General features: G+C 39.5%; 1 protein-coding gene across 6 annotated transcripts; it reads right to left on the bottom strand.

Moving 5' to 3' along the window:
* Positions 1-56,937: 56,937 nt before the first annotated feature.
* On the bottom strand, positions 56,938-195,341 carry Mtm1 (myotubularin 1). 6 transcript variants are annotated; one of them, XM_028856586.2, is made up of 15 exons: positions 195,250-195,341; positions 164,090-164,160; positions 153,661-153,733; positions 152,145-152,239; positions 131,514-131,624; positions 126,658-126,759; positions 100,108-100,191; positions 97,586-97,735; positions 94,416-94,604; positions 88,860-89,045; positions 83,162-83,368; positions 80,529-80,621; positions 79,730-79,843; positions 66,403-66,579; positions 56,938-58,624 (listed from the first exon to the last, which is right to left on the bottom strand). In XM_028856586.2, the coding sequence occupies exons 2-15, from the start codon at positions 164,150-164,152 to the stop codon at positions 58,457-58,459; spliced, it is 1,812 nt and encodes a 603-aa protein (XP_028712419.1). In that variant the 5' UTR covers positions 164,153-164,160; positions 195,250-195,341; the 3' UTR covers positions 56,938-58,456. The 6 variants fall into 6 exon arrangements, with proteins under 6 accessions (XP_028712419.1, XP_037055176.1, XP_028712422.1 ...); XM_037199281.1 differs by lacking the exon at positions 66,403-66,579; XM_028856589.2 differs by lacking the exon at positions 79,730-79,843.
* Positions 195,342-254,172: the final 58,831 nt, after the last annotated feature.

The following is a 254,172-nucleotide window of genomic DNA, read 5'->3' as shown; positions in this document are numbered from 1 at the left end:
GGTATTCTAATTGCACTGAAATGTGATTTTGATGGTATGTTAATAAAGTTTCCCGGGGGTCAGAGCATTAGAGCCATAGCAAATGTATGGCGGTGGTGGCACATGCCTTTAATCCCAGCACTTAGTAGAAGAGCTAGGTAGATCTCTATGTGTTCAGAGATACAGCCAGCATTGGAGACATATGCCTTTAAGACCTGGGGGTTGTACATACAGACAGTGATGAGGCAGTCATGTGTTTGAGTTTACAACCAATGAGAAGGCAGAACAAAAGACTATGAAAAGACATAAACACAGGAAATAGGTCTCTTTCAGGAAGCTAGGAACACCACAGGAGGAAGGGTGAGATTTTAGTTCTGAGCTCTGACCTCTTGGCTTTTTCTTTTACATTGGTTCTGTGTTTCTTATTTAATAAGACAGTTGGTTACATCAATAAGAATCCATTAAAAACTGCTTGGCTTGGCGGCAGGTCTGGTTTCCCGCAAGGGCCGCTCCATAGCCCAGGGCGGTTGGCTCCCTAGTCCGAGCGGCCAGCTTCCTAGCCCTGGCCCAAGTCTGCATGGCCTCAGGACAGAATAACTGTGAGGTGCTACAAACAACTCAGGCCTGCCCTGCCAAACAGGGCCCCTGCCTGTAAAGCCAACGCACGTGGTCAGAGATTAAGGAAGCCAGAGCCAAGCCTTGACTCAGTTCAAGAGGGAACATGTGGCTAGATTTAAGCTTTAGCCGGCTACTCTCTGTCTCTCTGTCTCTCTCTCTGTCTCTCTCTCTCTGTCTCTCTCTCTTCTCTCTCTCTCTCTGTCTCTCTCTCTCTCTCTCTTCCTCTCTCTCTCTCTCGATTTACACCTTGGACACTAGGTGGCTGTTTTGAAATTTCCTCGGATTTCTACTATTCTATGAAGATTTGATAAGTCATAACATATCAGATATTTTAAAGGAAACTATTTAAAAGAGAAATTTTTTCCACATTAAAAAAATGGGTTTTATGTGTACATTGGAAGAAAACTGGGTTTTGTTTGAAAATTTAGGCAGTCTGACAATGGAACAACTATATGAGAAGATTAGTATTGTTGGAATTATGCAGTTTATCACTATCCTTATCCTCATTTTACAATTTAAAAAAAAAAGTCAATTTTAGTGCCAGGATGACAGCTTTAGAAAAACTTGTTAAACCTGTAAAAATTCAGACAGAAGAAATTAACAGTGAAGTTATTTCAAGTTTGGATCATAAGGTTACAGAAACAAAGCCTGTTTTCACACAGTCACTCTTAATTTATCCTGTAACCATACAGCAGATGCCTGATCAAATGACTACACAAAATATTTGGGCTACAATTGAAATGTTGGATTTAAAAAGGTTTAAGGAGGCAATAGTATCTTATGGCATGCATTCCCCATATGTAAAGCAAATGTTAAACTCTTGGTCAACATATAATATGATTGTAACAGAGGACTGGCGGGACCTTGCACAAGCTGTTATGGAACCCAGCCAGAGGCTTCAATTTCTAACTTGGTTCAAGGATGAAGCGAAAAACATAGGAAAATAATGGAGGGATAAAGAAATGCAAGTTTGCCAGGATCAGCTTATTGGAGAACGCCAATATGCTTCAATACAAACAGAATGTTTACATGATGTCCAAACCCTAATTTTATGTCGAATGGCACTCTTGAATGTATGGGACAGAATTGAGGAACCAGGAAAAAAACCTGAGTCATTTACAAAGGTTATGCAAGGCCCAAAAGAATCTTTTACAGATTTTTTTACAAAGACTGGCTTCAGCAGTAAAGAGAATGGTCTTGGATTCAGAAGCTAGTAAGGTAATAATTGAATCTCTGGCCTTTGAGAATGCAAATGAAGCATGCAAAAGAATAATCAGGCCGTTAAAGGCAAGATCTGCACCTTTGGAAGATTGGATTAGAGACACAGTTAATGTTGAGGCTCATGAGCATGACAATATGTGGGTAGGAGAAGCAATTTCAAAAGGTTTGAGGAATGTTAGATGTTTTGGATGTGAAAAGCAAGGACATTTGAAAAGGGACTGTAAACAGGTCATTCCTAGAAACAATGTTTCTTCAAGGAACAATGGCAACAGAATGCCCTTCCTTCTGGAGTATGCAGAAGGTGTGGTAAGGTAAAACACTGGACCAATGAATGTAGATCAACACAGGACAGACAGGGTAATCCTTTGCCTCAGTCTTCGGGAAACTCCCAGAGGGGCCTCATGCAGGCCCCCATAGCAAATCCAGTTCAAACCTTTCCTGCAGCCACAGAGGAAATACCTGCTCAGAGAAATTAAATAACCAAATGCCTATTGGAATAAATCATGCTGATCAGGATGATGAAACAGAGAGAATAGAAAATTCAGGAGAAAACATAAAGAAAAAATTTTGGCAAACTTCTATTAATGAACAAAGACCAAAATTAACAATAAAAATAAATAGTGTTTTGTTGTCTGGTCTGGTAGACACAGGTGTGGACATTACCATAATTGCACTAGAATTTTGGCATCCAACTTGGCCTCTTTAGGAGTAAACATTCAACTGTTAGGAATTGGGACATTATCTCAGGTGAAACAGAGTGCAAGATGGCTCGAATGTATAGGCCCAGAAGGACAGAGAGGAAAATTAAAACCATATGTGGCTAACATAGCTATGAACCTGTGGGTTCAAGACTTGTTGCAACAATTGAATATTCAGGTTAACATTCCTCCAATCTCAGAAACAAATCAAAAACTAGTACATGTTACTGAGAGAAATATTAGAAGATATTGTTCTAACGAGTGGTCACCAGCCATCCATATTATACAAGAAAAGGGCACAACAACTGATGATCTTCCCAAGACACCAACAGCTCTACCTTTAAAATGATTAACATACAAGCCTGTTTGGGTTCAGCAATGGCCCTTAACAACAGAGAAACTCCAGGCTTTAAAAGAGCTGGTAGAAGAACAGTTAAATGCTCAGCATATTGAAGAATCAACCAGTCCTTGGAATTCTCCTGTATTTGTTATTAAAAAGAAATCTGGTAAATAGAGAATGGTAACAGACATTAGAGCAATTAACAAAGTAATTCAGCCAATGGGCTCTCTACAATCTGGAATTCCTTTGCCTACTCTGTTACCAAAAGGATGGCCTCTCATAGTTATTGATTTAAAAGACTGTTTCTTTTCAATACCCTTACAAGAAAAAGACAGAGAAAAATTTGCTTTCACAGTGCCTACTTATAATAATTCTCAACCGGTTAAAAGATTTCAATGGAGGGTCCTCTCACAGGGAATGTTGAATAGCCCAACTCTGTGGCAATATTTTGTACAATAGCCATTGGAAGTGATACGTAAAAAATTACCTAATATATAAATTATCATAATATGGATGATAATTTACTAGCTGACTCAAATGCAGATACTTTAGAAAGAATGTTTGAAGAAGTAAGAAAATTTTGCCTTGCTGGGGATTAAAAATTGCTCCTGAAAAGATACAAAGAGGAGATTCTATTAATTATTTAGTATAAAAATAGAGCTACAAAAATTAGACCCCAAAAGGTGCAAATTAGGAGAGATAGACTACAGAATCTTAATGACTTTCAAAGATTATTTGGAGATATTTCTCATCTATGAACTTTTGTTAGGATAAAAAATGATAAACTGACTAATTTGTTAAAAACCTTAGAAGGTGACAAGGACTTAAATAGTTCAAGAGGATTATCACCTGAAGCTGAGAAGGAATTGGCCTTGGTAGAAAAGAAAGTGCATGAAGGGCACGTGGATCGTATTGATCCAATGCTGGATTGCATTTTGTTTATTTTACCTTCTAGGCGTTCTCCTACTGGAATATTAATGCAGAGGGAGATATTATATTGGAATGGATATTTTTACCAAATAAACCAAATAAAAAATTAAAAAATTATGTGGAAAAAATCTCTGACTTAATTTGGAAAGGAAAATTGAGACTTTGTCAATTATCAGGAATAGATGCAGCAAAAAAATGTCTTACCTTTAAATAAGGAGGACATTGAAAAATTATGGACAGAAAGTGAACCTTGGCAAAGAGCTTGCAGTAATTTTTGGGAGAAATTATCAGCAAATATCCCAAAAGTGAAAGAATTGATCTTATAAAGAGAGCTGATTGGATCTTGCCTCCAATTGTACGGCAAAAACCCATATCTGGAGTTTGTACATTTTATACAGATGCCAACAAACAAGAAAAGGCAGGTTACAAATCAGAAAATTTAAGTAAAGTGGTTCAAAGTCTGTATAATTCAGTTCAAAAATAACAATTGTATGCTATTCTGTTGGTATTAATGGATTTTTCAGAACCTCTCAACATAGTAACTGACTCTCAGTATGCTGAAAGAGTGGTGTTACATATTGATACTGCAGAATTCATCCCTGATGCTTCAAAATTAACTTCACTATTTATTCAATTACAAGATACAATCAGGAAAAGGTGTTATCCTTTATATATAACTCACATTCGATCCCATACTTGTTTGCCAGGTCCTCTAGCACAAGGCAATGATGAGATTGATAAATTATTGATAGGAAATGTGCTGGAGGCCTCAGAATTTCATAAAAATACATCACGTCAATAGGAAAGGCTTAAAAAAGGATTTTTCCATAACCTGGCAACAAGCCAAAGAAATAGTAAAGAAATGTCCTTCTTGTTCCTTCTACAATCAAACGCCATTACCAGCAGGATGTAATCCAAAGGGTACTCAGAAGAATGAAATCTGGCAGATGGACGTGTTTCACTTTGCAGAATTTGGAAAATTGAAATATGTACACCACACCATCGACACTTATTTAGGATTTCAATGGGCAACTGCTTTGAGTTCTGAAAACTCTGATTCTGTAATCACTGATTTACTAGAAGTTATGGCCATATTGGGTATACCTGCACAAATCAAAACTGACAATGCTCTATCATGTGTCTCTGTTAAAATGAAACAAATTTTTGCTTATTGCAATATAAAGCATATTACAGGCATACCACATAATCCTACAGGTCAAGCAGTTATAGAAGGTCAAAAAGAACTCTAAAGGATATGCTAAATAAACAGAAAGGGGTAACAAATACCCCCAGAAATAGAGTGCATAATGCTCTATTAACTTTGAATTTTCTCAATGCCAATGAGAAAGGAACAACAGCTACAGAGAGACATTGGATAATAGAAAAAAACTACAGAATTAAATTAGCCTATATACTTTAAAGATGTGCCGACCTCAGAATGGAAACCAGGGTATGTATTACGTTGGGGATGAGGTTTTGCTTTTGTTTCTACAAGAGAAGATAAGCTGTGGGTATTATCAAAATTGAAAAAGGTTCGATTTGAAGAAGAGAGACCTCTTAATTAGAGGAGGTGATAGTTCATCAACCAGCATGAACATCCAATTTAAAGTAACTTGTAGCAGTAACACGTGCCTTTTCATTTAATCAGATATTAACTTGCCAAAAAGGAACATCCCCAAAATTAGTCTTGGGGAAAGGTTTTTGTTTTTGTCTTTTAGGAGAATGAAGGTTAAGGAATCTGAAGAACCCTGGACAAATGAGACAACTGAAGAAAAGGGACAAATCATTTATCCCAGGAAACAGAGTGAAACGGCGTGTGGGTATATATTATCTAAAAAAAAATTATGTCTTCCTAAATGTTTGTTTCTGCTTTTCTCTAAAGATTTAACACTATTGGTTTTCTAATAGTCCCAGTTCAATTAAAATTTAAAGCTGACTTTGGAGTTGGAGAATGGCTCTCTCCTTCTTTAAACTCAAGCATGTTGTTAAAAGGAAAATGCAAACTCCCTGTATCATGCCAGAATAAAAGAGCCATCTTCTGCTATGGGACAGGACAAAAGCCAAATTAATTAAGGGACTATTCTATTACTAATCTCAACTCTTTGATTCTACTCTGATTCTTTAAACTTTTCTTAAAGTATGAATTTTATATCAAAATTTACAAGATTAATATATATATATATATATACATTTTAAACTTTGTTAAGATATGAATGGTCATATAGAGTACTAACTAATTCTAGAAAAAAGGCTTCAATTAGCTGCATATATATGTCTTTGTGTTCCAGTCTCTTATCAGTTTTTCTGCAGGAAATCACGGCCAGGCCTAACATCAACTGAAGTCTCCAGAAAGAAGAGAGGGCCCCACAACAACAACAATTCCACACGGACAATAATAATATCACTAAGCTGATAAACGTCATCTACAGATCAACTTTGAACTACAAGGTGCTCAGAGCAATTTTGAGATGACTAGCTGAGATGATCCAGTCTCAAAGACTACTTGAATAAGGACTTGAGATAAACCCTGAATTTTGGCATTATACACAAACTGGATAATGAAGGATATAGTTACCTTTCTAGAATTTGACAATTAACCTAAATTTTTTTCATTAGGATAAAGATAACTTCACCCATACCCAGCAGGAATCAATTTTAAGAATACGATGCCCACATTCCCAAAAAGGTGGTGTGGGGCGGATGGGTTTTTGGTCTTTTTAATGAGTTTTGGGTCTGGGATAATGTTCACTGTTTAGGGGGGTTGGTTACAAGTTGTTGTCAAGGGTTAGGAAAAAGGCTAAGCAAAGGAGATTAGATTTAAGGTTCTTGTTTAGAAAGAAAGAAAGAAAGAAAGAAAGAAAGAAAGAAAGAAAGAAAGAAAGAAAGAAAGAAAGAAAGAAAGAAAGAAGAAAGGAAGGAAGGAAGGAAAGAGAGAGAAAGAAAGAAAGAAAAGAAAAGAAAAAGACAATTACTAGTTTTAAATACTTTACATTGTATTGTATTGTTTTATATTGTATACAAATTTGAAATTGATATTGTTAGAAAATGCTATCTATATATTTCTAAGTGTATTTATACCATTCATTTATCAATGTAATGCAATTTTCTGATCCTTGAATGTTATTATTACCAACTATTTGGATATAAAGAAATGAAAGTTAGTAGTTAGACATTACAATAGAACTTGTAGTCATATTAGATATGTTCTAAAAATTGAGCAGAGATGTTTTAGATAGGTCATCTTCAAACCCTTCAGAGATCTACAGAATATGGCATTTAAAATGTTTTAATAACTTAGAAATTTTTCTTTTTTGAGACATGTCGGCTCCTGGTAGTACCAATCTACTTCAGAGAAAATATGGGCATTGAAGAAACTGCATAAGGAGTCAACTTTCATTGTGGCAAAAGTTAGCCACTGGACAACAAAGTATCCTCGAATCAACAGGACAAAATGGACAGACAGAACATGAAACAAATACTACTGATTCTTGCCAAAACAAGAGTGGTTATGGCTTTATCAAAAGGCATCTTCTGAGGCCAGGACAATATGGCATCATCCCTTAAGTGGCCTTTGCAATCCGGAAAAGTACAGTGCCCTTTTCTTTGAAGGCATCTTAACAGGCAGAGGGCCGATGGCTTCTGTTGTGCGATGGAACAGCAGCTGTAAGCTCACACCTCTCGATAGTAGACTGGCATTTAATAGAGGGATGTGGAGAAGAACGGGATGCTGAGATGAAGCCATATATACACAGCCAAGAAGAATGAACAGCTGAATTCAAAAACCATCAAAAATTTCCAGAATTTAAGATCCTGAATCATGACATGACGCTAGTGGAATTCAGGTGTTTCTGGTATATGGACTGCTCTCACCCAATGTGAGGTTGAACTGTTGACCTTATGTATATCCTACTTCACAAATGAGTCTGTCAGATATGCTAAGCCTGTAGGCTGAAGATGATGCCCAAACATTGTAGGGAAACCTCAGGTGACTGTCCAGGCAGTTGACTGTTTCTGTCAACTCACAAATTTTTTGGAACTTCCTTGCATGCACTTCCTGTTTTTATTTTTGTTAGCTAATATTATTTCCTTCTTGGATCTCTGAGGGAGTTGAAGATTAGTTAGTTATGGTTGAAGATTAGTTAGTTATAGTTGGAAATTAATTAGGATAGAAAGTGCATTAGATACATCTTGGATTTACCAAAATAGGATAGATAATGGAATTATTTTCTCTGATTTGTCAAATACCTGTTTAGGTATTTATTACTTGTATATATTGTATGTAGTTATTGTACTTTTGTATATAGTTTTTCTTATGTTAGTTATAACCTTTTGCTTTTTTATTTTTATTAAAATAGAAAAAGGGAAATGTGGTGGTATTCTAATTGCACTGAAATGTGATTTTGATTGTATGTTAATAAATAAAGTTGCCCGGGGGTCAGAGCTATTAGAGCCATAGCAAGACTGTGGCGGTGGTGGCACATGCCTTTAATTCCAGCATTTGGTAGAAGAGCTAGGTAGATTTCTGTGTGTTCAGAGATACAGCCAGCATTGGAGACATATGCCTTTAAGACCTGGGGGGCTGTACATACAGACAGTGAAGAGGCAGTCATGTGTTTGGTTTTTACAACAAATGAGAAGGCAGAACAAAAGACTATGAAAAGACTTACACACAGGAAGTAGCTCTCTATCGGGAAGCTAGAACCACTGCAGGAGGAAGGGTGAGATTTTAGCTCTGAGCTCTGACTGCTTGGCTTTCTCTTTTACATTGGTTCTGTGTTTCTTATTTAATAAGACAGTTGGTTACATCTACAGTAGCAAGTCTTAGAGTAATGGGTAACATTGTCTGAAATTCTGGCAAGAAGTATAGTATGATGATGATTGCCATTGCATCATTCTGGATTGGGTAGAGTTGTTGTTGTTGGGGCCCCATCTTCCTTCTGGAGACTTCTGTGATTGCTATTAGAAAAACTTATTTGTTATCAAAATGGAAAGTTTGGATTTAAAGAGGACATAGCATGTAAGAAAGGATTTTGACAAATCAAGAGTAAGCATGGAGAGAATTAGAATCTTGAAGACAATGGTCCCCCCCCTTTTTTTGTTTCCTTCTGTCCCACCCCAGAGGTCCCTTCTGATATGGGACTGAAGAATCAACCATTTCTTTTAGCAATATGCTTGGGTTTAGAGAAGGAGTTAGCAAAATTCCATCTCCAAAGCCAGCTTGGCTTATAATTGAATTGGAACCACAACTTTTCTAGATTGATAGAGAGATAGATGTTAGACAGTGAGATTTTACCGTGTGTAGATTGGTACCAATAGATTCTTTCTTTCTGCTTTAAACATCCAGATATCCAAGGCCTTATGATTTTTGGAAGGTAGGCATTTCCATTATCCTGGAAAGACAAAAACAGAACCCTACCCCAACCTTTGATTGTTAAATTTTTTTACAATTTGTAGAGATGTCACATTGGTGGATGATCTTTTGCTTCTCCTCATCAAGGGGTTTTTCCTGTTCGAATCAAATTTTTATTAACTTTGTATCCATAGCTTTTCTTCTCCTGCAGAAACAAAAGCAAAACCTCTTCCCCAATGTAGATCATATCTAAGTTTCCATTCTGAGGTCAGCACATCCTTGAAATAAACCGGTTGGTTTAGCTCAGGAGTTTTGTCTGTCGTCCAATATCTCTCCACAGCTGTTGTTCCTTTCTCATCAGCATTGAGAAAATTCAAGGTTAATAAAGCACTATGCAATCTATTTGTAGGAGTCATTGTTACATATTGCTGTTCATTTAGCATATCCATTAAAGTTCAATTGGACTTTTCTATGTCTGCTTGGCCTGTGGGATTGTGTGTCATAACATGCTTTATATTGTAATAAGCAAAGAATTGTCTCATTTTATTGGAGACATATGCTGGGGCATTGTCTGTCTTAATTTGTACAGGTATTCCCATGATGGCCATAACTTCTAATAGGTGTGTAATCACAGAATCAGCCTTTTCAGAACTCATAGGAGTTGCCCATTGAAATCCTGAATAGGTGTCAATGGTATGATGTACATACTTTTATCTTCCAAATTCTTCAAAATGAAACACATTCATCTGTCAAATTTCATTTCTTTGTATACCTTTTGGATTGCTTCCTGCAGGTAATGGAGTTTGGTTATAGATGGAACAAGTAGGACATTTTTTTTTCACAATATCCTTAGCCTGTTGCCAAATGATGGAGAAATCCTTCTTCAAACCCTTGCTATTTACATGGTATTTCTTATGAAATTCTGAGGCTTCTAGCACATTACCTATTAGTAACTGATCAATCTCATCATTACCTTGTGCCAGAGGTCCTGGCAGACCTGTATGGGATCTGATATGTGTTTTATATATAGGATGTTCCCTTTTTCTGATGATTTCCTGCATTTGTATGAATAATGAAGTTAATTCTGTATTATCAGGAATGAATTCAGCAGTTTCAATATGTTAAACAACTCTCTCTGCACATTGAGAGCCAGTGACTATATTGAGGGGTTCTGTGAAGTCAGACCATCAGTACCATAAGAATGGCATACAGTTCTGCCTTTTGTACAGAGCTGTATGAATTTGTACCACTTTAATTAAGTCTCCTGATATATATCCTGCTTTCCCTGATTTATTTCCATCAGTATAGAATGTGAGGACTCCATAAATTGGCTTTTGTTGTACAATGTGAGGAAAGACCCATTCAGGCTTCTTTATGAATTCTATTCTCTTGCTTTTGGGATAGTGGTTGTTAATTTCTCCCAAAAAGTTACTGCAGGCTCTCTGCCAGTATTCATTATCTTTCCATAGTGATGAAATTTCCTCATTATTTAAAGGTACTACAAATTCTGCTGGGTCCATTCCTGTCAACTGGCAAAGTCTTAATTTACCTTTTTGAATCAAGTCAGAGATCTTTTCTATGTAAGTCTTTAATTTCTTATTTGGTTTATGTGGTAGGAATATCCATTCCAATATAATATCTTCCCTCTGCATCAAAATACCTGTTGGGGAATGTCTGGAAAGGAATATGACAAGAACGCATTTAAGTTCTGGATCCACATGTGCTTCTCGAATTGTCTCTTCTACTAGAGCCAATTCCTTCTCAGCTTTGGCTGATAATTCTTTTGGACTATTTAATTCTTTGTCCCCTTCTAGAGTATTAACCAAATTTTGTAGTCCATCTTTGGGTATTCCCATGATACTCAGTAAGTTGGAAATGCTTCCTAATAACTTTTGTGAATCATTAAGAGTCTTCAATCGATTTCTCCTTAGTTGTAGCTTTTGGTGTCTAATTTTTTTGTAGCTCTATCTTATATACTAAGTAATTAATAGAATCTCCTCTTTGTATTTTTTTCAGGAGCAATTTGCAGTACCCAGCGAGGCAAAACTTTTTTTTTTACTTCTTCAAACATGCTTTCTAATGTATCTAACTTTGGATCAGCTAATAGGATATCATCCATATAGTGATAAATTATGGATTGTGGAAACTTTACATGGACTGTCTCCAATGGTTTCTGCACAAAGTATTGGCACAAAGTAGGGCTGTTTAACATTTCCTGTGGGAGGACCTTCCATTGATATCTCTTGACTGGCTGAGAATTGTTATAATTAGGTACTGTGAAGGCAAATTTTTCTCTATCATTTTCTTGTAAGGGTATGGTAAAGAAACAGTCTTTTAAGCCAATAACTCTTATAGGCCATTCTTTGGGTAGCACAGAGGGCAAGGGCATCCCAGTCTGTATGGAGCCCATTTTTGAATTACTTTATTAATAGCTCTCAGATCTCTCAGCATTCTCCAATTACCAGACTTTTTTTTTAATAACAAATACTGGATAATTCCAAGGCCTGGTAGATTCTTTAATGTGTTGAGCATTTAACTGCTCTTGAATCAGCTGTTGTAAAGCTTGTAGCTTCTCTTTTGTCAAAGGCCATTGTCCAACCCAGACAGGTTTATTATTTAGCCATTTTAAAGGTAAGGCAGTTGGTACTTCTGAGAGTTCAGCAGCAGTTGTGCTCTGTTTGTATACAGCCTGAATGGTTGGTGACTGTTTTTTATAGCATGCTATGATATTATTCCTAGGAACATGCATTGGTCAGTATTCCTTTTCTGAGAGTTTTGGAATCTTAATCTGGGTATTCCACTGTTGTAATAGATCTCAGCCCCAAAGATTTAGTGCTGCATTTGCTACATATATCTTCAGTCTTCCTCTCTGTCCTTCTGGCCCTATGCATTCAACCCATCTCGAACTCTGTTTTATCTGAGATAGGGTGCCAATCCCTAAAAGTTGGACATCTACCTCTTGAAGAGGCCCATTCAGATGCCATAATTTTGGTGTAGTTATAGTCACATCTGCACCTCTGTCTACCAGGCACTCCAAAATCATGCCATTAATTCAATCTTGGTCTTATCAGCGCACTTGGTTCAGACAGAGCTGACAGGTTCAGGAAGACTCTCTCTCTTGTCCAGATGGGAGCTCTCTTTTCCAAATGGAAACTCCAGGGCAGGATGGAAGCTCTTATCTAGACGGGAAGTCTGGGGCAGGATGGGAGCTTTTGTCCAAACAGGAAGTCCAGGGTAGGATGGGCGCTCTTGTCCAGAAGGGAAGTCCGGGGCAGGATGGGCACTCTTGTCCAGAAGGGAAGTCCAGGGCAGGATTGGAGCTCTTGTCCAGAAGGGAAGTCCAGGGCAGGATGGGAGCCCAGTCTGGTTCAGAAGGGAAATCTGGGGCAGGATGGGAGCTGGGGGCCAGTCTCTAAGTCCCAGGAGGTGGCTGGGGTCTCTGGCGGATGGGCATGGGGGCAGGGTGTGGAGATTGCAGGGGCTGCCAGGGGGCTTGGAGAAGCAGATCCTTCCTGGTGGGGCTAGAAGGGGACCTGCCCCCATGGCCAGAACCTGGGGCCAAGTTGGGCAGGTCTTCCCTGGAGTGGCTGGTGCCCAGGGATGGGGTCCAGGCTGGGCCCGGATACTCACCTCTGGTCCAGAAGGGAACTTGGGGGCAGAATTCATTAATCTGAATTCTAAGCTTTGGTCTTTGTTCATTTATGGAAGTCTGTCAAAATATTTGTTTTATAGTATTCTTTGTAAACTGTGATCCATCTATCAGAGCTGTTTTATCATCCATTGTAGTATCATTTTTTACATTAGGCATTGGTTTATTCAGTTGTCCGGTGAGGAATTTCTTTCATAGTGGCTGGGAATGTTCATACTATGTTTGATTTGAGGGCCTGCAAGAGGCCCCCTGAGACGTTTCCCGCCAGGAAAGGGTTGCCTCATATATCTATTTTTGATCTGCACTCACTGGTCCAATGTCGGCCTTTGCCATACCTTCTACATAATCCAGGAGGTGGTTGGGGTCTCCAGTTTAGGCTATTCCTAAAAGGAGTATTACTTCTGGGAGTACCCCCACGTACAGTTTTTACTTATATGACCTGGTGCGCCACATTTAAAACATTTGGTACCACGGGGCCTTCTTTCACCTCTGGGATTTGTCTCTCCTATCCAAGCCTCATTACTATAGTTAAGAGACTCAACACCATTAGTATACTGAATACATTCTTCCAAAGGAGCTGATCTGATCTTTAATGGTGTAAGTATTCTTCTGCATTCTGCATTAGCATTGTTGAATGCCAAGGACTCAGGTAATACTTTTCTTAATTCTTTATCTGATACAGTTTTTGTTATAGCTGCATTCAGCCTTTGTAAAAAATTGGTGAAGGGTTCGTGTGGTCCCTGAAATATCTTTGTATATACCACAGTTGGTTTTCCAGGTTCTGGAATTTTTTCCTAAGCATTTAGAGCTGCTGTATGGCATAGAGATATTGTATGCTCATCATAAGTGGCTTGTACATTCCTGTCAGCGAAACATCCCTCATCAAGTATTTGATCTTGGGAGATCACAAAACATCTAAGTTTACCTTGTTGTTCTAAATTTTTTGCCTCTTCTCTCAACCAGCTTTTCCACTGTAACTGCTGGCTATATTCTAGAACAGCTGAAATTAACTGATGCCAGTCATCTGGAATGATTCTATGTGAGGTAGACCACGAGTTTAACATCTGTTTTACGTATGTGGTGTGTATCCCATACGTAACTACTGCTTCCTTTATATTTTTAAAGTCCCTTGTTGAAATTGGTTGTAATGTATATGTATTATATGGCTCGGGGTGTGTGTCATCTGCTGGCTTCTCATGGATGATAACAGGATAAGCCATTGTATGAGAGCCATTTGGAGATGTTACAACCTATAGGATCTTGCCCTTCTGCTTATTAGGTCCCTTGTCATGTTTATTGAGAGTTTCTTCTAGGACTTGTAAATGAGAATCTAGGGTCTTTTCTAGGGTGTGAACCTCCTCTCTTGCAAGGGACTCCAGATTTCTCATGGAATTATAGAAGTTTTTATGTTCCTCAGAAACACATGATTTCATGGACCTTACCTTATCAATTAATGATAATCTTTCTTCCTTATATAGTGTCTGAGTAGCCACAACTTCACTCTGGATAGTTAGTGTTCTATCCATTAGATATTCATATTTATTATCAATAAAAATCAATTTTGGGTACAAGCCTGTTTTGTAAATCCTGATTATTAGATTCCAGAGAAAGGATCTTTTTCTGTAAGCCTTCATTGCTGTCTTTGAAAGCAGATTCCAGAAAGAGATTTTTTTTTCTGTAAGCCTTCATTGCTATCTTTGAAAGCAGATTCCAGAAAGAGATTCTTTTCCTATAAGCCTTCATTGCTATCTTTTAAAGCAGATTCCAGAAAGAGAATCTTTCTCTATAAACCCTCATTGCTATCTTTTAAAGCCTGTATCAGTCCCAATAATGACTCATCTTTGTTCTTATTATTAAACCGGTGTTTGAACACTGTGTGAATTATTACAATGAATGCCAAAATGGTACAGGTCAAATATGCCTGAAGAAGGTCATATATTTTCAGGAGAAGGTCATTCATCATACAGGCAAAAAGGTTTTTAAATTCTTCTGAGGTAATGCTGGCCATATTACAAGAATTACTCAAAATTTGTTAGTCGAATTTAAAATATAAAATTATCAAGTACTTTTACTTTAAATAAGACACTGCTTTGCCTAGCTTACCTTTCCGCAGTTCTGGGGGTGTAGTAGGACTTTTCAGCCAGAAGGTGGCGTTGGTACAGCTCCAAAGCAGGTCCTGCTGGTGACCTTGGCTGATCATAGCTGCAGGCAGGAATCCAGATGGTGGGGAGCTGGAGCTGACACTCAGGGAGCAGGGGAATGCCTCACTCACAGTGGTTTTTCGCTGGTCTGGGGGCTAAGCTAAGGAACTGAGATTGGACTAGCTGCTCCCTTTTTCGGGAATGGAACCGTGTAGGCATTCCCTGGTTATATGGAACTTTGCAGGTAGGTTTAGGTACCTGCCAGCTGGGGAGGAGGCTGAGGGTGGGAGCCACCCAGACATTTAGAATTTGCTCCACATTGGGTGCCAGATATTGGTGAAAATATTAAGGCCACTCCACGTAGTTAAAACGAAGATTTATTTAGTGGGTAACTTACAAATGAAGGGAAAGGTAGGTCGCAGGGTCTGGGGAAGGCATATTGCAGTCCAGCGGTGTTCTCTGGAGCTCTGCTCGGTCAACCTCCACTGTCTATGGTTCAGGAACAGAGAGAGTGCTCACCCATCCAGATCTCAGGTCTCTTGGTGCCTCTCTTGGCCCTGCCTTGTAGGCGTGACAGTTGCCGAAGCCTCAATGGGGGTTGGAACTTCCAGATCAAAGCTGGAATGGATACCCACTACATCCCTTCCCAGAAGTCCCATCTATATCTCCTCCCTTGCTATTAGCTGTTCAGCTTTTTATTAGACCAATCGGGTGCCTTAGACAGGCAAGATAAGACAGCAACACATCTTTACATAGTTAAACAAATGCAACACATCTTTGCATAGTTTGAAAAATATTCTGCAACAAATTAGTGTCATTATGAAGAACACCACATGCTTAATCTTATATTTCTATCTGCATACACCAAGAAAACCAAAAGCCCTGCTAGGGGTGTCCTAGTTAAATTTAACTGTCAACTTCACACAGCCTGGAGTAACCTGAGAAGGGAGTCTAATTTGAGGGTTTTCCCCAGTCAGATTGGCCTGGGAGCATGTCTGTAGGGGACTGTCATAAATTGATATAGGAGAGCCCATCCCACTGTTGGCAGCACCATTCCCTAAGTAGGTGGGCCCGAGCTGTATAAAAATGCTAGCTAAGCATGAACCTATGAGCCAACTTCCAAATAGCATTCCTTCACAGATTCTGTTGTACTTCATTGACTTGGAGTGAGTTCCATGGGTATGGTGATATATTGTGTCCCTCAAAATATTGTGTAGCCTAATGAAACTTATCTGGGATCAGAGAACAGAACAGTCACTAGGGACACAGAGGCCAGATAGTGGTGGAACACACCTTTAACCCTAGAATTCTGAAGTCAGAGATCCATCTGGATCTCTGTGAGTTCAAGACCACCCTAGGAACAGAGCCAGGAGTGCTGGCACACCTCTTTAATCCCAGGAGTTGAGATCTCATGTATTGCTTAGAAAAGACATGTGCCTTTAATCCCTGGAAGTGATGGCAGGAAACAGAAAGGTATATAAGGAGTGAGGATCAGGAATTAGAAGGTTTTAAGCTTTTAGGTTTTTTAGCAGCAGTTTATCAGTTCAGCTGTTCAGAGGATACACTTTTGGGTAAAGACTCAGAGGCTTTCAGTTTGAGGAAACAAGATCAGTTAAGGAGTTGGCAAGGTGAGGTTGGCTATGGCTTGTTCAAATTCTCTGATCATTCAGCATACACCCCAATATTTGGCTGAGGATTTTTTTTATTAAAAGGACCATTTAAGATTCTTCTTATGTGTGAGTGTAGGTAATTCTGCATAAAATAGCAATTAGAACCAGGTGGTGGTGGTTCACGCCTTTAATCCCAGCACTTGGGAGGCAGAGGCAGGCAGATCTCTGTGAGTTCGAGGCCAGCCTGGTCTACAAATCAAGTTTCAGGAAAGGTGCAAAGCTACACAGAGAAACCCTGTCTCAAAAAAAATAGCAATTAGGCTTGCTTTTAAGGTTCTTACATTGATTTCCCTCCATGATAGACTGTACCTAGAAGTGTGAGACAAATAAAGCACTTTCCTCCCTGTCTTAGTTAGGGTTTCTATTACTGAGATGAAACACCATGACAAAAAGGCAAGTTGGGGAGGAAAAGGTTTATTTGGCTTACACTTCAGCATTGTTGTTGATCACTGAAGGAAATCAGGATAGGAACTCAAGCAGGGCAGGATCTTGGAGGTAGAAGCTGATTGATTCATAGGCCACGGAGAGGTGCTGTTTACTGGCTTGCTTTTCATGGCTTCTTCATCCCACCTTTTTATAGAACCCAGGACCACCAACCATGTGCTGGGCCCTCCCACATTGATCACTTGATGAGAAAATGCCTTACAGATGGATCTCAAGAAGGCGTTTCCTCAGCTGAGTCTCCATCCTCCAATTACTCTATCTTGTGTCAAGTTGACACAAAACCAACCTCTACAACTGATCCTTTGTCAACTTGACACACAAAGGCATCACTATTAAGCCACAACCCTTCCTTTCTTATTCATCCCCAAGATCTTAAATAACTTTAAAAGTCCCACAGTCTTAATAAATTTAAACACACTAAAATTTCAGTTACTTAAAAATAGTCAATTTTTTTAAACACCCAAAGTCTTTTAAAATTCAAAGTTGCTCAACTGTGGGCTCCAGTAAAATATGTTCTTACTACAAGAGGGAAGAATCAGGGCCCAGTCACAATCAAATAAAAGCAAAACAAAATTCCAACTGTCCAATATCTGGGACCTAGCCATGATCTTCTGGTCTCCTCCAGAGGGCTTAGGTCATTTCTCCAGCTCTGATCTCTGCAGCACACACAGTTTATATTCTAGGCTCCAGTTTGCTCTACTCCACTGCTACTACTATTCTTGGTGGTCATCCCATGGTACTGGCATCATCAAAATGCTGGGGTTCCTTGCTGCAACTGGGTTGTACTTTTACCAATAGCCTCTCCAAGGCTCTCTTTATGATGCCACATCTCAATTTCTTTGCATGGTCCCTTCAGTCCTGGGACTTCAACTGATATTGGGGCTACACCTTAAACTATTGCCTTTCCTGGCCTCTCATAGTGCCAAGCTTCAGCACCTCTCCATGACTCCTTCATGCCTTTAAACCAAAACCACTTGAGTGATTCTTACACATTACCAATTCCAGCTGACAATACAAAGATACAATTTTGGCCACTCCTGGAATGCAGATTCTCTGTGATCTTAGAAAACAGATTTCCCAGATTTCACCTCAGTGATGCTGGTCTCATTTTAATCACCACTAATTTTTTAGCTCCAGCTGACCAGCATCAAGTATCCTAGGAAAGAAAAATTTTGCTTTAATAGTTCTGGTATCTTACTAATTACAGCTGATTCTTCATCCACAGCTAACCAGAACTACAAGATCTTAATTCAAAATAGCAAATGGCCCCGATAGAGTTTTTAAACTTCCCTCTGAAACTTTACAAGCTAGGGCTCCATCCTCTGTACTTCTTTCAATATTCTAACATTCTTATCTTCCAAGTTCCCACAGAACATCCCACTGAGGTTTCAACACTCAATGACTTTTCTAGCCCATAGTTACAAACTTCTTCCACAATCCTCCCAAAAACATGGTCAAGTCTGTCACAGCAATATTCCAACATTTGTGGCAAGAATTCACTAAAAAAACTGCTTGTGGCCTTACAGGTCCCCAGCTCACGCCCAAGCTACATGCAGCCAGATCTCCATCTCACCTGGGCCGGAGTCTATTTGGCTTTTTCTCTCCTAGTGTGTGGTAGACTCTCTCTGGATTCTCATTTTGGACTACTAAAACAGCAGGTATCTGCTTCGAAATTCACTCAGACTTCTAATGTTCTATGTAGTTGGCAGAGTTGGTGAGTCAATTAAGATATCTTAAAGGGATAAATTAGTTAAAAGAGAATTTTTTCCCACATTAAAAAATGGGAAACATTTTTACAATGAAAGGAATTTGGTCTCTGTTTGATAACATATTAGGCACTCTGAAAATGGAACAAGTAAATAAGAGAATAATTAATGTTGGGGTAGATGTAACATCAATTATGAATATTATTTGTTTGATCATTTTTATTTTAGCATTAAAAAGGTTGGTCAATTTCAGTGCCAAGATAAATGCTTTAGACAAACCTGTCAAAATGTATCATAGAGAAATTCAGACCCAGACAGAAGAATTTAAAGGTGAATTTATCTCTACATTGAATTATACGGTTACAGAGAAACAGCCTCAGGTTATCAGACAGCAAACATTGATCTACCTGGTAACCTTACAGGAACTGCCAAATGCTCAAAGGTGTGTATGAGCTAACTGGACTCCAATGGAAATGCTATATTTGAGGAGATTCAAAAAAGCTATAGTATCATATGGTATGCATTCTCTATTGTAAAGCAGATGTTAAACTCATGGTTAACTCGTAATAGAATTGTCCCTCAGGACTGACTGGAAAGATTTGGTTACAGCAGTCCTAGAGGCTAGGCCACAGTTACAGTGGAGAACCTGGTGGAAGAGGGGGCTAAAACTATAGAACAGTGACGTAGGACTAGAGGTGTGGAAATTTCCCAGGATCAACTTCTTGTAGAAGGTAATTATGCTGATATACAAAGACAATGTTTATATGATAACAAAACCCTAATTCTATGCTGCATGGCAGCCATGAATGCATGGAACAGAATTGAGAAAGCATGGAAGAAATTTGAATCATTTACAAAAGTTATATAGGGCCAAAAAGAAAGCTTCACAGATTTCTTACAAAGGCTATCTTCAGCAGTAAATAAAATAATATCAAATGCAGAAGGTAGACAGGTAATAATTGAATCTTTGACTTTTGAGAATGCCAATATAGCATATAAAAGGGTAATCAGGACATTAAAGGTGATGTCAGCACTCTTAGAGGATTAGATCAGGGACATAATTAATATTGAATTTCATGACCATGATGATATATGGATAGGAGAGGTGATTTCAAGAGGTTTGAAGAAAAATAATAATGTCAGATGATTTAACTGTGGTAAACAAGGTCATCTAAAAGGGACTGTAAACAGGGCATTCCTAGAAAACAAAATGTTTCTTCAAGGAACAATGGTAGCAGAATGCACCTCCCTTCTAGAATATGTAGAAGGTGTGGGAAAGGTAAATATTGGACTAACAAATGTAGATCAATAAGGGAGAGACAAAGTAATCCTTTGTGTTTGCCTTTGGGAAACTCCCTGAGGAGCCTCTTGCAGGCTCCCATGGCAAATTCAGTTCAGTCTTTTCCTGCCCTCATAGAAGAAATCCCTTCTCATGGAAATTAAATAACCAAATGCCTATTGTAATAAACCATGATGCTTGGGGTGATAAAACAGCTATGGCAGAGAGAAAAAGAAATTCAGGAGAAATAGTAAGTGAGCTTTTTGTCAAACTTCTATAAATGAACAAAGACCAAATTTAAAATACGAATAAATGACATTCTCTTGGAGGGTGTTATAGACATAAGTGTGGGTGTGACAATAATTGCACCAGAATCTTGGCATCCAACTGGCCTCTTCAGGAGGTAAATGTTCAGCTGTTAGGTATTGGAACATTATCTCAAATGAAACAGAGTGCAAGATGGCTCAAATATATTGGAACAGAAAGACAGAGAATAAAATGAAAGCCATATGTGGCTAATATAGCTATGAATTTATGGGGCCATGACAACATTGGAATACCCAGATTAACATTCCTCCAACCTCAGAAACAAACCCTAAACTCACACATGTTTCTGAGGGAAATGATAGGAGTTATTATAAAGAACAGTCACCAGCCATCCAGATTGTACAAGACCAGGGCACAACCGATGATCTTCCAAAGACAACAACAGCTCTACCTTTAAAATGGTTAACAGACAAACCTGTATGGCCTTTTAACAACGGAGAAACTGCAGGCTTTAGAAGAGGTGGTATAAGAGCAGTTAAATGCTCTTGAAGAATCAAGCAGCCCTTGGAATTCTCCTGTATTTGTTATTAAAAAGAAATCTGGTAAATGGAGAATGGTAACAGACCTAAGAGCAATTAACAAAGTAATTCAGCCAATGAGCTTGCTACAGTCTGGAATTCCTTTACCTACTCTGTTACCTCTTATACTTACCAATTTAAAAGACTGTTTCTTTTCAATAACCTTATAAGAAAAGGCAGAGGAAGATTTGCCTTCACAGTGTCTACTTATAATAATTCTCAGTGGGTTAAGAGATATCAGTGGAGGGTTCTGACATAGGGAATGTTAAATAGCCCAACCCTGTGCCACTATTTTATATGATAGACTTTGGAAGTAATACATAAACAATTTTGTAAATATATAATTTATCATTACATGGATGATATTTTACTAGCTGATTCAAATGCAGATACTTTAGAAAGAATGTTTGGAGAAGTAAAGAAAATTTTACCTTGTTGGGGATTACAAATTACCCCTGAAAAGATATAAAAAGAGATTCTATTAATTATTTAGGAAATAAAATAGATCTACAAATAATTAGATTCCAAAAGGTGCAAATTAGGAGAGATGGATTGTGGACTCTTAATGACTTTCAAAGATTATTTGGAGACATTTCCTATCTACAGACTGTTGTTGGGATAAAAAATAATGACCTGAGTAATTTGATCAAAATCTTAGAAGGTGACAAGGACTTAAATAGTCCAAGAGAATTATCAGCTGAAGCCGAGAGAGAATTGATCTTGGTGGAAAAGAAAGTACAGGATGCACACGTAGAACGTGTGGATCAAAGGCTTGAATGCATTTTGGTTATTTTACCCTCTAAGCATTTTCCTACAGGAATTTTATAGGGAAGATATTATATTGGAATCGATATTTCTGCCAAATAAACAGAGTGAATAATTAAAAACTTATGCAGAAAAGATTTATGACTTGATTTTAAAGGGAAAATTGAGACTTCATCTATTAGCAGGAATAGACCCAGCAGAAAATGTAGTACCTTTAACTAAGGATGAAATTGACAAATTATGGGCAGAAAGTGAACCTTGGCAAAGAACTTCAGTAATTTTTGGGGAGAGATTAACAGCAAATATCCCAAAAGTGATAGAATTCAACTTAAAAGAGAGCTGATTGGATCCTGCCTTGCATTGTAAAGGAAACTGCAATATCTGGAGATCATACATTTTATACAGATGCAAACAAACAAGGAAAGGCAGGTTACAAATCAGAAAATTCAAGTAAAGTGGTTCAAAGTCCTTATAATTTGGTTCAAAAATCAGAATTGTATGCTATTCTGATGGTATTATTGGACTTTTCAGAACTTCTCAATATAGTTACTGACTCTCAGTGTGCTGAAAGAGTGGTCTTACATATTGAGACTGCAGAATTTATTCCTGATGAGTCAGAATTAACTTTGTTATTTATTCAGTTACAAAATATAATCAGGAATAGAAAGCCTCCCTTATATATAACTCACATCTGATTCCATATGGGTCTACTAGGACCTCTAGCACAAGTTAATGATGAGACAGATAAGCTATTGATAGGAAATGTGCTGGAGGCCTCAGAATTTCATTAAAAACATCATGTCAATAGTAACGGTTAAAAAAAAGGATTTTTCCTTAACCTGTCAATAAGTCAAGGAAATTGTAAGCAAATGTCCTACTTGTTCTTTTTACAACCAGACTCCATTACCAGCCAGATGTAACCCAAAGGGTACTCAGAAGAATGAAATCTGCCAGATGGATGTGTTTCACTTTGCAGAATTTGGAAAACTGAAATATGTACACCACACCATCGATACTTATTCAGGATTTCAATGGGCAACTGCTTTGAGTTCTTAAAAAGCTGATTCTGTAATCACTCATTTGCTAGAAGTTATGGCCATATTGGGTATACCTGCACAAATCAAAACTGACAATGATCCAGCATATGTCTCTGGTAAAATGAAACAGTTTTTGCTTATTACAATATAAAGCATATTACAGGTAAACCTCATAATCCTACAGGCCAAGCACTCATAGAAGGATCAAACAGAACTCCAAAGGATATGCTAAATAAACAGAAAGGGGTAACAAAAAACCCCAGAAATAGATTACATAATGCTTTATTTTTTTCCTGTTTATTTTACAATACTATTCAGTTCTATATAACAGCCACAGATTCCCTTGTTCTCCCACTTCCTACCCCCTCCCCTTCCCCCCAGCTCACCCCCCATTCCCACCACCTCCAAATCAAAGCTACCCCCGAGGACTGAGATCAACATAATGCTTTATTAACTTTGAATTTTCTCAGTGCTAATGAGAAAGGAACAGCAGCTGCAGAGAGACATTGGATAATAGAAAAAAAACTACAGAATTAAATCAACCTATATACTTTAAAGATGTGCTGACCTCAGAATGGAAACCAGGATATGTGTTACATTGGGACAAGTTTTTGCCTTTGTTTCTACAGGAGAAGATAAGCTGTAGATACTATGACAATTGATAGTTTCAGTTTGAACGAGAGAGACCTCTTAATTAGAAGAGGTGATAGATAGTTCATCAACCATTATGACCATCTCATTTAAATTAACTTTTACCACTAACAAATGCTTTTCACTTGGTTAGATATAACTTGCCAAAAGGGAACCTCCTCAAAGTTAGCGTTGGGGAAGGGTTTTTGTTTTTGTCTTTTAGGAGAATGAAGGCTAAGGAATCTGAAGGACACTGGACAAATGAGACATCCGAAGATAAATGACAAATGATTCAGAAAAAATGTTCCCCAAAAAAGAGTAAATTGACCTACTGGTATATCACATATAAAATTTCATAAGTCTTCCTAAATGTTTGTTCCTGCTCTTCTCTACAGACACAACACAAATCATCTTTATGTAATCCCTGTTTAATTAAAAATTAAAGCTGGCTTTGGAGTTGGAGCATGGCTCTCTCCTTTCTCTAAACCCAAGCATGTTTGTTAAAAGGAAAATGCAAAATCTCTGTATCATGTCAGAAAAGCCACCTGATATGGGACAGAAGATAAACAAAATTAAGGGACTATTTATTGTCACCAATCTCATAATTCTTTCATTCGATTTTGAGTCTTTAAAACTTTTCTTAATGTTAAAATTTTATATCAAAATTTATGAATTTATATATATGTCATATCATAATCTTTTGTTATGATATTAATGGTCATATTGAGTACTAATTAACTATAGAAAAAGTCTTCATCTAGCTGCCTGTACATGTTTTTGTGTCTTATCTCTATCAGTTTTCTGCAGGGAATCATGACCAGGACTAACAGCAAATTTGAAGTCTCCAAAAAGATGATGAGGACCCACAATGATGATTCCACCTGAACAATAATAATACCACTAAGCTAACAAACATCACCCAGGTTGTAGGGAGGAGGGGACTGGACCTGCCTCAGCTGAGTCTACCAGGCTGGGCTGACTTGCCAGGGGAGACCTTGCCTTGGAGGAGGTGGGAATAGGGGATGAATTGGGGGGGGTTTGAAGGGGTGGGAGGTGGGAAGATGGGGGAATCCATGGCTGATATGTGAAAGTAAGTTAATTATATATATATATTATAATTATATATATATATTATGACATTTAAGATGTTTTAATAACAGATTTTTTTTTCTTTTTTTATGACTATGAGACATGTCTGCTCCTGGCAGCACCAATCTAATTCAGAGAAAATAATGGGCATTGAAGAAAGTCCATATGGACTTTACTTTCACTGTGTCAAATTTAGCCACTGGGCAAGAAAGTGCCCTTGGCATCAACTGTTGACAGTATGCTGTCCAAAATGGACAAACAGGTCACAAAACAAAGGCCAGCCAATCCTTGCAAAGACAAGCTAAAAAGGCTCTTAAAAAAATCCTGCTTCACAAATGTGTCTGTCAGATATGCTAACCTGTAGGCTGAAGATGGATGCCCCAACATTGCAGAGAAACATCTGGTGACTGTTCAGGAGCCTGGCTCTTTCTGTTATAACTCACATTTTCTTTGGAAGTTGCTTGTTTGCAATTCCTGTTTTACTAGGTCATATTATTTCCTTCTCAGTTCTCTGAGGGAGTTGAAGATTGGATAGTTACAGTTACAGTTTTCCTCGTTAATAATTTTAGAAAAAAAACTTACTAAGAGGTGTAAAGTGTATAAGTTTGAAAGACATCATAAGATAGTTTTTGGTTGGTAATATAAGTTAGGATAGAAAGTGAATTAGGTACATTTTGGACTCATTAAAATAGGATAGATAATGTAATATTTTCTCTGAATTTGTCAAATGCAAATGGACTAGACATTGTTTAGGTATTTATTGCTTGTATATATTGTATATAGTTATTGTGCTTATTGTATGTAGTTTTTCTTACATTAGTTATAATTTTTTAAAATTTTTGACACGAAAAAATGGGAAATGTGGTGATCTTTTCCTTGTGCACCCCAATAAAGTTTATGTGAGGATCAGAGGAAAAAGCCAGCCACTGTATTAAACATAGAAGTCAGGCAATTATAGCATATGCTTTAATCCTACCATTCGGGAGGCAGAGTTCCATCGGATCTCTGTGAGTTCAAGGCCACAATGGGGAACAGAGCCAGGCATGGTGACACACACCTTTAATCCCAGCACTAACTATAAGGTCTGGAGGTCTGTACAGACAGACAGGAATTGACAGAGCTTGGCAGGAAGAGAAAGTGAAGTAGCTTGGCGGAGAGAGGAAATGAGATGGCAAAACAGAAAGGCATATAGGCATGGGTATGCAGGAAGACTGGTCTATTTGGAGACTGAGGTGTCGGTGAGGTGAGGTTATGTGGTGATATTTTATTTGTATGTTAATTTGCCTGGAGATCAGAGGTCATAGCCAGCCATAAACAGAAGTCAGGCAGTGGTAGCACATGCCCTTAATCTGATCACATGGCAGCCAAGGCATGGTGACACACACCTTTAATCCCAGTACCAACCATAGAGACTTGGAGGTCTGTATAGATAGGCAGTGACAAGGAAGTGATGTGGCTGGTCTTAGAGCCAATGAGAAGGCAAACAGGAAGGTAATAAAAGGACAGGTTAGACAGGAAGAAGCTCTCTCTTTGGAAGCTATGGCGAGGTGGTAAGATAAGGTTAGTCGGTGGCTATTTCTCTGATCTCTTTGGCTATTACCCCTGTGTTTGGTTCTATGTTTCTTATTTAATAAGACTGTTTAGAAATTCATCTGCAAGGTTGTCTGTGGCTTGTCCTATTTTTCTAATCTCACAGTTTTTTACTCCAATATCTGGCCCAGGTTTTTTATTAATAAGACCATTTAGCAATTTTTCTTACATAAAGGTCGAGTCACCAGGATGGAAAGGTGTGTGGACACCATCTGAGCATCTGTGGTTGGACCAACCAGGCCAACATTGATATTTCAGCCAAGTAAATTCAAAGACAAATTTACTTCCTTAGTAAAAATGCTTATTTTACCCTTATAAAAAAGCCCATCAGTAGTCATTCTCCTTTAGGGTCTTACTATTTCTAGCAACCTTCTCTTGGAGTCTGTCCTGCTATAAAGGAACCCTAACTGCTTTCTTTTTATAATGATACTTGTTTTAAAATATTTTCTTTTCTTTTCTTTCATTTTATACTTTTAAATTTTCATACAATATATTTTGATCATATTCTTTCCCCTCTTCAACTCCTCCCAGATCCCTTCCACTCACCTAACTTGTTCTTTTCTCTACCTTGAAAACAAAAAACAGGGGCAGGTGGATCTCTGTGAGTTTGAGGCCAACCTAGTTTCCAAAGTGAGTTCTAGGGCAGCCAGCGCTACACAGAGAAACCCTGCATCAAGAAACCAAACCCAACCAAACTTAAAAAAAAAACCTCACACACAAAATGCAGTCCATTTTGTGTTGCTGCATTTTGTGTTGGCCAATTATTCCTGTGCATGAAGATTGACTGACCTGCTGTGTGACTGATAATATCCAGTGTCACTCCATTGAAGAAAACTGATTTTCTTTCTCCCAGAAGCTATCAATTGCAAATGGCTTCTTGGTTAGGTATATTACTGTTTATTCCTCACCTTCTTGCTTGGGATTTTGTCTCATTTGAACTTAAGCAAGTCCTATGTGTGCTGTCCTAGTCTCTGCGAGTTCATCTGTGGATCAGTCCTGTTATGTCTGCAAAACGCTGTTTCCTTAAAATCATCTAAAATCTTTCTGCAGCATCTTCTACATACATCCCCAAACCTTGAGTAGAAGGGTATGATAAAGACATCTAATTCAAGACTGAGCAGTCCAAAGACTCATTGTTCAGTTGTGGGTCTCTGTGTTAATTCTCCCTGAGCAATGTCATGATCTATGGGTATATAAATGTGTCATTAGGAGTAATTTTATGACTGTTCTTTTGGCAGAATAATGGTAGTAAGTTTTCCCCTAGGTTCATGACCTATCTAGTCTCAGGTACTTGGCCTCATTAATAGTGTCAGTTGTGGGTTCTCTCTCATAAAGTAGGCCTTGAATCCAACTCCCCCCCCCAAAAAAAGTGGTTGGTTACTCCCATAATATTTGTTCCATTATTACACCACTGATTATATCTTGTCGGCAGGTTGCTATTGTAGCTTGCAGGGTTCATAGCTGGGTGAGATTGACAATTACTTTTCTTCTCCAGAACCATGTATACTACCTTCCAGAACTATGAATGCCAGCATTAGTTGGTAGGAGTAAAACTTCTTAGACACACTCTTCATGGTTTAAAAACCTTATTTGTTTGTTTGTTTGTTTGTTTTGAGACAAAGGACCAGGAGCCACTGACTCCATAAAAGTTGTAAACACTCAGAACACTAGTCTTTGGCTAAAGGCCGCCTGAGACAAGTAAATGTCCATCATTTTTAAGGATTCCAACTTTCAATCCCCATTTCAGTTTGGCACATTGGCTGAGAAAAGGAATACAAAAGGGCTAAATACAGAGACCACATATCCATTTTTTTCCTGCTTTAATTTTTTTACCTTATTTTCCACTTCCCTCCTAAGCTTTCACCCTCATTTTACTTTTGAACTGCTACGCCATAAACAAACAAGCTAAAAAAAAAAAAAAAGGAACATTTGTATACCAACTCCTTCTGGGTCTTTTTAGACATTTTTGTTTTCTGTGTCCTTGTATTTCTTGAAGGCTAAACTCAGTGACATGTTACATAATGAATTAGAATTGTTTGAATAGTTTTTATGCTGAAAATTTTCAGTTTTGGCTCAATGTGATATGGGAAGAAACCCCAAAGTATTTAAATTACAAACAAATACTGATGCTTCACTCATAAGCACTTTAAACCCCTGTGTTAAAGGCTTGTCTCCTGGACTGTGCGCTGTGGGACCAATGCACCTTTGTCCATTGTGCACTGTATGGCGTATCTACTTGCAAAAATACTTTTTTAAAATAATTTTTATTAAGAGATTTTCTATTCACTTTACATACCAACCACAGATTTCCTGGTCCTCCCTCCTCCCGCCCCCAGCCTTTCCCCTCAACCCACCCCCCATTCCCACCTCCTCCAAGGCAAGGCCTCCTATGGGGAGTCTGCAGAGCCTGGTAGATTCAGTTGAGGCAGGTCTAAGCCCCTCCTCCCTGCACCAAGGGTATGCAAAGTGTCTCAGCATAGGCACTAGGTTCCAAAAAGCTGGCTCATGCACTAGGAACAGGTCCTGGTTTCACTGCCTGGGGGCCTCCTATACAGTTCAAGGTAAACAACTGTCTCACTTATCCAGACGGCCAAGTCCAGTGCCATGGGGGCTCCTCAGCTATTGGTCCACAATTCATGTGTTTCCACTAGTTTGACTAGTTGTCTCTGTACTTTTTCCAGACATAGTCTCAATATCTCTTGCTCATAGAATTCCTCCTCTCTCTCATTGATTAGACTCCTAGAGGTCTGCCTGGGACATTGTTTTTAAAGTGGTTATAATTTTATCTTTCAGTTATCTTACCCACTGTGGTAATTTGGATCCCATTTATATGTTAATAAAACACTAGATGCTTACAGAACTGAAACTTCACATTGTCTTTGACTAGTTTGTGAAAGTACAGCAGGAAAACCTAGCAGATTGGATGAATATTATGTTATTCTTAGGATTTGAATCCCTTTAGGTAACCTCTTTAAAACATCTACTAAGATCTTTTATAAGAGAGATCAGGAGGACATTAAGGAAAAGGACAAAGAAATCAAGAGGGAAATTACAGTCCTTGTAGATACACTATGGTAAGTTAACCTGGGTTCAAGTCCTGAGGACAAAAGGAAAATGGCTTTTGCCTGTTTTAGCTGTGGGCGGAGGGGCCACCTGAAATGAGATGCCCCAAAGAGAAAAAAAATCCTTTAATCATGTTGCAGCTTTTGGGAAGATACTGAAGATCCAAATATTGTTATTATTAAGGCCTCTAAATGCTGAGGCCCTCCTTATTGTCCAAAAATAGAACAAATGAACTTAAATGGCCTAAGGTATGCCCTTAATGTCCATATCTTGGATAGTCATCTCTAGACACAAGCTTGAACACATAATTTTTGAAGGAAAATATGTGAAGTTCTTCCTAGATGGCAGTCCTTATGTCCAATCTTGGCCTCCCCTCCACTACACACCCCAAATTACCATAAAGTGGGATATCTGCAAAGTCCCTAGCCACAAATTTTTCTAACTGTGGTTAGTAGGAGAACTTTACTTCACCCATTCCCTTAGTCATGCCTGATAGCTCATCTTTCCATACAATTTGAAAATTTAAACTATCAGAGGCTGGGCTTTCAAAACCAAGCATTTTTTTTCTGGTAGCTTTGCCTTAAGAGGAATGATCACTTTAAGGGAAGAAATGACTGCTTTCTATCTGTTGTTGATCCATGTTCCTTCTGTATCTAAAAGTGTAATCACAGGGTTTGGTTAATCCTCTTCCTGCCCCACTTGTTTTCTTGTTTACAAAAGAGTATTCAGTGTTCAAAGTCATTGATGTCTTAGTTAATTCTTGCTGTAATGTACATTTTCTAACTATCAGATATGTGAGATCATGATGGGGGGATGAGTATAGAAGAGCCTTTTTATCTTTTTAGTTATTTATTTTATAAATTTTTAAATTAATACTTTATGAGTGTTTTCTCTGCATGTGTATCCGTGACCACAAGCATGCTTGAAGGTCAGAAAAGGGTTCAGATCTCCTAGAATTGGAGTCATGGGTTGTGAGCCACCATGTGGCACTGGGAACTAATCGCAGGCCTTAACCACTGTACTATCTTTCCAACTTCTAAAAGAGCCTTTAAAAACATCTAAGCCACAAAAAAGTAAATTTGTTTTTGTTGCTATATCTCATGATATTAAGAAAGGAAATGAAGTAAAAAAAAAGAAAGAGTAAGATATACAGAGAGATATTAAGAAGGATGTAAGTATGAGAATATGTTTTGGTTATAAAGAATTAAAAAGAAGACAGAATATTTTAGGTAAGGAAGGATTTTTATATGGCAAAGTAATATTTTATCCTAAGAATGAAAAAGGAAAAATGAGAACACAAACCAGAAAGGCTTAAGTACATCATAGAAGGTCAGAATAAGTCCTACAAGATTTTTGAAAGATGAAACTTAAAGACAATATATGTATGATAACCAAAGTTTATTAAAATCTCTAAGGTTATTTTGATCTTCTCAGAATGACATTTACAACAAGTGGATTTATAAAGAATTATGTTTAAGCAAGATAATTGTATTTCACTATTTGTGAAACTGATTCTTAACAAAATTGGGATTTATTCAAAAGTGTTTTGTTTGTATGGTTTGCTTGTTTGTTTGTCTGTTAAATGTTGCACAAAAAGTAAAAACTATAAGACTGATAAAAGTGTTCTTAGCATTCAACTATCAAATCTTGGAGTCCAAGGCCAATGAGGATATGGGGCTAAAAGGACAGCCAATATTTCAATGTCTGTCCCTAGGTGAACCAGGCCCTAGGAGATGATGTGACACTTCTCCAAGGGTCCTGTAGCTCTCCAGTAAGACATTGTCTTCTTGATGATAGAGGTTGTACTCTAATCAATGAGCATTTTATAAAGAGGAGGATCCACACAGAGGATGCTTTAGAGAAAAGCCACGTGATTGGAAAGCTACAGACCAATTCCAGTCGGTGGCAGAACTGATTAAAAGAAGTTCAAAATAACTTATTAATTAGGAATTAATTAATTAACTTATTAATTAGTAGTTAATTAAGAATTAACTCCTAAAAAAGTTCAAGTGGCCTTAACAGTAAAAAATTAAAATATTAAGTTTTTGACACTTTACCTGGTCTTAAACATTCCATAGGAAAGGATAGAGAAAGACTAAAATTATCAGTAAAATACAGAACAAAATGATTTAGATGAGACTACTAAAAGGGGACAACTGAAGGCTGGACAGATGACTTAGTAGCTACAAGTTAGACTTTTCTTACAGAGGACTAGAGTTCCATTCCTGCCACACAATGGTCATTTACAACCTTCTGTAACTCTAGTTCTAGAGGACCTGACACCTCTAGCCTCTACAGGCCCCTGCATTCATGTGCACATACCCCCACACAGACACACATACATATACACAACAAAAATAGTATATATATATATATATATATATATATATATATATATATATATATATATAAACTAGTAGTTTTTCATGTAGTTTTCTATGTTTTTTAAATAATCTAAAGAATCACATCCCTCTTCCCAGGCACTAAGTCTTTATGTGATGTTATATAGGCAACCATTTTTCACTAATGATTTTATTTTTGGTGGGGAAAATGCTGTGCAGATGGGACATCATGGCTTTGGCTCAGTTTTAACAAACATTGCAGCACTGATATATGACCCAAGGCTGACACAGGTCCACTATTGTTCCATCCTGGAGATGAGGGACTGGTCAACAACTGCTTACTGGTGCTGCTCTGGCAAGTTCTATCCTAGTTTGGAGAAATGAGCCGAAGACACTGGGTGTATATAACTTTAAACATTTGTTTTCTATCTATTTGCTTACATAGACAGGGGATTTTTCTTTTCTATGCAAACTAAAAGCTTATCTCTGTTTACACTCTAACTAGACAAGAACTTGTACCTGATTATTTAATCACTGTTGTTGATATTGCTCCTAACATTCTCCCTGCCAGCATGTCTAACAAGTCATATTAGACACAAGAGATTAGTCGCACTGATACACTTTTTGCTGGTCTAGGTATAGCAGTTGGAGCCAAAACTGGAATGGTTGGAGGACTAAAATATCTTACATATTGCCAAATGCTGAATCAAGACCTCTATGAAAGTTTAGATGAGATGCCTCAAGGCAGTGATATGGCTCACAAACTTCAGATTTCCAGTATCCAAAAATAGAGGTCAGAATCATGTGGTCATGAGGTAACTGGCTCAATTCACAATTATGGACCCCATGGCTGGTCTCCTCCTTAGCCCACTAACATCCTTTTCCTCTCCTAACCTGAGACATTCATTATCAAATTCATCTATTTTCATATAGAAGCCACCAAACTACAAGTGGTGTTACAAGTGGAACCATGGATGCTGGATTGAAGTAGCCTATATAGCCATGCTGGAGGGGTTCCCTAACTGCCACAAGCTTGAATTAGAATATGCATTGCCCATTTTGTTTAGCAGCAATTACCATTATTTCTTTAGAGGGTAGAATAATGATACTAAGATAAAGAAACGTGTCAGGCAGTTAGGCAGTGATCTCTGTCCTGGCTAGATGCTTGGGGTGTCTGGTTTTGTCCTGACTAGAAGCCAGAAATGCTTTGGCCAGAGGAAACAGTTTATGTCCTTAGTTGGTTTTTTGTTGCTCTTGTTGTTGTTAGTGTTTTTGTTATACTTTGTTTTGTTTTACGTTTTGAGATTATAATTTAATTATAACATTTCTCCCTTCCCTTTCCTCCCTTCAAACTTTCCCATATACCCCTCCCTACTATTCTTCAAATTCATGGCCTCTTTTTAAAAAATTATATACATGTATATGTATGCATATATGTATATGTATTCCTAAATATAACCAGTTCAATCCATATAATCCTACCTGTATGTGTGTTTTCATGGCTGATTGTTTGGCCTGTTAAGCACACTGCACAACTATTTCTCTCATTTTCTTTATTCTTCAGTTGCCTGTAATTGTTTGTATGTAGTTGAAGCCTCATGGACTTTTTCTCCATTCAGTTTGGCATGTTTGTTGGTGCTATCCTTGTTCAGCTAACATTTGTGTAGTCATATTAGTAAAACTTTATGGATATAACTTTTGATATTACTAGGAGACACAATCTCACATCAAACTCTCTGATCTCCTGGATTCTTATATCTTTCAACACCTTCTTCTGCAATATACCTGAGTCTTAGGTGTGGTGGTGGTTTATAAATATATCTATTGTGACGGTGTTCCATTGCTCTGCATTTTGATTGGTTGTGGTTTTTTACAATGGTCTCCATCTGTTTCAAATAAAATTTTCCTTGAGGAGGGGATCAGTGGATAGGACAAATGTTTAGATTATTGTTAGGGATTATGCTGGTTTAGTAAAGTAGTTGATGCAAGTTTTCCTCCAAGAGCCATGACTTCACTAGCACTGAGTAGCTAGCTAAGTTTCCAGCATCAGGTATAGTCTCCTTCTTGATGAGTGGGTCCAATCAGAGAGCCATTGGTTACCACCAACATAGTGTGCCACTACTGAACCATTAAAGTTAATGTGCCATGCTGGTTGTTGATTCGGTTCATAGGCATCATACCTGGGTAGGACTCTTTTATTGCCTCCCTATGGAAGCTTGCATGGAGCCTTCTGGTACCATGAAAGTTACTTATCAGGGATGTGTTGCTGGAGGGCTTCTCTCCAGGCTCCACCAAGCCCCGCAGTCCCACAATCCATGTATAAAATAATCACTCAGATGCTTATATCACTTATAAACTGTATGGCCATGGCAGGCTTCTTGATAACTGTTCTTATATCTTAAATTAACCTATTTCTATAAATTTATACCTTGCCACATGGCTGGTGGCTTACCGGCATCTTTACATGTTGCTTGTCCTGGCGGTGGCTGCAGTGTCTCTCCACTTCTTCCTGTTTCCCCAATTCTCCTCTCTCCTTGTCCCACCTGTACTTCCTGTCTGGTCACTGGCCATCAGTGTTTTATTTATATAGAATGATATCCACAGCAGGGATGGGCCTTTCATGTCAGTACCAGCTCAGGGGTCTCTGAGCTGTCTCTGAAGTGCATGGTGTCATTAGCAATATGGACTTACTTTCCATAAGTTGGGGAGGGGAGAGAAAAAACAAAAGGCAACAGCAATAGGCTGTTACATTTTGGGAGTCTGTTGGACAGCCCTGGACAACAACTCAAAAGAGGGCTTCTCATGTCTTTTATTGTTTTTTGTTTGTTTTTAAGGTCGGGGACCATCAGGCAATATGAGAAAGGTTTTGTTTTCTGTTTTCTTTTTCTTTTTTGTTAGTTTGTTTTTTATATTTCTCCTTTTGCACAGTAACCTAATGAGCACAGCTGCCTGAAAGCTATGTGTGGTTAGATACTTCGCTGGTCCTAGAAGATGTGTGCCAAAAACTAGAGCAGTGCATAGACATCTTCTGTGCATCTGTGGTTAGACCAGCTGGCCCAACCAGACCAACACTAAATTCCTCAGTGAAAAAAAGCCTATTTAGCTTACCCCCAATGACCCACAGAGTTACTTTCTACCAGGGACCCTACGGCTGCCAAACTTGGCTGTGACCCAGGAAGGATAACTTTGATCTCCTTCCTCTCCTTCATTCTGGTCTCTCTAGAGTGCTCTTAGACCTCCTACTGCTTTCCTGTGTCAGCCCTTCCTACTAGCCCACATTCACCTTCAGACTTACTGCCACCTATGGACAGAACCAGTATACTCCTAGTTCTCTCTCGGTTGCCTTTCAGGAACCAGACCTCATCTCCTGCTTAAGGGAACTCCATAGTGAGTTCCTTTCCTTCATCTGGGATAGCCTGGGCATGAATTCAGAGCTCCATCCAGAACTTCAGATCTAGGACTAGTCAGAGTCTGAACCCTAAAACTCAAAGTAACCCCAAGACTGAAAACCAAACATCATTCTTCTGATGTGCAATGTATCATATAGGAGCAAGAATAACCAAAGAACCAAACACTCACCCAACAAAGGTGAGACCAGATATCCATACCAAGAAACACCATAAACATAATAACTCCAGATACCTAAATCTCATCACAAAAACAGAAACAAGAACAACCAAGACAATATGCTCCCCCCAAAAGTCAAAGCATATTGTAACTGGTAAATAGCTTAAACATAAGAGGATGTAGCTAAAGGTTTTCTTCCGGTCCTACCTGGCCCTGCAGTCCACAGCTGCTTATAAAATAATCACTCAGAAGCTTATATTAATTATAACTGCTTGTCCATTAGCTCAGGCTAACTACTGACTAACTCTTACACTTAAACTCAGCCCATTTTGGTTGATCTACATGTTGCTACATGTTCTGTGGCTTTACCTATGTGCCCTTACATGCTGCTCCCTGGACCGTGGGCTGGCTTCTCCTCATTCATCCTTCCTCTTCCAAGAATCCTCCTTGTCTGCTTATCCTGCCTATACTTCCTGCCTGGCTACTGGCCAATCAGCATTTTATTTATCAATCAATCAGAGCAACACATTCACAGCATACAGAACATCCCAAAGCAAGAGGACTTCAGAATAGTAATTATGAGTATGTTCAAGAACATTAGAGTACATGAATAAATTTCTCAATGAAACCTATGAAAATACAATTGAATTAAATAAGGAAAACAAAAATATGAAAGTAGAACTTAACAAATAAATTGAATTTGTAAAGAAAAGTCAAACTGAAATAAAGCTTGAAAAACTCATAAAATAAAAAAAAATCTCAGAGATAAGCCTCACCAACAGATTAAAAGACATGGAAGAGAAGATCTCAGACATAGAAGACAACATAGAATAAATGTATGGCTCAGCCAAAGAAAATGTTAAATATTAAAAAAACAGGCAAAAACATGCAAGAAATCTGGGATACTATAGAATGACCAAACATATTAATAATAGGAATAGAGGAAGGAGAAGAAACCCAGCTCAAAGGCCCAGAAAATGTCTTTAACAAAATCATAGAAGAAAGTTTTCCTAACCTAAAGAAGCAATTGGCTATAAAGGTGTAAGAGACATTAAGGACACCAAATAGACAGGAACAGAAAAGAAACTCCCCACAACACATAATTATCAAACACTAAAAGTACAGAACAAAGAAAGGATATTAAAACCTGTAAGAAAAACAAAAATACAAAAATAAAATCAAAATTACATATTAAGGCAGGCCCATTAGAATAACACCTGACTTCTCAGTGGAGACTCTGAAAGTCAGAAGGGCCTGGAAGGATGTTTTACAAGCTCTGAAAGACCACAGAGCCAACTCAGACTACTATACCCAGCAAAAGTGTCAATTATAATCAATAGAGAGAGGAAAAAAATAATGATAAAAACAAATTTAAGCAATTTCTATCTACCAATCCAGCTCTATAGATGGCACTATGAGGAAAACTTTAGTCTGAAGAGAAGGTTAATTATATCCAAGAGATCAAAAGGTATAAATAATCTCAGAACAGTTAATCAAAAGAGAGGGGAAAATCTACAACAAAAATAATAGGAATTAATAAACATTGCTAAGTAATAACCCCTAATATGAAATGGTTTAAATCCCCCCATAAAAGACAAAGAGTAACAGACTGGATTAGAAATCAGGGTCCATCTTTTTGCTACATCCAAAAACACATGTTTTCATCAAGGACAGATATCAACATATGGAAAAGGTATGGAAAAGGTTATTCTAAGCAAATGAACCTAAGAGGCAAGCAGGTGTAGCCATTTTAAAATTTGACAAAATAGACTTGAAACTAAAACTAATCAGAAGAGATAGGGAAGGACTCTACATAAACATTAAAGGAAAAAAATCCATCAAGAGGATATTACATTTCTAAAAATTCATGCACCAAACACAAGGGCACCCAAGTTCATAAAAGAAACACTTCTACACCTAAAATTACATATTGACCCTCACACAGTGTGATAGTGGGTGACTTCAAAACCTCATTCTTGCCAATAGACATATCACTCAGACAAAAACTAACATAAAAAGGCTGGAGTTAAATAACCTCATAAATCAGATTGACTGAGCAGATATGCACAGACAATTTCACCTACACAATGAAGAATACATGTTTCTTCTTAGTAGCCCATAGACCTTTGACCACATATTGGGATCACAAAGCAAGTCTTAACAAACATAAGAAAATTGAAACAACACTCCACATCATATCTGACCACTATGGATTAATGCTGGATATCAACAATAATAGAAGCATCTGTTGCTGGAATCTTAAAGAGGCTTATTAATAAAAACAAATCTGGAGCAAGGTATTGGAGTGAATGCTGGAAGATCAGAGGTGAAGAACAAGCCACAGCTACCTCACCTTTCTAATTCCTCAGCTGATCCTGTTTCCTCACACTGGAAGCCTGTGGGTCCTCATTCAGAATGGATCTCAGCTGAACTGTGCTTCTCAAAGCCTAAAAGCTTAACCGGCTAAAAGCTTCTAGTTTCTGTTCCCCATGCCTTATATACCTTTCTGTTTTCTGCCATTACTTCCTTGGATTAAAGGCTCACTCTTTGGGATTAAAGGCATGAGTCACCTTTAATAGCTTGGCTGTATCCTTGAACACACAGAGATCCAGGTAGATCTCTGCCTCTGGAATGCTAGGATTAAAGGCGTGTGCTACCACTGCCTAACCTCTGTTTAATATTGTGGCTGTTCTGTTCTCTGACCCCAGATAAGTTTATTAGTGTGCACAATATTTCAGGGAACACAATACCACCACAAGCATCAGCAGAAATTATATAAACTCATGAAAGCAGGACAACTTACTACTGAATGTAAATTGGGTAAAGACAGCAGCCAAGAAGAAAAATGAAAAAAAATGAAAATAAATGGATGAATTTCTTGAAATATATGTCTATCAAAGTTAAATCAAGATGAAACTAGCAATTTAAATAGACCCATAACACCTAGTGAAATAGAATCAGTAATTAAAAATCTCCCAACCAACCAACCAAACAAACAACCTACAGCCAGATGAATCCTCAGTGAAGAATTCTACTTGACCTTCAAAGCATAACTAAAACCTAAAATTAATCTGCAAAATAGAATCTGAAGGAATACATCAAAATTTATTTTCTGAAGTCACTTTTATCCTAATATACAAAGCACAAAAAGATTCAACAAAAAAGAAAATTATAGACCAATACTCTTTATCAACATAGATGCAATAGTTCTCAAAAAACTTGCAAACCAAATCTAAGAACACATGAAAAAGATAATCCACCATGAACTATCTCTAGGATAAAGAGATGCAGAGATAGTTCAACATAAGTAAATCAATAAACACTTACAAACTGAATGTGAGAGCATATCAAAAGGATCATCTACCATAGAAAGAAGTAAAGGACAAAACTACATGATCATCTCATTAGATGCAGAATAGGCATCTTACAAACTCAAATCGTTTTATGAGATAACACCTGAAGAGACTAGGGATACAAGAGACATTTCTCAATATAATAAAAACAGCACATCCACAGGCAAGTTTCTAAAAAGAGATAAACTTGAAACATTTCCACTAAAATCAGTTCACTCTCTTTGTATCCATTCACTATAGTACTTGAAGTCTTAGCTTAGAGCAATAAGACAACAGAAGGAAATTAAGGAAGTTCAAACAGGAAAGAAAGAAGTCAAAGTATCTTCATTTGCAGATGATATGATTTTATACATAAAAGAGCCTAAAGACTCCATCAAGTGCCATCAACACTTTCAGCAAAGTAGACAGATACAAAATTGACACACAAAAATCAGCAACCTTCCTAGATACAAATGACAACTATGTCAAAAAAGAAATCAGTGAAATAGTACCTTTCACAATAGCTTCAAAAATAATAAAATGTCTTGTAATAACTCTAACCAAACATGTGACGTGTATAATAAAAACTTTTGAAGTTTTTAAAACTATTGAAGAAAAAAATTGAAGGAGACATCAGAAATATATTGCATGTTCATGGATCAGTAGGATTAATATTGTGAAAATGGCCATCCTACCAAAAGCAATCTACAGATTCATTGTAATCTTCAACATAATTCCAACATAATTTTTCACAGAAATTGATATTCATATGGAGACACACACACACACACACACACACACACACACACACACAAAACAGAATAGCTAAAACAATACTGAATAATAAAATTACTGCTAGAGGTATAACCACCGCAGATTTCAAGTTGTATTACAGACCTATAGTACTAAAAACATCATTGTATTGGCATAGAAACAGACATGTTAATCAATGGAATTGAACTAAAGACTCAGACATAAATCTACACACCTATGAAAACATGATTTTTGGTAAAGAAGCCAGAAATACACACTGGTGAACAAAACAAAACAGTGTCTTCAACAAATGGTGCTGGTCAAACTGGATGTCTGCATGTAGAAGAATGCAAATAGAGTCATCACAAAACTCAACTATAAATGGATCAAAAACCTCAATATAAAGCCAGATACAGTGAATCTGATTGAAGAGAAAGTAGGTAATAGGCTTGAACTCATTATACTGGAAAGGTTTGTCTGAACAAGATCCTGACAGTGCAAACATTAAGATAAAAAATTAAATAAATGGGGCTTCATAGAGCTAAAAGGTGTCTCTAATGATGGTATTTAAGGATACCGTCATTAAAATAAAGCAGCAGCAGCTTACATATTTTGAAAAATTTTGACTAATTATACATCTGGTAGAGGGTCAGTACCTATAAATAAAGAATTAAAAAACAAAAAAAAAACTGAGCATCAAGGAAACAACCCAATTAAAAATGGGATACAGTTCAAGAACCCTCTCCACCACTGCTATGAGTCTTAGCTGGGGACAATCTTGTGAGTTCCTGGGATTTTCCCTAGGTGCAGATTTCTCCCCATGCCTTAATAGTACACTCTGTCAAGATATCACTTTCATTGCTCTCCCTTCCTGTCTCTCCCCCGTGTTCTTACCTCCCATCCCTCCCCTTATTCCCTCCTCTCAGTTTGCCCAGGAGATCATAACCTTTTCTCCTTTCTGGGAGTGATCCATGTGTGTCCCTCTTGGTGTCCTCCTCTTTGTTTAGCTTCTCTGGGGTTATGGTCCTTTAATTATCCTTCCCCTGCACAATTGGTATCTACCCTAATTGTCATCATAGAACCCACATCCAGTGACAGATGGAAGCAGATGCAGAGACCTACAGCCAGCACTTGGCCAAGATACTAGAGTTCAGCTGAAGAGGAGAAAGGATGTAAGAGCAAGGGGGGGGGTCAGAATCATGATGGGAAAAACCACAGAGATTGCTGACCCAAGCTAGTGGGAGCTCATGGACTCTGGACTGACAACTGGGGAGCCTGCATGGGATTTTACTAAGTCCTCTGAATGTGGGTGATGTTGCGTGGCTTGACATGTTTGTGGGTCCCCTGGCAAGAGAAGCAGGACTTACCCCAGGTACACAAACTGGCTTTTTAGACCACATTCCATATGGTGCAATGCCTTACTCAGCCTTGATACAGGAGGGAGGGGCTAGGTCTAGCCCCAACATGGTGTAACAGCCAGTGTTAACTACCCAAGGGAGGCCTTACTCTCTATGAGGAGGGGCTGGGGGTGGGATGGAGGTAAGTGGGGGGAGCTGGAGAAGAGGAAGGAGGGGGAAACAGGTGGTATGTAAAAGGAAAGAAAATACTTTTTAAATAAAAAATTATAAATAAAAATTTAAAAAATGGGATACAAAACTAAGCAGAGAGTTCTTAAAACATGAAACAAATGGATGAAAAACACTTTAAAAATGTTCAACATTCTTAGCTATCAGGGAAATACAAATTAAAAATTCTTTGAGATTCCATCTTAAACTCTACCAAGATCAACAAAACAAGTTACAGCTCATTCTGGCAAGAATGCAGAGTAAGGGGGAACATTCATCTATTCTGGTAGGAGTGCAAATTGGTACAACTACTATGGAAGTCAGTGTGGAGGTTCTCCAGGAATTTGGGAATTGGCCTACTTCAAGATCCAGCTATACCACTCTTGGGCATATATCCAAAGGACTCTACATCCTACTATAGAGACAGTTGCTTGTCCATGTTCATTTCTGATCTATTCATAATAGCCAGAAATTGAAAACAGCCTAGTTGTCCATCAACTGATGAATAGAGAGTAAAGATGTGGTATATTTACACAAGGAAATATCATCCTGAGTGAGGTAACCTAGACCCAGAAAGACAAGAAAAAAGAAAAGCTATATGGATATCAACTACTGTAAAAGCTTCCTAAAATACATACATATATGAAAGGAATTTAAATGGAGTTACCACATAATGGGGGAGAAAATGCTCCAACTATACTTCTTATGCTACCAAGTAAAACTGTCAGTGCCAAGAATGGGTTGCATCTTGATGAGTTGTCAACTAAAGGGGTCAACATAGATCCCCCTTAAAACATCACAGGCTATGCCAGTGCTATTGGTTGCCCTTCACAACCTGACTGTAAGTCCCTATTGCTGAAGATACCACTTACTTACATCATTGAACATTGAGAAATCAAGCTGGTGTCTAACCAGAAACTTCACTCATACTGAATAGTGTTCATGGTCCTGTAATGTATTATGTGTGGTAACAGAAGGGAAAATAATTATCAGTATCACTCAGCTATAAATCCTGTGACATACAATAGTGACCTGGCTCCAAGACATACTGGTGAAATAGTGCCTCAGATATTATAATAGTAACCAACCATATTCTGATTGAATTTAGGACCCACTTCATAAGATGGACAGATATCTGACACTGCTAAAGTGGCCAAGAACCAGAGACTAGATAGATGATGAACCTAGGTTGAAACATACAATTATTATTTTGCTAAAGGAACATAGTAATAAAATGACTCCTAATGATGTATTGCCATACTTATACACATCAGAGCATCCCTCAACCCTGACTAGAGAAGCTTATTCTGGTACTATATAGGAATCAACAAAGAGATATACAACTGTACAACATACAGAGAGTGAAAGACATTGGAACATTCAGCTCTAAATGGGATATCTTTATTATACCCCTCTCCTCAAGGCTTAGGGATTTGTGTGGAATAGTCTGCAGAAAGATTGTATAAGCCAGAAGTGGTGGGCAATATTAAGGAAGCAGTATTTTCTAGACATAATAGGACTGATGTACATATGAATGCACAGGCTGTGACAGCATGTACAATGCCTGTGCAAGTTCAAGGCAGACAACATCCCAGCATAGGAAGTGGGCACAAAATCCATCACCTAACCTAAAAGCTCTTTGCTATCAGTTGCTTTTGGGAGAAGGAAAATCAGTTTTCTTCAATAGAATGACACTGTATATACCGATAACACTCCAGGATAGGCTCCATGCTCTGGAATAGTTAGCTGACACTAAGCATATTCCTTGTTTTTAGTTTGTGCATTCTGTTTTGTTTGTTGGTATTTTTTGTCTTTTTTCTATTTTCCTTTGTTGTTTTTTTTTTTTCCTGAGGGAGAGAAACAACTTGAAGTTGGATGGGTAGAGTGGTGGGGAGGATCTAGGAGGAGTTCGGGGAGAGGAAATATATCATGTGAAAAGAATGCCAATAAAAAGGGTTTTTAAAGAGCCTATATAACCCCATAGACAAAGCCTCTCAGGGCAATGCTCCTTTTGGAGCCTCCTCTCATTGTACTTTAGAGTCCTCACCTGCTATACTGGAGCCATGCTTACTTTCTGTCTATATTATTATAACTCACACTTCATCGTTATAAAATCCATTATTTGATTTCCAAAGAACCTGGAGTCACTGGCTCAGTGGAGATTGTGGTAACTTGTGAACATTCAGAACCTTATCCCTTAGTTTAAGCACATCTGAGAGGAGAAAGTCTTTTTCATTCTCAAGGACATCCCACATTTCAATAGCATGACCCAATATAGCTTGCAAAGACTTGTAACAATTGTTTCCTCAAAAGATCAACATTGGTTAGAGCAACATGAATATGAAATATTACCTTAATTAGTCCTCCACAATGTACAGTCATTTTTCATGACTCAACTTTGGTCCTTAATTTGGGGTGGTGCCACAGGCCTGTCATGCATCAACCCACCCCTGCAAGACTCACTTGGGCTTGACCTGACTCTCATTGCTTTGATCCCCTTTTGCTCTACCAGGCCTAGGGCTATGCGCTCACCTCCTGTGCCCTCACAGGTTCCCTGGGATCTGACATTCTCTGGGCTTGTGCTGCAGTGTGTTGTTCCCTCTCCACTAACCCCATCTGTCAATAATCTGATTACCTAGGTAAGTGATCAACTTTTACCCCAGTACACTTTTCTGCAAGAGAGAAATGTGTACAGATTGTTTTATGGGGAGAGTGAATATTCACCCCAGGGACAAACTTAAGTCTTTTCATCTACATTACTTTATTGTGAATGTTTTTATTAAACAATCACTTGGGTTTTTGAGACTCCTGGAGGCTCACAAGCACTGATTTTTGCCTTTCTGTAGAGTGCTTTCCCTTGGAACTCTGACAACACAAATTTTGACACATTTGCTCTCAAGTGACCTACACAGACCCTTTTGTATACTTTTTATTGTTCTCACCTGATCTTGATTGCTTTGGTACTTTACAAACTTGACTTCGGTGTCAGTCTAAATCACTCAGAGCTGCCATAGCCTCTCCCACCTTGTAAGGATCACACACCCCCATGGCACTTTTAGCAAAACCACTAAAGCCCTATTTCAATCCCAAGGTCCTTAGTGATTCTACCTCTATCTTACCTCTCCTGTGAACCATATGATCAGTGATCTGGGAATCAAACACTGCTTTTCCAGTTCCTCAGTAATAATGTCTGCCCTTCTATCATTCTTTAGTCCCTCATATCCATGGGGACTTTAGTTGGTGATAAGCAAGCATCCGTAATGGCTACTATGAGCCAGTGCATCAAGGATTGATTTTCTTCCCATAGCTTAAGATTATGCAGCCTTTGCCTTCTGGATTGATGGGTGGTTTGGTTACTCAGTTTCTCTGCTTCTAAGTGCTCAGACTGAACCCATCTGCCTCCATGTCCTACAGATTCATGAACTAGGCTGAGAGAGGGTATATTATTTTGTTGTTGCCACTGTTTAATAGTCTTTCCCAATTCAAGAAGCTCGGGTGCTGACTATACCATGATTATCATGCATCTGGCTGGACCATTATAAAGGCTTACTTGAATGCCAAATCATAGATTTTCTCTTCCTCTTTAAAAAGGATATATCTGAGGGCTATCTTCTATTACTTTTATCTTGCTCTCTTTCTTATTATTGGCCAATTCTTCTAAGGGTTCCAAGTTTTGGAATCCTAAGAGAGGCTTTTTGACACAGATCAAATTTGTACCCTTTTACCATTATGCTCTCCCAATCCCAGTTGCATGAAACAGCAATCCAGAAAGCATATCTCATTTTGTCTTTTTCCCTGACTTCTTCCAATTCAGAGGGTAGTGTGGAGAATAGCATCCACATGCCTTTTTTTTCTTGTAATTCCTCCTTTATGCAGCAAAGTTTTTTTCTGGGCAGACAGCTCAGCCTCACTTAGATGTTTTACTACCTACATGAAAGGGCATGGAACTGATGCCATAGCCTGCTTCAGGGATGTAATACATTCCCTGGCTTGTTAGCCATTTTGGGACAATTCCATACTTATATGGCAGAACTCGTTCATCAAGGAGGATTACCATTCCATACCACAAAGAGGATGACAGACATCCTGAAATTTTTCTGTAATTAGAGGTTTCTGTCCTGCAAGCACTCTCAAATACCCAGCATCCACTTCCCAAATTATCAACAGAGGCTTATATTAATTATAAATGCTCGGCCAGTAGCCCAGGCTTACACTTAACACATAATTCTTATTTAAGTTTATCCACATGGTTTGGTTTTGGCATTCTTATCTTGCTTCCTCTGTGTCTGGCTGGTGACTCCTGACTCTGCCCTTTCTCTTCCCAGATTCTTAGTTTGGTCACCCCATGTATACTCCTTGCCTGGCTACTGGCCAATCAGTGTTTTATTAAACCAATTCAATTGACAAATCACAGTGTACAAAAGGGTTATTACACAGCAGTTCTTCCTTTTCTAATTAAAGAAGGTTTTAACTTTAACATAGTAAGATTATATACAACAAAAACAGTTATTAAGGAAAAATTACGGTAACAATATCTAACCCATTTGCATTTGGCAAAATTAGAGAAATAATTATCTCTTATCTTGGTGAGTCTAAAGTTTTGTAACTAATTTTCTTTCTATAATAAGGAAGAAAAACTATAATTATAACTATTAAGTCTGATAAGAGACTCGAACACAAAGACATATATATGCAGCTAATTGAAGCCTTTTTTCTAGAATTAGTTAGTACTCTATATGACCATTCATATCTTAACAAAGTTTAAAATGTATATATATCTATATATATTAATCTTGTAAATTTTGATATAAAATTCATACTTTAAGAAAAGTTTAAAGAATCAGAATAGAATCAAAGAGTTGAGATTAGTAATAAAATAGTCCCTTAATTAATTTGGCTTTTGTCCTGTCCCATAGCAGAAGATGGCTCTTTTATTCTGGCATGATACAGGGAGTGTGTATTTTCCTTTTAACAACATGCTTAAGTTTAAAGAAGGAGAGAGCCATTCTCCAACTCCAAAGTCAGCTTTAAATTTTAATTGAACTGGGACTATTAGAAGACCAAAAGTGTTAAATCTTTAGAGAAAAGCAGAAACAAACATTTAGGAAGAGATAAAATATTTTAGATAATATATACCCATACACCGTTTCACTCTGTTTCCTAGGATAGATGATTTGTCCCTTTTCTTTAGTTGTCTCATTTGTTCAGTGTTCTTCAGATTCCTTAACCTTCATTCTCCTAAAAGAAAATAAAAATCCCCAATGTAATACATACCTTGGTTCCCATTCTGAGGTCAGCACATCCTTAATATATATTGGCTGATTTAATTCTGTAGTTTTTTCTATTATCCAATGTCTCTCTGCAGCTGTTGTTCCTTTCTCATTGGAATTGAGAAAATTCAAAGTTAATAGAGCATTATGCAGTCTATTTCTGGGGGGTTTTGTTACCCCTTTCTGTTTATTTAGCATATCCTTCAGAGTTCTGTTTGATCTTTCTATAACTGCTTGACCTGTATGATTATGTGTTATACCTATAATATGCTTTACATTATAATAAGCAGAAAACTGTTTCATTTTAACAAAGACATATGATGGAGCACTGTCAGGTTTGATTTGTGCTGGTATACCCATGATGGCCATAACTTTTAGCAAATGAGTGATTACAGAATTAGTTTTTCAGAACTCAAAGCAGTTGCCCATTGAAATCCTGAATAAGTATCGATGGTATGGTGTACATATTTCAATTTTCCAAATTCTGCAAAGTGAAACACGTCCATCTGCCAGATTTCATTCCTGTGAGTACCCTTTGGGTTACATCCTGCTGGTAATGACGATTGATTGTAGAAGGAACAAGAAGGACATTTCTTTACTATTTCTTTGGTTTTTTGAGACAGGGTTTCTCTGTGTAGCTTTGTGCCTTTCCTGGAACTCACTCAGTAGCCCAGGCTGGCCTTGAACTCACAGAGATCTGCCTGGCTCTGCCTCCCAAGTGCTGGGATTAAAGACGTGTGCTACCACCACCCAGCAATTTTAGGAAATTTTTTATGTACCACTTCTAATGGCTGTTGTACAAAATATTGGCACACAGTTGGGATATTCAACATTCCCTGTGGGAGGGCCCTCCATTGAAATCTTTTAACTGGTTGAAAATTATTATATGTAGGCACTGTAAAAGCAAATCTTTCTCTGTCTTTTTCTTGTAAGGGTATTGAAAAGAAACAATCTTTTAAATCAATAACTATGAGAGGCCATCCTTTTGGTAACTGAGTACGCAAAGTAATCCCAGATTGTAGAGAGCGCATAGGCTGAATTACTTTGTTAATTGCTCTAAGGTCTGTTATCATTCTCCATTTACCAGATTTCTTTTTAATAACAAATACAGGAGAATTCCAAGGGCTGGTAGATTCTTCAATATGCTGAGCATTTAACTGTTCTACCAGCTCTTCTATAGCCTGGAGTTTCTCTGTTTTTAAGGGCCCTTGCTGATCCCATACAGGCTTGTCTGTTAACCATTTTTTTTTTTTTTTTTGGTTTTTCGAGGCAGGATTTCTCTGTGTAGCTTTGCGCCTTTCCTGGAGCTCACTTGGTAGCCCAGGTTGGCCTCAAACTCACAGAGATCCGCCCGCCTCTGCCTCCTGAGTGCTGGGATTAAAGGCGTGTGCCACCACCGCCCCATCTGTTATCCATTTTAAAGGTAGAGCTGTTGGTGTCTTGGGAAGATCATCAGTTGTTGTGCCCTTTTCTTGTATAATATGGATGGCTGGTGACCACTCGTTAGAACAATATCTTCTAATATTTCTCTCAGAAACATGTGCTAGTTTATGATTTGTTTCTGAGATTGGAGGAATGTTAATCTGAGTATTCCATTGTTGCAACAAGTCTTGAACCCACAGGTTCATAGCTATGTTAGCCACATATGGTTTTAATTTTCCTCTCTGTCCTTCTAGACCTATACATTCGAGCCATCTTGCACTCTGTTACACCTGAGATAATGTCCCAATTCCTAACAGTTGAACGTTTACCTCCTGAAGAGGCCAAGTTGGATGCCAAAATTCTGGTGCAATTATAGTAATGTCTGCACCTGTGTCTACCAGACCAGACAACGAAACACCATTTATGTTTATTGTTAATTTTGGTCTTTGTTCATTAATAGAAGTTTGCCACAAAGTTTTCTTTATGTTTTCTCCTGAATTTTCTATTCTCTCTGTTTCATCATCCTGATCAGCATGATTTATTCCAATAGGCATTTGGTTATTTAATTTCTTTGAGCAGGTATTTCCTCTATGGCTGCAGGAAAGGTTTGAACTGGATTTGCTATGGGGACCTGCATGAGGCCCCTCTGGGAGTTTCCCAAAAACAGAGGCAAAGGATTACCCTGTCTGTCCTTTGTTGATCTACATTCATTGGTCCAGTGTTTTCCCTTACCACACCTTCTGCATACTCCAGAGCGAAGGCACATTCTGTTGCCATTGTTCCTTGAAGAAACATTGTTTCTAGGAATGACCTGTTTACAGTCCCCTTTCAAATGTCCTTGCTTTTCACGTCCAAAACATCTAACATTCCTCAAACCTTTTGAAATTGCTTCTCCTACCCACATAGCATCCTGCTCATGAGCCTCAACATTAACTGTGTCTTTAATCCAATCTTCCAAAGGTGCAGATCTTGCCTTTAATGGCCTGATTATTCTTTTGCATGCTGCATTCACATTCTCAAAGGCCAAAGATTCAATTATTATCTTACTAGCTTCTGAATCTGAGACCATTCTCTTTACTGCTGAAGCCAGTCTTTGTAAAAAATCTGTGAAAGATTCTTTTGGGCCTTGTATAACCTTTGTAAATGACTCAGTTTTTTTCCTGGTTCCTCAACTCTGTCCCATGTATTCAAGGCTGCCGTTCAACATAAAATTAGGGTTTGGACATCATATTAACAGTATGTTTGTACTGAAGCATATTGGCCTTCTCCAATAAGCTGATCCTGGCAAACTTGTATTCCTTTATCCCTCCATTGTTTTTCTATGTTTTTAGCTTCATCCTTAAACCAAGTTAAAAATTGAAGCCTCTGGCTAGGTTCAGAAAAGCTTGTGCCAGCTCCTGCCAGTCCTGTGGTACAATCCTATTATATTTTGACCAAGAGTTTAACATTTGCTTTCCATATGGGGAATGCATGCCATAAGATACTATTGCCTCCTTAAACCTTTTTAAATCCAACATTTCAATTGTAGCCCAAATATTTTGTGTAGTCATTTGATCAGGCAACTGCTGTACGGTTACAGGATAAATTAAGGGTGACTGTGTGAAAACAGGCTTTCTTTCTGTAATCTTATGATCCAAACTTGAAACAACTTCTCTGTTAATTTCTTCTGTCTGAATTTTTGCAGGTTTAACAAGTTTTTCTAAAGCTGTCATCCTGGCACTTAAATTGACTATCTTTTTATATTGTAAAATGAGGATAAGGATAGTGATAAACTGCATAATTTCAACAATACTAATCTTCTCATATAGTTATTCTATTGTCTGACTGCCTAAAATTTCAAACAAAACCTAGTTTTCTTCCAATGTACACATAAAACTCATTTTTTTTAATGTGGAAAAATTCTCTTTTAAATAGTTTCCTTTAAAATATCTGATATGTTATGACTTACCAAAGGTCCCATTTATTAATTTCTTCTCTCAGTGTCTGTGCTACTGGTGTTATATTTAGGAAGTGATCTCCAGTGCCAATGCATTCAAAACTACTTCCTACTTTCTCTTCTAGCAGGTTTAGAGTAACTGGATCTATGTTGAGGTCTTTGATCCACTTGGACTTAAGTTTTGTACACGGTGACAGATATGGATCTATTTGTAATCTTCTACATGTTGACATCCAGTTATGCCAGCACCACTTGTTTAAAATGCTTTCTTTTTTCCATTGTACAGTTTTGGCTTCTTTGTCGAAAATCATATGTTCATAGGTGTGCAGATTAATGTCAGGGTCTTCAGTTTGATTCCATTGGTCCACATGTCAGTTTTTATGCCAGTACCAAGCTACTTTTATTACTGTAGCTCTATAGTAGAGCTTGAAGTCAGGGATCATGGTGCCTCCAGAGGATGATTGATTGTACAGGATTCTTTCGGTTATCCTGAGTTTTTTGTTTTTCCATATGAAATTGAGTATTATTGTTTACAGGTCGGTGAAGAATTGTGTTGGGATTTTGATGAGGATTACATATATTCTGTAGATTGGTTTTGGTAAGATTGCCATTTTTACTATGTTATTCCCAGGTATCCATGAGCATGGGAGATCTTTCCATTTTTTGACATCTTCAATTTCTTTCTTCAGGGATTTAAAGTTCTTGTCATACAGGTCCTTCCCTTGTTTAGTTATAGTTTCCCCAAGGTATTTTATATCATTTGTAGCTATTGTAATGGGTGATGTATTTCTGATTTCTTTCTCAGCCCATTTGTCATTTGTATATAGTTGGGCTACTGATTTTTTTTTTTAGTTACTCTTGTATCCTGCTACATTGCTGAAGGTTTTTATAAGCTGTATGAGTTCCTTGGTCAAATGTTTGGGATCTCTTATATATACTATCATGTCATCTGCAAATAGTGAAAGCTTGACTCTTTTCTTTCCCATTTGTAACCCCTTGATCTCCTTATGTTGTCTTATTGCTCTGGCTAGAACTTCAAGTTATATATTGAATAAGTATTGGAAGAGCACACAGCCTTGTCTTGTTCCTGATTTTAATGGAATCGCTTTGAGTTTCTCTCCATTTACTTTGATGTTGGCTGTTGAGTTGCTGTAAATTGCCTTTATTATGTTTAGGTATGTTCCCTGTATTCCTTAGCTCTCCAAGACCTGTATCATGAAGGGGTGTTGGATTTTGTCAAAGGCCTTTTCTGCATCTAGTGAGATAATGATGTTTTTTTTTTTCTTTTAAATTGTTTATATGGTGTATTACATTGACAGACTTTGGTGTGTTGAACGCCCCTTGCATCCAAGAACACATCAAAACAATTATCCACCATGATCAAGTAGGCTTCATCCCAGGGATTCAAGGGTGGTTCAACATATGAATGAAACACACCTTCATGATAAAAGTATTGGAGAGGTCAGGAATACACGGAACATAGCTAAACATAATAAAAGCAATTTACAGCAAGACAACAGCCAACATTTAATTAAATTAAATGGAGAGAATCTCAAAGCAATTCCACTATTGTTCTGTTTTCATGATGACTGACAGTGTAAGGAAGACTGATACAGATGTCTATCTTTCCTGGACCATGTCAATGACACTTACCATGTATTCTGTTTCCACATCAGGGTTACTTGTCCCCAATGACCTTTTGACCCTTTCCATGCACATTTTGTTGTTGTGTGTGTGTTGCTGTTGCAGTATTCCCTTTTCATTGTATTGTTTTGACAACTGTAATTTGAATCAGATCTGAAAGAGGTCCAGAATAAAATATATTTTGGTATTTAAAAAATTTTAGCTATATTTTATTATTATGTATATATGAATGTTTTGCTTGCATATATTTATGTGCACCACATGTATGCACATGGAGGTCATAAGAGGCAATCACATCACTGGAGTTACAGACAGTTGTGAGCTGCTATATGCGTTCTGGGAATTGAATCCAGGTCCTCTGCAAGAGCAATGAGTGCTCTTAACCATTGAGAGAGTCTAGATTCATTTGACAGACAAAATTACTGGTGTACTTTTAGATTTATAGAAAACTGAATGCTCACCAGTTCCTCCATTTCTTTCCATGAGTTAGTAGCTTATTTTTTAATTAATATTTTATTGTATGGAAGTATTGCAGTTTGCAATTCCACTCATTCACTGAGGACCTCCTGCCTGCTTCTGTGTTCTGCCTCAGGTAGTAAAGAATCAGAATAGAGAAATTAAAAGACATAGTGTCCAGTCTTCTGAAAGCTGAAATGGGATGTTCTTGAGTTTGAGGCCAACCTGGGCTAAATAGTGAGACTTCTTAAAAGAAGTCCAGGAGGAGATGAAGGGGGAGAGGATTTTGTGCACTTAGACCAGCACTGAGTGTTTAGAAATGACAATGGTCAGGCAGAAATAAACACAAAGTCTTACCTCAGTGTTAAGAGAGCTCCTGAAGGAGGGTGAATTTGGAGAAGAGATGCCATGTAGTAATAAGTTGTGGAAACACTTGCCCACATAGAGGTTTTAGAAGTCACACTAAGATAATCACGTTTGATTTTCCAATCCATTTGATGGTTGACTTCCTTTTCTTGGGCACTGCCTCTACAAGTGTAGGGGCAAATAAAGTTCAATGCCTTGAACTCACAGAGATCCAGAGGGATTTCTGTCTCTGGAATGCTAGGATTAAAGGTGTGAGTGCCACCATTTTCTAGCCTTTGTATCTAGTGGCTGTCTGTTTTCTGACACCAGATAAATTTATTAGAGTACACAATATTTTGGGGAACACAATACCACCACATTTCCTCTCTTTTTGTCTAAAATTAAAAAAGCTTATAACTAATACAAGAAAAACTATCTTCAATAAGTATATGCAATAAACAGTCAAGATTACATTAACAATGTCTAGTCCATTAACATTTGACAGATCAAGACAAAAAACTCCATTATATATATTAACAATGTCCAGTCCACTAACATCTGATAAACTCAGACCAAAAAATTTTCATTACTTATCTTATTTAAAACAAGTAGTTCCTTTTTAAAAGTAGATTCCATAATCTCCCTTTTTATCTTAGTATATCCATATTCTCTTTTTTCTTTTCATAATACATTCAGTAGTCTACCTTTTGTCATTTTTATATCTTCCCCCTTTTCTTCAGTGTAGATTCAATGATCCATCTATTTATCCTATTATTTCTTTATCTTTTTTTCTCAGAGTAGATTCCATGATCTATCTCATATCTATATTCTCTTTTTCTTTTTGCTTTCTAGGGGTGAAGATATCTTTAGGGAATCTTGAAAAGAAAATTTTTGGGTTAATTTTCAAGTCCTGTATCATTTGTCCAGTCTCTGCATAAAAGGAAATTTCAGGGCTTGTTTCAAGTCCTTGTTTGAGTAGTCTGTCAGGCTGGATCATCTCAACTAGTGCTCTCGAAATTGTTCTGACCAGTTTGTAGTCCAAAGTCGATTTTTCCATGGTGTTAATCGGCTTAATGGCTTTATCATAGTCCATGTGGAATCATCTTTGTGGGATCCTGTCATCTTTTTGAAGATTTCAAAGTCACTATTAGGCATGGTCATGGTTTCCTGCAGACTTTTTTTTTTTTTTTTTTTTTTTTGCCTCCTCTGTGGTTTGGAGCAATCACAGTCTGATAAATGTCTGTCTCTCGGAACCATGAACATTCTTCCCTAGTACAGAAAATCTTCACAGCAATTTCTCCCCACCATTTTTCTTGCCAAACTTTTCCAAACTGACCTTTGCTGATGCTTTCTTGCAACACGATGGTCCTGGCAATTCTTCTCTGAATCAGCAGCAGTAAACCCTTTGTCCTAGGTAGCAGCATCACCGCAGTCACCAACACGATGAGAAGGAGCTGGCAACGTGGAGCAGCAGTAGCCACTGCTTCCATGGTCCCACCACTGTTTGTGGCTCAGTCTGAGCCAAAGCTTCTCCCAAACCTCCTAGGCCAGCCTCAAACTCGGGATCCTCCTGCGTCTGCCTCCTTCAGCAAATCCAACTGGCGTGGGCCGCCACCACCACCACCACTGGCTGAGTGTGGCTTGGGCCTGAGCTGGGGCTCACAAGGCCACAGGCAAACAGCTTTTTCATGAATTCGTAACACGAACGTTGGGCACCAGATGTAGCAGGATTCTTAACAGTTCTTATTAATAAAATCAAACCTGAGGCGAGTTATTGGGGTCCATGTTGGTTGATCAGAGAGACAGAACAAGCCACAGCTATCTCACCTCGCTGGATCCTCAGCTGGTCTTGTCTCCTCAGACTGGAGGCCTCTGAGTCCTCATCTGGAATGGGTCTCAGCTGAATTACTGCTCAAAAGCCTGAATGCTTAACCAGCCAAAATCTTCTAGTTTCTGGTCCTCACGCCTTATATATCTTTTTGCTTTCTACCACCACTCCCTGGGATTAAAGGCTGGCTTTCTGGGATTAAAGGCATGTGTCACCATGCTTGGCTATTTCCAATGTGGCCTTGAACTCACAGAGATCCAGAGGGATTTCTGTCTCTGGAATGCTAGGATTAAAGGTGTGAGTGCCACCATTTTCTAGCCTTTGTATCTAGTGGCTGTCTGTTCTCTGACCCCAGATAAATTTATTAGAGTACACAATATTTTGGGGAACACAATACCACCACACAGAATAATGTCATCTCAAGGTCAGTTGATTAGCTTTGGATAGTCAGTTTTTCATAGCTATGACGAAATGCTTGAGGCAAGTTAAAGGAGTAAGCATTTACTTAGGATCATCCTTTCATGTTTCAATCCATGTTTACTTGGCTCTGTTTTCTGGACTGTAATGAAGCAAAAAAATCACGTTACAGGGCAGCCAGAAAAGACAGAGGGAAAGAAGGAAGCAAGGGGGAATGAAGAGGAAAAAAAGAGAGCAAAGGAGGAAAAGAGACAAGGAAAAAAACGTAACTTTCAAAGGCACACCTGCAGTGGCTTTTTTCTACCAAGTAGGTGCCATCTTCTAAAGTTCCACAGCCTTCTGGTAGCTCTGTCAGCTATGAATGTGTGGATAGAGTAACTCCATTGATGAGGGCAGAAGCCTTATCATCTATTACCTTCCAATTCCCCAACTCTGAACACTGCTGCAATGAAGACCAAGCCTTTCACATATGAGCTGGGGTTGGGGGCAGTTTGGATCTGATTGAAACTGACTTTAATTCTGATTTCCTCACTTTTTTTTTACAAGTTCTGGAGACTAGGATCATGTACTTCTTTGAGGAGTCATTTTCAGCCTACCATGACCCTCCACAAATGTTTCTTCATCTGTTCCTATTTTCTAATGGCCAAGGAAAAGAAGTACCCATGATTCTTATAGGGGACAGAAGAGACAGAGGGGACACTTTGATATTCTGTATTATAAAGAAACTTGTACTCCATATTGTAAAAAATGAGTCAGCATATACATAATGTTAGTTCTAAATTAACCCCTTGCCCAACCCAGATGCCCCTGGAGGAGTAGGTTGATAATAGTAGAAGCTATGTCAACTCATCATTTTAAGAAGGGCTAGAGCCTAAACATACACAGAATGAGAAAAGTGTAAAGTGTGCAAGAAATGGCAACAAGAAGACATCACATTTAAGAACCCAGGATGTTGCCAAGACTATAAGTTGCTTTCCACAAATCGATAGCAAGGCCCTATTGCTGAAGACAACACCTATACAACTCACTGAACATGGAGAAGTCCATGGTGCCTACCTCGAGCCTTCACCATATAGGCTAGTGTTCTTGGTACCAGAAGGTACTGTGCATACAACCAAAGGAGAAATGCAAACACCAACCCAGCTACAAACTCTTCCATCTACGATGGTGTCCTGCATGCAAGAATATGCTAGAACAATGGTGGCAAAAAAGCTTGTGGAAGTACTCCCTCTCCAGGAGATAGAAGCCATACCTGATACTCCTTGGGTGACCAAGAGCCTGAGAATAGATAGGCCAGGGACACAGGGTCAAACCAAATACTGTTCTACTAAAGGAATGTAGCACTAAAATGAGTCCTAATGACATTCTGCTATACTCACAGATCCATGTCTTGCTCAGCCATCACCAGAGAAACTTTCTCCTGCAGCAGATGGGGAAAAATACAGAGACCAACTGACATTATGCACAAACACAGAGAGACCTTGGGACACTCAGCCCTTAATGGGATGTCTCCATCAAATCTCTCCCCTCAGGACTCAGAGAATCTTGAGGAAGAGGAGGCAGAAAGTGTAAGAGCCAGAGGGAATGGAAGACACTAAGGAAACAAGTCCTAATTACAGCAGGACAGGCACACATGAACTGAGTTCTAGAGCTGAAAGAAGTGGAAACATGCTCCCATTCCAAATGATAATCACTTGATCACTTGCAAATGTAAACTTAGTTCCCCCCCACCTCCCAGTCTCACTGGGGGAAACAAACTACTCCTAAGGGTACACTGCACGCCCACTAGTAGATGGTGCACCAGTAGATGGAGGTTCCTTGTTTCATAATGTTGTCAGGCCTTTTAAAAAAATCAATCTCTCTCTCTCTCTCTCTCTCTCTCTCTCTCTCTCTCTCTCTCTCTCTCTCACACACACACACACACACACACACACACCCTACAATCCTTTGTATATATATTAAGATTTCTGGTTTTGTGTTTTTATGGGATTCCTGAGTGTGAGAACGAATAGATCTGTTTCTGTATGTTTTTGTACCCTTTCTTGGGCTCTTTTTCTTCTGTTTGCTTGTTTTGTCCTATTTCAATGTGTTGGTTTTATCTTACTATGTTTTATTTTATTACCATCCCTTAGAAACATGCTTGTTTTCTAATGAGAGGGAGAAACAGAGTGGATCTGGATAGGAGAGGAGGTAGAGAAGTACTGGAGGGAGTGGAGAGAGGGGAAACTGCAACCAGGATATATTATATGAAAAAAAATCTATTTTCAATAAAAGAAAAATAATTTTAAAATATCCCTTTCCTGTCTCTGTCCACCAGCCTCTGTAGTGATGGCACAGGCCCTGCTATTCCAGTTACAGTTCCTCTTGGCCTGTGCTCACTCTGGAGCCTTGTCCTATTACTCAGTAGCACTCTTTCCTACTGTTGTTCTCCAGTGGCTTCTTTTCCCTCCCTAAAGCCCATTTTCCTGTCTAACCTCTCAGAAAGTATCCATTCTTTCTTCTGTCTTTATAAGAGCAGCCTACACTTACCTGCACTTCACTGATCATCCTCTCACCCATCCATGTATTCAAATGAATATATACTGTGTGCCAACTATATGCCAGAAACCCTGTTGGGCATTACAGTCATGAAGCAGAGGGAACGAGTATCTGACCTCACAATGAACTGACATCAGTGTGCATTTTCCTAAAGGTCTCCAGATGTGTCCATCAGTAGTAAATTCATTTAGCCACTTATCAGACAGAAACGGAAATAAGCTGTTTGTGACAGTGTATGACTGTGATAGAGGCAGGAGGATCAGGAGTTCAAGACCAGTTTTGGTGACACAGTAAGTTGGAGGCCAACCTGGGCTATATGAGACTTTAGGTCAAACAACAACCAAAAGAGAAAACAAATGTTGCTACTATGATTAAAAAAAAAAAAAACATGTGAAGTAGATCCAGAAAAAGAAAATAAGAAAATAAGATGGGCACCATGTACATCTTAAACACAATTATAGCCCTAGAAATTGTTAGGTTTTAGTTAATACATTTATTACAGCAGTTCTTTAATATTTTTGTCATAAAAATGTTTTCATGAAATTTCACAAAGTCCTTTGAACTATTAGTATTAGCATTCTTTTCTTTTTAGAGAGTGACACTTTTTTAATTTATGAAATATTTACAGCATTTACAAAAAGCAAAAGAATATCTAATACACTTTTTATACTTACAAAAGTTCATACATTACACTACTATATTTGAGATGTCTTATTTGGTAGACTGGTAAGCTATAACATAAAATAATTTACAATGATAAATTTAATCTCTCTTAATTCATTGAAAACAAAAACATATTAGCTATAAATAATCTTTATAAATTACTGTAAAACATTAATTGCTTTAGCTCTAGCTTTAGCTTTTACAAATATATTTACGAAATGAATTAGTTCAGATATCAAATAGAACTGTGCATTTAAAATTTCACTTCATACTATAAAACAAAATGAAAAAACCTGAAAAAGTAAACTACCCAGGATTTCAAGTAACAATGTGCAGAACCAGTTTTAATGCATGCACATGGAGGAGGAACCCAACACCATTTAAACAGAGATACATAAACAGAATACTGTCAAGAATACACTAAAAAATGTACACCTGTGACATTATTTTAAAGAAAGATGCTCTAGCCATAGCTCATCCATCCAAGACAGTGAAACCTACACTTTGGCAGATAAGCTGCACTGACTAGAGGTGTGTGCAAAAATATTTTCCTAAGCAGCAGAAGGCAGCTGACATCCTCACACAGTGCTATATTTGGGTTTTGACTCAACCTGAGCATGACTCAGTGTTAGACAAGCTCATGGGGGAATTTAGAAAGCAGAGCTGGCAAAGTTAAGGAGAGAAATCAAACCACATCACTTTTTTTAAAATATAAAAATATGCTTCTCTTGGAAAAATGATGGGAGAACCTTTTATTTTCAAAATTTCAAAATGACGAAATGCTCATCTTTTTTCTTACATTACCACTTATGGTGGTATAAAAATTAGCAATTATTTCAATGCCTTGCTCTTGGAATCTGCTGAGGAAGCAGAGTGCAATTTGGCTTTGGCACTAATACCCAACTTTCACATTTGGATTCATTTTAGATAATCCAGAGCAACTGTTGTAAGCAGATGTAGTAAAATCCATTTTACAAACACATTTCCCCCTTAGATTTAAAATAATGTTTCAATTAAGCCCACAAAATACATACTGTATATGTAGCATTTATATAGAGGTAAATTAAATTTAAATTTTTATTCTAGCAAAAGTGCTTTGTAAAAAATTGTGAGGATTTTCCAGAACCCTCTCTTTACTCCTTTCTTTAAATTGCCACACAGACACTGTAGATTTCTTGTAATATGTATTACAGAAGGCACATACTCAAGAGTCTAAGATGTTGGTTTAACTTCTAAGTGGAGGCAGATATTTTAAATCTACTTTGTACACATGCCCAAAATGAAAGTCAACTATTTCACTTATCTAGAGCTCAAGTACAGTGCCAGTGATCCCCTCAGAAGTGAGTTTTCACATGAGGCATCATCTGTGAGGAACTGGAAGGTGAAGCAGGGGCGTCAGAAGGCTTGGTAGAGTTGGCAAGCTGCAATTCCTCAAGCCTCTTTATATAATCATCACGCAAGGCCAAGAGCTCCATGTAACGCTGCTCCACTGGGTTGGGCTGCTACAAAAAAAAAAAAAATAGACACAAGTTATATTTCATGCCAGCCATGCCATCTGCCCACTGCCTTCATATTAACCCCCCTTTACTAAGGACTGACATACACACATACTTTCCTTGCACATTGCACCATGGACATATAGAGGAAAACAGCTAGGGTCCTAAAACACACAGCTAACTTTTCACCAATGGGAAACAGAGTGCACACACTTCTTCACACTTGTATGGCCACCTCTAAGCATTTATCAGACTAGACACAGCTTTAGATTTCTGTACTGTCCATTCCTAGATCGACTGCCCTTTTTATTCTGAAGGACAAATCTTCACAATTTGGTGTGAGGCTTTCCTTTCTATGTAGACTTGTGACACTTTCCCTAGAGGTGAGTATCCAGAAACAAATTACACTATTACTTTATATATATTTTTTTAATTTATGTAACTGATAGCAGCACTGTGTATTTGGTGAATGGCATTTGGCTCACTGTTGTGTTTTCTAAATTCTGTCACTGTTGAGTCCCACTTACAGAATAAACCAGTTAACACAGCCATGCCATGATGAGGGCTCTTCAATGGTTTACTGAGTGTCTTCCTACATATATACTCATGTACATATCTGATGGATCTTCCTAGGCCTGAAGTCTCTGAAGAGTAGAGTACAGTCTCTTTGACTTCAACACATGCTGCAGAATCATCCTTGATGTGTGGCCATGGCCCAGGGCTCCTGCCAGTGACACCTGGCATTTCCTGCTGCTCCACTTTCTCACCAGAAATTGGGAGCTTAAGGCTTTGTGCCAACTTGAGGGCTATCCTATTGTATGTCATGGAAGTCTGTGCCCATACTGCTCTGCAAGATCATCTTCCCATGAGCTTACTCTGAATACACAGCTGAACACAGCACCACACACAACCTCTGGCCTGGGGGTCAACTCCCACTTTGCCCCTTCCCAGCTGTGTAACAAGTTTCTGTATGCCTCTATCAACCTCTCTGTACAAATGAGCAAGACGCCAGCACAGCCCTTCTGGTATTGTTCTGAGGGTGCTATGAGTCTGTGTCACTGCAATTTCTTTTAGCAGTCAACAGGGGATTGATGTTGGCATAAAGGCACAACAGGACCTTTCCCAGCATATTCATTTCTGTAAACCTTTATTCTGGGATACAAATCACAGACTGCACATATCTTAAAATGTTCAGCTCAATGAATGTCTATGAAAGTAAATACTTAGGTAATGATCACCCAGGCCAAGATGTGTGAGAGAAGAGCTCTGCAGGAGATTCATGTTCCAAAGCCATCAGAAGTGACTTTCCAGAAATCTTGAGCAGCATATGAAACTGTAAGAAATAAAAGCTAAATCCTATAAAAATGCCTTCCTTTAGCACATATAGTAGCTCCCAGAACTGCCCTGCATTAGTCCATGGTAAACTGTCTAGCCAAGCTATGAGTGCCAACAAAGCTGTGAGACAGTGAGCAACACTGGCAAAGGCTGAGAAGAACGGTCCCTGCTAGCAAGAGACATGTGATACTACCAGGATTCTAGAGGAGCAACCCTGAGTCTTGAGGACTAAGACCATGTCTTAGCTTCTTGTGGCTGCCTTAATAAGTGAACACAAACTTTGGTGGCTTAAAACAAAAAGTTATCTACCTTGTTTCTGCAATGTGAAAGCCCTGTGGGCCAAGTGTCTGGAGGCATTAGGAGAGAATCCTTCCTTGCTCTAATCTTATTTCTGATGACTCCAGCTAACTTCTTAGCCCATGAAAATATCACCCTAGTATCTGGATCTGTCTTTATATGGCCTTTTCCTCTCCTCTGTACCTGTACTCCTCTTCTTTGCCTTTGTTTTAGGTAGGAGAATGGTTATCAGTAGATTTAGGGCCAATGTAAATTACAACTGCATATACCTATTATCTAAATAGGGTAACTGCAATGGTTGATCTTCATGTCAGTTTGACTGGATTTGGAATCACCTAGGAAACACACAGTATGTCTTTAGGGCACTCTAGAGAGCTTTAATTGAGGAGGAAGGATTCACGCTGAGAGTGGCAGCAGGCTATAGGATGGGTCCCCACATTGAATAAAAAGGAGAAAGAGCTGAGCATCAGTATTTATCTCTCTTTCCTGACTGTGGGCCCACTGTGATAAGCTGCCTTAAGCTCCTGCCACCATGCCTGTACTGCCATGATGGATGGTATTCTCAAACTGTGAACCTATGTCAGGTATTTTTGTCACAGCAACAAAAATTACTAATACAGTCACATTCATAGTGTTTAAGTATATGTATATGATGTATATGTGTGTGTATGTATGTATGTATGTATGTATGTATGATTTGGGGGAGAGAATAGGTGCCATTCAACCTACTTCAGGCTTCCAAAGAGTGAATCAGTTGAATACAGCTGCATATGTGTCTACCTCCACATTTCTATGGGGATTGCTACTTTAAATAGCACTTGGATTGTTCAGGGTCCACATCTTTACCAAACTGCCCTCTTCACTCTGTTTGTCCCCAGTACTGTTTTCAAAAAAGCATATGTGGTGTTAGGGGAAGAATGCTTGGTACAGCAGTTAATACCCACTCGGTGCTGCTCAGTAAAATCCTTTGCCTAGTTTTCTCTGTGTTCAGCTGTGGGCCAGGTGCCAGTCTAGTTGTTCAGTGATCAAGAAAGCCTGATTTCATGGTGTATATCTTCCAGCAGGGGGCGACAGATCAACAATAAACAACAATTCCATGATGTTATAGCCTGCTAGAGGATGATTGATACTAGAGAGTAGAACAAGATAGGAGAGTAGTGGACAGGTATGGTCTTACTGGGAGTATAATTTGGGTTTATGAAATGAGACACACTAAAGAAGGAAATGAGTTTAGGGGAAAGGCTTGAGAAGGATAAAGGAAGAACAGAGGCCAATGTGGCTAAAAAACTGTTTCACAAAGAGTTATTGAGACAGGAAAAAGAATAAAGGTACAGGGTCACATAAGGCATCAGAAGCCACTATAAAGACTTGATCCTCGAGTTTGGATGAGGTGAGTATCTCCCTAGCCAGAATGGAGAAGTGATGTATGCAGATGTCAATTTTACAAGGACTGCTTTGGCTGTCATGCTGAGGACAGATTCAGAGGAAGCAAGGGTGGCCCCAGGAGTCCATCTAGAAGTTTACTGCTATCACATAGCTCACCCTAAAGTGGTGGCAGAAGCATATTGAGTATTGCTGGGACTCTGTGTGTGTGTGTGTGTGTGTGTGTGTGTGTGTGTGTGTGTGTGTGTGTGTGTGAGAGAGAGAGAGAGAGAGAGAGAGAGAGAGAGAGAGAGAGAGAGAGAGATATTGATTTATTTTATGTGTATGGGTGTTTTTTCTGCATGTATGTATATGTACAATGTGCATGTCCGATTCCCACAGAGGGGTCAGAAGAGGGCTTCGCATACCCTAGGACTGGAATTACAGATAGTTGTAAGCTGCCATGTGGGTGCTGGGAATTGAACCCAGGTTCTCTGGAAGAGATCAACAAGTATTCTTAACCATTGAACCATCTCTCTAGCCCTCCTCTCTCTGACCTATATATTTTGATGACCAGATGGGTTCTCTTGGCACATTGACTGTGGGGTGAGAAAGAGAAACGCTTCAAAGATGACTCTAAGTTTCCTGATAGGGTGAGCAGAATGGTGATGCCCTGAAACTGAAATGAAATGAAGCAGAGAGAGGAGCTGGAGGGGAACCTTAGGTGTTCTGTTTGGATGTGTGACATTTAATTTGGAATCCCGCCATTATTTATTCAATAAATAATGCCATCTTCTTATAATAAATAATGTCAAGTCTCCACAGCCATGCTGGCCTGTTCTTAAGTCATATTAATTTTTGTTTTTATACGTTATCATGTACTAATTATACAAAGAGTTTCATTATAACATTTTTTTTGTTGTTTTTTTTTTGTTTTTTGAGACGGGGTTTCTCTGTGTAGCTTTGCACCTTTCCTGGAACTCACTTGGTAGCCCAGGTTGGCCTCGAACTCACAGAGATCCACTTGGCTCTGCCTCCCAAGTGCTGGGATTAAAGGCGTGCGCCACCACCGCCCGGCTCATTATAACATTTTTATACATATTATAATTATTTTGATCCTACTGTTGATCCCTTTTCTCTTCCTAACTAGTCTTCACTTCCTACTTTAATGCCTTTTTCCCCTGGTGACCCAGTGAATTTAATTAGGCTTGCTTATAGGAACACGGGTACCTTGTTAGTGGCTGATACACAGGAAGAAATATCTCCCCCTGTCCCAGCAACCACTAACTGAGAACAACTCCACAGGGGTGGGGGCAGGGGGCAAGGTCTCATAGGTTACTTCTCCCTAGCTACTGTTAGCTGCTTATAAATCCTTAAGGAGGGGGCTAGAGAGTCCTTCCTCTCAGTTATGGTTAACAGCCTATCAATTCTCAGGAAGGGGTGAAACCTCATGAGTTCCTCCCCTTAGCTTCTGTCAACTGCCTATTAATTCTCAGGGAGGGGCACAGCCTCATTAGTCCCTTCTCCTAGCTGTTCAGTACTTATAACTTCTTGGGGGTGGGAGATAAAGATTCAAGAGCCGCTGTCGTCTAGCTATTGTAGACTGCCTCTAAATCCATATTGGAGGTGGGCATGTGAGTACCCCCATGACAGGATTCAGACAAGCACAATCTTATACAGGTCTGGGTCATATAATTCTTGACATATAGGAGGGCAAGTTCTTCCTTGATATTCTCCCAAACAATTTTGGTTATCTAAAAAATAATCTTCCATATGAACATTAAATTTTAGAGTCAGTTTGAACACTAGAATAAGCACATATACTTAGACAAGAAAAAGAAATCAGATGTAACAAAATCATTTTGCTGTGGTATGTATGTATAATTAGAATGAGTTTTCTAAACTATTAGCAATAAGAGATTAAAAATTTACAAATGAAAATGATCAGTGATGAATATAAAATACACAGAAGTCATTAACCTATAGATAGAAAAAAACACTTAAACAATATTAACAGAGGAGTCCATTTCTGAGAGTATATAAACAAACAAGCAAACAAACAGTAAAATTTAAAGTCCAATGACTTCAAATGCTCTACCTGAACTTCTCAATTAGAAATGAGCTGTGAGTAAAGTGTGTGCCCAACTCAGAATGACATACAAACCACAGGATAGCTCATCAAAGAAGCATTTTATCCCTCAAATGATTTTCACATTCATATGCCTTTTAACTGTTCTACATGTCAGATGGTTTATATGTCACTGGGCCTGTTCTTAACTTTCAATTACCAAGTTTGATGTCACAGCAAGAACTGACAAAGTCTGCTTTTAAGAACAAGCTAACCTTGTCTTCATCAAGTTAAGAGCTCATTATGGAAAGGGGCTGCATATTCTTTTCTTTCAACATGGGCAGCATATCATTGCATTGTGAATACTGTAGGTGGCCATTAACTGAATGCTTTCTAGGTCATGCAAATGAATAATCACTTAACTTTTAAGTGGTTAAGTACATTCTTTCAGTTTTACATTATATAATTTATAGTCCTATGTGATTAGTTCTACATAAGCAGATCTCTAAAGACTTCTCACATACTTAATTCACACCTCTATTATCAGCTTCATCCCCATGCACTGCAATTATCAGCTTATATGCCCCTGCCAGCCTGGAGACTCTTGTCAGCAGAGATCATTTCTCCCTAACCCCTGTATTCTTCCAGTGCAGGACATACAGGAACACTTAGTATTTTATAGAAGAAAATATGAAGTGCCCAGGGATATCAATTTGCATAGGAATATTACAGTCAGAAAAATCTACACAGGGAAGGTAATGTTTTTGAATAGATGCCAACAGATCATGATATAGAGCAATTAATGTCTGAAAGTAAAAGGTTCCCTCAAAGAACGAACATTCCTGTTTATCCAGGTCCCATTTCGCTAAACCCTTGGAGAATATGGGGTGGGGGTACTTTATAGAATGTTCTGATGATGATGATGTCCCTTCAAACTAGCCTAATCAGCAAAATAAAACAAAACCAATCAAAAGGTCCCAAACCAAATGACTTGTCATATAATCATTGTTACTTTTTTATCGTAAGAAATTATTCAAAATCCCTTGTAATACACAAATTTTGACAAGTACAAGTAGAAAGGTAATTGTAGAATATGCAGACACTGTAAATAGTTCCTCATAGCCAATGGTTAAAAGAAAGCTATGACAAATACAAAAAGCGCTTATTTTAGAAGACAAACACTGTTCAGTATGAGTGAGTGTGTGTGTGCACGCGCATGCGCACACACTCTTATTTATCTATTTATTCATTCATTCATTCACTTATTTATTTATTTATTTATTTGTTTATTTGGAGACAGAGTCTCACTGTCTAGTTCTGGCTGGCCTGAGCTCACTATGTAGACTAAGCTGGAGTCAAAGTCACAGAAATCTGCCTGCCTCTGCCTTTAAAGTGCTGAAATGAAAGATGTGATCCATCATGCCCATCTTATATTTTTAATTGGAAAATAAATATGTGTTCTGTAATTGCAGTTAGAAAAGACCCTGTTTACTTGTTACCTGATATTCTAAATGCCAGAACTACTGTTCAGTAAATTCCCTCAAAGTACTTCTCAAATTCCAAACTAAATGGGCAAATGTTCTCAAGCTCTGGCACCTGTCACTTTCCAAAAAGAATGCACATTTCAAATAGGGCCACATTACAAAAGCCTTTCACAGAGACTTGGAAGTGAGGGTACCAGGTTTAAATGAGCAATTCCCCAGTGAGTATGAGGCACAGGATGGTGTGTGGAGAAGCCAATGAAGCCAGTGAAGCCAGTAAAATCAAGAGTGAAGCTCCCTGCCTTGTCACCCCAGCCTACCACTGATGGGATTACAACTGAGGTTCTTGCAAGGTGGAACTGTGAAGGGAGTCAATGCCCTACACCACAGGAAAATGAGCAAAACTACCAAGAGCCACTATAAACACCATAAGACTCAGAACAAAGCTGTCAGTGGAGGCACTTTTCTTTGAAGCCTTATAAATAGGCTGCTTTTTCTTCTGGTTTAAGATGAAGTTGTGAGAAGGGAAAGCCCACAGAAATGTCTTTATTTAAATGTGAAGTATTTCACTTCAAAAACTGCTTCCATTTTGACTGATAAGTAGGTAGCTAAATTTACTAACCATTGGTATATCGGTACCTTTATTTTAGATATAAAGATATCCAGTAAGAAGCATGCTGAGGCCAGCTTACTTCATATTTACATCTCAACTGGAGGGCAGAAAAATGTTTCCTCACTTTTAAATGATCACTTACGTCTAGTCAGTGCAGAGAACTTTTGAGACAAGGTCTCAAGTAACCCAGGCTTGTCTCAAATTCACTATGTAGCAGAGGTTGGCTTTGAACTTCTGAATAGCCTACCTTTTACCTCCTAAGTGCCAGAATTAAAAAAGTGCACACAATGTCAGGGAATTATGTACAGAGTTTTCTAATCATGTGTAAACATTTCAAGTGATTAAAGCAAACCCTTAGCTAGGAAAATTTAGCAACTTTATAGAGTTTTAAAATGGCTTACATTATGGTTAAAAAATTACAGCATTCATTTGGGCAGAGAAATATAAGTTTAATTTCAAAATTCATGGTTTAGTAATTCACAACAATTTTAAATTAGGGTTAGTTTAAAAGCAAGTATTTTATTTATTATGTTTGTTCTCAGAATGTGAACAAACCACCAGCACAGCAAACAGCATGATATTATCTGGGGTGAGCCATTCAGTCCAGCAAGGCTGTCTTTTCACTTACTTGTTGCTTGATTCTGGGATTCCATCGAATGTAGTAATTCACCCACAGTTCCAAGTGGCGCATACTGGCAACTGGATATAAAACCCGATTGATTTCTTTTGTATAGAAGGGGTTTTTGAATTTGTCTTTATTGCTATTAATTAGCGACCACACAGAAACTGTTCTTTCTGTAAGTTTCTACAGAGAGAGAAAGAAGAAAGATAAACACACTTACAAACCACCCTGCAGCCGGTGGTAATACAATTCGGGAATAGTACCAATGATAGGTATATATTATTCTCCATAATAGCTAAGAAAAAGAATCACTGAGTGCATACATCTACTTCCTGATATTTGCATAGATAACTGCCTAGCCACTGTTTCTTCTGGGAGACAGATGATAGATTCACAACATGCCCCACAGTTGGGCATGCCCAGCGGACCTAGACACTTCTGCCTAGCCAGTTCCGGGTCAAAATAGCCATTTCTGGGTCAAAATGTCTCACATGACCAGGACCCTGTGACTTTGCATGGTTGCATAAAGCGTGCAGTGCAGCCATGTGATCTACACACATGCGTGGAATAGCCACATGGGCCTGTGTGCACAGGAGCCCAGCCTTTATAAGCTGGCGCCATATTCCCAGCTTCCCTCCTTATGCATGTGTCTTTCTAACAGGCCTGAGCACACCTCTCTCTCTCTCCCTCTTATCTTAATAAAACTCTTGTTAGTGGATTCTGTCGTGTTTCGTGACATTTCCTTGCAGGGTAAGAGCGCCGCAAATAACCAACATCTGGTGTCATGAAGACATGGGTGCTTCCGGGCGCCCTGCACCTGGAAACTCATAAACTGGGGACTCTGCTCTATATGCGACAGACCACTGTCCATTTGCCTGGCCGCATGAATTCCATTCAACACCACTGCTCTGATTGGTGAGTCCCCTACTTTTCGGCCAGTGTAAACGGTTTCCTGAATCTGTGAGAACAACCATTGGGCATCCGTTGCCTCACTGAGTATTCTTGAAACTGGGGGACCCCCGGCCACGGTCTTTATTGGCTACAGTCGGCCCCTATCACAGGCCTAAATTTCTAGCCATCTACCATGTCTGCAGCTTGAGATATTCCTTGAGGTTGGACCACCACCATTGGGTGCGTCCTGAGGCTGTGTGGGAGCGACATGTTTTTCCGGCTTGACGAAGCGGTAGACACTGTTCCAGATTCCCAGGGAATCCTTGCTTCATGCAGGGGGGGGGGGGCTGCTTTTCGGCTGACAAGCCATCTAGCAGCCTGTGCCCAGTATCTGTCCTTGGCTTTAGGGATGCCTGGGGCCTTGGCTCCAGATCACGTTTTTTTTTTTTTTTTTTTTTTTTTTTTTTTTTTTTTTTTTAAATTTTTCTGCCTCTGCTGCAGACATGGGAAATAAGGCTTCCAACCTTATCAGTCCTACTTCTTCCTTAGGCTGTCTTCTTGAAGCTTTGAAACCTCTCAGCTTAATGCCTTACTTAAAGATTCCTAAGTTTATCCATCTCTGTACTAAGAGATGGCCCAAATATGCTTTAGAAAATAACAAAAAAATGGCCGCCGAGCCACTCCTTAGACCCTGATATTTTACGGGAACTATCTAATTTCTGCTAGCGAACAGGCAAATGGAAAGAGTTGCCCTATATCATAGCTTTCTTGTTTCTCAGTGCTAAACCATCTCTTCTGGATTCCTTCTCTCCTGCTCATATGCCCTTAGCTATGCCTAAACTAGAGGATTCTCTGACTACAGAATCTCTGACTCTAGATCCTGCTAATGAACCTCCACCTATCCGACCTCTGGTTCCCACCCCTACTCCTAGGGTGACTGTTCCTTCAGCTCCTCTTTCGGATTCTTCTTCCTCTAAAGCCAATTCTTCCTTGGCAGCAGCTGCTCCTCCCTCGGCAGTGGTTTTTTCCAAAGGCCCTGCCCTGGCTCCGACCTTTACTCCTCCTACTACCCACTCTCAAACTGCTAAAATGCCTGATTCCAGCCACCCAAACCCTTCCACTGTTCTCCCTTTGTGAGAGGTGGCTGGTGTGGATGGACTGATTAAGGTCCATGTTCCATTCTCTCTCGCAGAACTCTCTCAGATAGAAACTAAGCTGGGTTCTTATACTTCTAATTCCTACTTCTAAATCCTTTATTAAACAGTTTCAATATATAACTCAATCTTATAGTCTCACCTTTCATGATATATACATGATACTTTCTAATAATTTACTTCCTGAGGAGCACAGGCAGGTATGGGAACAGGCTAGGACCCATGCAGACGAAATTCTGCAGACTAATCCCTCATACCCCCCAGGAGCTGAGGCAGTTCCTGACCAAGAACCACACTGGGACTATAACACCCAGGGTGGCTCTCTAGCCAGAGATAGGTTTATTACCTGTCTCCTGACAGGCCTCCGTAAGGCTGCCCTAAAACCAGTAAACTATGAAAAACTAAAAATTGTAAATTCAAGATAAGGACCAAAATCATCTCATTTCTTGGAGCACCTTACCAGGGCTCTACTTCAGTTCACTAGCTTAGACCCAGAGAGCCCTGAGGGCAGGCAGCTCCTAATGACCCACTTTGTCTCACAGAGCTTCCCCAATATTAGGGCTAAACTTAAACATTTAGAGAATGGCCCTCTGACCTCACAGGTAGATGTGCTGGATATAGCATTTAAGGTGTACCATGGGAGAGATGAGAAGACCCAAAAAAGGAACTGCCAGATGCTGGCAAACACTATCTGACTGGCTCCCCGAAAGCCATCTGGTCCCTGTTTCAAGTGCGGGAAAGTAGGCCATTGGGCCCTGGCTTGCACCACCGCCCCACAAAGGGCACCAACAAGGCCTTGTCCAAAATGTTGCCAAAAGGGTCACTGGTCAGCTGATTGTCCTAATGTCCCAAGTGACATAGGAACACCAGACGAAGACGACCACAACCCTTCGGCTGACTTTCTAGGCTTGGCCTACAGCGAGGACTGATGATGCCCAGTTTTTGCCCTGGCCACTCCCATCTCACACAGGGAACCAAGGGTAGTAATAAAAGTAAATGGGTGCCCCATCTTGTTCCTTTTGGACACCGGAGCTACCTACTCTGTCCTAAGAGAGTTTTGGGGGCCTACCTCTCCTTCTCATCTCCCTATTGTCGGGGTTGGGGACAGCCTTACCTACCTCATCAGACACCACCACTTAATTGCATTTTCAGAGGCATCCCTTTCACATACACATTCTTAGTGGTGCCAAGCTGCCCTGTACCTTTAATGGGGAGGGATCTTCTAGCTAAGGTAGGAGCACCCATTTCATTTGCTCCCCACATTCACCTCACCCCAGACGTGCCAGCAGCTCCCCTCCTCCTTCTCCTAGCTACTCACTCTACAGACTCTAACAGTTTTTTTTCCCTTGCCAGCCTCTCAGGTAGACCAAAAAGTCTGGGATACACAAAACCCTTCTATCGCTAGACATCATCAGCCTATATAATTATCCAGCTACAAGATCCTGCCAGATATATCACCCAAGCTCAGTACCCTCTCTCACTCCAGAGCCTAAGAGGACTTAAGCCTATCATTTCTGACCTTCTCAGGAAAAAGCTGCTCCGCCTAATCTCTTCACTTTTTAACACCCCCATACTTGCAGTTTAAAAGTCTAATGGAGCCGGGCAGTGGTAGCACACGTCTTTAATCCCAGCACTCAGGAGGCAGAGCCAGGCGGATCTCTGTGAGTTCGAGGCCAGCCTGGTCTACAGAGCCTAGTCCAAGGACATGCTCCAAAGCTACAAAGAGAAACCCTGTCTCGAAAAAACAAAACAAAAAACACAAAAAACAAAAAACAAACAAACAAAAAAGTCTAATGGAACCTACCGCCTGGTTCAAGACCTCCGGCTCATTAACTCTGCAGTGGTCCCTCTCCATCCTGTAGTGCCTAACCCTTATACTCTCCTGTCCACTATCCCTTCAGGAGCGTCTCACTTGTCAGTTCTAAATCTCAAAGACGCCTTCTTTTCTATTCCTCTCAGTCCTCAGTCTCAAAATATTTTTGCTTTCACCTGGACTGACCCTGACACCCTCCTGTCCACAGAGTTGACGTGGACTATTCTGCCACAGGGATTCAGGGACAGTCCACACCTATTTGGTCAGGCTCTGGCCTCTGACCTGCTTTCTCTGTCTCTCCCTGGCTCTAAACTAATACAGTATGTAGATGATATTTTACTCTGTAGCCCATCCTTACAGGTTAGCCAAACTAACACCTCTGCTCTCCTAAATTTCTTATCCAGTTGAGGTTACAGGGTATCTCCTTCTAAAGTTCAGCTGTCCACTCCCCAGGTCACCTATTTGGGTCTATTACTCCAACCCATAAGACTATTACTGTAGACAGAAAGCGACTAATACAGCCTCTTACAGTCCCTTCTGTCTTTCCTAGGAATAGCTGGCTTCCTACGGTCTTGAGTTCCATCTTTTTCTCTCCTTGTTCACCCCTTATACGAGGCAGCTCAGGGCTCACCACATGAGCCCCTCCTCCATCCTGACACTAAACCTTTCCAAAGGCTCTTTCCAACAGGCTCTTCTTCAGGCCCCAGTGCTTCATCTTCCAGACTTAACCCGTCCCTTCTCCCTCTATGTAGCAGAGAAGGAAGGATTTGCCCTTGGGAACTCTAGGGCATCAGCTGGGACCCTCCTTTGCACCTATAGCCTATCTGTCAAAGAAGTTAGACTTTACCAGTCAGAGCTGGGCACCTTGCATCTGTGCCTTAGCAGCTGCAGAGTTCCTTATTCGGGAATCAAAGAAGCTAAGCTTTGGGTCACCCATAATTGTGTTTTCTCATCATAATCTGTCCCATCTATTAGCTTATAAAGGCTTACAAACTTTACCTTCTTCCCAGGTTCTTTCTCTTCAGGTGGCATTACTAGAGGATGCCACATTTACTTTCCAGACTTGTCCACCTCTTAATATTTCAAGCCTCCTCCCTCAACCTAATGCTGACTATTCTCCTTTTCATTCCAGCAATGAAACCTTAGAGGAGCTGTTACTACACCCTTCACACATACAGGAGGGCACACTGCCTCAGGCTACTTATACCTGGTACACAGATGGCAGCTCCTTTTTATATGAAGGGACCCATAAAGCAGGTTATGCCATAGTGTCAGATACTGAGATAATAGAGGCACAGGCATTACCCACACACACCAACCAATAGACTGAGCTGATAGCTCTCACCTGTGCCTTCCAATTGGTACAGGGACAATCTTTAAATGTTTACACAGACTCCAAATATGCTTTTTATATCCTCCTGTCCCATGCTGCTATTTGGAGGGAGCGTGGCCTTCTCACAGCAAAAGGGGGGTCCATATCTAACTCAGGTCAAATAATGGCCATGCTGGAGGCTTCCCACCTCCCCAAGGCTATAGGAATTGTCCACTGCCGGTCTCATCAGACCAAGCTCCATCATCTCTAAGGGAAACAACCAGGCTGATCAGGCAGCCAGGACAGCGGCCCTCCAGGGCCAAGTCTCACCTCACCCACCACAGGGAATCCATACAGTACAGCTCATATCCTCACAGGGAACCCCTGACACTAGGCAAATTCTTTCCTATCTACACCAGCTCTTTCATCCTAATAATCTTGCTCTGTCTCAATTCATAAAAGCTCACCTGCAGCCCAACTCTGAGGACTTACTTGTAAAATCTGCCAAAAAACAGATCCCAATACCAAGTACAGGAGTCAACCTTTTCCCACCCACCAGGCTAGAGGTTCCCTTCCAGGAACTGACTGGCATCTCGATTTTACTCACATGCCCACCGTCAGGAAAGTTAAATATCTCGTGATGGTGGACTGATTTTCAAATTCGGTGGAGGCATATCTGGTTTCTAATAAGCAGGCTCAGACAGTTGCAGACCTCCTTCGCCGAGAAATTATTCCTCGGTTTGGGGTTCCTGCTTCTCTTCAGTCTGACAATGGCCCGGAGTTCACCTCCCAGGTTTCCCAGACACTAGCTAAGGCTCTTAACATTCCTTGACATTTTCATAACCCATACCGTACTCAATCCTCAGGAAAGGTGGAGCATACCAACCAGTTTTTAAAAACTATTCTTACTAAGATGTTACAGGAACTTTACCTCGACTGGGTAAGATTATTGCTTCTAGCTCTTCTCAGACTCAGGGCTCTTCCTAAAAAGCCTCATTCAATTTCTCCATTTGAATTAATGTATGGAAGGCCGGTTCTAATACCAGGTCTTTTATCCAACCCTCCAACTGTTCCATATAGCCTGTTAACTCCTCTTTTATGTCACCTAAGGTCTATCCTATGGAGCTACACAGACTGTTCATTATCTCAGCCGTGTGACAATAATTGTCCAACTCCAATCCACATTGGGGATCAGGTTCTTCTCTTCCTTCCAGGCCAGCGCCCTTCACCCCTTTCCCTTAAGTGGCAGGGATCCTTCAAGGTAATTCTTGTGACTCCTACAGCTGCTAAACTCAAGGGCTTTCTTCATTGGGTCCACCTGTCTCATCTAAAACCTTTTATCTCACTTCCATCCCAGAAAAAAATCTCTCTTCATACACAGTGATACAGACAGGGCCTCTCACTCACAAGCTCCAGAGGACATCAGGATCCACTGCCTTGTCACCAATTCCAGAGGAATAAGGTATCACCCCTTCCTTTCCCAACTAGGGCCACACAGAGCCAGAGGCAAAAAGGACCATCAAAAACATCCAGGCGGTAAGGAAAATATAATACAACAGTCTATCATTGTTCAATACTCAACAACTGATCACCTACGTTTCCTAAATGCTAACCTAATAAGAGAAACAGGTGCCTTAAATAAACTACCTCTAATAAGGCTTGTCTCAGGTAAAAATTAAGCAGAGTACTAAGGCCAGCTCTACCTCAGATAAATGTCACATGTCTCCATCTGGGCAGGCCAGATCTACCTGAGGTAAATGTCAACTCCAAAAATAAAATAGTAATGATTCTTTTTTCTCTAAGCTTTTTCTGTGTCACCAGTATCTTGTCAGACAAAAGGTTCCCAGCCACACCACGAAGGATGGACAGCTGCAGAACAAGGGGATGGCAGAACATCATTTCTGGACCCCCCATTTTTCACCATAAACTATGGAAAAACCATCATCCCAGGACTTCACAAGCTACCCTCCGCATTTCCCCCAAGAGCCAACTGATGCCCACTATTCAACTGGAAGCAGTCTTTGAGAGAAAGGAAGCCCCATACCCACTCAACTGCCATGTTTTTCTTTTAAAAAACACACACACACAAGAGTCAGGGATGATAGATTCACAACATGCCCCCATGGTTGGGCATGCCCGGGGGACCTAGACACTTCTGCCTAACCAGTTCCGGGTCAAAATAGCCATTTGGGGTTCAAAATAGCCATTTCCGGGTCAAAACGTCTCGCGTGGTGACAAGGACCCTGTGACTTTGCATGGTTGTGTAAAGCGCACAGTGCAACCATGTGATCTATGCACATGCATGGAATAGCCACATGCGCCTGTGTGCGCAGGCGCAGCCCATCCTTTATAAGCCAGCGCCATATTCCTGGCTTCCCTCCTTATGCATGTGTCTTTCTCACAGGCCTGTCATGTCTGTCTGTCTGTCTCTCTCTTACCTTAATAAAACTCTTGTTAGTGGATTCTGTCGTGTTTCATGACATTTCCTCACAGGGTAAGAGCGCTGCCAAATAACTAACAACAGGGACTCAGAATGCTGCAGCACTGAATGTAACTCACTGACCTACAAAGACAATTCCTGGCTAGGCAAAACATTTATGAACAGATGGGCCACACTGTCTTTTTCATTCCCCTCAAAGGAAAATTAGGAAGTCCCCACTGAGTTCCCATTTTTTTCTACTTGTTAGAAATATAAAGTTTAAACTTGTGATTACTTAACAATAGGTATTTGGACAGTTACTTTAACCAACCATCCAGATATTTAATCTACATCAGAGCCACATACAGATATTTGAAAAAATATGGATAACTGACTACACCAAGTCTTCAGTTTTTAACTGATATCCATGTTCTCAAAAATCATTTACAAGTTTGTTTTTTATTACATTTTACCAAAATTTCACCATAAACTATGGAAAAACCAAAGCTGAGGAATAAAAAATATAAGAAATAAAATTACCAAAATTAGAATTTGACTCTTCCTAGTAATGTCTTTAATAAGACAAGGAAGACACTAACAGCTAAACAAAAATTCCTGTAATGCATGTAGTTCATTTATAGAAATGATAAATCATGAGAACTGTAAAGACTAGATTTGCACTTGTCATCAGGTCTGATGGTTGTTGAGAGAGTTGTTGCTTTTCCCTTAACTGTGAAACTGTTTGACTTTTAAAACCATATATAGTATATAATACAAAACAGAAAATGTGCAAAATAAGCATAATCCAGTACAGATTTTGGTATCAGAAAAGTACAAATGAACTTTCTGGGGTGGGTTCAAAGTGTACTATCATGATTTATCATTGAAGTCATTACTAGGAAGAGTCAAATTCTAACTTTGGTATTTTTATTTCTTGTATTTTTTTATTTCTCAGCTTTAATTTGGTAAAATGTGTATAATAAAAAACAATAAACTTAAGTGTTTTGTGAGAGCATGAACACCATGTGGTTAAAGGGACACAGTCCATTGTGTTGGGGAACACTCCATGGCAGCAGGAGTGTGGAGTGGCTGGTTACATCTTCTCAGCAGCTAGGAAAGCAGAAAGCATCAATGTCCACCCTGCAGTGAACCACTTCCTCCAGTAAGGTCCCACTTTTGAAAGGTTCCAACTTATGAACCCACGGGGGAACATTTCACACCCAAACAGTAACAGGTTTCTAGGACCTATTCATACTATAACCAAAGATGTGCATTTTTGTGCATTTTTTTAAACCACTATCCTACCCCCCCCCCCCCGTTAACTGTCCAACTTTCCATTACTATAGGTTCAACTCACATAGACTCTTACTGAATTGTTTCTGTGGTTACTAATGCTTTTATTCTACCCATGTTGCACAAAAGGCAGAATTTCATTTTTAAGGCTGAATTATATTCCATTTATACCATGGAACATATCACTTTTTATTTTTTATTCATCTGACCATGTGTATTTAAGGTGATTCCAGATTGTGACTCTTGCCTTTTGTGAGTAGTGTTTCTGTAAATAGGAGTGCACTTAGCTCTTCTACATAAAACTTGATTCCTTTGTTCCTTTTTGTGCTACTGGAGTTTGAACACAGGACCACTAAGGTCTATAACCAGACTATTTTAATAATATTTTATTTTTATTTAAGAAAAAGTATTTAGTGGAATGTGTGAGTGCAGGCACATGTATGCCATAGCCTGAATATAGAGTTCAGATAACTCTGTGGCATTGGTTCTCCCTTTCAAAGTTTACACTGATTTTAGGGATCTGTTCTGGCCAGTTTTATGTATACTTAACACATGTTAGGGTTATCAGAGAGGAGGTAACCCCATTTGGAAAAAAAAATGCCTCGGTGTAGACAAGCCTGTAGGGCGTTTTCTTAATTAGTGATTGATGGTGGCAGGGATAGGGTGTGTGTGTGTGTGGGGGGGGTCGCCTATGGTGGGTGGTTCTGTCCCTGGAACCTGAGTTCTATAAGAGATCAGGCTGAACAAGTCACGATGAGCAAGCCAGTAAGTAGCACCCCTCCATGACTTCTGTATCAGCTCCTGCCTCTAGAATCCTGCCCTGTGTTAGTTTCTGTCCTGACTTCCTTCTGATGAACTCCTGATGGACTATGTGGAAGTATAAGCCAAATAAATGCCCCACCCCCACCCCACGTGCGCTGCAACACATGCACACAAGTTGCTTTGGTAATGGTATTTAATCACAGCAATAGAAACTCTGACTATGACAGAATTGAACTCAGATCACCAGGCTTTTGAGGTAAGCACTTTTACCTACCCACTAAGTCATCTCACTACTTCCTATTTTTTAAAAAAAATGAGACAAGGTCTCACCAAGTCACCAGGTCAACCTTAATCTTGCTTTGTAGCCTAGACAATGTTTTAATTTATGATCCTCCTACCTCAGTTTCCATAGTAGCTGGGATCACAGGCCTGACACACCTGGCCTGGCTTTGATTTCTTTTGGATACACAACCAGTAGTATCAGGCTTGCTGGATAACAGAGTGGTTCTGGTTTTAATTTCCTGAAGAATCTTCATACTGTCTTCCATGAAGCTTGAGCCAACTTGTGTTTTTAATTGATTTATCTGGTACTTGTCTTCTTATCCTCCAAGTGCATGCCTTTATTGCTACCACATAGCTATCCAGTTGCAGGTGTTAACTACTGGCATGGTCACAATGTCTTTCTTTCCCCCATTCCTGCCCCACATACAAACTTTTTTCTGCCACACATCTCTATTACAGAGCACAGCTCTGACTAGCTCAGTGTTTAGTAGTTTCATTCTGATGACTAAGCACCTGCTGTTTGCAGCTGAGCTCTCCAGCTTCTGTCCTGTGATTGCTTTCCTTTTCCTGCACTCATTGATTTTCTCTTGATTTCACAACTGTTTTACTTTTCTTGGCATTTACAAACTCAACTCCAAGCTCTCCTTATTGTGTCACATTTCACCAAGGAATCTTAAGCATATCATATGACCCAAATGTCTCTGTCATAGTAGCTTCAACTTACACCAGTTGTTCCTTTGCCTTGTGGTCAGCTCTCATCAAGAACTTCTTTGCTGGAGCCCTCACTCTGGGAATTCTGTGCAGCCTTTTCTTTTCATGGAGTGCATATTTTGGCCAATTCCAAAGGAAGGCACATTTGAGGAAGTAGGTTTTTTTTTTTTTTTAAATGTGAGTTTGTGTATGTATGTGCACATGCACATGTATATTTGTGTGCAAACTAGTCACTAATCTAGGTGTCATCCTAAGAAATGTTCTCCATCTCTTTAAAGACAGGGCCTCTCATTGGCCTAGAGCTTATCAATTGGACTAGAATGCCTCGTTAGATCTAAGGATCCCCCTATCTCTACATGCACAGTGCTGGATTACTTAAATGCCCCCTTTGCTTAGGGTTTTATGTGGATTCTGGGCATTGAACTAAGGTCCTCACACTTGCAAGGTAAACACTTTACTAACGGAACTAACTTCACAGCCCATGAAGTAGATCATTCTTTTTTTTTTTTTTTCAAAGATTTATTTATTATGTATGCAGTGTTCTGTCTGCAGGCCAAAAGAGGGCGCCAGATCTCATTACAGATGGTTGTGAGCCACCATGTGGTTGCTGGGAATTGAACTCAGGACCTTTGGAAGATCAGCCAGTGCTCTTAACCTCTGAGCCATCTCTCCAGTCCGAAGTAGATCATTCCTGATGCTGTGTTGTCCGAGAGGATCTTTGTTCTCCTTTCATGCATAGATGGTAGTTTGGTAGCTGTAGAAAGCTGGCTTGAAGTGCTTTCCTTAAAAGTCATCTGTGCAATACTGTCACTGAAGAATTCCAAGTCGTTTTGATTTCTGTTTCTTTGCAAAGAGAGCATGAATATCTTATACCCCAAATTCTTGGGACCAGAAGTGCTTTGGCTTCAGAATTTTTGTTCTGATTTTGGAATAGTTGCATATACATAATGAGATATGCTAGGGATAGAATCCAATCAAAACATAAAATTCAATTATGTTTCATATATGCCTTATATACATATCCTGAATTTAATTTTATGTTATACATTGATATGACTGCATTTTTGTATTTATTTTGTTTGGATACAGGGTCTTATATGTAGGCCAGCCTATCCTGGAACTCAGTATATAACTCAACTGGCCTGAAACTTGTGATACCCCTGTCTTAACCTCCCAACTTCTGGGATTATGGGCTTGAGCTACCATGCCTAGCTCCCCCAATTCCAATTCTTTTAAAAATATAACCTAGAAGTGAAATTTCTGGGTTGTATGTTAATCCTACATTTCCCTTTTTAAGATGCACTGTTTCCCACTCACTTAAAAGTTTATGAGACTTCTATATCTCCCAGAGAGATATAGACTAAGTACCTGGTTCTAGAATACTTGGAGTGAATCATGATTGTTATCCTTTCCTCAGAGGGAACCTCTGCCAGGGTCCTTACCTCCATAGAGGGATGGAGGAAAGAATGGGTAGCTTATTCTAAACATTTCTTTATGTTACTCTCTCTTCCCACTTTGTCCCAGAAAACACACTGGTAGGGTTCAATCCTGGCCAGCTAGGTGTTCTGCAATGCAGAGTGAGCTGGTGCTTGGCTACTCTGCTATACCATTTAGATTTGGATTTCTCAAGCTACAATATTTGTTACTTATCTATTGGTTTTTCACCTAATTTTTTTTGTGAGTTTCTCCTTTTTCCTATTTTTATTTATTTATTTATTTATTTATTTTTTGGTTTTTCGAGACAGGGTTTCTCTGTGTAGCTTTGCGCCTTTCCTGGAACTCACTTGGTAGTCCAGGCTGGCCCTGAACTCACAGAGATCCACCTGCCTCTGCCTCCCGAGTGCTGGGATTAAAGGGTGCGCCACCACCGCCCGGCCATTTTTCCTATTTTTATAGGTTCATGCCCTTCCACTTTTTAATTGGATTTATGATCTACTTCCATGAGCTGGAATCCATAACTGAAATTTTTAATGAGTCCAAGAACCTAAGTCTACACAGGTCACGGGGCCAGGGGAAAACCTACTACTAATAGTCTCTTAAATAGCAATAAAATGATGTCTAATGACATACTGCTATATCTAAAGATCAGTGCACACTTAGTACACACCAGAGAAGCTGCTTCTTTGCAGTGGATGTTAATTAATGCAGAGACCCATAACTGGACAAGGTGTATAGAGTGAGAGACTTTCGAGTATTCAGCCCCAAATTGGATGTCTTTATCAAATCCCCCGACTTCAAGTTCAGGAATCTATGTGGAAGAGGAGGCAGAACGACTCTAAGAACCAGAGTTGGTGAGTGACTTCTGGGAAACAGCAAATTCCAGATACAGGAGCACAGATGCACATAAGAACTCAGAGACTGTGACATCATGGACAACTGCACAACCTCAAGCCAGACAAAATTACAGAAAGGAGAAGAAGTGGACACCAAGTCCCACCCCTCATCAAGAAGCTATGTAAAAAGGATAGCTGTTGGGAAAGGGAAAATCAGTTTTCATCAATGGAGTGTGACCCTACTCCAGGGCAAGCCCTGTGTTTTTAGTGGCCTTTTTCTCTCTTCCTCTCTCCCTCCCTACTTCCCTCCCTCCCTTACTCCTTCCTCCCTCCCTTCCTCATTTTTAAAAGAGAAAGACTATCAAGTGAGATGGATAAGGGGAGGGAGTAAGAACTGGAAGGATCTGGGGAGGATTTTCTCACCTGTCTTTCTCGAGCCGATTCACAATTAAATAAGAAAGTACCAAATCGACAGCTATACAGATGATCCAAGATCGTAATCAAAAAGCGTTCATTGAACTCAAAAGCTGTGGGGAACTAGATAAAAACAAACAAGCAAGCATACATGAAAAATCGTGTCTGTTCTCTAAAGGAAGAAGAGCATGGTTTCCACTAGACCAGAGTGTCAAAGTAAGAAATTATGGTGTATTATTGTTCACTTTGAATTAAAAGAAACACACAAATACATATACACACTGTGGCAAGAGAAGATGCATAGATGCATGGTAAGAGGGTAGGAGCGACTAAATGCTATCACACTGTAGAACTCTGGGAAGGCCTCACATACTCCATAGTTTTTTCCTTCCTTTCTTTTTTCTTTTCGTTTTTTTTGCACTTCATATAAGACTGACATACTTTAATATGTACCAAGTCAAGGATGAAAAAGGAAAAGGTGGTCAAAAGTATACTTTTTTAAGTATAATGAGTTAGCAGGCATACTTACACAGAAATGCCAAGACACTGTCATCCTGCTGGCCTTCCATCAGAACAGGTAATCCAGTTAAAAATTTAATTTTGTAAACTTTATATGGAGTATTATAGATATACATAATAGTAGTAATTAAAATAATGAATTCCTATGTCCCTCTTGCTGGGATTCAATCATTATTCACTCATACCTGTTTCATCTTTATTTCTGCCCTGCATTATTTTGTAGGCAAACTTCAGATGTTATAAGATACTATTTAAACATTGAGTGTATATTCATCCCACCCATTCTTACCTGTTTTGACATCTGCCACACACAGTCAATAAACTGGAGAAAGATAGGAGATCGGTCAGCATCAGCATGATTTTTATCACCATGACCTATTCTCTGAAATGAATTAATGAAAATGATTTAATTCATGGGTACAAAACAGAGAAAGCATATAACTTACAAAATGTCATATACAAGGACATACACCCACACAGCCATGTGCATTTACACACATATTAACACACACACTGCAAATCCACATAAAACAACAAAAAATGAGCAAAGCACCATCAACCTATGTAACTGTTACAATTATTTCACATGACTACAATGTTATACAGGTCACAGAGAGCTACAGATAGAGGTGACTGGAGTATCCTGCATGGTTTATTCTAACTTCCCTAGGTTTCTTGGGGAAGAAGAAGCCTGGATGTTTCAAGGCTTGAAATCATGCCCAAAGTATAGTTATTATTATTAAAATGCCTTCCTCTGCTAGAGCCCAAACAAAACTCTCACAATGTCTTTATTAAATAGTGACTACTTCTATGTGAAAATGTTACTCATACCATTTGTGAAATTTGGATGAAGGATAAAAGCTGATCAAACAGTATTTTTATTAGCATTATATATATATATATATATATAATTCATATATATATATATATATAATTATATATATATGAGAATCACCATAGATCCAGATAAAAGAGAGATGGCCCAAGAGTTAAGAGCACTTGCTGCTCTTGTAGACCACTTAGGTTCAATTCCCAGCACTTGACCTGCAGTATGGCGGTAATGAGACCTCTGCAAGTGGCACATTAAGCTGCGTGGTGGATTTAGTCTTTGCTAGTACAAAACAAAAAAAGAGGTTTCTGGGCTACATGCTGCTTGGATAAAAGCATAGACCCACGATAGCTCCCAGAGCAGGTGGTAAACGTACCAACACCATGTTGGGAAGCTGAGGTGGGCGGAGTCAGCAGCCACAGTGCCATTTCAGTCTTAGAATGCTGCAGTTTAAAGCAATAGGCTCAAGGTAATATAAAAAATAAGCCATGTAAAGATGGCTACCACACAGAGAATCTGGATTATGTTTTCTTTGATATTTGTAACTGAAGAAAAACATTTGATTGCAAAAGCTGTTGAGTTATGCCAAAATGTGTATTTTAAAGGTACCTTGACTTCAAAATTTGGATGTAAGGATATGTTGCTAACATAGGCCTGACCCTCATTGGGTAGCCTCAACTGAATGAAACACACTGGGTAGACTTTGCTGGAACTCACTGGAAAGCCGAGGCCTAGCCCTCACTGGGTAGTCTTGGCGGGAACTCACTAGGTAGTCTAGGCCTGGAAATCTCTGGGTAGCCTTCATTGAAACATACTGAGTAGCCTAGGCCTGGAACATACTGGGTAGACTTGGCTGGAACTCAATAGGTAGCCTTGGCTGGATCTCACTGGGCAGCCTTGGCTGGATCTCACTAGATAGCCTAGGCCTGTAACTCACTGAATAGCCTAGGCTTGGAACTCACTGGGTAGCCAAGGCCTAGAATTCACTTGGTAGTCTTTGCTGGAACTCACTGGTAGCCTAGTCCTGGAACTGACTATGTAGCCTAGGCCTGGAACTTACTAGGTAGCTTTGGCTGGAACTAACTTTGTAGCCTTTGCTGGAACTCATTGGGTAGCCTCTGTTGAAACTCATTGGGTAGCCTAGGCCTGAAACTCAGTAGGTAGCCTAGCCCTGGAAATCACTGGATAGACTAGGCCTGGAACTCACGTGTAGCCTTGTTGGAACTCACTGGGCAGGCTAGGCCTAGAAATCACTGGGTAGCCTCAGCTGGAACTCACTGGGTAGTCTAGGCCTAAAAATCATTAGGTAACCTTGGTTGGAACTCACTGGGTAGCCTCAGGTGAAACTCATTGGTTAGCCTAGGCCAGGAATTCACTAGGTAGGCTCAGCTGGAATTCTCTAGATAGTATAGGTTTGGAACTCACTGGGTAGCTTTGGCTGGAACTCACTGGGTAGCCTATGCTAGAACTCAGCCTAGAACTGCCAGCCTAGGCCTGGCAGTCACTAATAGCTTAGGCCTGTCCCTTACTGGGTAGTCTCAGCTTGAATTCACTGGGTAGCCTTGGTTGGAACTCACTGGATAGCCTTGGCTGGAACTGACTGAGTAGTCTAGGCATGGAAATCACTGGTAAGCCTTGGTTGGAAGTCACTGGGTAGGTTTGGCTGGAAATCACACCAACCTTCCTGTCTCAGCCTCCCAAGTCTCAATTTATACATTTCTTTTCAGACTTTATTACATTACTTTTGAATCTAACTAGAAATAGTAAAGACGTGTGAACCCTAAAAAGACTTCCATTATCCCAAGTTCTTACAGACTTTTCAAATTGTAAAGCGATCTTCGTTTACATTCTTCAGATTTTTTTCTTTGTTTGAGACAATGCCCATGTAACCCTGGCTATTCTAGAACTTGCCATGCAGATCAGGCTGGCCTAGAAAACTTTGAGATCTACCAGCCTCCTCAGTGCTGGGATTAAAGCAAGTGCCACTTTTCTTTGCAACTCCTCAGACTTTCATGTCAAAATTGAATAAACTACAGAAACCAGTTTCTTAAAATCCCAGCTGATTTTAAAGGACAGCTTTAGTGTTTACTTACAGATGCAAATTTATGTCCAAAACTTATCCACTCTTTTTGTACCAATATTTCAAAGCCTTCAATACTCCTGTAGAAACTGTCCAGCATCAGCATGGCCAGGGATGTCAGCTGAGCAGTCCTGTCCCATCCGTCACTGCAGTGCACAAGCACTGAGCTCTTCCCTGAAGAAACTTTGTCTGCAACTTGAATGGCTCCTGTCAGAACAAGCTGGCAGAGAAAAACATGCAAGTCAGCAGCAGGGAGAAGCCAGAAACACTGATAGCACTCTAATGTCAAAGTGCCATCCATCTTCACTCTAGCCTAAGTCCTGCTTTCAAATGTCAATGCACATCACAAACCAGAACATCAGGAACATCAGTATCCTGGGAAGCTCTCTTTGTAGAGATCACATTCAAATGCTCTGAGATTTTTTTTTTCAGTGTTTCAGTCCTTTGCATGAACAAGTGATATCCCATTGTATGAATAGTTATTTATCCATTCTTCAGATGATAGAAATTTGGTAGTTTTTAGCATTTGTATACTAGAAACAAGGCTACTGTGGACTTTTGCATTCTTAGTTTTTGATAGGACATACCATTTCTTTCTTAGGTAAACATCTATAAGTGCAACGACAGGGCCATATGGCACATATATGCTCATGGTAAAATTGTGTGCTTATTTAAAGAAACAAATTTTAAGGAAAATAGTTATACCACCTCACATTCCTTCCAGTATTGTTTGAGGGTTGTAACTTCCAAAGTGCTTAACAGTTACTTTGAGTTGATTTTAAAAACATATTATTGTGTGCATATTTGTGTATGACTTCATTCATGTATATGTAGGTAAGCATGCCATAGTGCATGTGTGGAGGTCAAAGGACAATTTTATGTAGAGTCTGTTATCTTCTTCAACCTATGTATGTGTTCTGGGGACTGAACTCTGATCACCAGGCTTGAATGGCACATATTTATCTGCTGAGCCATCTTGTTGGCCCTTGAGATGATTTTCTAAGGTTTATTCCATGGAGCACCTCAAATTCTAACACTAATTCAAAGAAACTGAAAAAAATTCACTGATATGTATTTAGGGAAAAGCTAGATTATGTGAACCATCTGACAAATAGAATATATGAAAGCTTATTATTTTCACATGAAGTCATGAGAGACAAGTGAGCAAGAAAAAAGTTAGGGGACCAAAGGATGGCAGATCATCAAAAGCACCTGTGCAGAACTCAGTGCTCCTGAAATGACTCCTGCAATTGTTTTTGCAGTTTTAACCTGAGGCACTTGTGCTGAAAGTGCTATTGAGAAACAGTGCTAACATTCTAGATTACTAGAGCCCAACTTAATGAAGTTGGGGTTCCAGCACACTGTAAAGGGCAGCTCTCCCTCAAGATGTAGTAGGAAGGTTTCTCCAGTCCCATGGCCCACTTATAAAATAATCACTCAGATGCTTATATTAATTATAACTGCTTGGCCCTTAGCTCAGGCTTATTATTAACTAGCTCTTACACTTAAATTAACCCATAATTCTTATCTATGTTTAGTCATCTGGCTTGTTACCTTTTCTCAGTTCTGCCTTGACATCTTGCTTCTTGTGTGTCTGGCTGGTGACTCCTGACTCAGCCCTTCTTCCTCTTCCCAGAATTCTCCTTGTCTGCTTGCCACACCTATGCTTCCTGCCTGGCTACTGGCCAATTAGCATTTTATTTGTCAACCAATCAAAGCAACACATATTCACAGCATACAGAATGACATAGTACAGTATCAAGATGTGTCTCTCATTTAGAATAAAAAGGCAATTATTTTAGAAAATTCTAGATGTTTTCTAATTATTAATCTCCACAGTCATTCTGACTTGGGGCAACTATAATTATCTAATAAAACAAAATCTGGTTTTCAAAACTAAATTGCTGTAAACAAATAATTCGGCATTCTTGTGACAGAGAAAGCAGCAGGTTCTAGCCAGTGGCTCTTGCTAATGAAGACAAGTGATAGTACCAAAAAATTCATTAAGCAGCCACAAGACGCTGAGATGAAACAAGCATAGATTTCCCTCAGCACTTAGAAATACAGCCCAAGTGTCTCACCTAGTCTGCAAGATCCAAGTTCAACACTACCTGCTCTACTGCCCTAAGCTGCTAGGATTTAACTGATGTGTGAGAAACTGAGGTGGATCCTGTTACTTGTGAATATGTGGGTTCCTCAGTGTTCTCACAACTAGAAAAAGAACAGTCACAATTTCTTTCATTAGTTTTGAATCTCCCTCACTAGGGACAAAATTATGAAGTCTGGTGGGGATCTTCTACATTTTCTACATTCCTTAAGTCCTAACTTCTATACATCATCTTTTTCACACAGCCTTGCCTCATGATTTCCCCAGGTACCCGAGACAATGAACCAGTTGTATTTTCAACCAGTTTTTCTTTCTTCTTTCTGCTGTAAGATAGGGGCTTTTCTCCACCTCCCTAAGGTCTCTAATACATGTCTGCATGCATACCTTTATTTTCTCTCCCTCTCGACCTTCCTCCCCCTCTCCTCCCTCCTGCCTTCCTCTATTTGTCTAAAAAAGAAAAAAGAAAATATTTCAACTTTGCTGAAAGAACAAAGAAAGCAAAAGTTGGGAAACATCTTTCTAAATTGTGCTGGATTCTTTAATTGGACTTTTGAGCACTTCTTCATATTATTAGCAACCATAATACATGATTTACTTCATGACTACACAGCATTTCATTATATAGATAGAACTCTTCTTCTATGGTCAGATTATTTCCAATGGTTTTCCACTAATATAAAAATTACCATATACTAAACTTCCAAACTGTGTTTCTTTCCTTAATAAAACATCCAAGTTCTCTGTCTGAAAACAGGTTGAAGCATCCCAAGACTTGAAAGCCTTTCTTATAATCACTAACTCTCCATTTCTTTCTCTTTTATCTAGCTTTTTTTGGCTGGCATACGTGCATGTGTGCTGTGTGCCGTGAGTGTGTGTGTGTGTGTGTGTGTGTGTGTGTGTGTGTGTGTGTGTGTGTGTTCAGGTGTATGTATAGGCCAAGGTTGACATTAGGGATCTTCCTCAATTCCTCTTTATTTATTCATTGAGGCAGGGACTTTCAATCTATCCCAGAGTTTATCAATATGGCTAGTCTGGCTAGCCAGCCTGTTCTGAAAAGTTCCTTTTTCACCTTTCAGAGAACTAGAGTTACAGGCAGGTAGGTTGCCACACCAACTTGGCATTTATGTGGTCCTGAGGATCAAAATTCCAGTCCTCACACTTGAGTGTCAAGTACTCTAGGCACTTATATATCTCCCCAGCCCTTATCTAGCTCTACAAAGGTATAATTTATGATATTGCCAACTACCCATAGATGTCTACCCTCTTGGGTTCTTTCTAGACATTCCAACATCTTTGGAGGTCTTGATGTCTCTCTTTAGGGATGATTTCACTGAATCCCGATTTTCTTCTGTGTTGATTTCAAACCTGACTAGGGCTCCATTCCAAGTCTTCTGATCTTCTTCTCATCTGAAGCATCTCTCAGGATACTCGATAAAGGGCTCAGCCGAAGTTTAGTGCTCAACCACTGACTCACAAGCTCACATGTCAGTTCCAAGTCTCTATCTTGAGTTCTACTTTACATGAGAACTTGCTTGACACATCACACCAGAGGATGGACTACCACTACCTCCAAAGCATAGTGTTTCTGTTAAGTCTAGTCAGAACTGCCCTTCAACTGAAAATGGAAATATAGTTTTCTCAAGCAAGTGGGTGCACCCTCCTTGTGGCAGTCTTCATTTCCAAAGCTCTTACATCAAGATAGTCACAACACACCACAGGCTCTGCATAAGAAGCAACTTGTATCTTATCTTTTAGTAGCCTCTGCAACCTTGTATTGACACTACTATTCTGAATCTTCTTTTTCTAACTTCACATTCTTTTCTCTTGTATCAATTGCATAATCAACCCCAAGAACAGTTCCCTACATTACCAAACTGTTACTTAAACCCTGAGATCTCTTGCCAGCATTTGATAGTCAAGGCCTTGGCTGCCTGGCTTCTCCCAGATCCCTTGCTAGACCAATCTCACTTAAAATGTTTCTTAGTTTTATAAACTTCATTATTTATTGCAAATAAATTAAAACATGCCATTCTTGTCAACCTGAATTCACCTACAACAGTTTCTGAGTGCTCACCTCAGCTGTCACATTTAAAATGGATTCCCCATCCCTCTGCTTTCTTGAAGGAGTAGGTCAAGCCTATTTTTTTCAGTTGACTTTGTTGAAACACAGTATCTTAGAATATGATGTTTCCTTTTACACCTAAGTTCTTTGACCATCTAGCTACATTCTTAAGGGCCCTTTTCTCCTTCACAAGTTCTACCATGATGATTTGCATTAAAACTGTGCTATTTAAAAATGTATTTTAAAGTTTAGCAATACAGGAAAGCTGTGATGGTACTGCAGCTGGTTCCCAGATATCTAACCAAGTTTCCCTTCTTAACTTCATTGCAAGGGATATTTGCCACAACTAAGAAACCTATATTGACATATCACTACTTACTAAAAAATTTATCTTTAAGTTTATTGCTTTAAAAGTTCATGCTTTATTCATATTTCCTTAGGGTTTTTAAAAATATTTATTTACTTTATGTGTGGGTATTTTGTTTGCATGTATATCTTTGTATTGTGTGTTTACCTGTGCATGCAGAGGCCAGAAGAGTTGTGAGCCACCATATGGGTGACTCTCTGGAAGGGCAGCTGTGCTCTTAATTGCTGAACCATCTCTCCAACCACACATTTCCTTAGTTCCTAACCTAATGCCCCTTTTCTTTTTTAGAGTCCCATTCAGGATACTCCACTATAGTTAGAGGCCACAATTAATTGTTTTGTAATTCATTTTCTGATGATAAATTAAGAGAAATAAAAATTAGACAGGAAAAATAAAAAATACAATTCCTGTCAAGTTGGAAAGCATAATTTTGCCAGAGAACAATATATCTTAATAATTTACCTGCTTAAAATATGCTTTCAGTTGGTTTGTTTATAAAACTATACAGTTTCCAAAAGTGCTAGTCTACTAACATAGTTCCTAATACTTGTACTTTGAAAGAGAGTTTTATGCTTCTATCAGGACAAACAATTGAATGTAATCAAAATGCAAAACCTATTCTTTAAAATTAGTCATTAGCCAGGTGGTGGTGGCACACACCTTAACCCCAGCACTCAGGAGGCAAATGCAGGTAGATTTCTGTGAGTTCAAGGCCAGCCTGGCCTACAGAGTGAGTTCCAGGACAGCCAAAGCTATACAGAGAAACCCTGTCTTGAACCGCTTGCCTCAAAATAAACCCAATAAAATAAGTCATTAATAAATTGTTAAAATAAAAGCAACAACAAAAAGGCACCTCTGTCTAGATCTATGAGTGATATACCCAATAACAGTTGGATAATAAATTGGCTATTCCCAAACAAACCTACATGAGACTATTTACTACTGACAAGACTAGAAGAGAAAGCTCTACAGTCTCTAAACATAAGACATATGATGTTGTGAAATCTTCAATTTAGCAATTTAGCAAATTATAAAGAAACATCAAGCTGCCAAATGTAGAATCTTCTACTATAGTTTCTTTTTCTATATGTAATTTTAAATATTAAAGGAACAATTTCATCTTCTTCAAAATAAGTATTCTTTTATACCTGCAAATATTTTTAGAGTATACTTGCCTTGATATGTTCTAACCAATGAGTAGCCTCCAAACTGGACAACCAATGAGATTCTTCAATGTTGGGATAAACAATGTCTTTCACTTTTTTTAAAGATTCACGCATAACATGAATATTATGAATGTCTAAGAAACAAAGTTCGGCGTTATGATATGCATCATCACTTTCATATCCTCCTCCTGTTGCCTAAGAAACAACAAGTTTACAATCAGTTAGGTTTTCTATTTTATCAGTACCTTAGCCAAAATACCTCATAGGCTATTTAAAAATTTCAACCCAAGCCCTTCTAATTTAAATAGTTAATGTGATTTCTGACTTCCTATGCAACACAAAGCCTCAACAACCTGAGTCATACTTTGAGCTAGAGAAAAATGCTGGCAATTTCCTGGGGTGTGGGGTGGGGTGGGGACAACTGAATTCATCAGACAGTATTCCCTTCAAAATGTTCTGTAATTACTGGCTCTTCTAGATCTGGAAAAGTAAGAACAGGTTCTGAAAAGTCCTCCTCCTCCATCAATTTTGTGGCTATTATTGTACTGTTTGGGGAAGGGGTAGTCACATTGATGCAGCAGCAGGCAACTCCAACATGGTAAGCATTCTCACAGGCTATAATGTGTTAGGTGAAAACAGCTTTTGTAGCTAGACAAAGGTCAACAGCTCAGCTTCAGCCTCTCCTTACCACATGATCTGGTGCCAAACACTAACCTTAAAGCACCAGTGTCCCATCCTGTAACACACGGTTTACTCATTAGGTATAACAGGATAAAAAGAGCCAGAATCCTTTACAATGGCTAACAGCAGTCACCTTCTGATGAGTCTCTATGATGCTGTGCTTTGTCATTTTACCTCTTACAGGAATGCTACAAGACAGATGTTAGTATCCACAATTTGCACATTGGAAAGTAGAAACTAAGAGGCTTACCCATTCCAAAGTCATGCAAGTATTAAATAGAATTTAAGTCTGCTTTGATTTCAGCATATAAACCTTTTCTACTGTATCCACAACCATTTTTCCACTATACAAACAGCAAGGACAGAGCTGCATGCAGTGTTTCCACAAGATTCTAAGAGGGACAAGATTGCCACCACCTACTGTATGAAGCACAAAGTTTTGTTGCTGTTGTCTTTGTGGTGCTACATATTGAACGCAAGGCCTTATACATGCTAGGCAATTGGTCTACTATGAAGTACTTAATAATATTCAGTTGTTAAGGTGGACTTTAGTTAACCACCACAACACTGTGAAAAGTATCCATTTCTACAATGATAAAAAGAAACATTATGAATTTGTTTAGGAACATGGCTGTACTTTGCTTAAAGGTTTTTGAAATGTCACAAGATAGGTAAATTTGGGCCCTTTAAGAAAAAGTGAAACAGTTCTGAGATTTTTAAGAGGTACTAACTTTAGACTGCCTGTAGGAGGAGCACAGGGAGGTGCCCACATGGGACTGAAGAGGAAAGTGTCATGCAAATGTGTCATCCACACAATAGCCCTCTTTTTCTTCATATCAGTGTTAGGAAGATAAGCCTGCATGGCCAGAGTTGGAACAGCAAAGCAAGCTGGGGGGCCCTGATGCCCTAGGGTTACTTATAGAGATTTCTTGCAGTAAAAGTAAGGATATCACCCGAACTTCACACCTGAAAATCTGTGTCAGGCCAAAGGCCTCAGTCTCCAAACACTCTAGAGGAGAAAACATTTAGGCATGAATACTTTTTTCAAGCTTCATTTACAGAGCATCACCAGTAAGTTAATGGGAAATGATCCCTTTGTTTTGTTGTTGTTGTTGTTGTTTCTGGTTTTTTGAGACAGGGTTTCTCTGTATAGCCTTAGCTATTTTGGAACTCACTCTACAGATCAGGCTGGCCTTGAACTCAGAGATCTGCCCGTCTCTGCTTCCCGAGTGCTGAGATTAAAGGCATGTGCCACCACTACCTGACTGATTTTTTTTAAGACAGCATCTCACTTTGTATGTACCACAAGTCTACCTAGAACTGACTATCTAGCATAGGCTGGTCTAAAACTCATGGCAATCCTCCTGCTTCAGCATTCCAAGTGCTGAGATAATAGATGTGAGCCACCACACATATTTTCTATTTTTAGTCATTGTTTTGTTTTTAATATGAGTGTCAGATCTCCTGGAACTGGAGTTGCAGGCTGTTGTGGCTGCTGGGACTCTAACTTAGTTTCTCTGGAAAAGCAGTAAGTGCTCCTAACCACTAAGCCATCTCTCCATCCCCTACTTGCCATTTAAAAAGAGATTTTTGCTAATAAATCAGCATACAAATGTATCGCCTTCCCCTCTTCCTGGCTGTCTACACTTGTGGAAGAAGGCCAGAACTACTGGCATCTGCCTGGTAGTCTCTTATGTAAACTGCAGGCACAGACCTGACAAGTAAGAGTTCGGTTATTTTAGCTAGCTCTGCAAGCATATATATAATGCAATGACATATCCATCCTCCCATAGACAGAGGGGCTGCTCCTCTGCATGTGTGGCTATTACATAATTATGGGGATTTTCAGAGATGCTTGACACTAGAGTTCCTTTCATAAGTAACTGAGCATGACATGTAAAAATAAAAGCAAAAGGAAAAATACATGTTTTAGTCATTGCCAAAGTTTCTGGCAAAACCAGACATTAACACAGCCCTACTTTAATTCAGCACAGTGCTCTGCCCCAAAATAGAAGCAGTGTGGTGCTAGATCTTACCAACCCTGGGTTTTGTTTAAATGAAAATGATGTGATATTGCTGATTACATCTAAATATGCGCAAGAGAGGAAAAATTATTAGGGGTCAAGAGAACAGAAGTCAGCAAGGGTAAAAATCAATTAGTCAAGCACAGACTGAGTTCCCCAAAGTTCAAATTCTCCATCTCTGGTTACCTTTGAAGTCTTCCCTTTGGTTTTTCTTTCTTCAACAAAAGTGAACAACCTAAATTACCTAGAATGTTATAAAGAGCCAAGGGCCTGTTGCTATGGATATAGACAAGTAATGGAGAGACAGAGCCTAGAGGAGAGGTTTTAAGAATGACCCAGAGTGTTTTAAGGCTTAGGTGTTCTGGGTTTTTTTCCCTTAATATTTTCCCTCTTTTCATTCCTAAAAGGACTAGAAACAAAGGCTTATTTTTCCCAACATTAAAAAGGCATTCAAGAATTCTGTTGCTATAATGAGCTTTAGAGTTTAATTAATTATAATTCAGGCATTCATTTTATATACTTTAATATTTTAAAATATTCTTTCTAAATACTTTATTTTAATGTTACATCATATCTATTTCACACTAAATAAGTACATGGAATTATTGTATTTTATACATGTGTTCACCCTGAGTTATATATGAAGGATAATTCAAGAAGATATTTAGATTTAATTTCCTAAATCCTTTACTTATAATTCCTAATTGACTTACCAATTCAACTTCATGACTATTTTACACAGAAGTTTGAAATTATTTCTACATAAACTCCAACTGTGTTAACAAATATTTCATCTAAAGCAAACATAAGGCCAGGGCAGGCAGCCCAGGATTAAACATGTAGGACAACTGAGCCACATACAAAGGGTGAAGAGCAGAGCCCACACACATTCACAGTCTAACACACCCTAGGGCAGACAGGCTTCACATGCATTCCATTTTGGAAATTGCTGGATCTATCTGGGCTGCTCAAGGACTTGCTTTACTTTCTTATGATGGGTTCTGAATAATTGAAGATGTCAGATAAATGACCTTGGGATGAGCAAAGCATTAAAGATGAAATTTAAGTCTACAGCTAAGAATAATAAATCTGAAAGACAGAATTTGGGAGTGAGCAACTTGGGGCAGGCTTACAACACAGGTAAAGATAGGAGAATCAAAAACATAAAACCAGAACTCAGGCAAGGTAGTTTAATCTCAATACTTGAGAGGCTGAGGCTGGAGGACTGCCATAAATTCCAAGCCAGCCTAGACTAAACAGTGAGACACTGTCTAAACCAAACTGTAGTAGAATATTATTTTAAAGTGTGTTACTTTTGTTTATGTTGCATTTGTTTAATTCTGTGAAGTTGTGTTATTGTGACTGTCTAAAACACCTGACTGGTCTAATAAAGACCTGAATGGCCAATAGCGAGGCAGGAGAAAGGATAGGTGGGACTGGCAGGCAGAGAGAAAATATATAGAAGGAGAAATCTGGGAGGAGAAGAGAATAGAGATGTAGGAGTGAAGAAAGAAGGATCTAGAGAAGAAGGTGGGCTCCAGGGACCAGCCACCCAGCTACACAGTAAGCCACAGAGTAAGAGTAAGATTTACAAAAATAAGTGAATGGGAAAAGTGCAGAGGTAAAAGGTAGTAGGGACAATTTAAGATAAGGAAAGCTAGCTAGAAACTAAGACAAGCTAAGGCCTGGCATTCATAACTAAGAATAAGCCTCCATGTGTGATTTGTTTGGTTGCTGGGTGGCAAGGCTCCTCAAAAGACCAAAGACCAACCAATACCACCAACCAACGAACCAAACAAAAACACAAATAAGCCATTGCAAGGCAAAAAACTCCTTTCCCCCAAACCCTAAAAGCAAGGTAGGACTGTCAATCTTAGGTTACTTATAAAGGGCAAATAAGCTTTTTACAGCCGCTTCTGGGGGCAACACCATACAGTCACTGATGTTTGCAGTGATGACCCTATTCCACTTGAAGTATATTTCACATATTCTGTTTCAAAAGGCAAAAAGCCAATTGATATTTGCTTTTTAAAAAAAGAAAAATTCAATTTCTGTTTGTGATTAAAAAATTCATACAGGGACCTACTCATTTCTTCAACTATCTTATATAAATGACAATTTATGGGTATAGATGGTATACATGAGGAAATCTTCAGGTAAAAGTATAAATTTCAGATTTTAATACTAGCAGCTTCCTACAATTCCTGAAGATAACCCACCAGTTCACACAATGAGAGTAATCAGAGCCACAAGGGATCCAAAGACTATCTTTTGCGAAAGGGTCTAGACAAAGCCCTCTTTCATTATAGTTCTAGACATGCCATTTAATGAAGTCTTGCTTTGGCTTGTATTAGCTTGTTTATTTTGTGTTTTTGTTTAGCTGTTTGCTTGTTTTAGACAGAGTCTTACCGTTTAGTCTTGGCTGGCTTCGAAATCATGGCAATCCTCCAGCCTCAGCCTCTCAAGTACTAAGATTATAGGCTTAAACTACCTTGGATTCTCCTGCCTATGTCTCCATGGTGCTTGGATTATGGCTGTTACCACTGTATATGACTAGGCTTAATGTTCTTAGTATTTCTTTTGTTATTGTTCACTCATTCACTTCTTTGGAGATAGGGTCTAATGTAAGTCAAGTTTGCCTAAAACTCATCATGTGGCTGAGGATGATCTTGAACTCATGTTCCTCCTGCCTCCACCTTCCCCATGCTAGAATTACAGGTATGCTCCCAGTGAGAGCCTGGCTTAAAAAATAATTACATAAAAATTCAAAATAAATTCACATATTGATATACTATGGAAAAACCATTCATGGAAAACACTGCAGTTCATGCTAAGTTAGGTTTCCATTGACTACACTCACCTTGTTGGCCACTGCATTTACACTGGGTCGTGCATCATAAATCGTGAGCTTAGAAATTTGTCTGTTAGTTTCCCTGATCACATCCAGATATTTCTCGTCATCTTTGTTTCTTTTACCACTCATACCGACAAGAGGCTGACTGCATCGCATAATTACCATCTTGTTTTCTGGATGAATCCATGACAGTACCTACGGTTAGTTCAGAAAGTTTAATCTAGCAAGTCTCCAGAAATCATTAAAACAGACAATCATGACAAAGTGAATCAGTGCTGAAAAAAAATTACTTGCTTACTAGTAATTTTTACTGTGTGTAGCACCAGAACACACACATTTAACACAACTGCTCAGATACAATCAGAACAGTCAGGTTTACCAGCCTTTCTTTTAAGATTGACACTATAAATTGATGCTTATAACAACAAAACTGAATTATTGAAAGAATGTAGAACGTGTTTGCTGTTACTAGAATTTGGTAGCTTGAACTGAACATGTTATTATATGAAAACAACTTGAACAATAAGAGATGGGCAAAAACAATCATTGCACTGCCCATGGTGGTAACTTATATCTACCAGTTCTTTCCCAACAGTCACAATTCTAGAATACAACATAAGAGGAAGAAAATACTAGGGAAGCAAAGAAAGATTTGGGTGGCCAAGAGAGCTACCACTATCCACTTTGAAGTCTAGATCCCCAAGGCCTAAAAGGGCATATGTGGCCCACCCTCAGTGTCAGTCTTCAACTGACTGGCAAGCCTGGCCCATGTGATGCTGGGCTTCTCAGCTCAAAGCACATGAAAAGCTGTGCACATAAACAGTAGTTGATAACATCCCAAAAAGTACTGAGCTATATACTGCTGGTGTTAGCATTTAGGCATCTGTACTGGCTGCTCTTAGGGTCTGACAGGATATATCCTCAGCTGCAGCCACTAAGAGCACCCCTTGTATGCATTTGCTATGTTTCCTTATTAAAGGGGGGCCTTGCCCACCTCCAGTCTCTTTCTCTTCCTTCACTTTCATCCCCAAGGACCCATCTGTGAACCGTTCTTCTCTTCCCTCCCCTCAATAAACCTCCCATGTGGGCCTGTTGTATGATGTGACTCCTTCCCACCATTTTAAAAATACAACAGCAGGTACTTCTGAAAATGTGGGAGAAGCTAAGTTTTTATTTTCCTTAGCCAAGTTGGATAACTGTAGTGGCCAGCAGTATTTAACTGATACTTCAAAATGGCTCCAGTGCTCCCAGTATAAAGTAATGATAACTATTGGAGGTGATGGATATGCTAGTATTGCACATCTAGATACTAATATATGAACTGGTCATGAAAAGTTAAGGTTAAGATATATTGCTAGGGAAGAAAAGTAGTCTGAGATCCAAATTAAAGGATAATTCAGTGCTGGTTCTCAATAGGTGGCAGGCTGGTTTTGCTTATCAGTGTTTTCTAAATATCTCAAATGAGTACATATCACTTATCCATTAACAGCTTCCATAAAATTAAGACAATCCTATTTGTTTGAGAAAAGGAATATGCATCTGTTAACAAAAACATAATGCAAGTGCATGAGTTCTCTAACCAGTGGTATTTTATTATAATGTGTACCTGATTTGTATTTAAATGAGATATTTCTCACAAACTATTTTTGTATTTTTATGTTTATTTTTAAAGGACTACATAATACTTATGTTTTTCCATAACTGGCATATCCATTTTCTGGACATATGTTCTGAGACCTATTGTCAACAGTAACACAATCAGAAGGTATGTTAGGAACAGTATATGATCAGGCTTATAATACATAATAGATCATTATAAAAATAAATATGACAGCTTAGCCTTAAAATTTTTTTAAAAAAAACAAGTTGGTAACCTCACAAACAGAAAAACAATAACATGCTAATTTTTCCCCTACACTCATGAAGAGCAACAGGAACTATAGGAACATGGTAGTAAACTGAGGTCAATGGCTTAGTCACAACTGTCTCATTTCTTCTCCTGTCCCATATGCCACAAAACATACATACATACATACATACATACACACACACACACACACAACACACACACAGTATTGTACAAAGCAGATGTTCAATGAAGACTGAGTAGATAGTGGACCAAACCCATACATACCACACTAGTGCAGTTCTCCCTTTCTGGTATAGGCAAGGCACATATGAAAAGACAAGTGTCTTGTGTCATAGTAGTACAGTCTGCTGCTCTAATACAGAAAAGCATGTCCAAGTGCAAGATAAGACCTATCTTCTAACTCTAGCTTCACATTCTACTAAAGAACATACTTTCAAGTACAATTTTATCAGGAGGATATGAACAGACACTAATCAGAGAAGCAAGTGAATTTAGCTGACAATATATGAAGTTTTCCCAAAAAATATCCTTTTAAGGACAAGAATGTCTACACATAGAAGTCAAAGACAAGGTGACATTAAATCTTAATTTCTTCAACCATTTTTTTAAAATCTACTAATTTCATACAAAACCCAATGTACTTATTATGACAGCTCTTGAAAATTAACAGGGGAAGAAAAAACAATCTCTAAATTTTTAGGCAAAAAAATTTATGTACCTAGTAGAAAGTATGACATGTCCATAAATATTTAAGGACTGCAAAAGAACTTTGTGAGCTAGGCTCAGTAACATGGTAGCATAATGTCTGGAATAATCTGTACTTGACTCCAGTTCATTAAGGGGATTGAGGCACCCTGCAAACAGGATGCAGATAAGCACATCCTAGGGTCAGCATAAAAGCCTGCACTAACACAACACGTTCTAATAGTCGAGTCCCTTCTTTGCAGCACAGTTTCACTAACATTTAGCAATTGCCTGCATCTTGTCAGGTATCATGCCATAATGAAGACAATAACCAATAGCCTGTCCTTTCTTTCCTACATCATTGAGTTGAGTTGTGCCACTCTCACTGGTACTCTCATTTAGAACTCCTTCCCTGCCTTCCTTCTGCAGCCTGGATTCAGAGCTCCTAGAAGGCAGGTGTTCATTCTTTTCCCATTTCACACAGTGCTACACTTGCAGTAGGCCCTTTGGTAATTACTCATCAGAATGAAACTCTAGAAAAAGAATGCTCCTCTGAATTATATGACTGCAGTTCTTATGAAAGAAAAGGCATTCTCTGGGAGAAATGTGACATGGTACTCACAGGAATCCGATTTCGGGATCTAAAAGTTGCAACTCTCCTGAGGTCATCATCTGAGGTCTGATAAGGAACCACCAAAAGAGCAGGGTATGTGTCACAGAGTTCATAGCATTTATTAATAAAAGTTATCCTCCAGTGGTGATTGGGTAGGCCCTGCAGGACAAAATGAAATGTAAGTCGGCATGAAATGACTTCATCTCTGCAATATCTGGGTTCTTTCTTCCTTCTAACATTATGTGCCCATCTCTCTTTAACCACAGAGTGATTGGCAGCCTACTTATTTACAATAAGGATGTCAAATCAATGATATAGACAACATGAGCACATGGACAAAACACTGGTGGTTTCCAGAACTAAACTATCTCTTGTAACTGTAGGTTCTATGGAATTTGAGATCTTCCTTTATTTCATGTAGACATATTCTATACTCTTTGTGCAATACAGATAAACCTAAATTCATTTCCTAGCCATGCACCCCTCCCCCTCCATTCCAAATCAAAGTGCCATGGGCAGTGTTAATCTTTGTCTCCTTAAGGGTAGCAACTTCCTCTCCCTGCTCCAAATAAGAGAGAGAGTGATGCAGTGTGCTCCCAAAGTGAAAAGAGGGTAAGCCCATGAGAAAAAGCACTGGGGGGAGGGAAAGGAAACCCCTCTGGGGAGGCTCATTTCGCCACCTCCAACAAGTTGTTTAAATCAAGAGACTAGATACCCAGGATCATTCTGTAACTTGTGTGGAGTGAAGTCATTTTAAGCAGACTGCTAGTATGATAGGGAGACACAGAAGCCACCCCCACATCCACTATGGACAATAACCAGAGGTGGTGGAATATTCTCTCCCCATACTCACAAATGCACAAATACACACATGAACGTGAGCTAGGTGGGTGTTTGCTTTGGGGACAGACATTGTACCTGTTCTTTAGGTCTGGCCCTATGTACCACGACCAAACAGATGTTGAGTCTGATGCTGAGTCCAATTAGAAAGTTTTAAGTCCCATCAGAAAGTTACAAGAAAAAAAAGATTGAATATAATGGCAGTCTATAACAAAATACGTTCAGAAGTTCATCTATGCATGCAATTCTTTAAAAAAAAAAACAGGAAATGTTTTGTTTCAAGCTAGAAGTTCAAACTAAAGAAAAGTCTTACTTTTGTCAACTAATGATAAATAAGGTAAAATACTTTCATACACAAAGTGAGAGAGGTTTGTTCCTAAATTGTAAACAAAATTCTAATGGTCTTTCTTCCATCTCAGTTGTCAGTATAGAACAGAGGACATTAAAATGAAAGGTATACACCCTTTGAGAAATCAGTAGTCTAAAGTTGATTCACAGGAACCCTCTTAATTGTGTTCTAGAGCAAAACCTCCCTTCATCTACCCCAGGTATAAAATCTGCTTATGAGTATGCAAACCACTGATCAAAACTGAAAATGGAAATCAAGCAGGGTCACAGTGATGAAGTGGTAGCTAGGAAGTTCTTCACAAGCTTAGGGTTCTGGAATAGTACTTTGTGTTCATACAAATCAACTGGCTCTAATTTGATTCTTGAAAGCTCATTTCATAACATTTCCAAATTATATTAGGTACCACAGAATTGGTTATATTAGAGGTCAAACTGTAGCTTTGTTACATAATATGCTTGTTTGTGACATTCTTCATAAAAGTTCTTATATTTTCCTATGTGTAGGGTGTGTGTGACATGTTCGAGCACATGATGCACATGCATACACAAGTGTTGATATTTGTAAGTACACATATGAAAGCCAAATGCTGATGTCAGCTCTCTTCCTGTATTGTTCTATACCTTATCATTAGAAACAAGGATCTCATTGAACTTGGAGCTCCATGATTGGCTAGACTGGCTGGCCAGAGAGCCTCTGGGATCTTCCTGTATCTCCTCCAGTGCTGGGATTACAGGTCTAGGCTGCCACATTTGACTTTTTACATGGGTTCTGTGAATGCAAGCTCAGGTCCTCAAGCTGCAAACACTTTACTTATTGAGTCATTTTCCTACCCCAAACCTCATGCTCTTATAACAAATGAATATTACACATAGATGACATTTATATAAGAGCATAATTAAGCTGTTTGTGGATACTATACATTAATTATAAGAATACATTCTAACTAAAGAATTCTAACTCATTTGAATCTGTAATTCAGAACATATATAAATTAAATAAAAAGATCAGCAATATTTAAGATCACACACACACACACATACACACACACACACACAAAGTAATGTACAGAGGTTTGACTTTTCTAGACCCTAAGTATTTGATTTATTTCATAAACACCACAAAATGGATGTTCCTCATCTAAGAACTTGAATATGGCTACAGAATGAGCTTGCTAGTTACAAAAGGAAAATAATGAACAATATTATATAAAATGTAGATGATACCTCAGTTGTGGACACATATTAGGTAAGGCTGTTATTTATTCTGAGATGATCAACAACAGAATGTCCCTATGCATGTCTGCAAATCAACACACAGCAGACAACATAATATATTGACTTACCTGCCTTCTGTATTCTTCAACTGGATTATAAACAGTCCATCCATCCACATTAAACTTCTCTTCATTTAAAAATGCAAATAATGGCTAGAAAGGGCCAGAAACAAAAGAATTTCAAGTTCAGTGTGAAGCAATAGTTTATTAATAGTTTGTTTTTCATAAAATAAATTTCACAGATTTGCTAACCATGAAATTTCAACCAAACTTGAGACTTACAACAAAGAAACAACTAGAAAATTCAGATCAGCCTTACACTAACTTACATTTTTCAGGAATAATTACTTTTGAAACCTCAATGTTCTATGGCTACAAATGCCACCTGTTTTTTAATGATGTTTTACACACACACACACACACACACACACACACACACACACACACACACACCACGTTTCCATACTAAAAAGCATCTATGAATATTAAATACTATTATCAACTGATCAGTTAAAAGCCACTACAAATAAAAGAAAAAATTCAGGAATAATTATTAAACAGTGCACCTGTCTCTTGAGAGTATCATGACATGTTTATCTATTTAAAGGGAGACAGAACATTAGGAAACATTTAATTAACTGCTCTCTATGAATTCTGAATCAATGTTCTGGCCTCTGAAGTGACAGGACTCTGACCTCTCAAGGCACTATTGATGAATTTCCCAGCTTCACATACCATCTGTCCCCCAGTGAACATTCCAGCCTTGTTCTGGAAGTGGCTATCTATGTGTCAACTCCACAACCTCCAGGCACCTCAAAGGTATGGAGTAGGAGTAGGGGTGACTCTAAGGCTAATACCACAAACCAAACCCCTGGCTCTACCTCAACAGTCCAGTTCTTCCCAGTCTCTTCAGTTTAGCCAATGAGAACCCCATCTTCCTAGGTTATTGAGCCAAGTACTGTACTACCAGTCTTGTCATCACCTGCCTACCTCTCTGATCTCTCACTTGACTTATCACAGTAACTCTGAATTATTACCATTTTCAACTGTATGTCTCTAAGATCAGAGCAACAATTCTATAACATTAAGTTAGACCAAGTTATTCCCCTGCCAAAATCATCCCATGGCTTCCTGTGGTGATATTGTGTCCCCCAATATATTGTGCACCCTGATAAACTTATCTGGGGTCAGAGAACAGAACAGCCACTAGATAGACATAGAGGCCAGAAAATAGTGGCACTCACACCTTTAATCCAATCATTTGGGAGGCTGAGTTTAAAGCCACACTTAAACAGCCAGGCATGTGGATCTCTGTGAGTTCAGGACAACACTTAGAACAGAGCCAGTCGTGGTGGTACACAACTTTAATCCCAGCACTAGTTAACCATAAAGGTCTGGAGGTCTATATAGACAGACAGGAAGTGACAGAGCTGGGATGGAAGAGGAAGTGATGTAGCTGGGAGGAGAGAAAATGAGTTGGTAGAACAGAAAGGCATATAGGCGTGGCTATATAGGAAGTAAGTCTCTTTGGAAGCTGCAGAGTTGGTGAGGTGAGGTTGACAGTGGCTTGTCCTATTCCTCTGATCTCTCAGGTTTTAACCCCAGTATCTGGCTCTGGGTTTTTTATTAATAAGACAATTTAGCACTTCATCTTACAGCTTCCCATTTGGCTCATGGAAAAGTTGGAGTCCTTCTAATGGCCCACATGGCTGTCTGCCACCTGGCCACTTCTGGATCCTGTATACATAGTTACTAAAACAGAGCTTAGTCTAGAACACATATTTTTTGTCTGAGTAGCACAGTGAATCCATGAAGCACCTGTAAATCCTAGAGATGCTGTGACTGGGTGCTTGTCCAATAAGTATCTATCTCTCTATCCATTTTCTTCTGTAAACTCCTCTGAATGTCAATGTCCCTTCCCCTGCATTACATGGAATTTCTGGAAAAGTCTTTGCAGCAAGTTTTCTTTTAGGGCAAAAACTAATCACCAACATTCTGGAACTCAATATCTTCTTGAATTTTCCTAAGCACGTGACACTCTTGGTGGCTCTCAAGTATAACGGTGTCAGACCTAAGTGCTATATTCCATAGTATATAGCATGCATCTCACATTTTAGCCATGGCATGGACCACTTAAGAAACTGACCAAGGCCCCAGCCTGACACTGATTTAATGCTTAATTTTTTGATGCTAGTGGAGAGAAGAAATGAAGTCTGTTAACAGATGTTTCACCTCGGACTTTGGTGAAAACAGCACTAATATGCATAGTGGACTTCTCTAATCATTAGCACAAAGTCTGGCACACAACTAAGCAGTTTATTGATGACATATCATCACTCTGAACACCTGATACCATCCTTGTCAGTACCTGGTATGGGTAAATACTCACTATCCCTGAATGCTATGCTCTGGGCAGAGTTGTAGATGGTAGATAATTTGAGAATTAAGGATGTGTGGCTATAGACTTTTGAAGAAAACAGTTTTTTTCTCTTCTTGAAATAAGTTCCTCACCTCTGCATGACTTTAGTAGCCTCAATTTACTTACTTCTTTGCATCTCTCTCATGAAGCATAAGTGAACATGGAAACACTTTCAAAATAAATGCTATTCCTGAACCAATGGCTTAGATAAAGTTTTTCTAGAGAAATAAAATGTAGGAATGTTCTTAATAGGTCGGTAGCACTTTCTAGGTACATTACTATTTCTTAATCTTTGATATTAACACTTACTTGTTGCCTTGGTCATTCCTTGATGTATGTTATATGAAAATTATTAGAAGACTAAAGCTATTTGGTTCAAATTGCCACCATCTCTGTATTATCCTCAATACCTTAGACTAAAGAGAAATCAACATACAGGCAATGCCATTTTTTTGTGATTAGTACAAAAACAAGACAAGGTCTCTATCAGCTATCTATCAGATGGCCTTTCTCAAGAAATTCCTTCTACAATGACACTTCACATTGTAAACTGGGTCACAGAAGTATCCAACCTGCAGCTAGTGCATGTGTCGCACAATAGCTATCAAAGTGGTTAACATATTTGTAGGTAACACCATGTTTCAGTGTGAATTCTCCCCCTTCTCTGTAGAAGGCAGCAAAGAACTGGTGACAGGAAGAGCTCCTCATTTACTCTTGAAGCTAAGGGCCAGACTAACAGCTCAAATATTTTGGGAAAAAATGTTTGAATCACATAATTGCTAAAATTTCTCTTCAGGAAATAATATAGCAACATGTGTGATGCTGTATCAGAGCCTGGGGTGGAAAGCACTATATTCAAAATTCCAACAAATTAGCTTTGAATTCTAGGGAAGTATGTTTTAAAAAGCATTCCATAAACCATTTGGCTCAAGTAAAGCAACCATTCTAGAACAATAGATGCTTATAACTTTCAAAGTAGAACATACTGGGATTTTTCTAGATGTTTCATTTTTTTCTTAAAGATTTAGATACGGGAAAGAAGCAAGAATTTTACAATGTAAACTCACTGTTGCATAACATGAAGTCAAATAATTACAGAAAATAAAACAAATATTAAGTGGGAAATCTAAGTTAATGGAATCCATACACCAGTATATCATTAGAAAGTACAAAGTCCCCCACAAATGGTAACTTATTACCAACCTAACCCAAGTCCCTCTTTGAAAAACGTTTTAACATGAAGTTAATGGGTTACCTGACTTGAGATTTTCAGCTAGCATTTTATTTTCTCTTCTAGACAATAACTTTAGAGTTTTGAGGTCCTTAGTATTTCATTAGTGAATTGTCATTCCCAAATATAACCTTGGGTGGGTCTGGTTTTGACTCTATCTGAGAAGTGAAGTCTCATTGAGAGAACATAACCAAGTCTAGAGCACTTTCTATTCCAAGCACCAAGCATGCAGTGCCATTTGCTTAGTAGGTGAGGATGCTATCTACTCTCTTGATTATTTAAGCACTGATTCAATTTCTTTGCCTATAGAAAACTCGAAAAGAATTCAGTCCTAACCTAGTAAACTCAGAAGAGTGACATGTTTTGCCAAGAATTGGTGACGTGTTGTTGGTCAGTGTGCTCTTTGTAGCTTCCTTCTGGGGTGTGGTCCTTCCCCAACCAGATTTCTTTCTTAGAACTGGGGTATGTTTGGCAGGTTACGTTTCAAGATACACATGTCCCACCTTACTTCTAGGGAACCAGAATCTCTAAGGTCTGTAAGAGCTAACTTCCCTCCTGCCCTGGTCCTAGAAGGGCAGGTAGCCTATGGAAGAATGCTTAATAATTTGTATGTAGTCAAGTTATTTGAGCAATGGCTCTTATTTCAAGTTAGAATCACAGAATTACATATTTACAGAGAATGTAAAGGGGGACTCCATGTACCCTTCAGCTAGTTTCTCTCAATTACATTTTATGTAAGAGAACAATGTCAAGACTGGGCCAGGATATTAGAAAAGCCAGGTGTAGCTAGAGTTTTCCTGCCTTGCCCACAGTCAGGACAAATCTCTGTCACCCGCCAGTCCCACAGCCACTCAGACCCAACCAAGTAAGCACAGAGACTTATATTGCTTACAAACTGTATGGCTGTGGCAGGCTTCTTGCTAACTGTTCTTATAGCTTAAATTAAGACATTTCCATAAATCTATACCTTGCCACATGGTTTGTGGCTTACTGGCGTCTTCACATGCTGCTTGTCATGGTGGTGGCTGGCATTGACTCCTTCTGCCTTCCTGTTCTTTCTTTTCTCCTCTCTGTTAGTCCTGCCTATACTTCCTGTCTAGCCACTGGTCAATCAGTGTTTTATTTATTGACCAATCAGAGTAATTTGACATACAGACCATCCCACAGCAGCCAGGCCTGGCCCAGGCTTCAGCAAGTGCACAGGTTTTTCCTTTGTTTTATCCTGTATAACAATATCAATTTGGGCATTCCATCACTTCCAATACCTACTAGTCAAGTTGTGGAGACTAACAAATAGAGCATGTGCATGTTTTTCCACATTAAAAACAGCACAATGTAACATTTGAAAAATGTTAAAGGACAAAGTTGAGATGAAAATCTCTGATTTTGCACAAGGGGAAAAACAGCTTGGACATAAAGAATATAACTTGTCATTTTCATTTAGCTACATTTAGCATTGTTGTGTCTTGGGGGGAAAACTCCAAAATAACAACAGATTCTGGCTTTTTGCTTAGCCATTATTTTAAAATGGCAGTTATATAAAGATTTGCTTAAACCATGCAGATAAGTTTTTTAAAAAAACACGTTTTAAGTTAGCATATAAAGTAATGGGTTTCATTATGGTATTTTACTACATGTATCTTAATTTTACACTGAGTGTTTCAAATTTTATTGAGATGTATAAATGTCTCCTCTGACTGACTAGGGTTCCTCTATCACATGAGACCTCTTCCTCATACAGACCTGTAGTGTCACCTCAGAACTGGATATTCAGAGCAGACTGATGAAGACTCAAGGTCATCTCAAATGGAAGACAGTTCCATGGAAATCATGTCTGTAGTATTTGAGGACCTGGGTATTGTGCAGTGTTGAGACTGATTGCCTAACATGCATAAGAACCTAGGTGTGAATCCTTAGTGCCAGAAGAACAAAGAAAAAACAGTATCCCAGGGGATATACTGAGGAGCTCTGTACACTTCTAAGTGCCTTCAAATGACATGACCATCCCACAGCAACACATAGATGTTTAAGAAGATCAACTCCTTTGAAAAAGTAAACAGAATTATTTCTCTGAATATCTAACCTCAAGATTCTAGGGGGCCACTTACTAAGTGGTTCTTTTCTGACATTTTTATTTCTGCTTTGGTGGGTTTGTTTGTTTTTAGACAAACATAGTCTCATTCTTGGCTTGCCTGGAATTCTCTATGCAGAGCAGGATGGTCTCAGTTCTTGGCAATCCTCCTTCTTCAGTCTCTCCAGTACTTAGATGATAGGTATGTGTCTCTATGCTTGAGTTTTACTTCATTTTAACAGAAATTTACAGGACCATTTTTTTCCAATATTAATTCCTGATATTCTTCTGAACTGATGACCTTTTTTAAAGCTACCATTCTACTATTTTAGGACATACAATGTCCTCATTTGTACCTTTTAGATTACACTTAAGAAACAATGTCTCTTCATTTCAGAAAATGGTTTTTTGAAAGTCTGAATAACCCTCACATTTAAAGAATCATAGAAGGTACTGCAGTCTAAGTAATGAAAATAATTTTATTAATACTTTGAGAATTTCATACAATATATTTTGAGCATCTTAATTCCCCTCTCCCAACTCCTTCCACATCCACCCCCATCTCCCTACCTCCCTAACTTATTTTTTAAAGTTATCACAACTAATATGTGTTGCTCAAATACTCTTGGGTGTGAGTCCTGCCCTGGAGCATGGGTTAACCTAGGAGTGGTCACACCCTAAAAGAAGAGAGACTCTTCCTCACTCAGCAGCTATCAAATGCCAAGATCTCCTCAGCTAGGAATAGGATGTGCAATGCCCACATCTCAGATTCCATTCTGGTATTTAGTATGCCTTAGGCTTGTGCAGGTTTTCTAAATGTCATCACAATCACAGAGTTCATAGGTGCAGTTGTCCTGTTATGTCTGGAAAACACAGTTTCCTTATAGTTATCTACCACCTCTGGTTCTTAAAATCTTCTCCTTTTTCTGTAAAGATTCTTGAGCCTTGGGGTAAGGGTACAGACATCCCATTTAGACTGAGCACATGACAGTGTTTTATTTTCTACACATTGGCCAGTTGTGTGTCCCTGTGTTAACTGGCATCTACTATAAGAGAAAGATGTTTCTCTGGTGAGGGTTGGAGGATGCACTAATCTATAGGTCTAGCAATAAATCATAAGGAGTTGTTTTGCTACTACTATGTTCATTTAGTAGAATATAGTATTAGTTTTTCCCCTACAGCCTATAACCTATTTAGTCACAGGTTTCTGGCCCATTAGCAGTACCAGGTATGGGTTCTACCTTGTGGAGTAGACACTGGATTCAATCACAAAGTGGCTGGTTAATCCCATCACATTTGCATCACTATTGTATCAATGGACAAGTCTTGACAGGCCAGTCATTACTGTAGCTCATAGGGTTCATAGCTGGGTAAGGTTGATGACTATCTTTCTCCTCCAGTAGTATGTATAGCATCTTCCAGTACTATGAAAACTAGGCTCGCTCTCTTCTCTCTCCTCCCTCTTTCTCTCTCTCAGACACACACACATACACACACACACACACAGACACACACACACACACACACAAAAGAACAACTTTTAAAAAGAAAAATGTTGAGACAGTTTCTTCAAGCTTTTGCTTGTCTTTTACCATAGTACTGTCGATTTCTAGCACCCTTATACATATACCATGGCCCTTGACAACAAACCCCTAGATTGCCAATCTGTCTGGTTTCTTCACATTGCACACCACTCATTCAGTTAGTCCTAACCTGGCTGCTACTCCTACTCATCTTCCAGTATTTGTCTCTTCTAGGAAACCCTTTTTTGAATGTTCTCATGTGCCACTGTACTATATGCATTTGCTTGTCTACAACATTCAAGTAATAGTGCTCCTTAGGGAGTGCCTAGAGACAGTGGAAATCAGTTCCAGGTCTGTAGGCCCTATCATGACAAAGGCATTGAATGCCCATGCAAAACTACAGGGAGAAGAGATAAAAAGAGAAGCGGAACAAAGGAAGGCTGGCCTTCTTGCTGTGGGATGTTCTGTATGTCCTGTGGGAGCCTGTTCTCAGGTTCCTCGTGGCTTTACCCAGCAGGTCTGCATAGAGGATGATTAGGACCACGGGCCTGAGTGCAGGTGTCTGAGATGGTCTGCACTTGGCTGTGCTGGGGGAGGAGGTCTTTTGCTCTGCCCCTTGGCGTCTCTATAAAAACCCTGGGGTAGAGACAGTTGGGGCCCATTGAAAAAGATTCCAGGCCCTCTCGAGAAAGTGCTGTGGGATGGTCTGTATGTCAAGTTGCTCTGATTGGTCAATAAATAAAACACTGATTGGCCTGTGGCTAGGCAGTTAATATAGGCAGGACTAACAGAGAGGAGAAATAAAAGAATAGGAAGGCAGAAGGAGTCACTGCCACCCTGACAAGCAGCATGAAAAGATGCCGATAAGCCACGAGCCACATGGCAGGGTATAGATTTTTGGAAATGGATTAATTTAAGATATAAGAACAGTAACCAAGAAGCCTGCCACGGCCATACAGTTTGTAACCAATATAAGTCTCTGTGTTTACTTGGTTGGGTCTGAGCGGCTGTGGGACTGGCAGGTGACAGAGATTTGTCCTGACTGTGGGCAAGGCAGGAAAACTCTAGCTACACCCTCTCAAACAGTGAAACATCTTACAAATCGTGAGCAGCTAAGAGCTAGATGTGGTAGCACATATCTCTAATCTTAACACTCAGGAGGTAGAGCTAAAAAAATCAGGAGAGGATTTCATGGACAGCCTCATCTATACAACATGTTCAAGGCTAGCCTGGGTTACAGGAGACCTTGCCCCCTCCTCTAATGGAAAAAAGCCCAAGTCTTCAACAATTAAAATAGCACTGGGCTGGTTTTATGGTTCAGTGGTAGAATACTTGGCCAGTATACACATGATCCTGGGTTACAAAAAAATAATTGGTACACCGTTAGAATGATTGGTGCAAGAAGAGAAATATGACTCTGCTGTGGGATGGTCTGTATGTCAAATTGCTGTGATTGGTCAATAAATAAAACACTGATTAGCCAGTGGCCAGGCAGGAAGTAGGTGGGACAACGAGAGAGGAGAATTCTGGGAAGCGGAAGGCTGAGGCAGAGAGACACTGCAGCCACCGCCATGACCAGCAGCATGCAAAGATGCCGGTAAGCCACCAGCCACGTGGCAAGGTATAGATTTATAGAAATGGGTTAATTTAAGCTATAAGAACAGTTAGCAAGAAGCCTGCCACGGCCATACAGTTTGTAAGCAATATAAGTCTCTGTGTTTACTTGGTTGGGTCTGAGCGACTATGGGACTGGCGGGTGACAAAGATTTGTCCTGACTGTGGGCAAGGCAGGAAAACTCTAGCTACATGACACATCATAGACTACCTATCTATCAGTGGACTAGTCAACAAATAGTATTTCAACAACAAGGGCCCTGCACAAATATATTCCTATTAAGTTTCAAATCTGGGACAAATGGCTGAGGTGCCTATTTAACATATCAAAGTGGACCTGGCTGTCAGGTTCTCCTAGCATCCCTCAGTCCCTACCTGTTACAAGGTATGGCTGGCATACCCTGCCCTCTATCCTAGTCTCCAGCCCAGGCCTGGTTGCCCTTTCCCCAAAGGCTCTTTCATATATAGTCCAGATATTTGGTTATCTGGCCCCCTTTCTCTTTTGCCCTCTTAGCTACAGCACCGGTTTCCCTTCTCTCCCCTCTCCCTCCTCCACCTTCTCTTCACATGGCTCAGCTAAACCTGGTCATGTCAGTCTGGACTCTCCCAGATGTCCCTGTCTCTTGCTATGCTCTTTATTTTATCTATAATTAATTTCTCCTCCACCATACCTAGGAGCAGTCATGTCCTTTCCTTTCCTTTCCTTTTATTTCTTTTTTCATCCAATTCCATTCCTAAAGAAATCAAACTCCTAGAAGAACATACAATAATGAATACTTTTGTAGTACTGATCAGGGGAGTATTTCCTAAGTAAGCTACACACCCCAGAAGTTATAAAGGCAAATTGTACAAAGAAAAGCTGCCTTCATGGGCCTCAGCTCTCTCTCCTTATGAAGGCCTGATTACCTTTGTTGTTACCTACAAATCTGGATTTTGGAGCATTCCCACCATTACCTAAGTCACTAAAGTGGTTTTCTATGCTGAAACTGTATTCTGTATAAATGACCTGGGTATTTCTACCCCTGACTTCTTTCTTGGAGTCTAGAATCTGGTATATGCTAGAGAGCAGGTACCTTAATGACCAACTCCTTCTAAAATAACTGGGCCCTAAGTCTTACATGCTCTCCCTTTTTAGCAACTCTATAATTTTGATAAACATTAGAGCATAGGTGCCTTTGTAAGCAACTTTTGATAAAAACCCAGAATGACCTTTCTTTGTTGGAAATATCACAAGGGCATCCTGTTCTCACCACTGGAAGAGAACTCTGGATGCTGTGGCTGGTTTCCTGAACTTTGTCCTGTGCAGCTTTCTCTTGGCTGGTTCTACTCTCTACCTTTTGACTGTAATAAATCATACCTGCACATACAAATAAATCATACAAATAAATGTTGAGCCTTGGAAGTTCTAGTGAAATCACTGCACCTGAAGATGGTCTTAGGGATCCCTACCACATGGTCAACAAATTCTACCAAATGAATATCCTAAAGTTTTCCATAGCAAAAGCACTATAAATACAGTCCAAAGTAATACTGAGGCAAGCATGAACAACTTATATTACAAGTCAATAGAGCTATTAAACAAGGAGTGCCTGCACTTAACAAGACCAAAAATGAAATGAGCAGAAGATAGAACATAATGGTGCAATATCAAAGAGCATTCAATTTCATGTGATACAAAGCAGAACTATGATTCTACATTTTTGCCTATCATGATGCAAAGATAAAAGAGTTAGAAGACACCCTGAGTTGATATGGTAGGTAGAATAGTGACCTCCCAAAATGGCTGTGATCTAATCTTTGGAGCCACTCAAATTAAGGTCCCAGAAGGAGTTATGATTGCTTATAGCTGGCCTTAAAACAGAAAGAAAGTAGCCTGGATTATCTGGGACTCCCTCATAATCCTAAGAGAACAATGAGTATAAGAGGGAGGTAAAGGAGGCAGTGAGAGAAGCAAAAGGGAAACAAGACAAGGAACACAGGTGGCATCTGGAAGGCCCAAAGGCAAGGAAATGGATTCCAACCTAGTGTCTCGAGAAGGAATGCAGCTCTGTATAGATACCTTGATTGTAGCCCAAAAATATTCATATATTCTCTCTCTCTCTCTCTCTCTCTCTCTCTCTCTCTCTCTCTCTCTCTCTCCCCCCCCTCTCTCCCTCCCTCCCTCCCTCTCCCCGCCTCTTTCACTCACTTCTGAGCTCTAAACTATAATATAATAAGCTTTTTTTATTCACTCAGTCCATCATAGCAGTAATGGGAAACTAACACATTGGAGAGGCTAAGACCAGGCATTCTAACCAAGAGTGTATACTGGTATATCTGCTATAAAGTGACATTTTACAAAAACAGTAATTCTACTTCAAACCAGTTAGCCTAAGAGGTATGTGAATATATACAAAATGACGAATATGCAAGGCCTTTCATTGAAGTATTTACATTGTGCCAAAATGGAATCATTTTAATATATATCTATCAAGAAAAGACTAATAATTTATAGCAAAGTCAAGAGAATACTGTTTAGTTTTAAACAGAGTGGAGAAGCCTATTCATTATGTAATTTCTATTGGTGAACAAAAAAGCAAGACACAGAGACTGTATATTGCATGCTACCATTAAGGTTAAATGGGGCAAAGGTTGCAAGTAACTTGTGCAGGTTGAGCATCCCTAATCTGAAAATCCAAAATTCCAGAGCTCCAAATATGAAAAATTTCAACTATAGCATATTTAGCAAATTTTGTGTTTTGGAGTATTTCTTATTATAAATGCTTAGCCTATAAAGCCTATGGAAATGTTCCACAATCCAGAAAACACCAACATTGGAAATATATTTTGTCCCAGCACTTTGGATAAGCGATACTCACAGTCTCCCCTAGCACTAGGTGGGCATGTGATTCATTGAATGAATACACTGGTTGTTTGTGGAGAAGGCATGGGATAATGTGGTAAAGTACACAGGAAGGGTATTACTTTTTAAAACTGTTTTGTTTTTGTTTAAATGACTTATTTATATACATTGGTGTTTTACCCACATGTATGTCTGTCTATGTGAGGGTGTTGGACCCCTGGAACTTGAGTAACAGACAGTTGTGAGCTGCCATGTAGGTGCTAGGAACTGAACTCTGGTCCCCTGGAACATTTGCCAGTGCTCTTAACCACTGAGCCATCTCACCAGCCTAGGTTTTCAATCAGGAATATACAACAGTTATTTAAAGATTAAATTGAGGGCTAGGTAGATGGCTCAGTGGGTAATCTGTAAGCACAGGAACCTGAGTTCACAACCCCAGAATGCATGTAAAAAGTCAGATGTGGAGGTATCTTTATCCCTAGCACTGGGAAAAGCAAAGACAAGAGAATCACTAGGGGCTTGTTGACAGCCAGCCTAGCTGAAAAACGGTGAGCTCCAGATTCATTGAGAGACCCTGTCTCAAAGAAATAAGGTGGAGAAATGGTTGAGGGAAACATAATACCAACCTCTGGCCTCCACACAGTGAGTAAACCTACCTGCACATACATGTACACTTACAAAATTAAAATATGTTGAATAAACACTTTGCCTACACAGATCATTCTAACAGACTGGTTGCTAAAGATTCATATTTATTCCATCCATTAACTTTAGTATATTTATTGGGTCAATATTTACTGAGGACCCACTATAAACAAGGTATTAAATGGAGAAAACAACAAGGAGGACAATATCACTGTAAGGAGTTAGAAATTTTCCACAGGAGATAGATGAAGAGGGTACAGTGTAGTGCGTACCTGTTCCACCTATGACCTTGAGATACCAACCCCTAGCCTTGGAGCTAGTTTAAGAGTTGAGGGATATGTATGGCTCACATGGTGTGGACTGACTCAGGTAGGAGCAGCATGAGACAGGACATCAGCTTTCCAGGATTCTGCGATGATTTTGCCTTATTCTGTCTAGTGAGTTGTTCTCCCCAATATAATTTCTGAATAAATAGTTCCATTATCAGTATCTGTGGATTATCTGCAATATTCTGGTGCCCAAGGCGTTTTAGCTTTCTTATAGGATCCCAATGAGCTACCATTGCCCCCTAGACAGCAGAAAGCGATTTTAAGAAAATGATGTCCCCTCTCCCAAAAGGTTTTATTTTCTCAGGGTTATGGATAATTGTCAGCTGTTAAGATTTGGTTATAAGTTGTAATAGGTTTGGAGGTGGAACAATAAGGTTTAGACTCAGGATTCACCTTTTGGAAAAGAAAAAAGGGAATAGATAGAAGGGGAATACATAGGATAGGATATTGAGGTAGATTATTGTATCTACTTGTAAACTAATTTATCTTATGAGTCTTAGATAACTTGCACTGGTATGGATTCTTATATATTGATACAAATGTAAACTATTTTTCTATTTCTGTTTAAGATAATTTGTATATGATACAAATTCAAAACTATATTTGTCATATTGTACATATGTTTTTACTCCTGTTTGAAATATTTTGTATATTGATATGAATGTAAAATTATATTTGTCATACTGTATTATGTTCTTCCTCTGTTTAGGATATTTTGTATACATGGCTATTAGCAAATACCTCAGTCTGACTGTAAGAGAATAGGAGAGTAAACAAAAATACAGAGATGGGACCATCCTGTGGAAGAGACAGAGGTTTGCAATAAAATTGATGAGACAATCAGAACTGCATCCAGGTAGCAGAATGGTGGAGAGGAAACCATACAGAGGTAGGAAAACTAGCCAAGCCTACTTCTGAACCAAGTCAGGCTGGGAACAAGAACCATTTAGATTTAGTAATCGCTAAGCAGCAAAGAAAATGCCTATGATCTTGAAGTTTGAATCAAGTAAGGCACATAGAGGATATATTTTGAGGGAATATGGGAGAGTCATTTTAAACAAGCACTTAAAGCTATGTAGCCACTAAGGAGAAATATGACACTGTAGATTTGTAAATCTTGCTTAGAAAGGCAATTCTGGTGGACATGAGAGAAAGTTTGCCCAGCAAGCAGAAGAAAACATACTTTTCTAGAAAACTCACATTTATACCAAAAAAGGCAGGAAGAAGAAAGAACAAGACACTTATACCTAACAAGCTAAAGGGAAAGTTAAATTTCAACCCAAGAGGGAGGATTATCTAGAAATGTGATACTCTGGTATGTCCAACCCTTTCACATTGCAAAACAATGTTGTCATTTACAAAGTTCACACCTGACAACTGTGTAAGTGAGTTGCCACAAACCCACAAATGATGGGGGAATGTCTTTTTGTATGCTGTGAAAATATGTTACTCTGATTGGTTGATAAACAAAGCCGTTTGGCCAATGGCGAGGCAGAATAGGGTTAGGTGGGACATTCGAACTAGAGAGGAGAAAGGAGAAAGGCAGAACAGAGAGGATGCTGCCAGCTGCCCATAAGAAGCAAGTTGTAAGCCACAAGCCACATGGCAAAGTATAGATTTATAGAAATGGGTTAATTTAAGATGTAAGATCTAGCTAGCAAGAAGCCTGGGCCAACAGGACATACAGTTCGTAATTAATATAAGACTGCAAGGACACGGGAGCCAGGTAGGCACAGGAAAACTTTAAGTTACACACAAAAGTCTCAGAATCAATTTCTCATAACACGTTTAAGTAAGCTTATGGTTTTGTGTTGGGCTACATTTACAGCTATTCTTGACCACATGCATTGCACAGGTCAAACAACCTTGGACAATTGTATCATGAAACTTTTGCTGAACACAACAAAGAGTACTCTATATAATAGAAAAAGTTTTTCGATGTATTAATGAACCTGTGAGAGAGGAATTAATGTAGAGAAGCCAAAAACTAGGCACAAACAGGAATAAAGACTTTAATGACTTAGTTTTCTTGGCCTCCTGGGGTTTGTGAGATGGAAAATCAAACTGTGGGTTCACCCAAGATGGAATTCATATTGGAAACCTCCTTCAAAGAAGCCTGGCCTTCAAAATTCAAAATGTTACCACATAAGCAGGGGATAAAATGGGAAATAACCTCTTTTGGGTTCCAAGAGAACCTGAGTCTGAATTACTGGTATTGAACAAAGAAGAAAACATATCTCTAACAACTGTCTACCGAGAGACTCCCCAGCCATAGGTCAGCCTAACATGTACCCTAAATCAGAAACTGAATTGTTCCCAACTGGAGAATGAATTTAAAACCTTCTCAAGCTGCCTGAGGGCCTTGGTAGAAGAAATTTATAACCCTTTCAATCCCAGGCTCAGACTATTTCCATAGATAATATTCCAAAGAACAGGAGCTTCCAGGTAGTATCAGAAATACAGCAGTAAACATACTCAAGCTTCTCCTTTTGTAGAAAAGCCACAAAGAGTTTGAATTATAGTAACTAGACACTACTATAAATGATAATGTGCTGAAATAAATAAAAAATCATATGGAAATTTTGAGTGAAGAGGAACAGATTATAATAAACATTGGTCAAACAAGTCTGAAACAGAATGAAAAACAACTTTCACACACAATGGAAAGAAAACCAGAGCAAATAAAACTTAGAGGTAGCTAAAGTAGAAGATAAAATGGAAGAAATTACCCAGCCTGAATCCTGGTAGTCAAAGGATGTACCCCTGCCTGAAATGGTTTATATTTTATATATATTTTCTATGTACTCTTTGAAAGGAAGGGGTGTGGAGTATAAGGGAAGGCTCAAGAGACTCATTGTGGGGGGGGGGAGTGTATATGTGAACGAAGTGCTCACAGAAGCCAGAAGGGGGCATCAGTGAGCCATCTGATGTGGAGGCTGAGGACTGAACTCAGGTCTAGAGCACTTAAACTATCTCTCAAATCTCAAATCCCACTCCCCTCCCCGTGTTTTTTTTTTTTTTTTTTTTTTTTGACAGTCACTCACTGACCTAGAGTTCACCAATTAGTCCAGGCTCCAGGGATCTTCTTACTAACCTCCTCAGCAATGGGATTATAACCACCTACCACCATGCTCAGTTTTCTAAATGTAGGTTCTGGGGATTGAACTCATATTTGTATGCTTTACTAACCAAGCCATCTCCTCAGCCCTGCTTTTATAATGTGTAAGGTCTAGTGCCATTTTTGGAATAGTTCTGAATGAATGGGAGTGGGGGCAGGTACATGGATGGTGTTAGTGAGTTCTGGAGTAGATATTCATAAGGCATAGGCAGGCAGGTAATTCAGTTCTTTTGAAGCAGACAGAAATTCTGAGGGGTATCTAGATGAGACCCTGAGTCCAGGAGCTAGGCAATGCTGAGAAGAACCAAACACAGTCAAAGGCTTTGAGGAAGCCAGCAGTGGAGGGGAGAGATCAAAGAGAAAGAGGTTAAGTCTCTCAGAAGGCAAGACAGGAGATTGAAAAATATGGCTAGGGTTTTTTTTTGAAGAATATTTATTTATTTTTCTGAAATAAACTAATGTATTTATGGAACTTCTTTGTAAGTTATGCAGATAATGAATGGTTCATCGTGGCCCAGGCCTTTGTTGTGAGGTAAAATCTCTGAATCTTTGCAGAAATGCTCCTCCATCAACATAGATTATGTACAGTAAAAAAGAGTAAAATGGTAGACATACATACATACATACACACACACAGTTTGGGGAGGGGAGGGAGGAAGAGAGAAAGAGAGCAGGTGGGAGAGAGAAAGAGAATGAGACTTACTATAGGCAAGGCTACATGCAAGGAGAATGGTGGCCATTTAGAACAATGATGAAGTTACTGCTGAATCTGAATCTGTGGCTTTCTTTCCTCCTTCATTCCATGCTCAAAGGTCTAACTGACTTTTGCTGGCATCTTCTGCCTTCTTTATGTCACACTGCCACAAAACCCATCTTCATCTCCAAGGTTCTTAGTGTTTTTTTTTTTTTACACTTTGGGGGCTCACCACCTAGCCCCAAAATTAGCTAATTTATTGCTTATTCAAGGGAAAACAGCCTGCACCAAAAATAAACAGAAAATTGAAGACATATTTTATAGTACTTAAGTCACATGTAGGCTGAACACGGGGAAATGTGTACAAGCACTTCTCATTTCAATTCTGATCTCAAAACGATATTTCCTTTTATCTGTTCATTCTGTAATCAACCTAAAAAGGAGGAGTCCACTAAATCTTTGTGTCATTTAAAATTTTAATATAATCTAGAAATATTTCTCCATTTCTGAGCTGAATAACAAAGGCAGAGAATAAAACTAACTCTCAAATGATCAAAAGTATATGTGCATAACTCACTTCACTAATTTTTATTTAATTTTACTTATAAGCCAGCACATTTAAAGTTGAGCAGGAGAGGACACAGGTAAAATGGTCCAGGGCTTAATTCACATGACAGGGTTTGATCTCATAAAAGCCAGACCCCCTCCAAAAAACCAATTGTACATATAAAATGAAATGTCACATTACTGCCTACAAGAATATACATTACTATGCATTAATAAAAAATAGAAACACATACTTAGAAAAATCTAGGCAAGAAGAAATAAGCAGCAGATACCATGAAAACTAAAGGTGACCAAGGAGACTAATGCCTGCCAATGTTCAGGAGGTGCAATTAAAGACACTGCTCCCATCTTTGGAGGCAACATGCCACCAGACACAGCGAAGGCTGAGCAAGCCAGTTAGTTGCTTTCCTCCTGAAATTTGAGACAGCCAGTGAAAGCCCCTTTACACTTGCCTACCTTAACAGATACAAGGTCAGATGTGTCATACTCCCAGATGAAAACAAAAGCTGCACTTTCACGACTGCTCATCAGCTCACAGAAGAATGAGGGGGAAATACTGTGGTTCTTAACCTTAATCTAGAATGTCATTAAGAAATGGGAAGTGCAAACACAAATCTGAAGTGAGTTATGCATGTTTCCCTAAAAGTAGTTAAGTCTGCATAGACTGAGGAAACAGAAAGAGAATGATGGAAAGTACTCTCTGAAGGGTTCCTTTCATTCCATAGCATCACTTCTATTCTGCACTACTGGTTCGGATGCTTTCTGGATTTAATACTCTGGTGACTTCTAGTCCTTTATCAATGTACAACCCATGGTTTGTTAATAATACCACTAATCTTTATATAGCATCTTTTTTTAAAGGGCTTAAAGTTTCCCACACACTATCACAATTCCTTTATTAATAGTCTGTGGGGAGTTGTAGTAGTCATTCTTATTTCTTATACCTGCTGGGAAAAATGGTGGGCTAATAACAGAACAGCTGGCATTTATTAGGCACTTACTGAGTGTCAGACAGTGTTATGGGCACTTTGAATCATCACAAAAAAATCTATGGGGTAAGAACTATTATTATTCACACTGCAGATGAGAACACTGAATCACATAAATACTACGTGACTTTCAAAGTCTCTATGCAGGAAATTCACTGAGCCTCACTCTGACAGAGGTCACTGAACCCATAACCTATGCTAGCTGTAGCACACTAGATGAGCTTTGCAATCAAGTCTCCTTATAGCTCTCCGTATCAGTAGCACATGTGAGGCTGGTATCTGAACCTTATGCTTTATATCTAAAGAGTGCCTTTCAAACTTTCTGGATCGTGATTATAAGTAAGGGATTAACTAACTCCATGACCTAGCATACTGCCCGACACATGCACACACCCTTAGAAGAAACATCTCAGCAAACTATACACCCCTATGCTGTTATGCTTTACATGTTTTCTATTCTATTGCATTAAGGAGACACAACGATTCATGAGTCACTAATAGGCTGGGGCTGATACTTTAAGAAACTTTCATCTAGCTGGACATCACCTTTAATCCCAGCACTTGGGAGGCAGAGGCAAGTGGATCTCTGTGAGTTTGAGGACAGCCTGGTCTATAGAATGAGTTCCAGGATGGTCAGAGCTACATACAAAAACCCTGTCTCAAAACAAAAGAAAACAAATAAAAAAACCAGAAAAAAATAAGAAATTTTGATTGCCCTATTTGAATAGAAAATGACCAAACAATCAAGCAAATCAACAACTGAACTTTGCCATATTTTGTTATGTTGACAAACTGTTTCTGTAGTCTTTCCATGCTTTGCACACAGGTACTTGACTCTGGTTTCTCCTTACAAAGCCATATCACTTCTCTAAAATTTATGCTGAGCTACACGTAATTTGTGATAACTTCTGATGTTTGAAAAGCAGACATCAAACAAGAAGTATTTCAGATGAAACATAAAATGCAACCTAAAAGCCATGCACACTGAGAGCTCTGTGCTGCTATAAAAGTTGCAGTTGAATTTCAAGTTTAAGTCCTGATTTGAACATGTTAAGTGGTGAAGATAGTAATGGTTCAGAAGGCAAGAGAGGGCCAAAGGGGCAGTCTCAATAAACATGAACTCAGCTCAGCTCTTGCCCTTCAGACACCATTTCTTGCATTCAACAGCAAGTTTATTTCAGACTTCAAATAATGACAACAATGACTGAGATGATCCATACTAGTTTAACAGTTTCAAATTTTTCATCAAGTGGTGCTATTCATGCAGCAGCCCTTTTATTGTTCAATGCAATCACACTTAGATTATGCTGCCAGGAAGTCTTCTTGGCATACATTTGAATCCCCACTGTAGCAGTTTGGAAACTTTTCTTCACCTCCTGTCTCATAGGAATAATTACCCTTTTTCCTTTCTAAACTCTGCCTCACAAATGGGGACTTGAGCCCTTAACCCTCTGCCTTCTCCAGGATCCAAGTCTAGAAAGGACCCCTCTTTCTGTTGTATTAAAGCAGGGGGAGGGGAAAGGAGCATTTTTACTTTCCTCTGTCCACAGATACATTCATTTGCCTTTCTCACACATTAAAGGGTAAAATTTTCTTCTCTAGATATGGTTGCTACTCCTACTTTCTGGGGATGCTGTGAATGTGTTGCTCTGATTGATTGATAAATAAAATGCTGATTGGTCAGTAGCCAAGCAGGAAGTATAGGTGGGACAAGCAGAGAGGAGGATTCTGGGAACAGGAAGGCCGAGTAAGCAGACGCTGCCAGCCGCCACGATGAGAAGCAACATGTAATATACTGGTAAGCCGCGAGCCATGTGGCAAGGTATATATTTATAGAAATGGGTTAATTTAAGATATAAGAACTAGATAGCAAGAAGCTTGAGCCATTAGGCCAAACAGTTTAAATAATATAAGTGTCTGTGTGTTTATTTGAGTCTGAGTGGCTGCTGGCCCAGGCGGGACTGGAGATAGCTCCAGCTACACCTACTTTCCTTTCTTTCTCTTTTTCCCCCTTGCTTCCTTTGCTTTCTCTCTCTTTTTCTTTCTTTACAAACTACTATCCACTAAACTGCTAATTGACTTATGTATCCTCATAAGCACTGGAGTAGACACTGGGCCTATGAAGATAAGGAGAGGCTTCTCCTCCCTGCCCTTCTCTTTCAACTATTTTCCCAAAGTAAATCCTTTTCTGACTTCCTTACTCTCTCAACAGAGGGCTACCCTTCCCATTACTTAAACTTGAGAACCAAAGTGAATGCATCCTTGTCCGTACCCTTTCTGACCACACTGCTGCCTAAGTCTGTGGAGTCTCTTGTCCCACTCCTTCCCACTCAAGTCCTTGTCTAGGGCCTGCAGTTCTCCTATTTGTTTTACCTGAAGATGTCTTCATTTTATCACCATTTCCTTGTGAACCTTAGCAGGTCTCTGTTACTTCCTGTGTCACAAGCTCTCCTTCCACCCTAGCATTAACCTTCACCAGATGATCCCAGATCTCATCCCTAGCTCCATCTCAAACACATTGAAATGTGAGCTTTTCCTCTTTCTGTATTGAGGGCCAGGTCTTGCCTATAGCCTGAAATCCCACTTCCTCCACTTTCTTGGCCCACTAGAAACTAAATTCATCCTTTAAGGTCCAATGCCTACTGGCTATGAAATCCATACAGGCTCTTCCAAACCCCTTCCTGAAAGACACCCCCCATGAATTTCCTTTGTATTCCTCTTACACAACTGAATGTAAACTACCCTATATTGGAACTACACATATTTGCCATGTCATTCCCACTAGACTACCTGTATCATTCATCCTGCACTATTTCTCAACTTCCTTGGTTGTTCTCTATGCTACCCTACACAGGAATCTGAAATGAACTCAATTTAGGAAAGCAGTATCAATAGTGGATTTGTTTATTACATTGCTTTAATGACTGATTTACATATTTTTAAGGATGAATTTTAGTAGTTAAATGTTGTAAATGAGAATGAAGTTTTCTAAAACCTTTGTATGAGCAATTCAGTTTATGTCTCCCCTCCCCCCGAGTATATAACATTACTGATATCCTAAGGAAAGAACCAAGAATTTCCAGAATAGACATAAAAAACAATCCATGTACCACAACCCTAAATATCAAATTCTCTGTGGATGCCTCCCTCCAATGATAGACATAGGATTCGAGGTCCTGACAGAAAGATCTATTCTACTCATTTCCATATAATCATTTTTCTATCACTTCTAATGAAACAGTTTAATTAAAATCCTGTCATTGTAACAGCCCATGTGTGGGCTTGGGATATAGCTCAGTGTAGACTGCCCGCCTAGCTGTTTTCCATCCTCAGCCAGCATTTCCCCAAATAAACAAAAGCATTCCTGTACAGAAGCCACTATACTGAGGCTAGAGAGATAAAGGGTGATGCCTGCCCTGATAAGCTCACAGAATAATGGACAGGAAGGGCTGGTAAAGAAAATTACGATGTAATTATCACACAAAGAAGCTATGTTATGTACTCCAAGAAAGGAACCTAACAATGAAACAGAAAATGATTTCTTGAGAGGACCACTCATAGCATGGGACAGCAACTCAGACTGAGTAAGACACTAAAGGATGACTGGAGGATAGGCATTAGAGAGACAAGTGGATTGTAAGTTAAGGTGACAAAAATACAATCTAAGAAAAAGGCAGTCTTGCACGGTTAAAGTATAGGGTATGAATCATGAAGAGTTTCTGAGGTTTTTGTGGGGGCAGTGGCATGATTGTCCTTTTTTTGAGATATGTAGACCAGGGTAACACTGAACCCACAGAAATACCTTGCTTCTGTCTCCTAAGTGTTGGTTTATAGGCATGTACCATCATGTCCCAAGGCACAATTGTATTTAAATTCAAAACAAAAAAAGTGCAAGGGATAACAGCACTATACTATACTGGAAAAAAAGGAAAAGGAGGGTAGTGAAAGAGGGGGAACCAATTTAGAAGTATGGTTTAAATGAAGAAGCACAAATAGAAATGGGGAAAAATAGTTGAGTAACAAGTAGGACCTACAGGAGCTGCAACTGATAAACTTATGAAAGGAAAGTCAGGAGAAAGATTTTTTTTTCAGGCTAACAGGTTGCTTCTTTATTTATACAGCATTTAGTAAGCATGGATACATTTCTGATTTTCCAAAACATAAATCATATCATTAATAAACAGTTATCATTCTTACTCATTAACCCTATAATCCAATTTTTAAGAATCTGGAGGTATATTACGGCCTGTTCTCAGGCTGGTAGCTTTGGTAGCTTCAAGGACACTAGACAAAAGCAAAATCTTCAAGCCACCCTGGGAATTTTGCCATGCCCCAAGCAGTGTATTATTAACTCTTAATGGTCAAAGTGACCAAGAAAAATCGTCAGGCAAAGCTGCTGTAGTTTTTATTAAAATTCTAGCATAATACAATGTTTATATTTTATATCTTTACAGAATTTGTCTATATGTCTAATGCTGGCATTCTGTTGTTCCTTGGTTATATGATACCACTGTGATTCTGCATGTGCTAACTTTTCTCAGAAAAGAAGGTCCTGACCTCTCATTCTTTTATCATCTTTCCACTCCATATGTTGCTCATCAGTGTGTCTCTGTGTAAGGCAGAGGTATATGCCATGTAATTGTCTGAGTGTACAGTGGGAAGAGGCTTATAATCTGAAATGTGGCCAACTCCTCTAGCCCACCCAATCTTGTTAACCTGTGGTGATATATTGTGTACCCTAAGAAAATTTGCCTCAAGATCAGAGAGACAAAGGGACAAGACACTGCCACGTCTCACCTCACCAATTCCACAAATCCTCTGACTGAAATGCTAAGTCCTCACCCGAAAAAGCCTCTAGTTGAAAGGGATGCTTCTGCTGAAAAGCCTTTAGTTCCTTCCTGTCTCCTCACGTCTTATATAGCTTCAGGAGAAAGATTCTTAAAGGTGACTTGAGATTACTGAACATGAGCAACTAAGGATCCTCAAGTTTGGAGGACACAGAGGACAAAAAAACAAAAACGATGCTGGGTAGTGGTAGTGCATGCCTTTAATCCCAGCACTTGGGAGACAGAGGCTCTCTGTGAATTTGAGGCCAGACTGGTCTACAGAGTGAGTTCCAGGAAAGGCGCAAAGCTACACAGAGAAACCCTATCTTGAAAAAACAAATCAAACAAACAAAACAAAACAACAACAAAACCCCCCACAAAACAGGTTTTATGATGTGTAGAGAGAAAGGGTCCCATTGAGCTTGTAAAGCACATGGACTTCTGGAAGGGAGTTATTCAGGATTAGAGAGGTTAGATTCACTCCAGGGCAATGTCAGGGATAGACTTAGAAGCCATGTACACAGTGATAACTCCATTATATGGGAATAAATGAAATCACCATAGCAAAGCTGGTAACATAATGGGAACTGAAAGCTGAGGGTGGAACACTGATAAGATTTTTACATTGAAGGAAAAAGCAAGGGCAATAAAGACTGAGGAGGAAAGGTCAAAATGGTGCTGGAACACAATAGCCAAGATACAAGAAGGAGTTCAATTTTGTTGAATTTGGGAAGAGATGAAATCAAATGCAGATGGAAATCATTTAGCCAACAAGAGGTCAAGAGCTCTGTATTACTTAGTGTTCTATCACTATGATAAAATATCCTGATAAAAGCAACTCAAGGGATAAAGGGTTTATTTTGGCTCACAGTTCAAAGGTACATTCCATCATTGCAGGGAACTCACAGCAGTAGGAGCTAGAGACAATTGATCACATCACATTCACAGTCAGAAAGCAAAGAACAACGAATACTTAAGCTTAACTAGCTTTTCCCTTTTTGTGCCCTATAGGACCAAAGTTTAGGGAAGGGTACTTCCCACTTTTAGAGTGGACCTTTCCACAATTAATCTGATCAAATTAATCCTCCACATGTGGAAACTTCCAATGAAGGAAAGCAAATAATAGTCTTAACAGTTATGATGTCTATAAACCAGAATAACCAACATGACATAAAAACCATAAGGGTGCAATAGTGGCACACATATCTTGGTGATAACCAAAAACCTTCTAGTTATATATAAGACCTGCTCAACAAAAGAGAAATTATGCCTTGTACTGGAAGCCTAAAACAATGCAAGGCAAGATAAGTCATGGATCTTGGAAGAGAACCTACAACTTCCACTTTCTAAATCAACATAATTCATAACTACATTCTCAATATTTATCCTTATTCCCACAGGTAAGTGTAGTTTTCACCCCTTATCAAAAAAACTTCTCTTTGTAACACATGGGGATCATTACAGAAAACTACAACTGATCAAAATGCAGAGAATAAGAGATTATGTGATGCCCAGTTCCAACTGATACATCTATAACACAATTCCTGCACCTAAAGCTCAGGGCTCATTTCAAAAGATGGAGAAGAAAGATTATAAGAGCCAGAGGAACAGAAAGCTGGCTGTTAAATAGTGTTTCCAACAAATGTCAGAGAATCTACACCTATAAAGTCTCCTCAACATGGATTCCCAAACAAGATACCTAACATGGAAATGAGAAAGCTTTAAAAGACACAAAGGATGCCAGAGAAAAGAGAAAGCTGATGGCTCAAGATTTTGAAGGAAGATGGAATAGGGCTTCAGCTTTCTCAAACCTGTTTGTGAGTCATTCCTTCAATTTCTAATAATACAGAAATAGATATACATAAATCAAAATACAACATGTTCCTTGACAAAAAAAAGATTTTAGATCTATTCCCATACAAATATTTATATAGAAATATTTTAAAAATCTTATTTGATCAGAAATATAGAAAACTTTGGTAGAATTATTGCCAAAGCACATCACATTTTCATTTGCCATTCATGTAAGAGCACTCATTAGATCCTCCTGATAGCTTCTCCCTTCTACCAGGTGAGCATTTCCTGTGACTCAAAAAACTGCTGGTGGTAAGATCCAGAGAGAGAAAAGTCTTGTATCATTAGGAGAAAAATATCTCACATCTTTGTTGTAAAAAAAAAAACCCACTTTAATCCCAGCACTCAGGAGGCAGAGCCAGGTGGATGAGTTTGAGGCCAGCCTGGGCTACCAAGTGAGTTCCAGGACAGGTGCACAGCTACACAGAGAAACCCTGTCTCAAAAAACCAAAAAAGAAAGAAAGAAAGAAAGAAAGAAAGGAAGGAAGGAAGGAAGGAAGGAAGGAAGGAAGGAAGGAAGGAAGGGAGGAAGGAAGGAAGGAAGGAAGGAAGGAAGAAAAAAACCCCAAAACCAAACCAAAACAAAACCTACTATGACAACAGATGAAATATCACAAAAAAAGAAATAGAGAAAAACAATATAAGACAGTTTTGTGATATGATCCCTCTTCCACGCACTCCATTCAGTCTGCTTCTCATGTATTTTCTACATATAACAAAGCTGTTTTGGGTTGGGGATGTAGCTCAATTTGGAGAGTACTACCCTAGCTTTCATGAAACCCTGGGTTTGATCCTCAATGCCTCATAAACCAGACAAGATAACACAAACACTGGGGAGGTAGACGAAAGAGGATTAGAAATTCAAAGTCATTCTCAGCTATATAGTGAGTTTTAGGCCAGCCTGGGCGACATAAGATCTCATTTTAAAATAATAGCTAATTAATAAAACTATTTATACATTTAAAAAGAATTATTTATTTTCCTTGTTCTCCCCTCAATGAGTGTTCACCTCTAAGTTTGTGGAGATTGAAGCAGAGGAAGACAGGGATAAGATGCCAGCAAGGTATGACAGTAAGAAAAAGAAGTTAAGCCTAGTAGCAGACACTTGTCATTCAAGCACTCAGGAGGATGAGGTAATATGACCATGAGTTTCAAGTTAGCCTAGGCAAATGTAGGTCAAGTCAGTAGAGTGCTCAGTTGGCATGCATAAGGCCCTAGGTCCCATCCAAGCATTACATAAACCAACCATGGTGGTACACGCTCGTAATTCCGGTTGAGGTAGAAACAGGAGTATCAGAAGTTCAAGGCAATCCTTGGCTGCATAGAGTTTGTGGCCAGCCTTAGATACATGACACTCTGTCTCATGGGAGAGAGAGAGAAAGGGATGGATGGGTGGAGGGAGGAACAGAGGCAGAGATAGAGAGACAGAGGGAGAGAGACAGAGAGGAAGAAGGAGAGAGAGGGAAAGAGAGAGGGAGGAAGAGCGAAGTGAGGAAAGAGGGAAGTATGGTTTTGTTTAATGGTCTTAGGATCAGTGGATCTGTTCCCATTTTGAACTGGTGCCACAAAAGTCTGCTTCACATAGCTTGTTAGCACCAATGTGAAGAGTGATGAATTCTTGGAAGAGACTTAACAATACTTTTCTAAGCCATTTTATTTTCTTACTATCACAGACTAGGTTTTAAAGGGCACACTCATGGCTGGAAAGCACAAGAAGATCCCAGGCTATTTTGTACTAGTAGGGAGGAGACCCTTCTGGAGCTGAGTAAATCATACTTAAAATGTGCCACACCAGAAAATACAAAGCAGTGAATCCAAGAAAGAGTAGCCAAATTCTCAAGCAGTTTTCACAGAGACTTCAAAACATGCTGATGCTTAGGGGAGCCCTGGACTTTACCAGACTGTGTGCCAGAGGAAAGGCATATCTTGTGAGGACCTCAAACATATCTCTTCTGCTGTGGCCTTCCTGCTTCAATGCGAACCTCAGGTTTCTCAAATCCTAGAAGCAAAGAGAAAGCACAGCTGAGTCTTCAAGGACATTTATAATTACCAAAAAGTCTCTTTAGTTAAGGGAGAAGATTCACTTATATATAAAGGCAATTTATCTAGACTAGTAAGAAAATTACATTTTTCTATGATATCTTGACTTAATTCAGTTTAAGAAGACCTGGAGATAGTCCCACTCTAGCCAAGAAAGTAAAGACTAACCACTTCACCAGAAACAAAAGTTTCCAAACCAAAGTGCTGAAGACAAGACAGTAGAAACACAGTCTAGAAAAAAAAATACCCAGCCATGCTTTGCTCTTCATCTGTTCACTTTCTACCCCTATGTTCACTGCTTTGAAAGGAACTTTAGTTATTAAACAGTATTTTAAGTCATATAAAGTTTCAAGGGTACCTGCTATCAAATATAATCTCAATATTGTTAAATGTGTCATTAAAATGCACACTTTTCCCTAGATGATTAGCATTTTATTTTCTCATACAAGTAATATAAGTAATAAACTTTTACTATTCAATTCTACTTTCACAGAGTTCTATATAAGCCACAGTAATGTACTCTACAGTAGATAGCACTTTACTCTCAGGAACTATAAATTAATGATCAATAGCAGATTTTAATGGCAGCTCTCCACACACATCTCTTTAATAAGCAAGAATGACTTTTAAATGGAATCTAAATAATATACGGTCCTTTAATAACTGTTTGTATTAAAGATAGTATTCTATCCTATTTTTAAGAATGAGTGTTTTATAGGTTATCTTTCAATCATTCATGGACTCTAGGACTATCTAAGGAATGAACCTCAGCCCCTGCCATCTTACATATTACAACATTCATATTTTGCAAAGGGATTTTTGTTTATCAATAATGCTTTTCAAACAGATTTATTCTACTTTTATTTATTTATTTATTTATTTATTTGTGTGTGTGTGTGTGTGTGTGTGTGTGTGTGGTGTGTGTGTGTGTGTGTGTGTGTGTGTGTGTGTGTGTGTGTATGCAGATACTTGCAAAGGCTAGAAGAGGGTATTAAATCTCCTGGAGTTAGAGGTGGTTGTAAGAAGCCCAGTGTGTGTGCTAAGAAGTGAAGTTATCCTCTATAAGAGCAGCAAAGCACTGATGACTGCTGTGCCATCTTTTCAACCCAGGAATAAATTTAAACTTCACAATTCTTCAGTCTGAAGGGCCAGTGAACGCTTTGCCATATACATCCCAGAAGGCAAGTAAAGTATGAATAAGACTCCAAACCCACCATTGAGTGACCTAAGATCAATCATTCTGAATGCAGATGGCAGCTACTGAGCCTTGACAGCTCCAGGATCTTATGCTTTCTTTTTTGTTTTTTTTTTTTTTAATTTTTATAGCACTGAGGATGGAATCCAGGGCTTCATGCATGCCAGGCAAACACTCTAACACCCAGCTACATTTCAGGCCCAAACTAAAAGTGTGTTACTGAAAAAAAGTCCAAAAACAAATTTATATCATTTTCCCAAAATCTTTGGGTATTAGTTGTTAGTTCATGATAATCATGTGAAAGGAAAAGTCATTTCAATAGATGAGATACATCCAACAGGTTTCCAAGAAGCCACAGGTATAGCACTGGATAGCTGCCAACTGTCAGGCCACAAGGACCTATAAGGAATTTTCCTTCTAACTGCCATAGGGCACTGGTAGCACTACAACATCATTCTCTTAACCACTTTGCTCCAATTTAGACTGTTTCCAAGTCAATATTTATTGTGATCCACCAGTGACTCAGAGGAATACTTTTCACATGTCGAAGCATGAATGACTCAAGTCACTTTCTGTCATCTGATTCAGATGCAATTACAGTAAAAAAAAATTCTTCCTTGCCAACAAGAAAACTAAAGTGAATAAGGCATATGATTCACAGGCAGCAGATTGCCTAGTCTGGAACATAAACAGGAGCATACACTAACTGTAAGTCATACCTGGTCTCTTCCAACTTGACTCATTAGGGAAGAGTAACTAGGAAAGAGCCTTATGGTGTAAGAGTCTCCCTGTTAGACTCAATATGCTTGCCAACTGGATCTTATGGTGACACCCAATGGCTTAATTATTATTAAAGAAAACATGACTGTCTACCTCAATATACTATACTGTCTTTAAACCAAGTAAGTAGAAATGGGAAAGAAGAGCAAGAAGAATGTCTGGCAGTATTGTTTGCCCTTCCTTTTTACAAAAAGACTTTAAATTTTTACTTAAAGTGGTACAGGTCCTGTAGGGTAATAATTCCCATATTCACAACTACCTTCTCTCCTGTGGCTTTATAACCAAGAGCCATTCTATGAATGTTGCTACTGATGAGTGAAACCCACATGTACACAGCTATAACAGCCTTATTTGGGGAGAGAAGTGCTGTGGTATCATTATTACTAACTACAGGTGCAAGGCGATATATGAAACAGGATGGCAAGTGCTTATCCCACTGCTGCAGACTTCTTTTATATCAATGTCAGGTCTGCTACTAAGAAAATGGAGTGTGCCTTTTATGACAGTGTTTCTTGGGAGGTAATTTTATTAAAAGGTTATGCTACAATTGGACTAAGTGGCATATGCCTATAAACTCAGCACCTTTGAGGAAGATCAAGAGTTCAAGGCTAGCCTTGGCTACACATGGGTTCCAAACCAGCTTGGATGACATAAGACCCTGCCTTAAAAAATGTTGCTTTATAACACTGCTCTAAGGCCCCATCTATTTGAAGTATAGGTCAATTTAAAAAAAAACTATTGTATGTAACACTGAGGTTTTTTTTTTCCTGGTAAGCTGTTCCTAAGCTGTACCCTTTTATTCATTTGGGAGGGTTAATATTTAAATATGAATTTTCTTATTGATGAGGCAACAAGTACTTTACTGGGATGACAGTCACTTCAATGTCACCAAATTATCAACCACACTGCCTTGAATGCTTAATATAATACCCCTTTCCATGAATCCTTTGAGACAAAATACAAAGACCCTTTTTCAAATTAAATCTCTATACTTCCAGGCCCCACACAGTAGCCAGTAGCTGGGATGGCAAAAAAATCATGAAAACAGTTCAGATTCCAATAGAAACAAAAGCATCTGAGGTGAGGCACAGTAGAGAATCTCAAGGCAAGAGTAATCCTTTGGATTCTGGTTGCTCATATTCATGTTGATCTTTTACAATCTGGAGAGGAAAATTGCATATTGAATTCCCAATGCAAACTAAGTTTAAGAACTTGGCCTTTTAGAAATTACAGCACCAGAGACTAGAAAATGACTTAGGTCTTAAAACAGGTTCTTTCATTAGTCCTCAGCAACACCAAGGCAAGTCATGTCACTTTGTGAATGCTTCACTTCTCTAACATACAGATAATGGGCTCATGGTGATCAAGGCTCAGCACCTTTAGCTAGGCCATTTTGTATAGTCCTTAAGACAAGAATATTATTTTACAAGATATACAGGAGAATATGCAACAGATATCTCATGTAACTCCACAACCTAAAATATTTGCTCTCTGGACCTTTTTCTTGAAGCATGATAATCTCTGTACTAGCAAGATGTCTGACAGTCACCTGGGACACTTTCTGAGTCTTGGTCTTTAAAGCATACCTTAGCGTCAGCTCTGGACTAGAACTCAAAGATCTACATTTCTCAAAAGCTTTCTGGATATCTTGATGCACACATTTAAGATCTACTGGGCAAATGACCACCAAACTCCTTCTAGCTCTTTCTAGAACTGAGCACAATGCTATAGACAGTGGTCTTCCCATACCCAGTACATGGAAATCACTTTTCCTTGCTAGAAAACATAACCATTGTTCACAAAAAGGTTACCGCCGCCTATCAGGAGTTCAGCTTTGCCACTCATTGGACCATAGCAGCAAAGCTCCCAATTCTTTTGAAATTCTCCATCTATACATCTGTCTGGGAGGCTTGTGATAAGGATAGAATGTCAAGTTCCTAGTATGCACTTGGGTGAACACAGATTTAGTAATATTTTTGCTGTAACAACTGGCTAAACCTTATCACAACTAATTTTCCCACTTACCACCCCCAAATAAAGTATTAGGCCACTGCCACCGAAAATGGTTGTTATAGTTAAGGAGGCATCCTGCTCACAAAGGACAAAATCTCTTGTATGCCTCCTTCCTTTCATAGTATGAAGGTGTCTAGGTAGTGATACATGGTGCCATAAAGAGCCATGAAAACACTCTTTAACTCAATCATATTACTCCTAAGAACTTACAACTGTCATTTAAAAGGAAGAAAAAATGATGAACATGAGGATGGTCGGTGGGGCCAGAAGTAGCTGGAAGGACTATCAGTCAACTCCATGGGACAGACATATGACTATGAAAACTATGGTGCTCCAACAACCTGCAGAGGAGTAGAGTCAAACTTAAGGCTTAAGAAATGTTATCTATAAATTTTCTTCTGTCCCATCAAGCAAATGAGCTAACCACTTCTTTGTGGAAGCCTCACTCTTGACTACAGGAGGCTCCTTGTGTGGGAACTCTTCCCCCAGGCGCTTTTAAAATCTCAACTCAGAAGGGAAACCTCAAGCCTAGAATTTGAGATTAACAAGATATTTTGATGATATTGAACTCAGAGATCCACCTGCCTCTGTTTCTGAATGCTGGGATTAAAGGTGTGTAATATCACCCAGGGAAATGATTTTTATTTTTTAAGCCCACATTAATTTTCTACTACTTAATACTAATTTGTCCTTTTCTTTGTATAAGAAAGTACCAATTCTCTTACTTTACAAGTAATATCTAGACCATAGGAATTTTCTCCTCTACTTGTCGCGCCTCCCATTTTTTCAATTCTTGATATCACACCCAGAGGAACATCAAGTATTAGAGCAGAATCCTGTAATGGACAAAATTACAAAAGTCAGTGTTTCTGTCAGTATAATGAAAATAGCAAAAATGTCAAAATAATCATAAGCTTTTGATTTTTTTAACCTTTGGTACATTAGCCACTTAAGAGTAAAACTATGATATAGATCACACATAAACAAGCAAACATTACAATAGGCAAGTATGCCACCAAAATGCATCCTCAACCACTTGCATTGCCTATAATTCCAGGGGTCTGGGAAGTCACTCACATTTATTCTCTCACAATTACACAGACAGGCACAGACACAGACATAGACAAAGACAGACAGACAGACAGACACACACACACACACACACACACACACACACACACACACACACACACACACCATATTCTCCTCTGCCCTTCTCTCCGCACACCAAACAACTACTTCTTTCCTACCTTAATGTCCTTTTTCGTGACCTCTAAATTTAGTTAGGGTTAATTACATGAGTATAAATGTGTGGTAATTTATGGGACCACGGGCAACTTATCAGTGACTGTACTATTGAGAAATATGACTTTTCCTCTACTAGCAACCATTAACTGTGTATAGTTCCTCTGGGAGGGATGGGGCCATATGAGTCCCTCCAACTTCCAATGTAATGTTGATGGGCTCAGTCTTGTGCAGGTAGCCTCTGCTGTTATGGTACCACAGTCATGTTATGTCCAGAAGACAGCATTTTATAGCATTCCTTCCTATCATCTGACTCATATTCTTTCTGCCTCTCTTCTGTGATGTTCTCTGAGCCTTGGAGCAGGTGATATAAATGCCCCATTTTGGGGGGCTGAGCATTCAACCAAAAATTTACTTTGATGGTGAGTTAAGTGACTGACAGTAAGGAAAAAAATTAAAGGTAGACAAACATTTATTCTTCGAAAATGCCCTTTGGGGACACAAAGAAAAATATTCCATTCATTTTTAAATCCTCTCCTAAAAAAAGAAAAGAAAAAAGAAAAAAATAAACTAGTATTTCTTCAAAATTATGTTTAGGTTATGAGTTTTCTATAAATTCAAATTATAAGTCTGTGGTTATATCTATATCATGGAAACAAATATATGTGTGTAACATGAATCTTAAAAGGTCTTATTAATAGAAAAACCTGGAGCCAGGTATTAGGGTAAATTCTGAAAGATTAGAGAGACAAAACAAACCACTTCGAACCTCGCCTTGGCAACTTCTCAGACTGAAAGCCTCTAAGTCCTTACTCGAATGAATCTCAGCTGAACTGCTGCTAAAAGCCTAAAAACTTAAAAAGCTCTAGTTCTTGGTTTTCATGCCTTATATACCTTTCTGTTTCCTGCCTTCACTTCCTGGGGTTAAAGGTATAAGCCACCATGCCTGGTTCAGCTTCCAGTATGGCTTTGAAATCACAGAGATCCATCCAGATGGATCTCTGCCTCCCAAGTGATATGATTAAAGGTGTGCATGCCACCATTTTCTGGCCTCTATGTCTAATCTAGTGGTTGTTCTGTTCTCTGACCCTCAGATAAGTTTATTAGTATACACAATGTGTCAACCATATATGTGTACCTAGAAAAAATTTAGGGATACCCTGCAGTATAAGTAAAGCCAATCTCAAGATACAATGCTTGTATGTGATTCTATTTATATACCATTCTTTTTGTTTGAAGTTTATTTGTAGTCCAGGTTGGCCTTGAATTTCTGATCCTTCTGCCTCATCCTCCCAGTGCTGAGGCTAGAGGCCTGTGCCACCATATCCAACTATGTAATAGTCTTGGAATGACAAGACAGGAATTGAGCACAGGGATTCAGTTGCCAGGAGATGAGAAGAGAGCATGAGTCTAAAGGATTCTTTTGTGGTACTCTAACAGTTTCATATCTTCATTATTGATGGTGGTTACTTGGTAGCAAATGCTACAGAATGTATGAAAAGACATTCACAAAACTGTTAACAATCAAATACTGCTAACTGTACTATTTGTAGTGTGCTGAGCACCTTTCCCTACTTTTCGTGTGTGTGTGTGTGTGTGTGTGTGTGTGTGTGTGTGTGTGTGTGTGTGTGTGTGTAGAGGCCACAGGAATACATTAAGTGTCCTGCACTATCATTCTTCACCTTATTCCTATGTGACAGGTTCTCTTACTGAACTGCATCTCTTCCCCTGCAGCGCTGGTGTTATAGGTGTATGCACAGCCACAACTTGGCTTTTTACATGGGTACTGGGGTGGGTGCTGGTATCCAAATTCAGGTTCTCATGCATGCACAGCAAGTGCTCTTACCCACTGAGGCATCTCTCTGGCCTCCTAACCTACTTTCTGATTGATCAAACAATATAGTTATTAGAGGCAGCTTGGAGATTAGTGCATGAGACCTCTCTTTACTATTTGTACATGATCATATGTGCTTGTGGTTATTTTGAAATAAAAAGTTAAAAAAAACAGAAAAAGAAAAAAGTTGTTATCATGTAGAGAAAAACAGGACAAGCTCTTAACATGGTCAAAAGTGGCTCAAATCCAGTTCTGACCTTTATTAGCTGGAGGACTTGGACAAGGTAGTGCTATCTCTATGTCATACTAATCTGTACAGTAGGGATGATTTGAGATAATAGATTTAAAGGACCTGGCTTGTGCCCACTGGTGGTAGCCAGAATACAATGGGAGTTCTTATTGCTATCATTTTGATGATGTTAAAGTGCAGTTTAGCACTTGGAAGACATGACTGTGCTTTGCACACATAGCAGATCAGTATGCTCTGGCAGAGCTTTGTCTTTGCACCTGTAAGGAGGCATGACTAGCTGTTGTATGCATTTCTATGAAATACTGTGTACTCTATAACATGAATGAAAGCAAAATGCCCAAAGAGAAAACTCTGACTTAGTAACATATAAATAGCTATACATTATAATGTGTTTACTTCTTACTACAGTCTATCTTAGCATTACCATGCAGTGTGGTATATTCTTGGACTATGCTGAAATTTATGAGTGTCTGTGAACTGCATTCTTAAGTGCGAAACTGACTCCTAATTATATGCACTACATGCTACATAAAAGCCTGATATTCTAATATCAACACAGAAGCAAGAAGTTTGCTTTCTTTGTTTTGAAGGCAGGAAGATTAAAAGTGAGGAAAAACCCAGGATGATATCTCAGTGGGTAAAGGCGCTTACTGACAAGCCTGAAGACCAGAGTTTCATCTCAGGAATCCACATGGTGGAAAGAGAGAACCTGACTCCTGCAAGTAGGCCACAGGTGCTCCCCAAACCCTGGAAATAAAGACTTACATTTTAAAACTGAGATGAGACATTTATTTGCTTGTTTAAAATAGGGTCTCACTGTACAGCCTAGGCTGGCCTGAAACCCACAATGCAGACCACAGATTGCCATCAAACTCTTGTGATCCTCTTGCCTCCACCTCCCAAGTGCTGGGATTATAGGTGTGAACCATCATGCCCAGATATGAGAGAACACTATTGTTCTCTAATTGCTATATAGAGAAAATTCTAGATCTCAGACTGCCCTGGTCCAACAGAAAGCAAAAAATGAAGCAATGAGGAGAAGCAGCCAGCTCCTCACCCAAAGCACCCACAGTCTAATGAAGCTATTTGCCATGTTCTTCCTGAATGACATGTTCTAGGTCTGATAACTCAGCAGGCTAAACAGGAAGATCCAGGAATAGGAAAATTAGTCTAACACTCAGGAAATCTGAGTCATCACTATCTAAATATCATTAAATATTGAGTTTCAAAGGTCCATTCTAACTAAAAACTATGTGCTTCTGTTCCTTGAAGTTTCTAAAATAGCTGAGAAGAAATATGATAACCCAGCAAAGATAATGCATTCATCCTCTCTCTTGAGAGGGAGAGCAAAAAACTGTCCTGGGCACTAGGGTCTGCAAAGCTAAGTTGCAGACTTGCCCTTCTAGATCTTAGGGCTCAGCTCTATCTGGGAAATAAGACACGGGTACCCAAACAGCAGGATACTAGGTTGCCAGTGTCAAGAGCAATTAGAAAAGTACACACAAAATGGAATGGGATGTCAGAGAAGGGCAAGCTGGTGCCTTACTCTTTGGATTCTGTCAAAGTTCTGTGGTGATGACTTCACTGGAATGAAATAACTATGATTGGAGATTGGCTGTCCAGAAATATCTCAGACTTGCAAACAGGTGCATAGGCCAGGCATTTTATAAACACACACATAGCCTTGATTTAAGAGGCAGCACCAGAATTCCCTGAGGAGTATTGGCAGGACTGGTTCACGTGAGAGGTAACCACAGAATGTTTTCTGAGAAGAGCACATGATTCAAAAGATTCAGGTGGCAGCACTGCACACCATGGACTAGCAAGGAGGGGCCACTCCCAACTCTTAGCATTATGGAAGCTAGTGCTTGCGTGCAAGTGGAGGACGAGGGAGATCTGAGAGTCAATGGAGATAGGGGGAAAAGCAGAGGAGATAGATGACCATCCTGAGGAGGGATCCAAGATGATTTGGAGTTAGGCAAAGATCTCAGATGGACAATAATGGTCTTGCCAAAAGATGTGAAGAACATGGGAGTGGGCAGAAAGTAGACTTTTGATATACTACTGGGCTTGACAATATGATAAATATTAACCAATATAGAGATATTTCACATTTAGAACACCCAGAATGAAACACCCTGAAATAGCAAATAATGTCCTCTTCACAAGCTTCCTATCTTGGTGGCCAGTATTGTCCAGCTAAATGTCTGTCTGTCTGTCATCTTTAACATTTTTTTTAACTATCCTTAACTCAGTCTTCCACATCTATCCCCTAAATCAATTTCAACTTGTCAACATCTTTCCAACTCTACCCAAAAGTCCTCTAGGCCACTCTAATAGCCACCGTTCTAGTTCCTTTGCATTCATGAGCTGCTGTAACAAAGCAGCCAGGGCCAACTTCTAGAGAAACACAGAGAAAACTGTCACATTTCTGCTTATCCTTTCAGAAACGTTTCAACACTGAATTCTAAAAACCCAAACCCCTGGAGGCATGCATAAGAAGCTACTGATCAAAGCATGCACAATTGCAGTCAGATGCAAAGAATATATTCACGATCCACTGTACTGCCTGGGGATTTGAGCTAGAATGAATATATTATACTCTGGAAAATTGCTGAGAGAATAGGCTAAGTGTTCTCATTCCAAGAAAAAAAAAAAGATTATGAGTTTGTAAGGCAATGCCTACGTTCCTTAATATGATGAAGCCATTCTACAATGTACACACGTTTGAAAACGTACTTTAAAACGATAATTAAAAATAATTAAAAGCAAAAACCCAGGCATGATGATGTATGCCTATAATTGTAGCAACTGGGAGGCTGAAGCACAAGGGCCATGCCAAGTTCAGGTCTTATTGCCCCATAAAACAAACATTCAAATCTTTAAGGGAATTGGTGAGACCTAAGTTACTCAGTTGTCTCATCCCTTGCCATACTCACTCCACTAATCTAACCACATTGTCACTTGCCTGTGTTCCTTTTGGTTCATAGTCTTCTCAGACATTGCTCTTTTAGCTCCTTCTGGCCTCCCTGGCCCTGCCTCACTTCCATGTAACTCATATTCAGTCTTCAGACCATGAGTCAAACACCCTTTTCTCTAGACAACTTCTCAGGGTCCTCCTACTCTTACACTTCCATGCAGCACTTTTCACAGCTTGTGAACAGGTATTGCTATGTTTCTGAGTAGAATGCCCATCTATCCCATTGTTACTATAAGGGCTACAAGGCGGGGACACTATATCTTCTATGCTCCCACTATATCCAGGCATGTGGCATTATGGTCAGCACACTATAGGCTTTCAAATCCTCTGAGTAAGGAAAGACTGGGTCTAAAGCAATTGACAGTTGAGAAAGAAGTCTAGAAAGCAGTTGGCAGTTGAGAAAGAAGTGAAGACTGAACTCCAAGGAAAATATAGATTGAGCGAGTAGGAAGGAAAAAGTGAACTGCATAGAAGGCAAAAGGCACATGTGGGTGGAGGGCCACAAAGGCATGGAGAAGAGGAAAGGAGGAATTATTATGAGACGTATTAGCCACTTTGGAGAAACTAGAAAACTGAGCACTTAGCCAGAGGCTTTGGAGTTAAACAGTGAATGCATTGTTTAAGTAGCAAACAGAAGTTAGACCTTGAGAGGCTAAGCAGTGAACTGTCACAAAGTAGAAGCAGCATTCCAAGAAGGGAAGAGAGTAGGAAGATGGTGTTTTAAGATGAAGGGTTCTGTGGGCCAGAGAGACAGCTCAGTGGTTAAGAGAACTGGCTGCCCTTCCAGAGGACTAAAGTTTGATTCCTAGCACCCACATGGCGGCTCACAACCATCTGTAACTCTACTTCCAGGGGATCTGCTGCCCTCTTCTCACTTCCATGGGCATTAGGCACACACATGGTGCATATGTCTACATGTAGGCAAAGTGCTCTTAAACACATACACACAAATAAGTGTATCTTTTTTAAAGAACTTTAAATGATTGAGTCTTGAGCAGTTATGCACAGTGGAGAGGGTACAAAAAGGATGAAAACCAAAACTGTAACATTCAAAGTGAGTGGTGCCTAAGGCCCCAAAGGACGTAGAAGGAGCAAGTAGGGAAATGTTGCAGGAGAGGTATATACTTTAGCAAAATGGACATCTAGTTCATTCCTCTCCCATGTGAAAGAAGGAAGAAAAGGCTGGCAATATTGGGTATCATCAGGTTGGGAGAGGAGAATATACGAAAGCTCAGAGAGGGTGACATCTTTTCAACAGAAGACTAAATTAGATACTAGAGTATGGAACATGACAGGTATGATGGCACACACCTGTAACCCCAGCACTTGGGATATAGAGGCAGAAGGATCAGGCATGGTGCTTTAATTTCAGCACTGATTTGAAATATGGAATTTATTGGTTCAATATCTATAACCTGAAAAGGTCCAAAATATGGACATCTTTGAGCATCATGTTGGATCTCAGAACATTTTACATCTTTGCATTTTATGCTCAACCTACAGCTAGCATCCTACATTATTAGACTATACATAGCATTATATAATTGCCTTGAAAATGAAAAAAATATAGTGGCTTACATGTATAATCTTAGTACTCAGGAAGCTGAGGCTGGAGAGTTGCTGCAAGTTTGAGGCCAGCCTAAGCTATATAGTGAGTTTCACACCAACCTGAACTACAATGTGAGACACTAGCTTTAAAAAATGTAAATAAAAATGAAATAGACAAGTAAATGGAGGGGGAGTAACAAGTTCATAGGATACAACTGTGAAAAGGATGGCTCTAAGCTTCCAATGCATTATTTGAAGAGAAAAATACTTAAAGAAGCATTTCTTTTGCTTCTGCTTATAATGAAGTAGTTTAGCTTTCTCTCTAGGCAACAGCATGGGTCTGGCTCTCAAATGGACAGAATGGACATCAAACAGTATCCTTGTTGCACCCAGAGCTTCCAGTTCCAATGGCAGCCAGTGACAGTGCTGAAGGAAGCAAAGTGCCTAGCTGGTAAGCAGCACGATTCCCAAGCCCTATCTGAAGATCATTTCATAGCTACATATCTGAGAGACAGCATGAAGGACATACATGTAGTTTACTCATCTTGCTTTTCTGCACTCCATCTCTGTACTGAAAGGAAACTCAGAAGGAAGATGAAGCAGACAGACTACATGTCTTAGGCCTGCACAAAAGTACCTTTACAGAGTAAAAGTCAATGTGTGCTCTGCTGTCACTGAAGCTCAACAAAAGACCCACTGAACAGAATAAGATTCAAGAATCTGTGGGTAATGCTACAAAAATAGATTTACTGCCAGGAATGGTGATGCACAATAACCATAATCCCAGTGTGCCAGGGAGGCAGGAGAACCACTGCTTGAAGGAAAACATGGGCTATGTGGCAAGACACCTTGTATTAAAACAAGATAGAATTGAATCACTATTTTACAATCTTTCAGAGAAAAGCCAAGCTAGGGATTTCTCCTTGAATTTAATAAAGGAAGAAACATGCTGTTTCTGGCTTATCAGAAAATGAAAACTTTCTAATCACCATATTTTTCATATCACCAGCAGTTGTAAACCCTGAGTTGAACTCTACTGTCAAGGGTAGTGATCAGCTCATTTGGAAGACTCCTTCAGCTTCTCACACATCTCTTATATTTTTTTCTGGTTTCCAACTAGATATGGGAATGACTTAAAGTGGGAAGCAGCACTTGAAGATGGCAATTATCCCTGATGTAATAGGAGCAGAGGATTGGATTTCTTCAGTTGGGTGATGGATCTTTTAAAAATGGTCTATCTTAAATATGCTAAAATCATTTTAAAGAAAAAGGTGTTGGTAGGGATATGTTGGGAATGAACATGTTTTAGTTGGAGGAAATGGCCTGAAGGAAAGCCCAGAGAAAAAGCACAGGGCTGGTTTAAGAACAGTGATGGTACTTTACAGGAGCCAGAGTATGGGATAGATAGACCACCGCAGTGGGAAGAAAGAGGCATGATAAGAAGACTAGTCTGGAGTAGCTTGTACTGGGCCCTACATATGCAGCTGATGTATCTGCAAAGACAGTCTCCAAGTTGAGGAATGAAACGATAGCAAATGAGTCCTGATGCAATGGGGAAGACTGGAAGCAAGGAAACTGGGATAGCCCAGGGACAAAGGCTAGCAAGAGATCTGCTATAAGGGTAGGACACCTAGAAAAGAAATAATGGGGATACTACTGAAAGGATTGTAAGGGCGAAAAGAAGACAAAGGTAGCTTCAGGATGATAGGATGACAAAATGGTACCTTTAAGAGAACCAAGGGCATGTAATGAAGGAACTGAGGAACAACCTGGCTAGGAGTCTGGGTTGCTAGGTACAAAGTCAAGGGATCTCCATCAGCAGTTAAAAAGTGAAAAACTAGGGCATAAAAGAAAAGTTATGGAGGGCAAACAAGATGGCTCAGTGAAAGCCTGATAAACTGAGTTTGATCCCCAGAACCCACAGTGGAAGAAGAGAACTGACTCCTGAAGGTTGTCTTCTGAACTCGACACACATGTGGGTACATACAACACATAAAAATAAGAGCAGCCTAGTAAACTCTAAGGAGCACTTTCAACATAAGACTTTAGCTGCAGAGACACAACTCTAGCTCAGTTGGTGGAGTATGAGACTCTTAATCTCAGGGTCGTGGGTTTGTGCCCCACGTTGGGCACCTCTTGTGATCAATCCATGTGAGTTTATTTAATGGGTAATAGAGATTTATTGAAATATAAATTGAGGAAATCCACTCATGAATACAAAACTGAGTAAACAAATGAAGTCATCCTCTGTTCTGTCCAGGAGTGAAAGCACCTGGCCATCCAATCATACCAAGAAGAATGTGACCCCTCTCCCTTTTCTTTTAAGAGGTCACTTATGAAGGTAAGAAGCACTGCCTCTTTTGAGCTGTATAGCCCAAGATCATGGGCAGAGCAAATACCACTACACTAGGAGGTGGATGGAACCATGGCAAGGATGGAAAAGATGAAGAAGTACTCACCAAGGCCTGGAAAGTCCAAACCTAACTTGTGTCCCCCCACTGGGCTTTACCTATATGATACTCCCTTCCCCAGTGAGCTCCATTTCAATGAATGATAGTGGCTCTGATCACTCAAGCAAAAAATTATGGGAGCCATTCTTGACTGGATGCTCCTCCAACTCCCTTCTCATAATGGCCCACCCAAATCCCCCCAAGTTTGTCCACAGTCTGTTCCCTCCATCCTATGTCCACCATAATTGCAATTAGGCTTGTCTTGCTTACCCAGAGAATAAAAGTAATCTTCTAGTGGGTCTTCCTACTTCCATCCCCACCTTTCTGTCCATGCTGCAGCTGGTATTCTCTTTCAACAATGTGCATCTGGTGTGTGGTCCTCCATGTAACACATATTCTATTGAACTATGACTTCTGATCCTGAGGCTACATCTTCTTCCAACCTTATCTCCTCCTAGCCCTTCTACTCCCTCTGTTGCTGGTGGCTCAATTCCCACAGATCACTCAATTGTATCCCCAGCACAGATGCCTGTATAGTCATATAGGAAAATGCAATATTTGGAAACTCTCTGCAGACTAGGCATCTCTTTTTCCCTTCCTCCTGTTCAAGTTTATAAACATATATGACTCATCACCCTCTCCCTTGTAACTTGAACATTACATGTGCTTCCATAGGCTGTGTCACGTTTCTCCCAGTCACTCCTCTAGAATCCCACCAGGAATGCGGTATTATCATTCATCCCACATGCTGTTAAGATACACCACAATGGTTCCAAGGCAGTAGATAAAGCCACAGAACCACTGTGGTGTATCTTAACACCATGTGGGATGAAGCCCCCAACTGGATCAGGCCCTCCGGATAAATAAGACAGTTGATTAGCTTGATCTGATTGGGAGGCATCCAGACAGTGGGACCGGGACCTGTCCTCAGTGCATGAACTGGCTGTTTGGAACCTGGGGCTTATGCAGGGACACTTGGCTCAGCCTGGGAGGAGGGGACTGGACCTGCCTGGACTGAATCTACCAGGTTGAACTCAATCCTGGGGGAGTCTCTGCCCTGGAGAAGATGGGAATGGGGGTCGGGCTGGGGGGAAGGTGGAGGTGGGGAGTAGGGGGTGGGAGGGGGGAGAACAAGGGAATCTGTGGCTGATATGTAAAATTAAATTTAATAAATAAATTTAAAAATTGAAAAAAAAAAGATACACCACAGTATACATAGAATGGCTCTAGGTCAAAGACCAGAACAAAGAACATGTTAAGCTGCCTCTCTCATTAAATAGCATCTGAATCCAGTGTGCTCCTGGTTGGGAATCTGGGATAAGTCTTCTTTGTGAGAGTCTACCGGCTTAAATGGAGTCACATGCTTACAGTTGCTCCTGCTGTGGTCACACTATTAACCAAAGTCAAGTTTCTTAGCACATTCAAGGTTATATAGGAGCTATGGGACTTCTGAACTCCAGAGGCAATGGTATTGAGGATACCACAATTTAGTAAGGTAAATACTGTAATCAAAGTACTGAGGCCTGTACAAGGCCTTTAACTTCCAAGAAGCACAAATAACTTATGAGTTTACTCACTGAATACACTTTTAGCAAAAGTGTGTCGCTCTGGCCACTGCACTAGTGAAGATTAAAAGGATTCAATGATTGTTAAAGTCACAGACATAGAAGTATGTAAATAAGACTGAATTCACCCATTCAATATTACTGATTGAGCATCTTCAATGCACTAGGATCCACCATGGCAGCTGAAAGACCGCCAGTGAACAAGCCAACAATAAACAAGATGAACCAGAGAAATGTAAGACAGGAGATAGTGACCAGTGCTCAACAGAAAAACTAACCATGGAAAAATGGTATGAAAAATGTAGCAAAGCTGGTTGTGGAAGGTTTCAGAATACTTAAATGTTAACTGAAAAGCATGGTGAAAGGACTGCTGGGAGGCAAAAATTACTTCAATGGAAGTTAGAGGGGGCTCCAAAAAGGTCGTGAGGGCTTTTTTTTGTTTTCTTTTGTTTTGCTTTCTGGTTTTTCGAGACAGGGTTTCTCTGTGTAGTTTTGTGCCTTTCCTGGATCTCGCTCTGTAGACCAAGCTGACCTCAAACTCACAGAGATCTGCCTGCCTCTGCCTCCCAAGTGCTGGGATTAAAGGTGTGGGTCATCACAGCCTGGCAAGGTCATGACTTTTGAGTCAGGTTCTGAAGGGGGGAAAAAAACAACTTTTGAAAGTGGCATCCAAGTATGGGGAGAAAGGCATTTACATGATGGCAAAAGGTCAGGGGTTTCAGAACAGAGTGGGATGTGAATCAAGCCTAGAGATATCAAAAGGATTTAATCTACATGAAGGAGAGTGAATACTATTCTCTGGGAAACAGGAAGCAAGTAGGAGTTATATAACTGAGAAGCTAGCTTTAACAGGGATCACTTTGGAGGCAGTAGGCAGGGCAAATGATGGGAAATAGACTACAAAAAAGGGGCCACAAAAAAAAATCAACCACTGAGACCATCATTTTGCATGCAACTTTTACATCTACAAAATAGGTAACCTGACTCCAAAATGAGACCACACACATCTGAATTCATCACTCCCTCTACAATATTTACATATCTGAAATAAACAGTTGCCCACTTCAAAATGCCAATGAGGTGGCAATTCTTTATTAAACACACAAAAAGGCTTTTCTGCTTTGCAACAGAAACCCACAATTACTAGTCTAGTTTAGGCCATTTAAGTGAGGAAACACTACAATGACTATTTTTCAGCTCCTGAATATAACCATTTTGGAGCATTCCTTCTATTTTCTGCTACCATAGCAGTTTCCTTTTGGACTTTCACTAACTGTTGTGTGGTCAATTGCTTTAAAAGTTTTTATATAATATACAAGAATAAAGAAAGCAGCAGTCATTGTCAGATGAGCACTTCACTTATGCATTCAATGCCAAACCCTATCTAATAGGGTACCATGTGTAAACAAAGGAAATCATGCCTGGTACCAGAAACTTAGCCAGCTTCAAGGGGCTAATGACGTCATGGACATTATTAGAAAAGTATCTACTGCCACCACTTTCCTAGACCAGCGTAATCCCTTACTATATACTAAATTTTATCCTCATACCCACAGATAAGTGTAGAGTTACCACCCCTCATCAAAGAAGCTTCTTTTTACAGAAAATGGAGACTATTATACAAAACCACAGATAGATACAATGCAGAGACCAATGGATCATGAGGTGTCCAGCCCAAAGGATATATATATACATCGTAAATACTGTGCCTGTGGCTCAGGGAACATCATGGAAGAAGGGGTAGACAGATTGTAAGAACCAGAATACCTGGAAGTCTTCTGTGAAACAGTCTCTGTAGAAATAGCTGCATGAACAAGACTGAAACAATAGAATATCAATGGATATATACATATATGTATGTTCAGCAAATATAATAAGACAAAAGAAGGCTATCAACTTGAGAGTGGGGAACATGAAAGAAATTTCAGGAAGAGTAACTGGGAAGGTCTGAAAAGAAGAAAATGAGGAAGGGATATAATTCTATTTTAATTAAAAATATTTCTATTTTAATTAAAAATAAATAGTATAAAGTCTACATAATAAGCTTGCTAAGTGTTTTTTTAATTATGAAAGTAATACATACTCATTTAGGTATTTTGAGAAGTGCCAACAAATGAGAAAAAAATATAGAGTATGTATATAATTCTGCTCTGGTTATCCAAAGAATTCAAGCTTTTCATATATATTCCCTATGGACTCTTCTCTAGAAATAATTTTATTGTTTTATGTAGTCAAAACCATACAATATAGACAGGCTTGTCATGTCACCACAATTTGAATAATTTCTCCAATTCATTATCAAGGGCAGCATTAAATGAAACAAAATATGCATGGCTAATCAACAAGCCAGGAGTCTCTAAGGTGAAAAGGCCTGTGACATAGCTTTAATTCTAATTTTTGATAATTCTTATATATTAGCAGCAAGCATCTCAATCTATACCTATAAGATTCCTGGAAACTGAACAAACCAAATATAAACATTTATCCACAGAAAGGCACTTCAATGTTCAAAGACAGCTCTGTCATGGGTTCTGTGAAAGTTTACTTTCTATTGTTGTGATAAACACAATGACTAAAAGTGACCTGGGGAGGCTTTATTTCACTTTGAAGATTACAGTCCATCATGAAGGGAAGTAAGAGAAGGAACTGGAGGCAGTAACTGAAGAAAAGACAGGAAAATGATGCTTACTAGTGTGCTGCCCCTGGCTTGCTTAGTTCTCTTATACAGGCCACAGTGGGCTGGACATCCCCACATCATCAGCAATCAAAAAAAAAAAAAAAAAAAAAAAAAAAAAAAAAAACACCCCATAGATTCACTTATTGGCCAATCTGTTGTAGGCAATTCCTCAACCAAAATTTCCTCTTTCCAAGTGACTCTAGCTTGCGTCACTCACTCACAGTGACAAAACAACAAACAAAAAACAGCAAAACCCCCTTTACAGTGTTCTGCAGAAAAAAGGACCAACATTTATTTTGGTCATTGCTGATACACTGGTCCCCTCATTAGCCTAGTTATCTATGATCTGTCTTTATCAATGTCTCTCTTAAAAGGTAGTATCAGGATTTTATATCATCACTACAAACAGGACTACTATCTCATTTTGTCTAGGCATTCATTATAGTATTTCTTTGTTAATTCACAATAGAGGTACATGATTTTTAAACAAGTAATAATTATTGGTTTCAAATGGTTAGATTCCTGTTAAGACAAACTTTCAGCCTTTAATGGTACAATTGATTTTTTACTAAGTAGATACTTTAATGTTGTGTCATTGGTTGTGCCCTATATGCTAGCCAATTACAATAATTTCAAACCCTGACTCTATCATCTAGCACATTGGCTAATCTGTTGCTTTTCACACCTCAGCCATGCACTGCATTATGGAGAAAGCACCCTATGTAGCAAGGTGTTAGTGATCACCCTTCCCAGCTGCCATTAAGCTTTTATTAGATAGTTTGTAACCATCTGAATATATTGCCACCATTTAGCCTGTCTTTCCCCAGAAACTGTGTTATTCCTTGATTCCATAAAAATATTGTCGATTAGAAACTAGAGATTCAGGATGGCGGAGACAAGCAGACGCAGGTAGGTCTGTGGCAGCGGCCCTCGAAGGTAGACGGGTCCGGCGGCAGTGGCCCACAGGGACATTCAGGCCCAGCGGCGGCCCACAGAGGTGGACAGGCCCTGCGGTGGAGATAAGCAGATGGAGGTGGACAGGACCTGCGGCGGCGGCTGACAGAGACATTCAGGCCTGGCGGCGGTCCACAGAGGTGGACAGGCCACGTGGTGGAGACAGACGGACGCAGGTCGGCGACTCGCGGAGGTGGACGGGCCGGTAGCAGCGGCTGACAGGGACATACAGGCCCAGCGGCAATCGGCAGAGACATACAGGCCTGGTGGCAGTTCACAGAGGTGGATGGGCAAGGCAGCAGTGACAAGCAGAGGTAGGTAGGCCTGCGGTGGCAGCCGGCAGAGACATACAGGCCCATTGGCCGCCCGCAGAGGCAGACAAACCCAGTGGCAGCTGACAGGGACATACAGGCACAGCTGCGGAGACAAGTGGACGCAGGTGGGCCTGTGGCGGCAGGCCACAGGGGTGGACGTAGCTTGGAGCGGGGACGCCTCTAGCCCCAACACCTGGGGAAGAGGCTGTCTCCGTGGGTCGGAACCAGGGCAAGTCTGGACACTCCGTCTGGGGACAACCCAGGGCCCAACTTCTGATCCTGTGAAACTCAACAACTTGGAGGTGTTGGTGAGACTACCCCGCTCAGCTGAAACCCATCTGAGAGAGGATTCAGATGCCTACAGTTTGAAGTCTGAAGAAACAAGATCAGCTGAGGAGTTGACGAATGAACAAAACATGAACTGGGAACACAGAAGAAGGCGCTACCCAGTCACCAAACCAGATCACCAGAATCATAAGTATATAATTCACAGACTGAAATCAGCTGTCCCTGAAGAAACAGCCCAATAGCACCAATTTAACCAAGAACCTCTACTAAAGCAAGACTAAAAATTAGAACAAGAGAGGCACTCTCAGACACAGACACCACCTGCACCGCACAGAGGAAAAGATGAGTAGACGCCAGTGCAAAAATACAGGCAAAAACATAGAGACCTATATGGCAATATCAGAACCTAGTGATTCTACACCTGCAAGACCTAAACATACCATGACAGAAGAAACAGAAGAGATCAACCTTAAAAATGACTTTAAGAAGATGACAGAGGCCCTTAAAGAAGAAATAAAACATTCCCTCAATGAGGAAATAAAAACTTTCCTTAAAGAGGAAATGAAAAACTACCTTAAAGAGGAAATAAAAACTTTCCTTAAAGAGGAAATGAAAAACTCTCTTAAAGAGGAAATAAAAACTTCCCTTAAAGAGGAAATGAAAAACTCCATTAAAGAGGAAATAAAAAAACTCCCTTAAAGAAATGGAAGAAAAAACGAACAAAAAATGGGAAGAAATCAAATCAAGCCAAGAAAAAGCAATTAAACAGATGAAAGAAACATTCCAAGATCTGAAAAATGAATTTGAGACAATAAAGAAAACACATGCTGAGGGAATACTGGAAATAGAAATCCTGACAAAACAAACAGGAACTATAGAAACAAGCATAACCAACCGATTGCAAGAGATGGAACAGAGAATCTCTGACACTGAAGACACAATAGAGAAAATAGATTCGTCAGTCAAAGAAAACACTAAAGACAAAAAAGTCATAACACAAAACGTCCAGGAAATTTGGGACACCATGAAAAGACCAAACCTAAGAATAGGGATAGAAGAAGGAGAAGAATACCAACTCAAAGGCACAGAAAATATATTCAACAAAATCATAGAAGAAAACTTTCCTAACCTAAAGAAAGAAATACATATGAAGATACAAGAAGTTTACAGAACACCGAATAGGCTGGATCCAAAAAAAAAGTCCCCTCGCCACATAATAATCAAAACACTAAACACAGAGAACAAAGAAAAAATATTAAGAGCCGCAAAGGAAAAAGACCAAGTAACATATAAAGGTAAACCCATCAGAATAACACCAGACTACTCAATAGAGACTATGAAAGCTAGAAGATAATGGACAAATCTCATGCAGACATTAAGAGACCAAGGATGCCAACCCAGACTATTATACCCAGCAAAACTCTTAATCACCATAGGCGGAGTAAACAAAATATTCCAGGATAAAACCAGATTTAATCAATACCTGTCTACAAACCCAGCCCTACAGAAAGCACTAGAAGGGAAAATTCAACCCAAAGAAGCTAAATACATCCATGAAAAATCAAGCAATATATAATCCCACACCAACATACACCACAGAAGAAACAAGCTGGTATAGCTATCCTAATATCTAGAGAAAAAGGATGTTTCAAAAGAGAAGAAGTCTTGTGGTAATGCCTCAGTGGTCCAGGTAACTACCAGAAATCGGAAAAGTTGGTTGAACTTGGGATTGACTGGGAGGCCAAAGATTTAAAAAGTAGAAGATTCTCTCAAGACACAAGTTGTGTGATAATAATGTATTTTGTGTGTGTGTGAATGAGAATTTGTAAATGTTGAATTCTAGGCTTCGACAATCATTGTCAGTGCAGATTAAGCTGCAAGTATTTATGCTTTAAAACTTAAATTATAAAGCTAGTTACATCTTTCTAACAACTAGTTTTAATGTTTATGAGCATATTTTACCTACATTACCTTTTCAGGATGTTAAGAAAGATGCATCACAAGCACAGGCTGGAGGCTGGGGGCTAGATGGTTTTGAGGAAGAGGTCTTGGTGGACTATTTCATAGAGCAAAGGGAAGCAATGCCTTCTGGGAAATGAGCTAAGTTTTAATCTAGTCTTTAAGATTAGAAGTCAAAAACAAAAATATTAAGGAAAGGAAAACCTAATTGATCTTTGAAGTATTGTTATGTGGAATTAAGTGGGACTTTTGAGGCCTTTCTTCCAGAAAACAAGGACTTGGTTGTCAGGCCTATATTAGGCCTAAACCTTGGTGCCATGTATTTGTACTTAAATCATTTCAATGGAAAGTGTCTTAGTGATTGGAACTTCTAGTGCAGTTTGGAGTTCTTCCATTTGAAAAATGTGATATTTGCATGGGATTGTTTGAATCTTGTTTTCTAGTCCCTCCCCATCACCACCCTCATAGTCTGAAGGTAGATTTTTCTCTTGATAAAGGAACAAAAAAGGTGAACATCTTGTTTGTAAATAGGTATCTAGTAACTAGTGGTAAACTTGAAATGGTAGAATTCTTTAAAGCCTAATTCTAGATAGCCTCAAGAAAATGTATCTTAATTACTTTTGAACCTGTATTTACCTTGTTTTTTTCAAATATCTTAAGTTATATTTTCTTTTTCAGAGCTGCTTCTTATTTGGGGCTACTTTTTTTTTTAATTGAGGCGTAATTCATAAAAGGGTATATTGTTTTGATGAGACTTTTTACAACTGTGGCTGGATGTCTTTCTTTAGTCTTCCAAGAAGGGCCATTTTAGTTTTTTAGAGTTACTTTTTAAAGTCATGAGGTCAACAACTTGGACTATTATGCATGTAAGTGTTAATGCAAATTAAAGCCCAAGTTGACCTCCAGCAGCAGTTCATTCTATGTTGACAGTGAGAGAACACTTTGCCTGTTAGGATACTGTTACTCGTGGACTGAAATGCTGAAGAAACCCCTCCCCCTATTTTTTTTTTTTTTTTTTTTGCAAAAATCAAGGTATATTCTAGGGTTTCCTGGTTGACCTCAACAGATAAACTGGGATGATAGTTTTAGTTCAGAAATGATCTGAATGTAGATTTACAGTCTACGTGTACAGCTGGCTAAGTGAGATCGCTTTCACAGTTCTGCATGTATCCCATCAGCTCCCCATTAGTCACTGAACTCTTAAAACTGGTATTGTAACATTATCACAATGTTTTGCGCCAATTTTATAAACTTTACAGTACAATATGTGTTCCTTTTCTGAGGCAAACCAAAGGTATATTTCTCAAGGTTCTGCTGCTATCAGCAGCGTTGATGGAGGATTTTTTATACATTTGTAATAGATAGAAATAAACCAGAAAAAAAGAAGAAAAAAAAAGTGGTGGAGGAAAAGGTGAACACTGCAAGAATATTCAAAAGGGCTGAGAGTTGCAAACGCCAAGAATGGCTTTGCATAGTAAATGGAATAGAACAGCTCTGAACTATAGCTTACTTTTCCTGGTTTGGTCTGACAGAATGATTGAATGCTTTTGTACAAAAATCAGAGCCTTAAAAACAAGGATTTGGTGAGATTGTAAAATGGTGTGCCACTTTGGCAAAACAGTTTGGTGGTTGGTCAAAATGCAAAACATTGTTACTCTGTTACTCAACAATTCTACCCTTAGGAATATATCCTCAAACTACTGAAAATGTACACCTATGAAACATGTACATGAAGGTTTACAGCAGTGTGTTGCTAATAGTACAAAAGTTAAATCAACTCAAATAGCTATCAAATACTGGAGAGAAATAAAATGTGGCTTATTCATACAATAGAATATTATTAAGACATAAAAATGAATGAGAAACTGACAGATTAAATGACTTTGGTGAACCTTCATAATTTCATTTGTAGATCTTTCCATTTCTAATTTATAAATACATTTGGGGTTATAAATTATAAATGTACTGCCTCCTGCCAACATTGTATACTTCTATTTGATGATTTCTGTGTCAAACATTATATGGAAATGTTTCCAAGTTAAAAAAATAAATAAATAAAAATAAAAAAAATATTGTCAATGGCACTCCTGATGGTTTCTTTATTTTCTTTATACTTAAACCATCAAACACTAAAATTATTAATTGCCAAAGACTAACACCCAGCTCACTGTAAATCATCCTTCCTATTCTGGAAAACTAGAACATTCACTTATGTCTATTCTTTAAGTTAGAATTGACTCACATAGGTAAAATGTCCAATGGTAGGCTATTGTAGCCTGCTCCTATTCTTACCCTATTAGAACTATGCTACAGGACTTACAAGAAGCCAAGGCAACAAGTATATTAAATAGCATTTTTGGAATTCAGACATAATAATGAACATAATAAAAGAAAAAGAGCAAATGAAACAAACTAATCAGAACTGTGCTAAAGAAATGGATAGCTAAAACCAAGAAAACAAAAGCTAGATTTTCCCCCAACAATCTCATAGTTGTCTATGTACAAGGCAATAACAGGTTAGTCTTCCATGTATTCTAAACTTAAATTTGCCAGGAGTACATGGAAACACACCTGCTCCTACATTCTGATGTGAGCCATGATACCCCATCCTATCGACCATAAGTTCTTCTGTGATAGTCATAATAGCTATACATTTTCTCTTGTCTTTTTAGGGTATTTATGTTTCATGTCACTGCTTCATCAATGAGAACGTCCCTTGAAATGTGGTGACAAACATTTTATGGCCATCAGTTGAAAAAGTAGGTAGCAGTAGGCCACAGCATACTCATCCCAGTTTTACCCTCCTACTTAATGCTTTGTAAAAGTACACTTTTAGATAGTTCTAGAGTGGTAGACTTTAACCAAGGATTCACATCAACATCTTCCTTTGTGATGTTTTAGAAAACTCATGTGGGCTTGGACCATGGGCCTGGACATTCTGATATAGCAAATCTGAAGCATCTGTATAGCTTGTTAAAAATGTATAAGTTGTTTATTCTCATCCATGCTGCTGGTTAAAAACTACTGTTCTATACCAGTTTACTCTAATCACCTCTCCTCTCTATTCTCAAGGATAAAATCTATTTGAATATTTTATTCTATGTCCTACAAAAAGAGATGTTAGTTTTTTGGTTGTTTTTTTTTTTTTTCAGAAGCAAAAAAATTAAGAATTGAGAAGCAAATATACCCTGTGTTAATCAGATCCACAGTCAGTCTTGCAAGGTAGAGGAGAAACAGTTTAGCATCATTTTTAACAGTTAGAGTCATCTTTATGGTCTCTTAATCTACTTACCGTTTCCAAACTTCTTAAATAAAGACGATAATTTGTGATGTAAACTCTTCCCTTAATGGGGCCATTGAAAGGACATATGTAAATAACTTCTTTGTCTAGTAAGATAAAAAAAAGTACCCTAAAATAATGGAAATATAAACCAAGATATACAACAAATGGTACTAACTTAATATAAACTACTTGGATATGTTTAACTACAATAAAAATGTTGAAAGCAACACTGGCAAAGTTTGCACATCTCTGTGCCAGGCTGAATCAGGGCAGTGGGGAACTACTAGACCCATGTCTCCTCTAAGCACTCATGGCACTTCTGAGTTTGCCCTAAATGTTGTCACTACGTGAGACAAGGTGACCAGAGCCAGAGCACAGAAGTGAATGAGGGTTTTGCTGTTATTAGTATCTCATGATTGTAAGAGAAACTACTTGAGCTATTTCTCTTTCAATGATATCCTTGAATATGTTAATGACTTTTAAATTTTTAAAATGACTTTGAAATCCCCTTCTCTTCAGGTAGTAAATGAAAACTATATACTGAGGTCACTTCATGCCAGTTCAATTAGTTACTACATCAGTTAAAGGTCCATCTGCTGATATTCAGCACTCAAATGTCATATATGAAGACCATCAAAAGCAAAATTTCTTTGCTCTTATCCAGAAACTGAGAAGGACATATTTTACTGGTTTCAGTTTCAAGACTAGAATTATGAGTGTGAGTCCATGGACACCAAATAGCTTCTTGTGTTTCTTGTGGTATATGGCTAATTCACAAAGACACTTTTCTAAAACCTTCATTTGTCATTTAAAATAAAAATCTGAATCTTAATAAATGGAATGGTTCCCTGAAACAATGCTGATTATTGGCCCCAAATATACTGACATGTGGCAGGAAGGACCAACCCTAACACAAAAATTGAATGTCCATATCATCCATCAGCACTTGTCTCAGAAGCTATTACATACTTCTGCATTCTTAAGTCAGAGTGACCTGGCCTTTCAAAGTCGATTTTCTTCCTTAGCATAGGTTTATCATGAAAGAAAAAACAAAAACAACAACAAAAAACCCCACTGTATGGGAATGTTACCACAACCTTACTTAATTTCCATTTTCTGGCAAAAGATCTCCTATTATATCAAAGAGAAGAATCTTTAAGCTGTTATCATTTTGAAACATACGTCACAGCTTGGAAGCCTTAATCTAAATGTTCTTTATAGCCTTAAATTACAAATAGTGTATACTATACCTCTAGTTAGAAACTTTCAAGACATAACGCATGTTGTTCCCCCTAAATCATTCTCTTTGGTACAGAGACAAGAATATTTCTAGCTTTGTGAGCACCAAGCTCTTGAAAGAATTCTTAGATCAGGAAAGGCATGCAGTGTTCACTATGTTGATATGCTTAAACAAAGCTAGCCTATTTGTTCTCTCTGCTTTGTACAGAGCAAGTGAAACTCAAGGCACCTGATTTTGCTGTTCTGTTCCTCCAGTTCTATACCCCCAGCCTCAAAAGCTCCTTACCGGTAATTAGTGTTTCCCCTGGGAGTTGAGGAACACTCTTATTGAGATCCTGACTGACTCCATCTTGAGATACCTGAAAGTGAAAGGGGAATCAGAAGTGTTGATGTTATTTTTGCACAGATGGTAGCAAACAGAAATTCACTTTTAAAGAAAAAATGGAAGTTTAGCATTTAAGAAAACTAGAACAGAAAATTCAAACTGGGAAAAGAGAATCTGGGATGAAAATATAGCTCACTGGTAATTTCCCAAATCACAAGACACCCTCTATTCAATCTCTAGCAACAAAAAATTAGAAAAATCAAAGACTGATGTAGCTGCAATATTTATTAGATGTGCGAATTCCTAGTTTGCATTTAAATAATGTTATCAAAGTTTTAAATACTTTTAAGTATTTTAAAGCTAACATATCTCAGTAAAATGATCAAACATGAATGAAGTTAGTGTGCTATATGGTCATAGCTTTTGTTCCTATGCAATTGCTGTAGAATTATATCACAGACACACTTTCTGACCTATTATTTTATTAGGAACCTTATTCTAGGTAAGAGAAAGAGCAGTCTGTCAAAGACTTGATCAAGTTCCTAGGAACCATTACGGCAAAGTCCCCATTGACTTTATTTTTCTGTAGGTCTTCTGTTTCAGAATGTCCTGAGGCATATGCCTCACCTTGTTGGAGAATGTTTTTTAAGGTGTGTTACTTTTGTTTATGTTGCATTGGTTTAACTCTGAACCTTTGTTAATGTGTCTGTCTAAAACACCTGATAGTCTAATAAAGAACTGGCCAATAGCTAGGCAGGAAAAAGGACAGGCAGGGCTGGCAGGCAGAGAGAATAAATGGAAGGAGAAATCTAGGAGAAGAGAGAGGTAGCCAGAGAAGGAGGTGGACTCCTGGGGCTAGCCACCCAGCTACACAGCAAGCCACAGAGTAAGAGTAAGATTTATAGAAGTAAGAGAATGGGAAATGCCCAGAGGCAATAGGAAGACAGAATAAGTTAAGAAAAGCCAGCAAGAAATAAGCAACCTAGGCTGAGCGTTCATAATTAAGAATAAGCTTCCGTGTGTGATTTATTTGAGAGGTGGGTGGCAGCCCCCCCTACAGAGTAAAAGAGTTAAAAACTAACAAACTTCTGGCATGCCAACTTGGGGCTCATATATCCATCTAGAGCCTGAGAAAGCTGAACAACAACAAAAAAAGGGATACGGATCCTTTAAGAGTTTTGGCCTGACAGTTTCTGCCAGTCACTGAGCTTTTGAGCAGCCAGTATGTGAAGAAGGAACAAAAAAACTAAGTAAAAACGCCTGCTACAAGGTAAGTATAAGCATTCTAGAGCTTTAGGAAGGTTTAATGCAGTTCCTGGTCAGACAAACCTCTGAACTGCCTCGAGTTTCATGCTTGGCTTTCATGACCCAAGAAGCAGGGTGAGCCAGCTGAGAGCCGCTCAGGTGGAGAATCCAGGCGTACCTTATCAGTTTGAAAGTTTGCTCATATAGTCAAAAAGGCTAAAAGATACACAGTAAAAGAAATCAAGATGGAAAAACCTCTAAACAGGTTCCAGTGTGTTTTACAATGTGCATAGTCTAAAAGAAAGAAAAAGGGTATGGACAAACATAGAAAGAAACAGTTTAAAAATAATAATATTCTTTAAAAGAGAGAGTAAAAGAAAAAAGCCACATAAGATGAGAAATACACAGGTAGTTTGGATCCCGTATGTTGTGTTTATTGTGAAAGTTTTGACTGTTGAGAAGCAAAAGACAGCTGCTAGGACACATGTGATTGTGAACTGGACTGCTAAATTGAACCAATCTAGATATTTTTAAAATGTCTTAACTTTAAAAAAGAAGTCAAAAAGTATATTTATCAAATGGAAATTAAAAAATCCGTTGGAATTTTGCTTCCATAGGAGGTGAGAGGTTGTGGATTCTTTCAGGGTTAATATGGATCAGGTTTGATCAGGCAAGACCTCCTGAAACATGATAGGTGGTATCTATCAGTAAAGGTTATTGCTGGTCTTCCCAGGACTTGGTCATTATCTCAATTTTCCCTCTGGGACTCTAAAAATACTTCCTCCACACACAGCAGGAAAAAGTATGGAGAAAACTATGCCCACATTCCCCAGAGGGGTGTGGGAGGCTTTCGGTTATTTAATAGGTTATGGGTGTTTGTTATCATTTAGGTAAACATAGAATATTGACACAAATTTAAAGCTATTTTTGTTACACTGTATATATGTTTCTATTCTTGTTTAAAGTATTCTTATATATGGATAAAAATTTAAGGTTATTTTTATTACAACATATTGTATGTATGTTTCTATTTCTGTTTGAGGTATTGTGCCTATGTAGTTCATTTGGAAATGTAGGGTGAAGTTTTAGTTTTTAAAAGCTATTGTTATAAACTATTTAGGATAATCAAGAAACATAGGTTAGTGATTAGTCACTTCTTTTTGTTTGTTTTTTGTTTTTTGAGACAGGGTTTCTCTGCGTAGCTTTGCGCCTTTCCTGGATCTCGCTCTGTAGACCAGGCTGGCCTCGAACTCACAAAGATCCACCTGCCTCTGCCTCCCGAGTGCTGGGATTAAAGGCGTGTGCCACCACTGCCCAGCTTGTCACTTTTAACAATTAAATTTGTAGGTATGCTTTCCAGATCATATAGAGATATATTTTAGATAGACAGATGTCTTCAAACCTTTCAAACACCTATAGAATATGGCATTTAAAATGTTCTGTTAACTTACAAGTTTTTCATGACAATGATACATATCTGTTCCTGACAGCACCAATTTACTTCAGAGAAAATGATGGGCACTGAAGAAACTCCTTATGGAGTTTGCTTTCATTGTGGCAAGGTTAGCCACTGGGCAAAGAATGTGTTTTTTGCCTTTGCTGACAATGTGCTGTGCAGACTGGACATGCAGAACCCACAGAAAAGTGACCACTGAACTTTGTCAAAACAAGGCAGGTCAGTCCTTCAAAATTTCTGCTTCACAGAAGAGGCTGTCAGACATTCTGCAGGACAAAGAGCAAAGTGACCGATGAACTTTGCCAAAATTCCTGCTTCATAGAAAAGTCTGCCAGATATTCTAGGCCTGTAGGCTGAATGGATGTCTCAACGTTGCAGAGGAACTTTGGGTAACTGTCCAGGCAGCCAAATGTCTCTGCTGTTAGATCATATTACATCCTTCTGGGTCTTTGATGGAGTTGAAGACTAAATAGTTATAGTTGCAGTTTTCCTTAGTTATGATAGAAAGTAAATTAGGTGTAAAATTTTGGATTCACTAAGATAGGATAGATAATACATTATATTCTCTGAATATACTAACTACAAATGGATATAATACTGTGATAAAATCTTTACTTGATAATTGTTATTGTATATAGTCTTACTATGTTTAAGTTAAAACTTTTTCATTTTTATTTAGACAAAAAGGGGAAAATGTTGGGGAATGTTATTTTAAGGTGTGTTACTTTTGTTTATGTTGCATTTGTTTGACTCTGTGAAGATGTGTTACTGTGCCTGTGTAAAACATCTGATGGTCTAATAAAGAACTAGCCAATAGTAAGGCAGGAGAAAGGAAAGGCAGGTCTCACAGGCAGAGAGAATATATAGAGGGAGAAATCTGGAAAGGGAGAAATCAAGGACCCAGACAAGGAGGAGGACTCCAGGGGCAGGCCACCCAGCTACACAGCAAGTCATGGAGTAAAAGTAAGATTAACAGAAGTAAGAGAATGGGAAAAGCCCAGAGGGAAATGGTACATGGGATAATTTAAGTTAAGGACAGCTGGCAAGAAACTAAGACAAGTTACGGCCGGGCATTCATAATTAAGAATAAGGCTTCATGTGTGACTTATTTGGGAGCTGGGTAGAGGCCCCCCCCAAAAAAAGAGCAAAACAAACAACATCATTTAATCACTTCAGCAGCTCTGACAGGCAGGAAAGTACTAATAATTCAACTCAGGCAAGCCAGGTATGGAGACATACACTTTTAATGGCAAGTTTTGGCAAGCTGTAGCAGAATGATTACAAGTTTGAGGTCAGCCTGTATCACATAGCATGACCCAGTCTCAAAAACCAACCAACCAACCATCTACAAGTTAAATATCAGTATTCAAAATCAAAACATAATCTATAATGGTAAAAGTCTGAAATAAATTGATTTGTACACTATAAAGAGTTATTACATTATGAGGAATACTTATTAAACCATTAAGAAAATAATCTACCCACCTCCCTCCCAGCAAACAGGCAAAGGACATGAATATTTCACTCAATCAACAGGAATGGACAATAACATAGCTTTAAAAATAAATAAAGGTCAACCTTGTCAGTAATCAAGAAATAAAAATTAAAAGATACCTGCCTTTCTGGTTGATTATCTTTATACATTATGAAGTGGGAGAATATAGTAACCTTTCTGGTGGATCATATTTTCATTTTTTTTCTTTATTAAGAAATTTTCTATTCACACTACATACCACCCACAGATCCCATTTTCTCCCTCCTCCCATCCCCCAGCCCTCCCTCCCAAGCCACCTCACATACCCACATCCCCCAAATCAAGGTCTCCCATGGGGAGTCAGCAGAGCCCAGCACACTGAGCCTAGGCAGGTACAAGCCCCTCGCCACTGCACCAAGGCTGTGCAAGGTGTCACACAACCGGCACTGGGCTCCCAAAAGCCTGCCCATGCACCAGGGATGATTTCCGATCCCCCTGTCTGGGTGCCCCCCAAACAGTTTGAGCCAATCAACTGTCTTCCATATCCAGAGGGCCTAGTCCTATGGGGGATCCACAGCCACTAGTCCACAGTTCATGGGCTTCCACTAGTGTGGCCAGTCATCTCTGCATGTCCTCCCATCATGATCTTGACGTCCCTCGCCTGCCGAATCCCTCCTCTCTCTCATTGGATTCCTGGAGCTCAGCCTGGCACCTGGCTGTGGATCTCTGCATCCACCTCCATCAGTCACTGGACAAAGGCTCTATGATGACAGCTAGGTTATTCACTAGACTGGTCACCAGAGTAGACCAGTCCAGGCACCCTCTAGACCACTGCCAGCACTCCAAGGTGGGGGTCATCCTTGTGGGTTCCTGAGAGCCTCCCCAGAATCCTGCCTCTTCCTATTCCCATGATGTCCTCATGTATCATGGTATCTCCCTCCTTGCCCTCCCACTCTGTCTCTGTTCCAGAAAGACCCTTCCATTTCCCCATGTTCTCATCCCCACACCTCGCTCTCTGCCACCACCATCCCACTTCCAGTCCGCTCATGTAGTTCTCATCCACTTCTCCTTCACTGGGCCATTCATGTGTCCCTCCTAGGGTCTTTCCCAGTTAGCTACCCTCGCTGGTGCTGTGGGTTGTAATCTGGCCATCCCTTCCCTCACATCTACTATCCACTTATGAGTGAGTACATACTATGTTTGTCCTTCTGAGTCTGGGTTACCTCACTCAGGATGATATTTTCTACTTCTGTCCATTTGCCTGCAAATTTCATGATATCATTGGGTTTTTGTTTGTTTGTTTGTTTGTTTTACTGTTGAGTAGTACTCCATTGTATATATGTGCCACATTTTCTTTATCCATTCTTCAGTTGAGGGGCATCTAGGTTGTTTACAGGTTCTTGCCATTACAAATAATGCTGATATAAACATAGTTGAGCACATGTCCTTGTGGTAAGAGTGAGCATTCCTTGGGTATATGCCCAAGAGTGGTATAGCTAGGTCTTGATGAAGACTTATTCTCAATTTTCTGAGAAACAGCCATACTGATTTCCAGAGGGCTGTACAAGTTTGCATTCCCACCAACAGTGTAGGAGTGTTCCCAATGCTACACATCCTCTCCAACATAAGCTGTCTTCAGTGTTTTTGATCTTAGCCTTTCTGATAGGTGTAAGACAGTATCTCAGAGTCGTTTTGATTTGAATTTCCCAAATGACGAAGGATGTTGAGTAATTCCTTAAATGTCTTTCAGCCATTTAAGTTTCTTCTGTTGAGAATTCTGTTAAGCTCTGTAGCCCATTTTTCAATTGGATTGTTCAGTATTTTGAAGTTTAGCCCTCTGTCAGATGTGGGGTTGGTGTGGATCTTTACCCATTCTATAGGCTGTCATTTTGTCTTATTGACCTTGTCCTTTGCTTTACAAAAGCTTCTCAGTTTCATGAGGTCCCATTTATTAATTGTTGCTCTCAGTGTCTGTGCTACTGGTGTTATATTTAAGAAGTGGTCTCCTGTGCCAATGCATTTAAGACTACTTCCTACTTTCTCTTCTATCAAGTTCAGGTGTAACTGGATTTATGTTGAGGTCTTTGATCCACTTGGACTTGAGTTTTGTGTATGGTGACAAATACAAATCTATTTGCAATGTTCTGCATATTGACATCCAGTTATGCCAGCACCATTTGTTGAAGATGCTTTCTTTTTTTCATTGTACAGTTTTGGCTTCTCTGTCAAAAATCATATGTTCATAGGTGTATGGATTAAGGTCAGGGTCTTCAATTCAATTCCATTGGTCCGTGTGTTGGTTTTTATGCCAATACCAAGCTGTTTTTATTACTATAGCTCCATAGTAGAGCTTGAGGTCAGGGATCGTGATGCCTCCAGAGGTTGCTTTAATATACAGGATTCTTTTAGCTATCCTAGGGTTTTTGTTTTTCCATATAAAGTTAAGCATTGTTCTTTCCATGTCTGTGAAAAATTGTGTTGGGATTTTGATGGGGATTGTGTTGAATGTGTAGATTGCTTTTTGGTTAAGATTGCCATTTTTACTATGTTAATTCTACCTATCCATGAGCATGGGATATCTTTCCATCTTCTGATGTCTTCTTTGATTTCTTTTTTCAGAGACTTAAATTTCTTATCATACAGGTCTTTCACTTGCTTAGTTAGGGTTACCCCAAGTAATTTTATATTATTTGTGGCTATTGCAAAGGGTGATGATTCTCTGATTTCTTTCTCAGCCCATTTATCATTTGTATATAGGAGGGCTACTAATTTTTTTGAGTTAATCATGTATCCTGCCACCTTACTGAAGGAGTTTATCTACTGTAGGAGTTCCCTGGTTGCATTTTTGGAGTCATTTATGTATACTATCATATCTGCAAATAGTAAAAGTTTGACTTCTTCCTTTCTAATTTGTATCCCCTTGATCTCCTTTTGTTGTCTTATTGTTCTAGCTAGAACTTCAAGTACTATGTTGAATAAGTATGAGGAGAGTGGACAGCCTTATCTTGTTCCTGATTTTAGTGGAATCGATTTTGAGTTTCTCTCCATTTAATTTGATGTTGGTTGTTGGCTTGCTGTAAATTGCCCTTATTATGTTTAGGTATGTTCCTTGTATTCCTGATCTCTCTAGAACCTTTATCATGAAGGGGTGTTGGATTTCTTAAAGGCTTTTTCAGCATCTAAATGAGATGACCATATATGGTGTATTACATTGACAGATTTTCATATGTTGAACCATCCTTGCATCCCTGGGATGAAGCCGACTTGATCATGGTGGATAATTTTTTTTGATGTGTTCCTGGATTCAGTTAGCCAGTATTTTATTGACTATTTTTGCATCAATGTTCATGACCGAGATTTGTCTGTAATTCTCTTTCTTTGTTGCATCTTTGTGTGGTTTGGGTATCAAGGTAACTGTGGCCTCATAAAAAGAGTTTAGTAATGTTCCTTCTGTTTCTATTCTGTGAAACAATTTGAAGAGTACTAGTATTAGCTCTTCTCTGAAAATCTGGTAGAATTCTGTGCTTAAACTATCTGGTCCTGAGCTTTTTTTTTTTTCTTTTGGTTGGGAGACTTTTAATGACCGTTTCTATTTCCTTAGGGGTTATTGATCTATTTAAATAGTTTATCTGGTCTTGATTTAACTTTGGTATGGGTTACCATTTCTTTCAGATTTTCCAATTTTGTGGAGTACAGATTTTTGAAGTATGACCTGTTGATTCTCTGGATTTCCTCAATGTCTGTTGTTATATCTTCCTTTTCATTTCTGATTTTGTTAATTTGGATGCTCTTTCTCTGCTTTTTTGGTTAATTTGGATAGGGGCTTGTCTATCTTGTTGATTTTCTCAAAGAACCAACTCTTTGTTTCATTGATTCTTTGTATTATTCTCTTTGTTTCTATTTTATTAATTTCAGCCCTCAATTTGATTATTTCCTGGTGTCTGTTTCTCCTGGGTGAGTTTACTTCTTCTTTTTCTAGAGCTTTCAGTTGGGCTGTTAAGTCACTAGTGTGAGATTTCTCCAACTTCTTTATGTGAGAATTTAGAGCTACGATTCTTTCTCTTAGCATTGCTTTCATAGTGTCCCATAAGTTTGGGTATGTTGTACATTCATTTTCATTGAATTCTAAGAAATCTTTAATTTCTTTATTTATTCCTTGACCCATTGGTGATTCAAGTGGGCATTATTCAGTTTCCATGAGATTGTAGGCTTTCTATAATTTTTGTTGTTGAAATATAACTTTAAGCCATGGTGGTCCAATAAGATACAGGAGGTTATTTCAATTTTTTTGTATCTGTTGAGATTTTCTTTGTGACCAAGCATGTGGTCGATTTTGGAGAAGGTTCCATGGGGTGCTGAGAAGAATGTATATTCTTTTGTTAGGGTGGAATATTATGCAGATATCTATCAAGTCCATTTGAGTCATAATGTCTGTTAGTTCCCTTATTTCTCTGTTAAGTTTCTGTCTGGAAGACCTGTCCATTGGTGAGAGTGGGGTGTTGAAGTCTCCCACTACTAGTGTATGGGGTTTGATGTGTGATTTAAGCTTTAGTAATGTTTCTTTTATGAATGTAGGTGCCCTTGTATTTGGGGCACAAATATTCAGAATTGAGACTTCATCTTGTCAGATTTTCCCTGTGATAAATATGTAATGACCTTCCCAATCTCTTTCAATTGATTTTAGTCTGAAGTCTATTTTATTAGATATTAGGATAGCTACACCAGCTTGCTTCTTAAATCCATTTGATTGGAAAGTCTTTTCCCAACCTTTTATTCTGAGATAATGTCTGTCTTTGAAGTTGATATGTGTTTCTTATATGCAGCAGAAGGATGGAAACTGTTTTCATATCCATTCTGTTAGCCTGTGTCTTTTTATAGGTGAATTGAGACCATTGATATTGATGGATATTAATGACCAGTGATTGTTAATTCCTGTTATTTTTTGGTGGTAGTGTTGCACATTGCCCTTCTTTGGTATTTGTTGGTGTGGGACTATCTATTGCCTGTGTTTTCATGAGTGTATCTAACTTCCTTAGGTTGGATTTTTCCTTCAAGTGCTTTCTGTCGGGCTGGATTCATGGAAAGATATTATTTAAATCTGATTTTATCATGGAACATTTTGTTTACTCTGTCTATGTTGATTGGGAGTTTTGCTGGGTATAATAGTCTGGGTTGGCATCCATGGTCTCTTAGTGTCTGCATAATGTCTGTCCAGGACCTTCTGGCTTTTAGAGTCTCCATTGAGAAGTCAGATGTTATTCTTATGGGTCTGCCTTTATATGTTACTTGGCCTTTTTCCTTTGTAGCTCTTAATATTTTTTTCTTTATTCTGTATGTTTAGTGGTTTGATTATGATGTGGCGAGGGGACTTTTTTTTGGATCCAGTCTATTTGGTGTTCTGTAACCTTCTTGTATCTTTATAGGCATTTCCTTCTTTAGGTTGGGAAAGTTTTCTTCTATGATTTTGTTGAATATATTTTCTGTGCCTTTGAGTTGGTATTCTTCTCCTTCTTCTATCCCTATTATTTTTAGGTTTGGTCTTTCCATGGTGTCCCAAATTTCCTGGATATTTTGGGTCATGACTTTATTAGCTTTAGTGTTTTCTTTGACTGATGAATCAATTTCCTCTATTGTATCTTCAGCGCCTGAGATCTGCTCTTCCATCTCTTGCATTCTGTTGGTTATACTTGCATCTGTAGTTCCTGTTCATTTACTCAGATTTTTCCACATCCAGCATTACCTCAGTTTATGTCTTCTTTATTGTCTCAATTTCAGTTTTCAAATCTTGAACTGTTTCCCTCACTTGTTTAATTGCTTTCTCTTTGGGTTTTGCACGTCTTATCATCATAGCCATCAAATAATGCCATAATTACAAAGGTATAGTAGCCTGCTTAGTCAGTCTTGGTTTTCCAACAGCTCCTTTAGGAAGCTCTCTGATATGGAGGACTGCTTCAGATCTGAATGCAAGATCTGATAGCAATTCTTGAATAATTCTTCAGCAAAGCATTTACAAAGCAAAAATCATTTAACACATATTCTATTTAAATCTTTCCTGACACAAGGTGGGATGATAAATAAAACTCTGTGTCTCCATTGCCTTATGCTATGTGAACACATAATGAAATTTATGATTCAATTAAGACCCAAATGATTGTCTAATACAAATTTGAAGAGAGAAATGCAGAGATACAGTTAAATATAAAAACTGAACTTACCATTTTAATGGATTCATCCTCCAAGGAGTGTGAATTATACTTAGATGTTGATGGAGAAGCCATCCTAGAAACTACCAAGGAAGACAAAAATTCTCTATTAATAGAACTATTTCAAACATGTGATTAAAGAGTTAAATATTTCAAGAGAACAATCAGTACTTAACTTTGTAGGCCCTATTTATATCTGAGGGCCCAATAGATAAAAAAATACAAAGAATTGCCAGAGCATGGACAGAAAATGTCCAAGGAAGAAACAAGTTCAATGCTATCTTTATTTTGTTCTTGGTTTTAGGTTTGGTAGGGAGAGGCTAGAGGTGTGCCATACATTTCCAAAGTTTCATTTAAACGTTAAGAAGGTGGTGTGCTAGGAAAACAGCTAGATGATAAATGATTATTAATGGCCATGTGTGATAACACAAATTTGGTCTCTAGACCTTGGGAAGCTGAAGTAGGAGGATCGTTAAGTACAAAGACTGCCTGCATTCTTGAGTGAAACTCTGTCCCAAATTTGAAAAAAAAAAAAAAAAAGAAAAAAAAAGAAAAGGTTTGGGGAACACAGAAGAGGAAACAAGAGCTAAATAGTAAAAGGGAAACCCCATAGAGTACATCATGCTTAATCTAGGAAATTTTATTCATAGTGTTCAAGTTGCCATGTTAAAATCAAGTGAACAAATATTTTAATGTTTACCAATATATGACAAGTGTGAAATTTCTATACCACTTAGTTTTTAAAGATAATTTACAAGCATTCAAGCAGAATTATGAAAGGGTGAATAATATCACTCATACAATTCCCCTTCAAGGACCATTTTCTCCATATTAAGGAGTTTAATTGAAATAGATTTGACTGAAATAAAACTCATAGGAATTATTTAGTTAAATATTTAGTTAAATAATTTTCTAGTGAAAGTATGTATTTCAGGCACATAATGCACATTCCTTAATTCAGCCATGGACAAAAGCATCATTTTCAGAACATACATGTGGTGGTTTGAAAGAAAATGGCCCCGAAAGGGAGTAGCATTATTAGGAGGTGTGGCCTTGTTGGAGGAAATATGTCACTGTGGAGGCAGGCTTTGAGGTCTCTTTTGCTCAAGTTTCCCTCAGTATGACAGTAAGTTGACTTCCTGTTGTCTGCAAGATGTAGCATTCTCAGTTCTAGCACCACATCTGCCTGCACACCACCATGGTCCTCATCATGATGATAATGGACTGAACCTCTGAAACTGTAAGCAAACCACACCAATTAAATGTTCTCCTTATAAGAGTTACCATGGTCACGTTGTCTCTTCACAGCAATAGAAAACCTTAAGACAACACATAAAACTATTTTTTAAATGTTTATTGTTATTTGTGTGCATAATGTGTATGTGTGGGCATGCATGCTGTAGTGCATGTGTAGAGGTCCAAGGACAATTCTATGGAGACAATTCTCTCCTTCCACCTTTACCTGAATTCCAAGAATTGAAACTCAGGTCATCTGGCTTGCAAGGCAAGTGCCTTTATCTGCTGGGCCATCTCACTGGTTGCACAAAACCATTCAAATGTAAGTATTTATTTAAACTCATGAAGATGTGAACAACAATGGAAAACAAGAAATGCTTTAGTTATTTTAGTTATCAATATTAATGAAAGGACAGGGATGAAGTCACTAGCAGGTAAGCCATATCTACCTTCAAGGTGACTGTGGATATCTATGAAACCTTTTGAACATATTACATTAAAACAACAGGCACAGGGCTGGGGAGACAGCTCACTCAGTAAAATGCTTGCCTTGAAATCATGAGGACCCACCTAGAACCCACATTTTAAAAAAGCAAGGTATGGTATATGCTTGTAAATCCCAATAGGGAGGATCCTGCCTTCCTAGCCTGCCTGCACAACTTACTTTCTGAGCTCCAGAACAGTGAGAGAATCTGTCTAAAAACACAAGGTAGACCACTTTGGAGGAATACCATCTTCACATACCACACACATATGTACTCACAACCCGCCAACCATGGTCTCTCTCTGTGTCTCTGTCTCTGTCTGTCTCTCTATCACACACACACACACACACACACACACACACACACACACACACACACACACAAGAGCAGTCATTCCCTGACAAAGCACAGCATGGAGCATACCAACTCACTCTGGCACACCTTCACAGTGCTGGCCAGTGTCCTTAAAAAAGCCTAAGAGAAGTAAACAAAAAGCATAGAAAGAAAAACATGAAGATGAAAAGGTGGAGAGATATAGAGGTGAGGGAATCTTACACTATTAGGGCTGTCAGGCGGCTCCCACAAGAGATCAGCTTGACAAGGGCAAAGCTTGTGTCCATTTGGTTCATGATGAATGGCATTATTAACACTCTAGTGAGTGTGTGGAAAATACACACTATCATGAGAGGAGGTTGACTTCAATACTGATTTATCAAATCCCACAACACTGGAACTATGAACTATTATTGAATCTTAAAGATGAACTATTAACCCAGATTAATGGCACACATCAAACTCCCAGCAACTAGGAAAACAGGTTGTAGGTTTATCCCAGTAGTTTGAGACCAGCTGGGCAATAAAGGAATAAAGGAGAGGTAAAGGAAAAAAAAGTGCTGGTAGAGAAAAGAGGGAAAAGAAAAAGTGAATTAGGTGGTAGCTTTATTTAAAAGGAATTAAACTTTAACTTTTGAAAAGATAATTAACTGCAAATGAATTAAATTCAGACAAAATATTACATTGTGCTTTGCAAGACTCCTCTAACCTTATGAATATGTGCCACAAAATATTATTCTTAGACATAATAGCAGAAGGGGAAGATGAACTCAAAAGGGCTGATCAGATGCACCTGCCTGTATGTTGCTGGAGAGTTTCTCTCCAGGTCCCACCAAGCCCCCACAGTCCCACAATCCATGTATAAAATAATCACTCAGATGCTTATATTACTTATAAACTGTATGGCCATGGCAGGCTTCTTGTTATCTACTTCTTTTATCTTAAATTAACCCATTGCTATTAATCTATAAGTTGCCACATGGCTTGTGGCTTACCAGTACCTTACATCTCGCTTGTCATGGCGGGGGCTGGCAGGTTTCTCCCTCGGCCTTCCTGTGACCCTCAATTCTCCTCTCTGTTAGTCCTGCCTATATTTCCTGCCTGGCTACTGGCCAATCAGTGTTTTATTTATTAACCAATCAGAGCAACACATTTGCCATACAGAACATCCTACAGCACCTGCCCTGAAATTATCTATCTGACTAAATAAGATTATATAAAAGGATAGAAGAGGTTCTTCAGTAAGACATAAAATAAGGTTTTAGTAATAAGATACTTGAATGTCTAATAGATCAGTGTTTTCAAACTAAAGTTATTATTGCTAAGTAAATGAAGATATTTAAAATCCAAGGCTATACAGTACACTTACTATCAACCTGTCTGCTCATACAATATTTGTTCACAAACCATGACAAATAAAGCCAAATGTGGTAATGCATTCCTGTAATCTCAGTACTTGGGAGGTAGAGGCAGGAGGATCGGGAGTTCAGGCCCAGCCCAGGCTACATCAGACTGAAAACACACACACACACACACACACACACACACACACACACACACACACACACACACACACACAATGGGGGGCAGCATGTAGGCAGACATACAGAGACAAAGAGTGTTAGGGAATATTACTTTAAGATGTGTTACTTTTGTTTATGATGCATATGTTTGTTTAACCTGTGAAGCTGTGTTATCATGCTGTCTAAAACACCTGATGTCTAATAAAGAGCTGAACAGCCACCGGCAAGGCAGGAGAAAGGAAAGGTGGGGCTGGTGGGCAGAAAGAATTAATAGAAGGAGAAATCTGGGAAGTGAAAAAAAAAAAGAAGTAGCCAGAGAAGGAGGAGGACATCAGGGGCCAGCCACCCAGCTACACAGCAAGCCATGGAATAAGAGTAAGACTTACAGAAGCAAGAGAATGGGAAAAGTCCAGAGGCAAAAAGTAGATGTGATAATTTAAAGTTCAGAAGAGCTGACTAGAAACAAGCCAAGCTAAGTTTGGGCATTTATAATTAAGAATAAGCCTCTGTGTGTGATTTATCTGGGAGCTGGGTGGTGGACCCCCTAAAAGACCAAAGACCAAGCAACAACAACAGACACAAACAGACACAGAGACCTACCTTCTTTAGTATCTGTGAAAAAATACAGTCTAAAATAAATATAGATGAAGAAAGCCATGTCTACCTCCCACGTTTGAGAAAAAAAAATCATTATATGATTTACTTTTTCCCACTGTGTCATTTGAAAGCTTTCATTAGCTAGGCATGGTAGTACACTCCTGTACTCCTAGCACTTGGACTGAGTCAGAAGAGCACATTCAAACTAGTCTGGGACACACACACACACACACACACACACACACACACACACACACACCTGTTTCATCTAACCAATGGTATTGTGTCACCCAGAATGCACGAGGATCTGCGTTCAATTCCCAGAGGCACACCAAAAACAAACCTCAAAGCAAAAAAAAAAAAACACCTAAAAGTTTTGATCCGAAATTGTGAAATTCATCACAATTTCTGAACATTTCCATCACTTCAAAGAGAGGCCTCATGCCTAGTCATCATCATTCTGTACTCCCAATGCTGAGGCCCTTCAGCAGACAGACAGATTGCTTTCTATCTCTACAGATCTGCCCACTCTGGGCCCTCATATACATAGCATCATATAACATGGTCTTTATGTCTAAAGCCCTTTCTAGGACTTATACCTGCCACTGTTACTGTTAAAAGCTGGATTAAGCACAATCCTCAGAGATTCAAGGGCCTGGGTGATGATAAGGGTCAGTTCCACAGTAAGTCTGGCTTTAAATTTTCATCAGTGAGCCTCTGTGTCAAATGTGGTGGCTGGTCCCCAAGTATGCAGAAGCTGCAACACTGAGACATTGAGAGCAAGATTTTGGAGCTGGTGCAATACAAATCCATCTCTGCAAGTGAGGAACTATTTGACTTGGGCAAGTTATTTAATTTCTCTGAGCTCCTGTCCTTACTTTATTTTCTCACTGTTGGGCAAAATGAGTTAATTTAAGAAAAGAACCACTCCATGTATCTGTTAATAATTATCAGCATTTTAATTATGAAAGGCTAATTATTCACTGTGGTCAACACAATCAATTCTACAAATAAGCCCTTGCCTTAGAAATACCAGGGAGAAAGCAAGCTACTATATGGACAGTGTTTGGCTACTGATGACTGAATTATAAATTTTAAAACTGCACGTGCCCACAATGACTGGAACAGGAAGCAATGTGCCACTGTAAAAGATGCCCTAAACAGATCAAGTACAGAAGCAGCTGCTCACTTGGTTTACAAAGCATTTTGCCCAAAGCCTCGAGCAATAAAATTTTAATCCTTTTAATTAAAAAAAAAAAGTTATTGAGGGGGCTGGGTTCAGTGGTTAAGAGCACTGACTACTCTTGCAAATGACCCAGGTTCTGGTCCCAATACCCACATGAGGCAGTTTACAACCAATTGCAGGGTTTCAGATGCCCTCTAGCCTCTGTGGGCACCTGTATATATATATATATATATATATGGTACACATAAACTCATGCAGCTTTACACATATACACATAAATAAAAATAGTAAATATTTATTTAAAGAATTCTCTAAAAATCAGTGCTTTGTATCTTGGCTTTGATACAAAAACTGAAAAATTCTATATACAAACATAGGATTTTTATCCCCCTCAAGACATTTTTGTGATGATTAAAGCCAAATATCCCCCTGTTACAGAGGCTACAGGGACTAGAGAGGGGTTATGAGTTCCTGGGGTGAGTCATTGGCTGGGCCAACTAGCCTATGTCTCCTAACATCACAGAGTACTTTTCATCTGGGGGAAAAGTCTTCGAATTAGTATCTCAAAGCAAACTAAATGGTGTGACTGCTTCTAATCTCAGTGAAAGAGGAGGTTTAGAAGACAAAACAAACAACAAAAACAGTTAAGAGAACTCAACTCACTCAGCTCACCAGTCTCTAAGGCCTGGAACCCCCTCAAATAAAAGTACATAAAGATGGCATTTACTGAATAAAACTTAGTTTTAAGCATAACATAACCTTCACCATCTCTCTTGAAATTCAAAACAACCTCAGTGGGTCTTCCACTCTCCCTGTTCCTGTTTCTCATTCCAGCACTTAGCACCTTTCAAATAGTCATTGTGGTTACTGCCCACCTCCTCAAAAGGATTAGAACCTTCCTGGCAAAAGGAGCCCTCATTTGCAGGCTAGAACATATCTATTTTATTTACTCCTGTATTTATAGCACCTACAACTGTGACTAGTACCTAATAGGTACTTAATAGGTTAAGTGTTAAATGAATTAATTGCTCAATAACGACTTGGACAAGGATCTTGACACAATTTCACTTAAGCCAGAAACCCATGCAAGCTTATTCAAATAAATAAAAAGGAACAACAAAGTCCCTGGCTCATCAGGATATTCCCTACATGATACTCTGGGCGGCAGAGCTGAAGTTTTAGCTTATACTACTCTGAAACAATTTTCACCAAAGAACTGACACAGTTTTATCCTCTTCTATAGGCTCTCTCATGAAACAGACAATTTAAGGCACCCAAACTCTTCTCCCACACATCTTTTGTTCCAGACCAAGAAATTATTTTAAAACCATACAGTGTATACACAATACCTGGACTATATAACAAACAATTTACAACAAGTGTGAGCCATCTTTATCCTTATTGAATGGGTCTCAAAGCAGCATGGTTACAAACACATTTTGCCTTGGACCTCACAAGGACTTTGCCAGCACAATCTAAACACCCAGGGGAGGGAGCTTCATCTCCAGGGTCACCTGATTTGTGATCCATAGCCCTTGCCGAGTTTGCCGAGTGCTAAATAGTGAAGGAGCATGATACTTTCTCCTTTGATCAGTTCTAATGTGATTTATTACTTTGCCTTGGCATTTGAATGAACTCAGAGGTGCTTTCCCCCACCACTCCAGATGGTTGTGCGGACCTATCCAGTCTCAGAATGACATTTCTAAAGCCTGCCAGCCAACAAGGAGTCATGAACAAGTAACCTGTTTAGAATTCCTGTCTTTTGAAGACCACTGTCTTTGTTTGGAAATCTATTTTGAAAACAAATGTCATGACGTTCAGGCAGGAGTGTACAATATTATTAGACCCAATACTCCCTTTGTTATAAAACAAACTCTGCAAAAATTCCTTTGCTAGCTTAAGAGGAGAATTGTAGATGGTATCAATCTAAAGACAATTTTTCCCCATCTCGTTGTGTGTCCCTGTGTATGAATGTGTGTGGACACCAGAAGACAACCTTAGGTGTCATCTCTCAGGAACCATTTACCTTGTTTTTCAAGACAGGATCTCTCACTGGCCTGGAGCTAGCCAAGTAGGCTAGGCAAGCCAAGGGAACCGTCTCTAACTCTGTGGTGCTGATATTACAAGTACATGCTAGGCCACCTGCCTTTTTAACATGTGGCTTGGGACTTGAACTCACACTTGCACAAGAAGCTTTGAGCCATTTCTATATCATTGCTTTAGATTGGCATATACAGCATTGGGTCTCATCATGGCATCTTCACATGTGTCATTATATACTTTGTTCTCATCTGTTCCCTGAAGGAACTATCCTCCCTCTCTCTGCTGGTTTCTTTCCTTCCCCTAGTCAGTACCCCTTTCTGAAATATCAACATACTGCCTTAACTGTAGGCTAAAATGAAATAAATAGGCCACCATGGAACCAGGAATCCTATTGTACACTCCTAATTACACCAAATAGTGAATTTTTCATTCAAACTCCTCCCCCTCATTTCAAACCTAGCCTCTTGGAAAATACCAAACCCAATGAAGACCACTCTTTAGTCAGTATCTGAGTGCTAATAAATGCACAATTTACGAGAGATCCAACTATTCACACTTCCCACATGTAAAGTACTTTGACCATGGGCCACTTAGGAGACAGGAAAATAAAAACAGACCTCATCATGCCTTCAATGAAACTACTATTGGAACACAAAAGACTGTTCAACATTTCAGCCATTTTGAGCCCATTGTGACTATCAATTTAGATTCTACATTTGCTTATTTGGGAGAAGAGCTACCCCAACCCATATAAAAATAAACTATAATGTGAAACAGTAGGGGTTTGTTTCATTTTATCCATTTTCCTTTGACCAGGGATGGTAAACTGTTCCTGTAAAGGGCCAGATAGTAATTATGCAGGGTCTGTGAGCCATACATCTCTCCTGCAAGCACCCAACTTGGCAATGTAGCACCAAAAGAGTGACACAAGAACTACATATTTCAATACAATTTCATTTACAGAAAAAGGCTGCTACCTCCTGCTTTAAACTATTAAGTTGTTCCCAAATGAACTTTCCTCAGCCAAAACAAATAATAACCATGTCCTTTTAAACTGCAAAATAAATTATTAATTCTGCCTTTCAGTTTGTCAAAGACAACACTATGCCCAGCTTCAAAACAGTGTGACACGGTTAAAAAGGAGAATTGATCTATGCCAGAAGCAGTTTCATGTAGGTTATTTTGATGGTGAGCATATGTGTAATTCTACAGCTCTCTGGGTTTGGTTTTTGCAGTAAGCCACTAGATCCCATATTGAACACAATTTAATCTCAGTATCAGCCATTAGAGTTTTTTTACTTTGCTGTTTTTCTAGCTTATTTCTTACAGAGTGAGAAGTCATTCTTTGAAGTTTCTTTTTTCAATATATGGTTGATGTTGGGATGGTTACTCAAATCAAGTGATGAGTGATGAACTCCAAGTCATCCTTGGAAATAGCAAATCTGTAGCCTAACATAATTATCCTTTAAACTAGAGAATATCACTTGTGAGAAAGCCATCATGGCCACATGGCTGATCTAGAGTGGAGTGCTGAGTTCTGGCAAAAAGCTGCATCTTTCTTCCAGTGAGTACCTGAAAAGGGCTGATGTGAATTATGTACAGTCCAGATTTTAAGAATCATACTTTCTCAGGGATCTCCACAAACTAGTGGGTGTCCTCGCTGCCCCTGTGATACAGCCTCTGTACGGGAAAGGCCTCACGTGACTTTGTCCCTGGTGTTCCTCTGGGGACACCTGTGTGAGAAACTGCATGCTCCAGAACCAGCTCTCGTGTTCTTTGGCCAATGCCGGAGTGTGAAATAGTCCAACGTGGGATTTTTCTTACTGGTAGTAAACAAAGGATGATCCCAATTGGGAATCGTGACTTTCTTTTTTTTTTTTTTTTTTTTTTTTTGATGGTCATGTTCTGTTTTGAAATAACCTCTGTGTATTTCATTTATTTTCTTTTACCTGGCGATCTCTGAGCAGGCTTCAGATTTTGACAGTTGATGAAAGATACGACAAGCATTAATGTGTGGGTGAAAAGTTTGGTGAAATTCTGAGTGAAGTTTTAGTTAAAGTTGGTTGAACTTGGGATTGACTGGGAGGCCAAAGATTTAAAAAGCAGAAGATTCTCTCAAGACACAAGTTGTGTGATAATAGTGTGTTTTGTGTGTGTGAATGAGAATTTGTAAATGTTGAATTCTAGGCTTTGACAATCATTGTCAGTGCAGATCAAGCTGCAAGTATTTATGTTTTAAAACTTAAATTATAAAGCTAGTTAAGTCTTTCTAACAACTAGTTTTAATGTTTATGAGCATATTTTACCTACATTACCTTTTCAGGATGTTGAGAAAGATGCATCACAAGCACAGGCTGGAGGCTGGGGGCTAGATGGTTTTGAGGAAGAGGTCTTGGTGGACTCTTTCATAGAGCAAAGGGAAGCAATGCCTTCTGGGAATTGAGCTAAGTTTTAATCTAGTCTTTAAGATTAGAAGTCAAAAACAAAAATATTAAGGAAAGGAAAACCTAATTGATCTTTGAAGCATTGTTATGTGGAATTGAGTGAGACTTTTGAGGCCTTTCTTCTAGAAAACAAGGACTTGGTTGTCAGGCCTATATTAGGCCTAAACCTTGGTGCCATGTATTTGTACTTAAATCATTTCAATGGAAATTGTCTTAGTGATTGGAACTTCTAGTGCAGTTTGGAGTTCTTCCATTTGAAAAATGTGATATTTGCATGGGATTGTTTGAATCTTGTTTTCTAGTCCCTCCCCATCACCACCCTCATAGTCTGAAGGTAGATTTTTCTCTTGATAAAGGAACAAAAAAAGTGAACATCTTGTTTGTAAATTGGTGTCTAGTAACTAGTGGTAAACTTGAAATGGTAGAATTCTTTAAAGCCTAATTCTAGGTAGCCTTAGGAAAATGTATCTTAATTATTTTTGAACCTGTATTCACTTTGTTTTTTTCAAATATTTTAAGTTATATTTTCTTTTTAAGAGCTGCTTCTTATTTGGGGCTACTTTTTTTTTTTAAATTGAGGCATAATTTATAAAAGGGTACATTGTTTTGATGAGACTTTTTACAACTGTGGCTGGATGTCTTTCTTTAGTCTTCCAAGAAGGGCCATTTTACTTTTTTAGAGTTACTTTTAAAAGTCATGAGGTCAACAACTTGGAACTACTATACATGTAAGTGCTAATGCAAATTAAAGCCCAAGTTGACCTCCAGCAGCAGTTCATTCTATGTTGACAGTGAGAGAACACTTTGCCTGTTAGGATACTGTTACTCGTGGACTGAAATGCTGAAGAAACCCCTCCCCCTATTTTGTTTTTTGCAAAAATCAAGGTATATTCTAGGGTTTCCTGGTTGACCTCAACAGATAAACTGAGCTGATAGTCTTAGTTCAGAAATGATCTGAATGTAGATTTACAGTCTACGCGTACAGCTGGCTAAGTGAGATCGCTTTCACAGTTCTGCATGTATCCCATCGGCTCCCCATTAGTTACTGAACTCTTAAAACTGGTACTGTAACATTAAAAAAAAATATATCTCTTACATTCTAAGAGACAAACTTTTGCTGAACCTCACAGCCAGAGTGAATCATATACCTTGAAGTTACTTAAGATTTAAGACTGCTAGCCATCTTTGTATTCAAACTGTTAGTTTAACCTGACTTTAAGAGAACAATGTAACAATATCAGTTGTCTTGGATATCCCATATGATCAACTTTTACAACTTAAGCTAATGCATAGCTGCAATCTTATGTACTCTTCCATGTCCCAGATCCCGTAATACATGTGTATCATTTGCTGAAAACAACTTCCTAGAATCATTTAGTGGTATTGGTTGATAAAAAATGATGCTTGCTATTAAAATCAACCATTTATGGATATTGGTTGATAAACAATGATGTTTACTATTTAAATCAACCATTTATAAGTATTGGTTGATAAGCAATGATGTTTGCTATTGAAATCAACCATTTATGGGTATTAATTTATAAACAATGATGTTTGCTATCTGGGTCATTTGGAATCCAATGGAGCCAGTGATTTAATCCCTTGTAAAACTCTGTTAAAGATTTCTGTAAAGTATCCCATTTCTTCCCCATGTTATATTTTCTGTTCTGTTCAATAAATGCAGAGTGAAAAAAAAAAGAATAAAATATGGATTAAGTCAAAAAAAGGAGAATTCTATACTCAAGAATTTGTATTTGCAATCCTAATTCTATCACTTAGTAATAATAGTCCTGCAATATTACATAGAGTGAAGTTCCCTGTCCATAAAACAGGCATCACACCACTTGCCCTAGCTGAAGGTGAGGAGGATCATGAAAATGATACCATAACAAATGACATAACATACCAGTTCCCTCCTCCAACTGAGGCATTCCATGAACTCTTAAGTCATTCCTCAACTAGGTATTGAGGGAAACTCTTTCCCTAGAAAGACTCAAATAATTGTCTACCCCCTCTTTATAGGGTACCACAAACAAGGCAAAGTACAATTTGATAAAAAGCTAACTTGTGGATTAGGCTTACTTATGGAGTATGGATGAGGAGTGATCCCAAAGCAATTGTGCAACCCAAAAGTCTCACCCTGACATAGGTGACAACTTCTTCACAGCTGCATGGATGCAACTTCATCCCTTCAGTTAACCTTCGGTCCTCTACATGCTCTATCTCCTGACCAGGAAGCCATTTGTAATTAGAACAGAATAGTATACAGCTAGAAGGGAATGGTTGAGATCAGGTGAGAGTCCAATGACTCTCCTCACATCCTTTAATGGGGGAATGTGAATAATCAATAAGCCCAATCTTGAGTAGTCATAGATGCAGTGATGAAGATGATATCTCACATGATAATCTAATCTCAGCAACGGGCTAAATGTCCAAATAGACATATGTAACTCATATGTGTTAGATCAATTTATCTTGGCTACTTCAAATCTCAGTACTAAAAGTTATCTGGTTTAATTAGAGCAATAGAAATTGTAAAGTGCTAAGTTTTTTTTTTTTACTTTGAAATTCATTCTTCTCATCATTTATAAGAAGTTAGCTCAAAGATGCATCTACTTTTATAGCTTTAAATGTTGCAAAGGTCTTTGGCTGAAACCAATTCAGAGGCAGCTAAATAGGCAGTCTGAATCATTTTTTTGTCCCCAACAGCCAGTGACGGACTTTGGATAGATCCATTTACTCTATTTCTTAATCTCCTCATGACAAATACCACATCTTCAGGATAGTTGACTGGCTTTAGTGGCATGAGCTGTTAGCCATGGAACAGGGTAACTTTAGCTATCATAAGCTGAAACTGGTATGGCAAATAATCTATTTAAAAGTCAAAAACTATCAGGTTACTTTTTTTAATGGACAAAGGCAACATAGTGATAGGGAAAGCATTTAAGTAGACCATTAGAATCACCAAGGGATCTTGTAACAGTCAAATATTTGACAGTAAACAAAGTTTTAAAATAGGAGTAAGATCAAGTTCCCATCCACCTGCCAATTCCAATACTCATGAACACAGCTAATCTGCTCTACGACAAAACAAAATCTTTTGTTGAATTAGTTTTTGCAGCGAGAATTATTCCCCAAAAGTACATGTTAAATTTATAAATAAAAGACATTTTTAAGCAAAATGTTCAAATGACAATTGCTAAGGAGTAAAAACAAGTAAAGAGTTATAACTACTACAGTAATGGAGAATGCCACTTTTCAACATTTACATTACATTTCACTACATTACCACAAACCTTCTCAGTTGCAGGCTAAGGGACCCTCAAAGAAAAGCCCAGAGATTAGGCAGTAATGGCAGTCTTACAACCAGAATTAGTGGTGTGGGGAAGGGCAGAACAGAAAGGTGCTTTAAAGCACATGTGCAATTTGTAGAAATAAATGAGAGGAAAGGACTTTGGGTGGAACCGGCCATTGAAACCAGTTTCTCCAGGTGCTTTCACTCAAAGGTAGAAGCAAGAGCTTTTCTCTGGTTCCTCTCACACATATGCACACTCCACTTCTTTCTATTCTGTATGTGTTTCTAATATTTCAAAGCTCATACGGTACTGGACCTCCCAGCGACCTTTTGGATCTCCTTCTGTTAGATTTCTAGAGCTTCCTAAAGTCAAGGGCTATGTTTTCTGTTGCTGGCACACTTTGGACACACAGCACCCAATAAAGAACATCGCCCTCGAAAATTTCCATGACTTTGGAGATGTTGGACTTCGGCCATTTAAAGGTACTTCCTGGGATGGATTTGTATGTTTCCAATTGCTATGCATAGCTTTATCATCTTGTACATATGCAATATATTGGCAAATACTATGTTAGTTTTAATGTGATTCTGAACTTTTATGGAAACAGAGTCCACAATCTTAATCTTCTGCTATTTGTTTTTCTCACACAGGTTGATGTGAGCATCAGAGACACAAATACATGACCCAGTGCTCTGATCATTTCTGATGCTGAATAGTAATAACAGGAGTTCTCTCCACAGACCTTTGATTAGTTTCTATGTTTCAATACTACAAATAGTGCTGTTCTAAGCATTCTTGGAATGTCTCCCATACCTGGTACATATGTGTAAGAACCACAATGGCATCCTGTAGCCAGGCTTTCCTATACTCTTTCTGGTCTAACAGCAAATTAGTTTAAAAAAATCAAATAATATTGAGAAAATAGGTAACAGATAATAATGTAGGCAAACCCACAAGTTTAATCATAAGCTCAAGCTTGTCAACACTAGTCCAAGCATTTGGACAACTGATTCCTTTTCTAGGGCTGCTATAACAAAGAACCACAAAATGGATGGCTTAGAATAACAGCTAGGAACTCTCTCCCAGTTCTGAGGGTGACAGCTAAGACATGAATGTAACACGAATCTTAAAAGGTCTTATTAATAAAAAAAAAAAAACAGAGCTAGATATTGGGGTGAAACCTGAAAGATCAGAAAAACAGAAAAAGCCAGCCACATTCTTACCTCTACGAAATCCTCAGCCTCAAGATCGTGAGTTCCTGTTTCCTCACGTCTTATATACCTTTCTGTGTTCTGCCATATAACTTCCTGGGATTAAAGGTGTGTGTCACCTTTAAAGACATGAGATCTCAAGTGCTGGGATTAAAGATGTGTGCCACCACACCTGGATCTGTTCCCAGTGTGGCCTTGAACTGTCACAAGGATCTCTGTCTCCCAAATGATAGGATTAAGGGTGTGTGCCACCACTGTCTGGCCTCTATGTCTAATCTAGTGGCTGGCTCTGTTCTCTGATCCCTAGATAAGTTTTATTGGGGTGTGCTGTGGATATTGTTCTATATAAATAAAACACTGATGGCCAATGACCAGGCAGGAGGTAGGTGGGACAAGGAGAGAGGAGAATTCTGGGAGGCGGAAGGCTGAAGGAGAGACACTGCAGCCACCGCCAGGAGAAGAGCATGTAGAGACGCCGGTAAGCCACCAGCCACGTGGCAAGGTATAGATTTATAAAAATGGGTTAATTTAAGATAAAAGAACAGTTAGCAAGAAGCCTGCCACAGCCATACAGTTTATAAGTGATATAAGCATCTGAGTGATTATTTTATAAGTGGATTGTGGGACTGCGGGGCTTGGGGAACCTGGAGAGAAGCCCTCCAGCTACAAATGGCGCCCAACGGCACGAGTTTCCACCTTAAACCTGAGAATATTTAATAACCAATTCTAAACAGAGCCAAAACCAGGTTCCTGCTTCTTGTCTCATACCGGCAGCTAGATGCGGCAAAACACAAGTTTAGACACTGGCGGTTCCTGGCGGGTGCGTTTGACCGGCAGTATGGCGGAAATGAGGCATCTGCCAGCGGCAAATTAAGCTGTGTGGTAGATTTAGTCTTTACTAGTATTTAAAAAAAAAAAAAAAAAAAAAGAGGTTTCTGGGCTACACGCTGCTTTGATAAAAGCTTAGACCCACTATTTCTGAGACTTGATGACTCCCAGAGCTGGCAGAAAACGTACCACTGCCATGTTGGGAAGCTGAAGTGGGCGGAGCCAGCAGCCACAGCTCCGTTTCAGGCTTACAATGGTACAGTTTAAAGCAATAGGCTCAAGGCTCAAGGTAATATAAAACATAAGCCACATAAAGATGGCTACCACACAGAGAATCTGGATTATGTTCTCTTTGATATTCATAATTAAAGAAAAACATTTGATTACAAAAGCTGTTGAGTTATGCCAAAATGTATATTTTAAAGATACCTTGACTTCAAAATTTGGATATAAGGATATATTACTTTGGAAAAGAGGTTCTGCTTTTGTTTCCACAGAAAGCCAGAGGCTGTGGACTTGTTCCAGATTAAGATACATCAGGTTTCACCAGCCAAGACCCCTGAAAGGTCTCCGATGACACCATGGCCCAGATGATCCAACATCCAGAGCGGTTTCAAGGCAACTGGTTCAAACAATACAGCCTCACGGACTACCCCATAGGTCTAAAATTTTCTTTGCATCCCCATAAGATACAGCGCCCCCCTCCAGCAGGAAGTAGTAAGACATGCTACGCCCAAATTCCCAAATATACCAAGCTGGCTTTAGAGGTGGAATTGGCTCACTCCCCTCTAAACCCAGACATATTGCTTTAAAAAAAAAATGGTAAAGAGATTCTTGTGTCCCAAATCAGAAGAGCCCTCTGGTGTGGGACAGAGAGAAACCAATATTTTTATTTAAAACAGGTTGATTATAAATGTGATCTCTTTCTAAAAAAGAAAAGGGGATATAATATAGATATATAGGAGGATATGGAGATGATAAGATAAAAGGGTAGATTAATGAACCTACTTTTAAAGAACAACTTGTTTAAAATGTTTTACATTGGTATAGATTTTAGTTTATGTTTAAAATGTTTTACATTGATATAAATTTTAGTTCATTGATACAAGCTTGGGGTTGGTTTTGCTATACTGTATATATATATATATATTTCTATTCTTGTTTGAGGTATTGTGTTTGTATAACTCATTTAAAATTGTAATGGATAATTTAAAATAGATTAATAATCAGTCATCTATGATAATCATATCTGTAGCCATGTTAGTTAAGTCTTCTAGGTATACATAGATATATTTCAGATAGATAGGTAATCTTCAAACACTTCATAGACCTAGAGAATATGGCATTTAAATAACTTAGAATTCTGTTGACATGAGACACAATTGCTCCTGGCTGCACCAATTGATCCCGAGAGAATGTTGGGCTTCTAAGACATTTCCATTTGGAAGTTTGTCTTTTGGCACAAAATGGCCTACTGGGCAAAGAACTGCCCTTGCCTTGATGGCTGACAGTACAAATGCAATGCTCTCCTTTCTGGACAAGCGGGACACAAGGAAAGCGACCACTGTACTCTGCCAAGACAGGGTAAGATGGTCTCTTAAAATTCCTGCTTCTAAAAGTGGTCTGTCAGATACTCTAGGCCTGTAGCCAATTTGAATGCACCAACAATGCTGAGAAACATTAGGTGACTGTCCAGGCTGCCAGCTGTCTTGGTCTACTCTTGCAAGATTCCCGAAAGTTGCTTGCATCCACCTACCATTTCTCAGGTACCATTATGTTCCTTCTCAGGTCTTTGATGTGGTTGAAAACTAGATAGTTGTAATTTCCTCAGTTATGATAAAAGATAAGTTAGATATAAAACCTTAAATTCACAAATATAAGATAGATAGGACATCTTCTTTAATATTGTAACTATAATTCTTGCTTGGTAATTGTTTTGTTATATGTAATTTTACCATGTTAAAGTTAAAACCTTCCTTTTTAAAAAAAAGAAAAAAGGGGAAGTGCTGTGGATATTGTTCTATATAAATAAAACACTGATGGCCAATGACCAGGCAGGAGGTAGGTGGGACAAGGAGAGAGGAGAATTCTGGGAGGCGGAAGGCTGAAGGAGAGACACTGCAGCCACCGCCAGGAGAAGAGCATGTAGAGACGCCGGTAAGCCACCAGCCACGTGGCAAGGTATAGATTTATAAAAATGGGTTAATTTAAGATAAAAGAACAGTTAGCAAGAAGCCTGCCACGGCCATACAGTTTATAAGTGATATAAGCGTCTGAGTGATTATTTTATAAGTGGATTGTGGGACTGCGGGGCTTGGGGAACCTGGAGAGAAGCCCTCCAGCTACAGGGGTGCACAATACATCACCACATATTAACCCTCTGAAACATCTAGCTAGCAGTCAGTGGTGACTACAATCCTTGCCATTCATTGGCTTGTGGAAGCATCATTTCAATTATAGTCTTCTACCTGTGTATCTCTGCTTTGTTATAGTGTTCTTCTGTATTGGCACCCTTTTTGCTAGATACTAGTACTTCCCTTCTAACATATCTTCATCTTTAACTACATCTTTAATGGCACTATTTACATGTAAAGTCACATTCTGAAGTACTAGGGGTTAAGACTTCTTTGGGGAGAGCATATGGAAATGAACAGTTTACAAAATGTTCATGTCAGCATATTGTTATATTCGTAAAAGTTTTCTCCCAACTATAATCATTCAGTAAAGAGTTATTAAATTAACTAGTACTGAAATATTGATATGGATACTTAGGATAATGAAGTGGTATTGGGGTGATTATTTCTGAGACCTTCTTTATTCAGCATATGTAATTACTTAATCTTGTTTTCAAAGAGTTGAAAAGAGCCAACAAATATATACCAGGCAGCTACTAGGCACCACAATGGGAGTTTCAAACTTGTGAGGCTGGAGAGATAGCTATCTGGTGTGTGTGTGTGTGTGTGTGTGTGTGTGTGTGTGTGTGTGTGTTATTACTCTCTGTTCAGGATCTGAGTTTGATTCTGGGCACACACATTGTGACTCACAACTATCTGTAACTCGAGTTTCAGGGTATCTGATGCCCTCTTCTGGCCTCTGTAGGTACCAGGCACATTATTGCCACTCAGACAGACAGGCAAGCAAGCAAAACATCCATAAAAATAAAATATCCTTAAAACGACAACAACAAAAATCTTGAGATAGGTCTTCAAGAAGTTAATTAGGAGACAGTGGGAAAATACAAATTGGATGGCGGCAAAGATAATGAGTAGGTATATGAGAAAATGAAAATCATTTGGAAAAAGAAACAATAACAAAGGTGATACAGTATGAGTGAAGCAAAAGCAATCCATCTACTTGTGGTCAATGATCATAGTTTCTATTTACTGACTGCCACCCTATCAGCCATTGTTCTAAGCATATTATAAGTCATTTAATTTCGACCAACAACCTCATTTAGCAAGTAATACTAGTAACTTCATGTGACAATTGACAAATATAAAGAACAACTTGTCCACAAAACATTGTATAGGTCAAATTGAGGAGCCTAGCCCTCTTAGTCACTAACCATTTTTCAGCAGATGATCAAATGAAAAGGATATAATGCTCTCTCCTTGAATAGGTAATAACACAGTATTAGAAGGGGATTCTATCCACATAAAGAATTTAAAAATCTGTCAGAAAGAAGCTTAGCCTTCATGTTAAAGGGGAATAAACAAATGGAGATTCCCTCTACCAAATCTATGTCCTTTGAAATTGCCTTTAGAGAGGCTGGAGTAGAAGGATAGTTGTGATTTCCAGGCCAGCCTTACCTACCCCGGCCAGCTAGGGCTATATGGTGTCACCCTGGCTCAAAACAAAATTGCCTTCAAAGATTAAAGCTACACAAGATGATATATTATAAAACTTAGCTGTATCTCAAATTTTAAGCCAGAAACAATGCTCCTACAACACCAGTGCCCACACTACTTAATACATATGCCTCACAGTGATTATGGTCTAGAGCCAAATGCTGAATTCTCAGTAAAATACAGACACCACTGACGATATTTTTTAAAATATCTAGTCTCTGAAGTTAATTCTAAAGAATAGTGCAGAATGAGCAGAAAAAGTGTGAAGTGGTGCTTTCTGGCCCTCCTGTATAGGAGCACAGGAAATGCAGCTTGGCATCTCTTAATTGCTCTAAATACTAGGCTTGATCCATCTTAAACAATCCTGATATATAAGAGCAAGCTGACCTTGGAGGCTAGCAAAAAGCAGAAGTAGGAATGGTCAATTGCCCAATAGGCAGCTTGCCACACTAAAAGAGTATTCAAAGGAATCCCCAAAGACTGGCTAAATTAAGATCTTCAAAAATGTATAAAGATAAAGACTTGGTGACCCAGAGAGTATGGACAACAGTCATTTCCGACTTGGGCAGTTACCTATCATTCCAGGCATAAATGCAGGCCACCATTAATTCCTGTCACAGAACAAATTGAAAGGGCTGAATATTTCTAGACCTTGACATCGTTGGAAGAGAAGTTCTCATGGATGTGAAAGAAATAACCCAAGTAAAGGCAATAAATAAAAAAAGGGAAGATAATGAAGAGGAACCAAAACCACTGTTAACAGAATGGAAATGACAGAATGAAGAAATTTCAGTTCAAAAACAAAGATATCTATTGAATCTGACAACTTCCATGCCTTTTGAACAAGCAATAAGGGCTGCTTGTCAGATGGATGAAAAGAATTCCCAGGTTCCAGATGCAAATTCTGATATTAACAATAAAAGTTGGGGTGTGATGATTGGTGAATGGGCACGTGTTGTAGAATATTATTTTAAGTTGTATTACTTTTGTTTATGTTGCATTTGTTTAACTCTGTGAAGCTGTGTTACTGTGCCTGTGTAAAATATCTGATGGTCTAATAAAGAACTGACCAATAGCAAGGCAGGAGAAAGGCTAAGCAGGGCTGGCAGGCAGAGAAATCTGGGAGGAGAGATCTGGCAGCCAGAGGAGGAGGAGAACTCTAGGGCCAGTTACCCAGCTACACAGCAAGCCACAGAATAAGAGTAAGATTTACAGAAGTAAGAGAATGGGAAAAGCCCAGAGGCAAAAGATAGACGGGATAATTTAAAGTTAAGTAAAGCTGGCTAGAAACTAAGGCAAGCTAAGGCTGGGCATTCATAATTAAGAATAAGCCTCCATGTATGATTTATTTGGGAGCTTAGTGGCAGGCATCCCCAAAAAGACCAAAAACAAACAACAACAGGCATGGGTGTTGTAATATAGTCAGTTAGGCTATCCCTTTTATCTTCTTGAAGACTGTATCTAAAACATGGCATCTATAAACGTAATTCATCAACAAATCATGATTTTTAAAAAGTGTCCAGCAAAGAAGGAATGCTGTCTCTGGAAACCTACAGCTGATACCAAAAGAGTGAAAAATGGAAAGCTTTGCAACAATTCAAATAAGGCAAGAACACATGCAGTGGGAATTTTTAGAAACTCTAACAAGTTCAATAAGACAAGAAAAATGGTAGGTATAACATAAAAGGAAGAAATAAAACTCTATTTGTAAGCTAGGCATAATGGAGTATACCTTTAATCCTAGAACTCAGGAGTCAGAGGCAGGTAGATCTCTGTGAGTTCAAGGGTGGCCTGATCTACAAAGTGAGTTTGAGGCCAGCCAGGGATACCTGTCTCAAAAATAAAAACAAAAAAAAAAAAAACCACACAAAAAAATTGAAACCTGTATTTATAGAAAACCTAACAATGTCTTGCAACAGTACAGTTTCCACAAAGCAAAAGAAAACATGAACCCACACAAAGTTGTGATGATTGATTGTAGTTCAGGCTCAAACTTAACAACCCAAATGGTTATCAATTAGTGAACTATGGAATACTACTCAATAATAAAAGGTAGGAGTTACTGACATTCACAACATAAAGATGAGTAAAAAAAGCAGAGCAAAGCAGTCAATCACCAAGACCAGATTAACCCAGCAAATATAAAAGAGCTACTAGCATTCACCCCACATTCTATAGTTATGAAGCTAGGAATTAGTATTAAAAACTGTTGGCAATCATTTTCAGACTTTAAAAATATACTTTTAGAAACCTCCCAGATGAGCAAATGAATTACAATGAAAAAGATAATATGCCAGAATGTTATACTAATGAAACTACATTTTGAAACACCCAACCAATGGATAAATACAAAGAGAGAAAATAAAGAAAGGAGAGATATCTGGACTAGATTTCAAGTGGAAAAAGTAAAGCCTGAATAGTGTGTGAAATAAACAGAGGGCTATCTATATCTGTTTGTGATTGCTCAAGCTTTCAAAAGAAAAGAACTAAGAAGACTGACTATCTGTGGTGGAAGTCCAGAGAAAGGGATAGAAGCAAGAGTTTTCTGAATGTATCTTCTATGAATATGATCTTAAAATAATTTAAAGTTTCAACCACTCAAATACTACTAAAAAAAACTTGAAAAATAACAAATTAAGTATATTCATATCAGACTGGTCCACAACTAATGAACTTGGTAAAATTAACCAAGAAAAAGGGAAAGGTTAGTGTGGTAGCATACACCTGTCATCTTAGCACTTGAAATGTGGAGGCAGCCTCTGCTACACAGTGAGTTTGAGACCTACCTGACCTAATGAGATGATGACATGGGGGGGGGCAGATGGGTAAACACTCAGATGGCTCTACCTCGAGTTCTATTAACATTCAAGAAAATGATTAAGTTCCAACCTTACACAGACTTCCAGGAAAGAGAGAAAGGGAACATCCCAATTCAATTTATAAGGCTATCATTGTTAATCACAGTATTAAACTAGATGAAAACTGAGGCCAAAACTCAGTGAAAAATATAGACACTAAAATACTACCAATCAAATGCAGCAATAGGCAAGAGCATGTGCACATTGGGTCTGTCCTAACAGCACGAATCAGCTAATACTGCAATTTGACTAGAAAATATCTTAAAATAGCCCACTACATCAACAAATTAAAGAAGGCATGTGAGTGTACGTGTCATTACCCTAAGCACAAAGGGAGTTGGTTAAAATTCAACTTCTGTTTATAACTCCCAAAATGTGTGTTAGCAGTAAATTTGCACAAAATTGAAGGTAAACTCAATCCTTGATGATGAAATAATGAAAACAACACAACTTCTCAAACATGGATCCTGGGCTCTGGCCCAGTCCTGCTGAATCAGAAGCTCCAGGCACAAAGACAGGGAACTTCTGCTGCTGCAAAAACCCCTCAGGTGATTTTGGTGCCGCTGGCTAATCAAAGTATAACATACACAGTAGCAGCCTGGGCATCGCCCAAGAGTTGGCTGCAAATGAGAAGACTGTACTATACTCTCTTGATGCATGCAACACCCACTGAGGCAGAACCTGTGCTGGCCCTTGAAGTCCCAGTGACTCTTGACAGTGTTGTTGGAGAAGTGATCCTAAAGCAGGTGCTCTCTCAGTGGAACTGCATAATCCTGCAACCACAAGACGACTTTTCAAAATTGCCCAAGCTGGTCTCACCCCAGATTAATTAAACCTGGAGGTCTGTGGGTGTGGTGTGGTGATATTGTGTTCCCCAAAATATTGTGCACCCTAATAAACTTATCTGGGGTCAGAGAACATAACAGTCACTAGATATAGAGGCTACAAAATGGTGGCACACATACCTTTAATCCTAGCATTCCTAAGGCAGAGATCCATCAGGATCTCTGTGAGTTCAAAGCCATACTGGAAACAGCCAGGTGTGGTAACAAGAGCCTTTAATCGCAGGAAGTGATGGTAGGAAGCAGAAAGGTATTTAAGGTGTGAGGACCAGGAACTAGAGCCTGGTTAAGCTTTTAGGCTTTTGAGCAGCAGTTCAGCTGAGATTGATTTGGATGAGAACTCAGAGGCTTCCAGTTTGAGGAAACAGGATGAGCTGAGAAACTGGCAAGGTGACGTGGCTGTGGCTTGTTCTGCTTCTCTGATCTTCCAGCATTCACCCCAATACCTGGCTCGAGGTTTGTTTTTATTAATAAGAACTTTTAAGATTCCTGCTACAGTGGGGCTCAGGCAGTGGGTATTTAAAATGCCCCAGGTAGCTCTAATGAGCATCCAGCCCAGTAAACCACCAGTCTGCAGTATTCCTAAGGTGAGGAAATTTCTATTTTGGGACTTAGCACCCTCTCTGAAGAGCCAGGGAAAATATACTTACACACACACACACACACACACACACACACACACACACACACACATTCCACAACAGCTCACTTTATTCTCCCCCGCCCGATCTCTTCCTTCCTTCCTTGATTTCTTTCTTGGAGACAGGATCTCACTATAAGGGGAAGGCTAGCCTAAACTCCTGCCTCAACCCCCTGAGCACTGAGATTACAGGTATGCACTACCACACCCATGTCCAGCACTGCCTTCTTAACACTGATACAAAGAGGCCCCATAGCCGGGTGAGCTCCACAGTTGTAAATCCTGAAGTCACAATCCCCTGGTTCAGATCCCAATGCTGCCACCTAAAAGCTGTAGACCTAACCTGAAAGAAACTTGGCACTTATATTAATTATTTCACCCTCAAGGGAGACATTATGTAAAAGCAATGGGCTAAAGGCTTGGCAAAGATTAAGGCTAACATTAACATAAGTTATTATTGGGCAGCTGGTTGGACACTAAAAGCCAACCTGATGAAATCATCAGCAAATCAAAGCCAAAAGGTATCTTTCAACACCCTACTGTCCCACACTGTAGCAACTGGCACAAGCAACTCTACAACATGCACCATGTAGCTAGTTGAAATGGAGGAAAATACACAAGTGATTTCCAAGTCTAGTACAAAGAAAGGGCAATGCTTTGTTAATTATTAAGGTAATTATATGTAAAAATGATGCTATTTTACATATACTCACTACACAAAATATGTTAAAATTTATTTTGCCTGTTTACTTTTTCAATATAGCACACTTAATTGGTTAGTGTTTCAAAGACTTGGGAAGCCAGGGTATGACCAGGTATTCTATCAAGTATCTCAGACTTCATTTACATAATATGCTGATGGGAATGTCTTTCTGTATGCTGTGAATGTGTTGCTCTGATTGATTGATAAATAAAACTCTGGCCAGTAGCCAGGCAGGAAGTACAGTATAGGTGGGATAAGCAGAGAGGAGAATTCTGGGAAGTGGAAGGCTGAGTAGAGAGATGCTCCCAGCCGCTGCCATGAGAAGTAAGATGTAAAGTACCAGTAAGCCACAAGCCACGTGGCAACTTACTGATTAATAGAAATGGGTTAAGATATAAGAACTAGATAGCAAGAAGCCTACATGGCCATACAGTTTTCATTAATATAAGCCTCTGTGTGCTTACTTGGGTCCAAACGGCTGCAGGACTGGTTGGTGAGAGAGATTTATCCTGACCACGGGCCAGGTGGGACACAGGAAAACTTCAACTATAATAGGTACTCAGGGGACACCTGAAAATGCAGATTCTGCAGGGGTTCTTACTGCATCTGTTACAAGATCTCAGGAGCAGCTGCTGAAAGTTGAGGGCATCCAGGCAATCTTTGTCAACAAAGGGAAATTGTTTGATGACACAGAAATGATTGGAATCTCTGGGAGGAATTATGGTGATATACTATGTTCCCCAAAATATTGTGCACCCTAATAAACTTATCTGGGGTCAGAGAACAGAACAGCCACAATATTAAACATAGAGGTTAGGCAGTGGTAGCAAATGTCTTTAATCCTAGCATTTCAGAGGCAGAAATCCATCCAGATCTCTGTGAGTTCAAGGCCACACTGGAAACAGGCAGGCATGGTGACTCACGCCTTAATCCCAGGAAGTGATGGCAGAAAGAAGAAAGGTATATAAGGCACGAGGACCAAGAACTAGAGCCTGGTTAAGCTTTTAGGCTTTTGAGCAGCACAGTTCAGCTGAGATTCATTCTGGATGAGGACTGAGAGGCTTCCAGTCTGAATAAACAGGATCAGCTGAGGAACTGGCAAGGTGAGATGGCTGTGGCTTGTTCTGCTTCTCTGATCTTCCAGCATTCACCCCAATACCTGGCTCTGGGTTTATTTTTATTAATAAGACCTTCTAAGATTTGTGCTACATCTGACACCCAACATTCGTAGTACAAATTCATGAAAAAGCCGCTTGCCTGTGGCCTTGTGGGTCCCAGCTCAGACTGAACTACACATTGCTGTTTGTGGTGGCACATGCTGGTTGGATTTACTGAAGGAGGCAGAAGCAGGAGGATCCTAAGTTTGAGGCCGGCCTAGAAGGCTTGCTACGGAGAAGCTTTGGTTGGGAAGGAGCCACGAATGGTGGCAGTGGGACCATGGAGACAGCAGCTGCTGCTCTGAGTTGCTGGCTCCTTATCATCGAGTTAGTGACTGCGGTGATGCTGCTACCTGAGACAAAGGGTTTACTGTTGCTTGTTCAGAGAAGAATTGCCAGGACCATCGTGTTACAAGAAAGCATCAGCAAAGGTCAGTTTGGAAAAGTTTGGCAAGACAAATGGTGAGGAGAAATTGCTGTGAAGATTTTCTCTTCTAGGGAAGAACATTCATGGTTATGAGAGACAGACATTTACCAGACTGTGCTTGCTCCAAACCACGGAGGAAGCACACACACACAAAAAAAATCTTCAGGGAACCATGACTATGCCTAACAGCAACTTTGAAATCTTCAAAAGGATGATGGGATGATTCCACATGGACTATGATAAAGCCATTAAGCTGATTAACACCATGGAAAGATTGACTTTGGACTACAAACTGTTCAGGTCAATTTCAAGATGGCTATCTGAACTGATTCAGATTCATAGACAACTCAAGCAAGGACTTGAGATAAGCCCTACATTTTCCCATTATGCAGATACTGAACAAATGATACAACTAACTCTCTCAGGACTTGACAATTAACCCAAAAATGTTCTTTTCAGGATTCCCCTAAAGATGTCTTCACCCCCAGAAAGCTGGAAGTAATATTAAGAAAACAATGCCCACATTCCCAAGAGGTGGGATGGGAGGTTTTTGATTGTTTAATGAGTTAGGGATATTGTCATTGTTTATGATGGTTGGTTACAAGTTGTTAGTTGTTAATGTCCTGCAGGGTTAGACTCAGTCTCCACTCTATACCGCCTAAGCAATCTCAGGGCCATAAAGAAATGTAAAGGTCAACAAAGGGAATTTAAAGCACCACCATCCAATGCTAGGAATGTCCCCATAACTCACCTCTGTCCCAGTCACTCCCACAAAGAGGAAGGGATGACGGACCAGTGTATTCCATTACAAGGCTCAGAAAACAAAGTGCTTCTGTCTCACCAAAATTTCAAGGATGTAACATCAAAATCTAACCAATTATCACATGCTAAAGAAAGGGCACCACTGTATGCTATGGAAGTATGTACAATGGGATAAGAGCTGAACATCTTTCAAGCAAGTTAATTTTATTTTCATTTTTAATTATTACCCTTCAACTTCCCTTAGCCCTTTCCTATCCCAAACAATTTGCAAACAAAGCAAAAATGAGCCTAAACTCATGACAGAGTCCAAATTTCAAGAAGCTGGGAAGAAAAGGATGGCAAAGCATGCATGAAATCTCTCCCAATGCTTAATTCAGACTTTTCTGATTGATCCACTATCAGAACCCAAGCAGAAGGGTTAGGCACAGGTTCCACTTCTTAACCTGGTTAAGGAACATGATCTGTGAGCATACAGTAGGCTGATTAAAATCAACATGCTCAAACAAATCTAAGTTGCCACTCCTCTGAGTAAAGTCAACAATATTTACAAAATACCTACTATGAGCTCTGGGCCAGGTTAAGTTTCATAGACTTTGTATAAACCATCTAGGACCTCAGCACTCCTTCTTACATAAAAAACAAAAACAACAACAAAGAAATTGAAACATGCAGGAGTTACCTGTCAAGTCCAGCCAAGAAACCACAATACTAAAAATACTGTAAGTATAAAAATATAGCAAAGTTCCTCGTGGAGTCATCTTGAGATACTGAGAAACCAAGCCAAGTGCCATGCAAAGGGAACTCCAACCCTATCAATCACAAATAGGGCCTGTCATTTACACATAGGGTGGGTGACAATGATCTAGGGAACAATCCCATCTTTGAATCTTTTCACAAGATCATAGTGACTTTTCATCTTCACATGGAATCATGGGCCTCCACTCTAGTCCTACTGAACAGCTGAGGCCTGGTCTTGACTGGGAAAAGGAAAGCCTTCTATGCCTATACACTTAAATTAGAGGTGAGTAAAACTCCATGACACAGGAGTCACTTTGGTACTGCTATTTAACTATTGGCTACACAGTGCTACTGTTTTAGGAATGAATGGAGTGGAAACTCAAAAGGGATACTAATGTTCCAGGTCTATTCGAGCATCAGAATAAAATACTGCATGCATCAAGGCTGACAAAAGAGGGAGCTGAGGCAAAGGCTACATCCACAGCTCTAAGTCAGGAGACAACCAAGAACAGGAAGGCAGACAGCCCTCTTAACACCAGTTATCCAAATATCAATGGCTAATGTAATACTTTAGTGCAATCATAATAATGCTGTATGGTTTACAAAAGGTTCTAATGCACGTTTGAGTCCCATTAGGTCTTTGGAAGTTTAGCAGGGCAGGTTTTATTACCTCCATCTTCCAAACAGAAGAGCCACCAGCAACAAGGTTAAAATAACTTATCCAGAGTCACACAGCTACAAGAAACTGGGACCTCAATTTGTGTCTAGAATCCAAATGCAAGTTCCTCTCCACTACCTCACATGGACCATAAGGCTCATTTAACATTCCTTGGTCCTCTGGAAGAAATAGCAAGAAAGCACTGTATACAATGCCAATTCTCTACAGAGATGCTTCCATATTCTTAAAAGGAATGAGACTGCTGTGGTATTCTGTGTGGAAAAGGTACTGACAGCTCTGCCAATGAAAGACCATCTCCTAACTACAAAGCATAGGAACTGGAAGGCCCTTCCTGTTGTTACTGTTTGTGGTAACAAGCAGAATATAACTCCAAGTTAACCTTCACTTCACATGGGAAAGGGAATTTAGTACCTCAAGACTTGCAGACACAGCTACCACTGCCATCTGCAATTAAAGGCTCACACCAATAATAGAAAGCAAAGCTTTGTCTAGAAAATTCAACTTACTGGATTTCCAAGGTTTATTAGAACATTGTTATTCTCATTTTTAACAAAAAGAAGTGTCCAAAGCTAGGTGTGATGGCCCATATATGTAATTCAAAAGAGGCTGAAGCAGGAAGATTGTCCTGAGTTTAAGGCCAGACTGGGCTATACTGTGAGGGCCTTTTTCAAAACAACAAAACAGAACATAACAGAAAGGGGTTCCAAGCAAGTCGACAACAGTTAACTTTCCTTGAATGCTTACTATATGCAAGACTCCTGTGAAGCACTAAATGTAGAGGAATCACTGAGCCCTCTCACCAATCCTTTGAGAAACTATTATTGTTTTCATTTCTTAGATACAGAGACAGAGTTAAGAAACTTGCTCACATTCACTATGGCTTCTAGACTTCTCAATCCTGAGTCCATACTCTCTAGGCAAATGACAGTCCTTGCCCCTCTGATATCTGCCAAAAAGGAATAAATGAACTAAAAACTAAGAAATAAGGAAATTAGAACTTCTAAGAGGTCATAAACAGAATGAAAAAATAAGGAATAATGAATGACACCATTATGCTATTGTAAAGTTGGATAATCTTTAGAAATAACTAGAAACTCTAGCCTTTGTAATCATCTGGCCACTGGTTAAAAATGTCACCTAGGGAGCCTTTAATAGTCTCTGCTTTTCTCTTTATTTTTGACCCTCTATAAATCTAGAACCATGTGTTTGCAATGGTTTCTAAAGCAACTACACTTTATTAATCATCTTCTCATTTTGAAACAGTATTACAGTATTTTTTATAACATTAGTTTTCAGGAATCACATTGTTTTGAAAACACTGAACATACTGAATATTAAAAGTGGTGGTACTGAATAGATGACTTTTACAGTGACTTTTTGTTAATATCATGTTATTAAGGAGTGCTCTTGTTCCTCAGGTCTTCAGTGCTTATTTATTCTGGAACTATTTCAAAGTAAACTAGCATCTCTACAAACCAGGCAACACACAGAAATGATCATTTCAGTTAATAGGTTCACAGTACAAGCCTGCACACAAGAATAGAAACCCTTGTAAAAGTCCAGCAGACAGTGGCAAGAAATTACTATGTAATCCTGACTTCACTAGAGACTTCTGTACTTAACAGTGATCTAACTAGGGAGACAGAAATTTACTTGAAAAACATCACTCTAAGTGTTTTAAATTACTATTTCAAAAGGGTAAATACAATGAAAAATGAAGCTGTGATAAACTTCTCTAAGAGGCACTCAGGGAGAAATGATCACTCCATAGAATGAATTTCTTGGATTCAGATATATTTCATCTTCAATATGTTTGTTTTACTGAAGTAACAACTATTAAAAACTAGAAATTCAAAGTGATGACAAAGGCACTCTCAATTGTGCCAGCTTGTTTTACTGCCATTGTACGCTTTCCAAGTTTATTTTTTTAAAACTTACCTCTGCTAATAAACATATCACTGCTTTTTTTCTTTGTCTGACACCCCTTTTCAACTCCATAAGACCTTAACTGTGTTTCCCTGTTGTCGTCCTTAGGTGCTTAGGCCAGACACTGCAGGTACACCATAGGTAAAGTTGAGAAATATAAGAACTTTAAGGAGACCAATCATTTAATGAGAGTACTAGAATCTATAATCCCACATAATTGTTAGCTACTTTTGAACACTTCACAAGCCTGCTATGGACAGGGCCACCAGTTTGAATCTCTTCCAATGCATGGGATCTCCTAAAAGCTAGATCTGATCCTGTAAAATGCCGAAAGTCCTTTGAAGTCAAATATGATAAATACACAGATCCTTCCAAGTATATGTGATGGATGAAAAGTAGGCTAGTAAACTGGTTTTAAAGAAAATTAAAAAGGGGTTGACCTGTTGTAAAACTTCAGTCTCAGTACTCTAAAGTGGATACTTCACAATGAACAGAACTGATAGGAGGAACCCAGACTAGACAGACACCAAGAAACCCCCCCAGAGACTTGGCTTGTCACATCAGTTTTGCCATCAGGTTGCCTAAAGCCCATGTCACATTAACCTCTTCTGGGCCTCAGTTCCCTCATTCAGGAAACAACTGAATGTCAGTTCTAAAATGCTCCGATTCCACTCTTTCAAAGATCTGGATCAGAAACCAGCTACAACCCATTTGTTTCATACCTCAAACGCGTCCATCAAGCCTGTAATACATTTTTCGCAGGAGATTCACTTAGGCAAATACTAAAATTAGTTTTCACTTCTTGAGCTCAAAAGACAGTTAATGGAGGCAACCAAGCCAAGAGCCCTTGCTAGTGACTGTTCACACTTCCGACTGCATATCGGGAACTAACCGTTCCTTCTTAGATATTCTCTCACTGTTGCAAAAACAGATAACCCCGTGTATGACACAAAAAACACTGGCCTAAAGCGATAAAGAAGGGTTTGTAGCCAGTGCCAGGATGCCACCACTTGGCAGTTCCAAGGGGAATGAGGCCGGTGTCCGCCCGGTACTCAGGGCCGGTCGCTAGGAAGGCAGGGCGGTTGTCCTGCAGGCTCGCCGCCCTGAGACAGGGAAGCAAAGTACAGGCAATAGTTTCGACGAACCTCAGCCCTCCTTGATTCCGTCCCAACCTTCACCAGCCGCTACCTGAGGACCTCGGGCAAGGAGAACTTGAAAGCCAGAGGAAGGCCCTACCTCGCTGAAATAGTCCAGGCACTCCAGAGTACCCCACCCCCACCCCCGTGGGGGCAGCCAGGCCCCTAGCGACTCGCCTGAGCAGGTAGTCCCTACTTCCTACTACAGACTCTCCCATCCTGGGTACCCGCAACGCCTGGCCCCTTGCCAGGCCAGCTGAGAACGCGCACCCACCTCAGGCTCAAGGAGCCACCGGAGTTACCAGGCTGCTAGGCTCTGAAGCCCCTCTCCGCCCCCTCCACGCTCGCCCCGCCCCCGAGCCCTGAAGTGTGTGGGGCGGGGGGAGACAGGCTGGTGTTGCCTTTCCTCCTCCCAGCTCTCATTGGCTGGGCCTGGACATGTGATATAGGGATGGGAGGAAGGTGCTGCGTGACCTTAGTAGCCTCTTCTAGCTTTTCACGGGTGAGGCTGCTGGGAAACCCTGTTTGACGGGTCCGGAGCGTAGAGGCATCTGGGAATTGTAGTTGGTAATTGGTGCTGGGAATGGGCAGGGCCAAGACACCAGGGTCCACCCCTATAGGAAAATTGGAGTTAGTGCCAGGCAGAAGACACTGGGAAGCTTAGTCCCAGTACTTTAATACTGGCTCTCACTACGTCTGTCAAAAAAAAAAAAAAAAAGTGGGAGGGATCTAGAGGGAAAATTGTTCTAGATTAAATTGTAGCATATGTCACAAAGTTGAATTATTATTGAGTGCATGAAGTAGAAACTTATCACTGATTCTGGAACAATAGCTGCAACTCATAAACCCACAGTATAGCTGGGGGTGTATCCCATGCTGTGCCAGCACCTTCCCAAGAACACTACTGAATCAGTAAAAGGAAACAGGTCAAAATTACTTCTGCTTTCTGAGGTTTTGGTCAGATGACCACTGAAACAGTAAACAGAATGTAAAAGCAGGGAGGGGTGCAAATTTAAGAAGACAGTTCAGTGCTTAATCAAATAAACACACTTAATCTGGCTCATAGAAGAATGTGCATAATGTCTCGGTTTTGTGTTGCATATTAATTTTACATGGGAACTTTAGGTAAACAGGGATTACTTCACCATGATCTTTTTTTCTTCTATTGATTGGTTCTCATTCATCTAAAAGCAATTCTTTAGCCTAATATCACTCAAATATGCACACATATTTTCAAATATCATATAGTACCCCACCCCATCTTTAGCTTCCCTTTCTATAGTTTCAGTTATTCACTGTTGAATTGTAGTCCAAAAGTATTAAATGGAAAATTCCAGAAATAAACAACTTATAAGTTTGAAATTTCACACTATTTTGAGGTGATGAATATTTCACTACCCAGCTCCATCCCAGCTGAGGTGTGAGTCGTCCCATTTTCAGGACATTCGTACTGTCTACATACTTCCTACGTATTAGTCACTAGGTTACTGTGTGGGAGCCCGTTTTCAGGTTCTTCGTGGCTTTACCGAGCATGTCCACATAGAGGATAATTAGGACCATGGGCCTGAGTGCAGGTGTCTGAGATGGTCTGCACTTGGCTGTGCTGAGGGAGGAGGTCTTTTGCTCCACCCCTTGGCATCTCTATAAAAAACCCTGGGGCAGAGACAGTCAGGGCCCGTTGGAATAGGTTCCAGGCCCTCTCGAGGATATCCTTTATTTTCTATCTGTTTATCTCCTCAATATAAATCTTTCTATCTAATATTTCCTGCTGCTCACACTCAAGAAAACTCTGAGGAGCTGTGGGTTTGGTGGGTAAACTCCCCACATTACTGTCTTATTCTTCAGATTGATTGTAGTGGTACTTCACAACATGTGTTCAAGTAACCCTTCTTCCATTTAGTAATGGCCTCAAAGCCCAAGAATATTATAATTTTATTCTATTTTATTGCTACCTGTTATTAACTTCTTCCTGTTCTTAGTTTATTAATTCTTTTTAATTGGTCTATATTAATATGTACTTGATACCATTTATGGTTTCAAGCTTCTACTGTGGGATCCTGGAAGCTATATTCCTCAAGCATTAAAGGGGAGTGTGTGTGTGTGTGTGTGTGTGTGTGTGTGTGTGTGTGTGTGTGTGCATGGTATGACAGAGAGAGAAAGAGGGAGAGAGAGAAAGAGACTTCTGAGATAATAAGACCTATGTGAATCCAAATCTTAGGAAAAGCAAGAATTTCAAGAAGCCAGGTTGGTGGTGGGGGCCACAGACAGAAGTACACTGGGTATAGGATGTGCAGCTCTAAAAGGTTTTTGGAGTCTGCTTCTTTCTCTGCCCTCCAAGTTGACAGGGATCTTTCTATTCTCTGGATATTCCAGGTTTTTTTTTCCTTCTATCCCTTTCCACTTTTTCCTTTCTTCAGGACTAGTCAAACTCCTGGACAGAGAGCAGAATAACATTTGTTTCTGGGCCAGGCAGACTTAGAAGCTTCTCCCAGAGTCCTTTTCATTGTACTGATGTCATCATTTGCTGAATGTCTGCTCTGCCAGCTCCCCTCCCCAGATTGTGAAGTTCTTTGAATTACATTCACATTTGTGCTGTATTTCAATTTAATTTGCATGCTGGAGAGGCTCCCTGGTGGCTATGGAATAAGTGGATTCTCAATGTCTGTCCATCTTGGGGACAGAAGGGGATAGGAAAATTAGGATGGGAGGAGGAAAAGCAGAAGCTTGCATGGGGGCTTGTATACATTACGCATGCTTTAAGTGTCCAAGAAAGAGGCTAAAGCCTTTTGCTCCAGCTGGAAGTCAGAGGTTACAGGTGGTCCTCATCCTAAGGAGGTCTTCACTGTCTGTCTGTGTCTGACCCCATCCCAGCCTCATCTGTGGAAGGATGTAGACCAACCAAAAGGGGGCAGTAGAGAAGACTTTCCTCTAGGCTAGAAAATAGACACAATGGCCCCTGCCATGCCTGCCTCACAGTGTGATGGAGAGCCTAGGAACACACAGATTTGACAAAAATTTGAAAGTTATAAGTGTTGTGTGTAACAGAGGAGTTGCCACTATCCCCTAGTGAAGCAAATGTATAATTCATCAAGTCCTACATTCGTTCAGGATAGGGTGTGTGTGTGTGTGTGTGTGTGTTGTGTGTGTGTGTCCGTCTGTGTGCTTCAACCATTCTTCAATTTTCCCTGCACTTTGCACACGGATATACACATATTTTCCCCCAGGTATGAGGTTTATGGGGAGATGGCTGGCCTGTCACTTTGGGGCATGTGGGCAATAGATGTGACATGATGCTAGCTCTCCAAAAACCTTTTAGAGCTGCACATCCTATACCCAGTGTACTTTTGTCTGTGTCTCCCACCACCAACCTGGCTTCCTGAAATTACTGCTTTTGCTAAGATTTGGGCTGAGTGACTCCTGCCTTCTGAAAGTTACTATGTTCACTGAAGTCGGTGGAGTGGGGTAGGCAGAGCCAAGAGGGACTTAAGAGAGAGCTTGAGCTTCCATCTCCCATTTCTCATTTCCTGACCTCTGTGGGCCAGGATGGGAAAAGGTGGAGAAAAGAACAGTGCATGCTTGTGAAGGAAGGAAAAGGCTGAAGAAAGACTAATCAAGAAAATCCCCATGAAGCACAGGACCCTATCAGGATGCACTTGGAATCAGAAAATGATTTGGATCCAGGCAATTTTATAGGCAAGCTGCTGGCTACAGGAAAGCCATTTCCCCTCACAAAACACTGCTTCCTCTGATAAAACAGTCCTAGAACATGTTTGGGGATTGTTACATTCTTGCATATCCAGGTTAAATAAAAAATATATCAAGGAGGCAGTATTTTAAGCCACCAGGATGGCCATGAAAGAGAGATGAGAGAGCAAGAGCTAGGCATCAAGGTGCCAGGGTTCAAATCCTAGTTCTTCTGTGCAAATACTGCTCTATAAACCTCCATTTATTAAAATCTATCAAATGAGGATATTGCTCAGCTGAGGTTACAGTCATGTGTCAACATACCAAGCATTCAGATTAGATCATTGGCTACGTAGGAAGTGTGAAGCCAGACTTAGCTATGTGAGACTTTGTCTCTCTCTCTCTCTCTCTCTCTCTCTCTCTCTCTCTCTCTATATATATATATATATATATATATATATATATATATCATTATTACACTAACTAAAAAATTAATAAAAACATAAATGTTCAAATTCCCATTGCTAGTAAATGGCTAAATCAATGATGATATATGAACATAGTGGAATATTACTTAACAATAGAGAGGAAGAAAGTTACATTGTGTAATATGAATAAATCACAAAAATACTATGTTAAGTGAAATAAACTCTGTACAAATTAGTAGATACTATGCTATTCCATTTATATTATAGTTTTATGGTACTCAGGATCAAATTCAGAGTCTCAGCATGCTAGACAAGTGCTCAGTCACTGAGCTATACTCCCAACCCCTTACTACAGCTTGGAAAAGATAAAACTATAGTGATTGAAGTCAGATTTGTACTTACTGGGGTCACCAGCCAACCAGAGGAATGGGAGAAAATTGTCTCCAAAGGTAGCAAAAGGGAAAAGTTTAGGGAATGATAGAAATGTACTGTGTCTTGATTGTGATGGTAATTATAAAATTGTGTACAGTTGCCCAAACTCCAACTTGGCATGATGTGTTTTTATTTTTATTTTTTAATTATGGAAGCTTTGTGGATAAAGTATGGAATAGGCTAAGGTGAACTTGTTTGTGAACAGTGGTGCCCTATTTACCAAGTTTTCTCAGATAAAACGTATCTGGAATTCCTCAGTTAGCAATTGGCCGGGCGGTGGTGGCACACGCCTTTAATCCCAGTACTCGGGAGGCAGAGCCAGGCGGATCTCTGTGAGTTCAAGGCCAGCCTGGGCTACCAAGTGAGTTCCAGGAAAAGGAGCAAAGCTACACAGAGAAACCCTGTCTCGAAAAACCAAAAAAAAAAAAAAAAAAAAAAAAAAAAAAAAAAAAAAAAAAAAGAAAGAAAAAGAAAAAGAAAAGAAAAGAAAAAAGAAAATTGAGTTTAACATGGTACGGGGTGAGGGAGCCTGGAAGAGCAAAGGATAGGGAAGGACTGTCCTACATGTCCTTAACAAGGATATGCTGTATCATAAGCACAATGAAGAGATGCAGGTATATCTCACATGTGAGTGCTGCTTCTGCTTGATGCTGTTTCTTTCATTCTTCTTGCTTTTCTCACAGAAGTCAAAGTTGAGATGGGGTCTCCTAGAGGGGGGTCTGACTGGTCAGTAAACTCTATTTTCCCAGGTGCTAAATGGGGGTTTAAAATAAGTAATGGGGTGTGAAAATATCATACAGAGACAAATCTAGGTTATTTGTTCTTACAGATCCTTGGACACATGGTTATGACATCACACTGTTTCCCAGGAAACATCACTAGGTAGGGTGTTCAGAGTGCAGGGTGGGAGGTGCAATGGGCAACATGACTCTGAGGTCCAATCCAGAAAGCAGCATGGTAAAAAAAAAAAATGCCCTGAAGTTCAGCTGTAAACCAAGGGCAAAGTCACAAGATTCTCCTACTCTCTGTACCTCCATTCCTAAGAGGTGTTTTGTTTTTCTTTTTGTCATCAGTGCTGTTGATCAAATACAATAGTAAAAACAACAGACAGCCGACAAAATGAATCACTAGGTGCTTACCACCAAGCTTGGCAGCCTGAGTTCAATCCCTAGGACCAACAAAGTAGAAAGAGAAGATCAATTCTGGAAAGTTGTTGTCTGACCTCCACACGAGTGCTATGGCATATGCATATGAAAGCATGCACACGCACACATAAATAGTTATAATAAATTTTAAATTAAAAAACATAAAAAGCAAGTGTCAATGAGGATGAGAAGACATTAGAACTCTCCTGTCCCACTGATGAGAATGCAAAGGGCCACTGCTGCTATGAAAGCACTGTACAGGTTAGTTACACAACAATGTGAGTGTGCTTAAGACTAGTAAATACTACACTTAAAATGGTTACAATGACCTGTTTTTATACTATGGATATTTTACCAGAATTAGAACAACAGGAGCAAGCCTTCCCAAGTAGGTGGAGCAGGCAGAACAAATATCAACCTCAATGACAGTGTTCTCTGTGCTTTGTCTCTAATGTGAAACTACTTTTCAAGTCTAGGACAGAGGTTTCATGTCTTACTTCAGAAACAAAGCCTTGAGGCTGGGGGTGTAGCTAGGTTGGTAGAGTGCTTGCCTAGCATTCACTAAGCCTAGATTTGATCCCCAGTACCTTATAAATTAGGCACGATGGTACATACTTATAATCCAAGAACTTGGAAGGTGAAGATATAAAGATCATAAATTCAAAATCATTCTTGGGTACATATCAAGTTTGAGATCTATTTGAGGTATACGAGACGTTGCTTCAAAAACCAAACAGGACTAGCAAGATGGCAGAGCCAATAAAAGTGCTAGCTGTAAAGCTTGACCACCAGAGTTTGATCCCCAGAACTCATATGGTAGAAGGAGGGAAATGGTCCCTGACTTCTATTCCTGTCATGCTCCTCCCTCCCTCCCAATGAAAAGTATAGAACAAGGTTAAAAAGAAAGCAGGCTTTATGGAAGGAACCGGGAACTAAGAGCAACTGGAAGCATGAGAGATTCAAGATCACATATTGTGATCATACACACCTGGAATCCCAGAACTTGGCAGGTTGAGACAGGAAGATGGCACATTTGAAGCCAGTCTAGGCTGGCTTCATATCAAGATCTTGTCTCACAAAAGAAAGCAAAACAAAGAGTCCATCCTTTCGAAAAGGAATGCTTCCCCACTGCTTCCTACCAGAAGTTCATGAGAACTGTGCAGCCAAAGATCCTTCCCTTCCCTGGGCCAGGTCTCCCCTCAAGTGAACAAGCCCTTCATGCAGCAGAACAACAAGATGAGATAGGACTGCTTTAGAAACCACTCTCCAGCTGAGGAGAGCCCATTAAGAGAGTACTCCAGACAGAGTGTGATGGAGATGTTCCTTTCCCACCTATACTCTCAGGGAATCTCTTCAAATAGACCATTGATGAATGGAGAACATATGCACCCCCAACAAAGAAGCCTGTCAACCCTACAAGTCTCCAAGTGAGACACTCCAAGAGTAGCTATTTGTGAACAACATAGAATCTTGGCTCCTTCCCAACTCCTTCCCCAGTTTCTGTTTGCCCTTAGGGAGCAACATATAAAGCCTCCAGCAGCAGCATTACCAATGACAGCTGTAGACCTCCCATTGCTAAGAGTGCCAGCAGAGACTGAGACATCTCAGGAATATACATGGAAAACTACTGGGGCCAAGCCCCCCAAGTCTCCACCCCTTTCCTTACCCCTCCCCCAATGCAGATCTTGAAGAAGCCCTGTCTTTCAACTGCCTTATTGTGACACTGTTTCTAAATTGGGGAATAGTGGCACACACCTGTGATTCCAGCCTTTAGGAGCTTGACATAGGAGGGTTGTTGTGAGATTGAGACCACCATGCACTATTATTAGCAAGTATCAGGCTAGAAAGTTCTACAAAATAAGACCCTTTTTTTTCTTTTTTGGTTTCTTTGAGACAGGGTTTCTTTGCTAGACCTTATCTCAATAATGATGAAGATGATGATGATGATGATGATGACCTACTAATTGAGTACTATGAAATTTACCCATGTTAATTATACAGTTTAATAGTATATTCACAGACCCATATAAACATCTATTTCCAGAATATTTCATTACCCTCTAACACAACCCCAGATCTACAATTCATTTCTCCCTTTTCACCCCCTGAAAGCACCTCTCTGTGGTTTTGACTATTCTCACATATGTGGAATTTTGTGTCTTCTTTATTTTAGTTAACATATTTTCTAGATTCATCTGTATTGTAACATGGATCAATGCTTCATTCCTTTTTCTGATTGACTAGCATTCCATCATATGTATATACTTACTACGTTTTTCTTATGCACTCATTTGTCTGTAGAAATTTGGATTGTTTGCACCATTTTATATTTCCATCAGCAATCTGTTGTTTCTGTGTGTTTGTCAACTCTTGTTATTGTTCAGATTTTTTTTTAAACTTAATTTTTTTTAAGATTTATTTATTTATTATGTATACAGTGTTCTGTCTGCACATACGCCTGCAGGCCAGAAGAGGGAACCAGATCTCATCACAGATGGTTGTGAGCCACCATGTGGTTGCTGGGAATTGAACTCAGGACCTCTGGAAGAGCTACCAATGCTCTTAACCTCTGAGCCATCTCTCCAGCCCTATTGTTCAGATTTTTAAATTATCTTTGAGATAGCATCTCATGTGTCTTAATGTAGACATAAACTTGCTATATGACTAAGAATGACCTTAAACTCCTGATGCTTCTGCCTCTGCCTCTGAAGTGCTGGGAACACAGCTGTGCTTCAATACACCTAGCCCTGATCTATGTGTGTGTGTGTATATGGGTTTGTCTCTGTGTGGGTATGTTTATGTATATGCAGATGCACATGGAGGGGGATAGGTGTACATACATGTGTGTACACAGGCCTGTGGAACTTAGAGGACTACCTTAGGTTTCATTCCTCAGAGGCATCCACATTGTTTATTTTCTTTAAATATTTCATTGACAGTTTTATACAACATGTTTTCATATGTCCCAGATCCAACCCTGCTCCCTGCCCACCCAACTTTGTGTCTTTTCAAGACCAGTTTGTGCTACTCAAAAATTCTTGGATGTGTGGTCTTCCACTGGAGAGTGGCCAACCTACCAGGTGTTACACTTTTAGAGGAAACTGTTCCTCTCTCTCTCCCAGCAGCTAGCAATTGCTAGTAGCTCCATATCTAGAGGTGGGATTGTGTGCCCAACTCCCCTCTTCATGCTGGAATTGGGTCTGGCTTGAGCTTGCACAGGTTTTGTGGCAACCATTGTGAGTTCATATGTACAGCTGCTTTGCTGTGTCCAGAAGATAATGTTTTCTTATAGTTATCCACTGCCTCTGGCTCTTACACTCTTTCCAAGCCTTCTTCCTCAATGATCCTTGAGCTTGGGGACAGGGGTGTGGGAGGATATATGTGGTATACAGGTTCCATTTAGGGCTGAGCATTCTGCATTCCTGTTTTTTGAGACAGGCTGGCTGGCAAGTGAGTCCCTGGGATCCACCTATCTCTCTGCCTTCTCAGAACTGGAATTAGAAGTATCTATTACCACACCTGGCAGTTTTGTTTGTTTGTTTGTTTGTTTTAATATGGGTTCTATACATTGAATTCTGTTCCTTTTAAAAATTCTGAAGAAGTTTTAAGAAGTACCTCTAGCACTTTACCAATTGAGCCATATCCGCACCTCCTTACTTTTTTTTTTATTATAGCAACTGGAATAGGTGAGAAATTGTGTTTTTGACTTGCATGTCCCAGAAGCTAATGAAGCTGAGCAAGTTTTTATTTGCTTATACCTATTTATATTGTATATTTGGAGAAAATCCTAGAAAAATAATTGCCCATTTTATTAATCTGGTTAGTTTTTCTTTCAATTATTAAATTGTAAGAATTATTTATATATCCAAGTCCATTATTAGATATATTATTTGTAAAATCTCCAACTCCATTCTGTGGTTGTATGTTCACTTTCTGGATGGTTTCTTTTTTTGTATTTATTTTACAATACTATTCAGTTCTACATAATAGCCACAGATTCCCTTCTTCTCTCCCTTCCTGCCTCCCTCCCCTTCCCCCCAGCCCACCCCCCATTCCTACCTCCTCCAGATCAAGGTCTCCCCTGAGGACTGGGATCGACCTGATAGACTCAGTCCAGGCAGGTCCAGTCCCCTCCTCCCAGATTGAGCCAAGCATCCCTGCATAAGTCCCAGGTTTCAAACATCTAATTCATGCAACGAGCCCAGGACCTGGTACCACTGCCTAGATGCCTCCCAAACAGATCAAGCCAATCGACTGTCTCACCTATTCAGAGGGCCTGATCCAGTTGGGGGCCCCTCAGCCTTTGGTTCATAGTTTATGTGTTTCTATTCATTTGGTTATTTGTTCCTGTGCTTTATCCAACCTTGGTTTCAACAATTCTCGCTCATATAAACCCTCCTCTTTCTCACTAATTAGACTCTCAGCGCTCCACCCGGGGCCTAACCGTGGATGTCTGCATCCAGATTCCTCAGTCCTTGAATGGGGTTTATGGCACAACTATTAGGGTGTTTGGCCATCCCATCACCAGAGTATGTCAGTCCCAGCTGTCTCTCGACCATTGCCAGCAGTCTTTTGTGGGGGGTATCTTTGTGGATTTCTGTGGGTCTCTTTAGCTCTTTGTTTCTTCCTTTTCTCATGTGGTCTTCATTTACCATGGTCTCCTATTCCTTGTTCTCCCTCTCTTTTCTTGATCCAGCTAGGATCTCCCTCTCTCTTTACCTCGACCCTCGCCCTTCATTGCTCCCACTCATGTCCAGGCTGTACATGTAGATCTCTTCCATTTCTCCGTGTCTTTCTTGGGGTCCCGTTTTCCAGGTAGCCTCAGAATCCTGTACAATAAAACAACCTCTGGAGGCATCACAATCCCTGACTTCAAGCTCTACTATAGAGCTACAGTAATAAAAACAGCTTGGTATTGGCATAAAAACCGACATGTGGACCAATGGAATCGAATTGAAGACCCTGACATTAACCCACACACCTATGAACACATAATTTTTGACAAAGAAGCCAAAAGTGTACAATGGAAAAAAGAAAGCATCTTCAATAAATGGTGCTGGCATAACTGGATATCAACGTGTAGAAGGCTGCAAATAGATCCATATCTGTCAACGTGCACAAAACTTAAGTCCAAGTGGATCAAGGACCTCAACATAAATCCAGCTACTCTGAACCTGCTAGAAGAGAAAGTAGGAAGTAGTCTTGAATGAATTGGCATAGGAGATCACTTCCTAAATATAACACCAGTAGCACAGACACTGAGACAAACAATCAATCAATGGGACCTCTTGAAACTGAGAAGCTTTTGTAGAGCAAAGGATACAGTCAACAAGGCAAAGCGACAGCCTACAGAATGGGATGGTTTCTATTGAATCACAATTTTCTCATTTTGCTGAAGTTCAATTTATCTATTTATTAGTATTATTTCTGTGTTTTAATGTCAAACTTAAAAAACCATCGTTAAATCCAAGGTCATGAATATTTTTTTCTCCTAGGAATTACATATTCTTAGCTCTTACATGTATATCTATAATCTACCATGAGTTCTTTTTGTGTCTTACATGAGAGAGGTAGGGGTTCTGTGGTGGTTTGAAAGAAAATGGCCCCCAAAGGGAGTGACACTATTAGGAGGTGTGGCCTTGTTGGAGTAGGTGTGGTCTTATTGGAGGAAGTGTTTCACTGTGGAGGTGGGCTTTTAGGTCTCATATATGCTCCATTCATGTCCAGTGTCTTAGTTTGCTTCCTGTTGCCTACATAAGATGTAGAACTCTCAGCTACCTCTCTAGCACCATGTCTGCCTGCATGCTGCCATGCCCCACCATGATGATAATGGACTAAATTTCTGAAACTGTAAGCCATCCAATTAAATGTTTTTCCTTTATAAGAGTTGCCATGGTCATGGTGTCCCTTCACAGCAATAGGAACCATTACTAACACAGAATCTAACTTCATATTTTGCATATGGATAGTTGATATGCCAGAATCATTTGATGAAAAATGATGTTTCTGTATTAAATCATATTTCACTTTTGTCAAAGAAAATTTTTTTTTTGGTTTTTCGAGACAGGGTTTCTCTGTGTAGCTTTGTGCCTTTCCTGGAACTCACTTGGTAGCCCAGGCTGGCCTTGAACTCACAAGAGATCCACCTGGCTCTGCCTCCCGAGTGCTGGGATTAAAGGCGTGCACCACCACTGCCTGTCTCACTTTTGTCAAAATTTGAATGATGATAAATATAGGGATTGATTTTTAGATTCTCAATCTTGTTCCATTGGTCTATATGACTATCCTTATGCCAGTACAACACTTACTTCTCTGAGTTTTTGAGACAACACACATATCCAATGTTTTAAACTTCACAAAGCAATTTAAAATTCTGCATGTCCCCCCCACATACACATCAACAGAGAAGAAACCTCATACATGCTAGGAAAGTGCTTTTCCATTTAATGGCACCCCTAGCCTTTCTTCCTACTCTTTCATTTTGAGAGAGTCCGACGTGGCTTTGAACCTGCTCTGTAGGCCAGGCAAGCCTTGAATTGTGTTCTTCCTGCCTCACCTTCATAAGTAGCTGAAATTATAGCCGGTGCTATCAGATGATATACTTTTGTTCTTTCTTATCTGTTCTATGTTCTATCCTTAAGGTAGTTTAGTAAAGTGATTGTTGTGGTTTAAATGAGAATATACAATATGGGTACAGATGTTTGAATGCTTGGTCCATGGTTGGTGATGATGTTTTGGGAGTGCCTAAGATGTGTGGCCTTGCTGGAGGAAGTATGTCAAGGAATTAATATTTCAAAAGCCATGCACCATTCCCATCTCACTCTTTCTGCTTTCTACTTCTGTTTCAAGATATGAGCCCTTGGTCTTCTGCACTAGCTTTCATTGATTCCTCACATGATAGACTTTTATCCTTCTGGAATTGGAAGCCAAATAAATCCTTCATTCTATAAATTATAATGATGATGTTTTATCAGAGCATTGGAAAAGTAGCTAATACAGTGGCCATACCTCTTTCATGGTGAGGAAAAGCAAACTCAGAGAAGCTGTGAGAGTCTTAAGGTAATTGTGTTGTGATAAGTGGCACTGAGACTAGAGCCATGGCTTCTCAGCTGTAGACCCAAGCTCCTTCCTAAATAGAACAGTTGTCTCTTTAAAAGAGACAATGATTATGAATGAGTCCTTGGACTGAATCCACAGTGAAGCAAACACTAGAAAAGAAACAAAACCCTCCAAGTATAACTTTCTATATACACTTAATAGATTATTGTTCAACCATAAAACCAAGTGTAATGTTGGCATTGTGGAAATATGGAGAGAACTGGAAGCCATCATGTCAAATGATATAAGCTACACACAGACAAATGCTGAATGATCTCACTCATCCATAGCATCTAAAAAAGGTGAGCTCAGAGAAGCAGAGAGTAGATTCTGTGACATGAAGGAAATACTAGTTTAAAAAAAACAGCATTCTAAAATCTGCAAAAAGGTTTGAGATGAAGACATGCTATTTGACCATTTTAGATAAAAGTGGCTACCAGCTTTGCCTATTGTAAAGAGTGCATAGAGGCTTGTGACACTCAACATAACTGATATAAATATAATCCTCTAACAAACCACTAGGGACTAAATCTGTCCAAGGAATTATTAGTCATGCATTTCTCTACCATCTATTGTCTGAACTTGGGTGGATCCTAAGTGGAAATGGGCCATTTCAAAATCTTCTCAATGCTACAGTTATTGTTGGACAACACACTACTATAATGACATGGCCTCTCCATCTGGGTAAAAAAAAGATACTCTGACAGCTGTTAATGTCCCAACTGTGTTTATTGTGCACAAAGACCCCACTATCACATAGTATCCCTTCAGGAGGGGAAGTAAATATAGTAATATTATTTTTACTTATAGTATTGTTTAGCCAGTGAGTTACATTTTTTGTTGTTGTTTGAGACAGAGTCTTGCCCAAGCTGGCTTCAAACTTTTGATCCTACTGCCTCAGACTCCAATGCTGTGATTATGAGTATGTGCCACATACACATCTTTTCATTCTTCAATTAAAGTAAATTAAAAACTCTCAACAATCAGTCATTGGTTACCCTTGATATTCTAGATACAATTTCTGGTGCTACAGGGACACAGGGTTAAGACACAGACAAGATAAGCAAGGCAGGACTGATTTACAAGGGCAATAAATGTTTAAACAAATTGACATGAAGTTTCTTCACATTTGTTTTTATTGAGTGAATAGACATCCACCCTAACCTGTACCACCTGTGGTAAGACACAAGTAATGAATGAACACAATGGATATAGACTTTGCCAAGTATCTCATTACAGCCCAGGCTCTAAGCCATAAAAGTAGGAGAACCCAGATGGTGATGACAAGTGATCATAACCCTGAGCTATGGAAGAAGTGAAGGGACATTCCTCAAAGCAGGAATAGTTGAGGTGATGAGACAAATGCTCTAGACTGGCAATGTACAAGTTCCTATGGAACACAGGATGCACTGATACAGTCCCTGGTATTGTAGGGATGATTTAATAGTAACAGTGATGCCTAAGATGGGCTTTCACTAACAAGAACATCAGCAAATAGAAAAGAAGGGTCACTCTAAACTGGAGCCAGCACAGACTAAATTTATGTTGACCACAAAATATGTCTACATCAGGATATTTTTATCAATACACCAGAGGAAAACTGATGCTGTCCCTCATCACTTGAACTTATGGTCTCATATAAAGTCTTGTAATGGTGTGTACAGGAAAGCATGTAGGGCACAGAGCAGTGAGGAAGTTGAGTTGAGATGGGAGGACTGATATAAGGGAGTAAAAGGTAGATGCTTGAATTTCCTGAGACTGCCATAACAAAGCACTCCAAGTTGTGTGGCTTAAGAAATAGAAATGAATCCTTTTGCAGTTGTAGAGTGTTGGAGTTGGAAGTGAGGGTATTAGTAGTGCAATTGTCCCTCCAAAGCTCCCTCTTGTAGTTGATGTGAGTTTTTTTTTATGTTATGATGGGCTGGACTCCAGCCTTCACACAGGAATGTCCTTGTGTGAATGTGTGATTCTGGGTTAAATTTCCACCTTCTTGTGAAAGCACCAACCACTTTGGATTATGACCTTACATTAATTTGGACACTAGGAAATAACCTATTTTCAAAGAAAGTCAAATTCACAGGTATTAGAGTTAAGAATTGTGTATATTTTGGTAGAATGCAATTCAACCTTTAACAATGACATAGAAGACAGTTATAGCAGGGAAAAAATGATACACTGAAGGTTTGGGGGAGCTACTACCAGCTGCTAAGCCAAAGTATAGCAAGACCTGCTTTGAAATGATAGCCCAGGCTTTCAATAGAGTACAGTTAGACACAGTGACTTTTTTCTTCTCACAGTTACACAAAACCTTTTTAAGAATTGTGTTAGACACAGTGACTTTTTTCTTCTCACAGTTACACAAAACCTTTTTAAGAATTGTGTTGTACTTGCCTTTTGCAAATCCAAGAAAATAAAATATGTATCCTGTAAACAATGAGATCCTGTGAATTGAGAGGTTATTTCCTCACTTTGAAGCCATTTTCCCAGACCCCATCTTGCAAGATAACTATTACTTTCTCTTTTAGAATCCATGTGTGGATTGACTTTTAGCAAGCACTTGTATGATAGAGTAAAACACTGTCTAATTGAATGAAGTCAATTCTAGGGGTGGCTGTCAATGCTTTGCTACTCTGTGTAATGTATCTCCAACACTTAGCAATCTCATTTGCCTTCAGTTCTGATACGCAACAAGGTTTTACATGTGGTTCCCTGGAATTCTATGGTACAATAGTATCTCCAGGAAGCATTCTGAGATTACCCAGGGCTGTGTGCCCATGGCCAGTTTCTTTCAGCTAAGTAAACCAAGTCTGTTTGACTGTTAGGTGGAGTTCATTGTACTCATTCTTGTAGCAGGAATCTTAAAAGTTTTTATTAATTAAATCAAACCCAAGGCCAGTTATTGGGGTGAATACTGGAAGGTCAGAGAGACAAAACAAGCCACAGCTATCTCACGTCACCAGTTCCTCAGCTGGTGCTGTTTCCTCAGACTGGAAGCCTCTGAATCCTCATCCAGAATGACTCTCAGCTGAACTGTGCTGCTTCAAGCCTGAAAGCTTAACCGGTCAAATGCTTAACCAGCCACATGCTTCTAGTTCCTGCTCCTCACGCCTTGTATACCTTTCTGCTTTCTACCACCACTCCCTGGGATTAAAGGCTCACTTTCTGGAATTAAAGGTGTGTGTCGCCATGCTTGGCTGTTTTCAATGTGGCCTTGAACTCACAGAGATCCAGAGAGATTCTACCTCTGAAATGCTAGGATTAAAGGAATGTGCCATCACCGCCTAACTAGTGGTTTTTCTGTTCTCTGACCCCAGATAAGTTTATTAAGGTACACAATATTTTGGGGAACACAATACCACCACATTTCCTCTCTTTATGTCTAAAATTAAAGAAAGCTTATAACTAATACAAGAAAAACTATCCAATAAGTATATACAATATATACAGCCAAAAATTGCATTAATGATGTCTAGTCCATTAACATTTGACAGATTCAGATAAAAACTCCATTATATATATTAACAATGTCCAGTCCAGTAACATCTGATAAACTCAGACCAAAAAATTTTCATTACTTATCTTATTTAAAACAAGTAGTTCTTTTATAGAAGTAGGTTCCATAATCTCCCTTTTTATCTTATCATATCCATATTCTCTCTTTTTTCTTTTCATAATACGTTCAGTAGTCTAACTTTTGTCATTTTTATATCTTCCCCTTTTTCTTCAGTGTAGATTCAATGATCTACCTATTTATCCTATTATTTCTTTATCTTTTTTCTCAGAGTAGATTCAATGATCTATCTCATATCTTATTCTCTTTTTCTTTTTTCTTTCTAGGGGTGAAGATATCTTTAGGGAATCTTGAAAACAAAATTTTGTGTTAATTGTCAAGTCCTGTATCATTTGTCCAGTCTCTGCATAAAAGGAAAGTTCAGGGCTTGTTTCAAGTCCTTGTTCAAGTAGTCTGTCAGGCTGGATCATCTCAGCTAGCCATCTCAAAATTGTCCTAAGCAGTTTGTAGTCCAAAGCAGATCTTTCCGTGGTGTTAATCAGCTCAAATGGCTTTACCATAGTACTTTTGAAGATTTCAAAGTTACTGTTAAGTGTGGTCATGGTTCCATACAGACTTTTTTTTGTGCCTCCTCTGTGGTTTGGAGCAATCACAGTCTGATAAATGTCTGTCTCTTGGAACCATGAACATTCTTCCCTAGAACAGAAAATCTTCACAACAATTTCTCCCGACCATTTGTCTTGCCAAACTTTTCCAAACTGACCTTTGCTGATGCCTTCTTGTACCATGATGGTCCTGGCAATTCTTCTCTGAACCAGCAGCAGTAAACCCTTCGTCCCAGGTAGCAGCATCACCGCAGTCACCAACATGATGAGAAGGAGCTGGCAACGTGGAGCAGTAGCCACTGCTTCCATGGTCCCACCACTGTTTGTGGTTCATTCCAGGCCAAAGGTTCTCCCAAGTTTCCTAGGCCGGCCTCAAACTCAGGATCCTACTGCCTCTGTCTCCTTCAGCAAATCCCACCGGCATGCACCACCACAACTGGCTGAGTGTAGCTTGGGCCTGAGCTGGGGCTCACAAGGCCACAGGCAAACAGTTTTTTCATGAATTCATAACACAAACGTTGGGCTCCAGATGTAGCAGGAATCTTAAAAGTTCTTATTAATAAAATCAAACCCAAGGCCAGTTATTGGGGTGAATACTGGAAGGGCAGAGAGACAAAACAAGCCACAGCTCATTCTTCCAGCAACTATTTAATCTACTATATACCTTGAACTTGAAAACAGCAGTGAGTGATAGCAATGGAAACCATTTTGAAGCTCATTCTTTTCAGCCAACACTGTCCTGATGAGTCACAACTGTACTAGTTCATTTTCAGTTGCTATAATAAAATACCTGAAGCTTATGTACTTTACAGAAGAAAGGATTGGTTATCCAGACATGGTGGTACACATCTGTAATCCCAGCACTCAGGAGGTAGAGTCAGGAGGATCAGTTGTCCAAGGCCAGCCAGTTCAAGGTTGGCTGTAAGCATGTTATCAGAAGACTGGGCAATGGAGGGGTAAGTTTCCTTTTTTCTCCTCTTCTTCATTTCTCAAGGCCACCGTGTTTCATCCACAAGGATTGCATCAGTAACTATGACCATTTGCCTATGCTAACCAAACCAAGCCAGGCTAGGCAGCACAGCTTTTGTGGACAAACATTAATAAAAGCAGCACCTCTCCATCTCCCTAATGTATATTCTGAACTCCTTAGGTCACCATCTCTAGAGGCCTATGGGACTGGAATATAGTCAAGAGTTGTGGTCATCCAAGGAAGGGAGCTGCTGTGGGGCTACAGAAACCCTTTTTTTTTTTTTTTTTTTTTTTTTTGGTTTTTCGAGACAGGGTTTCTCTGCGTAGCTTTGTGCCTTTCCTGGAACTCACTTGGTAGTCCAGGCTGGCCTCGAACTCACAGAGATCCGCCTGCCTCTGCCTCCCGAGTGCTGGGATTAAAGGCGTGCGCCACCACCGCCCGGCTCAGAAACCCTTTTGATAACTGTGTGGCAGTGAAGCATGAAGAAGGGTAATTGTGTGAACAAATGCCCTATCCCAAATTCTACTCCTGATTTTCTTGGAGCTATTTGTTGGCCCTTGCCAAAGCTGCCCACTTTCTGAACACTTTAGCTTAGCTAATCTTCCCACATATGATCTTATTGATTCCTTACAGTTGCCCTGAAAAGTTCAAACAACAATTGTGTTCATTTCAGAGATGAGGAAATGAAAATGCAGAGATGTGTGGAGACTTTCCCAACATCCCATGGCTTTCAAGTAGCTCAGAGATTTGAACCTAGGGCTGGCTATTGAACTACAAAGCCTTTCTGGTTGATCCTTGCCCAATATATCCCATTTGAAGATGTGTTTTGCAGACCCCGCATGACACCAGCCCACATCCAGCATATGCTTGTTCTTTGTCTGCATTCATTACTGCTTCTAAGACCAATGGACTGCTTCCAGGACTCCAACTCCTACAGGAAACTAAGACATTGAAAAGAAGCTACTGGTCCCACATTCCCTGGGGCTTCCTGTCATAGGAAGGCATTATACTATAACAAGATTTCCTTTAATGCTTCCAATTTTTATATGGATGTACCAATGTGCTGAGGATGTAGCTCAATTAGAAAAGTGCTTGCCTAACCCACACAAAGCCTTGGGAGCATGCTGGTACATGCTACTTGTAATTCCAGTGCTTGGGAGATGAAGACTGGAAGATAAAGGTTATCCTTGGCTACATAGCAAGTTCAAGACCAGCCTGGGCTACATGAGATATGGAGTGAAATTAACTTTGAAAAATAAATTCTGAGCAGGTAGCACTCACTTTTAATCCCAGCACTCAGAAGGCAGAGGCATATGGAGCTCTGTGAGTTTGAGGCCAGACTGGTCTACAGAACGAATTCCAGGACAACTAGGGCTGTACACAAAGAAAGGCTGTCTCAAAAAACCAAAGTAAGTGTATAAATAATAAATTCTGATCTGATGATTGTAGGTGTTAGAGTGCTATTAGATATGGAATGTGGAAGTTTAATTGTGGTGTACATATGTTCAGTCCTCAGTAAAGATGCTCTGGTGTGAGTGACTTTACAATGCTATCTATTCAGTTTATTTTTCTTAGGAAAGGTTGACAGAGTTTCTTCAAGACATGATGAGGTGTGGTAACTCAGACTGAGGCAGCTGTTCCTGAGGGCCATGCTTGCTTTTCTGGAGCCTTGAGTTTCTGTATCAACTGAGCTCCTTTAGGCTTTGTCCCTCTGTGGACCCCGGACCAGGCTTTAGATCCCGCCCCTCTCTGCTTTACCCTAGGAATCTTCAGTGCTTCATTTCTACTGGGAGGCACACAGGCAGCCATATCTTGCCTACACCATGATACATTCCACCACTTCTGAGAGTTCTCAGGTCGCTGCTCCTGAACACTAGCTCTTACACTCTTTCCATATAGATTCCAGAGCCTTGAGGGGAGGAATGTAATGTAGCTGTCCCATTTAGGGCTGAGAACTTCTCATTCTCTTATTCTCTGCATACTGACAAGTTGTGGGTTTCTGTATTAATTGCCATTTGCTGTAAAATTTAGGCTTCTTTGAGGAGGGTACAGCAATAAGTAATTAGGAGTTGTTTTAGTGATATATCTATTTAGCAGTGTAACAATATTAGGGTTTCCCTTAGACTGTGCATTCTCATAGAGCTGGCCTTAAAATAATTTTTTAAAAGTAGTTGGTAACTCCCATATCATTTGTACCACTCTTGTACCGATGGGCATATCTTGCCAGGCAAGTCCTTATTATAGCTAAAAGGTTTCATAGCTGAGTGAGATTGATGAATACTTTTCTCCTTTTGTAGCATGTGTAGCTTCTTTTAGCAATATGAACACTAGCCAGGAGGGATGAAGATTACAATTGAGTAACAGCAAATTACTTTCTCCATTTTTGAGACAGATTTTTCTGTGCAGCCTGGGCCAGCACCAACTCTCAACAATCCTCCCCCTCCTCCTGAGCTATGAAATTACAGGCATGCATTTCTACACCTGGCCTTGAGCCCTTTTGGGCTCCCTGCTTTTATCACACAGGTTTGCCCTTACATCAAGCCTGAGAAAAGAATAGGTTGGATACCAATTGCTAACTGAGGAATTCCAGATACCTTTTATCTGAGAAAACTTGGTAAATAGGGCACCACTGTTCACCTTAGCCTATTCCATACTTTATCCACAAAGCTTCCATAATTAAAAAATAAAAATAAAAACACATCATGCCAAGTTACATTTGAATACCATACAAACAAATACACTTTTAAGTATCAGTATATCCTATGCAGTGTTTGAACTGTACTTTTACTCAAGCTGATTACTGGTTGTAATTCATATGCAATTGGGCTTTACGTGTTTAATCTTGCACCTCTCTTCCCATACCCAGCTTAATGATTCCTGGGACAGACAGCAAGTTAAAGCCCTGCCGGGCAAAAGACCAATGAACTGACTGTGGTGGTGGCAGATTGGAGAAGGGATTAGCTTCTTCTTCAATCTTGTACTCTGTAGAATGCTTAGATAGTGTAGTCCTCCACATTCACACCCATGCTCAGGGCACAGCCTTTACTGGCTTCCACTGTAATTATGGGTTTTCATATCTCACTCCCCATGGAACTTTAAGCTGCTTGAGTGCTGGGGCTGAAACTGATAATAATAATCTTTACCATGTGCATGATTTGAGTGGGGAGAAGTTAGAAATGTTTTTTAATGTATATTTATTTATTTATTATTTATTTATTTCAGAATTTCATGGTCTTGAACTCACTATGTAGCCCAGGATGAACTTGAACTTCTGATACTCTTGCCCTCCTGGATGCAGGGATAATCAGATTTTATGCAGTGCTAGGGGTCAAACCCAGAGCTTCATTCATGTTAAGTAAACATTCTATTAACTGAGCTGCATACCCAGAAATTTCTTAGTGAACAAACACACATAAATAAATAAGTGAATACCTCAGATTATGTTAATTCGAAGGGAGCTGATTTGTGAAACAAAGGTCTGGCTGGAATTGTTTTATGCATTAAAAGGATGGGTCCCTACTGGTAGGGATCTTAACCTCTTTTGCTCCCTGCTCTCAGTGGACATGTGGGGGGCATAAACCAGCAGTTGTGTACACAGTTGACCAATAAACTATCATATTTCCCATAATAATCTCTTTTCCTATGTCTATTAGCATTTCAGAGGCTCCTAGTCCTCATCTCCCCCTGTAGTACCAGGCTGGGTGGACAGTGAGTAGGGGGAAGAATAAGACAGCCAAGCAGGTGAGAGTTTCATTCTCTGACAGAGGTGACTACAAGATTGGCTGAGGGAGAGGAGAAAAGGGTTCACATAAAAGGGAAGCAAGCTGTGACCTAGGCTTACAGTCAAATAGAGCAAGTGACTGGGTTGGGCAAGACTGGGAAGGTGTAACTATGAAGAAGTCTGGGACAGGGGCAGGGCCACTGAAATGGCTAGAGTCCAGGTTTCCCCTCTATCACTACCATATGGACAGGATGGGAGGGAGGGACACTGAACTGGATCTGGGGATGGGGAGGGCATAGAGACTGTGAGAATTTCAGTAACCCCAAACACATCAGTGGGGATGTGATCAGCTGGGGAAGTTGTGAGATACAGAATCAAGGGACAGAATGGTCTAGGAGTCTCCAGTGCCACTTAAATACTAAAGTATTTGAGAGCTACCTGATGACTCCTGGTAGTAAGGGAAAGGTCCAGGGTCTCTGCCCTGCCCCTGGAACTCATCTGGCACAAACCACAGCCTTGGAGGTCCTAGCTTTTGGTTGACTGCTGTATGGGAGCCCAAAGGTAATGACTTCAATGAACCTAGTTGGGTTGCCATTCTAGCTTGCATCTGGAAGTTCCAACCCCCATTGAGACTCTGGCAACTGTCACACCTACGAGGCCTCCAGGGGAGGCGCCTGGAGACCGGAGGTCTGGATGGGTGAGTGGGCGCTCTGTTCCGGGACCCTGAACGGTGGAGGTGGACCTAGCAAAGCTCCAGAGAACACCACTGGACTGTGATACACCTTCCCCAGACCCTGCGACCTACCTATCCCTTAATTTGTAAGTTACCCACTAAATAAATCTTCCTTTTAACTACATGGAGTGGCCTTAATAATTTCACCAAATAGTTGGGACTCCTTAGTACAGAGGAAACAGTACAACTAAGGTGACTTCTGGGATGGAAAACTGTTTTGCTTAGGTTGCCATTATCAAAAGCTTGTGTTTCTCTTTTTCCAGGATGACTGATGAACAGTCATCAGCCCCAAAGGCTACCCTTGTGTTGTGACAGGTACAAGCTTCCTCAAAACATGTCCTATCTCAGATGCCTGGAGCCAGAGAAGATGATTAGTGAGGGAACCCAGGGCCATTCACCATCCACACCTAAAGAAAAAGGATACAGATAAGTGGTAGATTATTGAATCTACTCTGAAAAAATAGAGAGAGATAGAAATGATAGAATAAAGGGTGGATTATTGAATTTACTCTTAAAAGAAAGAGAGGATCTAGATATGATATAGATTAAAAAGGTAGATTATTAGCCGGGCGTTGGTGGCGCACACCTTTAATCCCAGCACTCGGGAGGCAGAGCCAGGCGGATCTCTGTGAGTTCGAGGCCAGCCTGGGCTACCAAGTGAGCTCCAGGAAAGGCGCAAAGCTACACAGAGAAACCCTGTCTCGAAAAACCAAAAAAAAAAAAAAAAAAAAAGGTAGATTATTGAATCTACTTTTAAAAGACAACTACTAGTTTTAAATACTTTACATTCAATTGGATTTTTATATATTGTATACAAATTATATATATTGAGATTGAGTTTATTAGAAAATGTGGTACATATATTTCTATTCTTGTTCAGGATATTGTACCTATACAGTTCATTTAACAATGTAATGCAATTTGCTAATCCTTGAATGTTATTATTACCAGCTATTAGGATACAGAGAAATGAGAATTAGTAGTTAGTAATTACAATTGAACTTGTAGTCACATTAAGTGTTTTCAAGGTTAAACAGAGATATATTTTAGATAGACAGGTCATCTTCAAACTCTTCAGAGATCTACAGAATATTGCATTTAAAATGTTTTAATAACTTAGAATTTTTTTCTTTCTTTTTTTTAATGACTATGAGACATGTTGGCTCCTGGCAGCACCAATCTACTTCAAAGAAGATATGGGCATTGAAGAAAACTGCATATGGAGTTAACTTTCATTGTGGCAAAAGTTAGCCACTGGGCAACAAAGTGCCCTCGTATCGACTGCTGACAACAGGACAAAATGGACAGACAGGACACAAAACAAAGTACTACTGATCCTTGCCAAGACAAGTGTGGTTGCAGCATTGGCAACAGGCGTCCTCTGAGGCCAGGACAATATGGCACCATCGCTGATGTGGCTTTTCAATCCAGAAAAGTTACAGTGCCCCTTTCTTGAAAGGCAGCTGAACAGGCAGTGGACCAATGGCTTCTGGTGTCCAGTGAAACAGTAGCTGAAACAGTTATTCTTAAAGGAGTAACTAGGCTGATGGAGTCTAACCTCTCAGTGGTAGACTGGCATTTATTAAAAGAGATGAAGCCACCCACAAGCCATGAAGAATGGGTAGCCAAATTCCAAAAACACCAACAATTTCCAAAATTCAAAATCCTGAATCATGACAGGACACTGGTAGAATTCAGGTTTATCTGGTACATGGAATACTCAAACTGAATGTGCAGTCAAGCTATAGGCTTTGTTTACATCCTACTTCACAAATGAGTCTGTCAGATATGCTAAGCCTGTAGCCTGAAGATGATTTCCCAATGTACAGAGGAACTTCAGGTGACTGTCCAGACAGTTGGCTGTTTCTGTTAACTCACATTTTTTTTGGAAGTCACTTGTTTACACTTCCTGTTTTAATAGGTAATATTATTTCCTCCTTGGTTCTCTGAGGGAGTGGAAGATTAGATAGTTGTAGTTACAGTTTTCCTTGTTAAGAAATTTTAGAAAAAAACTCACTAAGGAAGTGTAAAGTATATAGATTTGAAAGACATTATAAGATAGTTTACTGTTGGCAATACAAGTTAGGATAGAAAGTAAATTAGGTATATTTTGGACTTACCAAAATAGAATAGATACTGGAATATTTTCTCTGAATTTGTCAATGCAAATGGACTAGACATTGTTGATGTATTTATTTATTTTTGTATATATTGTATATAGTTATTGTACTTATTGTATATAGTTTTTCTTATATTGATATAAATTTTTTATTATTTATTTTTATTAGACAAAAAAGGGGAAATGTAGTGATATTTTATTTGTATGTTAATAAATAAAGTTTGCCTGGAGAACAGAGGAAATACCAAGCCATTTTAAGTAAACACAAAAGTCAGACAAGGGTAGCACATGCCCTTAATCCAATCACTTGGCAGTCAGGGTCTGTGTGTGTTCAAGGCCACACTAGGGAACAGAGCCAAGCATGGTGACTCACGCCATTAATCCCAGTACCAACCATAGAGACATAGAGGCCTGTACAGACAGGCAGTCAGAAGGAAGTGAGGTAGCTGGGCTAAGAGCCAATGAGAGGGCAAAACAGCAAGGCAATGAAGGCATGGATAGACAGGAAGTAACTCACTTTTGGGAGCTGCAGAGCTGGTGAGGTAAGGTTGGTTGGTGGCTCTCACTATTTCCCTGATCTCTAAGGCTTTCACACCTATATTTGACTTTTTTTTATTTGATAAGACTGCTTAGAAATTTGCCTGCACACACCTGGTCATTTCATCACCCTTAGACTCATTCACACCCAACCCATGACCTCACTGATTGAAAATGCTAAGGAAGTATTTGTTGCTGAAGAAATGAATAGGTGAACAAATGAAGCCTAGCAATTGGTATTGGGTGATATCTGATTCTTTTAGGAACATCTCCTGATCATAGATCCCCAGTGCAGGGCCATACAAGAGGAAGCCTTTGTTTTCTACTGACAAAATGGGGTGATTTCAAGTCAAGGCACTACAGGGCCTACTTTGTGGTGATACCTGAACAATGTGATAAGACAAACCTCTTACTTGGCCAGATGTCCATTCCTTCTAGCATCACGGGACTGTGGCATGGCTGCTGTGCTGGCCAGAGAAGCAGCTAGCTCTATGCCATTCTTCCTTACCTAGCTGCCTCACAGCTTCTTCAGTTCTGCAAAGGTAGCTGTCTGGGTCTCCACATTTAGGGTGTTTCCTGCTTCCTTGCACCAATGACAGTGGACTACTTCCTTACCCAGATGTTCCCAGTGTCTTGGGCACTTCCTATTTCCTGGAGTCTAAGAAACCTGGTTGAAATCCTGTTGTCGAATACTCTCCTGCTCCCCCTGATCAGAATACCTGTGACTACTTGCGAGTGACCCTCCAGCTCCAGCTCATAGACTGGATTCCCCTATAGAAGGAGGGGTATGTTAAAAGGACCCTCACCTGAGAATGCAGTTATTCCCTTCTGCACCTGCTGATCAGGACATGCTAAAGTATATAGACTGGGAAAAGTTAACCAAAGGAAGAGACTCCATTTATGCAGCTATTAGGAAGTCATCATCCATGCTGGGGTAAGAGTTTCTGGAGGTGTGGCTACCTGCTTAGTGGTCACCCATGCTCTTATAAGTGACCCCTCATCCATACTCCATGAGTAAGCCCAATAAAGGAATTGGTCTCCCAAATTGGATTTTGGTGGAATTGGGCTTTGTTTGGGAGACACCATAAGGAGGTGGGATGCTTGTTTATATCTCCTCAGGTAAAGAGTTCTTAGAGCAAACTCACATGCCTTTCTAGCTTATTCTATTAATTACTTCTCTTTCACTGTGGTAGAGCACCATGACAAAAAGCACCTTAAGGAAGAGTTTCTTTGGCTTATGATTCCAGAGGGATAGAGTCCATTATGGTGGAAAAGGCATGACAACAGTTAGTGAAAAATGGAGACAGGAGCAGGAACCTTGATGATCACATTTTTATCCATACATTGGAAGCAGAGTGAAAACAGAAAGTTGGGCCAGCTTATAAATCCTTGAACATTGACCCTGGTGATGAACTTCCTCCAATAAGGTTCCACCTCCTAAAGATTCCATAATTTTCCCATACAGTACTACCAACTGAGGACTAAGTATTCCAATATATGAGCCTGTGAGGGACATTTCTTATTCAAACTACCACACTTTTATGTTATGTTTGTGCTCCTTTGTTGTCATCTGTAAAATAGGAAGATCTAAATGTTACTAGGGTAACTGAGGCCTGTGTACAATGACACATACTAAGTGTCTGGCATGAAAGTGATTCTTACTTAGCAAAGGCAGATTTCCCGTGCTGGGAAGATAATGGCTGCATCTTCTTTGCTCACTACTGTGTCTTTGCCTGGTGCTCTACAGCCTGGTGCGCAGTGGACAGTAGGAAAACCCTGTTAAGTGAGCTGCTGTTGTGGGGCTATGCTCGACTAGGAGTGTTCCCCAAACTTGTCAGGGCTGAGCTCAAAGGCTTCAAATGGTTCTGAGGGAGAGGTACAGGGGCTAATAAGCTGAGCAGTGGTTTGGAAAATACCCACCACCAAGACCAATTGCTTTCAGAACTAGTGTGGAGAGGCATCAATCCTTTCAGCTCCTTTCCTGGCCCAGCACTGGGAATATCCTATGTGCCTGGCTGCCTTCTTGTTTCAGCACTGTCCACCAAGTACAGAGCAGGGCTGAACTTAGGCAGGCTTTGCCCCCTCCCCTGTGATTTGTCTAGTAACCCACATTTGTGGTCAGACATTGGTCTAACTATCCCTGTATTGGCTGATGCTAGTGTTTCCAACGTTAGTAAATACAGATACAGGATACCAGTTCAATATGAATGTCAGCTAAACAACAAATAGGTTATTTTCAGTATAAGAATGCTTCATGAAATCTTTGGAACATACATATACTACAAGATTATCCATTGCTTATCTAAAAAAAATAAAAATATAACCAATCTCCTGCCTATTCTTTGGCAAGCCTAGCTGAAGCTGTCTATCTGCCAGATACTGAAAGGGAATAAACCCTGGTTGTAGAGTAGGAGAAACTGATGCCACCAAAACCATTTTAAATTGTCAAACAAGCATTCCATGTCACTCAAAAGAAAACTGAGAGGTGGATTTCAGCTCTCTGGCTTGCTTCATTAATATTGAGTCTGAGTATGCTTTGATTCTCTTCAGTGCCCCAGTGAGTACTTGATGCCTATTTGCATGAGATATGTAGTGGTCATTTGCCTCTCCAGAAGGTATTGTTTTGCTAGACAACTTGTATGCTCCCAGTTCAAAGGCTACTTAATTATGTCACCTGAGCTACAGAGCAAGGAAGGAAGAGCTAAGATAGCTAATATATAGTTAATACCTCTATTAGAATTTTCTGCATTACACTGCTTCTAATTTTCACAGTAACTCTGATAGACTACATTATTATTATTATTATCATTTTAAAGATGAAGACTGAAGCCCAGACAGAGAAAAATCTTGAAAAGTGAAGTTCATCTCCAAACTTTGTTTTCAAAAAATCCAGTGCTCAAACACCACCCCCACTCTGTTCTGTGAGTCTTGTACCAGAGGGGTTGCTTTCTTTCTGCTCTGAGCCTCAGTTTCCCCATTCATTCATTGAAGAGGATTGAAGAGGTGATCCCTAGGAATTATGCACTCATGCCCTCTCCTTTCCCTTTCTTCCCTCAGCTAATGCTGACCCATTCTTTATGACCCAGCTCAGGGATCACATGATCCTTCTTCCTTGCCTTTGGGCTCAGGGAAAATGCAGCACCTCCTTATGGGTTCCCTACCCTTCTTAGAGTGGTGTTTTTTCTGCTTTCAGTACATCTGTCTCTCCTACTTGGCTGGAAAAAATTTACATCCCACTCTGTTGCACCCCATCAGTGCACAATGCTCTTCTTCTACCTCTTTGCATTCCTCACTCATTACTTCCAAGCCTCCTCTTCAATGTCACTTCCTTGTAGAGGACTTTGTTGATCTCCCTGAGTTAAAACTGACCCATCAAGTGATGCATTTGCTTTGAATTAAAATGAAATTCACAGAATACTAAATCAGCTCTTTAAATATACAATGTGTTGGCATTTGGTACTTTTACAAAGCTGTGCAGGTATCACTTTGATCTAGTTCCAAAACATTTTTATCTTTTCAAAATGAGACCCACACCCATTGAGCAGGCACTCCATATTCCTTCCTACTCCAGTCTTTGGCACTCTCTAAGTTGCCCTCTGTTTCTATGGAAATTACACATAAATGAATTCATGTAATAGACTGTCTTCTGTCTGGCCTTTTCTGCTTAGCAAAATGTTTTAAAGGGCCAATCGAGTTGGATTATGCACCAATGCTTCATTTCTATTTCTAGCTGAATATTGTTCTGTTGTGTAGTGGGTAGCCATTCCAGCTTGGATCTGGAAGTTCCAACCCCCATTGAGACTCTGGCAACTGTCATGCCTATGAGGCGGGGCCAGGGGTGGCGCCTCGAGACCGGAGAGCTGGATGGGCCAGCGCTCTCTCAGTGCTGGGAAGCTGAACAGTGGAGGTGGACCAAGCAGAGCTCCAGAGAACACCGCTGGATTGCGATACACCTTCCCCAGACCCTGAGACCTACCTATCCCTTAACTTGTGAATTATGCCATTAAATAAATATCCTTTTAACTACGTGGAGTGGCCATAATAATTTCACCAATACTGTTGTATAGATAAACCACATTTTGTCCATTCACCAGTTGCTGGAGATTTGGATTTTTTTTTTTTTTGAGCTCTTGCCTGACTGACTACTATGAATGCTACTAATATGAACATGGGTGCAGAAGTTCTGGTGTGAACATAATTTTTCAGTTACTTTGGGTATATGCCGAGGAGATGAATGGTCGCATCAAATGATGACTCAATCTTCATCTTATTGAACAACCACCAAAACATTTTCTACTGTGGCTGCACATGTTTTCCTTCCTATCAGAAATTTACTGTTGTTCTAGTCACTATGCACTTTTCAATGTTATTTGACATTCTTATTACACACACAGTCAAGTAGTTGTACTGTGGCACTACACTGTGGCATTCTTTTTGGGAGAAAAGACTTCCTCCTTGAATGATGACTCATTTGAGTGCTCATGATGGCTCATGAGGTCAGAGATTTCATCTGGTTGTTCTGAGTTCTATCTTAAGTGTCTAGCTCTTCCTCACACTGAGACATAGCTGATGTCTGAGTAAACATATTCTCACTGAATGAATCCTTGCCTCCCAGGCTAGGGGTTCTTTGGCCCTAGAACACAGCCCAGACCCAAAGAGTGAAAGGCTATCAGGAGCATCCAAATGGTAGGACCCCAACCATTTGGGCTCACCCTCAGCATAGCAGACCATTTCCCAAGAGACTCAGGCAAGAGGTCTGCCAATGACAAGGGTACTTGTTCTCAGTGTCATTCAAGCACTATCTTCATCTATTTGGTTCTCCCTATAGAAGCCTGTTGGGAGGCTTCACCTAGTTAATGCCTATTGCATCTTTGGATCTAGAAACCAGACTCTGGAAACTAAATCTCTTCAGATGTAGCTTCTGGCAATTGGCATCTATTTCACACAGCCTCAGAGGTGAGGAAGTCCATCCACTGCCTGCTGGGGAAAGAGAAAGTGTGGTAGGAACATGTGGTACTTAGGTTTCTATCCTACCTTCTGTGGTTCTTGTAGGATGGGGCATTGTGGGACTTGAAGGCTGCAGATCCTGGGTCTCTGCTCCTTGACATCAGTTGCAGGTATTTGCACACATTCTACAGGTTTTTTTCCCCCAGGACAGCCCTCAGAAAATGTTAAGCATAGAAATACCATATGTCGTAGAAATTCCGCCACCCCCCTCCTCAGAATAAACTCCAAAGAATTGAAGCATGTGTTCAGTTCAAAACATCAATGTCCATAGCAACACTATTTACAACTACTAGAGGTAGAAACAACACAAATGACTAACAGATGAATGGAGAAAATATGCTATTGCCACACAGCAGACTATTATTCAGCAATAGAAAGGCTTGCTGTGATGATATATAGCTACAATATGGATCCTGTACTAGTTAGTTTTTGTTAAATTGACACAAGATACAATCACCTTGGAAGAGGGAATGTCAATGGGGAAATTGTTTCCATCACTTGACCTGTGGGAAAGTCTTTGGGGGTGGATTTTCCTGATTAACGATTGATATGGGAGAGCCCAGTACACTGTAGATGGTGTCACCCCTGGGCAGGTGATCCTAGATAGCATGAGAAAGAAAATTGAGCAAGTAAGTAAGCCATTGTGATCAAAACTTGGTAAAGCAGTGTTCCTTCACAGCTTCTGCTTTATTTCCTGTCTCCAGCTTCCTATTTTGAGTTCCTGCCTTGGTTTTCATCAGTCATGGGCCATGATGTGAAAGTGTAAGCTAAATAAACCTTTTTCTTCCTGAGTTGTTTTTGGTCAGTGTTTTATCACAGAAACAGAAAAGCAAATAAGGACAATGGATGACACTCAGAACAGTATTCTATCTAAGAAAATGTAGACACAAAAAGTCACATTCTAATTCCACTTACAGGAAATGTCAGAATGGGAAATCTATAGAAGTAGAAAGCAGATTAGTGGTTGCCAAAGTCTGGAGGGTGAGGTGCTAGGTAGATGCTAGATGGAAACATGGTGTCCTTTTGGGTGATGGAAATGTTTCAGAACCAAGTAGATATGTTTGTTGCACAGTGCTGTATTTGTACTAAATGGTACCAAATTACACACTTTAAATGATTACTTTTACACTATGTGAATTTAGTTCTCTTTTAAAAGGCAGTTCTGTGTATGTAATACCCATTTAGGCCTCAAGATTGAAATCATTCATTAGGGATCAGTTTCAGACAAAGTCAGAAAACAGTAGATAGGTTCATGTCAGGAATTACTGGGTTTTGGCACAAGTGTCCACTCAGTTCACATAAGGCCCCAATGCTCTGTTCCAGTACCTTCCATTAGCATTTTCCCCTTTGAGATGAGTAGCCAAAACAGTAGCATTGTTTGTATCCATCCTGAGCCAGTCTCCAGAAATTGATTTAATGAGACATTTCTATGTTCTTTCACATCTGGATGGCCCCTGAGAGACCTCTGGGGCTGCATTGAGCCAAAGTGTGGTGTGACTGACACCTACTCTGGCAGTGAAAAGCAACAATTGATAGCTCTTTTGGAAGATGGGCTTTGCCACTTCAGAAAGGACTCTCTTTTTGAGGAATGCAGTGTGGAGAGTTGTCCACAAACTTGGCCTGGTCTAGGAGGTGATATTCAGATGAGCCATGCTTCTACAATCAGTCTGGCTATTCGCTAAGGCTTCTGTAAACTGCTAAAGATCTGAAAAAGAGCAACTAGGCTTTAGGGGGCAAGCCTCATCCCAAAGAAAGTCTCAGAGTTTCACTCTGACCATGAAAACACCTTCATTATGATCCAGATCCCAGCAGAATCTTCAGGACAGCCTTGAAGCTAAAGTCTCACAGAGCTAGGCTGCTGCTTCTGCTCATAGTGACATGGGTTTCATCTTTCCAACAGTCATTTTGGAAGCACATAGAAACTAATTCATAATTCCCAGAGCCTTCACATATACCTCTTAATGTTAGAGAGGATTCTGTAATGTGCAGATCCAAATACAACTGGTTCTGCTTAAAGCCTGGCTTTCTGTATCAAACACAAGCATCTGAGCATTCTTTATAGAGCATTTGTGAATCTCTGCTCAGCTGTGGCTTGTTCTGCTTCTCTAATCCCCAGCATTCACCCCAATCCCTTACTCCAGGTTTGATTTTATTAGTAAGACCCTTTAAGATTTGTGCCACATCTGGCACCCAACGTTCGTGGTATGAATTCATGAAAAAGCTACTTGCCTGTGGCCATGTGGACCTAAGCTACCCTCAGCCTGTTGTGGTGGCACACACTGGTAGGATTTGCTGAAGGAGGGAGAGGCAGGAAGATCCGGAGTTTGAGGCTGGCCCTGGAGGCTTGCTAAGGAGAAGCATCAGCTGGGGACTAGCTACAAACAGTGGCAGTGGAACCATGGAGGCAGCAGCTGCTGCTCCATGGTTGCTGGCTACTTCTCATTGTGTTGGTAACTTAGGTGATGCTGCTACCTGGGAGGAAGGGTTTACTACTGTTTATTCAGAGAAGAATTGCCAGGACCATCATGTTACAAGAAAGCATCGACAAAGGTCAGTTTGGAAAAGTTTGGCAAGACAAATTGTGGGCAGAAATTGCTGTGAAGATTTTCTCTTCTGGGGAAGAACATTCATGGTTCCGAGAGACAGACATTTATCAGACTGTGATTGCTCCAAACCACAGAGGAGGCGTGCGCGCGCGCGCGCACACACACACACACACACACACAGTCTTCAGGGAACCAATGAACACACCTAACAGCGACTTTGAAATCTTCAAAAGGATGATGGGACCCCATAATGATTCCACAAGAACTTTGGTAAAGACATTAAGCTGATTAACACCACGGAAAGATTGACTTTGGACTACAAACTGTTCAGGACAATTTCGAGTTGGCTAGCTGAGATAATCCAGCCTGACAGACTACTTGAACAAGGACTTGAGACAAGCCCTGCACTTTCCCATTATGCAGAGGACAAATGATACAGCTAAATCCCTCAGGACTTGACATTTAACCAAAAATTTTCTTTTCAGGATTCCCTAAAGATGTCTTCACCCCCAGAAAGCAGGAAGTAATTTTAAGAAAACGATGGCCACATTCCCAAAAGGTGGGATGGATGGTTTTTGGGTCGTTTAATGAGTTAGCAATAGTCATTGTTTATGATGATTGGTTACAAGTTGTTAACTGTTAATGGTCAGGAAAAGGCTGAACAAGGAGATTATATTCAGAGGTTTTGTTTAAAAAAAAGGAAAAGAAAAAAAGAGAATATAGATATGAGGTAGATCATTGAATCTACCCTGAGAAAAAAGATAAAGAAATAATAGGATAAATGGGTGGATCATTGAATCTACTCTAAAAAGAAAAAGGGGGAGATATAAAAATGACAAAAGGTAGATTATTGAATCTATTATGAAAAGAAAAAAGAGAATATGGATATGATAAGATAAAAAGGGAGGTTATTGAATCTACTTTTAAAAAGGATCTACTTGTTTTACATAGGATAAGTAACGAAATTTTTTTGTCTGAGTTTATCAAATGTTACTGGACTGAACATTGTTAATATATATTAATGGAGTTTTTCATCTGAATTTGTCAAATGTTAATGGACTAGACATCGTTAATGTAATTCTTGACTGTTTATATTTTATACACTTATTGGATATAGTTTTTTTTGTATTAATTATAAGCTTTTTTAAATTTTAGACAAAAAAGGGGAAATGTGGTGGTATTGTGTTCCCCAAAATTTTGTGTACCCTAATAAACTTATCTGGGGTCAGAGAACAGAACAGCCACTAGATATAGAGGCCAGAAAATGGTGGTGCACACGCTTTTAATCCTATCACTTGGGAGGCAGAGATCCATTCGGATTTCTGTGAGTTCAAGGCCACACTGGAAACAGCCAGTCATGGTGACTCATGCCTTTAATCCCATGAAGTGATGGCAGAAAGTTATATAAGGCGTGAAAACCAGGAACTAGAGCTGGTTAAGCTTTTATGCTTTTAGCAGCAGTTCGGCTGAGATTCATTCTGGATGAGGACACAGAGGCTTCCAGTCTGAGGAAACAGGATCAGGTGAGGAACTGGCAAGGTGAGGTGGCTGTGGCTTGTTCCACTTCTCTAATCCCCAGCATTCACCCCAATACCTTGCTCCAGGTTTGATTTGATTAGTAAGAACATCTAAGATTCGTGCTACATTGTTCCTTCCTACTGGCTCCAGCATTGTTGACTTAAGGTCTCTCATCAAATAAAGCTGACAATGTTCCAATCAGGGCCTGCTTGGAGAAACAGGGACAGGCCTTGCTAAGCCAGACTCCAGATCCCAAAGGACAGGGAGGTGCAGGTTTCTGGGAAACACTATGATCTGTTCAGGGTTCCAGGCCTTGGAACATTGGGTCAGCATCCCAAACCCAGAGCAGGTATGCTATGGTTTTGTTCTTCACTGCCCATGGTAGGCTAGGGGGAAGACTTGCAACATCTTAGAATTGTACTCAGAGTCTGTCACATTACTGATGAGCCAATCTTGAGAAGCCTTGCCTTATCTTTAAAAACAGACAAACAAACAAACAAACAAACAAACAGTGTTTGTGTGTGTTGGGGGAGGGGGGTTGGGCTCTCTCTTTCTCTCTCTCCTCTCTCTCTCTCTCTCTCTCTCTCTCACACACACACACACACACACACACTCACACACGCACGCACACACGCACACACACATGCACGCACGCACGCATCTGTATATGTACACTTGTGGGCATGTGTGAACCATGGTGTGTATGTAGAATTGGTTCTCCTTCTACCATGTAGGTTCTAGGGATTGAATTCAGGTTGATTTTGCAACAAATACCTTTACCTGACAAGCCATTTCTCTGGCCCCCCTTTCCTGATCTTTGTCATGCTTTTCTGGCCTTTGTCAATCACCTAAGCTTACAATGCCTTTATGTAAGCCACCTAACCCCACTTTTAGAAAGAATAGGTAGCACAGTCTACCATCAAACTTGCCAGCAACCTTCCTGACTTACAGGTTATGTGCCAAGCCCAGAGCTTATATTTACTTAAAAATTGAATTTAATAATAAAAGTTATGGATGAATAACAGGAAATTCAATGATATGGTAGACCCAACTACTGCCTTACTGCCACCCACAGTGTTCATACAAATCTTGGTACCCACTGTGTCACTAATGTGGCTGCAGATAGCTATTGTGACTATATGATTTCTCATTTAATAACACTAGAGGAAAGAGCCAGGAAAGTGCTCAATGAAACTATTAATTTTACTTGCTCATTCTTGGATCAGTGACAGAAGGAAATGACACACATTGCTCAGCTTAAACCTAGGTTTCTGCATTTTATTAGGGCCTGTGTGTCATTAGTCAGTCCAGTTCCTACTTACACCCTCAGGCCAAGTCAGGCAGTTCCTTTTCAGGGCTTCTCCAGCCCCCATGCTTCCTCTGCCATAGCACTACTGTCAATATGTACTTAATGAAGATTCATTGCTGTCAGTTCTGGGAGGTCAGAGGATGCCTTGGGTCCTCTGCAGCATCAAAGACTGGACCAAAAGAACTGCTATGTATTATTTGTTGACTAGTGTGGAGAATGAGGGAATGAGTGGGTATAAATTGCCCTGAGTAGTATGGGCAAAGGGATAGGAATGGAGCTGGGAAAAGCCATTGGTAATAATTAAAATTTAAAGTTAACAAGGAAAGTTATGAGCTCCTCATATTATAATGAGACAATCAAACATACAGTAGATCCATCTATTATCAAATGCCCAAGATTTTTAGCAGCTTCTTACTTAGACCCATAGAATGAAACTGTTTTTCTTATGGCGCTTGGTGAACCTTTGTCTAGCCCAGCTCTTGTGATACTGAATAATTGTAACTGTCCCATGGGAGCAAAAACCTCAGTCATGGCCTCTGTTCTAAAATGTAGTACCTGCACATAGTAGGTGTCTAGCAGATGTTTTTCATGTGAATAAATGAATGGTTGGATGGGTAAATGGATGGATAGATGGATGGATGAATGGGGAGGGAATTGGGGCAATAGTGAGCAGGTTGGGAGATGGTGGAAAAAGTTGTAGCAGCAAGTCTTATGATAGGAAGGTATAGAGTCCTGCCTATAAAGGCCTGGTGGAAGCAGAGTGTACCCATGTGTGAACACCAAAGCAGCCCAAAGTCCCAGAACCTTTGTCCTAGTGGGCAGCCCTGACTAGCATTTGGAGGCCAGGCAATCTGGGCCCACAGCAGTCCTGAGCCATCTTCCCTCCCTCCCTCACCCTTCCGTGCCTGCCTGTCCTTGCCTCACCTTCTAGATTTGGCACACAATGGTGCCCTTAGTCTGTTTATTAATAATACTCAAGGATCATGCTAATTAGTGCTTGCTCCAGGAACTCTTTCTCAGTGCCAGGACCTGGATCTCATTTCAAACATAGCAACCTAGGAATTATACCCATGTCTAGAGGGGCTTTGGATGGGGGTACAGGCAGTGAGGTCTAGCCTAAGAGATATTGGTTCCCTTATTAAACCAAGAGGCACAGGATCTTAGCTGAAGCCTGAGGCAGGGTGCAGTCCTCTTTTAAAGGAAGACTTAGATGAGGTCTGCATAGATGAATTAATCACAATGGAACAATTCTGGCTGGGATCTGGGGGCTGGAACCTTACCTTTCTCACCTGTTCAGTAGACTTGGCAACCTGTACTTGAATTATAACTTTCTCACTTAGTAGCCTGGGCCCCAAGTAAGTCAGCTTGGCTCTCAAAGCCCCACTTGTCTCATCTATAATGTAAGTAAGGTTATGAGTGAGAGTCCTCAGCTATATATAAGGTGCTTGGGCATGAATGGCCCATGCACAGGAAGCTCTTGCCCTTTGTTTGGCACCTGACCACTGCTCAGGTATTCTGTTTCTTCCTAAGGACTCCTTTAGAATGTAAGCCTGTTCTTTCTGCATCTTTCCCCCACTCCCTGTCAACCTCTCCTTTATCCTTTATCGACCTAATTCTTCATCCATCCATCCATCCATCCATCCATCCATCCATCCATCCATCCTGAGGTCTTCGTCTCATCATGAGGCAGTTATGATCATTTAGTGTCAGAAGAGCTAGATTAGGTACCCCTCCCCAAGTGCCTAATCTATTCACATTTCGCTAGGAGCTATTCAACACAGAACTGGAATACAGTCCCCATACCCTCCTCATTTGTGTAGAGGAGGCTTCAGGGCAGTCCCAAGTACTTTTGGGAGAAGATGATCAATGTGATGCCAATTTCCTGCTCAATCCCCTTATCAGGCTCTTCTCTCAGGGCCACAATGGTTAGACTTCAGTCAACTGGATACCTTCCCTCTACCTTGAACCTAAAATGTCTAAAACCAATGTGACGAGAGTATGTGAGTTATAGAAACTACTTGTTAGGAACATGACCTGTAGCTTTTATTTTCTGAGTCACTCCTAGTTCACTAGCTTTCTCTGCCATAAGCGGAGAGGCACATCCCAACAAAGGGGTAGCTGTACTCCATCTTCTGCTTTAGATCCTTGAATCTGACCCAAGGGGCCCTGACTATGACAAATAAGGTTCATATGCTCACATGTGCTTACTCCAGGATGCTAGCCAGACCTGTCAGCTTTGTGGAGGTGCTTTTAGACCTCTATCTATAAGGAGCAGTGAATTCTCTAATAATCAAAACTTTAGCCAGTCATGGTGGTTCATATCTATAATCCCAGTTCCTCTGGAGGAGGAGGAAGGAAGTTTGAAAGTTCAAGGCCTGCCCGAGCAACTTAGTGAGATCTTGTCTCAAAGTAAAAAGAGGCTTGGAGCAGTACTTTAGTGGCAGAGCACTGATATGCACAAGATCCTAGGTTCCACCTTTATTACAACAATAAAAAAATAGGAAAAAGTAAGAAAGGAAAGAAAATTTACACCATCATCTGATATGTACCCCCCTCCCCAATTTGATTTCTTCAATTTCTCAGGCCTCATTACTTGCTAAAAGCAACATCTCCCAGTTCTATACTTTCCCCCCTTACTGGGTGTGCTCTCCTAATCTTGTTGCCTCATAGGTCCTTGAGTTTGCCGTGGCCATGACACTAACCATCCTGAAATATCTTTTCCCTCACAACCCAGAAATGACACAATCCTGTCATTTCTCAAAAGTCTTGGCTGCACATCAAATGTTTCATGGATTGAATGAGTTAGTAAACTTCCATTAAGACTATCAAAGTTATAGAAGCTGAGGAGATGGTTCAGAGGGTAAGAGTTCTTTCTGTATAAGCATGACCCAAGTTTGAATCCATAGCACTCATGTAAAAATCCAGGGAAGGTTGCTGGGCATGGTTGCACATATCTTTAATCCAAGGAGGCAGGAGTAGATGGATCTCTGTGATTTTAAGGCCAGCCTGGTCTATAAAGTGAGTTCCAGGACAGCCAGGGCTATTACATAGAGAAACCCTATCTCAAAATAAACAAAACAATCCAGGGAATGTTGTGAATGCCTGTGATTCCATTGGTGGACATAGACAGACAGACATGGGTGGATCCCTGGCCAGCCTAGCGGAAAAACAGCAAACTTTTGGTTCAATGGGAGACTGACTCTCTCTCTCTCTCTCTCTCTCTCTCTCTCTCTCTCTCTCTCTCTCTCTCTCTCTCTCTCAAAGATAATCTTTCTATTATTATTATTGTGTGTAAGTACAGAGCCCACATAACATGGTACGTATGTGGAGGTCAAAGGACAACATAGATGAGTTAGTTCTCTCCTTTGACTATGGGATTTGGGAATTGAACACAATTGTCAGACTTGCATAGCAAGTGCTTTTACTTGTTGAGCCATTTCACTGGCCCTAGACAATGTGTCTTATATGAATAAGACAGATGTACTTCTGTGGCTTCCATATGCACACACATGCAACAATGACAACAAAAATAGAACATCAAGGTCAGCATAGATAAGTCGTGCCAAAATTCTCAATGTTTCTAGTCCTCCAGGAACAGCCCTGATATCTCAAGTAGTGGTAGACAGGGCTCATTGTCAGATATTGGGAGAAATGCATACTGGGCTGCTATCTAGCAGAGGTTTGTAAGGCTTTGGGTCCTCTCATTGGCAGGAAGCACATGTAGGGCCTGCCAGTATTGGCATGGGACCAGTTGGAAGAAGAAGTGCCAGGTCTGAGGTGGGTGTTGGCATGAGGTGAAGAGTGGCTTGAGTCCTGGGGGCAGTGTGCTCCAGGCACCCCTTGTTCCCTAGGGCAGGGGAAGTGGTGAGCATGTGTTAGTGTTAAGTGGCATCCTGAAAGAGAACAAGGCCTCTGTAATCTGGAATCCATACAGCTTTTGACTCTTCTTCCTGAAGGGCCAATTTTGCTCTAAATTTTTGGGAAAGGCTAACGTGAAAATTATTTTATTATGTTTAAACAAATTTGGGTATATTGTATATTAGGATGAACATTTCAAATGGAGTTTTAAGCTAGAACAGTGATTCTCAACCTTCCTAATGCTATGACCCTTTAATACAGTCCCTTATGTTGTGGTGACCCTCAACCATAAAATTATTTTAGTTACTACTTCATAACTGTAATTTTACTATTGTTATGAATTGCAATATAAGTATTTTTGTTGATAAAGGTTTGCCAAAGGGGTTGTGACCCACAGGTCATGAACTTCTGAGCTAGAATATAAAGATTCAAAGGGCAATTTTGGTCATGGAGCTACATGGTAGCTCAGTGATATATGTTACTTGCATAGAGTGAACAAGGTGCTGGGCACAATTCCAGTACCAACAAATAAAGCAAAGGACAGAATCAAAAGAAGACAGAAGGATGGTCCTCTATAGCTGAAGTTTTCGTCTACAGTCCTTATGGTCTGCATCTCATTCTTCCCAGTTGCAAGAGGACCCTGCTGAAGAACTTGATTTGTTGTCTAGTGTATCATCAATATTTCCTAGTCTCCCTTATACCCTTCTTCTCACACAGAAAAAGGAGGTCAGCTCTTAAACTACATGAACCCAGCCATACACAATTTCCATCCAGTTACCTGTCAACTACAACAGAAATTCAGGAGCCTCTGGGTTTTCATGGAGGAGAGGCAGTAGAGGAGAGGCTCCAGGAGAACTGTGATGTGGACACTGTATGCTGATGTTGCCAGTCTCAGAGAAATACCTGTCTCCTCCCTCCATAGCCATCTCAACTTCTTGTTCAGCCTTCCCAGACTGGCTACTACATGACCTCAAGAGATGGGCTGACTGTAAGGGACATCCTGTCCCTCTGAGTTGGCCTAGCTCTGGAGTCTGGTGATCATCTTCTCTGGCTGCTGCAACCAAGTACCACAAACTGGGGGCTTAACTATAGACATGCATTGGCTCCCCAGTTCTGAAAGCCAGGGTTCTGAAATGAAGATGTTGGCAGGGTAGGTTCACTCCAAGGACTGGGCAGGAATCTGTTCTGTGCTTATGCTCTAGCTTTCTGGTAGTGTTTGCTGTTCTCCAGTTTGGACAGTATAACTGTAATCCACGCACGGTATTGTTCCTATGTCCCATACTGTTTAGAAGGACACCAGTCATTTCACATTTAGGACCCACCCTGTTCCACTTGACTTTGTTCTAACTTAACTGATTTTATCTAAAAGACCCCATTTCCAAATAAATTCATGTTCTGATATACTTGGAGGAGGGGTAGAACATTGTCATATATGTTTAGGGAGACAAAATTCAACTAATAAAAGAAATAGAAAGAAAGTTGACTCAAGTTTATGGAATGCCACAGGCAAATTTCTATTAAAATATGTTGGAGTTTTTCAAATTTTACCACTAGGCCTGCCTGGTTGAACACAGCCAGGTGCATGTAGACTCTTACTTTGCATTTCCGCAATGCCACAGGGAATGAAACCTTGAACAACTAACTGCCTTTGGTGCCACCTACCCAGGGCATCTTTGCTCAGGATCACTTACTACTGTTTCACGTGCCTCTATCTCATTTCCTGTAAGTTTCTTTCTCATAGTCTTGGTCAAGTCCAAAGTAGTTTTGAGCTATGAGTACTAACTTTAGTTCTATAGCCTTTCTCAAAGTAGGAAGCTTAAGAGTCCCCATGATTTTTTTTCTGAAGAAACCCAGTGTTCCCTTAATGACACTCGGAGTCTCTTCTCCATGGCACTTTTGCCACACTTCATTGTCCCACCCACTTGTAGCATTTTCTGAACTGAGAAACATTTCATTTTGGTCATGTGTCTGGATTTGTCAGCAGCCTCCAGATTGTGTCTTGAAGGAGGATTGCTTTGGGGACCACGTGGAGCCTCATTTGGCACAGTTGTGTCAGTCATAGCCGAGTTTCTATTATTGCCATTTCTGCATGCTAACCACATACTTATTTTAGACTCCTCTTAGGAAAGAGCGCTTCAATTTAATTCCTTTCAGCCCCATACTTACACCCACTAACCTATTTATATTTAACAGTTTGAGCACTGAAGTGCTTTGATTAGAATAGTCAATTCTGTATCAAGAAATAGCCTTCCCTGGAATACAGAATCTAGCCAAGTGTCTGGATGTCAAGAAAACAGCTAGACCTCTTATTACAGCCACATCCTCCTGGACCAGAGCACAGCTGTGAGTGGTGGGTGTGCTGATCCCTAGATCTTGCCATGGCAAAGAATGAAATTGCTTTTGGTCAGATTCTTTTTGAGGGTTTGTGATGAGAGGCATGGCAGCTCCAGGTACAAGTTTGTCCAAATTTGTAGTAATTTTTGTGGTATTAGGTACACTTAAGGACAATCAGGAGTATGTGATGATAAGATGCTAATGGCTGACACTCACTAAACATTAACCATGTGCCAGGCATAGTCCAGCTGCGTTCCATACAGTAGGAGATCTCACTTGATCCTTGACGCCACTCTCTGAGATCAGTCTTTTTTTAAAATTTATTTTTATACCCATAGGTGATCAAAATGCAGAGAATACGTGTCAGTGATGTCACACCCTTTTTCCAAGGCTCAGGGACTATTATAGAAGATGGGTAGAAAGGTAGCTAGCTATAGGTCAGGGAGGACTTGGGTGTAAGGAAAAGGGGCTGGCTAAAGAAACCCACCCTGACCCTGGAGCCCAGAACCAGGGAAAGATGGCTCAGATCAGGGCAGAAAGAAACACAGTTTGGCTCAGTCAGATCTGAGCCATTGCTGCCCCTGGTCAACTGACTTGTGAGATCAACCAATCACAGAGCAGGACAGTAGAACCCTGGGCCCCAAATCAACCCCTGGTTGACTCTACCCCCAAGACATCCTATGTAAACCCCCTCTGTCTGGTCAGTTAGAAAAAGGCTGTTCTCTCCACCCTGGTAGAGGCAGCTACTCTCCTGGACTCCTCCTTGCCAAATAAATCTCTTCCTAAAAAGAGTTTTGGGTGTGAAGATCTTCATTCACTGGCATAGAGAAGATCCTTGCTGAGACATCCCTCAATGGACAAAACAAAGGAGAGCTGAGAGAGCAGATCAAAGAGCAGCTGAACAGAAGATCTTTGCTGGTACATCCCTCAATGGGCAGAGCAAGAGAGAGCTGAAAAAGCAACACTTTTCTCTGGAGCTGGAGAAGATTGCTACATTTCTACAAGGGTTTCCCATTTTACAGAGTTAAGCAAAAGAAGCAACATCTTAAGGTGGAGAAGCAGAGCTCTGCTAGGAAGCCCCCTTAAGTGGGGGCTGAACAAAGCTCAGCTGTAGTGGCTCTCCAGGAGAAGAGCAGGATTTCTGTATCCTGTGGGGAGACTTTCCCAAACAGTCAGGATACCTTTCCCTGATGAAGCAGTTCCAGGCCTGACTTTCCCAAGAAGTCAGAAAAAATTCCCTTCCAGGGTTGGGCTGCTTCTTTGCAGCTCCAGCCATCAGAGCTGTGCTAAACAGCTCCAGGTGTCTGGGACACCTTCAGGGCAGAGCTGTTGTTCTGAGCAGCTCGAGGTGTCTGGGACACCTCAACCTCCAGGACTGAACTGTCTCCTTGCAGTTCCAGTCATCAGAGCTGTTCTAAGCAGCTCAAGGTGTTGCCTGACTCCCCAGGTAGTCAGGACACCATTCCCCAGAGTTGTTGCAACAAATTTACTTACATTGTTGCTGCAAAAACCCAGGACCAAACCCACAGAACTGCAACCAAATTACTTACATTGGGTGAATCTTGTTTGGCATGGCAGGAGCACTGTACTCATGAACTCACAACAGCTGGGTTGCCTGGACAAGAGCTGCACAGTATCAGCGTAGTCAACATTCTTGCATGGAGGGATGAGTAGCTCAGTATTCTCCACTCCTAACTTACAATTGATGTCTTCTGGTAGTGGGTAGTCAGTTTTCTTTAAGGATATGGCCCCTGGTAGGTTGACCATTTTCCAGTGGATAGTGGATGGCCCCATACCCAGGAGTATATGGGAAACACAAACTAGAGCTGATGATGAGATGCCAAATAACAGAAGACATGAAGTTAGCAGGGGGTTGGGAGGTGGGGTGGATCTGGAAGGAGTTAATGGGAGGAGTTGGGGGTGAATGCAATAAAAACACATTATATGAAATTTTCAGAGAGTTAAACATTTAAAAAGAAATATACAGTCTTAAAAGTTTAAAAGTGATTTGTCTATTTTTAAAACTTGTATGTCTTGTGGGGGTATGCACATGTGAGTGCAAGTATGAGGCTGGACTTATTAAGTTACTTTAGCCATCTGTAGATGGAGGGTGAGAGGAAGTAAGTGGCTCTGAGATGGGTTATTCAGTAAGTAGCATCAATGAGGTTTGAACCCAAGAAGTCTGACTCTAGAACCAGTTCAATACTTACAAGGCAAGTGGAAGTTAGGGAACTCAGATAGCAACTGACACAATTACATAGCCATCCCTTATTACAAATATATGGTACATCTATATATGCAAACACATACATGTGTTTCTTCATGTGCATGTGTGCATGTACGTTGAACTCTCAGCAGCTGTGAAATTGGTCTTTGTTTCTAAGTCTTTTTCCTTCAATGTTGGAGATCAAACTTAGGGTCTTATGTATTCTAGGAAAGCATTCTGCCACTGAGCTGCACCTGCATTTTCAGCCCTGGTCTTAAGTCCTCTCAACTGATGGCTGAGGCCCACATTCTTGATGATTAGTAACCTCTTTTACTTAAATGAACAGATTGTAGATCCCATCCATAGCAATAAACTACCTTCAAAATGCCCAGACTAGTGTTTGATGAAATGACTAGTGGCATGAACCTGTTCCAGGTGACACATAAAACTGATCATCACAATAATGAAAGGCTAATCTCATCTCAGTAGTTAAAGCATGACTTTCAAAGCTATTGTATTGCCACAGACAATATTAAAACATCAAAAGCTGTCTTTTTCCTTATATTCTTCCTGTGGTCATTTTAAACTTCAAGTTGTCTAAGTATGTTTTCAGAGACTAGTGCCTTGGAAATATTGTAGACAGACTATCACCGAAAAGGAAATGCAAGTGAGAAAAGCACATTAATACATTTTTTTACTGAGACATTTTTTTTTCTTTTTTGCTCAAGGGATCATGCCTTCCAAATTGTGAATCATCTCAGTGGAGAAGGAAGGGGCAACTGATGACAGCAGTAAGCTCCCCTTGGAAAGAGCACAAACAAAGAGTGAGGCATGAGAGTTTGATCTCTGGCATCATGGGCATAGACTGTTGGAAAACACCAGGAATGCTATGCCTAGAAGGCCAATACTGAGTAAAAGATGAGGATAAAACAAAGGCCATGCTCTCAGTACTGCTTGGCCCCACTTGAGTCTTGTAGGGAAAGACTGGTGACTTGAGGAGACAACTTTCAAATGAGTGTTATTCAAGGTAGGAGGGCTACCCAACTCCTCTTTTGCTATTTCTTCCAAATATAATCTTGATTTGTAAAGGATCTAAGTAGCATTTGAGAAAGATAATGTGGCATAAAGTACCTTAGCTTCCTTGTGTTTCTTCAAGGTTAAAAGGGGGTCTGTATGGTGATATTTTATTTGTACTGAAATGTGATTGTATTTGTATGTAAATAAATAAAGTTGCCTGGGGGTCAGAGCTAATAGCAAGCCATAGCAGAGCTGGGCGTTCGTGGTGCACACCTTTAATCCCAGTAATCGGTAGGCAGAGCTAGGTAGATCTCTGTGTGTTCAAGGATACAGCCAGCATTGGAGACACACGCCTTTAATCTTAATACCAACCATAGAAGACCTAGAAGTCTCTACAGACAGGCAGTGACGAGGCAGTCATGTATTTGGGTTTACAACCAATGAGAAGGCAGAACAGAAAGACTATATGTAAAGACAAACACACAGGAAGTAGCTCTTGACTGAAGAGGCTAGCTGCAGCAGGCAGTAACGCTCTTAGCTTTGATCTCTTGGCTTTCTTCTTTGCATTGGTTCTGTTTCTTATTTAACAAGACGGTTGGTTATATCTACAGGTCTGTGATACCACCTGTGCACAGAAAACTGGCTCCTCTTTCCAGCAATGGTGCAGAAATATTTTAAACCACATGTTCAGTGGCACCTTCCTTAACCCACAGTAGTCTCTCTTCTTTTATGGACCTTATCCTCGGCTCAATGTCCCCTGTAGACCAAGGCTCCATTCTGATGCTTTGGATCCTTACAGGCTAGTCACTGCCAGGCCATATCCAACATAAGGAGTCATGTGCTTGGACTCTAAAAATTGTCTCTGAAGTGGACTTTTTCTGTCTGCCCAACTCTTGGGGCAATAGTGAAGCTTATAGAACAGAACAAGGAGGATCACCAAGCAGACCTTGAATGTCCTGCCCCCAATTGCCCACTACTGAGACTTTAGGTAGGTGTCACTGTTGTACCATTTCTCTCCTAATTCTGGATGTAAACAACCTGACAGGTCATGGGGAGCCCAGACTGACAAGACTCACCAGGCCTCTCTAGAAATCTCTAGAAGTGGTGAACAATTGCTGAGAAAGGAGACTCTCCAACTTAACAAGCTGCCTACAAGTCATAAGAAGAGCTCTAGTGTTACAATTTTTTGAGCATTGGCACTGAGGCTGGAGTGGACATTTTGGAAATTCAGCTGCTACCAAGTAATCCATGCTCCTGGAAGTAACCCCCATAAACTCACTGCTTTACCAAGTTGAACAATGGTAGAGTTGGTATGTTGGTCTACTATTGGTTCCCTATCTGGCATAAATAGACTTTGTGACTGGTCTCCCCAGGAAAAGTCCCACACAATACTCAGTATGCCCAATTTATGCAGTGCCTAGGCTGGAACTCAGGGCTTTGTCCATGCTGGCCAAGCATTCTACCAACTGAACTAACTGTATCTTCAGCTCTCCTTTTTAAAGTTTTGTTTAAAAATTTCTGTTACTATGTCTCTGTCTCTGTCTCTATCTCTGTTTCTCTCTGTATACTACATGTGTCCATGTGTTCTGGTGCCCATGGATGTCAGAAGAAAGCATCAGAGCTGCATTCCCAGGAGATTATAAGCTACTACTACATATGATTGCTGAGAGCCAAACACTGGTTCCCTGGAACAGCAGCAAATTCTCTTAACTGCTGAGCCATCTCTCCCGTCCCCTGCCTAGCTCTCTTTAATTTTTAAGAATGTATTTGTTTTTTCATTTTTCACAAAAACTCTATAACATAATATTTTCGTTTTTTCCATTTGACAGATGAGTACACTGAGGCACTGACAGACTAAATGGTTTGCTGACCTGTACAAGGTCCCATAGCTAACAAGTAGTGGAGGCATGGGTTGAGCCCTGGGGCTTTGGGGCCAGAGATCCAATGCTTAATGACTGCCGTATGTTGACCCTTGGCTTATAGTCTGTCTCCAGGTCCCATGAGGCTCTGAGATAGCTGGGTCTTTTCCTTGTGGCCTAAATTCATGCTTGCTGTGTTGCCATACCAACTCCAGTGTCGTCTGTGTGACATAAACAATTATGTCTATAATAGCAGACAAAAGATACATGTCCCACAGAACTAAGCTCCCTAGAAGTCCCTGGCAGTGTGCCAGAGTTATGCTTCCTTCTCGAAGAAGATGTTCTTCACAGATCATGAGCTCCCTGGGCTATGGGTTCTGTATATCTGCTTTTCTGATAATGTTCTAATTAATCTATAAAACACAGCCATTGGCCGGGCGGTGGTGGCGCACGCCTTTAATCCCAGCACTTGGGAGGCAGAGGCAGGCAGATCTCTGTGAGTTCGAGGCCAGCCTGGGCTACCAAGTGAGTTCCTGGAAAGGCACAAAGCTACACAGAGAAACCCTGTCTCAAAAAACCAAAAAAAAAAAAAAAAAACACAGCCAAAAATTAATGAATGCTTGGGTTGTGAAATATGAAAAAAGGAAAAGCTAGACATGGATCTTAATCAGATATAACAAAATGAACTATTTTTTAAGACCCCAAGCCACTAGATAAAAAAAGTATAATAGTTCAGATACTTCTAGGAAATGAACACTCACCCACTAGAAATTCTTTAAGAATCCTAACTAAAGTGTTTTATGGTAAAAAAAAAAAGTTATCTCATAGGAGACAGATGGTGGGTCCCTCTGTTGAAGAAGTTCAACATGGGAAACTTAAGGACTACAACAAAACCCCTTCCCCTTACAGGCATAAAAGTATAAGAGTCCATATTCCAACAGATAAAAAAGTTTTATATTAAAAAAATGTGATAAAAAAACTAAAAAAGGACATAGGGAGGATCTACAACATCCAAATTGACTAAGTGGGTCATGAGAACCAAAAAAGTAAAAATACATAATAAACTAAAAAACGGCTAAGATAAAGATAAAAGACACAACTACAACCACAAAAAAGTCTACACAAGTCTAGGGACTATACCAAGTTTAAAAAACACAGACTACTCTTTGGGTCCTAAAGTTCTTATGGGTAAAGGGATATGTCTAGCGCCAATTAATAACTATGTGCTTGCTGTTTTTTTAAAGATGATGTGATTAAATTATTGCCAAGTTCTTGTTGTTCCTTGTATTATTTGATAGTTTTCTTTTCTATATATAGACTACTAATTTACAAAAATAAAATTACAACAGATTCAAACCACTTCTAAGTGTGTTGTCTGTCTGTCGTTCGCCAAATCCTTGCACTCCTGACTACCTAAGCCCTGGTTCCCTTACAGTTGTGGTACGCCCCCCATGGGCCAGTCCGTGGAAGGTGGTGCCCAAACAGGGACCCTTAGGACAGGTAATTCTTTCCCCCTTTTTCCTTTCTTTCAAGGCTTAGGATCGGCTCTTGCCGGGAAGCTACAATTCCGCCGATAAAAAAATCATTGGTTAAGGGCAAGTAATCTTGAGGTAACATGGGGCAACATGAGTCAAAACAGGAAAGGCTGTTTATGTCAGTGTTTAAGCATATGATGACAAGTAGGGGATTAAAAGTATTGGAACAATCACGGGGAGAGTTCTTTGCCTTTATTAAAAAGGTGAGTCCTTGATTCCCTGAGCTGGAACCAAGGGAACTGCTCTCTCAGGTATAAGACAATCCAATGAGGAGCCCTATCAAGACTTTGTCTCTAGACTAAAAGAAACAGTTAATTAAATGATACCTGCCTCAGAGGGGACTGACATGCTCCTTAAACAGTTGGCAAGGGAAAATGCCAACCCCCTGTGTCAAGATCTTATCAGACCTGTAAGAAAGACAGGTACTCTACAGGATTATATTAAGGCTTACATGGATGCCTCACCAACAGCTGTCCAAGGTATGGCATATGCTACAGCTATGAAAGGACAGAGATGTAAAGAAAACATATGGGAACAACAATATTCAATCCCCAAACCCCACCTGTTTCAAGTGTGGACAAACAGGCCACATACAAAAGACATGTACAGAACAAAACAACAAGGACCGTAAAAATATGGCTCCTAAATTATGTTCACGGTGTCAAAAAAAAAAGACATTAGAAAAATAAATACAAATCCAAGTTCCACAAATATGGAACTCCTTTAACAACGACAACAAAGGTGATAAAAACACTAACTCAAAAAACTAGAAGAGGGGCATCCTCTCAGCTCCAGTAATTCAAGGGAGGCTAATACAGACCTCGACCCTGAGGCTGAAGAATTTACTATCCATAACTAACCTAGAACAACACCTGGTAATACAGGACGAGATCTTACAAGTTCACAGAATGTCATCCTCTCCTCATGGGATGGAGAGACTACAATTCCCACTAAAGTGTTGGGTAAATTACCACAAGGTACAATGAGACTTATCTTTGGAAGGAGTTCAATTTTAAAAAACATTTCAAAGTCATATCAGGTGTGGTAGATTCAGATAGCCAAAGAAAGATTAAGATCTCTTTTAGCTGGCCTCAGAGAGTTAAATTCTACCCCCTCAGATAAAAAGTCTAATACTCGCCAATGCTGTGGATTCCTTTCATGCTCTGTGCTGCTGGAGGCTGGACCTCCAGGCAGCAATACCTGGCACGTCAAAAATGAGATATTAAAAAGGTAATCAAAAAGACTGTCAAGGACAGAACAACAGCTCGTCTCAGAGATTGTCCAAGATGGAGCCATCTCCTGGAGATTGTCCATATAAAAGAGACAACCCCCTAATCATCGCCATAGCTATGACCTCACTAAGGGTGCTGCAGACCCCCAGTATAAGAAAAGGCTGGGTAAAAAAAATGTAAGATAAAAAATATAAATATAAAGCAAAATAATTTCTCTAAAAGATAAATACATATTAATATCCTTATAATTTTCCCTTAAAAATAATAATGTACCAATACTTAGATTGTCTGTGTGTTATTTGTTTCTGTCTACTAACCTCCCATATTTTCCTAAAAGAAAGAAAAAAGACTTCAAGGTCTCTTCTGCCAGCCAACAACTTCTCTTGTTAACTCTTCTCTGTCCTGATATTACTTAAAAAAATGTTAAATTACTAGTTCAAGAAACTAAAAAACATTATGCTTTTGTTTCCACAAAAAAATTAAAAATTTACATGGGTTTTAGTCATTTGAGTTTCATGGGTTACAAATACTTGCCATCATTTAAAAAAAATTGGTTTCAAATTATTGTTGGTTAAGATAAAAGTGTAAATAAATGATTTTTTGGTTTAAAATACAAGTTATTAAAATTTATAAAATCAAATTATAAAAGACTAAAAATAAAAACTTAATGATTTAAAAAATAACTTAAAATGTTTAAAAAACATATTTGAGATTTCTCTCTCTTGCTATTCTACTGTTATATTGAGACTCCAAAGTTTCATAATTTTACTCTAACAAAATGCTATTTAAAATTTTTTCTCTTTAAAAAGGTTCTTACAGGCTTCAAGAGATCTAAACCCACCAATGCCCACAGGCAAAAACAAACTTCAAAAAAATACTATCAATCTATGGTTTGTTTCCCCAACTGCCTATTTCCTTGAAAGACACTTCTTTTCTTCTCTCTCTAAATATTAAAACTCCCCTTTCTCATCTGCCAAAACCATACACTTAAAGATTTCCAAATGTACACCTAAAAAAAATTCCTCTTTAAAACTTCTTAATGTTCTGCCCATTAATATATATTTGTTCTAACAGATTTCTAATCACTTACAGGTTACAGACTACTCAAACTACTGCCTACACGTCCTCAGATGGTCCTACATCACCGAAACAACAAATAAAACAGTCTACTCTTCCTAGACTTGGTCAACATTCCAGCCTTTTGGGTCCCCAACTATGCCCCAAATTTCAACAAAAAAATAATAAAATGATTACATTACCCCTTATCATTCATTTATTTACAAAAAACGAAAATATTGATTTCTTAACCTGGGATATATGAGTAAGGTGCCTATTTAACATATACTCTCAAAAAATTACTAATGTTCTCAATAAACTAAAAAAAGTATTATTACTTTAATTTTGGACATCACTATACTCATTACTACTATAAAAACTGTTACTACATTAATTTTAGGTATATTTGCCTTGATAGCTATTATTACCACCTTTACTGTAGCTACCACCGCCTTAGTACAAAAAATCCATACTGCTCATTTTGTTAATAAATTAAATAAAAATGTTACCTTGACTTTGTCAAAACAGTCCCTTATAGATAAAAAATTAAAAACAAAGATTAATATATTAAAAAATACTGACTCTTAAACAAGATTTAACTAATATTCAAAATAAATTAAAAACTAAATGTTATACGACATATCAATATATTTATATCATTCCTCTAGCTTATAACACTAGTCAAAATTTAAAAAAAATAAAAAATCATCTACAAAAAGTCTAAAAAATTTCAAATACCACTCATAACATAAAAACTTTACAAAAAACATCATGACTATAAACAAAACTCATTTAAAAAATGACTCCATAAATGCCTTAACTCATGATCTTAAGTCAAACGTCCACTTTCTTAATCCTTTAGATTAAACACAATACTTTACATTCATTGAGATATTGATTCTTATTTTTCTTTTAGTTGTACTATTATTTCTTTATCTTTTCAAAATTATCCTATGTTCCCTACACACAATAAGACATTATCTACTAAAACTACATCTTAAAAACAAAAAAATAAAAAATGCCACACCAACTCCAGTGTCGTCCATGTGACATAAACAATTATGTCTATAATAACAAACAAAAAATACATGTCCCACAAAACTAAACTCCCTAGAGGTCCCTAACAAAGTGCCCAAGTTATACTTCCTTCTCAAAAAAAAATATACTTCACAGATCATGAGCTCCTTGGGCTATGGGTTCTATATATCTGCTTTTCTAATAATGTTCTAATTAATCTATAAAACACAGCCAAAAATTAATAAATACTTAAGTTATAAACTATAAAAACTAAACACAGATCTTAATCAAATATAACAAATTAAAGTATATTTAAAACACCAAGCCACTAAATAAAAAAAACATAAAATTGAAACACTTCTAAAAAATAAACACTCACCAATAAAAATCCTTTAAAAATCCCAACTAAAATAATTTATGATAAAAAAGTTATCTCATAAAAGACAAATGATAGGCCCCTCTGTTAAAAAAGTTCAACATAAAAACCTTAAAACTACAACAAAACCCCTCCCCCTTACAGACATAAAAATATAAAAGTCCATATTCCAACAGATAAAAAAGTTTTATATTCAAAAATATAATAAAAAACTAAAAAAAACTTAAAAAATAATCTGCAACATCCAAATACATAATAAACTAAAAAACAACAGAAATAAAACTAAAAAACACAACTCCAACCACAAAAAAGTCTACACAAATCTAAAAACTATACTAAGTTTAAAAAACACAAACTACTCTTTGGGTCATAAAATTCTTATGGGTAAAATATATGTGTAGCTCCAATTAATAACTATATATTTACTGTTTGTTTTATATTTTATTTTTTTTTAATTTTACAATACTATTCAGTTCTACATAATAGCCACAGATTCCCTTGTTCTCTCCCTTCCTGCCCTCCTCCCCTTCCCCCCAGCCCACCCCCCATTCCCACCTCCTCCAGATCAAGGTCTCCCCTGAGGACTGGGATCAACCTGATAGACTCAGTCCAGGCAGGTCCAGTCCCCTCCTCCCAGATTGAGCCAAGCATCCCTGCATAAGTCCCAGGTTTCAAACAGCTAACTCATGCAACGAGCCCAGGATCTGGTACCACTGCCTAGATGCCTCCCAAACAGATCAAGCCAATCGACTGTCTCACCTATTCAGAGGGCCTGATCCAGTTGGGGGCCCCTCAGCCTTTGGTTCATAGTTTATGTGTTTCCATTCATTTGGTTATTTGTCCCTGTGCTTTATCCAACCTTGGTTTCAACAATTCTCGCTCATATAAACCCTCCTCTTTCTCACTAATTAGACTCCCGGAGCTCCACCCGGGGCCTAGCCATGGATCTCTGCATCCAGATTCCTCAGTCCTTGGATGGGGTTTCTGGCACAATGATTAGGGTGTTTGGCCATCCCATCACCAGAGTAGGTCAGTCCCAGCTGTCTCTCGACCATTGCCAGCAGTCTTTTGTGGGGGTATCTTTGTGGATTTCTGTGGGCCTCTTTAGCTCTTTGTTTCTTCCTTTTCTCATGTGGTCTTCATTTACCGTGGTCTCCTATTCCTTGTTCTCCCTCTCTTTTCTTGATCCAGCTAGGATCTCCCACTCTCTTTCCCTTGACCCTCGCCCTTCATTGCTTCCACTCATGTCCAGGCTGTTCATGTAGATCTCATCCATTTCTCCGTGTCTTTCTTGGGGTCCCGTTTTCCAGGTAGCCTCACTGGTGATGTGAGTAGCAGTCTAGTCATCCTTGTTCCACATATAGCATCCTCCTATGAGTGAGTACATACCATATTTGTCTTTCTGAGTCTGGGTTACCTCACTCAGGATGATTTTTTCTAGATCCACCCATTTGCCTGCAAACCTCATGATATCATTGTTTTTCTCTGCTGAGTAGAATTCCATTGTGTATATGTGCCACAATTTATTTATCCATTCTTCAGTTGAAGGGCATCTAGGTTGTTTCCAGGTTTTGGCTATTACAAACAATGCTGATATGAACATAGCTGAGCAAGTGCTCTTGTGGTATGATTGAGCATTTCTTGGGTATATGCCCAGGAGTGGTATAGCTGGATCTTGGGGGAGATTGATTCCCAATTTTCTAAGAAAGTGCCATATTGATTTCCAAAGTGGTTGTACAAGCTTGCATTCCCACCAGCAGTGGAGGAGAGTTCCCCTAGTTCCACATCCTCTCAAGCATAAAGTGTCTTCAGTGTTTTTAATCTTAGCCATTCTTACAGGCATAAGGTGGTATCTCAGAGTTGTTTTAATTTGCATTTCCCTGATGATTAGGGATGTTGAGCAATTCCTTAAATGTCTTTCAGCCATTTGAGTTTCCTCTGTTGAGAATTCTCTGTTTAGTTCTATAGCCCATTTCTCAATTGGACTGTTGATCGTTTTGATGTCTAATTTCTTGAGTTCCTTATATATTCTGGATATCAGTCCTCTGTCAGATGTGGGGTTGGTGAAGATCTTTTCCCATTCTGTAGGCTGTCACTTTGCCTTGTTGACCATATCCTTTGCTCTACAAAAGCTTCTCAGTTTCAAGAGGTCCCATTGATTGATTGTTTCTCTCAGTGTCTGTGCTACTGGTGTTATATTTAGGAAGTGATCTCCTATGCCAATGTGTTCAAGACTACTTCCTACTTTCTCTTCTAGCAGGTTCAGAGTAGCTGGATTTATGTTGAGGTCCTTGATCCACTTGGACTTAAGTTTTGTGCACGTTGACAGATATGGATCTATTTGCAGCCTTCTACACGTTGATATCCAGTTATGCCAGCACAATTTGTTGAAGATGCTTTCTTTTTTCCATTGTACACTTTTGGCTTCTTTGTCAAAAATTATGTGTTCATAGGTGTGTGGGTTAATGTCAGGGTCTTCAATTCGATTCCATTGGTCCACATGTCAGTTTTTAGCCAATACCAAGCTGTTTATATTACTGTAGCTCTATAGTAGAGCTTGAAGTCAGGGATTGTGATGCCTCCAGAGTTTGTTTTATTGTACAGGATTCTTTTGGCTATCCTGGGTTTTTTGTTTTTCCATATGAAGTTGAGTATTATTCTTTCCAGGTCTGTGAAGAATTGTGTTGGTATTTTGATGGGGATTGCATTGAATCTGTAGATTGCTTTTGGTAAGATTGCCATTTTTACTATGTTAACCCTGCCTATCCATGAGCATGGGAGCTATTTCCATTTTCTGACATCTTCTTCAATTTCTTTTTTCAGGGACTTAAAGTTCTTGTCATATAGGTCCTTCACTTGCTTGGTTAGTGTTATCCCAAGGTATTTTATGTCATTTGTGGCTATTGTAAAAGGTGATGTATCTCTAATTGCCTTCTCAGCTTCTTTGTCCATTGTATATAGGAGGGCTACTGATTTTTTTGAGTTGATCTTGTATCCTGCTATGTTGCTGAAGGTGTTTATAAGCTTTATCAGTTCCTGGGTGGAATCTTTGGGGTCACTCAAGTATACTATCATGTTATCTGCAAATAGGGAAAGCTTGACTTCTTCCTTCCCAATTTGTATCCACTTAATCTCCTTATGTTGTCTTATTGCTCTGGCTAGAACTTCAAGTACTATATTGAATAAGTATGGGGAGAATGGACAGACTTGCCTCATTCCTGATTTTCGTGGAATTGCTTTGAGTTTCTCTCCATTTAATTTGATGTTGGCTGTTGGCTTGCTGTAAATTGCCTTTATTATGTTTAGGTATGTTCCCTGTATTCCTGATTGCTCCAAGACTTTTATCATGAAGCGGTGTTGGATTTTGTCAAATGCCTTTTCTGCATCTAGTGAGATGATCATGTGGTTTTTTTCTTTGAGTTTGTTTATATGGTGTATTACATTGATGGAGTTTCGTATGTTGAAACACCCTTGCATCCCTGGGATGAAGCCTACTTGATCGTGGTGGATAATTGTTCTGATGTGTTCTTGGAGTCTGTTTGCCAGTATTTTATTGAGTATTTTTGCATCAATATTCATGAGGGAGATTGGTCTGTAGTTCGCTTTCTTTGTTGCATCCTTGTTTGGTTTAGGAATCAGGGTAATTGTAGCCTCATAGAAGGAGTTTGGTAATGTTCCTTCTGTTTCTATTATGTGGAACAATTTAGAGAGTATTGGTCTTAACTCTTCTTTGAAGATCTGGCAGAATTCTGCACTGAAACCATCTGGTCCTGGGCTTTTTTTGGTTGGGAGACTTTTAATGACTGTTTCTATTTCCTTAGGGGTTATTGGACTATTTAAATAGTTTATCTGGCCTTGATTTAACTTAGGTATGTGTTACCTATCCAGAAAAATGTCCATTTCTTTTAGGTTTTCCAGTTTTGTGGAGTAGAGGTTTTTAAAATATGACCTTATAATTCTCTGGATTTCCTCAATGTCTGTTGTTATGTCCCCCTTTTCATTTCTGATTTTGTTGATTTGGATTCTCTCTCTCTGTCTTTTGGTTAGTTTGGATAAGTGCTTGTCTAACTTGTTGATTTTTTCAAAGAACCAACTCTTTGTTTCATTAATTTTTTGTATTATTCTCTTAGTTTCTAATTTATTAATTTCACCTCTCACTTTGATAATTTTCTGCTGTCTGTTCTTTCTGGGAGACTTTGCTTCTTCTTGTTCTAGAGCTTTCAGGTGTGCTATTAAGTCACTAGTGTGGGATTTCTCCAACTTCTTTATGTGGGCATTTAGTGCTATGAATTTCCCTCTTAGCACTGCTTTCATAGTGTCCCATAAGTTTGGGTATGTGGTGTCTTCATTTTCGTTGATCTCTAGGAAGTCTTTAATTTCTTTCTTTATTTCTTCCTTAACCCATTGGTGATTCAGTTGAGCATCTATTCAGTTTCCATGAGATTGTAGGTTTTCTGTAGTTTTTGTTGTTGTTGAAATCTAACTTTAAACCATGGTGGTCTGATAGAACACAGGAAATTATTCCAATTGTTTTTTATCTGTTGAGATTTGCTTTGTGGCCAAGTATGTGGTCGATTTTAGAGAAAGTTCCATGGGGTGCTGAGAACTTCTTCTTTCTTGTTAGGATGGAATGTTCTGTAGATATCTATTAGGTCCAATTGGGTCATGACATCAGTTAAGTCCTTTATTTCTCTGTTAAGTTTTGATTTGGGAGATCTGTCCAGTAGTGAAAGTGGGGTATTGAGATCTCCCACTATTAATGTGTGGGGTTTTATATGTGGTTTAAGCTTTAGTAATGTTTCTTTTACATATGTGGGTGCCCTTGTGTTTGGGGCATAAATGTTCAGAATTGAAACTTCATCTTGGTGCATCTTTCCTGTGATGAGGATGTAATTCCCTTCTTGATCTCTTTTGATTGATTTTAGTTTGAAGTCTATTTTGTTGGATATCAGGATGGGTACACCCGCTTGTTTCTTAAGACCATTTGATTGGAAAGTCTTTTCCCAGCCTTTTATTCTTAGGTAGTGTCTGTCTTTGAATTTGAGATGTGTTTCTTGTATGCAGCAGAAAGATGGGTCCTGCTTTCATATCCATTCTGTAAGCCTATGTCTTTTTATCGGTGAATTAGGTCCGTTGATATTAAGGGATATTAACGACCAGTGATTGTTCATCCCTGTTATTTTTGGTGGTAGTGTGTGTGTACTTCTCTTCTTTGGGGTTTACTGTTGTGGCTTTATCTATTGCCTGTATTTTCGCGTGTGTATCTGACTTCCTTCGGTTGGAATTTTCCTTGTAGTGCTTTCTGTAGGGCTGGGTTTGTGGATAGGTATTGTTTAAATCTGGCTTTGTCCTCGAATGTCTTGTTCCTTCCATCTATGATGATTGAAAGTTTTGCTGGGTATCTTAGTCTGGGCTGACATCCATGGTCTCTTAGTGTCTGCATTACATCTGTCCAGGTCCTTCTGGCTTTCAAAGTCTCCATTGAGAAATCGGGTGTTACTCTGATAGATTTACCTTTATAGGTTACTTGGCCTTTTTCCTTTGCTGCTCTTAATATTCTTTCTTTATTCTGTACATTTAGTTGTTTAATTATTATGTGGTGAGGGGACTTTTTTGGGGGGTCTAGTCTGTTTGGTGTTCTATAGGCTTCTTGTATCTTCATAGGCACTTCCTTCTTTAAGTTGGGAGAGTTTTCTTCTATAATTTTGTTGAATATATTTTCTGTGCCTTTGAGTTGGTATTCTTCACCTTCTTCTATCCCTATAATTCGTAGGTTTGGTCTTTTCATGGTGTCCCAAATTTCTTGGACATTTTGGTTCATAACTTTGTTGGCTTTAGTGTTTCCTTCGACTGATAAAACTATTTCTTCTACTGTATCTTCAATGCCAGAGATCCTCTCTTCCATCTCTTGCATTCTGTTGGTTATACTTGCATCTGAAGTTCCCGATGTTTTACTCAGGTTTTCTATTTCCAGCATCCCCTCTATTTGTGTCTTCTTTATTTTTTCAATTTCCCTTTTCAGGTCTTGGACTGTTTCCTTTATTTGTTTCATTGCTTTTTCATGATTTTCTGTCAGTACTTTATTGTTTTCTTGCAGGACTTTATTGTTTTCTTCTAATTTGTTTGCCCTTTCCTCTAGTTGTTTATAGCGTTCTTCCCATTTTTTTGTCTTTTCCTCTACACAAGCCTCTACCTTCTCCATGATGTTACTCATAAGACTATTTTCTTCTGCTTCTTCCAAATTTTGGTGTTCAGGTCTAGATGTTGGAGGAGGGCTAGGTTCTGGTGATGCTGTATTGCTCTTCATTTTGTTGTATGTACTTCTGCCTTCACGTCTGCCCATCTCCTTGTGGTTCCTTCTTGGTCTTATCAGTGTACTTGGTTCAGAAAGAGCTGACAGATTCAGGAAGTCTCTCTCTCTTGTCTAGATGGGATTTCTCCTGTCCAAATGGGAACTCCAGGGCAGGATGGAAGCTCTTATCTGGACCGGAAGTCTCTGGTCCAGAAGGGAAGTCGGGGGCCTACTTACTGTTTTTTTAAAGATAATATAATTAAATTATTGACAAGCTCTTGTTGTTCCTTATATAATTTAATAGTTTCCTTTTCTATATATAAACTACTAATTTATAAAAATAAAATCACAACAAATTCAAACCACTTCTAAATATGTTGTCTGTCTGTCATTCGCCAAATCCTTGCCTTCCTGACTACCCAAGCCCTAGTTCCCCTACAGTCATAGTACCCTCGATGGGCCAGTCCGTAACACTGTGTCCGACCAGTATTTCTTACATGCCAAGGCTGTCACTGGGACAAGTCTGCTCACTTTTTCCCCAGAGGAGCTTTGTAACCACAGGCATTCAGAAGGAGGCATGACTCTGGGCAGGCAGCATTCAGGGCAGCCAGAGACCTGGAGGACATCTTGAAGGGGCCACACATTTCTGTTGCTGAATGTGGGCTGGATTATTCAGTGTTAGGACACCGATTTATCAAGCTCAGAACAAAGCCATTCAGAGAACAGAAATGACAATACTGTATTTACAGGAAGGCATGCTTCCATGTGCCTCATTCTTTCATGATCAGAGGAGTTCACTTTTCTACAAACTAGGGATGAGTTGACTGTGGTGGCCAGATTCCCAGATATCACAATGGAGCAGTTTTCACTTATGGTTATACACGGCAAAAACACAGGGAAGACAAAGTGAGAAATCCACTTATGAAGCAAAGAAAAAAGTGAAAAAAATCCACTGATGGCTGGTTGGAGTTCATTTCTGTTTATTTTCTAAAGTCTGATGCAGGGATTCTAGTTTTGTGGATTGAATCAGAATGGCCCCACCCTAGGAAAGA

The sequence above is a fragment of the Peromyscus leucopus genome, chromosome X, assembly GCF_004664715.2.
Source record: "Peromyscus leucopus breed LL Stock chromosome X, UCI_PerLeu_2.1, whole genome shotgun sequence".
Classification (NCBI taxonomy): Eukaryota; Metazoa; Chordata; class Mammalia; order Rodentia; family Cricetidae; genus Peromyscus; species Peromyscus leucopus.
This window is presented reverse-complemented; position numbering and strand designations above follow the sequence as displayed.

Coding starts and splice junctions, on each gene's coding strand:
- Mtm1 (XM_028856586.2), bottom strand. CDS start 164,152: ATGGCTTCTCCATCAACATCTAAGTATAATTCACACTCCTTGGAGGAT. Junction 94,605..97,585: donor GATCCCGAAATCGGATTCCT/GTGAGTACCATG, acceptor AACTAACCGTAG/GTACTGTCATGGATTCATCC. Junction 66,580..79,729: donor AATCGGCTCGAGAAAGACAG/GTGAGAAAATCC, acceptor CTCTCTCTGTAG/AAACTTACAGAAAGAACAGT.